We start from the raw sequence: 209,237 nt of genomic DNA, 5'->3' as shown, positions 1-209,237 counted from the left end.
TGTCTGGTATTACTTTGAAAAATAAGGGTAAGAATTTTAAATTTTATCTCCTTGTTTACAATTTTGGATTCAATCCAGTCCATTGTGAGTACGTATGTGTGGGATTATGCCCCAATATATACAAGAATCACACCAGATCATTGCAAAGAGTATAGGCATGTGTGTGTCTTCGATATGCCAATGCAACCTACCCCCTCTCCTTGGTCAAGGAGCATGAACTTCAAGATCATGTTTTTTGACTAAGCACAAGGGATGGCTTAGACAGATATATGAGAAGCAGCCACAGAGCTCCTGTTCCCCATTACTGCCTAGTGCAGTGTCTTTGTATTCCAGTGAGGAGGATGAACAAGTCTTAGTTATGCTCCATATAGCAATTACAAGTGGGGGGCCCACAAGGACTTGTGGGAAACATCTAATTTCCCCATACCCTGTCGTGTCCTCTCCCTCTCCTGCCCCCCATAGCCTCTACCCTTTCTCCTGCTTCCTTCCTTCCCACCCATTTTTGTTGTCCCCATCTTCACCCCTTCTCCCCGCCCCCCCCCCCGCCGGCAGCCTCTCCCCTACGGCCCAGTTGCATGGTGCTGACTGAGCCAGGCTCAGGTGCATGATGGGGAACCTGCAAGGACTTGTGGGGGGGACTTCACTTTTCTGTGTATCCCCTTCCCAACACTATTTCCGCTTTCTCTTCTCCCGGCAGCCTCCATATGCTTACCTTTTCCTACACCTTACTCTTCTTCAAGCCCACTAAACAACTTATCTTTTACCTGTACCCATCTTCATCTATATTTCTTAATTTGCTTATTTCCATACTGCCTTTCTCCACAATGGGGACCCAAAAAGGCTTACATCATTGTCCTTGCCTCCATATTATCCTCACAACAACCCTGAGAGGTAGGTTAGGCTGGGAGCAGGGCCGGATTGAGGGGGGGCAGGGGGGTAGTCTGCCCCCGGCGCCGCCAGGGAGGGGGCGCTGGGAACAGCTGCCAGCTGCCGGGAGCACACGGGCGGCAGCACAGGCAGCCTCGCAGCCTCCCGCGCTGCCTTTCACCTGCCCCACAGGACAGGGGGCAGCCGGCTGCCCCCTGTCCTGCGGGGCAGGCAAACAGCACAGGCAGCCTTGCAGCCTCTCATACTGCCTTTTGCCTGCCCTGCAGGACAGGGCGCACACAGCAAGCCAGCCCCCCCCCCGTTCTGCAGGGCAGGTGAAAGGCAGCACGGGGGGCTGCGAGGCCACCCGCACCACTCGCCTGCAGGGAGGCAAATGGCACGGGCGGTTTCCCAGCCCCGCACACTGCCTCCGCTGCTCCGCCATACATGATGACATCACCGAAATGACATCATCATGTAGTGCCGGGAGCATGTGCGCACTGCGGGCACGCACAAACAGTCAAACTAGGGTTGCCCTGGGCACCAGCAACCCTAGATCTGGCCCTGGCTGGGAGTATATGACTGGATCCAAGTCACCCAGTGAATTTCCACAATATAATGTGAATTTCCACATAGTGGTGATTCCCACCTGGGTCTCCCACAGGTTGGGGGGGAGGGGAGAGAGAGCAGTGCTGTTGAACAGTACAAGAAGCTGGCCCTGGGTAAGTCAGTCATGTGGTATCAAGTCATCTGGTAGTTGCTTCTGCTCCTGGCTCCAGTAAGTCCTCCCTCAAAGGCCAAAACAGCACTAGAAAGGGCCCTGCCCCCTCTCCCTTGCCTTTTTCTTACAAAAACCAAGGCTGGAATACCGATCTGTTACTTGGTTGCCTAGCAACAGCCACTAATGGCTGTTAAAGCTTTTATCATTGGGGGGGTTAACTCCCCCCCCAATATTTTTTTTTTAGATTTCAGATTTTTCTGCAAACCTAGGGCATTTTTCAGGTGTGTAGGAAGATCTGTCTTGTCCATGGTTTCTGTTTCTGGAAGATTCTGCATGCAGGTCTGCATCCCCAGTGGAATGGGTTGGACACCATGTCTTCTGTTTCTTTCCCTCTTTTTTCTATTGTTCATGATTCTTAATCCATAAATCCAGATACCATCAAATCATTGTTATCTATTTCATGTAAAAAGTCCATTCTGCTAAAAATGTAGATAGAGTCTTTTCTCTAATCAATGAAGTAAGTTTTGCCATTGATGCAAACGCCAAAACTTTTATCCACCATTCCTTCATTGTAGGCAATATTAGAGTTTTCCATTTTTGTGCATACAGTACTCTTGCTGCCGTGGTCATATATAAAAATAAAGTTCCAAAACTTCTTTCCAACTGGCTGCCCATAATTTCCAACGAGAAAGTCTCTGGTTTCTTTAAAATATTCTGAACCAATGATTGTATCTGTAACCAGAAACATTTGCTTTCTTACATGTCCACCACATACCATAAAACGTCCCTTCTTGTTTAGTACATTTCAAACATACATTTGAGGCATCCTTGTACGTTATAGACAATTTTTCAGGAGTCATATACTGAAGATACATTGTCTTATAGAAATTGTCCTTAATACTAGAATTTCAACCCTCTTGTCCACATATTTTCCCATTGCTCCACTAATATGTCATGTTCACAATTTTTTGCTCATTTAATCATACATTCTTTTATGTTGTTCTTCTGTCTCAAATGTCAATAGAAGTTTGTACATTTTAGAAATGATATGTTCATCACTTGTACAGAAAGCAATTTCAAATTCAGTTTTAGATTGCTCAAAGTCAGTGTGTCTCATGTCTAACATAAATCTTTTCAAAATTTGCATATAAGAAAACCATTGGCAAATATGTCCTTCTGCTACTAAATCCTCTCTTGATTTAATTTTAACTTAATCTTGAGAAAATTCCAACAAATCACAATAAGTTAATTTCATTAAACTCAATTATAACCAGAGAGGTATTTTTAACAAAACCTAAGTTTGTATTTATTCCATACTCTCAAAATGGCACGCCTGATATAATGATTATTAAACTCCACATTAACCTTAGCCTTATCATACTATAAGTATCCATGCCACCCAAATTTTAAGTCATACCCTTTGAGATCCAGTAGTCTGCTTTTTAACAAAATCCATTCCTTCATCCAAACCAGACAATTAGCAGCAAAATATATCTCAAATCTGGTAAACCTAAACCTCCTCTTTCCCTTGCATCCTGCAGAACCTTAAATTTAACCCTTGGTTTTTTGCTTTGCCATATAAATCTCGATATATCCTTCTGCCATTGTTTAAATGGTGCCTCAGTTGTCAAACCATGTCTTCTGTGTCATGCTATTTCTTAAAAGAAAATGTTGTATTCCTTTTATAACTGTCAATTACTATGGCTATATATTCATTTTACCCCCCAAGAAGCTGGAAGACATATATATTTCCTTATTCCTAGAAAAAGTTATGAACAAAAGAAAAGATAGTGTTCTTGAGACTCCATTTCCAAATGATATTACTTTTTTGTCTACTCTGTCCTATAAGAGGGGGGATCTTAACCAGTGTAGGGGTTCTGAGGTAGATGGTACGGATCATACTTTATCCTTAAATGTGAAGAAAGTTAGTGCCAACATTCTTCATAAACCTTTTGACTCTAATTTTACAGTGTATCAGTATATGCTTAACCGACACTCAATAAAAATATGGTTTCTAGAATACTCGTGATTCATTCAATTCATTTGGTCACTGCTTTGCAGACCACTCTGCTGATGATAGATCACAGCAGCATTGCCAGCTGGTTTACAAACCACAGCACAGTCCTTGTCTTGTGCGTATAGAGTCAAATGAAAGACAGGCCACAGATAGAGTGATAGGATAGGCCTTGAATGAGTAGCAAATGTTAAACTGAATACAGCAGGCAGCATAACAACCCTGAGCTGGTATCTATCCAAATAAAATCCTAGCTACTTTATACTTACCATAGGAAAAATAAGTACCATGTGCTGCTCAGGCTCTGCTCTCTGTTGAAAAATCTGAAAGATCTTCTAGAAACAAGTAGAGAAAATTAGGGGAGAGGATTCTACAGCCTCTGGCCTTTTTATTATCTATGCTTATCTGTCCTTAGCATCTAATTATCCACAATCCTTCCTTCCTCAGTCCTTTGGGAAAATCAGCAGCTATAGAACAGATATGCAGAGGAAGTTGGAGAGGATCACACAGCCTTGCTTATCTATAGGGGAGCTTTTGGAATTCTCAGTAGTCAGATGGCTACTTTTCAACAATGCCAGGATCTATGGGGTAATGGGAAATTGCCTTAATTGTAACCTCTTTCCCCCCTTCCCCCAGTGAAGTGACAAGTAATCTCCTCCTCACGGTTGAAAACAGCAAGAATTTTGTCTTTAGGAATAGGCTCACCAATAGTACAGCTGTATAGTTAGTTTGCTTAGAAAGTCCAATTTTGGGGCTTTGCCTAGGAGCACAGACATGGAGAGCTATCAAGAGTAAGGAATCCCTGTGAAATTGAAGAACTACAAATATATATTTTTCTCAGATTCTCCAAGGGGAAATGGATGGAAAATACCAGACACCTGGCTGTGGGCTCTTCAGGCAGGGAGTTGTGTGGATGAGTAGAGGATTCATGGCTGCCGCAGCCACCATAGACTGCTCTCACACAACCATGACTCAGAGGATCCGGGCTCTGCTTCGGCTGCTACCATTGTGGCTCCTACTACTGGAGGAAGGAAGGAAGGAAGGAAGGAAGGAAGGAAGGAAGGAAGGAAGGAAGGAAGGAAGGAAGGAAGGAAGGAAGGGAAAAGAGGCAGTGGAAGGGGAGGGAGGTGAAGAGGAAGGGAGAGGAAGCACTGCAGTATGCAGGAAGCTGACTTACTCGCCGCCATGGAACAGGTGAGACTTGACCTGGGGGTTGGCGCTATTCACAGACTGGACCTACAGTGCCCCTGTCTCTCTGCTTCCTGTTGACTATGGGAAGCACAATGACATCACTTCCAGAAGTGACGGGCCAGGACTGCACATGCACAAAGATCATTCCTGCTGTGAGGGCCCTCCTCTCCCAGGGTCCAGTATTTTTACAGAGACCATCTGGCAACCCTAAATACAAGTCTCAAATACAAGCAGTCCTACATTTTAGCCATTTCTGCACACTGCTTACTTAAAAGATGATGGACATTTTTAATTTAGATAATTTTTAAAGGCTGGTCTGATCTCTCAAAATATCCCACTCTGAGAGACATCTTACATTGGGTGATCTCACAAGTAGCAAGAAGGTTGATGGCTCATAGCATATATTATCCTGTGTACTGATCTTGTGAATCAGCCCTAAATTGTCTTGTGCTGACATTCTTCTGCAAGTTCTGAGAAAGAGGAGAAACTACATGTAAATGTATAACGAGAAGTAACACACTAGAAGACAGATGGGCACGGCTTTTTTTTAGGGTGAATGCTCCGGAATGGCGCACTTTCTCCTTTACATATTGTGATGCAGGCTTGGTTGTCTTCAAACATCACTATAGGTGTTGGTTCATTAATGCCAAAATCTTTCAACAGATGGAAAATCCATTCCAATTCGCTACATGCATTGGCTGCCGATATACATTCCACTTCTGCCGAAGACAGAGCTATGATGTTCTGTTTTCTGCTGGTCCGATCGATTAGGCCATCTACATAGAAAAATAAATATCCGCGAGTGGATTTATAATTGGTTGTTTCTTCCCCCCAACTGGCATCCATGTACCCAATTAGTCTAGGGTTTTCGCAAGGTGAGATTTTTAATCTTAGATTCTCTGTTCCCTTTAGATATCTTGCCATTCTCTTTATGGTGTTCCAGTCATGATGGTTCGGGGAGCTCAATTTTCTACTCAAGATGTTGACTGCTGCCGTGATGTCAGGCCTTGTGGTTTTGCTTAGAGAAGTTTGCCTACGGCTTCTTGATATTCAGGGCCTTTTTCAAGAGGTTGTCCATCTCCCAATTTCAAGTAGGCTGGTTCCATTGGTGTACTCGCTGTTTTGCAATTTTTCATGCCAACTGATTCAATGAAATCCATGGTCTTCCATCTTTGTCTTAGGAGGAAACTTCCATCAGTAAGTCTTTCGACTTGCTTCCCTGGATAATGTCTTATTTCTCCAAGTTGTTTGACCTCTGTTTCTTTCTTCAGTTGGTCAACTATTTCTTTGATGTCTTCTTTCTGTTGGCAACATATTAATAAGTCATCTACATGCCAAGATATATTGGTATTGTCCATCCTTAAGTCTCATATATAGGCATGAATCAACCTTCCCTTGTTTGAAGCCGTGGTGTAGATTTGCTAGCTTATCATGCCAGCTTTTGGCCAATTGTTTAAGTCTATACACACTCTTATTAAATCTGCATAAAAGACTTCCTCGTCCTCTTTCTTGGAATCCTTCCGGTTGTTCCATATAAATTTCCTCTGATAGGTCTCTATTAAGGAATGCTGTTTTGATGTCTACATGTTCCACTAACATATTTCTCAGACCTGCGACGCTAAGAAGAATCCTGAATGTTACGTAATTAATGACTGGAGCAAACGCCTCAAAGTAATCAATTCCATATTGTTGGGAAAATCCCTTTGCTACCAAGCGAGCTTTGTATCTAGCCACACATCCATCTGGATTATATTTGACTTTATAAGTCCATTTGCTTCCAATTGCTCGTCTGTCAGCAGGCAGTTCTGCAAGTGCCCAGACCTGTTTATGTTGTAAAGATTGAAATTCTTCCTCCATCGCTTGTATCCACTTGTCTCTTTCTGATGCAGGCAATTCATTGATTTCCTTTACATTTGTAGGTTCTTTCATTGTTTGCAGATTTTCACAGAATCCATATCTTTCTGGTGGTTTGCCTTTATTACTCCTATCTGATCGTCTTAAGATAGTTGCTGTTTCTGTTTCACTTTGTCCAGTTCCTGCTTCCCCTTCTGTTCTGGTAATGACTCCTGAAGGTGGGCTTGCCGGTTGACTGGTGATCCCCGCAGGTAACCAATCGACCAATTCCTGTGAATGCCATAAAGAGAGTGGCAAGATATCTAAAGGGAACAGAGAATCTAAGATTAAAAATCTCACCTTGTGAAAACCCTAGACCAATTGGGTACATGGATGCTAGATGAAGAGAAGAAGCAACTAATTACAAATCCACTAGTGGATTGAAATTTGTGAAGGACTTGTGTCAGAGGGGATTAATTGAAATTTAATATTGCCCCACAAATGAAATGATAGCTGACATTTTGACTAAGCCATTGACCATAGAGAAATTTGTATACTTCCGTGACATGTTAAATATGACCGATCCCAATACCGAGAAAAATGACTAATTGTATTATTTGAATGTTAGATCTTGAGAAGGGGTGTTCGGAGTTGGTAAAATTTAAATTCAGTCACTATTGGGTTAACATACCTGTTTTGATCTCATGAGACCTAACCTGGAAGTGTAACCTTGTCTTAGAGTCAATCCTGGTTAGAAGCCATAAAAGGATAAATCACCAGCAAGTGTGAGTGAGACGCTGAAGCAGATGCAGACACGCAGCCCTGCTACTGTATCTTGCCTAGTTAGACATACAGGTCTTTGTATTGTCGAAGGCTTTCACGGCCGGAGAACGATGGTTGTTGTGGGTTTTCCGGGCTGTATTGCCGTGGTCTTGGCATTGTAGTTCCTGACGTTTCGCCAGCAGCTGTGGCTGGCATCTTCAGAGGTGTAGCACCAAAAGTCTCTTGGTGCTACACCTCTGAAGATGCCAGCCACAGCTGCTGGCGAAACGTCAGGAACTACAATGCCAAGACCACGGCAATACAGCCCGGAAAACCCACAACAACCATACAGGTCTTTCTTCATCTATTACAATGTTTGAATCATCATTAACATCTACAGTGTAATGGAACCCATCTATTTCATCAACCTTAAGTACAAGACCAGTTTTGTCATTAATAATTTTTCCTGTATTGCTTTTAAGTATTACATTATAGCCATTTTTAACAATTCCCTTAGTACCAAGGAGATTATTTGAAGCCTCAGGGACAAAAGCAACATTTGTTAATGTGAGATTCACTACTTCGCCCTTAGAAGTGAGGACTCTCAAAGGTACAGTTCCAGTTCCAAGCTCGTTAAGTCTCTGCTTGTTTGCTTGTAGTATCTTTGGTCTGTTCTCTGTGTCAAGTTCACTGAAGCTTTCTCTGAATCAACAAATATGAATGAAACTGCCACTGTCAATGCCTTTTATCATTCACACCTTGACAATCAGATATTTGAAACACTTGGTTGTTGTCATAAGTGCTTGTACCATCATACCAACAAGGCTATACAGTAGCAGGGCTGCGCGTCTGCATCTGCTTCAGCATCTCACTCTCACTTGCTGGTGATTAACCCTTTTATGGCTTCTAACCAGGATTGACTCTAAGCCAAGGTTACACTTCCAGGTTTGATCCAGGAGATCAAAACAGATATGTTAATCCAATAGTGACTGAATTTAGATCTTGCCAACTCCCAACAGGTTGATGGCTCATAGCATATATTATCCTGTGTACTGATCTTGTGAATCAGCCCTAAATTGTCTTGTGCTGACATTCTTCTAGAAGTTCTGAGAAAGAAGGGAAACTACATGTAAATGTATAACGAGAAGTAACAATACACTAGAAGACAGATGGGCAGGGCTTTTTTGAGGGGGAACGCTCGGGAACAGTGTTCCGCCAGCTCTAGAATCTGCCCACGTGATTCCTTCGGCCCTGTGGGCTCTGCAGAGGAGGCTAAGCTGCTTTGAGTTCATTCTGCTTACTTGAGTGAGTGAGTGAGTGAGAGAGAGAGAGAGAGAGAGCGCGCGCACGCAGACACTACTCGGGCCTGGTGCAGGCTCTCCAGAGGAGGCGTAGCTGCTTTGAGTTCATTCTGCTTTTCTTCCATTCCTCTGTGTGTGTGTGTGTGTGTGTGTGTGAGAGAGAGAGAGAGAGAGAGAGAGAGAGAGAGAGAGAGAGAGAGAGAGAGAGAGAGAGAGCTGGGGCCCAGCATGGACTCTGCAGAGGAGGTTTAGCTGCTTTGAGTTCATTCTGATTTTTTTTCTCCTTCCTCAGTGAGAGAGAGAGAGAGAGCTGGGGCCTGGCATCAACTCTGCAGAGGAGACTTAGCTGCTTTGAGTTCATTCTGCTTTTCTTCCATTCCTCTGTGAGTGAGAGAGAGAGAGAGAGAGAAAGCTGGGGCCCAGCCCGGGTTTTACAGAGGAGGCTGAGCTGCTTTGAGTTCATTCTGCTTTTCCCCCCTTCCTCAGTCAGTGAGTGAGTGAGTGAGAGAGAGAGAGAGCACGCAGAGCTGCTGGGGCCAACTCTGCAGAGGAGGTTTAGCTGCTTTGAGTTCTTTCTGCTTTTTTTTCATTCCTCAGAGAGAGAGAGAGAGGGAGGGAGGGAGTGCAAGCAGAGCTGCTGGGGCCGGCTCTCCAGAGGAGGCTAAGCTGCGCTGCTTTGAGTTCAGTTTTATTTTCATTTGGGGAGTGGGTGGGTGGGACTGTGTGTGTATGTGTGCTACTTCGAGTTCATTCTGCTTTTCAGGATGTATGGGTGTGCTGCTTTGAGTTCATTCTGCTTTCTTTTCATGGAGGGGTGGGAGCTGTGTTTGTGTGTGTGTGTGCTGCTTCAAGTTCATTCTGCTTTCTTTTCATAGGGGTGTGCGGGGCCGTGTGTGTGCTGCTTCGAGTTCATTCTGCTTTCTTTTCATGGGGGTGGGTGGGGTGTGTGTGTGTGTTGCTTTCATTCTTTTGTTGACTGAAGTTGACATTGTTATGGTTCCCACAGCTTTTGAATGCAGATTGATTCTGTGTTAGTTAAATATATCAGTTATGGTTATTTGTATTAGTTAAAATATCAATTATGGTTATTCCACTTTTATGGTAGGAATGGATAGCTGTGTCCAAGTCACAATATATCCATCAGTATATAGGTGTTCTTGTCTTAATAGCTGTAACTCAAATGGTTCTCCCCACCCTCAGCTGATTAACATCACTGAAATTGCAGTGGACATACAGGTGTTAAGGAAGTTTTTATTAATATTGCAGAGGGGTTAGCCGTGTTAGTCTGTAGTAGCAAAATCAAAAAGAGTCCAGTAGCACCTTTAAGACTAACCAACTTTATTGTAGCATAAGCTTTCGAGAATCACAGTTCTGGCATCTGACGAAGAGAACTGTGATTCTCGAAAGCTTATGCTACAATAAAGTTGGTTAGTCTTAAAGGTGCTACTGGACTCTTTTTTATTTTATTAATATTGTTTGTCTGGGACATTGGAATATTTATGAGCATTTCACAATGTCACAACAGCTTAGCCATTGGTAAGGTAGAGTTGGCAGGCAACAAAAAAAAGCCATTTAAAACTAAGTATAAATCTAATGCAGCTAAAGTTGAGTATCTAATTTTGAATTGCTCCAGTAAAGCAAAACCCTTCCTGAAAATTTGAAAATTCAATATTCATTAGATTAGGAATTTCAGACTGTGGAATTTTGAGAAAGAATTTTGGATTTTTTTCCTACGCTGGCAGAGGGAATCTGTTAGAATCATAGAGATCAGTTATCCTGGAGAAAATGGCTCCTTTGGCGGGTGGCCTCTATGGCATTTACACCCTACTGAGGGCCCCCCTCTCCCTAAACACCACTTTGTCCAGGCTCACCCCCCCCCCCCAAATCTCCAAGAATTTTCCAACCTGGAGCTAGCAAACCTACTAAAACATAGTGATTTTCTTTATCTGTTGAAACTTTATTTCTGCTCACTGAACAATATAGATGCCACTAGAGGGCACATCTCTACAAGGGCTATTTACATTATCGCAACTTCTGTTATTTCAGTGGGTTTTGTTTGGAAGACATCCCATGAACTCTGCCCAGAATCTGCTAATCATCTCATGTAGTGATAAATGTAAACAAACAAACCCAGAACATAACCAGAGTGTCTTTTGTGAAAGTCTAAATAAAAATAATATTTTCATTGTGTGTAACTGAAGAGTAATTTTTCAATAAAATATACATTTCTCTTCCTAACCTTGTAATTCATTCATTCTTCCTTATTAATGTGACTCTTGATACATTTTCAATGGTTCACTAAAGACAAAGCTAATTTTAAACTAATATGTGAAGGATCAGGGTATATTTAAAAACAAAATATAAAATATAGTGGACAGCTGTATTGTAGGGAGGGGGTCTCAGATGCTTCATTAATGAGTTAGGGACTATAGACTTCACCACTATGTTGCCTTACATACTATCTGTTGCTTTAAATATGTGCTCCTATGTGTTTCATGTTGTCTAATGTCAGTTCTAGAATTGTTTATGTTGTTTCAACATTTCTTCAACTCTTTATTGGATTCTTGCTAATGCTATGTCTTTATAAACTTGTATTTATTTACCCTATGGCATTGTTTATGGAAATATCCTTGATATTGATTGTTCTAATCTTACATTGTGTAATCTGCCTTGAAACTCAGTGAGAAAGGCAGACTATAAATGACTTAAATAAGTAAAAATAAATAAATTCTCCTATGTATCAAATGTCAGGTCTGCAATCCACAGTACTGCCATATTGCTTTCTCACTACTGTTATGCTGTACTTTTCCAGTGTTATTTTGTATACAGGTTCACAGGAACAGATGTGGTTCCCAAGACAGCCTTATCTCAGACGAGACTCGCAGAGACCTTGGAGTCATAACTTTCACATTCCCTAATGTGTCTATACTAACTGGGAATAAAGGGGGAGGATGGAAAGGAGGGTTTGATATACTGTGCAAGACACTAACACGTCATTCTCAACAAAGGCCTTGTGTTCAGCCAGACGCTTCTGTAGCCTTTGGATACCTATGGACACTTGTACATTGAATATATACTCTTCCAATAAAAAACCTTTGACTCAAGAGATGTGGATTTCTTGCTGCAAGGGCTGGGAGATGAAATCAAAGTAACTTGAACTCCATAGACTGACAATATCTCCCCATACTATTCGTTTTACATGCTTCCTGGCAGCCGCCATATCCTCTTTTCCCTGCTTTCTTATCTCCTTTCCTCCCACCAAGCTTCCCTCCTGCCTAGTCTTTTTAAACCAACCAACCAACCAAACATTTATTTTGATATACTCAAAAAAGGTTTTGAGTATATCATACTCCTTATAATATACTTTCACTGAGATTTTCACTAGTTTTGATTTCTTGTGCCATCCTACATGTGTGGTCATCCACTCGCTATATATTGCATTTGTGGTAGGGACCTCATTATATTTTTGTTCCCACTCAGCCATATGGCATTGCTGACTTGCCTACAGCCCTACCTTCCGCTCTCATACTTGTTAGAAGCTCAACATTAAAGACAACAACTGCCCACCATCAATGCCCCTCCTCCACCCTAGTTAGAAGTCCAGCATGGAAGTCTGGACTTGTGAAGCAAGAATGAGAAAAATGAAATTGTGGAAGAGAAGAATTTTTTTATGCATTCAAGTCTCTCTCTCTCTCTCAAGGTTCAATAAAGAAAGCAAGTATAGTTTACAAACAATAATACATTGTACTTTTCTCAAAGTAATGTATCAGTACAGTCACTTCAAATACTGACCATGTTGTTGGTTGTCTTTCATAGCCCACACAGAAAATATCATTGGTGACAATGCAAGCAGCAAGTATCACCACCATTTCCCAAAAAAGAGTCTCACTGATGTTAAATAAACAAACTTGAGTAGAATAGAATTCATGAGAGAGACTGTGGATATCTGTATTAAACTATATTAAAATGCACACCAATTACTCATTACTACGTGACTCTCTGGGAAATCTACAGGAAAATAGCCTCCAAAAAACAAGCAGCCAGCTACATGAATCCTCCTTATACCAAGAAAGGGATGAGGAAAATGTTCAAAACCAACAAAATGCACTGGTATATTAAAACAACAATAAATTGCAGAGACTCTGTAACTTTATGCATGAAATGGTGTTATTATGGACTTACGGCTGCAATGTATATATTCAGGTGCATCTGTGCCTGAATAATAAGCATGAAATTCATGATTCTCCATAAACTGAATTTGACACCTCTGCTGCAGACAGTACAGTAAACTTTTGAAAGCTATGATTATTTGAACTGCAAAGAAAAAGAAAGGTAATCAAAATAGCAATATTTTTGGACTATAACAAAATATAATAAAAATAGATTGTTCCCTTTATGCTTGGTAATATGCAAGTTCACTCAATGAAATTAATGAAGAGAGACTTTTAAAAATATTATAGGGGAAACACTTTACACAGCTCAGACAACCTTTAGAATTCATTTATTGAATGAAGTTCGAATGGGTTCTTAAATGTTCTGGGGAGTTATGAGATCATAAAGGATGCAATCTACAAGAGAAGAGAAATCAAAACCTCTTGTTTTCAGAAGTAAATTGACTACTACGGAGTATCTGGCATGATTATTGATATCATCAGACTCAAAGCAGCTTACATGGTTCTCTCCTTTTTATTCTCACAACAACATGTGAGGTACATTAGTCTGTGACTGGCCCAAAGTCATCCAGTAAGCTTCCATAGCAGAGGGGGGATTCAAAGCTGGGTCTCCCAGTTCCTGTTCTGAAACTGTAACCACTATACAACACTGGCTTTTATAGGGTAGGGTGCTGCTGTTGACCAGTGGCAAGCTGCCAGGCCTGCATGATTCACGCAAGTCAAGTGGTACCAAGTTGCTCAATGTTTGCTGCTGGACATGACCCTAATGAGTCCTCCCTCAAAGGCCCAAAAGGCACTAAAAAAGGGCCCTGCCTCCACCTTTAACTGACAGAAGCCTAGGCTGGAAGGCTTGTAATACTGTTGTGGTTGCCAACCAACAGCCACTGAGCATTTGTTTCTTAAAGCTATAGGTGCTGCTTCTATAATTTTGTATGTGTGTAAAGTGCCATCAAGTCAGCCTGCGAAACTACAGCAAGACAGAGAACTTGTCAAGAATTGTCCTTCCTCAATCTTGTGTGGGCAGAGCTTCAAGGTCATAAAGCTAGCATTGCTCATGCAAGAGTGAAGAATGCAAAGCTGTTATCTAGTGAACTTCATAGGTAAGTTGGGGTCCAAAGACAGGTCATCCAAGCTGAAGTTATTACATGAATTATTATGTCACTCTGATTCTCTTTTTGGACAGTGGGATCATATATTTCTGACATACCCAACTGTTGTGTGGTTGTTTGGTTTGGAACTTCCTTCACGGATGAAGTTACTTGAGTCATATCCTGTTTTTCTGAACTAAACTCAATTTACTTCAGGAGCGTAAGTGTACAGTATGCGAATGCTATCCCTTTTAATTAACCAAATACATACACACAAAACTGGATTTAGCTAACCTAAGAATATACCTTTTTATTGTATTCCAAACTCAGTCCAAAAGTTCTGAAATTTGCAGCCTGATCCTCACCATGGTTACTTGGAAGAAGCAGTGACTTGGAGCATCTGCAGTAGGTAAGTTTGTATCATTTAATTCAGAAGAAGAAATAGCCACAACCTCATAGAATAATAATCAATGTAATTATTTCTCATAGCACACCAACGCTTCTCTTATTGCACAAGTGAGCCCCATTGCACAATCTTAGCATGATGTACAAGTCATACCGACAGCACAATGCAATGAAATATATGTGATGAAATTTATTCTCATCTTGTCGTAAATCAGATTTTAGAAAATGGAGATTCAGATGATAAAGATTCCTACATATTGCCAAATCCCTTTAGAAACATTTCTGACTACCTTGTTTTCTCAGTTCTGGGTGTTAGAAATCCAGCAGTTCCAAAAGCATGAATTTCCTTCTTCATGTTTCCCAAAGTTATACAACTTGTGTAACCTGCAAAATAGATTATCTCTGTGCTGGCTACAACAGCGTCCAATGTATTATTCATGCAACATATATGCTCCAACTCTCCCCCCTTTTTTGGGTCCCTGCCCCTGATGAATCACTGCTTTCTCCCCATTTTTGCCTTTGAGGGATGTTAGTTGCTAGAGCTGCTGTTCTTGAGGGCATAGCTCCATGGCTGAGTGGAAGGTGTAGGCATCTTGTCTATAATTTTCATGTGTATTAATGTTTATGTATACAGAGGCACCCTGCACTGCTCTGCCTACCATTTCATATCCTTCATCTGCTGAGATATATTATGAAGCGTGCCACACAATAAGGGGATAACTGAATTCTTTAAGGAGACTGTATAAATTTAATAATTCAACAAGTGAGTTATACCCTATGTGGTAAATATCCCCAAAAAGTGCTAAATCCAATTAAAGTGAAAGAGTACAGTCCCAAGGATTATATAATCAAAGTTCAGACGGCTGTATGTTGACCACGACGTCACGTAGTCACGAGGGGAAGCACCCGTAGCAGCGGCAATGAGCAGTACCGGTCCAATCCCAATTTGCTCATTTCAGAGGTACTCTTTCGTCAGGCCCACATTAATTTACACTTCCAACATCTGATACAAAATACAACACCGTCGGGGTGGCTTTTCACAAACAGCAAAGTCATTCAGCATCATAATAATTGGCGATTCGGTTTCGTTTTCTCAGCCATGCCGGACGCTCCTCTCGGCTGGTCCGGGAGGAAACGACCGGGCACCCTGACCGGGCGGCTGACCCGCAAGGATTAGCCCCCAGGACTCCCAGGGAGGGAGCCAGGGTCCGGGACGCGGCGGGAAGAACTCCCCGAAATCAATGCGGGGGGGGGGAATTGCCCGTTTGTCCCTATGGAGGCCGGCAGATGTGCGCGGCGCCTCGAGTGCCGCCGGGCAACGAGAAACGGCAAGTAAAAGAAACAGGCAGAAGCCTGTAAACAAGCGAATCCCTTCTGTTCTACAAGCGTTTGTGAAGGAGAGGTTGATCTGAAGAAGACTCGCTCTTCCCCTTCGTTGAGTTCCAGAATTTTGTTGGCGCCCCCCCCCCCCAAATGGCAGCAAAGAAGCAAAGTCCCGCTCTCGGTAAGTCAATCTCGGCTACCTTGCAGAAGGGGGAGTCGCTCGAAGAGTTGGTACGCAGGGCGGTGGTGGAAGCTATAAAACCCGTTGTTGACAAGCTGAACGAAACTGATCAAAGGGTGGGCTTAATTGAAAGCGAGGTGAAAACCATTAAGGCAGCAGCGGGGGGGGGGCAGAAAAGTCTGCTCTGGAAAGTGTGTCACTTGTGAAGGCTACAAAAAAGGAGCTGAAGTTGGTGGAGAACCAGCTGATCGGGCTACAGGTGGAACGAACGCAGACAATTTTGCGTCTCCAAAACGTGAAAGAGGAGGAAAATGAGGATCTGTGGGATTTGGTCTCGGAACTACTGGCGACACCCGCGAGGACGACTAAAGAAGAGGTTAAAAGCGCCATTTTGGAGGTCCGTCGGGCTTCTTCAAAATATGCAACAAAGCGACAGTTGCCTCGTGAGATCATTATTGACTTTTCATCTAAAAAGATTCGGGACACCATCCTATATAACTCATACAATGCGGATTTGGACTTTATGGGTTTGAAAGTCAAGATTTTGAAGGACGTTCCATTTCTAGTCCGGAAACGGCGTTTTAAATATAAAAAGTTTGCAGCACTTCTGAGGGACCATGGAATAAAGTACAAATGGTTATTCCCGGAAGCAATATGGTTCAGATATAAAGATCAGGCCTATAAGATATTATCAGAAGATCAACTAAAGGATTTTGAGAATAAAAACCCAGAACTCTGCTGCACCAAGAACGAAGAAAAGGAGGAGCCGGAGGGGGGGGGGAGGAGAGCATCGCAACAGCAGTTGCACAGAGAGAATTGCGTCCGGGACCTAGAAGGGGGAGGAAAGTTTAATCAGAATTTGAAATGTTTATTCTCTGTATGATTAACCACTCCATCATTATTTTATGGAGCTATTTTTGTATTATGACAGTATGAAGGGAAACATTGAAGTGTAGTGTTTAGTGTTTGTAGTTCATTCCCCCCCTTTTCTTTTTCCACCCCCCCTTTGTCCCTTCCCTCTCCCCTTTCCTTGTGATAGTTTTGTGTAGTGTTTTGTAGCTATGAAAAATAAAAAATTTATTAAAAAAAAATATAAAAAAAAAAGCATCATAATAATTGGCGTGAGAAGATTGGATAATCATCCTTGGTATGATAATTGCAGTGGGAAAAAATGCTACCTGAGGAGGCTCTGAACATTTTGTTTCGCATGCTAAGCTATTTGTGTAATAGAAGGTCAATGATGAATGTGACATCTGAACCCTAAAGAAGCTGAGTGATCTTTCTGATGAACCCTGAGTTTGGTCTCTTATACGCCCAGCTATGGTGGACATTTTTTAAAAAGTGAAAGCCTAAGCACGTGATCTCTGTAGTTCAGCAATATGGTGAACACAATGTGAAAATGACTACTATTTGTATGAGAAGACAGAACAGTGTATGCTTTCTATATAACTGATAGCATATTTTTAATAAAGTTGAAGAGCAGCATAGTTGCTTATATGATGAGCCAAACAACCTTGCACACATTTGTGCATGGTGGTGAAGATGGGATGGGTAATTCTTTGATAAGAATGCTGGTTAAGGAAGGGAATTTTCTGGAAAGTCACCCATCATGTTGAAACCCACCTCCCCAAAAAGGGAATTTCATTATCTTTTCAAGTGTGGTTGCATTTTTCCTTTTCTCCTTGTTTTTCCTTTTTGAGATATTTTTGAGGTTCCCAGGATCCCATCTAGGAATTCCAGAGAAAGAAAAGATAGCTATGTAAAATGCTTTAGAACAAGGGAGAAAGATTGGGAACTTAATTTAACCTTCAACTAAATGAGTTGAAGGGATTGAGAGGTTAGGCTGTTACCATATTTTGTTATTTTTACACTGTGCTCAATTGCTCAGTAGGTCACAGTGGCATGGGTTTATAGATACTGTTCATAGTCTACTGACAGCAAGACCAACCATGCACATAACTGACTTGATTTACAAAGCAAAATGGTTTATTAAGCACAATAGCACATTGCATTAGCAGCATATAACATACCAAGTGTGTCATATTACCTTCTCACCTATGGGAATTAAGGATGCAAACTGAAGCTATAGGATAGCAAGGCAGGCAGACAAAGAAAACATCTGGTCTTCTTAGGGATGGCAAGGTAGAAGCAGACACCAATGGTTGTGCCTAGCTTTACTCCTGCTGCAATTAATCTGTATATGTTCTGAGTCTGACCACATCTTGTTAAAAGCAGGCTTATTTTTATGTATACAAGTAAGGCAACAGTCTAAGCAATTTTCAGCAATTCCTAACCACTTCTGTTCCATCTTTTGCATGCTGATTCAAACAGCTGTTTCTATTCTAATTTTAATGTGCAAGCTGTTCCCCAACTGTAGATATTCATGAGCAAGAGACACTCATGGACACCTGAGCCAGTTGGCCACACATTGTTTAACCTATCTGTTCCTTCCAGATGTTTACCACAAATCTTCCAGTAACTATCTCCACAACTTTGCAAATGTGCTCAGCCTGGAGACCGCCTGACAATCTTCCTTTTTTTCTGTTGTTTTATGTGGTATTTTTGTATCATGTATTACCTTTTCTTTGCTTGAAGGGTTTATTGCTTTTCTGTTGCATAATTTTCTGGAGCAAATTAATTGTGTGCCATCAAATTGCAACTGACTCATGGTGACCAGGCCCATACGGTTTTCGAGGTAAGAGACAAACAGAGACGTTTTACCATTGCCTTCCTCTACATAACAACCCTGGTCTTTCTTGGTGGTCTCCCATCAAAGTACTAACTGTGACTTACCCTTCTCATCTTACAAGATGTGATTAAATTGGGCTAGTCAAGGCTATTCAGACCAGATTTTCATGTGGCAGCTCAAGATATTTTGCTGCCTAAGGTGACAATCACTGCCACTTTTGCCTCCAGCTTCTCCACATGGGAGCCAGAGAAATTCATTTCCTTTCCTTCTGTCCCCAACTGTCTTTATAAACAGCATGGCAAGGCACACACACCTTATATTGCTTCCCAAACTCTTGTGACTTTCCTTGCTGTGGGGAGAATTCAGCCATAATTTTGATTGCCATGACAACCCTGTTAATTATTATATTTACTTAGGTAACTAAAATGGTGGCTGATCTCTTATGAAGAAATCTCATATGATTTTGGAAAGGCCTGTAGGGCATGCATACCTTGCCATGCTATTTTTAATGAGGCTGAGGGAGAGAGGGCAAGGAGAATTAGCTGCAAAGATGATGAAGACATATCCAGAGCAGGAGGCAACACATGGTCTCAAAGGCTGGATGGGAGTTTGCCACCCACAAAATGCCACCAGAGCCCACTCCTTTAGTTCGCCTAAATGCCCAAGAGCCCAAGAGCATCTATAGAAATAACGAGGGGTTTATAATCTATGGTTTATAACTGTAGATCACCTGAAGCAGATTAGTGAATTTAGGATTTGGGAGAGCAAATACCCACCTCCCCCCCACAAACACCCACGATAGAGCTGACTTTCTAGAAGTTGTTAAAATGAAGATTTTTTTTGCTAGCCGTTGAACAGAAAAAATCTTTTCCTCATTCAAATTCTCTTTTAAAAAAATCAACCCTTCTGTGCTTCTTTGCATAGCTCTTGTGTCTGTCTTACCCTGTTGCTCTCAGTCTAAAGTATTTTCGAAAGGGGAAGCGAACAGAATAATTTTTTTAAAATCCCAAGGTCTTTTTGAAACACTTTGGAACAGAGCAACAGCAGGAAGTCGCAACCAGAAGTGATACTGGATGAACGCACTTGTGCTAACAGTATGCACCACGTAAGATGCTAGTAGTCTATTAAAGGACATTTTTCTTCCATACTGGCCTGCTTGCAAGTTTCTTTGTCAGATATCCCCTTTGTGTCTCTTTGTCTTTTGAGGGGTAGCAGGTGGTGGCCACTAAAGATAGGGCCTTCTTAGAGGTGGTGCCTCCTGTTTGGAGTTCCTTCCTACAGGTGTTCCTCTGACATCTAGCCCTTTTAGCTTGAGGTGTCATATGAAAAATTCCCTGTTCACGAGAATTTTGTTGATTTTGTTTTTGTTTTTTAAATTTTTTTTTTATTGGATTAGAAATCAAATTATTATTCATTACAATCAATTCCCTTTGAATATTCCAGTTCTAACCCCCTCCCTTTCCCCCCCCCCCCCGTTTGTTGACTTCCAACAGTTTTCCAACCCCTTATCTATTTTTCCCCTTACTCATTTCAAGCTTACTTTATTCTATTAAACATACACTTTCATTCTCTTCTAAGCTTATCTATTATAACACAGTGCTATCTCTATTCCCTTCCCCACTTAACTTATCAAACTAAGTATTACATTTCTAACATATATTCTTTAATAATGTAACATTTTATCTGATTTTCATTCTCTATTCTCTAACTTAATCATTCTAGTCTCGTCAATATGGGACAATCAATTTGTCCCCTATTATGCATAACTCTAAGTACTTCTATAAACATTGTATACATTCAATATAAGTCAATCAATTTAACTTATACTCTATATGTTACTACTTCCTTCCTTCCACCTTTCTTATATTCATTCTATTTTGATTATATAATTATATAGTTATATAGTTTACCTATTATACAATTATCTGCCAGAAACATACTTAGTTACTTATATCCTTATAATTCTTAAAATAACACTCTATCATTTAATACTGTGTATAATAATCTAATAAAACCATTGCTTAGAACTTCTTATTTAACTTCCCTCCCCCCGGTAAAGTCACTTCTCTCTTCTTTTATGGTATTTCAGTAATTTTCAAACTGCCACAGTTCTCCTCCCACCTCCCATTTTTTCACCAAATACTGCTTCAGCTTCTCCCAATCCATATTAAACTGTCCTGGATCAAGATCTCTCAGTTTCCTTGTCATTTTATCCATTTCTGCCATGTACAGCAATTTATAAATCCAGTCCTCCATAGTTGGCACTTCTTGTACTTTCCACTTTTGCGCGTACAAAAGTCTAGCCGCTGCTGTCATGTAAAATAACAATGTCCTATGTTGTGTTGGAATATCTTCCATTCCCAAGTTCAGTAGCAGCAGTTCTGGGTTCTTATTAATTTGAAATTGTAAAATCTCCCTTATTACTTCTATTATTTCCCCCCAGTACTGCCTAACAACCTCACAAGTCCACCACATGTGATACAAAGATCCTTCATGCTTTTTACATTTCCAGCATTTATTAGACGTTAGAATTCCCTAGCGCAATTTTCTTTGGTGTCAAATACCAACGATAGATCATTTTATAAACATTTTCCTTAATATTAGCGCATGTCGTAATCTTCATCGTATTTTTCCACAAGTGCTCCCATTCCCCCATTGTTATCTCTTTGTTAAAGTTTATTGCCCACTTCACCATTTGAACTTTAACTATCTCATCTTCTGTTAACCATTTTAACAACACTTTGTAAGTCTTAGAGATTTCCTTTTTATCCTCTCGCAGAATTACCTCTTCTAGTTCCGAGTTCTCCATTCTTATCCCTCCCTTCCCACAGTCCGAGTTGTAAAGATCTCTAATCTGTCTATATTGAAACCAATCATAACTTGGAGACAACTCATCTTGCGTTTTAATTCTTAATTTGGAAGATTCTATCCTTGTTATCTCCTTATACGTTAAGCATTGTTGTTCATTATCGACAGTTCTCGGATCTATTACTTCGTATGGAACCACCCAGGAAGGGATTCCATCCTGTAGGTAATTTCTATACTTCTTCCAAATTGTAAAGAGGCTTCTCCGAATGTAATGGTGTAGAAACATAGAGTCTGCTTTTACTTTATCATACCACAAGTATGCGTGCCATCCGAATATTTTTTTATATCCCTCTAAGGCCAGTAGTTTGCGGTTTTTCAGCATCATCCAATCTTTCAACCACACCAGACATATTGCGTCATGATAGAGTCTTAAGTTGGGCAGCTGCATTCCCCCTCTCTCTTTTGAGTCCTGCAATACTTTCATTTTCACTCAAGGCTTCTTGCCTGCCCATACAAAGTCCGATATTTTCCTCTGCCATTTTTCAAATTGCTTAGAATCCCAGATAATTGGTATTGTTTGTAGCAGAAACATCACTCTCGGCAACACATTCATTTTAACTACTGCAATTCTTCCCAACCATGACAAATTCAATCTATTCCATTTAATCAAGTCTTGCTCTGTGTCCACAATTTCTCATAGTTATTCTTAAACAGATCTATATTCTTTGCAGTCAGTTCAATTCCCAGATATTTCACCTTATTTGTTACTTCACAGTCTGTTATTTCCGTTAATTGCTGTTGTTTTTGTTTAGTCATATTTTTACATAATATCTTTGACTTTTTTTTATTTACATAAAATCCCGCCAAATCTCCAAATTCCTTAATTTTCTCTATTACCTTTGGCATGTTCTCAATTGGGTCCTCTACAATTAACATTATATCATCCGCAAATGCTCTGACCTTATAGGAAAAGTCTTTTATTTTTATTCCACGGATTGCATCGTCTTCTCGAATCTGTATCATCAATATTTCCAGAACCAAAATAAACAACAATGGGGACAACGGGCAACCTTGTCTTGTACCTTTACCTATACTCAATTTCTTAGTCACCTCGTCATTCACCACAATTGCTGCACTCTGGTCTTTATAAATTTCTTTCACTGCTCTTATGAATCTTTCCCCCATTTGTAGCTGTTCCATGGTGGCAAACATAAAGTCCCAGTTCAAATTGTCAAATGCTTTTTCAGCGTCTACGAAGAAGAAACCAACCTCCTTATCGCATCGTTTGTCATAATATTCAATAGCATTTATCACTGTCCTTAAATTGTCTTTAATTTGTCTGTTTAATGTTTAATGAAATGTTTTAATGTTGTTATCCGCCCTGAGCCTGCTTGTGGGGAGGGCGGAATATAAATACGATAAAATAAAAATAAAATAAATAATAAATATTTGGTAAAAAACCAGCTTGTTCCTCCGCAATAACTTCGGACAACCATCCTTTTACTCTTTCCGCCAGTATCTTCGCAAAAATTTTATAGTCATTGTTTAATAACGAAATAGGTCTATAATTTTTAACATTGGTCAAGTCCTGTCCCTCTTTAGGGATCAATGATATGTTGGCCTCGCTCCAAGTATCTGGAGTCCTTTGATCCTTCAATACTCCATTGATCACTTCCCTTAAAAATGGCACCAGTTCATTGGCCATTACCTTGTAAAATTTAGCTGTAAGTCCATCTGGGCCTGGCGCCTTTCCCAAATTTGTTGACTGTATTGCATTCCTTAACTCTTCTTCCGTTACTTCACTGTTCAGTTTATTCCTCCATCTTTCCGAAATTACTGGGAGCATTTTACCCAAATAACTCGCTATTGAGTCTTTGTTCACTTCTTTTTTATTATATAACTTTGCATAAAATTTATAAAAGGCTCTACTAATAGCGGTCTGTTCCAGGCAAACTTTATTGTCATCACATATTTTATTTATTGTCCGCTTCTCCTTTCTCTTCTATAATTGCCACGCCAAATATTTCCCAGGTTTATTTGCCCCTTCAAACGACTTTTGATTCATTCTCTTAAGATTCCATTCCAATTCCTTATTGTTCATTGCCATCAACTGCTCCTGAAGGATTTTAATGTCCTGATAGATTTTCTTTTTCCCTGGTCTTTTCTTTAATTGTATCTCCTTGGCTTTTATTTTTTCCATAATCTCCTGTCTCTTCTCTTCTCTTTTCTTCCTGGCTCTTCCATTTAGATCCATTAGAATGCCTCTAATTACTGCCTTGTAAGTGTCCCATACCTTGTTGGTTGGTACTTCTCTGTTCATATTGTACTGTATGAAGAATTTAGTCTCCCTTCTCAGCGTCTCCATGTTTTCTCCCTCTTGTAACAAGTCCTCATTTATTCTCCATCCTCTCCTTTTAGTTCTTTTCCCGAAATTCCACATAATTGGATTATGATCTGAGCCTACCATAGGCATTATTTCCACCTCCTTAGTCCAAAGCACTAAGTCCTTTGAGGCCCAGATCATATCAATTCGTGACAACGTTGAATGTCTCGCCGAGAAAAACGTATATTGTCTGCTTTTAGGATTCTGTCTTCTCCAAACATCTTCTAAAGTTTCCTGTTGCATTAATGCAAAAAAGTCTTTGGTAGTAGTCCCCTTTTCTTTTGCACAGTTGCTGATTTCTTGTCCTGCTCCAAATTAGTAACTCCATTGAAATCTCCTGCAAGAATTATCTGGTCATAAGAAAGTTCGTCTAATTGCTTCCTCAAATCCTCAAAGAAACTTTCTTTTGCTCCATTAGGTGCATAAATTCCAATCACCAAGACTCTCTTTAAATTCCATGTACATTCCACTGCTAAAAATCTGGCTTCCACATCTCTCACCACTAATTTTGGCTGTAGCTCCTCTTTTATATACAATGCCACTCCCCTTTTTTTCTTTTTAGAGGCCGCTACAAAGTCATTACCCAATTTATTCAATTTAAGATATTTTACATCCTGCTTTCTAATATGGGTCTCTTGTAAACACACAATATCACATTTTTGTTTTAATAGCCAGTGGAAAATGTTTTTTCTCTTGTTAGGTGAATTAAGTCCATTTACATTCCAAGATAAAACTTTACACTCCATATTCATAGCCTTGTTGTTGGTAAGTCCTTTTCATTGTCCCTAATGAACTTTTCCATTTCTAATTCAGATCTGATGCGCTTTTTCACTCCCCCAAATTCAAAGGACATTCCTTCAGGCAATTCCCATCTGTACCTTATTTTCATGTCCTTCAGAATCTGGACTAGAGCTTTGTATTTTTTCCAGTCTAGCAGCACCGATCTAGGTAACTCCTTCATGATGATAACCGTCTTGCCATCGACCTCCAATGGATCTTGAAATTGCTTACTCACAATAATTTCTCTTGTATTTCTGGTCGTAAACTGCACAATCACGTCTCTTGGTAGTTTCCTCTGGGTCGTGAATCTTGAATTTATTCTATACACCACATCTAGGATAGCCACAATTTCCTCCTCCTCCTTCCCCAGGTATTCAGCTAACACCTCAGTGATCTGTTCTTGGGCAGTCTTCCCTTCCACTTCCGGCAAGCCACGAAACCTCAGCTGCTTCTCCATATGTTTGCTCTCCGCAACTGCCATTCTTCCCCTCATCACCCTCATCTCCATTCGTTGCGTGTCTGCTAGGGTCTCCACCGCATTTTCCACTACATTGACTCTTTGCTGTGTCGCTTGCAGGTCATTTTGTATCGTTTCCATACCCTTCTTCACTTCTGCCAGTTCATTCTTAAGTGTCTCTTTAAACTCTTTCGCCAGCTCAGGTATCATATCCTTAAGCTCCTTAATCGCTTCTGAAAGTTTTTTATCCAAGTTCTCTATCGCCGCTTGCCACTCTTTTTTCGACATCGTGGGGCTTGCTTTACCTCGCTCCCACGAGTCTGCTCGCTTCCTTAGCTCCGTGGCGCTTGGCTTAGTGTCATTTTAGTTTAAATGTCCCGGTCTTTTTCCAAAAAAAACCATTTAAAGAGTCCAAAATGCCGGGCATCTTTTCTCTATGGTTCCTCTATGGTTTTTGTAATCCAATATGGCTTACTTCCTCTTCCGCTGAAGCCGCAGCTCTTCCCCTTTCAAAAATGGCGATTCCCTTCTTCCTGTTGTCCAGAAAGGGCCGCTTCTCTCCAGCAACTCTATCACTATTACGTACTTCCTGTTTCCCGACTTCCCACAGCAGTTCTCGCGATGGTAAAACTTTCTCACAGCCTGATATCTCCTTGTAACCACAGGTATGTAAAACAATAGTCCAATTTCTTTAATAACTCCGTTTAACTTAGTCCTTTTTCTAATATAGTTCTTGCCGGATCCTCCCCTCCTTATAATCAATCTGTTGCAGTTTAAAAGTCTACTTTAATGCTTCGCTGCTTTAAGTAATCTGTCCCGTTTCAAGAGATAGTGATCTTTACCTTCTCAAGCACTTTTCACGGGTTGTAATCGCTGTTTCAATCTCAGATTCCCATCAGTTCTTCTTGTCCCTGTTGAAGCTTGGGCATGTAGGTCTTATGCCAACCGTATTGGCTCCAGGACTGCCGCAGAGATTTCAGCCGACCTGTCTTCGGGTGGAACCTCAAGGGACGAGAGGGAGTCTGTTGCGCAGGACCCCCCCTCGCCCGAGATCAATGCGCCCTGAGGTTCTTGAGCGTTCTATGCCTGTTCTCCGCCTGAGAACAGTTGGCCACGGGCTCTTTTTGCCCCGCCGGCTGTCAAAACAGCAGCCCGGACAGCTCAGCACTTAGAGCTGCGTTAGACCTTCATGGATCCCAAACCGGAAGTCAATTTTGTTGATTTTGTTCATTTGAAGCCCCCACCGTGCTTTTTTTTGGTTCGTTAAGGATATTGATTTTCTATTTTATTGTTCCTTTATCTGTATAAACTTTCTCAGAAGTTCTGCCTGAAAGACAGCAAGATAACACAGACACAAAATAAATATACAAACAAGCAACATCCTGTTAAGTGCAGAGTTTAACAAGGCCAGTGCTGTTTCACTGTCTCCATTCCTGCTTTTGCAACTGTAAGCAGAGACCACAGTGTACAGGCAAATGTCTGTTTCCATTTATTCAGTTTCATATAGATGTGCTGTATGAAGTAGGCAAAATTCCCAGATGTGGCACTGGGTGTATAACAATATACTAGAGATGTCTAAAGCAGTAGACCCTTCTGTTGCACTGCACTGAAATCTATGAGGGTTTCTCAAAGGGTTGCCATTGGAGATCAGCTGTCTCCAGAACGGGAACTATCTTGTGGGGATCCACAGGGCGCAATCTTATCTCTCATGTTATTCAACCTCTACATAAAACCTTTTGGAGAACTCATTCACAGCTATGGAGTTGGATGTCATCAATATGCAGACGACACTCAACTCTATATCTTGCTACCCAGGTCCCCATAGGATGAGGTAGAAATCTTAGATCACTGCCTGACAACCGTAGTGAAATGGCTGAAAAATAACAAATTGAAATTTAACCCAGACAAGATTGAAGTGATCCTTGTTGGGAAGTCAGAGATCGTGAAAGACATTGTACTCCCCACTTTCAATGGAGTTCATCTGACCCTTGCAGACTCAATTAATAGCCTAGGGGTTATACTGGATCCAGCGCTACTACTACAAAAACAAGTTAAGGCAGCTGCAAAAAATGCTTTCCACAATCTCATTCTAGCCTGGAATATGGCTTCTTACCTCAACATGGCCAACGTAGCCACCTGGATCCATGCTATGGTAACATCAAAACTTGACTATTGAAATGCATTATATGTTGGTCTCCCATCTATGTTAACTAGGAGGCTCCTCCAATTGGTGCAAAATGCTGCACCTCAACTGTTAGCAGGAGTGAGCAGGAGCATGAATATCACTCCTATCCTACAGTCACTCCATTGGCTTCCTATCAGTTACCGTCCTCAATTCAAGGTATTGGTTATTACATACAAAGCTCTTTACAGCCTTGTCCTGGCATATCTACAGGAACACCTCCCTCCCTATGCCCCTCCATGGCTGCTTCGCTCATTGGAACAGGGTCTCTTGCAGGTGCCAGCCTGCGCATGGGCGAAATCAGCAGCAGCCCATACATGGGATTTCTTTGTGGTGGCTCCTACCCTATGGAATGGTCTGCCTGAGGAGGTCAGGAGAGTTCCCATGCTCCTGGCTTTCCACAAACAATGCAAAACCAAATTATTCAAAAAGACTTTTTTACTCAGATAGGAGGGCGGTATTGTAGGGAGGGGGTCTCAGATGTTTCACTAACGAGTTATGAACCATAGACTTCACCACTATGTTGCCTTACATATTATCTGTTGCTTTAAATATGTACTCCAATATGCTACTTGTGCTTCATGTTGTTTAATGTCAGTTCTAGAATTGATTATGTTCCGTTTCAGCAATTCTTCAGCTCCATATTGGATCCTTGCTAATGCTAGGTCTTTGTAAACTTGCATTTATTTATCCTATGACACTGTTTATGGAAATGTCCTTGACACTGTATGGAAATGCCTGCCCTTGTCCTTCTCCACTGACAGAAATCGAGCAGAACAACCTTCCTGTTTGGCATAAGAGAGAAGTGGGGGGAGGGTGCCTTTTCTCTAATTCCTCCTTACTGCCATCCTTGTGGCTGGTGACCTTTTATCTACAGGAGTTCTGCAACCCCTCACAGTACCTTTTGAGAGTTTTATGTATGCATGTATTTATCCATGTATGTCATTTATAGTCCGCCTTTCTCACTGAGACTCAAGTAAGATTTTACAGTGTGAGATTAGTACAGTCAGTATCAAGGACAATTTCATAAACAATGCTATAGGATAAATAAACACAAGTTTACAAAGACATAACATTAGCAAGTATCCAATACAGAGTTGAAGAAATGCTGAAACAAAACATAAGCAATTCTAGGGCTGACATAGGAGCACATATCTAAAGCAACAGATAGTACGTAAGGCAAATAGCGGTACATAAGGCAACATACTGGTGAAATCTATGGGTGAAGTCTAAGATCCCTAACTCATTAGTGGAGCAACTGAGACTCCTCCCTACAGTACAAAAGCCTTTTTGAATGATTCAGTTTTGCATTTTTGTTTGTGGAAAACTAGGAAAGCGGGGGCTCTTCTGACCTCCTGAGGCAGAGCAGAGAGAGCTGTTGTGGAGAAAGCTGAGAAAGATCTGCAACTATAAGTGCCTTCTGTTTGTGCAACCACAGAATCCAACTCCAAATCTTCAGTAAAGTCTCCAATTCTATAGCACTCCTCTGAAAGGAGAATCTTCAGTTTGGACACACAGTGGCAGCACTGCTACTTGTACATACCATGAATATCTAAGAGAACCTCAGGTTTCTGTTGAGAAGCAATTTCAAGTTACAAAAAACTGTTGCTTTTCTCTTACCTAGCTTCTGGTTTTAATGCTAGGCAGACAAACTGTATCCAGTCATTGAAAGTAATCAGCCTAGGCTAAATATTTTGCACTATTTTCTAACTGTCATGCCTGGCTAGGGGATTCTCTCAGACTCTCCACTTCATCCAACACGGTTGTATGAGTTAAAGGTCTTTATTTAGATAAAATTCCCTAGAAGTGCACTGTTACATAGTAGTTGCCTGGAATGCTGAAGCAAAGTTTTCCCTGAGAGGTTATATCCCCAGTCCCCTCCCCCCAGTTCAAACAAGTCAGTTGAAGGGATATTGAGATTTTGGAGCTTGTATGCTTCTGCAATGCATGTTCTGAGAGGCCAGCTAATGGCTGCTCTTGACATTTTCTTCCCTCTGTTCAGGGAGGTTAAAGAGATGAAAAAGGAGGAAGACCTTCAAATTTCCTCTGTCCTAGATATGAAAAATCCTTAGAGCATGTCTCATGTCCAAGGTGTGCCATGTCCTTTCCCTGGGGTGAGATGGATTTGGACAAAAGGAAGGAAGGTATATTTCCTGGTTTCTGTAGAAAGTGATGTTCACTTTAGGGATGAAGGTGGGATTCGGTCTCAACATCACCTTGTCCCTGTGCAACACGCAGAGATCAGAACTAAATGATAGAGCCCCTAGGTCTGAGACCTTTCTTGCTGACATGACCACCATGAGGAACAAGGTCTTTGTCTGAAGCCACTTGAGATGGGTCTCTTTGATGGGCTCAAAGGGTGGTCTAGCGAGGGCAGATGGAACAGTATGCAGCCTTCATGTAGGGAACCTATGTTGGGGGAGGGTTCATGAGGGAGGCGCCCTTGAGGAATCTGTTTCTATGAGGGTGTCTAGCCAGGCTTAGGTTTTGATAAAGTGGAAGCATCATAATGAGGACTGCTACGTGGTGCCTTTGAGTTGCTGCTCTAAGGCTACTTGTAAGACCATCCTGCAGAAAAAAAGAGGAATGATTCTAGTAATGGATGATCTTCTGGAGGCCAATATTGTGTTGGCTACTTCCTGTGATTATCCTAACTGTATGAGATGCCTCCGTTCAATCTCCATGTGTCAAGTGGAACCATTCCGGATGAGGGTGCTATACTGGGCCCTGCTGAAGCATGTCTGGGTGTACTGGTAGAGTCAACAACAGAAGAATTGACCACTGTTGTAGGCAGGGCTGGCATGCCCATAGAGGCCAGGTAGGCGGTGGCCTCAGGCGCAGGGTGCCGGAGGGAGCACTGGAGGAGGTGCGGGGGGCGGGAGCGCACGCCACAAAGCAGCAGCCTCCTATCCCTCCCATGCCGCTGCCGCCAGCACAAGCCCCTGGCTGGGCACAGCCGCCGTGGGCAGGCATCTGTGGCGGCGCAGGCAACTGAGCGGGAGAGCTCAAAGGCCACCCACCACAGCGATCGGGCCAGCGACGCGCGTGAGAGATCCCGTGATGATGTCACGTGTGGCGTCATCACGCAGGCTGCATGCGCACGGGGGGGGGGTGCCCGGCCAGCCGGCCGCGAGCACCACAAACCCTTGCGCCGCCCCTGGCTGTAGGTTGAGAACCACAGGCATCTGGGCCAGTATGGGGCCACTGTATAGGCGCTCTGTATTGGAAATACAGTGTATTGTGTACAGAGAAAGGAGAAGACATAGAATACCTGCAGGGGGCAGCAAATTTGATGGTTAGATGGACAGCAAAATACGATCCTTCTTTCTGCCTCTCTTTTGTCCTTCTTGCATGTCTCCAGATTGGTATTCTTAGGCTACTTCCTGCTTCTTCCCAGAAGTCCCTCTCTCCCAGTTTAGTAAGGTAGTTAGTATCTATCCTATTTCTCTGCTTTCTGTCAAAGTTGTAGTGCCTGAATGAATTCTCTTCATTCACTCCTCAATCAGACTCAAGATCATTCCTAAGATATACCAGAGCCTACATGCTGTTCTCTGATTTTCCTTAGAAGTTTCAGAAGAATTGGAGTGGGTGAAAATGTGTACAGCAGGAGATATGGCCACCGGGCCGTCAATACATCTGTCACTTTTACTTCCGGGTGGATGTACCAGGAGAAAAACCTGTCCACTTGGTGGTTTATTGAGGTTGGGAACAGGTCCACTTGAGGAAAACCAAAATGTGTTGTGATGGGGTGAAATATTTCCAGCCTCAGCAACCATTCTCCCTCTTGAATGAGTTGCCTGCTGAACCAATCTGCATGAATGTTTAGCATGCTCTTGATATGCTCAGCTCTGATGGAGGCCAGATTTATTTCTGCTTACATTATCGAGTAATGTATATCTGGATCCCCCTTGGTTGTTGATGCAGGCCTTGGCAGAAACATCATCCATTCTTATCAAACTATGGTGGCTCACTATCTGTGGGCCAAAGTGCAGCAGAGCCAGACATATTGCCCTGAGTTCCAGAAAATTGATCAGGAGGTTCTTCTCTGCCTCTGACCACGTATCTTGTACCGGGGATCCCTCCAAAATGGCTTCCCACCCAAGAAGACTGGTGTCCGTCAATATCTGTTTTGGAATCGGATGGCTGTACTGTTTTCCCTGTAACAGGTTGGCCCATTTGATCCACCATAGCAAGCTGGCCTTTACAGAGGTGGGGACTCAGATGGGTATTTCCATTTTGGTCATGAATTAGAACTGAAAATGTCTGAGCAATTGTAGTTGTCTCGTGTGTAAACAGCCCCATTGGATGGAGTCCATGCTGGAAATGAGTAGGCACATTAACTTGGCTAGAATAATCTGCCTTGCATGCAGAGGGTCCACCCACTGAGCCATGGGCCTTCCCTAGCAGAGTTTAATAACTTTTCTTATATACTGCTCTTCTGGACAGATTAGTGCCCCACTCAGAGTGGTGAACAAGTCAATGTTATTATTATCCCAGCAATACTGCTGGGGAGCTGGAGCTGAGAGGAGTGGCTTCCCCAAGGAAGCCAATCCTGCTGAGCTCATGGCAGTCATGGGATTTGAACCAGCAGAATGCTGACTCGCAGTCCAACCACTTAACCTCTATGCTACAGCAGCTCTCTTCTGTAGTGGATCTCAGCATCTACAAACTGAGGTGCCTTAATTTGATAAAGTTGCTGATATATTTTAAGTCTAGTATCACCCTCCAATCTCCGTTCTTTTTTGGCACTGTGAAGAATGTGGAGTATACTTCTTTTTCCCTTGTGGAAGTGGAAGCATGAGAAAGCAGGGTTGTGCTTACCTGTGACAAGAGTGCTGTCTATCTGGACTTAAGGATTCAGAGTCTCTGTGCTGTGAAGTCACAGCAACAGTCACTATGAAACACATAGATACCAGAAGAAATAAACTGAATTCACAACAACTGACAGCAAATAAGTATTAGTTCTTAGGAAGCCACTGGGCCTTTATCTTTTCTGCAAAGATGCAATCTGCTATTAGAGATGTTCAATGGACTCAATACCTAACACTCAATACATAACACTTTAGCCCACACCCTTTATGTTTCTGGATAGGCTTAAACACATTTCATGAACTGACTAAGGGTGTTTAACAATTCCAACGGCATATCCAGTGATCCCAAACTTTGCGTACTACTCACGGTTCATCCCTCTCCTATGAATGTGGGATCTGGAGGTGAAGGTGCCTGCTGTTTCTTGGAATGTCCCAATTTGACCTTGCTGGGTTTGGCCCATTTGGATTGGCCATGGTACATGCACAGCACCAATTCGTGGCTGCCTCCAGATCGTGAGGTGGAGAGTGATGCTTCGGCTAGCCCATGAATGGCTGCTGTACTATATTAGGACAATGATGCACCCACTAGGCCATGAGTGGCTGCTGCACTGCTTCTGGAAGAAGTGGATAGGTTAGGCCATAAGTGGCTATCGCGCGGTCATCAGGAGGTGAAACACCAGCTAGGGCCTTAGTGGCTGCCTTTATCCGATTGGGCATAGCTCCTCTTCCTGGCACATTTCAAGGCCTCCGGCTGCTAGCTCTCCTTCTGAGGTCTCCATGTTAATGGAGTGCTCCCTGAGACTTGTGAGAAAAGATGGCCGCAGCTGCAGTCGAGAGAGCAGGAAAGTAAGGAGAAAACATCCCTACGGCTAGCCATGCCACCGGGAGAAGAGACAGCCAGACTGGCAGAGAGAAGGAGAAAAAACGAAGTATAAGAGATTAGAGAGAATGCAATGAAGGCAGTAGAGCAGGACAGCGCAGAAGAAGCTGCTCTCCCTGTTGAGGCAAGAATGAAACAGAAAGGAAGGGGTAACACCCACTGGGAAGACAGGAAGTTCAACTCAGTTCCTGCCTCCCTGAACAGAGGGAGGGAATCTCCTATCTTCAAGATGTCCTCCACCTCAGAGGGAGAAGTGGTGTGATCTTAATTCTGGCCTCAACATTGTACAGAAACTCACTATGGAGACTTCCACATGAGTTCAATGCTGTTGGGAAATATTTTTTTTCTGCTTCCCCACAGGATCATGGTTCATTCATGCACCTCTGGGAACTTCTTTGGTTTTTTTCCAAGCTTCCCAAATGTGCTTTGCTCTGAAGTTTTGGGAAAGATCTCAGTAAAGGCAGGATGGGGCGAAATGTTTCTTTTTTGGCTAACAGGAAAGGCATTTTCCCTGCATGTCCCCACAGCAACCATTTCCTCTCCTTGCCATCAGAAAGGCTTTTTATTTTTTTTAGAAAATCAGCAAATACCTTTATATTGATACACCATTGTAATAACAGGTGCAACAGGTTCTTTGTATTCCCAGCTTTCATTACAAAAAAAAGCAACTTTTTAAAAAAAATAATTTTTATTGGATGAGGCAATATACAATTGATTAATACATTAAACTTATCGAAATTAACCCTTCTACTTATATACCCCCTCCCCTCCCCCTTTTCTTTGCTGACTTCCAACAACACTTGGACCTCCCGTTTATTCATAGCTATTATTATTACACTATATTGCTATCATTTTTACCATGGTAAAGATCTTGATATGTTTTTCTTTCGTTAAAGTCTTTTTATATAAAATTTAAAATCCCTCCAGAGACCACAATTGTCCTTTAACATCGCATTTCTTTTCCAAATATTTCTTAAGTTTCTTCCAATCCTCCAAAAAGGTTTCTGGATCTTGCTCATTCAAATTTCTAGTTATTTTATCCATTTCAGCCATGTACAACAGCTTCCTTGTCCATTCTTCCACATTCAGTATTTCTTCTTTTTTCCAATATTGAGCATATAGAATTCTTGCTGCTACTAACATATAACAATGTCTTATCCTTTCTATTAACCTCTTCTAAATGTAAAGATAATAACATTTCAGGATTTTTAGCAACATTATATTGTAATATCAAAGACATTTCTGCACATATTTTAGACTAGAAGTCTCTAGCCTTTTGGCAAGTCCACCACATATGAAACAAAGAACCTTCATGCTCCTTACATTTCCAACATTTCTTTGATAACTGTTAGCTATGGCTAGTTTTTTCGGTGTTAAATACCATCTATACAACATTTTATATCCATTCTCTTTAATACTAATACAAGTTGATATTTTTAGAGTATTTTTCCATAATTGTTCCCATGCTTCCATGGTTATTTCTTTATTACAATTTATAGCCCACTTTATCATTTGAACCTTTGCTGTTTCATCTTCTGTAAACCACTTCAATAACAATTTATACATTTTAGATATTGCTTTATTATTATCTCCCAATAATAACTCTTCCAAGTCCGAATTTTTAATTCTAAAGCCTATCTTCCTTTTATCTGAGTCAAATAAGTCTTTAATTTGCCTGTATTGTAACCAACCATATTTGAATGGCAAATCCTCATTTCGTCTAAGCTTCAACTCATCCTTTTCTAGTATTGTTAGTTCTTTGAGGGTAAGCCATTCCTTTCCCTGGTACTCCAAATTTGGGTTGATTACTTCAGCTGGTATAATCCAAAGTGGTTTCTTTTCTTCTATGAGTTTCTTGTATTTAAGTCAAGTTAGCAATAAATTTCTTCTTAGGTAGTGGTGCTGAAACATTGCATCCATTTTATATTTTTCATACCACATATATGCATGCCATCCAAATAATTTATTATATCCTTCCTATGTTAATAACTTGATTGGTCAAGGACACCCATTCTTTTATCCACACCAAACATATCGCTTCATGATAAAGTCTTAGGTCAGGTCACTGCATTCCTCCTCTTTCCTTTGCATCACATAAGACTTTCATTTTTACTCTTGGCTTCTTCCCTGCCCAAACAAACTCAGATATTTTCCTCTGCCATTTTTCAAACTGTTTTTTATCTTTCACAATTGGTATTGTTTGCATTAAAAACATCATTCTGGGCAATGCATTCATTTTAATTGTCCAAACGGTCAAGAGAGACATGGTAAAGCTATCCTACCAAATATCACACTGTGACCAACTAACTAAACTAAAATAAAATGTAGCTCAATTTCAATGTACAGAAAATGAAAAACAAACTTTATTACACCTCTTCACATTACTCTACTAGAAGCAGTTGGCTAATCAAGCTCCAAGTACTGGCGAGTGAAAAGCGCCCTCACAGTCAGAGAATGGAAGAGCACTTAGCCCTCCCAGTGCAATACTTGCTTCCAGAGTAAGCAAAATTCTTTGTATTGCACACAAGCAAAAACAATTTAATACAATATCAACAACAGGTGTGAATAATTCAAAATATGCCCTCCAAGGGTCTAATAATGATACAAATACTTCAAGACTTGCAATGTACATAGAGGTACAAAGTTATCCCACAGAACATCAATTTGTAACAATGATATTTCAAGAATGAATTGTGTAACCGCTGACGGGTTCGCCAGCAAGAGGTTCCCGTTTCCGGATGCCCCTTCCTCAAAGCAGTTACAACTGAAAAAAATACAAAGAGTCTTTAATACAGCAGTTCATAGATATGAGTAATATATAAATTGTTATTCATTATTGTGGAACACTTTGTGCACTTTATTACTTTAATATACTGCAAAATATCTGGAAACTAATTAATTGCCTTTTTTTATCGTACACTCTGGGAAATGTGGTTTGTAGTATTTAGTACCTATCATTATAACAGTATTCTAGTGCTGATTTTAAAAAATTCCCAAAGGCCTGTTGACCCAGGGGAGGGGGCTGGGCACTTCTAGGAGGACTGGGGCAGGAAAAGTGTCAAGAAACCTGTCCTGTTGAGGCCCCATTTAATCTGCAGCCACACCAGCAATGGGGAAACCACAAAATCTGGTCCCTGTGTGGAAGACACGTATAAAAGGAAGTAACATATAATTCGAACCACCTATGTATTCTTACATGGGATTGAAACCAATGGCATTTTTAACATGTTCAAATATGCACATATGCATGTCAACAGTTGGTAACAAATACTGTCAGAGTGCTTTATCTGGTCATTTCTAGTTGTGGATGGCACAATGTGTTCAAAGCAATTCTGTATCTCCCAAGCAGCAAGCCTAATCTTTATGAGGAAGTGTAGCCTCATTCAGTTCAGTTTGAATAGCACCTCCATGATCTTTTGAAATTCAGCTTATTAGCCTCCATACATTCTATTACTGACTCCAGGAATAAATTCAGCAACTATCCGACTATTGTGTTAATTTCCCATGCAAGCAAAGTGATGCTCAAAATTCTATAGCAAGACTCTTACCCTATATGGAATGAGAAATGTCATCTGTTCAAGCTGGATTCAGAAAAGGAGGAGGCATCAGAGATCACACTGCAAATTTACAATGGCTAATGGAACATACCAGAGAATTTCAGAAAAAAATCAGCCTGTGTTTTATAGATTACAGCAAAGCTTTTGACTGTGTGGATCATGAAAACCTATGGAGAGTCTTAAAAGAAATGGGAATTGCACAACATCTGATCATTTTGATGCGCAACCTGTACTCTAGACAAGAGGCTACTGTTAGGACAGAATATGGGGAAACAGAATGGTTTCCAATTGGCAAGGGTGTCAGACAAGGATGCATATTATCTCCCTACCTGTTCAACCTCTATGCAGAGTATATCATAAGGAAAGCTGTATTAGATCTAGAATAAGGTGGAGAGAAAATTGGTGGAAGGAACAGTAACAATTTGAGATATGCAGATGACACCACGTTACTGGCAGAAAATAGTGAAGACTTGAAACGACTACTGAAGAAGTTTAAAGGAAAAAGCGCCAAAGCAGGATTACAGCTGAACGTCAAGAAGACAAAAGTAATGACTATTGAGGAATTACACAATTTTAAAGTTGACAATGAGGAAATTGAAATTGTTCCAGATTTTCTATTCCTTGGCTCAATCATCTACCAAAAGGGAGACTACAATGAAGAAATCAGAAGAAGATTCAGACTTGGAAGAGCAGCTGTGAGGGAGCTAGATAAGATCCTCAAAGATAAAGATGTCTCTCTCGGAACCAAGATCAAGATAATCCAAACGATGGTATTCCCCATTACTATGTGTGGATGTGAAAGTTGGACAGCAAAGAAAGCTGACAGGAAGAAAATTGATTTATTTGCTATGTGGTGCTGCCAAAAAGGGACAGCCAAAAAGATAAATAAATGGGTAGTAGATCAAATCAATCCTGAATCCTCCCTAGAAGCTAAAATAACAAAACTGAGGCTATCGCACTTTGGCCACATTAAGAAAAGACAAGATTCTTGGGAAAAGTAAATAATGCTAGGAAAAGTAGAAGGCAGTAGGAAAAGAGGACGATCTAAAATGAGATGGCTTGACTCAATAAAAGAAGCCACATCCTCCAGTTTGCAAGATCTGAGCAAGTCTGTTAATGATAGTACATTTTTGAGGTCTTTCATTCATAGGGTCACCATAGGTTGGAGATGACATGATGGCACATAACACATTCACATGAAACTATTATTTCTGTAGAAAAAGCACCTATACTCTCGTGCCAGACATTTATCACTAGAGTAAGAAGAAAAAAACGTTCTTGGACTGCACTTGTACTCTGGCCTGCTTTTTCTATACAAAGGGTTAGATCCAGCACAAAATTTCCACTTGTGCTAGAGCTCTTGAGCAAAGGGAAAAACAAAGAAAAGACCACAGTAGCCATCCCCACCTGCATTTCTGCTTGTGCAAGATTTTGTGCAACCACTCCTGGGGTGTCTGGAAGTGAGCCTAGCAGCCTTTGTACTCTCAAAATGGCTCCCCTAGGGTACAATATGGGAGAGGTCTTGCATGCATATATCATTGAGTATATCAGCAAAGTAGGACAGGAGCAAGAAATTCTTCATAAGATTTATATTTCCATAAGCAAACTACATTAAAATGTCTTTTTCCATTTGCACAATGGATCCAACCCAGAGTATATCTATATAAAGATTTATATCTGATTACAGATATACACTTATTTTCATGAAGGAAGCATTTCATATATGAAACTGCCCCTTGTAGGAGTCCCAATGGAGAGAATGAAAATTAAGCTCACCTGCAAACAGAACTCCTCTTTCCATGGCTCTCTAGTTGAAGGGGAATAAATTTTATGAAGACACAGTTGGCATTTAGGCTGTGTTTGTTTGTTTGTTTATAGTCTGCCTTTCTGACTGAGACTCAAGGCAGATTACACAGTATGAGATTAGAACAGTCAATTTCAAGGACATTTTGATAAACAATGCCATAGGGTAAATAAACAAAGTTTTACAAAGACATAGCATTAGTAAGAATCTGATATAGAGTTGAAGAAATGCTGAAACAGAACATAAGCAATTCTAGGGCTGACATTAGATCACATGAAGCACAAGTAGCTCATTGGAGCACGTATTTAAGACAACAAGTAGTACAAAAGGCAACATAGTGGTGAAGTCTAGTGTCCTTAATTCATTAGTGATGCATCTAAGAGCCCCTCCCTACAATACAAAAGCCTTTTTGAATAATTTGGTTTTGCATTGTTTGTGGAAAGCTAGGAGACTGGGTGCTCTTCTGACCTACTCAGACAGGCTGTTCCACAGGGTAGGGGCCACCATATAGAAAGCCCTTACATGGCAGAAACCTGGTCAAGCAGTGATTTTTTCACTAACCTGTTTACTATGCCTCTCAACTACTCCCCCCTAAAACATTCAATCAAAAACTTCACAAAATAATAGTACTTTATCACTTCCCAACACCCTAACGGTTCCAGGCTGTTAAGAACACCCTACCCTGGCTCTTCTTATAAACCACAGTCAAATATTTCGGAGAGAATAGAGGAAACATGGATATGTTTAAAGACTATAAAATTCAGATGGCACAGTACTGCAGTGAAAACAGAAGAAAATATTTAAGAAATCAGAGATCACATGGTTTTTAAATTTGACGGAATAAAATATTTCTAAAACTGAGAAAAAAGTCATCTTTGATGTTACATGGTAACTAGGGCATGCATATATAAATGTGTGACAGAATTCTAGGAATTTAAATCCAGCAGGGCTGAAAAGTGTTTTAAGTATCAAATACCAAGCTGGCCCTAGCCATTAATAATACAAAGATAAGGTTTGGAATGACTGAGAGAAAATGGTGATTTCTGATAATATATTTTAAAAATACACTGACATTGATCAGGATGTTTTAGATGTAAGACTATTGCCTCCCACTGAGCTAATAGTTTGCAAATAAAATTATAAAAATATTTTCTGTGTGGAAAGGGTCACATGCTTTTGTCATAAAGCAAAATCAGCTGACTGGTAAATGTTTCTCCCCCTCCCCATATAATGGCAGAAGTTTTACAGTGTATCAGTTCATACTGTCAGCCTAAGTTCTTTCCATTTTCACAAAGCCCAATTTTGCATGCAATGGTAGGTCACATCACTAATTCACCCTTGGCTAGAACCCACTATGAGCAAAGGTACTAAAGCACTTTTTCCACAGGCCCCACATGCTGTGTTGTTGGATGGGAGTCTGGTGTGGATGGAACACAGGAGCAGATGTGGACATTGGAAATCAAAAGCATTGAAGGAGCACATTTGATTGTCAAAGAAACTACAGACAAATCCCTCTGCATTTGGGTGAGTTTGGATTATTTCCGTGGGAACACTACTGATTTATAAACAACCATACACATACAAATACATAAACCATGCAGGTACTTTAAAAGTAGAATCCGGGCTCAGTTAGCAGGCAATGGAATAAATGACCAGATATTTGTAACCTCATTTATTCTAATAATAAACAACAATTTTGCCTTTTTGAGATTCTGCTGAGGCAAACAGACCAGTTGTATTTGGTGCATTCATGAAGATTTAGTGATGTTATAAATAATACAGCAGTGGCAGAAGTAGAGTGAATCAGGACTATTTCTTAGTGCTGCTCCAGCTTCAGAGCATATTAATTTGCTCAAGGGGATGTGGAAGACAAACAAAATGATGTGGATGGAGCATTCAGTAACTCCCTCTCCACCACAACAGTGGTCTCTTATGAAGTGGTATCAAGAAGTCTGGCTTTACTCACAAATGACTGCATATGCTTCTGCCTTCAGTTCTTTCCAAATTTTTCTCTGGCCCATGCCACACAGCACACTTTAAGCCCACACTACTGAGTATTCATGAGGATCAGCACTGAATCAGCTTAGCCTCCTAGCATTCCGCATTCCACAACCTCAAGGCGATTTGGTGTCTGCTTTCTTACTCCAGATGAGTTGAGAAGTGTCTGTTTCAGGCTGCCTTTTGTGGGGGCTGCAGCTGACATTATTTTTTTTAAAAATTGCAGAGCACGCATAGTAACATTACAATGTTGGAGCCCGGTTTGTTCACTATTCCCCCCCTTCTCCCTGTCCCTGTATTCGCAGATTGTGCAGTCTTATGCCCACCTATTTTTTATTTTCAAACATGAGCCCTGGTTGTAAATAAAGGGGGGCGGAAGGAAACCCAAGAAGCGAGTAGTAGGGAGTCAGGACTGTGGCTTACAGGCCGTATCTGTGCTACATCGAGTAGTTTCCTGGCTGAAATTGGATTGATCTCCCCCAAGGAACATTGAACACTGTAGCTGTTGAGAGAGTAATTTCAAAGAGAATTGTCATCCTCACATGGTCTGGACCTGTGTAATTAGGATTCATTGGGGAGGCCATCATTGAATCAGAGGGACTGCTCTGAGTGGAGGCAGGGGGCATGGAGTAGTCCATAGCCTTTAAAAATATTTGATAGCTTAAATATACTCCAGTCTCATCACGCCACATGCTTTTTCTGTCTGCTCCCTCTGGGCTCATTGGCTGTGCAATTTGTTCAGAATGTATACCAGGCATATCTACCCTGTGCCTGGCTTCCCTATTTCTCTCTGGAGAGACTACCTACTTGTAAGCTCTGCTCACATTCACTCTTAAGGTCTGTCTTCCTTGGGCTCGTCACCTTGATTAGACTACTTCTCTGGTTTTCTATGACTACAATCTGTTCTTGTGGGCAGAATAGACAACCTTCTGCCCAAAAGTCTGCTCCGGAGTAAAGTGCCTGTAAAGAAGCATGTAGAAACAAGTCCTGTAATGACGTCCAAAAACTTTGTCTGCCCCCAAGGGGAACAGCAGACCCAAATTTACACACAAGCTAAGCAAGTTACAGCAATAATAATGATAATGATGATGATGATAACAACATTCTATTTATATACTGTTCTTCAGGACAACTTAACGCCCACTCAGAGTGGTTTACAAAATATGTTATTATTATCCCCACAACAATAATCACCCTGTGAGGTGGATGGGACTGAGAGAGCTCTAGGACTGACCCAAGGGCATTAATAACAATTAATACCTAATAATTAATAACATTAATCATTAATAACTAAAATTAATAATTTACTATTTTTATAGTAATGCTAGGTGGCCTCTTAAACTTGACTTTGCTTAGTGCCCCAACCCCAGCATGTCTTAATCTGGCCCTGGGAAAGAGAAAACTAGGAAACAAAGGAAAGCTTTTAGAAAGCTGGAGAGAAAATGAGAAGGGAAGTGAGAACAAGAACAAGAAGTGGGCGAGATCCACCATTTTGAGGACTGGAGCAGTGGGAGAAACTGAGTGGAGTGGAGAAAGGATCTGGAATCCTTCGGGAACTGGGCTTGAGTACAGACACCCAGGGAAATGAGGAGTTTGGTGCAAAGCACCTAGTTTTGTTATTTGGCTAACCTAATATGTCCCATGTAACCATGGTAATAGGACAGAACTAAATGCTAAAGATACGTGAAAGCAGAATTTTGGCTGTGATCCTGAAATCAAGACTAATGTCATTTCTACAAAAAAAGAGAGACTATTTAAGAATTGAATGGTTTGTGGTTTTGCAGCATCTCTCTTCATTCAGGAAGAAGTAAGCCTTCAGCAGCTCCTATTGTAGGAAAACTTTTTGCACTTTATGCCAAGCCTCTTCTGAGTCAGCAGTACTGTCTGATAGAAATTATGAAGGTATCCTACAATGCAACACACAAAATGCTTTCCAGCTTGGAAAGAGTGAAGCAGTGCACGTTTAAGTATTGTTTGCTGCTTCAAAAGTGAACTGAGAAAGCCAAAATTTGAGCTTTCCTGCTTTAGGAATAAATAGCATACTTCAATTTTGACAAGAGAGTTGACATGGGCTAGAGATGCAATTTGTGTTGAACATGATTCTTGCAACCTGAATTCCATCTGATACTTGGCTAGTGTAATGGACACGGGCTTTCTTGCCATAATAGGACATGCACCTGCCTGTTGCAATGTAAGATTGACAGACCAACAAGCTCTCTTTCTACAACTGGGTTCAAGACAAAAGAAAAACAAAATATTAGCTCCTTTTACCTTTGGCCATGAAGTGGTTGGCTCAGTCCATAATTATAGTTATGTTTCAGTAGTTATATCTGGCTGGTGGTTCTTTGTGAGAATTCAGCATGAGTTGAGTTTCAAAAAAAACTTCGCTCAGTATGCTGCTCCATAAAATTGCAGTTTTTATACAAGTAGTTACAGCATGATCAAGACAAACTCAAAGAATTCTAGCTCTTTGATCTGTGCAGCTGTACATCCTGGAACTTCTTTTAGAACATGCGCCACATTGAACTAATCTTAGGCTGTCCAGAAATGCACCTGTTACGTTGAGAGCATTTTGCTTCCCTCTGAGAAAATTTCAAAGAGAGGAGCAAAGAAAGAAGGATTTTTCTTGACTAGGTTTCACCGACAGAAAACTCTGGAGATTTGAGCTACAAGTAGTTATAAATCTGTATAACTCTGAAGAATCATATCCTCAAGCTTTATGTTTTTAACAAGGAAAGAGGAAACTAAATTTGCCCTTCATAAGCCAACTGATGGCTGAGTGTGAAGACAGGGTGAAGCCCCTCACAAAGACATAATAAAACCCCTTGCATTAGAATAAGGTACGTTCAGAGAGGTGGAAACTCCTTCAATGCTTTCCCAGAAGTTGAAAAGTAGGCTCATGTTTTCCTGCAATACAACAAATATAACCTGTTATACTTAAATCTAGAGGAGTTAGCCATGTTAGTCTGTAGTAGCAAAATAGAAAAGATTCCAGTAGCACCTTTAAGACTAACCACCTTTACTGTAGCATAATCTTTCGAGAACCACAGTTCTCTTCGTCAGATGCATGGAGGGTATGAAGAAACTGGTCATATATATATAGGTGGTGAGGGGATGGGGGAGTAGATGCAATAAGTAGCTTCTGATAATGGGATCAGTGATCTGACTACTTTCTTCATACCCTCCATGCATCTGACGAAGAGAACTGTGGTTCTCGAAAGATTATGCTACAGTAAAGTTGGTTAGTCTTAAAGGTGCTACTGGATTCTTTTCTATTCTGTTATACATAAATTAATTCTGCCAGATGTGCTGCACCTCCACGATAACATACACAGAAACGAATCAAGTGGATTGATGCTATTGTTTGGAGAATCTGTCACCAGGAATATCTAGCAGGGTCCAGAGTCTCTTTCATACAACAGAAATGATCAATGTAATAAGCTGCTTTATAAGCTTCAGCTGAAATTGTACAGAGCTATTTTTTTAAAAAAACTGTATTCACAATTTAGCAAGAAAAGTACAATTCAAAAAATCTCGCAACAATCCAACACAAGGTTAGGAATGCTTAAACCTATGCATTTCAACAGGCTTAAGCACTAGATTGTGGCATCACCTAAGATCACTCAAAAAACCCAGCTGTTTATTGATAAAGTCAATAAAGTATACTGTCAAATAACAAAGTGTTGTGAACAAAAGATCCTGAGAATTCCATCCTGATTACTGATTAACTTATTACTGATTGGGTGAATTCTAGTTACAAGAATTGTATCTAGGCAAACACAATATAGAGGTGACCTTTGACCTTACCTATCTCAGAACTGGTGTGCATTCTTGCTGTTGCCAAAGGCCACTACAATCTGAACCAATGTTCACTTGCCCTAAGGAATTTTTGAGAGTTGAGGTCACTGAAGGACTGATCTGTTATGCTGAAAACGAGTACATACTCATCTTGCAAATGAATCTCTGAAATATAAATATTCATTACCACAAAATCTCTCTATTTCACAAACATTAACATTTTCTGGATTTCAACATTCAGTTTACACTAACAAAATAAGGTTGTAAATGTATATATAGTTATGTTAGAATAAGTCCCATTAAACTCAGTGGAACATACTTCTGAATAAACATTGTTAGGATTATGATGCACAACAGACAGTACTAGATCACTCAATCAGCTAAATTCCAGTAACAGGTACACACATATACTAAAAATGACTCTGTACCTGTTTCCCTACTTAAAAAGTACAACTGGAAAGTATGAGCAAGGTGTGCTATACACAGTGAGGAGGAGGTGAACGCTTGGAATGAAGGAAAGATACGTGGGAGAACAGGAATATGCCTCATATTCTGCAGCAGAGAATCAGAACATTTCTCCAGCTTGCATCTTGAACAACCCTATCCAGTTCATCCCTCCAAAGCTAAGCATTCTTAAACACAAACTTAATTCTCCCATGGAGATCCATGGAACCTAAAAAGGCCTTAACTTTTGCTTGCAATTTCTACTGAAATTTGAGGTGAAACACAAGCATGAATGCTATGAACTGCAAGTAGTGGTCACAGACATTTCTCTCCAGCCTCTCTCATGCAGCCCCATGAGACCTCTACAAAAATCTGATGCCCGGAGTCATGGGACAAAATGCCATAAGACATGAGAAGGCCACAGTGAAGATGGGAATCAGATCTAATCACCCTCACTTCTATTTGCTGTCAATGGAACTTTTAGCGTCACTGGAAGCTCTGCTGATGGAATGCTGAGGAAGAACACTTTTGCCTGATTCCCCAGCCTTGCTACAGAGTTCAGACCCTGTGACATTTTGTACTCGAGTTTCCCATGATTCTCAGCATCAGCTTTATGTATGTCTCAGGGCCTGCTGTGAAAAGGGGAAAATGGGAAAAATGTGCATCTGTTGAGTGCTGTTGCACAGCAAAAGGAAGAAAGGGTGTGTGTGTGAGAGAGCATGAAAGTTAGATCAAGTTGGTTGCTTGCCTTGCACTGCACCAATTGATAATGAGAAATTTTGCACTCTTTATTAAATTCAAATTTAAATAGGATTTAAAGTCCATTCAGGGGCAGGCTGCTGCTGCTCTCTTCCATGGCGCCCTCATGTCCGGCAGGCTTGTGCCTGGAAGGATTTGTGCATTCAGCAGCTCATTGAAAAGACACACCCTGAGATGCAGCTGTTTCTCCAGGTCCTTCCCGTTTTCTCCTTTCCCTTCCCCTTTGCTTTCTTCTGTCATTGTCCTGTCCCACCCCCACCCCGGCCCCCCAAAAGAAACGTATCACTTTTCCTCAGCTCCTTTCCAGTTTGTGAGGCTACAGCCAGGAGAAAGGTGGGGAAATTCCTCGGGGCTCCACCTCCCCATACAAACACACACGTTCAGAGAGGAAAGCAGGCGGCGAGCAGCTGCAGAGAGGGAAAGGAGTCTCCTACACTTTCCAGGTAAACTTGTGCCGACCCGCCACGTGAAATGCGTCTCTTGTGGTTCAGCTCTCAGTAAACCATTCTCAACATGGCAGCTTGTGGGAGGGAGGACTCGCAAAGATGCCATTTCTAGTAGCATCCTAAGTCCAACTTAATGTGCACTACCCCTTGGAGTTCCAAGGCTTACAGAGTAAAAGTCTGAAAGAGACTAAATAAATTTATGGGTCTACCTTGACATTTATAACCCCACTTGTCTTTGTTCTGGTCAGTGACATAAGCGATGTTTCTGTCAATTATAGTATACAGCCAAGATTACAAGAACAAAATAAAACTCAGAAACAGATTTATCTGCAAGCTTTATACTATGGCTAATTAAAATTTGCTCTAAAGCAGTGTTACTAGAAAGCTCAGGCTTTACAAGCAAAGTTTCCTACTTAACTCCTGATCATCTGCTTTGAAACAAGAATTACATAAATTAGAATGTACAAACAGTAGAACAGTGTTCTCAAAATACAGTTTGGTCTTTAAAGCATGCAATATAAAACATTCATACAACTTTAGTGTTATAACATTTTAGCAATATACTCTGAATAAATGTGAATATTAAAATAACTACCCTGCTTTTCCTTTCATTGTGATTGAAAGAGTCTGGGCTCTGAAACAAATATAATACAGGATACATGATAAGCCTGGGCCACAGGCAAGGAGGGCAAGCACTTATCCCATCCCATTCTTGTCCCATCATCCTGTTTGGTACTCATAGACATCAGTGGGTGTGAGTGATCTATATAGCTACCATTTTAGGTTTTCATAAGTTGGTATATATCTATTACGGAGGTGCAGTGACTGCTTTCAAGCAAAAGGATTTAAGACAAAAACCAGAATTTGTGAAACAGAGCTAGAAGAATTAGACTGAAGTATCTTGAGCCATCTGTGGCACACCACACTCAAGCACTATTCTGGGCTATTAATAAACCAAATTCTGAGCCTTTGTATGCAGCTTTCTAGTAATAAGTGCATGGAGTCTGTTTTCTGCAGGCTGACACATCCCACACAGAAAAACACTCTGAAATTCACATTACTATTCTAGAAGTGAAGTCTGAAGACTCTTCAACTAGCATGACCACAGAGAAACAAGTGATTGTTTGAGATCAAAAATGGAGGAGAACATGATAAAAATGGGAAGGGGGGGAGACAATCGGAGAGGAACCTTAAGAGGAAGGAGGAAAGAGCTCAATGTGATTTTTCCCATATACCTGCACATCAGATGGCAACAAGTTGGACCATTGGTGCATCAGTCCCAATACTGTCTGCTCTGATTGGCAATGGCTCTGCAGCATCTCAGGCAGAGGTCTTTTCTAACACCTACTACCTTGCATTACAGTTACTAGGAATTGAATCTCACCTTATAAACAGTTTAAGACTCTGAGCTGAGGCCCTAGTAGGATGTACTTAAGAGTCAACAGGCATAGGATCAGGCCACATTACTGGCAATGCACATACATTTTGAGAGAGGGAGATGAGTTCTACCTAAAAATGAGGATTTTGCAGCAATTCTCACAATTATTGAGATTGGAACACCTTAAAATCTCAAAACAGCTGCAGGTGTTCCTGAAAGATTCCTCTGACCTTGACCCAGTCCACGCTGGCTTTTGCCCAGGCTATGGGATGGAGACAGCACTGATCGTCCTCACAGATGATCTTCGAAGGCACCTGGATCAGGGTGGGTCGGCACTGCTGGTGTTATTAGATCTTACAGCAGCATTCAACTTGGTCAACCATTTGTTGGAACACTGCCTTGTGATGTGGGGATCCAAGGGACTGCCTTGTAATGGCTTCTCTCTTTTCTCCACGGTCAGGGACAGAGGGTGGTGCTTGGGGAGAAGTTGTCATTGTGCCACCCATTGGTGTGTAGCGTCCCACAGGGGCCAATACTCTCCCTGATGTTATTTAATATCTATAAGCATCCCCTTGCCCAGTTGGTATGAAGTTTCAGACTGGGAGGTCACCAGTATGCAAATAACACCCAGTCGTACCTGTTGATAGACGGATGGCCCAGCTTTGCCCCAGAGGTCTTGGCTGAAGCTCCGGAGGCCATGACTGGTGGTTGAAACAGAGTTGACTGAAATTGAATCCCATGAATATAGAGGCCCTGCATTTAGGTTGTGCGTTGTTGGGCTCAGGAATCCAGCTCCCAACCCTTGCTGGGGCACCATGTGCTCCTGTTTTGATGGTCAGGAGTCTTGGGGTGATCTTGGATGCCTCCCACCCAGATCACTGTGGATGCCAGATCTGCTTTTTTCCATCTGTGAAAGGTCAGACAGCTTTTCCCTTACCTCTTGACCCATGACCTAATGATAATGATCTAAGCAATGGTCACCTCCAGATTAGACTACTGTAACTCACTATATGCAGGGCTTCCCTTGGGTCTGGAAGTTGCAACGGGTCCAGAATGCAGCTGCGCACATTCTCATGAGGACATCATATAGGACACACATAGCACCTGGTCTACGTCAGCTGCACTGACTCCCAGTCGAGTTTTGGTTGAGATTCAAGGTGTTGGTTTTAACCTATAAAGCCCTTAACGGACTGGGACCAGCATATCTGTGGGACTTCCTCTCACCATGTTCCCCGGAGGGTACTCAGATTAGCTGATAAACAACTGTTGGTGGTCCCTGGCCCCAAGGATACTCGTCTGGCCTCGACCAGGGCCAGGGCCTTTTCGGTCCTGGCACCCATCTTGTGGAACTTTCTATCCGCAGAAACCAAGGCCCAGCAGAATTTACTATCTTTCTGCTGTGCCTGCAAGACAGAGATGTTCTGCCAGGCATATGGCTGAGGTTGGGGCTAGGTGATCTTATTGACTGACGTTACCTACTTTAAGCCCATCTGCAGGGAGAACGGATTATAAATTTAATAAAATAAAAATTAAAAAATATAAAATGTTGTGTAAATTGTTGCTGTTGAAAAGCATCTTTCATCTAATACTTCCATAATGCAAAATGAAGAAGGCGGTGGTCCATTTTTAAAGCAAAAGGTATTGGGGTTAAATTGTCTAGAAGCTTTGATTATGAAGTTGCTTTGATTATGAAGTTCTAGCATAAGCCCACATGAACAAGGGACTGGTTGAGTCATTAAGGGAAAAGCAGCAGCATGATCTTGCCCTGAGAAACTCTTCATTATAAATACTTCTATGTTCCAGGTCCGAGCTTTGCCTCCAACACAGCTTTGGCTTGAACAAAGACTCCAATTTTGAGTCATAATTGACCCTTTGACTTCAATGGCCAGTGTTTACCTGACTGAAGCCTATCTTTCTTTCAAGCTATGTCCCAATTATAATATGTCCTCATTCTAGCAGTTAACCTTTCCCCTAAATACCCAGTTCTTCAGCCTTCTTTTGCCTTCTTAGGATTTTTCAAGGGTTTATAATGAAAAAATTCTGGGGGGAAAAAAGAGAATTTGGATTAACTAGAATTTTTTTTGTCAACCTTATTTGATTGGGAAACAATGTATAATTGATGCAGAGGAGTTAGCCGTGTTAGTCTGTAGTAGCAAAACCAAAAAGAGTCCAGTAGCACCTTTAAGACTAACCAACTTTATTGTAGCATAAGCTTTCGAGAATCACAGTTCTCTTCATCAGATGCATCGGACGAAGAGAACTGTGATTCTCGAAAGCTTATGCTACAATAAAGTTGGTTAGTCTTAAAGGTGCTACTGGACTCTTTTTTGATAATGTATAATTGAGTGTGAGAAGGAGGATGTTCTGCTCTGGCCATAGAGGCCTGGTTTTACCTCAGTTAGGAGGTTCTTTGGGTGCGAAAGGGAGTTGTGTCAGCACCGGGGTCATCTTCTTCTCTTTCCAACAGGAAGGGGATTTTCTTCCTCCACTCCTCAGAGGCCTGGTAGTGAGAGAGAAGAGGGATCCATCTCACCTTACTCCAGGGGTACCCAACCTTTTTGAGCCTGCAGGCACCCTTGGAATTCTGACATAGTTAGTGGGTACAATAAAAAATGGCTGCCTCAGGAGGCAAAGCCAATGACAAAATGGCTGCCATAAAATAGCAGGGACTGAGAGCAGAACCACAAGTGACAAAAGGCACAGATTGGACACTTGTCTGCTTCCCTCAAGTTTTGATGGGAAATATAGGCATCCTGGTCTCACAGCTTCGCTCTCTGACTGCTGTCCAATGGACTTTTCAACTGTCACTTGTCCAACATTCCGCCAAGCTGCCTACATTTCCCATCAAAACTTGAGGGAAGCAGACAAGTGTCCAATCTGTGCCTTTTGTCACTTGTGGTTCTGCTCTGAGATCATGCATAGCTCTAACAGTAACTCTTCAACATTTCAGGCAGAAGCTCTGTTTAACAGGATGCCTTTTAAAAAGAAAAAAAATGTTTATAAATATTTTCTTGTATACACACAAAATAAGTATATATATTAAATAAGCTAAAAAACCCTCATCTAGCAGGCATCTACGAGACGTATGAAAAAGGAAAAAGACAAAAAGCTGCTTTTCCTTGTTACCCCCTTTATATAAGCCCTTCTCTCAGAAGCCTTGCAGCGCAAAAGCCCCACCTGGTGACACCCATCTTCTAAAAACACTTGACAAGCACTAGGAAAGGTACAAGTGGGTGCTACGGTGCCCACAGTTGCCACATTGGGGACCCCTGCCCTACTCCTTCTGCTCCCACTGGGTTGCTCCTGGCTTGTCCTTGGTCAGTCTCTCCCCTGGGCATAGGAACAGCTCAAACCTCCTCCTCCCTAAAGTTGGCAGATTAAATAACAGCTTGCAGCTTGTACAAGCTCCACCCACCACCTTCCTATTGCACAGGACTGACCTGTCCCATGGGAGTTTCCCTACTCCAAGCTTGGAATGAGCCTTCCTAATGCTCACAGCCAGTGCTTTGCTGTTTGGCTGTGCCACATTTTTAAAAATCTCATCCTTGGAGAACAGTAGCAGGAAAATTGTTACTAGCACTTTTTTTTGAAATTTGCCATAATGGTATCATGAAACCTCCATATTCAGAGGTAAATACTTCTAAATGCCAATTGCTGGGGAGCAACAACAGGGGAAGCTTTGACCTCATTGCTGTTTCTGGTTGGCTACTATGAGAAACCGGGTGCAGGACAGATGGCCTGATCCAGCACAGCTTTTCTTATGTTGGTCTTCTTATTCTTAATTATAACATGAACAGGGCTCATTTCAAAGGGGAACACGCAGGAATGCAGTTCCAGCAGTCCCCCAAAGAGGTCATGTCAGGTGGCCCTGCCCACCTCTCAGCTATTTTAGGCCCGTTTCATCCCGGATTGGGACCGAAATGGCCAGGATCGGGCCTCTGACGGATGGTGGATCACTCTCCTGCTCAGCAGCGGCCCGATCCTGACCATTTTGGGCCCCTTTTCGGCCATTTTCAGCCCCTTTTTGCCATTTTGGGCCCAATTTTGGGCCTGAATGGCCAGGATTGGGTCCAAAACAGCCAGGATAGGTGATGTCAGGGGGTGCGGCATATGCAAATCAGTTATGCCAATGACACATTTCCAGTGATGTCAAGGGGTGTGGCATATGCTAATGAGTTATGTTAATTAGTTCCTCCAGCTCTTTTTCTACAAAATTACCCCTGAGCGTGAATCATATACTTGCCTTTCCTTGTTCTGACCTGAGTACTGTGCCTGCTTGGGTTGTGAGGTCCCCTTACTCTCCTGGTGGGAGAGGGGGATGCAGCACTCACCTTTCTTCTCTCTTTGGGCACGTGCAAAGCGCAAGTGCACTCCCATTGCAGCACGACAGCATCGCTTCCAGGAGTGATGTCATTGTGCAGGGCCCATATTGGTCTGGTGCAATGTGCCAGAGTGTTCCTGGGCCCTGAGTGATGACATTACTCCTGGGATCCCCTGCCCCCACTGAGGGACCTGGCAGCCCTAGTGCCTGCCTTGGAGCCCTTTGTAACTAGCTTGAAATCTTGTTCCTCCAGGAATCCACAAACTGGATCTAGGATTCACAATAATTTTCAAGCCAAGCTAGCCACTGAAAGATGGTTGCTCCAATCATTTTAGGTAAGCATTGTGTGGTTGATATATACCAATCAGAAGAAGTAAGGATAACAAACAATAGTCAGGTATATAATGGTTACTGCTTTTTTTTATGCTGTAAGTAGATTTAAAGGGCAGATGTGTGCTAGAGGATCAATGTTAAGACATAAATAGATAAAAATAATGCAACTCCAAGCAAATGTGGAAGCCCACATTAATCCCAAGCCCACTGAAGCTTGGGGCTGGTGAAATGTCCTCCCAGCTCACGCATTTTATTTCTTCCCATCTCGGCTCTCAACTTGTGGTTACAGACTAAACTGCATGCCATAGCACTGGGGGCACAGCAACAGCAAGTAAAATAGTGATGTGCTACTTTGTTTTTGTTTCATTATTTTAATCTGGTGAACTCTGTAAGAAGAGAAGTTTGCAGGAACATACAGAACCTGGTACCACTGCACAAGAAGAAGAAATATATAGTGGCCACAGAAACTCCTTTGTTTCAAAAGAGAGTGCCTCTTTGCCCTGCATGGATAACAATGCTATAATTTCTGTGAAAATGTGGTATTTAAAAGATATCCCCCAAAATCTGTATCCTCCCCCTTCCCCTAATTTAACTTTGAATATATTGAAGAACAGGCTTTGGAACTTTGCTGAATATCACACCCTCTCTCCATGAATATTCTTGGCTGACTGAAATCTCAATTGCCATCCCTGCTTTTCTGAAGTCCATAAACTTTTTCTATCTGCATTTAAGGCTGCAGTCTGAAAAGCATATCCTACAACTATACGATATGACCAAGGAAGTCATGCAAAATGCCTTTGCACATAGCCTTTGAATATATTGAAGAAAAGGCCTTGGAACTTTGCTGAATCTCACATGCCCTTGGGAGCATTTGGAAGGCCCCAGGATCAAAGAGTGGGCACAAGGCCACTGCAGCCCCGGGGGACTGGAACCCAACCGGGCCAACGCCCTCACCACCCACTGCTTCAAGTTCTAGCACCCAAGATACCAAGACCGCAATCGGGACCACAACCCCCGTGAGACATCTCTCCCCGACAACCTTGGGGCCCGGCCAAGGGCTCCTGGTCCCTTGGTTGGGGTGGGAGAGCCCCTGCCCCCGACACCACTCACCTGGCTGATGAGGGGGAAAGTCCTGTGGAATGGGCCCAGGAGGCAAAAAACCTCCTGGGCCAGCATGCAGTGGGCTTGCTCCTGCTGGCACAATGACATCGCTTCCTTAAGTGATATAATTGCCCCCAGTGGTGGGCATGCACCCACCCAATCTCTGATGCTGCCACTTGCTGGAACTCCATCCATGCCATGCTTGAGAAGGCTCTTTTTAGGTATGTGGTGGCACTACACTAGCAAGCAGCTTAACTCCTCTTTAGGAATCAAGCTACCCCTGAACCCCTATTTACAGGTAAGCCTATGACAAAAAACATGCAGCTAATGTGCCTGGCCTGGCTCCAAAGGAGCCAGAGGTGGACAGGGAAAATGTTAAGCGCCATTAATGGGTGGCCTATTTATATAATTTGAGTAGAACTTGAACTCTTCTTAATTCCTACACAAGCCTATTAAAGGGGGGGGAACTCTTTGGTCCCTGAAAGTTAGCAATTAAGTTTTGCTTTACAAGGACTACAACTAGCCTAACTTAAAAACACTTCTTAAAGGTTCACACTTCACAACCCTCTCAGGATACTCAAAAAGAACACCCAAACACCACTGGGTGATTTAAGCTAAACTGAACTAAGAACTCCAACAAACACTCCCCACCCCGCAGCAGAGCCAGTTTGACATGGTGGTTAGCAGCAGCAGGACTCTAATTTGGAGAACCAGGTTTGATTCCCTACTTCTTAGTTTGAGGTCAGCTTGGTGACCTTGCAAAACACTTCTAAACTGCCTTTCCCACCATCCACAGTGGCTATTCAGCTGGACATGAAAACTGGACTCAGGAATGTATGTAACCCCACCTCAGCCCAGTTTCCTCCCCTTTACTCCACCAGATTCAAAGGAAACAAGGGGCAGACTCTACTGGGCCAATGCTGCTCTTTCCTCTCCAAGGTACCTCTAACAGCACAGGGGATTGTGTACTACTGAACAGGTCCTCATTTTCCCTCTCCATTGAGTAAAATGTGCACACTTTAACTTTGTAACTTTAAAAATATACATGATCTCATCAAAACCATAAAGGGTATACCCCAATACCTCTTCAACTTTTGAAAGAAGTTAACCCTCCAATATACTAACTTTAAAGTACATTATTAATCCTCAAAAATGGTTGAAAACAACAGAAACCACTCCTCTAGACAAAAATTTTAAGCTGCTGTAACTCAGCCATTTCTCACACAATTTATCTGAAATTTGAACAGCATGTTCACTTAACCATGGAAAATCTCACCACCACACTTCATGCAGACTGCATAAATCATATATAAGTAACAGAATAATTTATTTTAGCAAGGTGCTACAATGTGGCTCCTACACCAGTATAGCATGCTGCAAGAAATCTAAATAGCCCCTGGAAGTCTGGTATCACAGTTTACTGGGTCTAATAGGGCAATTTGTTTAAAAAGCGAAGATGCCATGGGCCAACGTATCATCTGCTTTTGCCCAGGCACCAATCAATGCAGACAAACTTCACTCTAGGACGACTGAACTGTGGATATATATTCACATGGTATTAGGGCTGCCAAATGGCCTGGAGGAGGGGTGTTCTGTCCCTTTAACAGAGGCTTAATGTATGGACAGTTGAAGTGATTCATGGCATGGAGGTAAATAATATCACCTGGGCCGTTTCCAGATGGCTTACCTGCCTCCGGAACGTTGCGCCATCTTGTGGGGAAAACGTGAAATATCGCGTTTTCTCACGCAAAACTCGCGCGAGAAAACGCGATATTTCGCGTTTTCCCCACAAGATGGCGCAACATTCCGGAGGCAGGTAAGCCATCTGGAAACGGCCCTGGTAATAACATCCATTAAACCTCTGTTAAGGAGGCATCATTTTTTTTTCCTCCAGGCAGCTGGCAACTCAATGTGATATGGTGGACAGAAGTTAATTAAAGCCTGCACTGCTCCTGAGCAGGGTTCATTTTTGCTCTGCCACAGGGGAGGGGGCGATTTCATTATTGCTGTCTGAACATATGATGCTGACTTAAGCTAGGTCAGACAGTTGCACTGTCAAGCTCAGATATTGTCTTCCCTCACTGGCAGGAAAAGGTCTTTCCCAACTCTTGCTATCTGCAACTGAAAACTCAAAAGACTGAGCCTGGTAGGGGGCCATCTGCATGCAAATCAGATGCTCTGCCACTGAGCCACAGTCCCCTACAGTTGTTGCTGTTGTTATTGTGCAATATAACTGTCACATGAGGAAGAGCTATAGCATATTATAAAGGTTGCTGGAGGATGGAGGGAAAGATTAAATGTACCTCCAATGGAGTCCTCTCAGTGGAGATAGTTTAATTTTTGCACTCTTATTCCAAAGTAAAATGTGAATTGGCTCTGAGCTGGAATTTAAAACTGGGTTTTCTACATCTAAGTCAGTGCTCTAGCAATTGCACTGTGCTATTGGTTATGTTCCATAATTCAGGATAAGAAATGGTGCCAAGGCGGAAGAGAGAGACAGGTAGACATTTGTAGCACATCTTCTTTAGAAATCTGCATGCGTTCTAATTGTCTCTCCTGGCTGTAGAAGGTGTGACTGGGGCCAGGGGAACTATTGCAACATCAGGGCTGCGCCAATCATTCCCTTCCCTCCCTGGGATGCAGCCAACACACTGTCTAATATTCAAGGATAATTTGCCTGCTTGTGAGAAATCTCTCTTTATACAGTAGGATTTGAGGCACTAATTTCAGCAACACTTCAGGGATCAGATGAGATCAAGACCATGTTCTGCAAGATTGTGAAATATCATGGTATGATAAAATAATAGCCCCATTTCAAAATCTCAACTGATATATGACATGTAATTTAAGTATAGAATGAACACTGAGAAACTTATGCATCCCCCATGCCCCGTAGCTACTACTGTGGTTATCTTAAAAGCAATTATATTTTGAAAGTAAAATGGTTGGCCTTGATCTCAAACACAATTTAGAGAAAAATGCCAATATTATTTATGTCTATATTATGTGTCCACTAGTGTCACAATGTGATCAAACTGTGTCTCCCTCCCTGAGACGTGGGGTATTCACTATTATAACTGCAGCTTTTCATTCTAATAAAATAAAGGTGAAGACAAGCATTCATTCTCTGTGCAGAGGCAGGCATACCTTTTAAGCACAGTGGAAAGGGCTTGATCACACATTCTCTGCTCTGAAAAGAAAGGTCAACAAAGGAGCCTGGGTGGTGCAGCATTTAGAGTGTCGGACTGGGATCTAGCAGACTCAGGTTTCCATTCCCACTCTGTCAACTTCTGGCTGACCTTGGGTCAGCCACGTACTCTCAGCCTAACTTACCTCCCAGAGTTGGTATTGTGAGGATTTATGTGCCCAATGGGGAGAAAAGCAGGGTATAAATACTTAAATAAACAGATTTCTTGGAAGAGAAAGGTAATGTTTCACCATACTTTAGAATGTCTGTTTGTATTCACATGTAAGAATTGTAGTGGGGACTACAATTCTCTCCCTTTCCCCAGCAGTGTTCCAAGCCAGCTGTCCTTTATTTTTTAACAGCCATTCCCTGCAGCTGATATGCGGCTGCAGGGAAGCTGAGCTGGGTATGGGGAATGTGGACCCAGCTCTTTAAAAACTTACACATCTAGTTTGGTCCTAAAGGAGGCAGAGGAGGTGAGTGTGGCATGGAGTTTGTGACCTGACTGACAGTTCCCATAGGCTTCTTTTCCACAAAGTGAGGTCTGCTCCATTCTTGCAGTTCACAGAGTTGGGCTGTTGCGCAAAGGTAAAGAAGGGTTCAGGAGGAGAAGGCCATTCCTTTCCTTTTTCAGGTTTGCTGTCTTTCCATTGGCAGGACTATGTTTCTAACCAAAGTAAAAATTAAACTGATTTTGAAGAGATGAATGGCTGGACTCTGAATAAGGCAGGTTCATATGTTCAGCATGGTCACCATACCATTCTTCTGAAAACCAGGGAGGGAGGAGTTACATTTGGCTCTACCTCTTGTGGCAGCCATATCAGGGTGGCACTCGCCACACTGTAATTCCAAAAGTACCGACAGCCTCAAAAAGATTGGGGACCCCTGATCTAGCCAATACACATATGGGAGTTTTTTGATACTATCTGGGGTTACCAGAAACCAAGGCCAGGAGTAGCTATATGTAGCCCGACCCATTAGAAATTTATTCTGCATCTTTCTTTGGGTTCAAGAAACTGAGGAAACTATGGTCAACATAGGCACAAACTTACAGAAGATGTGATACTCAATTTAATGACACCCTTTAGTAAACAGGGATGCCATTATACTTAAAGAGTAGGCAGAAAAATTCAGTTTGTACCTTTATACACTCTGATCCAAGAAACTTATAATATACGCTCACTGTCACAGAATGTTAAGGGCAAGCAGGAAAAAAGAAAAGAAAAATGGGGGAGAATGGTGTTGCCCTGTCAATGTAATTGGTACAGGAGTGACATGTAGATGAGGCTGCAGACTCTGGTAACCAGAAATTCTGGTATCCAGGTGTAAACTTTGGCTCAAGTAGTGGAACTCAAAACACGTCCAGGGATGCAGGCAGCTGCAGAATCTACAGGTTTTGGCAGGGTCAAACCTACTAGTTTTAGTGGCCTGTGCATGGAGCCCAATGCAAAAGTGGTCTATCCACACTTTATTTAGTTAATTTATACACTGCCCCTCCAGAGTCCTGCTTGATATACAGGAACTGGCCTGAAAGCAATTCTCCTCCCCCAGCAGTGTACTTTTTTATAGTTTGAAGGCAACCCTACTGCTACTAGAGTGGAGACATGCCTCAAAATGAGCCCATTGCACGCGGTTGTAACTTGAAAGTCACGGCGGCCTGCGGTGCATCGCTTCACTATGCAAAAAAACCCTTTTCCAGTACATAACAGGCCTTCAAAATGAACATGTGAAGAAAGCTACAGGGACTCGCATCTCAGCCTCCATGTGTCCTCTGAGTAGACTGCACAGGAGCTTAGCACCGACCCCTAAAGAGGCACAGAACCGCACTCTGAAAAATCTCACTCCTCCGGGTACACGCAGAGACTGCGGTTTAAACGATACGCCAGTCATGGGGGCTCGAGGGTAGAACCAGGGGATCCCCCCCCCTTCACTCTGTTCGGGATTTTAATGCGAATTACCTCGTCGCTCCCAATCAAGCGGCAGAACGATGGTTGTTGCCTATTTTTTTCCAGGCACGCTTATGCGTAGGGCGAGGTTCGGTGTCCGCATTAAGGGACGGAGAATAGAAGGCTACCGCGGGGAGTCACTTGGATTAATGAACGGCGGCTGAGGGTGAAATCTTACGTACGTGACGCGGCTCTCTTCGTTAATTACGGGGCCGGGAAGGGGCGTGTGCAGGAGCGCTGCGGCGAGCTAGCGGATCTGGGCAACTGCAGGGCGTTGCTTTAATCTCGCCCCCCTCCCCAAGAAGGGGCGCGGGGTAGATGCAACTGCAGAGGCTGCTCTCCGCTCCCCGCCGGTATTTCTGGAGCCGAGTATTGGCGCGCGCCTTTGGAGAGGGGAGTTAAAGCGCCCCCCGTGCAATACGCCCACTAGAGGCTCAGCCCGGTTGCTCGCCGCCGGGCTCCAATTGTGAGCGCCCGCCCCGAGGAGGAGTAGGAGGCGGAAGAGGCGGCGGCCGCCGCGGACTCGTTTCTGGCCCGCTGGACTCGGCTCCCTGCGCTGCTGGGAGGGCGTCCTCTGCCGCGTCCTCCGCTCGCCGCCAGCCCAGCTCTCCTGCCCTCGGTGGCCCGGGAGGAACGGAACTGCAGTTGCACAGGAAGTCGCGGCTGCTTGGGAGCCACATACAACACACGCAGAGGGGGGCAGCCGGCTTTGCCGCACTCCAGGCGAGAGGCGCCCTGCACCGGAGCCGGGCGCCCCCACCCCAGCGCCCTCCTCCCTGGAGCAGCAGCGGCGGCGGGCCCGATCGCGCGCTGGTGCTGAGGCCAGGGGCTCGGAGCTGGAGCACCGCCGCCGGGTACGAGAAGTCCCGCCGCCACCGGGAGTAGAGGCGGCTGCAGGTTCGTGCGCTTTGGCTGGGAGTTGTTGGTGTAGGAGGGCCGTGCAGCCAGCGGCAGATCAGGTTCCCCCCTCCTGAGTCCTTCTATTGTTCCCTCTCTGTTGGCACAGCGCTGCCCCTGGCTTGCCCCGTTAGCAGGTGGCGTGTGCCGAGCCCAACCGCCCGCCCTCCTTTATCCCTCGGTCTCTCTCTGCTGCAGTCCTCTCACGGCCTCCTCCTCCCCCCTTGCATCCCTCTTTCCCAAGCTGCCAACTTCTTTTTTGCACACACCCCTTCCCTTCTGCGTGTGTAACCTGAATGGAGGAGTTCTCCCCCCTCCCATTGCTCTGCATTGTGAGAGCGGCTGCCTCTACGGCTGTGCACGCAAGTAGTCTCCCATCCGCCCACAATTTTGTCCGTTTCCCGAATCCCTTCTGCGCCGCGGAAGAGACGAAAAGGCTTCCGATTCGCCTGGCGTGGCGTGCTTGCTTCAGGGCATCTTTATTTTGACATCCGTCGAGGGTTTGCCCTGCGCGACTGAATCCGCTCCGGTCTTCTCGCCCGCACCCCTACCCTACAGCCATTCCTTATGCCTCTGGATGCTTTTCCTAAAGAAGGCTACAAAGATGTGGCTTTGCTTTCTATCCTCGCGCATCACCGTTTTATGTGACTCCTTTTCTGCCGGCGGTTGGAGGGAAGGAGGAGCTGCCTGGCTGTGAAGCGGGCTCTCCTTAGACCTTGCTTGGACCCACTGCTTTCAGCTCTACCTTAATATTTGCACGAGGGGATTTGCTCTAGGCATAAAATGTCGGCAGGCGTTTCTTTAAGGAGGCTGAGCACTGTGCGATCGTAAGTAAGAAAGAAAGGTAGAAAGTAGGTAGTTCTTACATGTGTGTGCGTGCGTGTGTGCAGTGTGTCTGGGGAAGGCTCAGTAATTTAACATGCCCCTTCTTTGGAAGCATGCAGACTATTGCAGAGTGAAAAGGATTTGCTTGGTTCCGTTTAAATAAATAAACTTGTTAAGTGACTTGTGTATAAACATAGAAGAGCAGGGTAGATAGGACCTTAAAGCAAAAATGCTTATACTTATTAAACTAGGACAGGTGCAGTGTTCTGTGCTTATTTAATACATAGGACTGTTTTGTCACTGGCAATATTTGTGGCATACAGAGTGTGGTTTTTTGTCAGACAGTAGGTACAGAGCAGTTGTCCAGTATGTGATTCCTTTACTAACAGCTGGTCCATTCACTGTATCTTCTGCCAAGTTGTAAGGAGAATTTTAGCCCTATGAATCAGGTGCAGATGTTTGATAAAATTATTGTCCTTAATACCTGTACTTTGAAGTGTAGCAAAAGAAATTCTTAAGCTACACTTCTTATGTAGAAAGATGTTGCTCATTCAGTAGGCCTGAATATAATACCCTCAAGCTAACAACTTGATCAGTAAGTGCATATATTTTTATTTTAAGGTCTATATCTCTCTCCATTTAAATATAGCAGGGGATGCACATTTTCCTCAATTTTTTTTGTATTAGGGTGTATGTTACTAATAGGAAGGATTGTAGTCAATGTAAATAATTACTTACATTGTCCATGAACATCATATGCTTATGTCACATCTGTATTTCAGCTAAAATGAATTCTTTTTATTAACACATCCACTACAGGACGTGTACACTGTGTTTGAAAACTCCATTTGCCTCATTCGCTAGTGCCATGGCAGCCTTGTGGCATATTTCATCTTACCATGGCAGCCATATTGATGAAATGTGCCATGGTTTCCAGGAGCGCAGCTTGCCCAAATCACTGTAAAAAGTAGCTCTGAGCTGTTATAGGTATTATTAGCCACTTTAGGGGAAATGTGCTGTTCTTGGTTGCAGGACTATGTTATCATCCTCTTCAAGAAGAGACACAGACAAAGCTACTTCTGTTGTTTAAGGTCTTGTAAACTGCTGATGAAGTGATAAACCTGTCAGCAGTATCACTTTAGAATGACAGGTGACAACTTTAATGACTAACCACTAGAGGCAGGCACAAACCAAAATACGAACTGAAGTTCGTCACAAACCGGGCCGGTTCGCGAACCAGTGGTTGGTGGGAGCTCATTTCTCCTGAACCATGAGGAATTTTAGCCTGGTTTGTTTGGTTCGTATTTCAGTTCGTCACTGCAGATAGCCTGGCACCGATCAATCAGTTTCCTAGGCAACAGGGAGGGGTGGGCTCTCTGCAGACCTTCTGACCCAGAAGTGACGTTTTCATGAACTGAACAAACCAGAGCAAGTTTGTTAGTGGTTTGTGAAATGTGATGAACCACGAACAGCACAGTTCAGAATTTCCCCAGTTTGTGCCCATCTCTATTAACCAGAGTGCCCATCTCTATTAACCAGTACCAAAGACTTTGCACATTGAGGAGAAGGCTACTAACCGTATTTCATGTGTGACTTTTTGTGGGGGAGATTTCCACCAGGAGAGCAGTTGGAAGTGCTGTGGGCAAGATAGGCTTACCATCCCTGGGAGCAATTAGACTTGGCATGATCAGGATCTCTCCCAACATTTATAAACTGATTTAGAAGCTCTGTTCAGTTGTTTTGAAGGATTGCTGTGAAGTTGTTTAACCCTCTCCTCCTGTGCTGCTTCAGTATGGAAATTGCCTCACTCCTGTGTTGTAATTAGGTTGTTTAGGAAGCCAGGTACAAGTGCTGCACCTGTATCCCAACCCTGCCCCGCAGCTAAATGCAGCTTTATGGTATGATTTAATTTGTGGAAGAGTCATGGGACAAAAAGGTTAAATATCCCCATTTTTAGTCATCCTTCTCCAGTCACAGTGAGGTTGCTTGATTGTTCCAAAAGATGAGCACTTTGACTGTTGTCTGATAATGTTGTATGTGGTTTTTATGGAGATAACCTTTCAGATCTGATTTGATTCATCCTCCGTTGTAAGAGCTAGCATGAAAGCAGACGCGCTGGATGTGGTATCTGGTCAGATTTATATGGATAGTTTTAGACCTGCTTCCCTGATCAACTTAACAGGTTTCTAGGAATTGTGGAGCCCGCCAGATGTGGCCTGGATCCCTGCCCCACTTGATTAGTTAAATCTTGTGAGGATAAGGAGCCCTCTGGCTAATATTATCAACTCTTTCTAAGGCCTCTGGAAGAAGCTGCTATTTGACCTTTTTTTTAAAAAAAATCTCTCCCTTAATAGAAAATTATGGCTAATGACAGGCCTAAGTCAACTTTCCCATTTTTAGGAATAGTGACTGAGAGTGATGGTGGAAGAACTGTTGCATGGCGGGTTTGGATGACAGATCTGCCCTTGATTAGATTGTCTGGTTTTGGACTACATTGGCAGTCCAAAATCAGTGTTTTTTAAAACTACCCAGAGGGCTAGGTGCAGATGATCAAGTGGAGTCAATCTTATTGGGCTTCATGGTGATACAGTAGCTTACTAAAGTTGTTTAATTTTATTTAACTTTGAAGTGTCCTAGTACTGTGTGGTCCAGTGTTATCATTGTGCTGCCTAGTGCTTTGGGGTCCATTGTTATCAGTATGCTGATGACACCCACTCAGTTCTTTATTTCCTTGAATAAACCACCAGAAGTTGCAGTTCATGTTCCAATTCAGTGCCTGAGTATTATCGGTGGCTCTGGGATAACAGGTTAACCTTAATCATGAAAAGGCAGATGTGATGCTGGTTAATAAGGCAGAAGTTTTGGAGGGAGTTGCTTTGCCCACTCTAGGTTCTTTGCTGCTTAAGTGAAGGCCATAGGAATTTAATTAGAATCTGCTGTCCTGAAGAAGGATCATATTAATATAGTTGCAAGAAGTTCTTTCAATGGCATTTAGTGCAGCAGTTCCTGTCTAAACTCAACTGGCTGCACTGACCCATGCCTCCGTAACTTCATGGCTGGACAATTGCAATGTGGTGTACTTGGGGCTGCATGGAAAGCTATCCAAAAGCTTTAGTTGGTATCAAATGTACTTGACCAGGTTACTAACTAGAGCTTGGGAGGTATTGACATATTGACACAATTTTAAGTAATTCCATTGGGCAGCTGTTTGCTTCTAGGTCATATTCAAGATGTGTTCTTATCTAAGAAGCTTTACGCTGCTTGGGTATTACATACTTGAATGGCTGTCTCTCCCAGTAGGAATCTAAGCACCAGATTCCTTAAGTCCTTCCATGGCTCTTAGCATCCTATCCCTGAAGTTCATTAGGTGAGCCATGGTGTGCTTCAAACTTGTTCTTTCTTGGCTATGGTAGTTGTTTGGAAACAACATCCCACTGATGTCAGGAGGGAGATCCTATGGCAGAGCTTCAGAAACATTGTAAAGAGGCTTTGAGGATTTAGAACGATTTGTTTTGGTGGTTTTGTATTTGGTGTAGTGGTTAAGAGCACAGGACTCGAATCTGGAGAGCCGGGTTTGATTCCTCACTCCTCCACTTGAAGCCAGCTGGGTGACTTTGGGCTAGTCACTGCTCTCGCAGAGCTCTCTCAGCCCCCACCCACCTCACAGGGTGTTTTGTTGTGGGGATAATAATGGCGTACTTTGTAAACCACTCTGAGTGGACATTAAGTTGTCCTGAAGGGCAGTATATAAAGTGAATGTTGTTGTTGTTATGTCTCAACTTCTTTGCAATATGTATTTTTTAAAATTTTATTTACATTATTTATAGTCTGCCTTTCTCACCGAGACTCACGGCAGATTACGCAGTGTGAATTAGTACATTCAATTTCAAGGACATTTCAATAAACAATATAATAGGGTATATAATGCAGAATTGTCAGGATTTAAAACCAGCAGAAATCCGGTTCAGGGTTGGAGAAATGCTGAAACAGAGCTTAAGCAATTCTAAGATTAATACATAAAACAAGCTAGAACTACCTGGTAGGATCATACAGATAGCAAACAGTGGCACATAGTAGTAAAGTCTATGGCCCTATCCCTCAACTGATGCATCTCTCTGAAAAGACTTCCTTACGTTATAGCCCTCCTATCTGAGTAAAAAAGCCCTCTTGAATAATCAAATTTTGGATTCTTTTCTGAAAGCCAGGAGAGTGGAAGTTTTCCTGACCCCTTCAGGTAGGTCATTTCATAAGTTGGGGGCCACCACAGAGACTGCATGTGTATGGGCAGCTATTAATTTTTGCCCATGTGCAAGGTGGCAACTGCAGAAGGCCCTGGCTTGATGAATGAAGCTGCCATGGTGGAACATAGGGAGATAGACAGTCACATAGGTATGCTGGACCAAGGCCATGAAAGCTTTGTATGTGATAGCCAGTACCTTGAATTGAGCCCAGTAACTGATAAGTAGCCATTGGAGTGACTGCAGAATGAGAGTAATATTCTTTCTTCTTCTAGCTCCTGATAATAACTGAGCAGCAGTGTTCTGCACCTATTAGAGTCTGCATGTTAGCTTTGAGGGGAGACCTATGTACAGTGCATTACAGTAATCAAGTCTTGATGTTCCTGTGGTATAGATCTAGGTGGCCAAATAGGCTGTGTCAAGGTAGGCGGTCATCTTCCAGACTAGACTGAGGTTGTAGAAATCATTTTTGTGGCTGCCTTATCTTGCTTTTCTAGTATTAGCACTAGAACCAGTATAATAACCCTTAGGCTCTTAACAGAGTTGGCAAGGGTCAGACGAACTCCATTGAAAATGGGGGAGTACAGTGTAAGATGTCTGCCTTACCAGTGAGCATCACTTCCATCTTGTCTGGTTTCAACTTCAATTTGTGTGCTTTCAGCCATTTGACCACAGCTATAAGGCAGTGACCCAAGGTTTCTACTGCATTCTACTGTGATTTGGGCAGTGATATATAGTGTTGGGTGTCCAGTTCCATAGCTATGAATGAGTTCTCTTAAAGGCTTTACATAGAGGCTGAATAACATGAATTCTTTTTGCCCATGTGCAGGATGGCACCTGCAGAAGGCCCTGGCCGGATGAATGAAGGTGCCATGGTGGAACATAGGGAGATAGACAGTCCCATAGGTATGCTGGACCAAGGCCAGCATATTGCACCCTGTGGCTTGCGTCTGTGAGCCACAGGTTGGTGGGAAATGTAGAGTATATATAGTTTAATAAAACTACATACACTCTATACTTTGTGGCTCCTATTCATTATCTTTATTAACTCTCATCTGCAGTTTGTGAGAACTAGTCCTCAGCGATCAATCACAGGATTTCAATTTCTTTTCATACACATTTATAGGAAAAGCTAGATTGAAACGAGATCTACGTGTTCTGTTTGGATTTAGAGTACCCTTTTGTCTTAAAGTGACACACTGGAAATTCGTTAATTACACATTACCCTACCACTGTGAACTTGTATCGTGGATATATTTAAAAAGAGCATGCACACTGTGCTGATATTTAAAAAGAGCATGCATTGTGCATTTTGCCTGCACTTTGTGCATTTTGCCTGCATTGTGCATATTTCCTACACTTAACTTGTTCAAGTGACTTGTGTTGATAATGTGAAATAGTCTGTGGTTTTCACATATATCTATTTATTCCATTATGTTAATTAACTAAGATTTTAAATGTTTTATGAATTTTATGGATTATTGTATCTATTGTTGTGACTGTGTTTTAAAAGATGTAATCTTCCCTGAGCCTGCTTGCAGGGAGGGAGGAGTAGAAGTCTAATGAAATAAAATAAATGGTGATATCCATGTACCTCGTATCTATTTTGGAATTAAAAGATATCCATATTGGCCTCTCAAGCAAGCTTTGGGACAAATAATTATGACCCCCTTGCATATTCTTTACCTTTAAATCTCAAGGTTGCTTTTTTGCAAGGTTGATTTGTATAAATTGCACTTCATCTAGGACTGTGTTTTATTTTAACTATTAGCTGCCTTGGTGACCCACATTGGTCAGAAAAGCAGCTGACAAATTTTTGCTGATGATAATAATCATAAACAGTAGTAATGATAATCTAAATTTTAACTTTGACACCACTAAAGTTATCATTAACAGCTTAATAGTTCCACTACTTATTTTTCCTTTGCCTGTAAATATCTAATGAGTATTTAATTTTTACCTATTTGGGTGGTGTAGCATTACATCCAGCTTTCATAGAATGTACATGAGTCCAAAGACTGTACTAACAGAGGGTTTAATTAACAGAGGGTTTAATTACGTGTGTGTTTGTATATGAAAATGGGTTTGTAGAGCAAGATATATTTTATGCCTGTTTATAGGGCCCATCATTAGACAGGCTCTGGTGACTTGCATATTTTCATGAATATGCTCCAGAACTTCTCTAGTGGTTTGCACCTGGCTGGAATCCCATGGCATGAGGATGAAGATGCAGTGGGTAAATGTATCATACGTTATTTAAGGGCTTAAGAATCTACAGTCTCTGAAGTCTTCTAAGCCATTACCTGTTTGGTCCTTATGTGAAATGAGAACAGTTAAGCCAATGGCAGCTGGAGGACTTATGATACTTCGACTTCACTTTAGAGCAGATACTAGTGTGAGAGAGGGCTTTCAAAAAGAGGCTGAATAGGTGAATACAATTGTAAAAATGGAGGAGGTCAAAGTATAAGCAGAAGGGAACAGCACCAGCAGGAAGGAGGTTTTGCTCTTTGTAAAATTGTTTTCCTTTGGGTATTTACCATTAATAGTGTCTCTGGCATCATGGTACACTGTAAGAGCTACACCACAATGGTTAACTCTCATTCAGGTAAATTTTAGTTACTAGTGATCTAACTTTCTTTAGTTATTTTCTCTTACTGTGTATGTTGGTGGATTTATGGGTTATAAGCAGTTTTTTAAAAAAAATTCCTTGGATATTCAAATTGCAGGCACAATCCCATGATGGTATGGCACTTTTAAGTTCCATTAATCTTTTCACAGAACTGAGCATGTACTTAAGTTTCACCCATTGAAATTAAGGGCACTCAGGCTAGTTTGTAACCTTTCCTAATGCACAGTTTGGTCATGAATCTGTCTGTACATTAAGGCTATATGTGCTTACTTCGGCAGCACATATACATTAAGGCTATAATTTTCTTTGGATCCTTGATACATAGAAAATGTAACAGTTTCGTTTAGAGTTTATGTACATTACTCAGTTTACTGTTTAATATTGTTTTTTTCCCCTGTTCTGAATGATTTGGGTATGCTTTACTGAAATCATCATACATCAGGTGGCAGAGGTAGCCCAAGCCTGTGAGCGGTGGCAGAATATGAGATGCCAGGTGGCCTCTCCCCTGCAGATACTTAAATCTGCCATTCGGGGACACTTGGGAACAAAACAGATGTTTCTGAAATCTTGGGTACCTCCTAGAATAGCACAAAAATCTGAAAACTAAAAAAAAGGGAGGGGGCCTTTAAGTCACCCCAGAAGTATATTACTACTCACTGTGCTGTGCAGCTGAGCAGATGTCCAAGAACTAACCATTACCTTTGTTGTTTCCTGCCCGAGGGAGGGGCTCAGAACATGTTGGCAACTAGCAGGGTCTCAGCCCAGGTAGCAGCGAGGACAGATTTTAATTATTTTAATTTTTTTAAGATAGAAATGGGGATACAGAAAAGTAAAACGATGGGGGACAAAATTAAGAGAAGAAAAACACAAAGCTGTCTGTTGCAAGGGTTATCAAAGTACAGAGTACAAAAAACTTAATGGTTGAAAATGTTTTATTTATTAAATTTTTATACCACCTCTCTCTTAAATGAGGCCTAAAGCAGTTTGCGACCATTGAAAACAACTGAAATCAAGTAAACAATTAGAACAACAATAAATATTACATGTTAACACTTTGCAATTAAGTGGTCCCAGAAATACCACCAGTGGTAAAAACAACCAGGTGGCAAAGATTCTTGAAACAATTCTTCCTTCAAGCCCTGTAGAACCTAGATAGTCCCACAGGGTACGAATATTATCAGACAGAGCATTCCGTTAGGATGGGGCCACCACAGAGAAAGCCCTTGACCTGGTGGAAGAGATATGAGCCATTTGGGGGCTGGGCACCACCAGTAAGCCATGAGATGAATAATACAGGCTTCGTGGGGAATCATATCAAGAGAGCTGATCCTTCAGATATGATGGTCCTAGATCGTGTAGGGCCTTAAAGGTTAAAACTAGCACCTTGAATTTGATCTGGAAGCCAGTGCAGCTGCTGTAAAATAGACTGCATATGGGCAAACCACAATGAATCAGTCAGGAGCCTAGTAGCTGCATTCTGGAAGGCTTGCAGTTTCCAGAGCACTTTCAAGGGGAGCCTTGTGTAGAGTGAATTCCAGTAGTCTAATCTGGATGTGACTGTGGTGTGAATCACGGTGGTCAGGTTCAACCAAGATACAACACTGACCGCTGAAGGGTTTTTTTTCTCCAGTGGCAACCGTCTGAAGAGCGTCCCTAAAAGAATGAGGAAAACCATGCTAAGGTGATACCTTGAATCCCCAGTGAGGTTAAGCGGTTGACCAGGATCCAGTGATCAGCTGTGTCAAAAGTGGCTGATAGAGGCACTTCAGCATTGCTGATATTGTTATTTCTATCTAATTGGAGGTGAAGGTTGTCAGCTGGGGCTGCAAGCACTATCTGCATCCCAGACCCAGGCCTGAAGCCAGACTGGAAAGGGTCATGTGCATAAATCTTATCCTGGAAGGCCTGGAACTGTTCAGCAGCTGCTTTCTCAACTACCTTCCCCCCAAATGGCAAATTAGATAGTGGATGGCAATTGAATAGGTTCCTTTTATCTGAGGGTTTTTTCAATAAAGGTCTAACTATAGCCTCCTTCAAAGAGCTAGGGAAACAACCCTGAGTGAAGGACAAATTAATAATCTCCCTCAAGAGGTCTACCACCACCTCCCTGCAGGTTTTCACTGACCAGGAGGGACAGGGATCCAAAGAGCAAGTTGTTGATTTCATAGAAATGAGAACCCTGTCAACATCTGACAAAGGCAGCAGGCAGAAATGGTCCAGAATTGGACAGGAGGGTGCTACTGAAGCCTCCATAATGCTGCATGGATCAGAACTGAGGCAACGCCCTGGTACAGCATCAAGATTTTGTCCACAAAGAAGGACACAAACAAGTCACAGCTTAATGTCAGTTCACTATCAGTTTGGGACTCCATCCTTGAGGAAGTCAGTTGATGAATAACCTTAAATAATTGCTCTGGATGTGAACTAGTGGACACAATGGAGGCAGAGAAGTAAGACTTCTTGCTGCATTCACTGCCACCTTATAGGAATTCAAAACAGAGGTTGCTGCCCGTGGTGGAGGAGGTGGCCGAGGTTAGCTCATGCCTGAGAGTGGTGGCAGAACTGGAGGCGCTGCAGCACTAAGAGGTGGTGGTGACAAAAATGACAGCCAGGCTCTTTCTGAGCTGCTGGCTGAGGGTAAGTGTCTCTCACTTGCTGCTGGTGTCCTCCTCTCAGTTCTGGAGCAGTTCCAGCAGCAAGAAGCCAAATGGTGGGAGGAGGAGAAGTAGAGGTGGTAGGAGCACAGTGACTTTTTCACAGCTCCCTTCATCCCAAAGAAAGAAGCCATGAAGGTGCTGCAGGGCCACATTCAGTTGTGGCTGCTGCAGCTGCAACCATATGGCTGAGGTAGGCAGCTGAATGGCTACAGAACCTACAGCGTCTACTGATGGACTTCTTGTCCTTCTTGACCCTGTATGAGGTGCAACAGGCACAAACTATGCTGCCCATTTAGCACGCTTTCTGAGAGTCGCCTGCAGGTGCCAATCAAGAAGGCTTTCAGTTTCTGGCCCCCTCAAGAAGGAAGGGTTTTTGGAAGGGAGGGAGATCCAAAGGTCAAAGTGTTTGCAAGTGGAGTAGAGGAACATGGAACAGTGTTCGGAAGTGTGTGTGTGGGGGGGGGGGTAACAGGGAGAGGTCTTTAGGAGGGGGAATGCCCCCTAATTTTCATGGGGCTCCCACTTTTATATTTAATTTTGAACTTGACCAAATCTATGGGTACTTAAAGCCAGAGATTGGAGTCATGAACTGGCAAGGCAGATCTTTTTACACCCCAGGTTTGTTAATCTGAAATCTAAACCAAAAAAATTAGGGTTTTTTAAAAAAATTCAAAATGATAAAAGAAGCGCCTTTAAGAAAAGGATGTCCTCAGAGCTTGTTGCTGGACAACCATAGAAGTTTGGCTAGAATTCCAATCTCTGTCCAATTACAATTCCAGTTTGCTTCTATACTGACTGATGACAGGAAGCAGTAAATAGACTAAATAGGCTATTCCTTTTTTAAAGTGTGGAGTCCCCTTGGTTTCACTGGTCTCTTCTCACAGTGAGAAAAAGGTGTGGGAAAATCAGGAAAAGGGTGTGTGTGTCAGAGGTCTACTCCCTATCATCCTAGGAGCAATCGGAGTAAGAAAATGTAGTTGGGAAGAGGTAAGTTCCACAGTTTCATGGTGAGTCCCATTTAGGTTTCTTTGATCTTGCTTTTCTTTCCTTTGATAGCAGTCAAATTAAAAATCCTTAAACACATCAAAAAATTGGAAGTGCACGTAGAAACACTAGAAATCTACACCCAGAGAACTAACTGGAAGATATGACACAATATGAAATAGCTTCATTTTTAAAAATTTGTCTTTTTCTTCAAGTATCTCTTACTTTCCTACCTGTCTTTTCAGAGTTCTCTCAGTCCATTTCTTGCTCTGTATCTTTACTTTATTTCCCCTGTTTTTGCTTCCCTGCCTCTTGGGACCGCTTCTTAATCCTCAGCATGCAGTTGCCAGCATCCAGGCATGGTTCTCCTGGAACTGCAACTGATCTCCAGATTACTCAAATCAGTCCCCCTGGAACAAATGCAGTTTTGGATGGTGGACTCTGTGGCATCACATCTTTGCCGTCTCCAGATGCTGTCTACAGGTAAAGGTAGGCTCCAGGAATTTCTTAAACTGGAGTCGGCAACTCATGCTCCAGAAAGCTATTGTTCTTCAGGCCTGTATGAAGTCTTAAACCCAACTAAACAGTTAACTTCCCTTTCTGACTTAAGAGTTGGACTGCAAACTTTCTGACAGCTTTCTTCCCTGAGAAGCTGGGATGCTCATGAACATTCTCACGAACACTCAAGTTAGTCCAGAAGCTTTGCTACTGTAACTGCAATACAAAATATTTTTGTTTTGGCCATCAAGAATAATTTCTACAGTGAAACTTGTATTAATTGTAGTAATCTCAGATTTTAAAACTTGTTTTGTCTTGTTTAAATGTGTGCCCCTCTTTCCTTGACCATCCTACACTCCTGTAAACAAGTGTCACTAGAACGTGGTAGTGGATGGGTATGAGTTGTTCAAGAAAAAACAGAAGGGTAGAAGAGGAGGCAGAGTGACATTGTATGTGAGGAGAGGGCTTGATTGTCAGCAAGTTCTGGAGAATGGTTGACAGCCCAGTGGAAAGTATATGGGTGGAAATAAGGGGAGGAAGGACAAAGGGTGTTGTTGTTGGGAATCTGCTACAGACCGCCTGAACAGGGGGAGGAAATGGATGCTGCCTTCCTTAAACAGATTGGTAGAGTATCCAGACATCAGAACCTTATAATTATGGGTGACTTCAACTTCCCCAATGTGTGCTGGGAGACAAGCTCAGCAAAGTGACAAGAATCACACAACTTCCTGACCTGCCTGGCTGATAATTTCCTTTTTCAAATGGTGGAGGAAGCTACAAGGGGCTTGGCCATACTACACTTAATATTAACCAATAGGGAAGAATTGGTAGATGAGGTGACGGTGGTGGGGACCTTAGGGGGAAATGACCATGTCCTCCTTGAATTTCAGTTGCTGTGGGGGGCCAAGGAAGTTTGTAGCTAGACTCATAGGTTAGAGTTTTGTAGGGCCGACTTTGATGAACTCAGAGGCTTGATGAGAGTCATTCCGTGGGGGAGTGTGCTGGAAGGGAAAGGAGTGAGTGAAGGGTGGGCTCTTCTCAAACATGAGCTTCTGCAAGCTCAAGCCCTTACTATTTCAGCAAGACGGAAATATGGTAAGGGCTCCAAAAAATCAATGTGGATGAACAGAGAGCTCCAGAATAAGCTAAGGGAGAAAAAGGAAATGTTCAGGAAATGGAGAGGACAGACCTCTAAAGAGGAATATATGAGGGTTACTAGGTACTGCAGATCAGCCATCAGAGAAGCCAAAGCTCAGTATTAGCTGGGTCTGGCCAGGGGAGCTCGCTATAATAAGAAAAACGTCTACAGATATGTGAGAAGCAAACACTAGGTAAAAGAGGCAATTGGACCACTGTTGGGTGTGGAAGGAGAAACTCTGATAGAGGACAGAGAAAAAGCAGACAGGCTTAATGACTTCTTTGCCTCTGTTTTCTTCCTGAAGAACTCAAGCCCATCTAGAGATGGTAGTAGACATGACAGGACACCTGGGTGGCTAGTTGACATTGACAGAGAGGTTGTGGAGAGGCACCTGGCTGCACTGGACAAATACAATTCCCCTTGGCCGGATGGTGTGCACCCAAGAGTGCTCAAAGAACTTTCTAGAGAACTTGCAGAGCCTCTGTCCATCTTCTTCAAGGCCTCCTGGAGGACTGGGGATGTGCCACAAGATTGGAGAAGAGTGAATGTTATCCCAATCTTTAAGAAAGGGAAGAAGGATGATCCGGGAAACTACAGGCAGGTTAGTCTCACTTCTGTTGCTGGGAAGATAGTAGAGCAGTTTTTAAAGGAATCAATCTGTAGACATCTGAAGGATCACTTAGTGATCCGGGGAAGTCAACATGGTTTTGTCCCCAACAGATCTTGTCAGACCAACCTGGTTTCCTTCTTTGATCAAGTGACGAACTTACTGGATCGTAGGAACTCTGTTGACGTGATTTACCTGGATTTCAGTAAAGCTTTTGATAAGGTTCCCCATGACATTCTAATGGGTAAACTGGAAGACTGCAGACTGGACTATAGGAAAGTTTGGTGGATAGGGAACTAGTTAGAGGACCGCACCCAATGAGTGGTGGTCAATGGCATTTCATCAGATTGGTGTCCAGTGGGGTGCCACAGGGCTCGGTTTTGGGCCCTGTACTTTTCAATATTTTTATCAGTGATCTGAATGAAGGGGTAAAGGGGCTATTCATTAAATTTGCTGATGATACCAAATTGGGAGGAATGGCCAAACACCCAAGAAGATAGAGTTAAAATTCAACAAGACCTGATTACTCTGGAGAAGTGGGTGGTTGTAAACAGAATGCAATTCAACATAGGTAAGTGCACTGTATTATATCTGGGCCACAAAAATGTGAAGCACAAATACAGGATGGGGGATACACTTCTGGGTAGTAGTGTATGCGAAAGAGATCTTTGAGTAAGAGTGGACTGTAAACTAAATATGAACTGTCAGTGTGATGCGGTGGCAAAAAAGGCAAACTCAGTCTTGGGTTGTATCAAAAGGGCCACTGCATCAAAATCACAGGAGGTCATAGCCCCTCTCTATACTGCCTTGATCAGGCGGCACCTGGAGTATTGTGTGCAGTTCTGGAGGCCTCACTTCAAAAAGGATGTGGAGAAAATTGAGGGGGTGCAGAAGAGAGCGACGAGAATGATCTGAGGTCTGGAGACTGAGCCCTACAAGGAAAGGCTGAAGGCCTAGGGAATGTTTCGTTTGGAGAAGAAGAGATTGAGGGGGGGGGGACAGTCACATGATTGCTCTCTTTAAATATTTGAAAGGCTGTCATTTGGAGGAGGGCAAGGAGCTGTTCCAGCTGGCAGCAGAGGATAGGACTCGAAGCAATGGGCTTAAATTACATGCAGAAAGGTACTAGCTGGATATTAGGAAAAACTTTTCACAGTCAGAGTAGTTCAAAGGTGGAATCAGCTGCTTAGGGAGGTGGTGAGGTCCCCTTCACTTGCAGTTTTCAAGAAGAGGCTGGATGAACATTTGTCAGGGATGCTTTAGGCTCATACTGCATTGGGCAGGGGGTTGGACTAGAAAGTCTTTATGGCCCCTTCAAACTCTGATTCTGTAACAGGGTGACTTGAGTTCTGGTTTTGTCAAGTTATTTGCCTTCTAGCTTTCCTGGGCAAGTGTTGACCTGTGTAGTTACAGAACTGTAAATCTTCCTTTTTACGCACTTCCACAGTCCTTGAACAGGACTGGGATATTTGTAGTTGTAGCTAGAAACATAATTCTAAAAATGAGGACAAGTGACATGGGACAGGATGGAGGAGTGTGAACTTTTCCTTCATACTTTAACAATCCTCTCATTAGATGAAGATGAATTTCATGGATTGCATGCATTTGTATGTTATGGGATATGTGGTTTTCCTATATGTTACTTGTGTTCACAAAATGCAAACTATACATATGTCCATATAAATTGTACACAGATATCTGAAGCAAAGCAGTATAAAAACCTAAATGGTTAAGGTAGTGGACTATCAAAGTGAAAAACAGAAGCTAAAAAGGTATTTTGGAGGTGGTAGCTGACTTTATGCGTTTTATTTTGCATTTAAAATTGCAGTTATCAGTTGCTGATGCAGCAGTCTTCTTTATTTCACCTCTCTGATTGCTCTATTCAAAATGCAGCTTTTGACTAGGCTATTCACATTTCTGAAAGCATGGAAGGTTAAGGTTTCCAGCTAATCTCTTTGATAAGATGGCAGGCTGAATACTGTTGTGTAGTGATTTTCAAGTGTTTTGCAGGCATATGGATAAAATGCCAGAGAGATTTGGAGGCAAGTGTTGCTAATGACATCACAGTACAGCATACAACTATACTGATGCGCTTTTATCTTCAGAATGTCATTTGATCCAAGATTTGAATCTGTTAAATGTTTTCAGTGATGCATGCAATAGGTATATATGCATTTGTAAGTTACGGGATATGTGGTTTTCCCATATGACATTGAGATCCATATAGAAAACTTGTGTGAAGTAGAGACTGGAAAGGTGAGTGAAAGTTGACTGGAGGGGCTTCTCCTGTTTTGTCAAGAAGGTGTAAGATTAAGCAACTTCTTAGTCTCTTACAGCTTTCTGCTTGAATCCAAACAGTACTTTTTAAATCCTCTCTTTGTATATAAGCAGACATACGGTTTGCCTTCTGTAATGCTTATATAGATAAACTAAACAATTTGATTTCAAATATACCTCCATTAATTGGGGCAGAAGATTTTAAGGTATTTCAAAAACTTTGTATCAGGCTGTTGCAACAACAGCCAAATGAGAAAAATGCTGGTGCTTGTTATGTCATTGCACAGTTCCAGCAGGTGGCAGGAGCCATCTTAGAGGCAGGCTTTCTCTTGCATATACTGAAGGTAGTGGCTGCTGTAAAATATGCTAATAGGTAGCAGGTACCACTTTAAGAGAGATCCATTCTTTGAGAGAAGGAATGCCTGTTAACTGGTACCTGCTAGAACTGTATGTCAGTATCCTTATTTGGGGGTGGTTGGCCTCAGGTGGCCTCTGTTTTATGGTAATAACTTCTTGCTAATGTATTAAGAACAAATAGTATATTTTCTTAAGAACTCTTGCTTCAGAGCAAAAAATTTGGAATATATTCTTCAAAAATTGGAGTATGTTTTAGAGTATATTCTTCTAAAACTGCTCTGAATTTTGGGGAGAGTTTGTCAGGTGCTAAATGGAAGGAAGAAGTCGCCTTTGGAAGGAAAGTTGGTAAAGTTTAGTAATTTTTGAATTAGATTATTGTCCTGTATTGGCTTTATAGAGATGACTCTGGAGGATAGTAAATGATGATAGGCATCACTATCTCCCAGAGGAATGTCCAGTGTAGTGGTTGCCTATGTGGCACCTGCCGGGGACTTTTTGCACCTATTTGCTGCTTCAGTTTAATTTCCCCAAAGCAAAGAGCCAGTCCTGGCTTTCATTTACCTCATTTGAACAGGAGATACTTAAAAAAAAATCTAGGAGGCTTCTTCACCTTTGTGTCTCCAGTGAGCACTTTCTTAACAACAGCTGCCTCCATCATAGGAGGATGCCCAGCTTGCCATCTCAAAGCATTTTATGATTGGACCCAGTACAAAAATGGCAACAATCAGCCACCCCCATTCTCAGAATTCAGGTAGCTGCTGCTAGCTCAGCAATATTGGGGACCGTTTGTCTAACATGAAGGTGAATATTGTTCAGCTCATACTTTTTCTTCATCTCACAATCAACTTTTGTGTAGATTTCCAGCAAGATTTCCACTTTAAAAATTAACTGTAGGAAAGAGTGATATTCTGAATATGCTTCCGTGGAGGGGGCTTTATGTATAAGGGCATCCTATCTCTTAGATGGGATCGACTGGTCTCCTTTCTGCTTGGAGAGTCTGAATCAAGCACATGCAAAATTAAAATTTTGAAGCAATGGGAAAATTTGTTTGGGAGAAATTAAGATGTGCACTACTTCATCAAACAAACTTATTACTGATTTAACAGAATGGTGTATATTTTATAGTTTGGTATAAAATTGGAATGTTTTTGCATATTTGTGGGGAAAATAAAAATAGAAATAGCTTAGTTTTCTACTTGGAAATACAAATTTGCTCTGTATTAAAAGAAAACTGAACTGCTGCACCCTAAGGTACATCAGATGTTTTTGGCATCTGAGAGGTAGGAAAGTATTGAAAAAAGCAAGCACACATTTTGTAGTGAAGAAAAGGCTGTGTTATTTGGACAGTCTCAGACTATTGCAACATGGCATGGCCATCATAGTACTTTCCTTACAGTTGTGGGGTTTTGCACCAAGACACACACAAAAGTTATCCTTGTCGATTCTCTATAAGCAATGTAAGCCCCTGATTTTTCAGTAGGATTTTCAGGAGTTCTAAAAAAATCCTCTTGGTATGATTGGGCACTTGCTGTTATGCTGTGGAATTTCAAACTGCAATCCAGCACTTGTCTGTGGTTTAATGTCGATATTCAACTGATTTGATTTCCTCCCTTGATTTCTTACATCTCTTTTACTACAGTTTTAGCATGTTTGAGTATATCTTGTATTTTATGCTATGTATTCTATGGTTATATTTGGTGTTTTTGGTATAAGCCAAATCAAAGAGAAGGAACTAAAAAATAATGAAATGCTCTGCCTGCACAGTTACCACTAGGGTTCACTGGAACATATCCAAGTGCTGTTCGGGTCACTGTCACTGGTTCAGTCTGCTGCTCAGAGGATAAATTATGCATCAGCTTTGATTAAAATGTGTTCTTGCATCCTGTTGTACATGGTAAATCTAAGTAGGTTTATTTTTCAACATTACTTTGAAGAATCATTGTTTAGAGCCTGTTGATAGGCTTTTTGTTCCAACACTAGAAGAGCAAAAGGTTTACATTTTATAAATAGCACCTGGCAGTCCTGGATCCAGTCAGACACAATCTTTTGCTTCTGGAAGTTTTAAATTCGTGCTTGAAAAGAACATTAACAGTTTCTACTGATTAATCAAATAGAGCAGTTTAAATCTCATTGCCTAGTGCATGGAAAAAGTATGATGCAGAAAATAATTTTTGTTGCGGTTCGGCTGGAGTGTAGTCCAACTTAAGTTTGTTCTTGATAGAGGCAGCCTGTTCATGGTTGCTTGGTGTGCTAATGTGTGAGGTTTTTGGTATCCATTTATGCAACAGCTGTAACTCTACCTTCATGTAAAACAGATTATTCATTTAAATGGAGATTCTTTTGTATCTCAAATAACTTACACTGTGGCCTATGAAATGAACAGTATTTAAGGACCAAGGAAGGGCTTAGAGTCTACTGCGTTTTAAAAAAAACAGCCATGGGCCTTCCCACTCCACAATAAGATTGGTGTCATGGTGCTGAGGGGATTGGTTAATCCTTCCTCACATACAATTTTCCTGCTCTTAGTCCCCTGTGGATAGCATCAGAGTGGTGGTGTGTGATTTATAATGGGTGGGGGCGGAGGGGGGGATGCAGGGGACCTGCCCCTTTCATAAGCCCATTCAGTCTTGTGTATAAACATATTTTGCCCTTCCTTGCTGAATTTATTTCAAATTTTTTTTAGCATCCCCCTCCTACTTCCAGTGTTACTTCAGAATATACCAACCACAGATAAGTCTTATTAAATGTTAAATATGTTGGAGTACTAGAAGATAAATGATGCAGCCCATCACCCCTTTTGCATCCCCACCTCACCTGTATGGTACCAGAGATTGATTATGTGGTACCTACATGACCAAATCAACATACTTACTCATTCCTGGCAGGTAGCTAAACTTGCACATCTCAGCATATTTGTGCGTGTGTGTGGTTTTTTTAAGTGTCAAGAATTTCTTTCAGTGCTTCATCTTCAGCATTGATATTACAATGGAAAGGGATTGATGGTGGTGAAGAATACCTCTCAGTACAAGGACCACACCTTAGAGGCTAATTAATTAATCTGTGGAGGCTATAGAAAGATCCTATTTCTGTGTTTCTTTAATGAGAGGGGAAACATTGCCAGTAGTATGGATCCTTAAAAATAAACATCAACATTTTTTTCCTCTCTGGGGAAGGGGATCTAAAGATATAATTTGAGATAATGTCATTTGTGTGTCTTGTTGCCAGGATACTCTTAGCATGTTTATCTAGTGCTTGTGATAGTGTCTTCCTTTCTCTAGTGTTTCATAGTGAGAGTAGACAGGTTTCATCAGCACGCTACAGGTTTGCAGATGTCATTTAGAATGTATGTATAATAAATCTAGTTTTCAATATTTCTTCTTCCCCAAACATTGGAGTTATTTTCAGAGGCAGTTTTTTTTAAAGGTGCAGATCAGTAGTTGAAGGCTAATATGATAAGGGATTAGGAAAGGTACCTAAATCCAATCTCTCTTCTCTGAATGGCCTTCTGGCAAGTTCTGTTACTTACAGCTGCCACTTCTTCCACTCCCTTTGTTGATCTTCTGTCTGGCAGTGTTGGGGGGATATCATTCTCCAGGATCTGGATTATATTTGACCATCTATAAACAATGTCCTATAACTCTAGCTCTTACTTTTTCTCCCAGACTAACTCCCAGAGTCTAGAGCAGTGTTTCCCAACCTTTTTTCTATAGAGGAACCCCCTAAGTTTATTTTTCAAATCCCAGCCTTTCCATAAGTGGAAGACAGTTTACAGGTAGAAGAGTTTTTTGTCAGTCATTCTATTGTGTACATTCTTTCACGCACATACAAGATAGGAGGTGGTGGTGTGGTTTGATATATGAAAAGTTTTCAGAGTGGAACGAGTTGATGACGAGAAGTGCATTTCAGTTACTGCTAACTTATTGTTCCTCATATTGTCAGTGTTCTGTAGCAATACAAAACAAGCACAGTACAACTAAATAAACCTTAATTACTTTGATATTTTGATGAATATTTGTAGTTTTATGCAGTATATCAGTTTTTAAATTATATTTCACACTTTGTTCCAGAACCTCTAACAGTGTCCTGCAGAACCACAGGGATCCATGGAACTGGTCTAGCATGTAAGCCTTAACTTGGCTCCAATAAAAGTCGTTTTATGAAATTCTCTAGGCTGTATGAATAAGAGGACTGGATTAGCCTTCTACTGAAATAGAGTTTCTGAACAACCAAGGCATTGTCTTCATAAATGATGGTGACGAATACTTTCACATTGGAGTAAACAGTAGTACAAATGAAGTATGATTTGGGCTCAGATAGTAGAAAATCATCCAGCAAAAGTCATTGACAGTTCTTATGATTGCTTTAGGAATTACCTATAGTTAAAGTATTGGGATCACATTTCAGCCACAACTATTGTTGCAAATTGCAAACATTATTTTGCTAAACCATGTAGGATCTTCATAAGAATGAGGCAAGTTTCAGCTGCTTTTAAATACTGGGATTGCGAACTTGAGTGTCTGAATTATTTTCATTGGTAAAGGATATTTTAAAAGCAAGATAGTTAATGTCTGGTTTTGAATCAAAATGCTGATGTGTGCAGAATGCTCTGTAATCAGCATGTTTCTTTATTAATGATCTCTGCTTAAGGGGAATGTTTGGCTTCAGAAATGATAGTCCGTCAAGAAGCAAGTTTTTCCTACAACCCATTTCCTCCCCATGCAAGTAATGATAAGCTTTGATTAACTCTTCTTGGTAACTGGGCTTTAGCAAAAGTTACCTGCTGATTCTGCACTAATTTGCTAGTGAAGAGATAGCTGAATGATTGACTGGTAAAATATTAATGGGCCCAGAAAACTAACATGCCCCTAATTAGGGCTGAGAGAAATAGAAAGGTACATGTCTATAGTTGGCATCTCTGAGAGAGACAACTGACATTCATTCTAGTACCTAGAATAGTAAGAAACCAGGACTCTGTTACAGGGGCAGCATCTTAGTCAGAGGCCAGCCCTGCCTCTGTTTTTTGACACTGATTCTCCTCCAGTATTTGTTGTGGGATTAATTTCTTTGCCAAGACACTTCAGAGATATTTAAACATATGAAGTTATTTTATACCAAGTCAGTTCAGTATTGTCGTCTGACTGGTAGTGGCACTCCAAGGTTTCTGGCAGGGAAAGGTCTTTCCCAACATTTGCCTCCTGGGATCTCTTAACTGGAGACATCAGGAATCAACTTGCAACCTTTAGTTTACAAAGCCTATGTTCTGCCATTGGGTTATAGGTTAGTTTGTTTAACTTGGGTCAAACCATGTGATAATTGTATCCAGCCCAACATTCCGTCACTGAAAATTGGACTGCAGCAAAAACAGCACTGTTCCAAAGACTACTACACAGGAGTTCATACCGCCGGGGCTCATTTTGAGGAGGAACGCAGTTCCAGCAGTTCCCCAAAGAGGTCACATGTCAGGTGGCCCCGCCCATCTGACTCTCGGCCATTTTGGGCCCATTTTGGCCTTGATTGGGGCTGAAATAGCCCGGATCGGGCCTCTGACAGGTGGTGGATCACTCTCCTCCTCAGCAGTTGCCCAATCCTGACCATTTTGGGCCCCTTTTCAGCCATTTTCAGCTCCTTTTTGCCATTTTGGGCCCAATTGCGGCCCTGAATGGCCAGAATTGGATCCAAAACAGCCAGGATAGGTTATGTCAGAGGGTGCGGCATATGCAAATCAGTTCTGCTCATGACACACTTCTGGAGATGGCAAGGGGTGTGGCATATGCTAATGAGTTGTGCTAATGAGTTATGCTAATGAGTTCCTCCAGCTCTTTTTCTGTGAAATGACCCCTGCATACTGCGCTATGCTGTGTAGATTTTTTAGCAGGTTTGGTGTATTCTGGTTGCCCAACAGTTTTTGCAAGGTGCTGCACAAGCAGAAGAATATCTTTGGGTTTAGTTTTACTTGCACTTGAGTACTGCACAGGAAAATGTATAATACAGCCCTTCCATAAGTGGAAGACACAATTTACAGGCAGAAGAGCTTTTTGTCGGTCATCCAGTTGTATACATTCTCTCATGCACATACAAGATAGGAGGTGGTGTGATATAAGAGTGTGAGCAGTGAGCTAGGAAGTCCTTGGTTCAAACCTCTCCTTGAATTGTTTTAATAGCTTATTAGGTGACCTTGAAAAGCCTTTCAGCTTCTGTCCTACCATCTTACATACAGAGGTGATTGCTTTTTTAAAAAACAAACAGGAGCCTTGTTGGCATCTCAAAAGTTTTCATTCTAGCATAAACTTTTGTGGACTAAAGCTCACATTATCAGATGCATGTGGTAGGACCTCATTAGGCAGATGTGTATTTATAGGTTATGAAGGAAAAAAGTTGTCAACAGCAGGTCAAAAGGGCATGAAATGAAGGACTCGTTGCCACATTTGACATTTTAATTGATGAAAGCTTATGCTAGAGTGAAAATTTGTTAGTCTTTAAGATGATAGAGCATTTTAGCAAAAAGAAACTGATGGACCTGGGTACCCCTCTGGAGTACAGGAGCTGTTAAGATGACTGAGTGTGTGTATGTAATACTCTTAGAATACTCAAAATACTATAAAAATGCTTCCCTGTGTGTTAATACATGGGTTGTATAAATCATAGTATATATTTGTATGAATGTTATTGCTAATTCAAGGAAGGATGTCCTTTTTCTTTTGTTAAATATAATAGAAGTTTGTTGAGACTTGCTTCTGTTTTTAATTGTCATTTGTCATGTTCTCTAGCTCTTAATCTGACCCTTTGTATGACCCTATAAGGATGGCAGCCTTGAGCACTTCCACCCATTTCTTTGTTGCTTTCTTTATGGGAAACGTTGTGTTGAGGGCACCAGGAGGACATACTGTTCCTGGGGTGAATATATAATATATTACTCTCTATTGAATCCTCCAAAACAGTTGTCCCTGGAAATGTTACATAATTAGCCCACTCTGAAGTAACTTGACTGTGTGTTCTGCAAATGTTTGACTGTGTGTTCTGCAAAACTTTTGCAAGAGCTTTATGTGAATGGAGGGACCTGAAACAGCACGTGCAGACCTTGTGATTGTTTCCACACAAGAGAAAGAGCTACTTCTGTTCATGTTGCATTTCAGTGAACATGTGCTAGACACACCCAACAGCTGAATGGTCTAATTCTAGTTCTCTTTTTGTACAGTGAAATGGAGTGTTCTTATATCCTCTTCAGCTTCATTGCATAATGAGAAAGGGGACTGTAGCTTATTCTGTCTGCTTATCTTATTTTCAAGTTGTAATTGATAGCTATCCATTTCATTAACTTTCTTCTTCATGCCTGGGACAGTATAGTCCAAACCATGCTGTTATAATAAGGAACTTAAGTGATCTGAAATTCTCTGATACTAATGCAAACTTAAATGTACTAAGTATCAAGTATTTATTTGGGGGGGGGGAGTGGGAATTGCTCATTTTCTGTTTATTTTATTTTCATTGTAATGATTGACCTAGGATGTGTAGGTATGTGAAAAACAGAGAAATCAATACAATCAGCGGCTGGGACATTCAATAACCAAAAAAATAGGATATGGATTGTAGAAATTTGAAAAAACAAGTAGAAATCTGATAGAGCTGAAACAATGCTGAATCAAAACATAACCAACTTTACATGACATATTAAACAATACAGAAATGTACCCAGTAGGAGCATACTTAGAGCAACAGACAGTACAGAGTAGTGTAGCCTACACTGTAGTCCTCATCCTTTTACCAAAGCACCTGTCTGAACCGTTTCCTTCTAACAGCCCTGTTACCTGTGTAAAAAAGCCTTCTTGAGTAATTCGGTTTTTCATAGTTTGCGGAAAGCTAGGAGAGCGGGAGCTTTCCTCACTTCTTCAGACAAGCCATTCTATAAAGTGGGGGCTGCCACTTTATACACATGTACAGAGAGCAGTTGATTTTGTCCAATTTCAGGGTGGCACTTGCAGAAGGTCCTGTTTAGATGAGCAAAACTGCTATGGCAGAATATAGGGAGAGAGGTGGTTCCATAGAAATGAGAGACCAAGGCCGTGAAGGGCTTTGTATATGATAGCCAAAATCTTGAATTGAGTCTAGAAAATGATGGGTGGCCTATGGAGTGACTGTAGAATGGGAGTAATATGCCCAGCTTCTGATAATAACTGGGCTGCAACATTCTGCACCAACTGGGGCCTCAGAGTTAACTTTGAGAGGAAACCTATGTAAAGTGCATTACAGTAGTCTAGTTACAAAGTTACCATGACATGGATCCAAGTGGCCAGGGAGCCATCTTCCAAGCAGAACTGAGTTTATAGAAGGCATTTTTTTGCAGTTGTATTAATTTGCTTCTCTAACAATAGCGCTGGATCTGTAACTCCATGGCTCTTAACCACGCCTGCAGGGATCAGTTGAACCTCATCAAAAGAGGGGAACACAGTGTCTTTCAATATCTTTTCCTTTCCAGCCTGCATTACTTCCATCTTCTGGGTTCAGTTTCAGTATGTTCACCTTCAACCATTTGGCGATAGTTGTCAGGCAGCAACTCAAGATACAGAACTGATTATCATCTGCATATAGGTGGCAGCCAATTCCATAGCTATGAATGAATTCTTTTAAAGGCTTTACAAAGAGGTTGAATAACATATGGAGTAAGACTGGGCCCTGCAGAACTTTACAAGATAATTCCCACAGTGAAGATAGCTGGTCTCCAATACCCTTTACGTCTGTCCCATGTGAAAGGATTTCAACCAGTCTAAGGCATGTCTCCTTAATTTAAAGTACAGCTCTAAAGTACACATATGTTTTCGCAGCCTTGACCTCAAAACTCCCCATAAACCCCCAAGGCTTGTGCAGCCAGAGGTACAGAGAAAATGTACCTTTAGTATCATACTAGAGAATCATGATTAGGTTACATGCAAACAAGAGGCCAGTGCCTGAGGAAGTTACATGATTCCTATGGGAATTCTGGAAAACTCCCATGAAGACTTTTGTGTGTGTGTGAACAATAAACGTGGACATAAGTAAGCAGGATGTGAAAGCCACAAGTTAATTTTAAAATAAGATTATAATAGGAACATTTCTACACTGGCCATTGCCAAATTTACATTCAGACAGAGTTCTAAAGCTTACTTACTGTACAGATCCTTTATCTTAGTTCATTTCCAAGATTAACCATGTGTGCTTCTGTAATTGTGGAAAAAGCTGGAAGCTTAGCTGTGTGTCTTGGATTCCATAGAACACTCCAAGCATGTTGATTCAAAGCACAACCTGCTCGCTTCACTCAAAGCTAAACTATACAGGATGCTCAACACGTGTTGGGTTCCCGCAAGTTGACCTGGGAAGTGTAGTCGACCCCTTGCCCCTGAGCTCCCAAAGGAAGCAGGGAGGCAACTACACTTCCCAGGTAAACTTGTGGGAACCCAACACGTTGGGCGTTTCGTGTAGTTCAGCTCTCAGTTCCCAATCCATGCATCCAGACTGAGTGAAATCCCAGTGAGGTTGTTGGCCATTCTCATAAAGGGCAGGTAGAAATGTACCAAGTCTCTTGCTAGGAAGTTGGTCTTAAGTTGCAGTGGGAGAGTAGCAGTAAAGTCCTGCTACTTTCAAAACAATGTTGCAACTTAAAAAAAAAATTAAAATGTGGAGGAGAAAAAACAAATAATAAATACAGGAAACAGAGACTCTTGTACAAAGTATCATCCGAAATAGCTTGTGTTGGTGAAAAAATGATTTACTTCATACTGCCGAGGTTAGCATGCACACATCACACAAAACCATGATGACATTTTTAAATGATAAAAGCCAAGAGTGGTGGGGGAAGAAAGGAGGGGAAAGGGTGTGGTTACACATTGCTGATCAACCAGGATGCAGAGGGATAAAGGGGAGGGTGAAGGGCAGGGCCAGGACTTACGCAGAATTCAGAAGAACATGGGAAGCAGTTTGAAGACTGAACAAAGGTATTTTGAATATGCATGCAGAACTCAGGGAATACATCAAAGCTGTATGGGGCCAGAACCGATGAAAAAAACCCATGTGAAAAATTCCATAGTCCTACTGTTAAAACCAGTTGTATATATTTGCTTATCGAAGAATTGGTGTGAAATATTTACAAACAGCAAACTTTGTATGCTTTGGAATGCACTAGGTAAGGACATGTATTTTCCACAGAAATGAAATATTAAATTAAAATTAAATCTAGTGGCCAGTGTAATTGTAGAGGGAAGACTTAAGTTTGATGCAAAGAGGCTGTAAAGAACTAGATATATTTAAGAGCAATGTGCTGTTGAGTCATAACTACCTCATAGAGACCGCAGTCCTGGTCCACTCCAGGCAGGAGGAGCAGAAAGATAGTTTGCCATTGCCTTCCTCCGCTTAGCAACCCTAGTCTTCCTTGGTGGTCTCCCATCCAAGTATTAACCATGACTGGCCTTCCTTAGCTCCTGTTTAAGCTGGGCTATCCAGTCTGCTATATATATTTAAATTGGGGAAAATACTGATTTATGAAATTAAATACCTCAGTGAGAGGATTTGTTTTTCAACATTTCAGTTATGACAGCCCTATGAGAGCAGATCAGAAATTGGAATGAAGGGGAATTTGAGTCTGTGCATTAGATTGGAGGGGCATCTTCATCCCGATGTATTAAATGTCGTCGGGTAGTAGGAAGAGGAATAACTAAGTGGCTGTAAGGAATTCTTTTCTTAGATATCTCTAGCTACTGTTGTTTTGTTCTAGTAGTCCTTTGCAGATGTGTCAAGTTTTTGAAGCTTAATTACAGAGAAAATAATCAACGAGAACAAAATGGAGGATTTAGGCCTTGTGAAAAAAAACTAACTCAGTTCTAAGAATATACTAACTTTGCTTGAAAAACAGTGATAACAGTCCCCCTTCCCTGGATTTCTGCATTCCAGAAGTTACACAATTTCATTTTCTTTCATTTATACCTGGAGAGAACCAGGTATAAGAGGGAAAAACTTGTCATGTTATCAAAAATGGTGGGGATAAAGGGGGGGCGGGAATGCAAACGATTTTTGTGGGTGATGTGTGGGTTCAACTTAAATAGTTCTAAACAAGTCAGAGAACAGGAAGCTAGTTCTCTTGTATCCTCTTTCCTTTTTATTTCAGGTCTTTGAAGCACTTCTGATCAAAGCACAATATCAATATTAACATTAATAATAGCATTCGATTTATATACTGCCCTTCAGGACAACCTAACACCTATTCGGAGTGGTTTACAAAGTATGTTATTATTATCCCCACAACAATCAGCCTGTTGGGGCTGAGAGAGCTCTGAAAGAACTGTGACTGACCCAAGGTTATGCAGCTGGCTTCAAGCGGTGGAGTGAGGAATCAAACCCGGTTCTCCTGATTAGAGTCCTGCCGCTCTTAACCACTACACCAAACTGGCTCATACAACAAGAAAAAAATATGGAAGAGTCTCGGAGGATATCTGAAGAAAAGGAAACATTAGGTAGAAACGTTTTAGAAAGGGGCTTAAGTGAAGTATGGAATTTGTGAAGCACTTTTACCAGTACATGCAACAAAAGAACAATTAATTTATTTGCAAGCAGATCATACTAATATAGCAAAGTGATTAAGAGCAAGAGCTGTTGTGTTGAGTCCTTATCTTCACACATAACTTTGGTCTCAAACACCATTATATACCTTAGACAAAGCTCCTATCATCCTTACTCCCACTCTTCATTATGCAATATGGGGATACACTAGCCTCACTTACATGGTTGTTGTAAGATTACTGAAATAGTGTAGGTAAGAACTGGATCATTCCATGGGTTGCAAAATCCTGTCTGTTGGATTCACAAGTCCCTACAGAGCTACTATTTGTTTTGCTATGTTTTAGAAGAATATACTGTTCACATGCAAGTGTAGAGAGCAAGGTGCCATGCCTGCTACCTTATTTTTAACACGTGATGGGAGAAACGGCAAGATGGCAAAGCAAGGTCACTCAGCAGTGGAGAGCATTATTCTATGGTTCAGTCTTTTCCTCATTATACTGTAAGTGCTGGTGCTTGCTTTGTTTCCTGTTCTTGGCCTTTTAATTGGTCCATTGGCCATGACCTTGATCTTTATGCCTGTGAAGCATTAACTCTCTTGCTTCTTCTTTTCCTGCCATGTGACTTCCTGTCAGGTGCTTGCACCTCAGTGAATTCCATTCTGTTACTTCGAGGTTAAAGGTGGGTTCTGGGTCTGGAAAAGTTGAAGATCACTGTTGTGGGTGAAGCACCATGAATCCTCTGAAGTGCTACATAAATGAATGCTCAGTTATTCTGTGTCCTAAACAACTGGAGTTGTTTTTCTTCTTGTATTTGTAGTGGCTGCTCCCTTCATTTTGTGACTCAGGCATCTTGTGATGAAACTTTCACCTTCTTTCTAGAAAATAAATTCTTATCATAGTTACTAGCCCTTTCAGATTAACTATCTTATTGAAAACAAGTACTAAGAACCAGCTATTAGTACTGTCTCAAATTCTCATAATTCTGATGAGCTATGGCTTTAGAGTGATTTAAAAAAAAAGGGGATATGAACACAACAGGTTTTGGGTAGAATATACAAAGGCAGAAAACAAATTCAAAAAGTGTCTTTGCTTCATGCCTTTTATATCCCTATATAGAAATACTGTCTGTAATTCAGTTTCTCATTTCTGTGGCATAGATTTCAACACCTGTCTACACAGAATCTCTGTGAAGCTAGTGGCTAGGAAGAGCTCTATGTACAACAAAATAGAAACTAACGTGTTCAGAATTGAGTTGAAGTAGCATTGCTTTGAAAGATGCTTAGATCACTGGCACAACTTGAATTAAGAATTTATCAACTGTGAAACATTGTTTCCATCACACACCTGGTTTCTGCATCATCCTTCTGTGGTATGCAAAATAAACTGTTCCTGTACAAGACTCATGGAATCTACCTTATATACTTCAGATAAATTGAATTGGAAGAAGACTAGAAAGCAAAAGGGTCTATCTGTTTTTGCTACTCTCATAACTAAGAATAAATATCTTTGCTTTTTTTTCTTCATGATTTTTCTTGAGCAGTTTTTGAAAATTAAAACTCTTTATCATTTCTAGTTTAATAATGTTCACAATAATTGTCATATTTGACCTTACAACATATCTGAAAGTTAGATTATGGTTCCAGTTGCAGGTAGGACTGAGACTGGGAGTTCAGTCAGGCTTTTCCTCTACTGGCTGAAAAATTATTTCTACACAGCTTTCTTAATGTCTAGAGGGATTGGACAGAGAATATTTTCTCCTACATACAGGACTACAAGAATGGTTCACCCGATGAGAATTTATAGTAGAAGTAAGACAAGGAAAAAGCATGTACTTCTCTCCACAATTAAATTATGGAATTCATCACCTTATGATCAGAATGACAGCATGCAGTTTATATGGCTTTAAATGAGTCATTTATGAAGGCAGGGCTCTCAGAATCTCCGAATTTAGAGTCATTATGTCTTGAAATACTGGACATTGTGAGCAACAGCATGGAGTAGCCGTTGCCATAATGCCCTGTTTTTGAGTTTCAGAGGCATTTATGTGGCCATTGTAGGACACAGGAATCTGGGCTACATATGCCTTTATTCCAGCAAAGTATTTGATACCATGTCTTATGGGCTGGTAGAATCATGTGAGGGCTGCTCATGCCAATTTCATTATTCCTCAGAGGGTAGGATTGGTTGTGGGTATGGACATGTGATTCACTTAGAGCATATGGAGAACCAATGCAAATGTTACCATAGCTGTATAGTTTCAGAACTTCATGGCAGCAATTTTTGACATCAAGTAGGTTGCTGTGGTAAAATATGAATTGGCTCTTACTTGCTCAGAGCCATACAATGCATGCATACTAGAACTGGGATTTGAATTCCCAAGTTCCCCATATCCTGTTTGATTGATTTTATTGGACCAGACTAGATCTATTGTTCCTCAGTACTGTTTCCCAGGGAATATCTTGCCTCCTAATTCTTTTTCCTCAGTTTTTCTCAGCCTTGTTTTTCCATTCATTCTGGCCTTCATTGTTTTTAATGTTACCATTTTTTCTGCTTTTCAGCTCCTTGTTTTATTCCAATTCTTTCTAGGTTTTCTGTGTTGAATTGTATCCCACTCATGAACCCCAAGATATTCTCAAATATGAGCTAGGGTTCATAACAAAAAGCTGTTTGTCCCAGTGCAAATTGTTCTGGATGACTCTGTTCAGGTTTGTTGCAGATATAGGACTAGCAACACAAGGAAGGCTCTCCTGATTATAGCACCACAGACATCCAAGGAAAAACAATCAGGAGTAATAATAATAACTTCTATGGATACAATAATAAATATCTACCAAAGTGACTATGTGCTTATACAAAGTGCTATATGATACTATAAATACAATAATAAATATTCATTCATAGAAAAATAGACCCACATAGATTCATAAAGCATCCATTCATGAATACACATACAACCATAAATAACCATATATACACCACAGCTAATGTCTTAAGTTCGTTATTAGGCATTGTACACAAATAATACAATTATAGCATCTCTGGTTCCATTCTAAGCCTTTATTATTACAACATAATTATTTAGCATTCTTAATATCAACATCAACAGAAAATCATACCTTTAAGGAGAGCGATTATATGACTCCACAAAAGTATCTTACCCAAAGATAAGAAAGTCACAGGCAAGGAGCCCCTTCTAGGAAGAAGCTCCCTGTCAATTTAGCTTGTCATATTTTTAAGGTTTCAAAACCTCCTCTTAACAACAGCTGTGTCTATCCCATATTAAAGGGGTCACATTCTTAGCTATCTTAAAGCTTCAAACACCAGACAAGGTTGGTTGTTGTGGGTTTTCCGGGCTGTATTGCCGTGGTCTTGGCATTGTAGTTCCTGACGTTTCGCCAGCAGCTGTGGCTGGCATCTTCAGAGGTGTAGCACCAAAAGATAGAGATCTCTCAGTGTCACAGTGTGGAGAAGATGTTGGCAGGTAATTTATATCTACTCAGGAAGGTGGGATTGGGCTGAGTCATCCTGTAAGAGTTTGCCAGGGTGTGGAATGCTAATGGAGGGAGGCTTCACTGTATCCTGAGGAGGTTCCCACCTTCCTGAGTAGATATAAATTACCTGCCAACATCTTCTCCACACTGTGACACTGAGAGATCTCTGTCTTTTGGTGCTACACCTCTGAAGATGCCAGCCACAGCTGCTGGCGAAACGTCAGGAACTACAATGCCAAGACCACGGCAATACAGCCCGGAAAACCCACAACAACCATCGTTCTCCGGCCGTGAAAGCCTTCGACAATACACCAGACAAGGTTATCCATATTTGAAACATCTTGCTGCCTCTTATGTTCATGCCATTCCCAAACACTCTTTACACCTGGGCCTTAATGCATTGTATATAGTCATAAGAGTTACAACTATGATATTCCATAGTTTCATGCTTCTCTCTAAGATTGTTCTATTCTAGGCCTCTGAACTCTCTTTGTGGGATGTCTAGTTATGGGGCTGGGCTAGCCCTGTTTCTGTGTGCAGAGGAATCTTCTGTGACTTACTTGGTCGTATCCAGCAACTGTTCTCCTATAGTTTTAGGTATATCCATGACAAAATCTCCCAGATCAGGTTACAAAGACCACGCCAATCGGCAGGCAACTCTGGAACATTCTGAAGCACCTCTAAATTTGCATGTGCTTTTCTGGGGCTTGAAAATAGAGAAAAAATCAGTGGTACAGGTGAACTGTAAAATGGTGATTCGACACCTGTAGTTTTTAAACATGCTTGGAAGAAAGCAGGTGTATTGGGAGCAGGGGAGGAGTATGGCTACAACAGGTTTAGCACTAGTGCAGAACTAAGATGCTGACACACAAAGCAACAAATTATCATTATGCATCCCTTACTTTAGTCTTTTCCTGTTTCATGTTGAGAGGCAACATTTAAAAACTGTCTATTGAGCAGCAATCAATAGTTATGTTTTGGACCATGTTACTTTCTATCTTTAGCATCAATGTGTATGTATTGGTTTGCGTTGAATCAGGCAGGGCTTTTTTTCTGGGAAAAGAGGTGGTGGAATTCTCTATTATCACATGTGCACGCGCGAAGTGCACGCGTGCTCCTGGAAATATGTGATGGCGTCACTCCCGGAAGTGACACCACTTCCCGGAACCCAGCAGAATGCATTACAACAAGATAAATGTTAGTAAGCTTGGGAAATTACACTGTTATGAGAAAGGGGTTTTCTCCAGTAGTCCTAGGCATGGGGCAGTCCTTACTTTTGGGATATAGCTCCTCCTCTCCAAAGGCAGGGTCAGTCAGCTGATTTTGATCCCGGAGGGGAGGTGCTTGTCCCTGGAATCACCGGTCTTTCTGGCCCTGCCATCCGAGCAGGACGACTTCAGCAACACTCTGCAGAGCTCAGTGATCCTGGTGAAGAAGAAACTGCCAAAAATGAGCCGCACGTGGTGATCCACGCCTGTAATCCCAGTACTCAGAGAGGCCGAGGCCACAGGCAGTGTGGCGCTCACAGGGGAAAGGAAAGGCCCTACCGCCTACCCCACCCCTGTTTCGCTCAGAGCGACAGCGAGCATTAGAGCCGGAGGTCCCTAGGTTCTCCTAGGTTACACGGCCACAACCGCAAAACTCCACCGAGGTTCCCCACCTTCGGGTTGAGAGGAACCCCCCTCAGATGGCCAGAGGGTGCGGTGTTTGAGTCTGTGGTAGCCTGTTGTAGAGACCAATATTATCGGGAACTCCATCAGGCTTGGAAGGAGCATCCTCCAGCAGCAGCAGAGGACCTGCTTCAACCCCAGCAGCCCCAACTGAACCGCGGTAAGACTGATCCTGCAGGAAATGGGGGCCGCGAAAGGAAGGAGGGAGGAGAAAAGGGTAGCAGAAGCCTCAGAGCCAGCTCACCCTAAATAAAAGGGAGCCCTCCTTTACTTCTCTTTCCTTTCAGCTGGAAATTGTGAGGTATGCTTTCATTTTCGTTTCTCCTTTTGGCGGGAAAATTTCTGTTGGCGGGAATGTCAGTAATGGCAAACCCTAGCCACATCCCAGACCTCAGAGGGCTCAAAGCTGCAGCCTAGTGGTGCCAGACTCACAGGCCCTGGCCCTCTTTTGGGCCTCTCAACAGGCCAGTGAAAGAGAAAAGGCCTTAAGGGCCTGGATGGCAGAATGTCAGCAAAGGCAGGCCTAGCTATCTCCCAGGCCTCTAAAAGCACAGGCCTGTGGCCTAGACTTTCCAAACTCCCAGGCCTCAGCTCCTTCTAGGCCTCTAAACAGGCCAGTGAAAGAGAAAAAGCCCAAGGGCCTGGACCCATCTGGCAAGAATGCCTGGAAAATTTTCTGCTGGTGGTATGTCAGCAAAGGCAGGCCTAGCCTCCTTCCATGCCTCAGAGTGCAAGCCTGTGGCCTAAACTTGCCCAGCTCCCAGGCCTTGGCCTACTCTAGGGATCCCAAACCCCTGGAGGGGGTGGGGGATCTCCCGCCCCTGCTCCCCACACCCCGCCCCCACTTATCTGAGCAGTGGGGGGGGGCGTACCTTCCTTACGCGCTCCCCCGCCGCGTGGCACACTCCTGTGCGCCACATCTGCTGGGATTGGGCCCATTTTGGTCTGGATCGGGGCCGCTGCGGAGCACAAGAGCGCTCCGCAGCACTCAAAACAGGCCCAATCCGTGGCAAATCGGGCCCGTTTTCAGGCGCTGCGGAGCGCAGGAATGCTCCTGCGCTCCGCAGTGCCTTGAAACTGGGCCCAGTCCACGGCAGAATGGCCCGTTTCAGGCGCATTCTGCAGCGCCGGGCCACATGATGACGTCACCCCGAAGTGATGTCATCGCACCTGTGTGCCACGCGTGCACCCCCCTCTCCCAAAAGGTAAGTGCCAGGCCCCTGTCCCCCCGCCGGGAGATTGAGGGGGCCTGGCAACCCTAGCCTACTCCCGGGCCTCTCAAGAGACTAGTGAAAGGGAGAAGGTCTGGGGTTTGCATCCACCAAGCAAGGAAGCCTGAAGTGAGTTGCTGTAATGTTGTGGTTAAGTGCTGGAAATCTCTCTCTCTCTCTCTCTCTCTCACTGACTGACTGACTGACTGAGGAATGGAAAAAAAGCAGAATGAACTCAAAGCAACTAAGCGTCCTCTGCAAAACCTGTAGGGCCGAAGGAGGACGGAATCACGTGGGCAGATTCTAGAGCTTCTGGAATGGCGTTCCAGAGCGTTCTCCCTCAAAAAAAGTCCTGGAATCGGGTCTGCATAACTTGTAGACCACCAAACCACATGCTGTCTGCCAGTGACCTGTTGGGGGTTTCCTAGATGCTTGACAGTTTTTTTAGTTCTTGGCAAGCAGGAAAAACAGGAGAATTTTTGATGTGCTGTGTATCATTTTTGTAGACGTGTTGTTTGATCTTTAGTCTAGAAACAAATATGTGCTATAGTAATAGCAACTGTGCTTTATTGGTGAGGGCCTTCCACTGTGCCAGCAAAGTCTTGCGGGTATGCAGGGAGAGTGTTGAAGGATAGACAATTTTTTCCTATATATCAGCCATTCAAAAACTAAAATGAGGAACCACAATAATGGAGGGAACTTTTATTTTTAAAAAATTGACTATCTTTTTGCACATGCTTTTACTAGTATTAATGTGTTAATGTGTTCTGTTTTTTGCATTTCTGATTTTGTGGTAATATAGTAAATTTTTTAAACCAGTAGTGTGTTATCATGACCGGTTCTTCTTGCTTCTCCTCAGCATGAGGGGCCTTTGTAATATCCATTGCTTCTGGTGATATCTATGTGAAGGAGGCTCTTTCACTGCTACCAAATTTATTACTGTAAGAACTCCACGGCGTCTGGTATCAAAGAGGTTCAGAATGTTTTTGAACATAGGCAGGGCTTGGTGCAAGTCCTGATAGGTCATAACCAGTCACAGCCAGCAACCAACTTAACAAGTGAAAAATGAAACTGAAGCAAAGACTTTTTCCTTAAGTGATCATGTTAAAATAACTACACAATACAATAAAGGAATATCACCAAATTCACATCTCCCCATGATATAGCAATTAGCACGAGGCATTTATGCAGCATTCCTGGCTTGGACCAAACTAGTTTTATTTTCCTTGGATGGATTGGGGGAAACGTTGAAAGTTAGCTTAAAGTATGCTTTTTTAGTAAGTATGTTGGTTGCTTGTCACAAAAACATCCAGTATTTGAATCTGTTTTTGAATTCTGTTTCTACAATAGTCTCTTTTTATGAGTCAAAAACACACCCAGAATTCACTTTCGTTTAGTCAAAGCAGCTTCAAAGAGTGAACCCAATTCAAGAGAAAAAGCTGTGTGAGCCCCACCACCGACCCAAGCACATATGCTTTGTTTTTGAGGGGAGAGGCTGAGTGCTTAGTGTTATACCAATTAACCCCATTGGTAGGAAGGGGAATGTGCGTGATGTCCATGTTCCCCCGCCTGTTACCTTCAGAAACATTCCTCCAATTTAATTTAGTTGGAGGGGAGGGGGAAATTTGTGCTGGGCTTTTTTGGTGCTGCCCAGGCAATGGCATTGTCTCCCTGCCAGCAGAAACTCAGAGGAGCATTGCCACTAACTGACCCCTTCCTGCCTATCAACTTTGAAAACATTCCTTGGGTGTGTCTTGTTTGGGTGGGGTGGGGAATCATACTGCTTGCCTGCCCTTGATCAGTCAAGGAGATTGGCAGCGATGAAGACAAGAACTCCCTGCTTTCTAGCAGAACACTGGCTGAGCCTAAAGGAAGGATTAGCTGTTGATCACCCCTCATAGTTTGAATGAAATTGCAAAGCACAAGGAAACATGGCAGCAGCTGTCACTGAGCTGCGTTGGTGACAGTGCTTTTCTGCTTGGTCACTGCCCTGCCGCTACTAAGTTTGGCAACCATTTTCCTGCCTTAGCGTGTGCCTACTGACTTGCCGCCTTTAGGTTTCATTGTTGTGTGTGTAGGGTGCATGAGGAAAAACTTGGTGAGTTAACGGTTTAGAGGGAGAACTGCATTCTGAGTTATTTTGGTGCTGTTAAGTGTAAAAACAGCTACCTTGTTTTCCCAATCCCCCTTGAAAAGAACAAAATGCATCTGTGCATGCTCAGCCAACACTCACCTTGTGCACTCAATGGGACAAAAACACATGATAACAACAACAACAAAAAGGATTAGCCGAACTGGCAATAGCCCACCTGGAAAAACCCAATAACAGAATGGAGTTGGTTCAGAAACCCTGAATTTGAAAGTATAATGAAAATTTTCTCTGTGTGCACCTCTAATCTCTCTCCTCCAAGATTATTGCATACATTTTCTCATGGTAGATATAAAGTGCGCAGATAAATTTACTCTCAGTTAACATAACTTGGAAGCTTTCTCTAGTCTTTGCACAGGTGAAAAATCAGAAAGATCTAGGAATTTTGTCAATATAAAATGTTCTGTAATCTGAACTGCAGGTAAGATTTGTGTTGTCACAGACTGAACTGATTGTATGGGTTAATTTCTGGCCTTAGTCACACCTTGAATAAATCAATTTCGAAGAGAAATAGTGACAAATTAGCTTGCTTATCTGTGTGTAAAAATGGTAAGTTTCATTTTTACCTGTTTAGCTTTTATCTATTGTACTGTTGCAGTCAACTGGATATAGTGATAAGGTGCACGACTTGCTTGTGATTTAATGGAGACTACTGAAGCACATGTCATGAAATATGATGCAGTCAGCCTAAGGACATAGATTATACATGATGAGACTTGTTGGAATGTTGAGATGGTCATTTTGGGGGAACACTGAATAAAGTCATCATCTAGTGTAAACAGTCAGTTTTGTAGCCTATTAGCCTTCTAACTCATTGTTCCAGATAGTATGAAGGCATTATTCAGTTGTAAATCAGTATATTTTAACCATTACACCAATCGCTATTTGCTTCTATTTTGGTTGTATATGAAATGTAAATGGGAAAGTTGCAATCAATGTTATTCAATTGTACCATCAATCATGGTCTTAGAAGATGCACATGGACCACTGTGGTTTCACATAGACATACTTCTGTTTACTTTGCCAAGGTGGCAGATGGCTCCTTATGGGTCTCTTCTGGAAGTTCCACTGTTGTTCCTGTGGGCAAGGAAGAGGGACAAATGGCCTCTGCTTTCTCCCTGCTTCGCTCACCCCATGGTAGTAATGAAGCAGGAGGATCCCTGGAGGAGAGGAAAATAAAATAATTGTTTTGGGTCTCCTAGTTATAGTGGCAGTTCTTGACTTCACGTCAGAATTTCCTCTTCCAAGTTATCCTATACCAGAAAGCTGGCATTGCTGCTTGATGAGGGCCAGACAAGTAGCATGTTTATGTGTTTTAACAACAACAACATTCAATTTGTATACTACCCTTCAGGACAACTTAATGCCCACTCAGAGCGGTTTACAACGTATGCCATTATTATCCCCACAACAATCACCCTGTGATGTGAGTGAGGCTGAGAGAGCTCTAGAGATCTGTGACTGAACCAAGGTCACCTAGCTGGCTACCAATGGAGGAGTGGGGAATCAAACCCAGTTCTCCAGATTAGAGTCCCGCTGCTCTTAATCACTATATCAAACTGGTTTTCAGTGAGGTGGAAAAATTGAATTGGGAAATTTTCAGATTCAGATTAAAATAAACTGTTAGCAAAGTCTAAATGATGTTAGCAAAACAATGCAAATACAGCTGGTCAGGAGCCAAGTATTGCGCACAGGAAGAGGCTGTCAGGCATTTTTCAGTTCTTCCATGGGCAACTAAACTGAACGTTGGGGTTTGTCAGTGCTTCTTATTCTACATTTAGCCTATCTAACATGACCAGTTTGCAGCACAACAGGCCTAATAACTATAGATAAACAAACAGATGTAAAATTTTCCATGGGGAAAATATAACATTGGAAAATTTTCTATCCCACATCACTGTTTTTCACTTCTCAGTGTACAAAGTAGTTCTGTATTAACCTATATTACAGGGTTATTGTGAGGATTAACTATTTCCCATTCAGTTTAGCATGCGAGCAAAGATCCTCTTAAGCTGTGATCTTTGTGCCCTGTGGCAACCAAAGACAGGAACATAAGAAGAGCCCTGCTGGATCAGACCAGCAATCAATCTAGTCCAGCATCCTGTCTCACACAGCAGCCAACCAGTTACCATGCAGGGCCAACAACAAGGTATAGAGGCTGAGGCCTTTCTCTGAAGTTGCCTCCTGGCATTGGTATTCAAAGGTTTATTTCTGAGTGTAGAAGTTCCCTTTAGTTACCAAGGCTAGTAGCCACTGATAGAACTATCCTCCATGGATCTGTCCAACCCCCCATTAAAGCTGTCTGTCCCTGTGGCCATCACTACATCCTCTGGCAGTGAACTCCACATCTTAATAACTTGTATTTTCATTTTCTTCTGTCATGAAACTACAGCCTATAAACTTCATTGGATGCCCTTGAATTCTAGTATTTTAGGGGAGGGAGAAAAAGTCTGTTTACTCTCTCTATGCATAATTTTATAAACCTCTATCATGTTCCTCATAAAGTTATCTCTTCTCTAAACTGAAAATCCCAGACTCTTCAGCCTTTCCTCATTGAAAGGTGCTCCAAACCCCTAGTAATCTTGGTTGTCTTCTTTTGTACTTTTTACAGCTCTGCAATGTTCTTTTTGTGGTACAGCGACCAGAACAATGCAGAGTATTCAAAATGAGGCAGCACCGGAGGTGTATACAGGTTCATTATAATATTGGCTGCTTTATTTTCAATCCCTTATTTAATAATCCCCAGCATGGTTTGCCTGTTTACTGCTGCAGCATGCTGGGTTGTCATTTTCATTGACCTATCCACTACAACCCCAAGATCTCTTTCCCTTTGGTTTATTTTTTGTTCCAGTGTACATTGTTATATACTTGCCTACATTGAACTTCATTTGCTCCACTGTTGCCCACTTACCCAATTTGTGGAGGTCCTCCTGGAGCTCTTCACAGTCGGTCTTGGTTTTCACCATCCTGAATAGTTTCATATCATCTGTAGACTTGGCCAGCACACAACTGTTCACTCCCAGTTCCAGATTATTTATGAAAAAATTAAATAGCACCAGCCCCAATACATAGACTTCTCTAAAAACAATTTAACTGTATACAGAAAAGGACATTGGTTGACAATTGATTATTGTAATCCTCCAGTTGCAATTAATCAGGTTTTAAAAAGTCATGGTGTCCTAAGATCTAGCTGCCTGGACAGTGTTATTACAAATGTGCTTCTTATATTTGGAAACTTTGCCTTGTCTTCTTTATGATCAAAGATACATATTTGTCAACCACACCTTTTGCTGTTTGCCCTCCCACACTGTTATATTCTTGATCAAATCATTTAGCATCTTATCCAGTAGTTTCAAAAGGCCTGCTTGTAACTGCTAAAGCTTGTTCGCTATCTGCAAAAGCAGGATCAGAATGTCATCTGAATCAATATTTTTGTCCAAATCAATTGATAGATGAACTATGTCCTCAGAGTAGAACTGGTGCTGGGGAAAAGCCGAGGCAAGATGGCAGATGTTCCTCCATGCTATTACGGAGATGTTTGCTATTTTGTTTTCTGCTGCTTGATATTTACTGAGACAGGACTATTAGATCTGTGTTGAGTGCTTTTCCTGCTGGTGGGAGTTATTTTGTTGGCTGTATGAGTGGCGAGACTGGAGCTTTGCCTAAGAAACACTATCAGAACTGTTAATTAGGAGAATTCTCCTTACGACTCACCAGAGACATAGAGCCCGTAAGAATTTATTTTGGACTAAAACAATTCTAATCCTCCCCCCGGCTGTGAAAATGAAGGAAAAAAAGGGTGGAACGAGGAAAAGGAATAGAAATAATTCCGACCTTGATATATCAAAAAAAACAACAACCCCAGCATTAAAGCATCAAAACAGTTGCAAATAGATGGCTTTTTTACACTTCGTTACAAATTCTTTCCCTACCAGCAGTATGTTTGATGCTTTGGCTAATGAGAGCCAAGGAGAAGGAGAAGAGATAATCCGTATCTCAAATTATGGAAGATGCAGATGCCTCGGATGAGGGGGAAATTACAACACAGTCTCCTAAGCTGCAAACGCCTTTTCCAGATAGGCTGACTCACTCCCTTCCTTTGGATGGCCTTGATAAAGGACTGAAAGAAAATATTTTAAAATTAAGTGGTGATTAGTGCTTACTCACAGCCAAGACATTAATTGAGATATTCCAACGCATTAACAAGATAGAAAACCAGCTTGATGCTATTTTGAAACTTGTTGAAAATCCAACAGAGAAATTTATTGTTGACCGTCTAGGGACTTGGCTGAGGAGTAAGAGCGATAGGAGTCATGAAAGAGAAAAGATGAAGGGAAAGGACTTGACAAACCAACAGCCAAGAAATAGAAAAACTTCATCTTTTGCACAAAGCTGCTCTTAACACTGCTGGCTCATACAGAGACTGATCTTACTTGGGGAAAAGATAAAATAGCCTTGGAAGTGGTTCAAACATCAATTAATCATGACCATTGGGCCACCAAAAGAAGAATATCTCTTTGTGCTCGTTGCTCCAAATTAACTCTTCAGCTATTGATTTAATGGAAGTTGAAAGATGATCATGTATAAGAAATAATTGGAGATTGGTCTTAAAGTTGAATCACTCCACCATTCCCCTTACGTTATTGAAGATGAAGAAATTCTTGAGAGCCTTTCAAATTTGGCCCCAAGAGTGTTTAGGGAATCTATAAGCAAAGTTCTTCCCCTGACTAAACTAAGAATGAACTGCAGTTTGAGGACTCAAAACACTACAGAGGATCTAATGGCTTTTTCTACTAGCAGGCCTCATGATCAGACAAATACACTTCGATCACCAATTAACTTAGAGAACTATCATGGGTTACTAGAAGAGACATGGGAAACAATGGTTGCCCTCTCTAACCCACTATTTTTCCTGAAACCTCTCATATCTATGAATAATAACCAGATGAATGCCTTCTTCTTGCCAATGGAATTGGAACAACTGTTAAGAGAAGAAAGATGATATGAAGATTTACCTCTTCTAAATATGCTGTCTACAAATAATATGACATGTAATGTTCTGATGGAAAATGAAGAACTATCAACAAGCCTTATGCAAACTATTTAGCCTAATATTCCAACTTGTCAGGATTGTAATCACTGTCCTCCTGCAGACCCAAGATACTTGATTAATGTTGTGGATTTTTGTCATGACCCTGGTAAAAATGAGGAACAAGTTGTGGAGCTGGTGTCCAATGACCTGAATGAGCCCCTTGTACCAATATGTGTAGTCTCAAAAGAAATGTCTGGTTGACTATCCTTCCCCCATTGCCATGGAAATGACAATGAGCTTATTGAAATTTTGTCTTGGAATGTGGCTGGGTGGATTTTTAATAGAGTAGGACCTGTATACCGAATGGTAGGTGATCACCACCTAAATAGGGGATCACCTGAAAATTTTTAATCTGGGACAGTAAAGAATTACAGACCATCCTGTAATCAATGGTGCTGGATCTATTTCCTACCAAAAAGGTACATTCACCTGGGTAATCTCCATAGAATATGCCATTAAGGATGTGGAGTCAATTGGTAAAAGATTATGATGGGCCAAAAAGCTCAGATGTAAAATGACTTATGCTTATGCTGACAATATCGTTCATAGATGAACCTAGACAAACTGCTAGAAAAGCCAGACCCTGGTTTGACAAAGGTGTGCTCTCATTAAGAAATAGATTGATTCCTTATAGACACTGGCCTTAGGTAAAAACCAAGAAAAAAGTGCCAATGTCCAGATTATGCTTCTAGAAAAGAAAAAATGTGATAAAAGAATTATATAACAGGAAAAAAAGAACATGTTGTGGGAGGCTCTTATTCAGGCAGTGAGACAAAGGAACTCTACTCTTTCTTAGAGGCTTATTCATGACAGAAAATCTATTCTCCTCACCTTTAGAATTGCATATTTCTCCAGACAGATGGTCCTCTTTTTTCAGAGGTTGTACGAGGATCACAACCAGGATACCATTCCTGAAGTCTTAGAATCTTTTCCTACGTGGCCCCTGGTTACTCCACAGGAAATAAAATCACATATTGTCAAACTGAAAAATGGGAAGGCTCCAGGGTCAGATGGCATCCCACTAGAAGCTTTAAAAAAATTCGGATTGGTGGGCCCAGTTTTTAGCTTTACTATTTACATACATTGATAATTCTGGTTGCATTCCAAAGCAATGGAGAACTGCAATCATAGTCCCTACCTATAAAAAGGGCAAAAAATATGACCCTGCTAGTTATAACCCCATCAGTCTTTTAAATAATCAGCAAATTATATACAAGGCACTTATTAGATAAGATAGAAATATGGTTGGAGCAAGAAGAGATCATACCGGAAGAACAAACTGGCTTTAGAGCAGAAAGGTCAACTATAGGGCATTGTTTGATTTTTCAACACATAATTGAAAAATACTCTGCCCTACCTCCTTATATGCTGCCTTTATTGATTTAAAGGCAACTTTTGACTCTATATCGAGACAAAGATTATGGGAAAAATGAGAGAGTACTAACATAAACGAAAGACTGCTCTTTCTTATCCGTGCTCTACATAATGATTCCACCCTAAGGGTGAGATATAGTCCCTTAGGACAGAACCTTTTAAAACTTGCAAGGGAGTGAGACAGGGCTTTTTATTCAGTCTTTACCTAAGTAATGTGATTAACCATATGACAAATACTGACTTTCATCCTCCAAACTTGGCTCGCATCATATATAGATTTATTATATGCAGACAACGTTCTGCTTTTATCAAGGACGCTGTTGGGTCTCTGTAGGGCACTTGACAGTTTGCCACTTATTGTGAAAAAGAACACCTTACTATTAATTATGATAAGACCAAAGTAATAGTATTTGGTAGGTGCCCAAAAAAGAGAATATGGTTGATGAAAGGAAATAGAACCGAGCAAGTTAATAGATTTAAGTACCTTGGGGTAGCATTTCAGGAGACCAGATCTAATGCTGCACATTGTAATCTGAGAGCAGAGAGCGCCAAGAGAACTATGTATGCAATACTGAGATTTTTCCGTTCCGAGCAGGGAGTCTTTATGTACCTGCTGCATTGAAACTTCTCCAGGCCAAAGTAATAGCCCAACTCCTGTATGCCAATTTTCAGTGTGGATTTGATTTAAATTAAATCAATATAAATCACGATTTAAATCACTAGTCAATAAGAGTAGATTTAAATCATGGTTTTCTACATAAAGACTCATTCTTGCTGGTATAATCTTAATATTTACAACCAGACAAAGGCTTCATTTTTAGAATAGTTTTACAGTTTTATACTATTAAAAACATCTTGGATAGTTCACCTCGCAATAATTTCATAATTATCTCTCTCCAGTGTAATAGGTTAATCATTCATATTTGGACAACTTTTCTGCTGTATTTTATTGGAGGAAGAAAAATTATTACCTTAATAGTAACAACTTAAATAGTTTTATTTAAATAAAACAATTTAACTAAAACAATGTTTGTTAACTGATGTGGTTAAACAAAATATCTTTTTAAAAAAACTTAAGACTGTCAGCCCCATCTACACATGAAAAACTTAAAATACTGTCCTCTGTAGCTCACTCATCTTCATGTTTGTTCATAATCTGGAAAGAAAAACAATCTTTCCTGCTTTATCGAGTCCCAAACGATTTCTCAATTTAGAATGAATGTGTCCAATGGAAGAGAATAGTCTTTATACACCAGCAGAAGAAGGCACTACTGTTAAAAGTGAAAGCATTATTTCAACAGTCCCTAAATTCAAGTGCTTAAGTGACTTCCACCAGTTCAGTGGTGTGACTTTCATTAAAACATCATCAGCAAACATATTTCTTGAATGGTTCCCCCATAGCTCTGAAGTTTATTATAGTTGGCATTACAGATAGATGTTTGCTGGATACCCATGCCATAGCTAACTCGTCTTTCTCAGCACTTAAGGTTTGACCCTGGTATTGGATATTGATAATATTTGCGAGAAACAGAGCTGGAGACAGTGCTTGTCCCATTCGTTTTTTTAACGCTTGTAATTTAATTCTGTCAGTGTGCAATTCTGTTTTTAAGTGCTCATTCAGTTCCTTCCGAATTTCAACAGCATCAGCAATACAACAGGTTTTTTCTGTATTTTGTTTAAAGTTTTAGAAATCGGTTTCAGGATGCTCAGCATATGTTCAATATTTCTCTGAAGCCCACTGTTGAGGGTTTGGGCCGTAACAGTGCCATCTATTTTCTCTCAATTTTGTTCACAACTGTCATCAGAATAGGCTAGTTCTTGATATACTGCTCAAAACAGCCCACTACAGAGTTCCATCTAACATCTTATGGGAGCGTTAGTTTGGTTCCACCCATCCTTTTCAGAGCTGCTGCAGCAAAATGATTGTTATGGAAGTATTTAACAATTTCAACTACATTAGTCTTTGTTTCTGGAACACTGAAGTCTTTGGCTGGCAGGTGCAGCAAATGAGCACTGCAACCATATGTTATTAGCTTTGTATTCCCTTCCTCCTCTTCTAAATTTTTTCTCATCTTGGATATATTTGCTGCATTATCCATGACCAAACTGCATACTAGACATTTGAATTTTTGTTCACGTTATTATAGCTTTTGCTGCCACTTCTTGTAAGTATTCTGTTGTGAGTGCATTTCCTGACATATCAATTGTTTCTGCGAGGAAGACATTCCCTTCTTCTGTTGTTATACAAGCACGTACAACAGGATCATTGTGGACATTACTCCACCCATCAAGACTTAGGTTAACAATTTTACCCTCTAGAGCTGTTGCACATTGCTCCATTTCTCTGTCATATACTTTATTCAGCAGTTTCCCTGCAACATCTGCTCTGCTGGGTGGACTGTATCCTGGTCTCAGTGACTGAACCATATTAATGAAGTGTGGGTTTTCAATCAGACGGAAGGAAGAGTTTGTTGCATAAACAAACTGGGCAATTTTTTTCATCAATTAACTCTTTTTCTAATCTGCTGGTTTTTATTACAAACTTATTTATTGTGGTTCCTGGATAGTCGGCTTTTTTCTTTCTTTTAGGTGATATACTGTGCAGTGGCGGCGCCAGGGTTTTTGGCGCCCAGTGAGCGAGCCGGGCGCCCCTGCGTGCGCGTGCACACACTCGCACCAGCCTGCGTGATGACATCGCGTGTGACATCATCACGGGTGCACATGCGTGCCGGCCCGATCACTGCAGCGGGTGGCTGGGACAGCGCACGGGTGGCCTCCGAGCTCTCCTGCTCGGTTGCCCTGCACCGCCGCAGACGCCTGCCCGTGGCTGCTGAGCCCGGCCAGGGGCGTGTGCTGGTGGCGGCGGCAAGACGGGGCGGGAGGGCTGGGAGGCTGCAGCTCCGTGGCGTGCGCTCCCGCCCCCCGCGCCTCCTCTGGCGCCCCCTCCACCACCCCGCGCCCTGAGGCCACCACCTACCTGGCCTCCATGGGCGCCCCGGCCCTGATACTGTGGATGTGTGATGTATATGATGTGACTGAAACACTATCCTAGACAGCTAACTCTGAAACTGTAGAACAGGAGGATGGTGATCTCGTAGATGGATAGTTTCCAGAATCCTTTATGTTGATGATGGATTCCTCTAAACAAAAAAAACCCCTCAATGCTGTTATTTTATTATTTATACCATTTATGCTTATTTAGTATTACTCATTGTATTCACTGCCACTCAGTACTGCCCCCCACAAAAGGAATATTTGTTTCAGCTCTTTATTTCTTCATAACAACTATATCAAAATGACAGTAACATGCAGTAACAATAACAAATATAATTTTGCTCAAACATGACAATTCCTCAAGGAAGTCTTTAAATATGATGAAATCAGAACGTTTACCAACCTGAAGATCCTGCCTGTTCAAACATGTTCCTTTTGTCATCTTTATCACAGCACTTCTCATGATGCTGTTTCATTCGGACCACTAGGCCTTGCATTTCTTTGTTGCAGCGTTTGCATTTTGCACATAAGAACATAAGAACATAAGCAAAGCCATGTTGGATCAGGCCAGTGGCCCATCCAGTCCAACATTCTGTCACACACAGTGGCTAGAAATCCAGTGCCATCTAAAGGACTGTCAGTGAGGCCAGGCATGCCTCACTGTCAGTGAGGCCACGCATGCCTGCCTTACCCATAGGTAGAGGAACTTCATTAAAATATTCCCAAACTGGGTCTCTTTTATCGCCTGCTGCCATTATAGGTTTTCTCCTCCAAGGAAAGAATAATATGATAAATCTCAGGCTATACACACAAAGATCCAAAGACTCGTGGAGTATTCCGCTCAAAAGGTTTCACTTTCATTTTTACTGCTTGCCCCTCCCTCCTTACAGTTAGGTTTTTATGCAGATCTTTTCCACTCCCAACAACCTTCTGTTGTTTGAATTTTTTGAAACTTAGCACCTAAGAGGTAAGGGTTGTTTCTGTGTACATAGATTTGCAAAGGAACAATGAGACTAAGGTCTTTTTCTCAACTCTGTATGTTTATTTTATAACTCTTTTTCTGTGAAGAAGAGGCATGTGATCTCTGCAGACACGAATTCACAGTTTTGAGGTCTATAAAAAAAACTTCCAAGCATCTATGATATCTTCTAGATAGAAAAATTGCCCAATAATCTTATAGAAACCTCTGGAAGAGCATGACATTGTGAATGGATTAATGAAATTCATTTACCAACAAATTTAAACATTGCATGAATTTGTATCCTCATGCTACATAATTAAAAACTAATCTTTATATCATGATGGACTATAATGTATCTTAAATAGAAAACTATCTTCAGTTTTTATACTGTCTTTTAGGAACTCAGAACCTTCCCCCCCAGTGTTTTCCTCCCATAGCAAAGGTTATGAAGAGAGAGCGACTGGCCAAAAGTTACCTAATGAACTTGATGGCAGCACTGGGATTTGACTCTGGCCCTTGTCTAACAAACAAGCTCTCTAATAATCTACTTCTGATACAGATAAGTCCAGGTTAATTTTGGTAGTCTCATATTCACTGGTACAAATGTCAAAACCTCAAAGTATTTAAATCTGTTTAGGCTAGGGTTCCCCTGGAGAAAATGGTTGCTCTGAAGGGTAAACTCTATGGCATTATACCCCATGGAGGCCCCTCCCCTCCCCAAACCCCATCCTTTCCAGACTCCACCCCCAAATTCTCCAAGAATTTCCCAGCCTGGAACTGGCAACCCTAGTTTAGGCTATTGTTGGAAATACCCTTGATTTATCTAGTTATCTGATGTCGTTTTTCAGTAAAGTTACCTACTGCAAACTATATACACCTTGAATTAATTCTGTACTTGTCCTTCTACATGTGAACAGAGGTGCTACTTTCTTCATGAAGCAGACTGGTATCAGCAATGGGGTTCTTTTGTACCACATCAAATCAACTTTTTTAGGGATAACTTTTTTCCACATGCATCTTGGGACTAAAGCACTTTAATTTAAACTGTTCTTTGATATTTGAAAGCTACTTTAGGTCCTATTTGAGGTGAAAAGTTAAGTTAAGGGAGTAGAAGAGCCCCAATTTGTCTGCATTCTGTTGGTAGCTTCTTTTTGAAGTAGGATAGCTACTAGTAGCTATGTATTGTCCTTGGTGACATGGTTACAGTAGCTAAGCAGTTTCTTGGTGCACTGTCTGTAAAGTTGTGCTAACATTCACGTAGAGAACAGAAATCCCCGTAGGAGATGTTGCAAGAAGTTTAACTGTTTTGCTGAACTCACTTATTATACAGGAGACAATTATTATACAGCACCTGTAAACTTTCCATGTGTAGAATAAGCTCATGAAATTAAATCACTGATCACTTCTCATTATGAAATAATGATGAGAAATTGTGTTTTAGGACATAAATTGCTATAAGTATGTGTGTTCTTATTTTGAGTTTCTCTCTTCATCATGTTTTTGTTATTGCAAGGGAGGATTTAAGCCTGGTTTGTCCATAGGGTTGCCAGGTCTCCTTACCCTCCTGGTGGGAGGGGGGGACCCAGTACTTACCTTTTGGATGTCCTCGTGCACATGCTCCCGGCATGGCATGATGATGAGACTTCGCACTGGGCAGATTTGGGCCCCCAAATTGGCCCAATCGGCCCAACATGAAGCCCGAGAGCACTTTTGGAGCCTGTGCAATGACATCACTCTTACTTAGAATACATTCACCCCAGCACCCCCAAATGTGACACCAATCAAGTAATTACACAGACACAAATTATGTGGGGTCAACTAGTTTGTTTCTTTATTTAAACATTTAAGTTTAAATGGCTGATCTCTGTCAACATAAGCTGACTATTAGAGGGTGGGCTGCAATAGGCATCCTTGGATGCCTACCGGGCAAGCCCACCATGGCTGCACATGCAGCTGGTGGTTTTGGCCACCTTGTTTATCCTAGCCTGCACAGCCTTCCTGTGCCAAGAGGTGCCCAGCTTCCTCTGTCTCTCTGATGGGCTGCAAGGAACCTACTAGGTTTGGGAGATGCTGCTTGGCAGCTTGGGTGCTCCTTCACAGAGCCAACCAGCCCAATGGCATGTGATGGCCTGTTCTGAACACACACACACCCATCACTGTAATGCGTCAGGGTGTTTGCTGATTTACCCTACCTATCCTGAACAACCCACCGTATTCCTGCTGAACTTGTCGTGGCCTAACCAGTGTTTTAAATCAGGCCTATTTAATTAACTTCTGTCTCCGAAGACATCCCGAAGCAAACGAAAAAGGGTCTCACCATTGCCAGTTAGGTGGACCTGTTACCAGAACTGCTCTTTTATTATAATGGGGAATTAGCTGCAGCAGTCTGTAACTATTAATATTAAGCGAGGATCATAACCTATGTTTACGGAGGTCCCGATCCCAGACACTCTAGTGAAAAAGAGGCAGACAAGGAGTAAGGTCCAAACACGTGTATTAAGTGTAGCGTAAGCCTAGCTTGCACAATCATACAAAGAACATACAAGGTCTAAGAAATATAGCGTAGGAAATACAGAGACGTTCGCATTAGCTGGTTCCCAACGATGGTAGGGGGAATACTCACTTATCCTGGAGCGAAGCAGAGACGCAGCAGCGAGGGTGGCCCAATGCCAGCACTGGGACCACAGACGGACAGCAAGGAGGTCTGGATAGGGAATGGCCTGAGCACCGAGTGGTCTGAGAGACCAGCTTAAATACCCCAAAACGTACCCTGGGGCTGGTGCTGTACTTGGTGGTTCTCACAGATTAAAACAAAGGGTCTAATGGGCTACTGAATGGCTTGGATGGGCCACTTTGGTAATCAGATTGTGATAAGCGACACCTCAGGAAGAGGGGACAAAAGAGGGAGGGGGAAATCCAAGTGGGCTGAAAGGATGTTCCAGCGGACAGGGCTTGTCCTGATGTCATCAGCTTTGGAATGCGGAGGTTTCTTTGAGATGCATTCTTTAAGTGCTTGGGATGGTCGGCACTTAGTTCCTTCTCCGGGGCGGCTCCTAAGATATGCAGAGCGGGGCGAGGGGCTCTCGCTGCGGACGTGGTGTGCCCGCTTCGCCGAAATGGCTTCTCAAAGCAGTCTTCTTCCCAGGGTCTTCTGTCTGCCTGAGAACATGGATGCCGGCTGGGCATAGCTGGGGCTGGATAGCAGGCTGCCCGGTAGCGAGGGCAAGCTCGGCGACCGGCTCGCGGGAGGCTCCAGGCGGGAACTGACCAGGGAGCGCCTAGCCAGGTTCGCTGGAGGTTTCCCCGGCAGGCGCCCGGCTGCTAGCAGCGGCTTGGGCCCATATGAGGCAGGCTTCCATGGAGGCAGCGGGAACAACACTTTAAAACACAGTCCAAAGCAGGGAACAGGCACGGTCCGTGGCAGATGGCAAAGCAGGCACGGGGAACACAGTCCAAACGCACACTGGGAAGTCCAGACACAGGTCAGGGCAGGGCTGCCCAGAAAGAGAGTCCTTTGTGCAGTTAACCAAACATGGAGTCAGTAAACTACACAGTCTATAGCGGCAGCAAGGTAATTGACACGCAGGCAGGAAACTGACACGTGTATCAGAACACACACGTGCAAAGCAGTCTTTGTGCAGCAGTGAAACAGTAATGCAGGAAACTTTAACACAGTTCATAGCAGGCTTCAAAGCAGGGGAGGGGGCCTACTTGGCAACAGACCCCCCCCAAATTCTACTCAGTCCCAATAGGTGAACAGCTATTCACCTGCAGTGCCCTTGGGGAGGGAAGGTGGGACAACGGCAGAAGCAAATGCCTGCTGAAAGAAGGGTGCAGTGCGAAAAGTCTCCTGCCACGCCACCTAGATTGACTGGGCCTCATTTGCCCCACCAATCTAGTTTCGTGCCACATTTGAATTCCTGTAGGTTGAGGCAAACTGGCCCATGGCTTAAAGCCATAAACCTTACTTATGCACTGTAAGAGGAGTTTCTGTAGATTTTTTCTTGATTAGAAATATTCTTACCGTAGCTTTTTATACGTGTGAAGTATAGATATTAATTCCTTTGAATGGCAAAACATGATTGTAGTCTCTTTTTAAAAATCCTGCTCTCATTCCGTATTGTACATTGACAATTTTTAATTTGTCTTTTAATGAAAATATAATAAAAATGACATCCCTGATAAGAAGAGAAATTATATGCCCTAAAACGAGACAAAACAGAATAGTATTTGAAATAATGTTCTCCCTGTCCCTTGTATTATTTATCACCAGTATAACTTTTTGACAATTGCATGTGCATGGTAGCCTGCCTTTGCATGTGTGAAATAAAAACAGATTGTTCTAGAAGTTGTAAATGGCATTTCTTTAGCATGTATGCTAAATCACTGTCTTCAGTCGCTGAGAAAAATGGTGGTTATTGCTTCTGTTTCTGTCCTTTGCCTCCTGATTCTTGAATTGAATTGAAACTATGGTATTGTCCTCTTGCAGAACTCTCTGGTTTTTGCTGCTGTATGGTCATACCAAGTGCTACATTGCGTAACTCATTCTAGGTTTTGTGGAGAGCGAGGTCTTCAGTCCACCAAGTCTTTTGAACTGAGGCACTGTAGATAATATGGTAAACACTAATCTGTATCCAGTCCTGTTAACTGTACTCACACATGGTTCAAAATAAAGCTACCTCTCCTACACTTTTTAGACTTATACCTGGAAGTTGTCTTAAAGAATGCCTATGCTGTGTATGTCCCATAACAACAGCAGTGTGCTTTTAGCTGTACAAGGTGTAATTTTTGTACAAAAACATTCTTAACAGAGGTATGGCTTGCGAGTACTCTGCTACTATGTAACTCCTTCCCTTTGAGACTTGCAAATCATTAGCATTTTTGCAAGGGGCTGCCTGGCCCTTTACGAGAAGAAAGAATTCCTTTATTTTTCTATGTCATGCAAACGTATTGCAGAACTTACTATATGCAATGTTTTTTAATGCCGTTGGGGCAAGCTGGAACAGATGAGCTACCAGACTTCTTCCCTTGCTAATTTAAATGATTGCCTCACAGAAGATACATATAACAACCTTTTAAAAAAAGACATAGCTGATGAAATGCAGGTGTCATTTTAAGATGCTGTTAGAAAACCATTGTGATCATTTCCTGTAATTACCTCGGAAACATTTCCTTTTGATCACTACATTTGCTGCAGAGTTAGGTGAAAAAATGCATGCTGAAAGGACAGTGTCGGTACTAAATTGTTAAAATGCTTGTGATGAGTTCTGGCTTAACTGAGCTCCTGTCTCCTAGTCATTCTAAGATTTTCTAAGGTGAAATACGGGAAAGGATTAGCAGATGTTACAATGGATGCTGGTGAATTTGTTCCTGAAGACAAGTTTTCTTTCTTTCCTTTAAGGAATCTGATTAATTACGAATTGTAGTTGAGGACCAGGAGACCAATAATATGGTTCTTTATCCTGTTGCTATGCAGAAACAATATTTCTGGGATTTGTGATGTTGAAAATGGTGACTGGGTGACTTTTACATGAAAAACATTCAAGATTTTAATTTCAAATTGGCTTAAGCATAAGAAGATAAAAATTCTTTGCATGTGCCTGTTGAGTTCTTATAAGAATAAAACTGTTCTGTTACACAGAGGTATTATCTGTCTCCCATGTGGGCTTTCTTCTAATTAACACAGAAAAACACCACCTCAGGTAGATCCCTGGAGGACTATTATAAAAATGAACAATAAATATTATGGTAAGGAACTCCTGATGTATCGGATAAAGATCTGAGGTCATACAATCCTGGATTAATTATCCAGAATGCCCTATCCCCTGATTCTTCTTGCACTGATTAACCCAAAATAGCACTCTCTCTGTGCAGTCCATAAACTTTCACAGAGATGTGGCAAAATTGGTTTTAGAAGTCAATGGGTGTAACTCTGTTTATGACAGCGTTGTTAAATAGGATTGTAAGTGGTTTTGCTGTTCTGCAATTGTTTCTTGTGAACTAAAGCTATTGAGTAGTTAATTGCATCGTCTAATAGGGGGGCAGACTCTCAGTCTGCATGACTTGGATAGCTCAGGTGAGCCTGATCTTGTCAGATCTCAGAAGCTAAGCAGGGTCGGTCTTGGTTAGTAATTAAATGGGAGACCTCCAGTGAAGACCAGGGTTGCAGAGGCTGGCAATGGCAAACCACCTCTGTTAATTTCCCCACCAGGGGTTGCTATAAGTCAACTCTGACTTGAAGGCACTCTCTACCACCACTCTGTCTGCAAGATCAAGTTCAAACGGTGAGTGCAATGAGATCATCAAATGTATTGTCTACTTAGAGAACCTCCTTTGCAATTGGGATAGAAACTGATCCTGCTTTGAACTGATGGTGGAGGTAGAAGTATGTTTACTCTACTCTAAGCAGCTTCTTCTACTTATCTATAAGATGTATGAGTCTTGGGATGGTTAACTCTTATCCAGAAAAGATACCTGTATTATTTTATTCTTTTACTTCATTTATACACTACTTTTTCTCCACAATGAGGACCCAAAATGGCTTATCCTTACAACAGCCATGTGAGATAGGTTAGACTGAGTGTGTAAATGGCTTAAGGTCACCTAACAAATTTCTCTGCCACGGTGGGGATTTCAACTTGGGTCTCCCAGATTAAAGTATCAGACTAGAATCTGGGAGATCAGGTTCTAATCACTCTGCAATAGAAGCTCACTGGGTAACCTTGGACCAGTCACACTGTAACCAGAATGTTAGAAGGACAGGAGAGCTTTTTAAAATTTTACTTCCTTTCTCCCATTTTCCAGATTCTTTGCTGAGTCACTTTGATGCATCACAGCTCCACATTCCTCCAAGCCAGATGAAAAACAAATGTGTACCTAAATGGTACCCATAGCATTTGGTTTCAGTTAGGTAGCTGTGTTGGTTGGCAGTAGAATTTTAGTCCATTGGCACCTTAGAGACCAGCAAGATTTTGGGGGTATACTTTTTTTGAGTCAGAGCTTTAGATTCTGGGCAACAGCTCCACTTTACATGTTTCTTAATGACAAGCAGTTTGTTAAAAATATATTTTGCAAATGATCAACTTAAACATGGATTTTCTGTTTAAGATTTTGGCAACTGGACCCTCTCACTGGATTTATTCTTTATTTGTATTTTGTGTTTTGTTGTTTAAGTTCTATTATGTTGTTATTTCATATTATGTTTGGAAACCTGTTATATCAACCTGCTCTGATGTTTACATTGGTGTAAAGGTAAAGGTAGTCCCCTGTGCAAGCACTGACTCATTACTATCCCCTGGGGGACGTTGCATTACAACATTTTCTTGGCAGACTTGGTGTGTGATCAGATTAGGCCACAAAATACTTGAGCTAAAAGAAATGGGGGGCATCTTTGGCTGATCCGTAGCAGTTGTTAACACAAGAGTCCACACTCCTAGTCCTAAGTCATTTTAACACCTGTTCCATAAAGGAGCTGTGTATGTAGTAAGAGGGTGATTCCCCACTAGTGGTTTTCCGCGGTTCAGCTTCCAAATGACCTCGATTCTTTTTTGCGTTTCCACACGTGGGAAGGCGATCCTACCAGCAGCTTCGAAGTCACTGCAGGTTTTGTCCAGTTTTTTTCCTTCCTGCTTTTCCCCGATTTATTTGTCCATTCGCTGCAGATTAGGGCTTTTAATCATGCGAAATTCTTTATCCAATGTTCTCCCCACCCTTGCCCTTTTCTCCCACCCTTTGAATCAACTAAATTTGATTGGTTGATCACGTTTTCCAAGCCACACCCACTACCCTTTCCCTTCCCCTCTTGTTTCTCTCTTTTTAAAAACAAATTATAAAAAACGTTGCAATGTTTCTACATGTCTATGCAGAAACATGTCCTGTGTCACGTGACGACAGCTGCCCAATAACAGGTCCATTTTTCAATGTGCCAAATTTGTTACTTGTTGCTCGCTGACAGCTTCTGAGGCAGAGGGAAGGCGGGGTCATCGGTAACAATTTTTCCTCCAAATGTCAATAACCAATACTCATTCCATGATATCAGCAGGAAATGCTCTGACCAATCAGATGTGTTTGTTTGATGCAACGTTTATACGTAGTAATGTGTGTTTTGAGAAAAATTTTGATGTTTGTTTGATGCAACGTTTATATGTAGCGTTTTTTTGAGGAAAAAAACGAAGGAGACACACGTCTGTTGACACTTCCCCTGGAAAAAGCAATGAGGAATCGATTTTTATACTGGCAAATTCCGCACAATGGACTTTGAGCATGATGAAATGAAATGTCAATGTGAAACAAAAGCCTTAATGTGGAATCGGGGAGTGGTGGATTCATACGACTCCACTGTAGCACGACTGCTCAGAAAGTCCGATCAAAGTCGATCATATGGAACCCCCCAGAGAATAATATCATATTGTAATAATTGGATTGGCTGGATCCAGTGTTTCCCTGCTAAGTGAGGAATTTTCAATTAAATGAAGGACTACTTTTAATGGAAGGGAATTATTGTTCATCTGAGGTCTTCAGTGCAGTCCCACATTGGGAATGTGCCTGCGCAGGCTGGCTGCTCAGAACAGGATTTTCTTAGCTTTTAGGCTACTGAGGGGGGCAACCCACTCCCTTTGAACTGCTCTGAGGCAGTTTTTCCTGGTCATGTGATATGGGGGGGGGTCACCTTTCCCCTCAGTTTTGTTTTTTGCCACCGCAAAGGACAGACTTTTCTTTTTACTGGCTGCTCCACTTCTGTTGGTTTGCTGTTACATAGTTGTTAATAGTTTATATAGTAGTTAATATTTAAAGTTTGTTATTTTACTGCAGTTTGTTTAATCTACCATGGAGTTGATGAGTTGCACTGCCTTGTGCAGCTTCAATTTTTCCTGATCAATAAGTCTTTAACTGGAGTTATGACTTACATGGCATTGTTTAAAAAATGTGAGGAGTGCGAGACTAAGATGGTTAAGACTGATGGCCATTCTCTATGCCTTGCATGCTTGAGCGAAAGCCATGTGGTTGATCGGAGCAAACGTTGCCAGGTCTTTATACCTAAGGCAAGAGGAGAGCGGGCTTCCCATCTAAAAGTTATGCTTTGAGAGAAAGCCATGTCTAGCGTGACAAGTCCAGCAGTAAAGAAGTTTGCCCCAGCAGAGCGGTCTAATCTTCCAGCAACTCAACCACCCCTGGAGTCGATGCCTGCCTGGGATCCGATGTCTGCTGTAGTACCGTCAGGTCCGATGGCTTCTCCTCAAAGCTGACATGACCCATGCTCTTGGTCCTGAGAGAATTTGGCCTCAGTGTGGTCAGCTGCCAACATTGTAATACAAGAAGATGCCCTCCCAGGTATTGGAACAGGGCTTCCAGATCTCCAGCTCTGACTGCCCCCTGGGAGAGTTCAATGGACCCTCCATCACACAAGCCCAAAGACAAGTCATAGCATGTAGAAAAGCCTGACGTCAGACTGGTCACTTGGATCTGACTCAATCACCGGCTTCAGTGGTGGAGATGCCACTACCTCCTACGGTGAGCAGGAGATTGAGCTCTGCTTCTGTGAGATCAAGGGAAGAAGTACAGGTGGAAATTGCCCACCTTTGGAAGTCTCACTCATGCTGTTGTGGGCAGTCACAGCACCTGTGCCATCTGGCTCCATGGTATCTCCACTACCAGCCACCTAACTATGCATGTGAATGAGGTGATTTCTACTTAACCTTACCTATATTCGTCTCCAACTTCAACTGAGTCAGATCTGAAGAAGAGACACTGGTTCCTGGATCTGAGTTGGGTCTCCCCTCTTCGTCCCAGTGTTTTGGGACACGTATCCAAATCGGAATCAGAGGTGGAATTGATCAGTTCTGAACATAGTCTGAGTTTCTCTTCTAATCCTTCACCTGAGGAAGCTGTAGGTGACTCTGAGTGGAATTCTCCAAACATCGATTACAAACTTAATGCTGAACAGATGCTCCGCATGGCAAAGTCACTCAACATAGACATCTCTGCTTCTCAGCAGAAGCCAAGAGACAATATTCTGCAGTATACAAGGTAGTTTGGTATAGTGGCTAAAAGTGGCAGGACTCTAATTTGGAGAACCAGGTTTGATTCCCCACTCCCACTTGAAGCCAGCTGGATGACCTTGGGTCAGTCACAGCTTCTCGGAGCTCTCTCAGCCGCACTCACCTCAGAGGGTGATTGTCATGAGGATAATAGTAACTGTAAGCCACTCTTAGTGGGTGTTGTCCTGAAGGGCGGCATATAAATTGAATGTTGTTATTGTTATTATATACTGACACTTTTTACGTAGTAACTTTCCCTATGATTGAAAGATTTGTAGTAATAATAGTGAATATATATCTAAAGACTGCATCTATTCCAGCAACCGTCAAAAAGGTGGAAGCTCTTTACAAAGTGAAGCAAGATCAATGCCTGTATCTGTTTACTTATTGTCCGGGATCTGAGGCTCAGCCCCCAGACTTACCAGGAAGAGGGGACGGGAGGCAGTTGGGGGACAGCCACCCAAGTGGGCACCCAGGACCCAACAACTGAAGGGAGGAAGGAGGCATCCCAGCCACAGGAGGGCAGAGAAGCACCCAAGCCTCACAGAGTCAGGCGAGGCTGGTGTAAGCCCGCTAGCCCCACCCTCTGGTGGGGGGCCAGGGGGCCAGGCAGGGTGAGGACCCCTGGGGGGGAGTAGACCTGAGGGAGGAGGCGCAGGAAGCAAGGGCAGTCAGTCAGCAGCCTTACCAGTCAGGGAGGAGAGGATAGGGAAGGAAAGAAGTTGGATGTGGTAGGCAGGAAGATGTACTCTGTGCTCTCAACATCAAGACTTCTTGGCCATTATGAGTGGTTATCATATTTTCCTCTGACAGAAGATGTTTTCCTATAAGGATGCCCTACCGGAGGACAAGAAGCCTCCAGCTAAGCTGATTCAGGATGAACCAATAATCCTCTTGAAGCAGCAGATTAGTGCCAGTAGACATGTCTTGAATGTCTCTGCTAGAGGCCTCAACACTTCTGTAGTCTTACGCATGATTGTGTTCCACTGCACTCCTGTTAGAGACTCAAAACAAAATAGAGGACATGCCCTTTGAGGGCATTATTTTCAGGAAAAACAGATTAATACCTTTTGAGAAAGGATTGGCAGACTGCCAAATCTTACAGTATTCTGTCACAGTCTCCACGTGTCTTGATGTACAGACAACCTGTGTGTTGTGACTATCAGCCCAGATGAGACTACAGGGTCTACAGATAACACCCATATCAGCCACAGTATTTATTCTGGGCTCCTTATTCTGGCCAGACCCAATCAAAAAGAAAGTTGTCCAGATGGCCCAAACTGACTGATCATCATCATCATCATCATCATCATCATCATCACATTCGATTTATATACTGCCCTTAAGGACAACTTAATGTGCACTCAGAGCAGTTTACAAAGTATGTCATTATTATCCCCACAACAATAATCACCCTGTGAGATGGGTGGGGCTGAGAGAGCTCCAGAGAACTGTGACTAGCCCAAGGTCACCCAGCTGGCTTCAGGTGGAGGGGTGGAGAATCAAACCCAGCTCTCCAGATTAGAGTCCCGTACTCTTAACCACTACACCAAACTGGCTCTTAGAGCCAGTTCTCTGAGGACCCTGAACAGGGTCAAATGGGCCAGTTCTGAATAGACTCCCATATAATTACTGCTTCTGCATTATTTAATGACAGACTATCACAGTTTGTTCATGCATGGCAAAATATTCCTACAGATACTGTTATCACAGATACTTTGGGTTATTTCAATTATTAAAGTTGGTTACAGGTTAGAGTTCCATACATTGCCTCGTACTTGCTTACCCTCTCAAGCTCCTAATACACTCTTACAGTTATGGGAGAAAATTCAATCTTTGACAGCTAAAGGGGCCCTCCAAATAGTGTCAGGGTCTGACAACCTCCTTGGGTTTTTCTCTTGCTTCTTCCTAATAGATAAGAAGGATGGAGAAAAGATACCTAATCTAAAAAGATTTTAGATTTGAGACCCCTTAATGATTACCCGAGAATCACAAAGTTCAGGATGGTCATGCATCCTTGGGCTATAGATATGGTTTCCTGGGATGTGTCAGATGCGCCCTGCTTATCTGCCATGTATGTCTATTATTCTCTGTACTCTGGGCCTCTGAGAATGTGTAAAGAACTATCTGTGTAACTGTCTGATTATGTAGCCAAGAGTAGCTTATCTTTGCAGGTGGCTGCTTTCACTTTCTCAACTGGCATGGGAAAGTGTCCTTGAAATGCCGGCTGGAGCCATATCTCCCTGAGACATGAAATGAGCTCATCCTTGTCTTCCTCTTCCCTACCCCCTCCAACCTCCTATGCCCTGCGCACCTAAATTCTAACGGTCTTTATCCCAAGGTGGGAATCCTGCCCTATAACTAACATTGCTTTGCCCATTTATGTCACTTCGGCCAATGCTGTTGTCTGAGTGCACCGATACTGTTGGATCTCTAATAAAGAAACTTTTACTGGACTCTTGAAGTGACTTCAGTAAAGTAATTGGGGATCTAACTGGCAGAGCCTGACAGGATGCCTGGTTTGTGACCATTTATTTACAGGACTCTTACTTTCATTTTTCTATACACCAAGACCCTAGAAGCTACCTCTGGTTTGTTTTTTTGTGGGGGTAGTGTTCAGTCTTACCATTCGGCTTGGCAGTAGCAGCTTCACTAGTTTTTACAAAATGTGTTGCAGTAGTGATTGCTCACCTTAGGCAATTGGGTTGCTCTGTTTACCCGTACCTTGATGATTACTGCACAGTCCCCAGAGATTGTAAGGGAGCATATCACCCTTATACTGTCCACATGTGAAAATCTAGGGTTGGTGATAAATGCAAGAAAATCTAAATTAACTGCTACCCATACTATACAATTTGTGGGGGCAGTCTTAAGATTCTAAGGCCAATAGAGCTTTCTTGCCTAATGGTAGGATTATCCGGCGGACAACTTTAGTGTAGTGTTTTTTAGCAAATAGATTTCAATCTGCACATTCTATTCAAATTATGTTAGGACTCATGGCCTCCACCATGGCAGTAGTTCCATTTGCTTGTCTAAAGATAAGAACTTTGCAACTTTGGTTTCTTAGCTGTTTTGACCCTAGTTGCCAGTTTCCCCAGGCTAGATACTCAATCTCAAGGCAGGTATTATGCTTTTTGTGGTGGTGGTTAGGACAGGGTAATTTAACAAGAGGTTCCCTTTTGGGAACCTGACAGGGATGTCCAGTATCTCCACTATTATTTATCATCATATTGGAAATACTGGCTGTGAAAATCAGATAAGATAAAAGAATTCTTGGACAAAAAGAAGACAAAGATGAAATGAAAAGCTATGCAGATGATGTAATATCAGTCACAAAACCAAATGTTTCCCTGGAATATGTAATGGAGCAAGTATTAAGATTTGGACAGTATTCTGGACATAAATTGAATAAAAAGAAGGCAAAAATAATCTTATCAACTACCAGAAAAGAACAAGAGGAGATAGAAAAAGTAACTGATTGTGTTATTACCAGAAAATCAGTTAAATATTTGAGAATAAATGTAACAGGGCAAAATGATAGCCTATATAAAGATAATTATCAAAAAGTTTGGACAAGCATTATCAATGATTTGCAAAGATGAAAAAAATTGAAAATCCTATGGCTACGGAAGATCTCTGCTATTACCAAAATTGAATTTCCTGTTTCATATGTTCCCAGTGTATATAGATGAAAAGATTCTTAAAAAGTGGCAGAAAAGGATAAGTGATTTTGTATGGAATGGAAGAAAACCTAAAATAAGATAAGTTACAGGTAAATGCAACTCTGTTGATCTTACCTGTTGTTATCATCTGTAATTGTTATCTTTTTATAGCAAATTGGGGTTTATTAGAGTAGTAGAAATTTTACAAAATGAATTGCTTTGCAGTAGTTGTCACAAAGTGGCAGTGTTACAGATTGCTGTTTAAATAATATTGTAAAATAGTATATGATATGTATTTAAGTTTACTGGTAATTGAAACGATCAGTTCTGAATGTCAACACCCTGTTTTTTATTTGTAATTTTAAAGTGCTTAATGTTAACATACAGCTTTTTAAGAATCAAAGTGTTTCTCTAGTTCATAGAGATATTGCTTCCATATGCCATTAAGACAGAACAAGGAAGGGCAACTGTTCAATAGAAATTGTCTTGGGGGGATGTAAGGAAGTTATCAGTTAAAGCCAGGTTTTTGCCCAGAATGGCTGGACTTTGGTTCAGTGGTGTACGTTTTTGCAGGCCCCGGGCTCCTGCCTAGCTCAAAAATGTGCTGGCTCTGCTGATTCAAACACCTTCAGGCCAGTCTTGATTCTTTAGAGATTTGACCTTGGGAGACTGGCTCTCACAGCTCCTACTTTCATCCCCCAGTTTCATACTGCTGGAAATGCTGATTAGACAGTTGGGCCCCGATTGGCTGTTGGTTAGTAGGGTGATGGCTAGAGTCCTGAAAAGATGGCCTCCTAGCTCACCTGTCTCTCCTTCCTTCCCTTTTCTAACTATTCCTTCACCATCATGTGAGAGAAAAGCTGCAGGACCCATGCTCCTCTGTGCTTCAGCATGCCCCGTGCAGCATGGCATGGGGAGGGCACACCTGTTAAAGAAACCAGTGAGAAACAACCAGCTGAGAAGCCAACCAATGATATAAAGGTAGCAAGCTATATACATTTTAGTTAGGCAGATTTTTAGCTAGCAACAGAAAGGTTGTTTTCTGTGTCTGTTGCCTGAATTTCAGCGCATTACACTGTTAATCAATAAATTGCAGTTTTATTTCAGCCTGTGTCTGGATTCATGAGTTTCACGTGGGTACAACCTCAGAGAAAACACAGAGACTGAAAAGTCTCACAAAACAAAAGAACAGGAACCTCCTTCTGCCTGAGGTTTGGAGTGGCTGTGATCAGCACCCAAAATAGGAGTGGGGGGGGGTCACTGGTTCATACAGGGGGAGGGAGTTCTGTAACTTAAAGGCTAGTTTGTTCTCAAGGCTGCATCAGTGTTGGGAAAATGGGAGGGGCTAGGGGGCCCCTCTGAGTGCCCTTTCCCTCCTGCGTGTGAACTCCTTATCTGCTTCCCGTGACCAAATTGAAAAGTAATCTATAGAGAGAGGTGTGAAGGCCTGGGGGTAAAAACTTAAAACAAAATTCTGTTTGAAAAATTGGGAAATTTGGGGTAGCTGGAAAGAAAACAACTGTGAAAGATTTCTCCTTCTTAAAACCGGATTTTACTTAGTCAAAGTATGTAGAATAATCTAAAGTATTAATGATAATTTCTATATTACTGAAACAGACATTTTCAGTGATGTTTATATTGTTTAAATTTGAATAATGTTGTCTTAATTAATATACCTTTGTCTAAATAATTTTCTCTACTTACTGGAAATTTTGTTTTCTAACTTACACAAGCTAAGGAAGCATATGGTGGAACAGTTGGTAGCTGTCTCTCAAGTACTAAGTATATTTGCAATTTTGCTTGTAGAAAACTAGACATTTATAGTCTTAATTTTTGTAAAAATTCCCAATAGCACAATTTTTTTCTGCAGTGTAAGTGAAGTTATAGAAATGATGCATTTTATGTTAGAACAGTAAAATAAGTTTCAGTTTGATCAGAAAGTAAGTATTATGCATATCTCAGTTTCCCCCAAAACAGCTGTTTTTTCCATGGCCTCAAAATTTCCAGAAATTTGACAACACTGTAAAATCTAAACTTACTTTGAGAGGTGCCATAATGTCATTAGAGTTGGATTTGATTGAATGCAGTCTGGAGGATTTTCCAGGTATCTTCCAGGAAAAAATTATTTTGATGGACTTTGCAGAAGGTAGATTGATAGCTCTCATAATTTCATTTGATAAATTTAAATACATGCTGGCAAATCATTAAAGGATAAGACCACAGAAGCAAGCTAAAAATAAGCTTGAATTGGTTTACTATGCCTGCCTGTACTTTATTATATAGCAGCAACTAAGTATGTGACACTTTATAGAATACAAGATGACATCGTTCCTTTACAGTGAAATTTTTCCAGGGCTGATTAAAGTTGAGAACACTGGGGAGTAAGGGCAGTGTGACCATCACTTGCTTTTTGGCATCTGTCCTGTTGATGACAATGACATGCAAATTGCCCTAATAGTCACATGCATCCAAGCCTCTTGTTTCTGGGATATTTTGATTGTATCTTTTTATGCCACAGGAGGTGCTATCTACAATTATTCCCAAATTCCATTAGTATGCATCAAGGACCATTCTGAAGGACAGCTTGTTAAAAACACCTCAGTCATACCTATGGTAATATTTTTACAATTGCTGTGTGACTGCTCGTACTCAGCAGTAGAGAATAATAAAGCCGAGTTTTGCTGGTAGAAGGTTAATCCTTTTGTTCTTTGTTCTTGGAAATATTTCTTGGCTTAGAATAGCTAGGTATGCCTAAGCCGCTTTTCAAACTGCTATATGTAAAGGAACTACTGTTCATGAAAGCTTGAACAGTCAGTGCTCAGTGCTGAATATATGAATTAATGTTGCATTTCTGATCACTGCTGGTGTTGCTTTTAAGAAACAAGGACTGTAACTGCAGGACAGCTCCCTGCTGCAAAGCATTAATAATGCCTGGAATTTAACTGTTAACAACACTTAGAGCAATCAACAGGCTGTTAGTAGAACTTGGATCTAAAATTGCTTGCTTTGCTTTTATTTTTAGATCCTTTACAAGGAAATCCAGAGTGTCAAGAAAGAAACCTGGGTGGCTTTTCTTTTCATTTCCAAAGTTAGGGCATAGGATGAAATTAGATGGTTTACCTAGAACAGCAGTAATCACAGTTGAAATGAATGGCAGGAGATGCTGCTTTGTCATCCTGTTACCAAACTGAGTGTGCAGTGAGGCCCTACAACAAGGGGTTGTCTGCAGCTTTGCAGAAAAAGTTTTGAACTTTGGAGAAAACTGGATAGCTACGCACATCTTTTGAATAAAAATTTGTACCCTTTAAAAAATGTGCCTGAAATTAAGGAAACAAAAGACACACAATTGCCCCCTTTATAAACAGGGCAGTGGCATCAGGAGGGTTGTGTACACACATAAATCCATACTTATAGGGAAAGAAAATGACTCTGCAAAAAGAGGGGCAAATAAGAACTGGAGCAAAATGTGCCCTCACAAACTACAAAAAGTCTTCATTAAGAGCCATGGCTTCGGTTTGCTTGAATTGGGGGAGGGCAGGGGGGAATAATTTAGATACTCGTTTGGAGCCCAAGCAGCCAGAGAGGAATCTGAACTGACACTTCAGGTATCACTGGGAAAATGAAATTTGAGGAGTTGGGTGTGTGTGTGTGTGTGTGTGTGTGAGAGAGAGAGAGGGGGGGAGAGAGAGGGGGGAGAGGGAGAGGGAGTAGTCAGGAGTAGCTGTGGCCAATGCTGGATTGTATAATGTTATGGAACACAGTGACCTCAAAACGAATTTCCAGTGCTTTAGAAAGGAGTCAACACTTTGCCACCGTTGGTCACCAGGCAATACAAATTGCCCTACTCTATCTGAAGCCTTTTGCCCCTCAATAAATTTTGTAGGGACATTATGTTGCATTACCTGACTTCTGGCCTATCTCGGATTTAGATCTCTCTCTGTTTCAGGAGATTTGCTCTGATAAACTTCCACCAGGTTTTGAAGAACTTTTAAGGTGCAATACTCCAGAATTAAAGAGAGAATAATTGTTCCATCTTCCTCTCCTCAAATATTTTCTCTCCGATTCTCCCCACCAGAGAAAAATACCATGAGTATATTGAAACTGCTATGGGTGCATAGTTGTATGATCATATGAACCATGGATCTCTTTAAAAAATGTCCCTGGGGCTTTAGAAAGGTTCTCCAGTGTCTGTCCAGTATGGACACTGGAAAAAAGTCATTGTTGATGTCAGGGCTTTTTTTTCTGGGAAAAGAGGTGGTGGAACTCTCTATCACGTGTGCATGCGAAGTGTGCATGCGCTCCCAGAAATACATAGTGACACCACTCCCGGAAGTGACGCCACTTCCCAGAACCTAGCACAATGCATTACCACAAGATAAATGTTGGTAAGCTTGGGAAATTACACTATACTGAGAGAGGTTTTTTTTCCTTTCTGTATCCTCTACAAAAACTGAAATCTTCCATTCCCTTTCCCAAACATTTCATTTCTTTGGAATCATATTTTAAAATATGCAAGATGGAGGAGGCCTCTAAAAATCCAAAACCTATCTCACAAAACTAAATTCTAACAGATTCCCTCTACCAGTGTAGAAAAAAAATTCTAAAACTCTCAAAATTCCACAGTCTGAAATTCCTAATTAATGAATATTGAATTTTCAAATTTTCAGGGAGGGTTTTGCTTTACTGGAGCAATTCAAAATTAGATACTCAACTTTAGCTGCATTAGAGTTATGCTTAGTTTAAAATGGCTTTTTTTTGTTGCCTGCCAGCTCTATCTTACCAATGGCTAAGCTGTTGTGACATTGTGAAATGCTCATAAATATTCCAATGTCCCACACAAACAATATTCATAAAAACTTCCTTAACACTCATATGTCCACTGCAATTTCAGTGATGTTAAGCCGCTGAGGGTGGGGAGAACCATGTGAGTTACAGCTATTAAGACATAAGAACACCTATATGCTGATGAATATATTGATGAAAGCCTTCTGAGACTTGGGCACAGCTATCCATTTCTAGCATAAAACTGGAATAACCATAACTGATATATTTAACTAACACAGAACCAATCTGCTTTCAAAAGCTGTGGGAACCATAACAATGTCAACTTCAGTCAACAAAAGAATGAAAGCAACACACACACACAGCCTCACCCACCCCCATGAAAAGAAACCAGAATGAAGTCAAAGCAGCACACGCATACACAGAAACCCCTGAATGAAATGGAAAAAGAATGAACTCAGAGCAACTAAACCTCCTCTGCAAAGCTGACCCCAGCAGCTATGCGCTCTCTCTCTCTCTCTCTCTCTCTCTCTCTCTCTCTCTCTCTCTCTCTCTCTCTCTCTCTCTCTCTCTCTCTCACTCACTCACGAATGAAAAGAGCAGAATGAACTCAAAGCAGCTAAAGCCTCCGCAAAGGCAACTCTAGGAGCTCTGTTTACACACACACACTCTCTCTCACTCACAAATGAAAAAAGCAGAATGAACTTAAAGCAGCTAAAGCCGCCTCTGCAAAGCCGACCCCAGCAGCTATCCTTGCTCTCTCTCTCTCTCTCTCTCTCATGAATAAAAAGTCGCTTGGAGTCGAGATCTGGAAAGTTGGTGTCGGTGCAGAGTTTGTCGGAACCGGCTCCTTCGGTTCCAAGGGTCTCTTGGAGTCGACCTCCTTCAACTTCATCTGTCGCTCCTGCTTCACCAGACCGTGCCCCTCAGAGTCGGATGCCCTCGGTTCCAAAAGCGACCCCACCGTCTTCCCAGGACACAACTGGGAAGGCTTTGGATCCGTCTTCGACTTCTAAGGCAGCGACTGAGCTGGAAAAGAAGAAGAAAAAGCGTAAACATTCAGCAAAGCATGATAAAGCCGTATTGGAGAGCCTGATCTCGGATCCCCCATCGGTTCTGATGGAGGCAGTTGGTTCCGATCCTCCTGATAAGAGACGGAAGGAGTCTGTGGAATGCTCTTCTCCTAAGACCCCGCCCCTCGAGGGCGACGCAGGAGGAGGATGTGATCTTGATCAATAAGCCTCCCACTCCATCGGGTAGGCCACAATCAACATCTTATGAATTGGGCTCGATACACTCTGCTAGGAGCCGTCAGAGCAGATTGGAACGCTGTTGTAGCCCTTACTCCTATCGGAGCTGTTCAAGGGAACGCCAACTCGGGGATGACCCGGCCATCCCATACTATGAGAGAGAAGGCTCCTATTTCTCAGACTGCCCATATAGAATGGTCTCTCTATCTCCTTCTCCTCGGGCTGACTCCTATGACGAGTTTAGAAGAACACCACACCCGTCTGAAGTAGATTCTCGTCGGAACCGAACCAGGTACAGCGAATCCCCTTTCTCTGATCCACCTGAAAGAGAAATCGGCCCGAGGAGGCGTCGCCCACTGATGATTTCAGGGCATACAACGAGCTTCTCCAGCATATGGCTAAAGCATTGGACCTGGAAGTTACGTCCACAGAGTCCAGATTTACAGATAAGATCCTACAACACATTTGTTCGGGATCTACACCCTCTGTCGCCTTTTCCTTGATCTAAGGCTTCGCCAGTCTCTGGAACAAGTTGAATACTAGACCCGCATCACCTCCAGCCACCAACAGAAAAGTGGAGAGCCTTTATCGTACTAAGGATGATGCTCATCCGTTTCTTGCAACCCATCCACCTCCGTCCTCGTTGGTGACGGAGGAGATGCAAGCGCGGCCTAAACAGGGATCGATGTCTACTCCTGCCGACAAGGACAGCAGGAAAATCGATGCCATGGGGAGGAAACTTTACACTTCGGCCATGTTTGGCATCAAGGTGGCAAATTACGCGGCTATGATGGCTGCCTACCAGCTCTTCTTATGGAAGAAGGTGGCAACCTTCCTCCCGAGGTTCCCTGACGATCAGAGAACCCTTCTCAGGGTTGTACAGGAAGAAGCTACCCGTCTTTCCTGGCATCAGATTAACGCTGGCCGAAACATGGCGGACACCTCCGCTAGGTCACTCCCGATGGTTCCAGACCTCCTATCCTGGAAAGGGGTCCTTCACCACAACATCGGGAGACTCAGACTGACAGCTTGGCTGATCAGACAGGTCATGCCTTCTCCTCAGCAGTGACTCACATGTTACTAAATGCTCGACGTCTGTCCACTCAACAGTCCTATGCTTTTAAGTGGGACAGATTTTCTGCTTGGTGTCGGCAGAGGGATTTGGACCCTTTTCTTTCCGCCCTTTCTGATATACTGGAGTTTTTGTGGGAGGTCAAGCAGAAAGGGTTGGCTAACAGTTCTGTTAAATGTATTGTCGAAGGCTTTCACGGCCAGAGAACGATGGTTGTTGTGGGTTTTCAGGGCTGTATTGCTGTGGTCTTGGCATTGTAGTTCCTGACATTTCGCCAGCAGCTGTGGCTGGCATCTTCAGAGGTGTAGCACCAAATGACAGAGATCTCTCAGTGTCACAGTGACACTGTGACTGTGACACTGAGAGATCTCTGTCATTTGGTGCTACACCTCTGAAGATGCCAGCCACAGCTGCTGGCGAAACGTCAGGAACTACAATGCCAAGACCATGGCAATACAGCCCGGAAAACCCACAACAATCACAGTTCTGTTAAAGTTTATCTGGCAGCTATTTTGGCCTTTCACCCACCTATAGACAGAAAGTCGTTTTTTTCCCATTATTCTGCAAAATTATTTTTGAAAGGGTTGAATAACCTGTTTCCCACAATATGGGCTCTTGTTCCTCAGTGGTCCTTGCCATTGGTGTTAACTCGTTTAATGTCTAGACATTTCGAACCTTTGGCCACGTGTCCCTTACGTTATTTGTCCATGAAAGTGGCTTTCCTGGTGGCTGTCACCTCGGCTAGGAGGGTGGGGGAATTAGCGGCTTTGTCCTGCGAGCCCCCTTATTTGAAACTTCATCCTGAGAAGGTTGTTCTTAGAACCAAGGTTGAATTTTTGCCAAAAGTCGTGTCTAGGTTTCACCTGTCACAGGAACTGGCCTTACCGGTTTTCTTTCCTGCTCAGGCCTCGGAGGCAGAGAAAGCCCTCCATTCTCTGGATGTCCATAGGGCTATCCTTTTTTATTTAGATAGGGTGAAGCCTTTTAGACTAGACTCCCAACTTGTTTGTTTGTTTTGTGGGGCATAAAAAGGGTAGGAAGGCGACATCTCAGACTATTTTGAGATGGGTGGTCCAGGCTATATTGACATGTTATACTACTGCTAACCTACCTTGTCCTCTGGAGGTGCATGCCCATTCCACCAGGTCCCAGGTGTCATCAGCGGCTCTTCTCAAGGGTGTCCCTCTTCACGACATCTGCAGAGCGGTGATGTGGGCCTCGGCAGATACTTTTGTAAAGCACTATGCGCTGGATATCCTAGACAGAAAGGAGACAGCAGTGGGCACAGCAGTTCTACATTTGATTTTTATGTGATGCATCTGCAGCACCTCCACCCAGGTATTAAGCTTTGTAATCTTCCCATGTGGGACTGCACCGGAAGACTGTGGATGAAAAACAGTGTTTCGCTTACCATAACTGTTGTTCATCTAGGTCTTGCGTGCAGGCACCCATGCCCTCCCTCCTTCCCCACTGACTCTCTTGGTACTTACCTTGCTGTAGGGCAGTGAAAGAGGACTGAGGGTATGTGAGGGGCGCTCCGCCTCTTCAGGGGCCATTTCAGCGGGAAAATGGCCGTGCATGCGCGCTAAGAGGCAAGAGCGCCCCCTATGGATATTGAGCTATGAAAATCTCCAGAATTGGCAGGCCTGCGCATGTGCAGTCTCATGTGTGCCTGCATGGAAGACCTAGATGAACAACAGTTACGGTAAGCGAAACACTGTTTTCTGTGTGCCTTGGGGATGCTACTGAAATTTGCAGGTATGTACCTCTACAACTCATGCCATCAAATGTGGATTTATGTGCTTCAGCTTTGTATTCTCAGTAGCCAGCATGACAAGGGAATAGGTATATGGAAAGTTGCAGCAAGTCACATGGTGAGTTCTTACAAATTGTGCTCAGAAATGTATTGCACATTTCATTTTAATTGGGGAGAAATGCACTTTACTTTGGAACTTCTCAGTAAGCTGTAACCTTCTGAACTAAAGCGCTTACTTTAGGATTACATCAGCTAGAGCATGTGTAGAGTGAGGGGCAGAGGAAATGCATGTTTACACCTTTCTTTTTTAACCCCTTGCTCAATTTGTTGCTGTGCTTGGAAAGTATGAGTGTAAATATTTTCTTCTTTTTTAAATAAATGCTTTTTAACTCTTAAATGCTGGTAGCTGTTCACTGTACCACATAGACTTCCACTGCTCGGAAATGCTATTTTAAAATGGGCACCAGGAGGAAGGGAGTGATCTGTTGGCAAATTGCTAATCCTACTCTGGTGCACAAGTGCAGCAAGCATCCCCTAGGTAGCAGGAGACTCAAGCATAAGGCAGAGCCTGGAACAGCAATCCTACACTGGGAAGCTGGAACCTTGGGTCCCCCAGTGGTGGTGGCAGGTGCCAGAAGGAAGGAGAGAAAAGTCCCTTCGAAGGGCGGGAGAGTTGAGTTGGTGGCAAATGCCCGACAGAGATTTGGACTGCCACTGGTTGATTCTTAGTTGCCTCAGAGGGCAAGACAGGATAGTGCTCACAGGTCAGTTGGGCAGTGCTACCATAGTAAGATTATTGTACATCTCTGTTACCAGAACAGAGATTTTGTTGGGGGGGGGGGTTTGCTTTTTTATGCACCCTCCATGCTTGCCACTGAAATATCTTTAAATGTTTCTGTGTTTAAATGAATTGGTTTGTGCAGTGTCAACTTCTTGTTGCTTATAAATCCTGTTTTAAGGCATCACATACAGTCATATTTGTTATTAGCTTGCTGCTGCTGCTGTGTCTAAACAGGAAGCAAGCAGCCTGCCTGCTTAGGAAGGGAGTTTCATCAAAGGCAAAGTTGTTGCCACCTGCTCTACCTTATGAACTAGTTTGTTAATGGCAAGTTGTAATTGTGCAATTGGCTTATTCTGCATATCTGTGACATTTGATTGTCTTTTGTGTGTGTTTTTACATTGTAAGCTGCTTTAGGTCTGTTTTGTATAGAGAAAAAGCAGGTTAAAAGTATCCTAAGTAAATACATTTTTAGGATGCTGTCAATGTGTTAGAGAGGAAAGGTAAGTGAAAAGCATTCAGCTGATCCCTCACTCCTCCACTTGAAGCCAGCTAGGTGACCTTGGGTCAGTCACAGTTCTTTCAGAGCTCTCTCAGCATCACCCACCTCACAGGGTAATTGTTGTGGGGATAATAATAACATACTTTGTAAACTGCTCTGAGTGGGTGTTAAGTTGTCCTGAAGGGTGGTATATGTTGTTGTTGTTGTTATTATTATTGGAAGTGAGACATATGCAAAAACTGATTGCTACAGCGGCACACATTTGGTGGGAAAGCCATCCTTTTTTCCTTTGCAAAGCACAGTTCCGTTCTTAATGTGTTTCTTTCTAGATACCATAACATCTCTGAATTACACAGTTTAAGGAAGAAGAGTTAAAAACTCCATGTGTTACATTGAGTTACCTTTTTGTACTTAAAGAAGAGGTCCTGGTGATTGTATTCATGTGAGCTGTACTCGGTGACTTCCATGATTTCCAGCATTCTGAACTGTAGCTTGGAGATTATGGAAATTGTATTTTTTAAGCTCCCAATTTATACTGCTGCCTGCGAAGTCTGTGAATGCAGAAGTATCCCAATGTAGTACCTGAACTGGCCTATTTTACATTTTGCTCCATTTACAAATTTTAAATTAAATTTTGACAAGCAGGTCCAGGACTAAGAAGGAGGTTTAAAGCACATTCTTAACTGTTCTTAACAGTGTTTACACTGTGGAATGGTTGCTGAATGGACTGGAAAATTCAGTTTTGGGATGCACAGTTCCGTTCATTGCTCTGCATGCTTTTCTTTGAAATCCACACGAGGTGGGTGAATAATTCTGCTTAGTTTTGGTATTGGGAAGTTACCACTTCTTGAAAGAAATATGGAGAACAAAATTGGCAATACAGAGTAATGATATTGATTATTTTACACATTATTAAAAAGTCTATTAGGAACTCATCTGGTTCTGAAACTATTCTGTACTAATAGGAGCTTTTATTTAACTCCTTTATCCTGTTGTACAATGCCTTGTATTATAGAATCTTTGTTAAATGTTTAAAGCTATAATGTTAGACTTTTTAGAAATGTAAAACAGCTCCCACCCCACACCACCTATTGCTGATTACCCTTTTGAAAATCCTTTTATTAGAGCTCTCTGATCCAAAAACATAACTAGTAAGTAAGTGCCATTTAAATTGATGACAGATTCCTCCTCCCCCCATATGGTTCTCAAGATTAAAATGTCTCAGACATATCTAGGATTTTATTGTGTCATCGTAAAATATTTGTTTCTGAAAGGTATTTCTGATATTCAGTGACTGAAGTTAAAATTCAGTTATCTTATAGCTGAGAGAAAATTAAAATGATCATAGGTTCTGTGTTACTTGAATAAATGTGTGTATTAATGAGCAAGAGGAATATGCACATTGGATGTGAGTAAATTTTATTTATGTTATTTATATTCCACCTTTCTCACTGAGACTCAAGGCGGATTACATAGTGTGAGATTAGTAAAATTACTGGCAAGGACAAGGGCAGGCATTTCCATACAGTGTCAAGAACATTTCCATAAATAATAAAGTAAAGCAATATTAGTTTCCTTTCAGAACATTAGAGATGTAGGCCCATGTTTCTTGTAGTCCATCACCTCCAGTTCCATGGTGGAAAGATGGAATAGATATACATTAAATCCCAGAGTAGCATAGCAGCCTCCTTTATAAGCTGTTTTAAGAATAAAATGCAGAAACCTAAACCATGTGCCTTGGTAAGGAAGGCAGGATAAAAAAGGAAAAGTCCCAATGGCTCTTGGTAAACTCTGTGGTGGTAGAGATTTAAATCAGGCCTCCCTATCTAAGATTTTAACCACTGCACCACACTGACATGGATGATTATTTCTGGCTACAAGTAGAAAACCACCCTGCTACTTTAACAACAACAACAACAACATTTGATTTATATACCGCCCTTCAGGACAACTTAATGCCCACTCAGAGCCGTTTACAAAGTATGCCGTTATTATCCCCACAACAAAACACCCTGTGGGGTGAGTGAGGCTGAGAGAGCTCCAGAGAGCCGTGACTAACCCAAGGCCACCCAGCTGGCTTCAAGTGGAGGAGTGGGGCATCAAACCCGGCTCTCCAGATTAGAGTCCTGCCATTCTTAACCACTACACCAAACTGATGGTGTAACAGAACTCCAGCAGCTCAATATTCTGCCCCATGTATGACTTGGAATACTCTGTACTTCAGAGGTAATAACCAATGTCTTCTCTGCAAACTTTTCCTGGCTACCATTGAGGGAGCCAGTGTGGTATAGTGATAGTCAGACTAGGATGTGGGAGAAGTAGGTTTGAATCCCCATTCTGCCATGGAAGCTCATTGGGTGACCTTCAGCCTGTCACACTTTCTCAGCCTAACCTATCTTACAGGGTTGTTGTGAGGTTAAAATGGAGAAGAGAAGAATTATGTAAGCCACCTTGGTTCCTCATAGGGGAAAAGGGTGGGGGTGATAAATGAAGTAAATAAATACTGTCAATCTTCCTTCTCCATCTCAAATCACTCTCAAGTGCCTACTGCCTTGAGCTAGGAGCCTGAAGACCTACTGACTTAAAAATCCATTTCATGAGTGAAAAACTGCATGCTTTGTATCCAGAAGGCCCCAGGTTCAATCCCTGGCAGCTTCAACTAAAGGATAAGGCACTATTTAGCTACATGAACCAGTAGTTTGACTTGATATCAATCTGCTTCATATGTTTGAAATATATATATATAATTTTTAACCAGAGCCTCAAGATCCACCAACTTTAGGCAGTTTTCTAAAAATGCTAATTTGAGGGACATGAGATTCAATCTGATATATACACCACAGTGCTTTTTTAGAAAAGGGCTAAGTGCAGCATCTGATTGTTGGCTCTGTAGCTTACAGAACATGTCTCTTAAGCATATGCTGTTGATATGTCCAGTTATTCGAACTTTTGGAAAGGAAGTTATTCATATTAAATTTGTATTAGAACACTCATTGATTTTTTTAGGATGTTTATGTACTTTTAAGCTACCTGCCTATAACCTATAGCACCTATAAGACTAACAAAATCTGAAGAAATGAGCTATACCACAAATTTTGTTAGTCTTATAGGTGCTATTAGAGTCTTGCTCTTTTCAACTGCTACAGGCAGACTAATGGCTACCCATCTTGATCTGCTTTGAAAATGTACTTTCCATGCTACTGCCATAGCCAAAAGACTTCTGTTATCACACTAGAGAGACAAATGCCCATGCCCTATAATTCAGTGGATGGAGGACCTTTAGAGATGGGCATGAACCAGGAAAAAAGTGAACCATGCGGTACATGGTTCGTCACGTTTCACGAACCACACACTTTCACGAACCTGCCCTGGTTCCCGAACCGGTTCATCTGGTAAATGAAAACGCCACTTCCGGGTCAGCAAATCATCACTCCCAGGTCAGCAGAAGGTCACTTCCAGGTCAGCAGAAGGTCTGCAGAAAGCCCACCCCCCATTGCCTAGGAAACTGATTGATTGGCATCAGGGTGTCTGCAGTGATGAACCAAAAAATGAACTAAACGAACCAGCCTAAAGTTTGTGGAGGTTCATCAGAAATGGGCTCTGACGAACCACTGGTTCACAAACCACAAACCAGCCTGGTTCGTGCCGAACTTTGCTTCGTATTTCGGTTCATGCCCATCTCTACTTACAATATATTCAAATGTATGATACAGAGATAACTGAGAATGGACTTATTTTTAGATATTTGGGAACCTTTTATGGATGCTTATGGGTAGATTTCCCTCTAGTGTCATACTTTTATTTCTTTTTGTATGAGGCATATTTTCATAGAATCATAGAATCATAGAGTTGGAAGGGGCCATACAGACCATCTAGTCCAACCCCCTGCCCAGTGCAGGATCAGCCTAAAGCATCTCTGACAAGTATTCATCCAGCCTCTTCTTGAAAACTGCCAGTGAAGGGGAGCTCACCACCTCCCTAGGCAGCTGATTCCACTTTTGAACTACTCTGACCATGAAAAAGTTTTTCCTAATATCCAGCCGGTACCTTTCTGCATGTAATTTAAGCCCATTGCTTCACGTCCTACCCTCTGCTGCCAACTGGAACAGCTCTTTGCCCTCCTCCAAATGACAGCCTTTCAAATATTTAAAGAGAGCAATCATGTCCCCCCTCAACCTCCTCTTCTCCAAACTAAACATTCCCAAGGCCCTCAGCCTTTCCTCATAGGGCTCAGTCTCCAGACCCCTGATCATTCTTGTCTCCTCTGCACCCTCTCGATTTTGTCCACATCCTTTTTGAAGTGAGGCCTCCAGAACTGCACACAATACTCCAGGTGTGGCCTGACCAAGGCAGTATAGAGAGGGGCTATGACCTCTTGCGATTTCGACGCTATGGCCCCTTTGATACAACCCAGGATTGAGTTAGCCTTTTTTGCCACCACATCACACTGACTGCTCATATTCAGTTTACAGTCCACTCTTACCCCAAGATCCCTTTCACATATACTACTGCCCAGAAGTGTATCCCCCATCCAGTATTTGTGCTTCTCATTTTTGTGGCCCAGATGTAATACTGTGCACTTGTCTTTGTTGAATTGCATCCTATTCACAGCTGCCCACTTCTCCAGAGTATTCAGGTCTTGTTGAATTTTAATACTATCTTATTGGGTGTTTGCTACCGCTCCCAATTTGGTATCATCAGCAAATTTAATGAGCAGCCCTTCCACTCCTTCATCCAGATCATTGATAAAAATATTGAAAAGTACCGGGCCCAAAACCGAGCCCTGCGGCAGCCCACTGGACACCTCCCTCCAATCTGATGAAACGCCGTTGACCACCACTCTTTGAGTGCAGTCCTCCAACCAGTTCCCTATCCACTGAACTGACCTATAGTCTGCTCCACAGTCTTCCAGTTTGCCCATCAGAATGTCATGGGGGACCTTATCAAAAGCTTTACTGAAATCCAGATAAATCACATCGACAGAGTTCCCCCGATCCAGTAAGCTGGTCACTCGATCAAAGAAGGAAACCAGGTTGGTCTGGCATGATCTTTCCCGCTGTCACCTCTGTCACCATCTCTAGCACTTCAAAGCGATTCTTGAGCTCAAGTGGACCAGGGCATCTTCTTCGTTGACGCCTTCGGGTTTGTACTGTAGATCTGAGAGGAGGCTCAGAAGGGAGATCAACTCTTTCTCCTCCTCCTTGACTTTCCTCTTCTTGGCTGTGCGGAGCCCCCAGGCTGTTGTCATTAAAATCCTCTCCCTCCTTGATCTCCTGAAAATTTTTTATTTTTTTCTTTTCAAATAAAACAAAAATTTTAAAATAATGTACCCATTGAGCTGTGTTTTGGGATGTTCTTTGCACCTATAAGATGAATTCTGCATGTGTATTTAAATATTACAGTTAAGGGAGTCTTGACACTAAACCTTAAAAATGCTCCTGTTTTAAAGATGCAACATCAGTTGATATTAGTTGTAAAGATGATTTGTAAGACTTTGACAGAAAACTCAAGCTCATTAGCAGCAGCCTCAAGGAGATGAGTTACCACAGATTATTTGTCAAGTCAAGCCACACATATATTCTCCCTGGAGGAGAATGCCAAGGCTAAAACTAGTCCCAATGACCATCTGTGATTCCTAGCAGAAGTGATACGCATGTATAGCAGAGATCCTACACTTGTATTGTTTCAGTACAAGGATAATAATTATATAAAGAGGAGAACATGAGACCAGGGTACTCTGTTGCAAAGATGGTGAAGAACAAGATACATGATCATTCAAACAAATGTAACTAAGAGTACTTATATGTTATGTTACAGGAAAAAATTGGGGGAAAGGTCACCAAGAAATCTAACCTGGGAGAAAATTCTGCGTCCCAATAGTCTACGACTTGACAAATATTCTTCGGCTCTAGGAGCCTGTGCGCTAATTTAAGAGCCAGATTAATTATTCAGACCTTAGGGTTTTATATTTTAGTGATCATATTTTCTAGTTACCACAGAACCTAATTCTAAACTGTTCACAGTTTATCGTAGTTTTATTAAAGCTATGACAAAAGTGTTGTATTATACAAATATGATGTACCCAGGTTCTCATCACTACAACAAAAAACTAATGTCTAATTCTAACCTAACTTATCTCCAATTTCTGATAATTTCATTATTGCTTTAAAAAGCTCCGTTTAGTTGAATATTGGAGCCAGTATAGAAAGAAACTGTTTAGGAAATGAATTCAACTACCCCCATATAATGTGGAAAGTAAACAGATAAACAAGCAGTAAGAAAAACTTCACACACGTGCATCTTATGTCATACAACATCACACTGTGAAGTGAAATTATAAATAAGCTTCGTATTTCTACAGAGGATTGCCAAGAATTGGTTACAATAAAATCACTGCTGAAAATACTGGGTGCCTAGAAATGGTGCCTAGAAATGAAATTTCTAGGCACCATGGCAACCTGGTGCCTAAACTTTATTGAGCCCTGTAATACTCATCCATTTGCATAGCAGAGCAAGATACTAGAAATGAATCCCCCTGCTATCTTCCCCGTCCCCAGAAAGCATGTGACACACACCACACTCTGACCTATGCAACATTGTTCTAGGAGGCTGGCCTGTTGCTGTTTTTTATGGTAGTTTGCATTGGCACCTGAGAGCAGCTAGTTGGGTGGGTTAGCTGGTCTTCACAGTTTGAAAGGCTGTCACTGCATCATGTCCCTCTCTCTATAGGATGCCAGGCCATAAAGCCAAGCTCTGTGTTTTGTAAAATGAAGTGACATCAAGCACCTCTCTTATGATGGAGCTGTCAGACTATAATCACCAGTAGGATGTGATCAACACTCTCTCCACCTCTACCCCATGATATTAAAAAAAATAAAAACTATATATACAGCACTGTAAAAATTAACATGATTTCTCCACTGAATCTGTAGTTTCAGTCCTAAGAAGCACACTTGCTTAGAAGTTAAGAGTTGGTTAATAGGATGTATTTCTAAGATAATGTGATTAGGATTTCAGGAAGGATGATGGAAGAGGCAGGAAATAGGAAATAATGGTGTTTGTATCTTTAAAATATGCAGTAACAGAGATGCTTGCTTTAATTATGGTATAATTAAAGAGGGACTGAATGTGGCATGCCAAATCATTTTAGAGGGAAAGAGAGAGGAATTTTTTAAAGGAATGTAAAGATGTTGATGGAGGAAGCATTGTGGATCAGCCCAATTCAAATCTGTTGAGGGAATTTGGATAAAGAGGAGAAAGAATGCTTTAAATATTGTTGGAGAAAGGAAGGCTGAGCAAGTAGGGCACTGCCTGGGTCAATTTTCAGCCAATCTAGCGAGCTTGTAAACAGCTGCTTGCCTTATTTGCCTGTCATTTACTCTTCTTTCAGGTGACTAGTCTGGAAGGTCTTTGCAAACTGGAAACACGATAGTTTACTTTTTCATTTGGTGCTCCAAATACTATGTTTGGATGTCACCAACAGCAAAATGATACAAAATGTAGCCACAATACTGATGGCTGGTGTGTTTTAGGGCCAAGCTAAACATGCAGGTTTTAAATGACTGCTTTGGACGGTGGAGTCTTTGGCATTATACCCAGCTGAGGTCCCCCTCTCCACAAGACGACATCCCTCAGATTTCCAGGAATTTCCCAACCCAGAGCTGGCAACCCTACCTGGTAACCATTTTATCTAGCTTTAGACTCCTGCTGAAAATTTTGTTTACTCAGTCCTTTGGCAAAGGTTTTGTGTGTAAACGTTTTTTGTTTGTGCATGGATTATATTGGTTAGCAGTCTCTATATATTGCGGTTGGATTTTTTATTGGTGGTTATAGTTATTAGCTGGTTTTGCTTTGCATTTTTATTGGAGTTTAGATTTTCTCCAGCATTTGTGCTCCTGTCTACCTGGTTTAAGTAGAATTTTTAGACAGCTAATGCTTTTATTAATTTTGTTTAGAAGATACAGAAGAGGGGAGCTTGCTTTTCTGGCCCTTTCCCTTTTAGTGCATGTTTGAGGTATGTACTTGCTTGCATTAAAGTTGATAAAAGCTGCCTGGCCACTGCTTTGTTGAAAAAAAATTCAATAACAGTTCTGTCCTTTTAAAAATGTCCTGGAACATGCTTGTACTTTATTCTGCCACCACCCCCGCCTTCCCACAATACAATTCAAGATATTCTGGTCAACTGTAGCACGGCAATTTGCCATAAGACGATTATTGGATTAAGGCAAAGACTAGATATGTTGGCTCTGACAGTATATTTATTGCCAGGCTTTTACTGTTTGTGCTTAATTCATGAGCATCTAGGTTTATATTGAGTTCTTATGATGCCAGGACTTTAAAAACTTGGATGGGTCAGCAAATTTGCTGCTGTAGCAACAGGAGAAGACGCTTCTGTTTTTCATGTTGCTGAGGAGGCAGCTTTTAGCAGCAGCAGCAGCAGCAATGTTTCCAGATTTACCTCAGTATGCTTTGGTCATTGTAATCCTTCCTTCTTGTCAAGACTGATTTGTTTTCTCAAACGGAGACTGACACCTTCCTGTTTTTCCCGATCCATTTTTCCCGCCACTTCTTTCTTTTTTGCAAAAACAAAAACAAATTGGAAAGATGTTGACAAACCAATCAGGAATATGCATGTTAGCTGGTGTTTGTGCTACGTTGATCGCACTGGCTATAGCATACTATGTGTACTGGTAAGTAGGGCTTGACGCAATAACTTTTGGAGTTACTTTCCTCTTTATGAAGTTGGGATTGTGTATCTTTTTAAAACTTTGCTTATATTGGATGTGGTTTAACATAGTAATGTATCTCGGATGGATCTTCTTTCCTATTCACACTCCTACCCATTACTTGTAGAACTCAGAGGTGTTTTTAAAACATCTTCTGTATTTACATTGGGGGGGGAATGGCTCCTTAAGTGTAAATCTTGGAGAAAATATCAGGTTTTCTTGAATGATATTACTGCCTGTAGATTCTACTTCCTTTTCTCCTTGCTCATTCTTTGAGCATGACACATGTTTACTAGATGCATAGGTAAAATTGTAATGTGTCTCTTAGAAGGTGGAGAACGCTTCCAGAAAATTTAGGTTGTTTGGTCTTTTTGTTTGGCTCCTCCTGCTTGTTCACGATTACTGATCAGGTATGATAAGCAATTGTTCTGATGGATGTCATGGGTATATAGAAATTGCTTGCTCAGCTGATGATACAATGGCAGGGGAGTGGAAAGAATGGATGCTACTATGAGTGCAATTTCTACTTGTGCTTCATGAAACTCTGAGTGTCAGCTGCCATTTCTAATGGGAAGCCTTGGTGAAAGGACATACTGGTAGAAAGTATTATCCTAGGACCAGAGAGTTCCTAGTACAAATGCCCACTATGCCGAACTTCACTGGGTGACTTTGGGCCAGTCACACCCTCTCAGCCTGCCTCATAGATAAAATGGAAGCGATAGAAGCTATATAAACTACGCTAAACTCCTTGGACGAAGGATGGGATAAAAATGTGAAAGATAAATAGATTACACTAAAAATAGATTACACTAAAAAATACCGCCCTGGGGATGGGCGGTATATAAATTGAATAAATAATAAATAAATAAATGTGTAAGCAGAAAATGGATTGTGTTCATTTGATCTTCTTTTAAAGAAGAAAGTTGTAAATGCTTAGTTGTAACAAGACTGCCACATGTTTCAATTTAAATAAAATAAAAGCAATTTTCAAAACAGCCAATGTTCAGGTTTGTAATCATATTTAAGAAATTATATGCTAACACTGTACAATCTCAAAGCATGGAGATGACTCTTCAGTTATATTTGGAAATAGCGTATATTCATTTTTGTTGAACCTGGCATTGAAAATCATGGGGCACTGTGAAAACCAAGTCACTTATTGCATAACTGATGATCTAGAATCGGAGTGGGTTACTTGAAGAGATTTAAAGCTCTTTTTTAGCTAAAGACTTTTGATAGTGCTTTAGTTTAAGAAAAATAATTACACTGCCACATAATAGCAAGAATTATCAGCCTCCGAGTTATATTGATCTGATGCTCACAGATGCCTTTACATCCAAATGGGCCTCCCTGATTCAGAGGAAACTACAGTCTATAGGGATCTCCTTTGATTCCCTTCTAATGTTAACAGAAAACGAAGCTTTCAGATTCTTAAAACAAAGACTGCTAGATATCGATAGGCAAGCCCTCAGCTCTCAGGCACAGAAGACCTGCTCCCCACTGGAGTTTGGAATCATCCCTAAGTACAAAAGTCCAGCCGCTTATTTCTCATTGCTGCCTTTCTCTCACTTACACAGAGCTTTTATTCTTGCACGTTTTAACGTTTTACTCTCTGAATTTCTGTTTTGGAGATTTACAAACACACCCTACCCCAATAGACGATGTCCTTGTGGAAGGATGCAACCCGAATCTGTAATTCATGTTTTATTTTATTGCGACTTTTATGTTCACGTGCAGGACTCTTTAATTAGCCCTCTGTTGATCAGTCGTTAGGGTTAATCTGACAGAGGATTAGTTTCTTTCCTACTATCAGATCAATGTCCCCACACTTCATATACGGTTGCATTGTATTTCTCAGTTGCTATGTGGATTAGGGAGTATATGGTTATTTCTTCTGTTGACTGATTTTGCTGTATTTTGGTTTCTGCCCTACTTGATGTAAATTGTTTTTACTGAATGTCAATAAAAGGTTGCTGATGATGAGACTGCCAGGTCTACGATGAGAGAAAAATTGTCAGAATGATAAAACTCTTAGACTGTGGCAGACTTGTTCTTCTCGTAAAGCCCTGTAATTTATTTGCAAATGGTGTTCTCATAAAAATATACAGTAGTATTGTCATGCACTCGTAGACATGTTAGCTTAAATTGTACATAGTATGGATTGAAAAGTAAAAGTTAGGCATTTCTTATGAGATGAAGTATCTTGCTGGTTGGACCAATTTGTTTGCTCTGAAGAGAAAAGGCAAAATACTTTCTAATGAGTAGTCTTCTACCACGATAACTCCATTTCTTCAGACTTTCTTGAGAACATTTGTTCCCCTTTTATATCATACTAGAGACTTACTGCTCCTCTGGATTGTCTTTTTTTCAGTTAGGATGAACAGATAAGATGAGGTCAGAGATTGTGCATCAGAGCTTTGCATATTGAGAGATTAGCCTGGTTTTGCCGTTACTTCACCCATGATCTTATGCTTCTTTGAGATCAAAGCAACCCTGTTTGAATCCAGATAGAAAAATCACTCTCTTAAAAAAACCCTAATTACTACTGTGTAAGGATATGGATTCCTCTGTGAGGCATGTGTTTGGGGGAGGGGGGTAAGTATTTAGCCATGGAATGATAGGTGGATTGGTTCCTTGACCTCCAGAGAAAAGGGTATTATAGTACACTCCTGCACTGATCAAGTGCTGTTAGGAAGGTTTGAATTTTGAGTTGGGTTGGAAAGAGGTGGCAGGAACAGTTTCCAGTCTTCTCTGCTAATGATGAAAACCACATTCTAGTATCCAGTGGCTACTGCACAGCAGCCTGGGAAAGAGTAGACTAGGATAAGACCAAGTGAAGGGTCTAGTAGAGCCTTTGGTCTGCAGAATTTTCATAGAATCATAGAATCATAGAATTGGAAGGGGCCATACAGACCATCTAGTCCAACCCCCTGCCCAGTGCAGGATCAGCCTAAAGCATCAAAGGGGCACTCAAAAAGTACTTACAAAAAACTTCATTTATACCCCTCCTCAATGGGGACCCAAAGTATCATACATGGTTCTCCCCTCTATTTTATCCTCTCAGGTTAAGTCAAGTGTGTGTGACTGGCCCGAAGTCATTCAGCAAGCTTCCACGGCAGAGTGGGATTTGATACTGGGAGCTGGCTCTCTTAATGTCCTGAGAAACTGCAGTTGTACAACACGTATCAGATTAAGAGAGCCACTGTGGTATAGGATCTGGAAGCTTGCTGAGTGACCTTGGGCCTATCAGTCACACTCAGCCTAACCTACCTCACAGGGTTATGAGGATAAAGGGAGGATAGGAGAATGGTTTAAGGCTTTTTGAGTCCCCACTAGGGAGAAAAGCAGGATAAAAACGAAATAAAAAATAAAATCTAGGAGCTGATGGTGCCCTGTATATTCTGGAAAGCAATTCCAGTATATAAGCTAAAGTTTTCCTAGGCCTTCCTGAAAAGTGACTAGATCAGTGATTCTTAATCTTTTTAGGGTCATGTTTGAGAATCTGATGAAAACTATGGCCCCTCCCCAGAAAAGTGCACATAAACACATGCAAAATGTTGCAAATAATTACTTTTAATTAATGACCACGTCCTGAAAAATTCAGATGAATCGAAACTGTGCCAATAAAACAAAAAGTAAACTTTAATTTCACTCAAAAGTAAATGTTAATGAGAAGGCTGCTGTTGTTTGGCTTGAGTAAGAAGTTGAAACTAAGGAGTGGTCTTTGACATCCAATCGATTTTGACTTTTTGCGTTTTCTTGGGGTAGCATTGCTGGTTTTAATGTTTTATAAGCACATTAACTTTTTTCTGCACTCCAAGGTTTCCATTTGCTTTTGGGAAAGAAAAATGAAATGCTGTTTTAGGACATCAGATCAGTTTATGAAGAAGAATTTTAAAAACACTTTTCCAGTGGAATGCAAAACCCTGTTTTGTGAATTGTTTTTCAACCTTCAATATATTTGTAAACATATACTGTTGCGCTTTTCATTGTACTTAAGTAATTAGAAAGAATGGGTGATTTTTAGATAAGCTGCTGTTGACGCTTCCTTCCTGTGTTTGCAGCTTGCATGTATGAAATATTTTAAGGACTCATAAAAGAGGCACAAGCTTTAATTGGATTGTGCACATATGCTGTGTTTTGCTGGTTGACCTATATACCTGCAAGAATTTTCCCATACCTTGCTTCCTCTGCATGTTTGACTTCCATATGTTTGTAAGCAATTACTTGACATGATTTTTCTCTCTTATAAATGCTCTGTTCAAATTCTGCTTGGGTTGCCTCTCCTCTAACTGGAGAAGCTTTTTTAGTTCACGAGAGAGTAATTGAGTTTATAACCTCTTGGAATGTACATTCTTTGTGCCAATGACTGTAATTTTTGAACATCTTTAATGGACTTGGAGAAATCAGGGCCTGACTTGATTAATATCTTTGGGGTCTGCCAGCTTGTGAATACTGTTAAACAAGAAATCTCTTTCATGAAAAAAAAAATTGTTCTTGACAGTGATGGCCTTTAGAACTGTACTACAAGTGGAAAGTATTTTATGTTCCCAACAGTTTAAAATAAACTATCATGAACTGTCATGAAAAGTTCTTACTTAGTTAGGCTGATTTTTTTTAGCTTGGTCCTTCACAGGAGCTTGAGGTAAGTAACCATATTTAAGCAAAATTTAAAGTCAGAATTTAATGAAATGCATACTACAGTACATAATCAGAATTAAAATATAAGTGGAATCAAAAAGGTGCATGTTCTGTGCATCTGTGACTGGAAAGGCCATTTCTGAATATTTATATACCTGCCTTTCTTCTAAGAACATCAGGACACAATATGGGTAAAAATATGAAAGAAATTAAACAATACAATATATTAAACTGTATCAAAGAGATACAATATATTAAACTGTATCAAAAGCTTACTTTAGAAAGATTTTATGTCCCACTAAGCTGGGAGAGTGGTATTCAAGGTGACCACGCATAAAACTATTTTATACAGAGCCAGGCCATGAGTCTGTCAAGATCTATATTGTCCACTTGGACTAGCAGTGGCTCTCTAGAGAAGATGTCTTTTACATCACTTGCTACCTGGTCTGCATGCCAGGCAGATGGTATGCCACTGGGTAGGTTTGCTCCTGGCAATTGCAGCCTTTGCCTGCCATTTGCTGGTGATTGGTGGGAGAAAAGCCTCTTGGAGATTGTCTATTTGGGGCAGGAATGTGGCAGGAAGGCCAGGGAAATGGGCACAAACCAACCTGTATCTCTGGGTGATGATGGCACTTCTGGGGCAACCTGGAAGCAGCAGTATCTTTAGGAATTGGCCCAATCATACGTCTGTTCCGGGTGACAGTGGAAGTGACATTATCATGGTGTACTAGAGGCATATGATGACAACTAAGGCAAGTGCCTGCATCTGCCCCCTCCCCTGGCAACCCTACCTCTGAGCCATGGGCTTTTCCTTTTCTTTAAAAAGGAATGCTTGAAATCCATCTGTGCACATATGGGATTATTTAAGATGAATACGCAGGGCTCTGGGATCCCAGCCACATTCCATTGAAGTGCACATATTTTGCATATTGTAAAATTTGTCCAGGGTAGTTAATTTGGCTGGTTACGAAAGTGACAAACCATTAAAATATCACAGAGATATAGTTCAGTTAGCTGGTATTAGATTTATTTATTTATTTACTTCATTTATACCCCACCTTTCTGTCCACTGGGGAGCCTAAATGGTTTACATTGCCTTCGTCTCCACTTTATCTTCACAACAACTCTGTGAGGCAGGTTAGGCTATGTGTGACTGGCCTGTGGTCACCCAGAAAGCTTCCACAGCAGTGTATTTGAACCTGGGCCTCTTGCTTCTTAGTCTGACACTCTTAACCACTGTACAACACTGGCTTCTCTGGCATGCTGGATACAAGGAAAGAAAATGAAAGTATCCAATTGAATTTTTTTTAAAACAGCAGTTGATCAAATGTGTGTCTAATGCCAGACAGAACACAAATAACCCTTAGAATGCTGAGATCAGTGGAAGAAGGTGGTAGTCCTTCCATTAACAGTGCTCAAGATTAATTTTTATTGGAGCACAAAATAAAGAATTAGAAAAAGTCAAATTAGATATTACCTAGTGTTGTGGGGAAAACTCACATTTCACAGTAATTCTTGCCATTATGTCACCTTTTTGGGTCATATCTTTCTGGATTTACCAGAAGTAGTTTTCTAACTATGCAATTTGTGCTTAAATTGGAGACTATTGAAGAAATTGTTCCCAAACAACATGAAGCTTTTGTGAGCATCAGTGCATCTAGATAACCTGGGGTAAATACAAACAAAAGTAAAATTTATTTTGAAGGGAAGGTATCAGGGATGGAAGAAAATACAGGAATGTGTGACTAGTTCCTTTCTTTACATATTAAATAAGGCCGATTCCACACTACCTTAGCTCCCGCTTTTCTTGTGCAATGATTGCTCCATCTGTTATTGCACGTTCTTTGCTTGTTTGTCCACATCACCCTTTGAATAGTGCTTCTCCTGCGCAATCCGTTGATCACATCCCCTTTCAAAAAGACGGGCAAAGGGGCGGGAAAAACCCGAACGGCCCCGTGGTTTTTTTTTTTTTTAAAGGACAAATTGACGCTATATCGACGAGTAAGCATCCTGGTTCAATGGTACAACGACACCATTAATATAATATATTTTAAAAAATCACCCGAGACACTTACGATGAACGCTCGGAACATCACAGCCTGCATGTTGGTTGAAATCATCCGGGAATGGGTGAGCGGTCACTATCACCTACAGCAGCATCCCACAGCAGAGCTTCATTTTGTCTTTGGAAAATTGACATCTGTGCCTGACTCGTCGGCACAGTCCGTGTTGGGGCGTAACATGAGCCATGATTTCAGTATCATGTGGATGCCCCCCCAAAAATATATAAATTGAATTAACGTATGAAATTGTTCCTCTGATATTTGAGGTCTGCCTGCTTTTTTAAAATGAGATTAATATGATGAGATGTCACCATATCGACACGGTACTCTTTTATTTTTTAAAAAAAGGGGTGGGGACTAAGGCGGAGAATTACTCCTTAATTGGGAGGCGGGTCAAGAGAGGCTCGGAATTCAACGGAGGGCAGTTATTTGTCAAAAGATAACCTGCGGCGAAAGTGCAATGGGCTGTAGCAACACCACGCCGAATTAATGATGGCTTCGGAGACGATGCATGTGAACAGATGAAGGAATGGCGCTGCGGAAGCGAAAAACTGCCGCGAGAACGATGGTAGTGTGGATTCGGCCTAAAATGAAGAAGGGGGAAATGTTGTAAGCCATTTCAGGTCCTCGTTGTATAGAAAAGTGTGGTATAAATGAGTGAGTAAATAAAATGTCATACAGCTTACCAAAGTACATAAAGTGAGCAAGCCACTGCCTCAAATGGCAGACCTCTCAGCTGCTGTGAACTTTTTTTATAGCCTGCCTTTCTTGCTGAGGCTCAAGGTAGATTACAGAATACAAAACAATGCAATCAAACAGCATAAAACATCCAATGAACAATGCCATAGGACTAGGATTACAGAATTAAAAAACAATGCAAACAACAAACTATAAAAATTATGCTCCTTAGAATGAATCCCTGGCCAGTCAAATACTCCCTTAAAAGAGAGAGTTCTTTGATCTAGTGTGGTATAAGATGTACCTTGGAGCAGAGTAAAAAACATGCAATTACGATTTAATCGTGCATGTTCATTTTCAGGTAAAATGCAGGTAGGTAAACAGGGAGGAAGGAGCCCATTTGAACTTTGATTAATTAGAGTTGTAACGAATACTGAGCTGTATGATCAAGGAAATGTGATCAGGTTTTGAATATTGGAAGGCAGATTATACCAGTCCTTGTCGATCTCTTTCAGGTAGGTAGCTCTGTTGGACTGCAGCAGAACAGCAGGCATTGGCAGGGTGGCACCTTAGAGGCCAACAAGATTTTCAGGGTATAAGCTTTTAAGAATCAGAGCTCCTCACTTCTTCAGATACAGGGAGGAGATCCCTGAGCCTTTATAACAGTCAGGAGGTGGGTGAAGCAGTTGTCATGGACAAACTTGACTACATTCAGGAGGCTGAAAGACAACTCTCCAATACTACTTTTCTACAAATAACTAACCTCAGACCCCGTTCATGAGAACTAAACAGTATTTTAAAGGCATTACCCACACATATACAGGAACAAATCTCTATGGACACACCACAGGGCCCTTGACAAGGTACTTTCTTCTGCCCAAAATACACAAGCCTGGCAACCCAGGATGTCCTGTTGTCTCAGGCAGAGGCACCATCACTGTATGGGTATCTGGATTCATGGACCCCGTTCTCAGACCCTGTGCCATCAATGCCCCCATTTATGTGCAAGACACCACAGACTTTCTGGGGAAAATACGGTGTGTTGACCGTCTTCCAGATACAACTATTCTGGCTACCATGGATGTTGAGTCTCAATACACTAACATCCCCCACAAAGATGAACAGACTATAAGTCATTAAGAACACCACCTCTGATAACACCACTGCTGCCCTTGCCAACAAGCTCTTTGCTAGTTTATCCTCACCTACAACTACTTCAGATTTGGTGAAGATTTATTTCTCCAGATCAGCAGCACAGCCACGGGCACTTGCATGGCACCACAATGTGCCAAGTTTTTCATGGCTGACTTGGAACAGCTATATCATTTCAGGTTAATTCACTTGTTCATCTTCCAATGCTATATGTGCTATCAAGTGTCAGCAGTGCCATTCCTCTCTCTAAACTGGACGGACAGGTCACCCTGTACACAAAAGACATAAATCTGATATCAAAAACCACAACACTCAAAAACCAGTGACAGAACATTTTAATTTTCCAGGACATTCCATTGCTGTCTTCAAACAAAGAGCTTCAAGGGTAGATTACAACCTGAAATTGCTGAGCTTGAGTTCATTAACAAGTTTGGAACAATGGAATCCCGCCCCCCACCCGGGCTGAATAGATACATAGGATTGTTATCTAACTAGAAATGCTAATTTCTTCTCTGATCAAGCTGCATTGTACCTTTACATCCTGACTCCCTTCTTTGCCTCATACCACCCACCTCCTGACTGCTAAAATGAAAAACTCAGCTCTTGCATGAAATAGGCCAAGTACCTTTCTGAACACTTGACAACTACCCTGAGGTCTTCCATGTTCAGTGTTTTGGGTAACTGCTAATTGTGCTGCCGCCAAGGACCCCTGCACAACTGCTTTGTCTTTGACTTTCATCTCACAAGCACTGGTGTATGTGTCTTTATTTGTTTGGTTCTTGCAGTGTCCATTGATTTCCATTAATCAACTTATTTTTTTAATCCTACATGTTTTGATTAGTAAATGAAATAGCTGTGAAGGGGGGAGTGTCTCATCTTAGATCTTGCCACTGTGTACATAGAACAGAGGCACACAGAATAAAATGTAGTGTGCTCTGCAAAAAAAGCTTGCCTGTACTGGGAAAGCTGGTTTCACCAAGAAGAAAAAAATCAGATGAGGGAGAAAAATGGTCATATTGCAGCTCTGTTTGTTAAATACAGACAGGCAAAGCTTGAGAACATTGTGAATGGTTGTAGCTCTTTGAAGCAGGTCTTATAAAGAGGAAAGGTAGGGTATGAGTTTATGGAATAAATACAAAATGCAAGTATATAAAACTGCTGGTAGTACAAAAACCCCCTGTGTGTTAGCTAGCTGATATTTTTTCTATGACTGAATTCAGAAGTCGTGCTAATGCAGTGAAAAAGCATGCCCACTCCAGTTGCAGTTGGCTCTCATGGCAATAGACGGGTCAGGATTTCCAAGAAGACTTCATTTAAGCTCCTTTCACACAGCATTGAATACTGCACTCTAGCCATCATTTGCAACTGGATTTTGCTATGTGAAGCAGAAAAAACCCAGTTGCAAGCGATTGCTATAGTGCATTCAGAGTGCGTTATCCAACATGTGAAAGCAGCTTTAGCGTCAATCATTTGGTGCACTAACCATGGTTAGTTTGATGAATTGTGACATATGAGTGCAGCCTAGACCAGTAAAGTAGGGTTACCAGGTCCTGGTTGGAAATTCCTGGAGATTTTGGGGGTGGGGCCTGGAAAGAGTAGAGTTTGGGGAGGGGCCTCAATAGGTTATAATGCCATAGAGTCTATCCTCCAAAGCAGCCATTTTCTCCAGGGGAACGGATCTCTGTGGTTTTGCGATCAGTTGTAATTTCAGGAGATCTCCAGCCACCATCTGGAGGCTGGCAACCCTACAGTAAGATTTTTTTCTGAGCAGGTTTTTTAAAATTCTGAATGTTTGAATTTAAACTCAATTTTGGATTTGGGCTTTGTGTGTAGCTGGAACTTCTGATTCTTCCATGGGTTGACATACAGAGCCAACTCTCTGAGAAGTATGGCAGGTAGGGTTTGCCAGGCACGCTCCAGGTCGATTCGGGCCCAATTCTCCCCCCCCCCCCGGGCCGAGCACAGGAGCACTCCCAGGGCAGTTGCGGCCTGCTCGATGATGTCATTTCCCAGAAGTAATGTTGTTGTGTGGGCCTGGAAGCGTGCACATGCGTGAGAGGCACCAAAGCAGGTAGGTGCCAGGGCCCACACTTCCTACTGGGAGGGCTAGGGGACCTGGCAACCCTAATGGCAGGGAGGAGGGAAGCAGCTGTTAAACTAAAAGCATAGTTGTAAGTATACCTGGTATACCTTACCTGGTATACCTTACAAAGATCTACAGAAAAAGAAAGCAATCTTGCTTTTCCAGTTTTAAACCTCTTCTAAAAAGGCATTAGACAGCAGACATCTTTATCGTGTCCTCACTCAGTTGTTTTTTTCCTAAACTGAAAAGTCCCAGTCTCTTTATAGCTTTTCCTCATGTATATTTCCTTAGAGAGTACAGTAGCACTTTTTAACAGCTGTGTGATAGAAATCCACATGTCCCCACCGTTATATCTTCCTGTATTGAATATTTGCCTATGTTAAAGGTGGAGTCATAAGCCTTTCTGAAATCAGTTGGCAACTTTAGGCAGGAATATCAGCAAAAATTATTTTACTTTACACCTCAGACCAGCATATCCTTACCTGTTACTGCTGTATTTGTATTCTTTTGTTTTCAGTTATTGTGTTTTCTGTTTTCCCTTTAACTTTGAATGTACTAACTTAATGCGTTGAATGCTCTCATAGTTGGTGATAGATCTGTAATCCCAAACAGTACAGATATACAAATGATGTGCAATTATGAATTTGAGTCACAAGTTTTACTATTGGTGCAATAGAAACAGTTGCTGTATGAGCTTTCATATGTTATGGTTGGACATGGAACTCTGTCTCTATCTCTGTCTGTCTGTCTGTCTGTCTGTCTGTCTGTCTCTCTCTCTCTCTCTCACACACACACACACACAAACCAGATTACCACAAAGTAATGAGCAGATGTTTGAGGTTAAAAGTGCTTACCACTTTTTGATAATTTGGCTGATCTTAATAAAAAGATTTGATATGGAAGTTATTTTTTAGAAATTGTGGTTTGCCACAGTAGAATGAACTCATTTGAGTTGAATTTAATTATTTTGGAGATGCTGCTGAACATGTGAAAGAGAGAACCTTTAAATATCCACAGCCCCTTCTCTCTAGCAAATGGGCACCTGAGTTAGAATCATAGAATGATAGAATCATAGAGTTGGAAGGGGCCATACAGACCATCTAGTCCAACCCCCTGCCCAGTGCAGAATCAGCCTAAAGCATCTCTGACAAGTATTCATCCCGCCTTCATCCAGTTGAGTAGGATCCAGCAGACTTGGGGGTGATGAATTAGATTAGCATAAGGAGATAGTGCTGTGGCCATATTGCTTCCAGCCAATAGAAATCTTTCTGTTCAGATATATAAAACTTTAGCTTTTATTTAGTATATTTCAGAGATTATAACTTTATAACCCTTTGACCAGATTCCTCTCACTTGCAGTTTACCTAATGATCTACAGTAACTGAAAATCAGAAACATGATGCATAATTACAGTGTGGTAAAATCATATTTGGTCCTTTACCTTACAAAGGAAATGAACTCACCAAATGAGAATCACACTATGGCTGCTTGCTGTTCACCCCAATTGAGCACCAAGCTTCAAGGCTGATATTTGAATTGGTGGCTCTTGGTCTGTAAAGTACAAATGTGAAAAGTGTCCTAAGCCAAAGTTGGCACCAAGAGAAATAGATGGGACTGTTTGGAGGGAATTAATGTGATTTTTGCCTTTTGTAGTGCAGATCCACTGGGAAAATATACCATGTAAAGAAAGCTTGGGTGACTGGTGTAAATCAAACCTCCAAGTGTGAAAAAGCTGCTTAAGCATCTAGAGTTTCTGTGCTCTTTCCAAATGCTACAATGAGTAGTTTCTAGTTAGGTGGTAAAAGGAGGAAGCTGCTGAATTACAAAGCAAAAACTCTCTCTCTGTGTGTTGGGTTTTGTGGATAACAGTTAATTTATTCAACCTCTTGAGAGCTAGGTCGCTTCCACACGTTCCAGTTTTGGGAACGTGCCATGTCCCAAAGCCATGTCTTCCTGATCCACTTCAAGAACTCACCTTTCACATGCATCGTCCTGATGAGTGTTTTGTGGGTGTATCAGCTAATAGGGGTAATCGGACAGTCATTTGTGCAAAGGAGTCCATGTTTGCATAGAGGCTTCAGCATGTACAGAGCAATATGTTTAGGCCATATTTGCATACTCTGTACATCTTGATCTTAAGGTATGTAGAGTGCAGGAATATTGGATTCTATGAACTTCTGTGTATAAATGACAGGCATGACTAGAGCAGGGTAGGCCAATGAGATCTTGATCATTCATCACATGTGAAGTTGGACCACCAGCTAGGGATTTCAGGTGCCTGCCGGTGGCGGGCAGTCTTCCAGTGGGAGGTTTTCGGCTGCCTGAAGGTTGTCTGCCACCGGCGGACATCCCAGAAACATGCACAGTGTACGTGCTCCCAACAGATGTGACAGTGTCACTTCCAGAACTGTTGTCATTGCGCTGGCCACGAAAGTACTCCCACATTTCATTTAGGGCCAAAATCAGCAACAAATGGGCCAATTATCAAAGAATCAGCCCCATGCAGAGCATGGGAGCACTCCTGCGGCCAGCATGATGATGTTACCTCTGGAAAAAAGACACACAGAAGGCACGAGGTAAGGGCCAGGTCTCCCCTCCCCCTCTCACCAGGAGATGTAGAGATCTGTCAACCCTACCACCAGCATAGGTTTGTTGTGCTCTTCATTATAATGAATAAAAGTGGCAAAAGGCATGTGAACAATTGATCATTCTTTCTTTCCTAGAACTCATGGAGCTTCACCAGCCTGACTAGAACAGTTCGGATTGGATTATTGCTGGACCTGTCTGTCACCAGAAAATGAACCGAACATTGCAGAATCTGCTTTTACCCCCTATTCATTTTAGTGGCAAATCAATGATATTATCACTTTAGTTTCAGCTAGTAATTCCAAGTGGCATAGGTGAATCGTTCAAAGGACACTGCAGAACAGAACCTGCAATAACAATTTCTGTCCTTGGATAGAAAGCTTTGGAAAACATCTTTATTTATATTTTTTTGTTTTATTTCATGGATATGTAGTAGGGTAGACACTCGTAGCAAAGTGTGGGAAGTGAGAAAACAGGAGAAATAAGGAAATAGTTTAAAGCTTGTAAATAAATAAAGGTAGTTTGAGAATTCTCTGGCAATTCTGTAAGAAGTCCTGGGTTATTCAAGCAGTTCTATAAAGTCTGATGTAAAATAATAATAATAATAACTGTGCTTATATACCGCTCTTCTAGACAGATGAGTGCCTCACCCAGAACTGTGAATAAAGTCACTGTTATTATTATCTCCCTAATACAGCTGGAGAGCTGGGGCTGAGAGGAGAGGCTTACCCAAGGCCACCGACTGAGCTCATGGCAGTAGTGGGATTCGAACCAGTACAGTGCTGATTTGCAGCCAAACTACTTAACCACTGTAGAGTGCTGATTTGCAGCCAGACCACTTAACCACTGTGCTACAGCATCAGATACAGTGTCCTGGGTGATTTAGCAAAATATTATTTGAGCATATATGTATATGTATATGTCATCGAGTTGCAATTGACTTATGATGATCCCAGCAAGGGGCTTTCAAGGCAAGTGAGAAGCAGAGGTGTTTTGGCATTGCCTTCCTCTGCAGACTCTTCCTTGGTGGTCACGCATCCAAGTACTGACCCTGTTTAGCTTCCAAGATCTGAAGAGATTGGGCTATATCATGCCTCCTTTTCTCCCTGAGCATAATGCATATATGTATATTTATCTATTTTGGAGCTGTAAAGAAAATTGGGCTACTGGGTAAGACTTTGAGATTTTCTGAAATCATACTTTGTATTATCAGAATCTTATTTACTATAGTTTATATCCATCATGGTCAGACATGTCACCTCTAGATTTAAGGATTTGTAAGTTACCTTCATGTATATCATCTTCGTCTCATTAAGTTAATAGTTAATTCTTTATTGTATTTCATTTGTAGATAATAAGAACTACTTCATGCTGGTCAGATATATTGGAGAGAAAGAATTGAGGTTGCCAGTCCCCCAACCCTCACCCCCTGCCCCCATTTACCTGGCTGGCAAGGGGGCCGCACCTCCCCAGGAACACTCCTGGCTGGCACAGCACACTCCTATGCTCTGCAGCAGCCTGATTCCGGCCCATTTTGTCCCGTATCAGGCTGCTGCAGAGTGCAGGAGTGCTTCTGTGCTCCACAGCAGCCTGATTCAAGCCCAAATCGACCTCTTATAGAGCGCAGGAGTGCTACCAGGGCAGCATGTGGCCTGCTGTGCAATGACATCACTTCCCAGAAGTGACATCATTGCACAGGCAAAGGGGATCGCACCAGGTAAGTGACAGGGCTCCAACTTCCCTCTGGGAGGTTGAGGGAACCTGGCAACCCTAAAAAGAGTTGATAGCATCTTCTTAAAAACTACAGTTTGATCTGAGATATAGGTATGGCATGTTGTGATCTTGTCTTGTCTGAGATACCATATGACATAAAAGTAAGATAGGGGCTTCACTGCATATATCATCACCTCAGAAATTGATTGTATCCTGTTCCAGTAAGTACTTGCTGTACAAGAAGTATATTTCTACTTGTGAAGAATTCTAGCTGCAAAAACGGAGCAGCTTTAAAAAAAAAAACCCTGAATTTTCCACTTGGAGTAATCCCATAATGTCTACATAGGAATTCTGTGTATTTTTAAAAATACTTCCCAGTACAGTGAATGTTCCATTAAGTTACAAGGTACTTGAAGTGACTTTCTTTCATACTTATGTTTATGGGAGAAGAATTTCATTGTGGGAAGACACTGTATGTGACAAAAGGAATTACTGATACGTCTTGTCTTCAGTCTGTTCAAGGCCTAACTGCATGTGCTTTTCAGTAACTGCCCAGCCTTGATTAGATAAGAGGTAGTGTTCTATGCTGCTATTGTTTTAAGCAAGATTTATACCTAGTCTGTGATCAACAAGTGCATTTAAGCTGTAATCAATCATAAGCTGTGTGACATGATATTCTAGCCAATGATAGCAAAATATTTGTCTACATAGTCAATGTGCTACCAGTTAGAACATCAGCCCGGCTTGCAAATTCTCCTGCAGTTGTAGTTCAACAAACCAGTCTTTTCAGCATACTAAACAGAGAGTGGACTCATTTTTGCCGCAAGTTTCTGTTTATAGAGCAGATCCATCTTTTATCTTGGTAACCAGATCCCTAAGCATCTCTTAATGGAACTCATTGCCACTTTTCTATTTATTTAAATGACATGCTATGAAGGAACTAATGCTCATCAGCTCACTGTTTATTGCCTCTTAATTAGGACCTATCTGACTTCTAACAATTTTGATTGAAGCACAGCACAAGAAAGACATACTTCTGCACTGGAGCATGGGAATCTGTTGCCTGAACTATTTTACTGTGATCGTAATGAACTGATGGCAGGAGTTCACATGTGCACTACTTTTTTTAACAGCACCAAAATGCGGTTCTAGTCAATCCCAAATCCTATACTTGAATCCTGCTTTTGCTCTCAGCCCATTCCCCAGACTTCTAAGCTTTCTAAATGGCTTTCCATATCCAGCTGCCTTCTTGTATACTTTTTGCTCCTCCTGTACCTGCTAAACTGAATTATGGTGTTGAAACTTTGGAAATCCCTTTCCAGAGAGGTTTGCCTGTCTCCCTCTGTCATTGTCTTCTTCTCACAAGTGAAGTTTTTTTCCTTTCATTTGGCATATCCCCAGTAAACTCTTATTGGCCCTCTTGCCTGGTTGTGTGTGCTGGTTTATGTTTTAAAATCGTATTTATATATGCATTTTAAATGTTATTTTAATGTTTTAATATCTGTTCATCACTTTGGGGACCATGAACATACATATTCTAAGTAAATAAATAAACCTCTGCTGCCACTTAGCCTAAAGCCCAGTGGTGTATTCTTGCTTGTTCTTTACTCTGTCAAGACTCTTCTGTACACATGCTGAGGTGTCTTAGAGACATGCTCCCTTTGAGAGCCCACTTTCAAGCAGGAGTTTATGGCATCTGTGTGCTCATAAAGTTGTTTAGCGTTTGTTAACTAGGCTTTTCTTTGAATTCATAAGCATGGATTGATTTACTCATACTTGAGGCCATTGCTTTCCATCCTCTGTCTGAATCTCTAGGAATTGAGTATTTATCTATAATGATCTCTGAGTTGCTTTTTATTCCTTTATCATAGAAACAACTGGAGTTGAATTTATACAGTTGTGCAAAGTATAACCAAGAAGAGGAGAAAGTAAACCTGCAGAACTCTGAAACCAGGAATAAGGATGAGGACAAGATGTTGCAGTATCTGTTCAATATCTTGCTCTCATGAAGCCTTTGGTACCGCTGTCAGCACAGTTACTGTGCCTACATTGACACTTACATGTGTAAAATGTGTATCATGGGGGTTTCAAGTAAGCATTGACCTATAGGAGATAACTAGTGTAAATGTTATTATTTATTAACAAGATTTTTAACCTATCTTTATGCCATCACAGGGCCACTGACGTGGCTAATAAATTTAAAACATGCATATTAAAACATCGTCTTAAAAGCCTTTAAAATTAACACATAAATGCATCATTAAGACAATGTAAAACCAGAATTTAAAATATATACAAAAATAAAAAGTTAAAAACATTGAGGAGGAAGGAAGAATCACTGAGGAAATGCCACTGGGAGAAGACAGCAACAGAAGGGGACAGGCAAATCTCCCTGAGGAAACAGTTGGAGAGTTTTGATGCCACTACTGAGAGCTTCTCCCACATTGCCAGCTGCCTAATTTCAAAAGTTGGGGGCACAAAGCAGGGCATTCAAAGATGGTCGAGTAGTTTCATAAGGGAGTAGGCGATCCTACAGGTGTGTTAGTTCCAGGCCATATAGGGCTTTAAATGTCAGCAGCACCAACACCATGAATTGTGCCCAGAAACAGATGGAGCCAGCCAAGAATGGAGTGCTATGTTCCCTGCTTATAAAAATCCAGTGAACATTTTGAGCATTCAAAAGTGTACTGGAACTTTCCTTCTACTTGGTACCACCTGTGTCTGCATGTTACAGTAATCCTCAGATGCATGTATATATTTTCCTCAGTGCCCATCTTTAAAAAAATATAGCAAGCAGTAGACAACTTGAGACTTTGATGGCTGCTGCTGTATGATACAGAGTGGACAGGCTGTGTGCTAAATGGGCTACAGTGGAAGATCGGAGAGGATATATCCTTCCCTTGACAGTGGCCTGAGTATTCCATTTGCAGGTACAATCATTTTGCTCATGAGGGATTGGTTTCTCTTCTGCATCTTCTTTTAAGTGTGGTGGTCTTAGAAAACAAATAACTTACTGAGTAGCATGCTCTTGCTCTAGCAGTGCTCTTACAAGAATGTATGTAGATCCAATAGCTGTGCAAGGGGCTTGCAGAAGCAAGCTTTTTTGCCAAAATCTTTTCATGGCTTTGAGAGCTTAGAGTGGTAAGATTTGGCCAGGCATCATGCAGATGTTGGGCATCTCATTCTTCTCATCCTTCTGTTTCTTTGCTTACAGGTAAATGAGTAGGCACAGCAAATACAGAAATGGATAGTGTAATGGAAAAATCAATCCCAGAAATTGCAGCTTAATAAACAGCTGCAAGAACTTAACCTGTCTGTGGTGCTTCCTCCATGAATTGATTTGTGTACTGGTGACATTAATGGCCAATTCAGACTCTGCCCACAATGGGAAGACATACAAATATGTATTAGTTTCAGAAATGTCAATGTAATATATTATCTGGAGAAGGTTTCCTAGAAATTATAGCATTAAAATTGAGTGAGGAAATTACTAATTATGCTAGACTGTGTTGGGTCCAGTTCACATCACTGATGTTCTGAAACCTGTTCTGTAGCCAACTCTCTTCCTGTGTACCTTCTCCACATGTGTGAAGAAGTTTGCTTTCTTGCTACCTAGTTGCTGTTTGCCTATTGTTACTGAACTGGAAATAGTGCATCCAGAGGGCAATAGTTATGTCAACAAGTGGTAATTAAAGTAGTAAGAGCAAGAATGGCATGATGATTTAATGTCAGTTGAAATATAAGATTGTAATAATATAGTGGGAGATTGCACACTTCTTTCTGGGCTGTATCCTAAGACTCATGTTTGAATGTTTCTCCATATACAAATGTTTATTATACATAAAATCTATTCATTTTCATTTTTAGTTTGTCTTCTCATTGAATCCCAAGGCAGATTAAGTATGACGTAAAAAAAAAAATCCCATCAATCAATAAGCAGATTGTAAGATTTGATAACATTTGAATCTACCTATTCAAACATATCTGTCTAATGCAACAGATCAGTATAGCAAAGACTTCATCTTAAACAAAAATCCTGACCTGAACCATTGCATCCCAGCTTTGATCCTTCTACAAGAAAGCCCTCCTGAACAATTCTGTTTCAGTATGAAAGGGAGGGATTCTAGGCTATGCCAGTTCTTTTTATGGAGGAACATTCAGAGCCAAACTACAAGTGACGGCTGACACAGGTTGGACACTTGTCAGCTTCCCTCAAGTTTCGATGGGAAATGTAGGCGTCCTTGTTTTACAGCTTGGCTCTCCATTACAGCTGCAAGACCAGGTTGCCTACATTTCCCATCAAAACTTGAGGGAAGCTGACAAGTGTCCAACCTGTGTCAGGCGTCACTTGTAGCTTGACTCTCAGTCATGTGAGTGCTGTCTGAAGTGATGGGGCCCAGACACAGGTCTTCCCAGAGTTTACTATTCAGGCCAAATTTCTCTTTTCATCCAAACACCCACTTAAATCCACACTTTTTCTTGCCCATTGCTGCTCTCCAAACCGAGGCTTGCTTTTCCTTTGTTCTCTCCTATTTTTAGACATCTGAGTGGCAACAGAAGTTTACTTGTACAGGACTAACAAAGCACCTTGCTCACCAAACTATTTTCCCTTATGAGCTGAATTATTTACACTCACTGTGCCCCCTTGTGGTAGCTGCCACTTAGCATGCATAATACATTTAGTAGTCTTCATTGCAGTTTAATCATATTCTGAACTTGGCCCCAAAGTACAATAAAAAAGTCTGCACAATGAGGCCAGGTGCACCATGCGATAAGGGAAGGTGCCTCTATAAACTGGGATGGAAGCCTCAGGTTTCCAGGAAAATCTCCCAAATTTAAAAAATACTCCTCCACACACAAAAAAGAGAGAAGCAGTATGTGCAGGTGCAAACTTTGTAAGTAAACTGACTAAAATGTCACACAATCATGGTCAGCATTATGGAGTTACCTTAGAAGCTTTGTAATGAAACCTTTTAAAAGTAAGAGGATCTAAAAGTAAGAGGCTGAGGGATGGGAGAAAAGTCGAGGACAGAAGGCAGAAGTGGGTGGGAGAGAGAAAATGGTAAGGAGAATGTTGAGGAAAGAGAAAGCAGTGATGATGGGAAGGAGAAGGTGGCAGTGGTGGGGTATGGGGAGGCCAAGCAAGAGAAGGAGCAAGTGTGGGAGCAGAGGAGGGATAGGGTTTCCCCTCTCCTTCAAGTCTGTGTGGGCCCCCCTCTTGTCTCATTATAAATAACATGGGGAAGGTAATAAAAATTTGCAACAGATGTTCAAAACCTAAACAAAAGGCACATACTTGGAATATTTGACAACATTTCATTGCCTCAATGCTACTTTCACTGATCAACCCAAAAATCTATGGGAGTAAGAGAGAAAAAGAGAAACTTCCACTGCTTGCATTTTTAAAAAGCTGATGATATTCCATTTGATTTTCCTGAAATCTTGACAGTTGTACCCCACACCCAAGGGACCATTTCCTTCAGATTTCATAGGATGAATAAACATGACTTTATAAGAAACCGAATTTTTACATTTTTCCGGAAGCTCCTTATGTTGGCTGTGGAGCTGCTTTTGCTCTATGATATGAGTTGTGTGTGTTTCCTGCCGTCAAGTTGCTTCCAACTTGCTGGCGACCCTATGAATTAACTATCTTCAAAACATCCTAGTATTAAGAGCCTTGCTCAGATCTTGCAAACTGGAAGCCTTGGTTTCCTTTATTGAGTCAAACCATCTCATTTTGTGTCTTCCTCTTTTCCTAATGTCTTTCCTAGCATTCTTCAATGAGTCTTGTCTTCTCATGATGTGACCAAACCTGAATTATATGTTGGATCACGGATCTAGATATTCTTGAGACAGAGTTTAGGGGTGTGTGTGTGTATTTATATAGTTGTACTTATTTATTTATTTATTTATTTATTTATTTATTTATTTATTTATTTATTTATTTATTTATTTTGGCAACAGTGGGCTAGGATGCAAACACTCATTTCCACCACAAAAATGTTGTTGTGGCAAGTTCTATTTTATATTTGGTGCTTTTTCCCCACCCTTATTTGAGCTGGCAACTACGAGACCAGAAAGCACCCTTATGAGGGAGGCATTTGGTCTGATTCCTGCCAGCTGCAGACACTTTGTTCTGTCAACTGTTTTGTTCCAACAGTGTGTAGAGGGAGATGAAACCTGCCTTTAGCAAATAGCAGGGTTTTTTCTGGATCATTTGCCAGCCCTGTGTAATATTAAAGTGTGCCAGCTTGCTTACAGTTTCAAAGTGCTTCTAAAAGCAACATTTAATTGTAAAGGCAAGGCAATTTTTATTGTGCTGTTCATATAAAATCATCATCTATAATGGGCCTTCAGAAGCCAGGGCTTTGGAAAATCAACTTACTGTGAAAGAATGGCAAGTACACAAGAACTGGATTGTTGTCACCGATAGCAAGAGCTCCTGTTACCATTGCTTAGAAATGGTCTGTGGCATAATGCTAAACAAGATTTGACCCACAGCTGAGAGACACCTGAATGGTATTGGCTTGGAGATCCAGGTTTCCCCGCCCCCCCTTCTCCACCTACTGTTTACAGAAGAGAAATGCTCAACATTTTCTCATCTAAACTGGATGCTTTATTTGCTAAGTGCTGTTCCTCTTTTTCTTTTTATAGGACTGTTATTCTGAGTGAAGGACCTTGCAAGCGCCACTAAGCAGTTATCATGGGCTTAATTGCATTTCTGAAGACCCAGTTTATTGTTCACCTCCTGATTGGGTTTGTCTTCGTTGTGAGTGGGTTCATCATTAACTTCATCCAACTATGCACACTAATCCTCTGGCCTATAAGCAAGCAGTTTTATCGACGAGTAAACTGTCGCCTTTCCTATTCGTTGTGGAGCCGTGAGTATGCTATGTTTCTCTCCAGTAAATGGGGGATGACTCTTCTTCCCACTAGAGTTTCTCAGACTGTGGGACATGGTTTCCGGGGAGCAGGAAGGACATGAGGAGGCAGGTACACGTGCAAGCGCTGGGGCACTGGGAATGACGTGTAGCTGCTGCTCATGGGAAGACGAGCAATGTCTGGGGATCATGCCTACAGGCACCATCTCTTTTTCTCTCCCTGGTCTCTCTCTCCAAAGCAGACTCTGTGTTCCAGTAGGCAGAGAGAGGGAGGCAGGCCCTAAGTGGGCATTTGGTAAGAAGCAGCTAGAGGAACACATGACTCCACTCTGGGCGCTTAGAGCAGTTTACCAGGATTTGTTACTTTTTCTTCATTTTCCACCCCCCCTCAACTCCCCAGAAAACCAGTTGTCTGCACAGTTGAGGCAGTGCCTTTTTTCTTTCTCTCAGCAGGCCAAGACAGCAGGCAGTGCTAATTTCTTCTCTGGTGTTAGTACCAGCCTCATCAACAAGCCTCTCTGCAACATCACCCCCTGCTGGAGAAGAAGGGATTCTTTTCCTTCTTAAAAAATATTAATGGAATTTATTAATGAACAAGTGTAAAGTGATGCATGTTGGGGCTAAGAATCCCGGTTTCACATACACACACTGATCCAATTTGAGCTGGTAGTGACAGACCAAGAAGGAGTTCTGGGAGTGGCTTGATAGAAATGTCAACCCTTTGTGCAGCTGCTGTAAAAAACGCAAATGGCCATACTTAGAAAAGGAACAGAGAATAAAAGTACCCTTATACGAATCTATGGTGAGACCACACATGGAGTACTGTTCACAGTGGGGGATTCCACATGATCAATTTTGATCGGACTTTCTGAGCAGTCATGCCGCGGTGGAGTCCTACGAATCCACTTCTCCCCGATTCCACATTAGGCTTTTGTTTCGCACATTTCATCGGCTCAAAGTCCATCATGCGGAATTTTTGACAGGATAAAAATCGATTCCTCGTCGCTTTTTCCAGGGGAAGTGTCGAATGATGCACATCTTCATTTTTTAAAAAAAAATTTCCCCCCAAAAACCCGTTGCTGCACATAAACGTTGCATCAAACCAACACATTAGAAAAAAAATTCTCACAAAAAAACGTTGCTACACATAAACGTTGCATCAAATAAACATATTGGATAGGCCAGAGCACTTCCTGCAGATATTGTGGAAGAGTATTGGCTATTGACATTTGGAGGGAAAATTGTTACCAATGACCCCGCGTCTAATCTTTCCCGCTTTCTTCGTGAGCAGTGTGGTTTTGTGATAGGTGTTGTGTTGAGGACGGTCTCTTTCTCCCTCCATGAAATGCCTAGACCACTAGTTTAACGCTGAAGTCCCTCCATCACACTTTCACTCTACCTCAGAAGCTGGAAGCTGTCAGCGAGCAACAAGTAACAAATTTGGCGTGTTGTAAAATGGACCCATTATTGGTCAGCTGTTGTCATGTGACACAGGATATGTTTCTGCATAGATTTGTAGAAACGTTGCAACGTTTTTTTACATTTTTTTTTAAAAAAAGAGGGGAAGGGAAAGGGTAGTGGGTGTAGCTTAGAAAACATGACTGGCCAATCAAATTAAGTTGATTCGAAGGGCGAGAGAAAAGGGCAAGGGTGGGGAGAACATCGGATAAAGAATTCCGCTTGATTAAAATCCCTAATCTGCTGCGCATGGACAAATAAGTCAGGGGAAAGCAGGATGGAAAAAAAACGGACAAAATGTGCAGTGACTTCAAATCTGCTGCTAGGATTGCCTTCCCACTTGTGGAAACACAAGAAAAAATCGGAAGTCATTTAGAAGCTGAAGCAGGGAAAACCATTCGTGCGGAATCACCCAGATCTAGCCACACTGCTCCTAGAAAAAGACATTGTAGAGCTTGAAAAGGTGCAGAAAAGAGCAACCAAAATGATCAGGAGGATAGAGCAACTGCCCTGTGAGGATAATTTAAAACACTTAGGGCTGTTTAGCTTAGAAAAAAAGGCAAGTAAGGAGAGGCATTTCAGAGGTATATAAAATTATGTATGGTAGACAGGGGGAAGCTTTTCTCTCTCTCAATACTAGAACCTGGGGTACTCTACTGGAGTTAAAGGATAGGAGTTTCAGGACAGACAAAATGAAGTACTTCTTCACATAGTGCACAGTTAAGTTGTGGAACTCCCTGCTACAGGATGTGGTGATGGCTGCCAGCCTTGGAGGCTTTAAAAGGAGAGTGGACAAATTTATGGAGGACAAGGCTATCAATGCTACTAGTCATGATGGCTGCCTGTCATAATGAATATCTACTCCCTCCAGTGCCAGAGGCAGTGTGCGCCTCTTTATATCAGTTGCTGGGGAACATTGGTGGCAGGCTGCTCTTGCAATCATCCACCTGTGGGCCTCCTAGAGGAAACTGGTTGTGCACTGTGTGAACAAAATGCCGGACTAGATGGATCTTTGGTCTGATCCAGCATGACTGTTCTTGTGAACCTTAAATATTTCTCTCTGTTGCTCCATACTCCATCTTCTTCCCACCTATATTTTCCCACATTGCTGCTTCCACTGTCTTTTCCCACATCTAGATCTATTTTCTTATTCCTTATTGCCTTTTTTCCGTAGTACTTTGACAGTTCTTTTACTTTCAAAATTACAGTTGCCAGTATTTTCTGTCTATGGACTCACGTAAACAATTGTTCTAAGGCTCACAAAGTTTTGGAACATAACCTGTTAATTTGGAGCAATACTCTCCTACATCCTTAGAACCTGTCGTAAGGAAATGGAGCCACTCTCTTATTTGAAGGGGAAAAATTAAGAAGAAAGCAGGTGTAATCTTTTATGGAAGAGTTATTTCGGCTTGCTTTGCAGTGAACTCCTGCTAAATTGCTGTTTGACTAAGTTGCTACAGGCACCAAGTCAGTTAGAGACTGCTTGCTTCTAAGCTTTCCTGCCTTCAGTCCACCCTGGTCCTTTTCCTCAAGTACAGGAAGGTTGACAGCCAGTTCATGTGCTGTGTGCAGCATTTTTTATATCAACTTGCCTAGAGGCTCTTGTCTCCAGTGACCTTACTTTGAAAAATGCTGAGGAACTGGCAGCTTCCAGTAATCTGGCAAGAACAGGGTGGAAGGGAAATGTATTATTTTTGTATCAAAGCTTGTAAGGGCTACTAGAAAACTAAGTTGAAATCCTTGGAAGCACTTAAGTGGTCATTGGTTATATCCAAATGCATTCCAAGGTATGCATTCCATTCAAATAATTTCACAAGTGCCATGATCTACTGATGTCAGTAGTAATTCTCAATATCAAGATTTTGGTTCATTAAAATTGATTGAGGAAATTTAAATTTTGTATAATGGTTGAGTCTCTTTTTCTCCTCTTTATGTCTGCTTCCTTTGCTTACACTGAGAATGTTGATATGACAAGAATAGCTCTGCTATGAATAGTGTGCAAAGACCAGCTTCCATTTGAAGCTCCTGTTTCGGGGGGGGGGGGGGTTAGCTTAATTTAACAGTGTTAGGGTGGGGAAATAATAGACAAAGAATAGTGCAATTCAACTATACTAGGTGAGCATTTTACCAAGAGGTGAAATATCTGTCAGCTGGGTGGGTGGATGTGAGCCTTGCTTGTAGCACAAAAGTTGCCAGTACTTCTTTTATGGTAGGAGGGGGCAGGGAGGTAGCAGCTTAATGACAGAGTTCATTTTGGTACGCATGTAAAGTCAGTAGGTTAAGTCCATGGCTTCTTCAGGAAAAGAGCTGGGTAAGAGCCTATTCCTGGGACCCTAGAGAATAGCTATGAATCAGTGCTTGGTTCCATTAAAGGAACTCATCATCACACCTTGACTTTCCAAACCTGTTGGGATATCTGACCAAATGGGATATATGTGGGGCTTCTGAAAATCAGATGCAAGAACTAATGATATGAACCTCATGGGAAGAAAGAATAGTTTCACACAGGCTGATGGTGCTGGTAACAGAGGCTCAGTGGAGGCAGCTTGGTATGGTCATAACCCATTGAAAACCCAAAGACTGCACTGGTTCTATCTTGGTCCCAGCACAACTTGTGCTAATTATTTCTTCCTGGTCATTATTTCCTCACCTCTAAGTGATGTTGTCTGTGGACTTAGAGATGCTTTAGGGACTTAGTACTGTTTCCTAAGAAGGGAAAACATGGCTGTTATGTGATAGAAGAAGGCAATAGACAGTACCTATGCTGAGGCTTGGTGCAGAAGAGCTCGCTGATTACTAAACAGCAATTTTGAATCTGGGTTACAAATGAAGTGTTAAGATTCCCATTTTAATATTAAAAAAAAATTAGAACTTATTTTTTGTTATTCATTCATACCTCTCCTTTGTCCCCATTTGGGACACAAAGAGGCTTACATCATTCTCCTTTTCTCCATTTTATCCTCACAAGTGCCCTGTGAGGCAGGTGAGGCTGAGAGTGTGTGACTGGCCTCTAAATTCATGGCAGAGTAGGAAACGGAACTTGGTTCTCCCAGATTCTAGTCCAACAGTCTAATCACTGCACACAACATCAAGTTACAGCCGAAACTTGCATTTTGTTATGTATACACAGATTATTATGTGAAAACATTTCGGTGATCCCTATACTTTTCTGGACTACGTTGTGCTGATTCACATGCTTAGTATATCTCTCCCTATAACAACACATCACTAGGTTTCCAGATGAAGTGCCATAACTGATGAGTCTTCTTGAGTTTAAGATAATGTGAATTGATCTGTTGGTTGTAGCCTTGGATGGTTGTTGCAGTCAAAACAGGCCTCTCCAGACTGAGAATCTATTTTCCAGAGCTGAATTCAAGCACACTTTAATTTTTTTATATAAAAGAAACTACATATAAATGGGACACCACCTTGTGCTACAATTATTTGATGAAGTTATTTTGGAATCATAATCCCTTTTCCCACTGTGGGATGCCAATCGTGTGGAAGTCATTCACAGACTCACTCCCTTAGGAGGCTTCAGTCTCTTGCTGAGTAGCTCTTAACTAAAATTATCAATGCTGCACTTCTGTGAAAAGCTCCTTCCTGTTGTAAAGCAGCACTGATGTTTCATCTGACTTCCTGCCTAGAGAAAACACTTTGCTGCATATTTAATTCATGAAGGAAATCTATATTCCAGCCCTATTCATCCCGTTATCTTCAGATGACTTGTGCTTTTTAAGAGCTCTGCTTGTTCAGTTTTTAGTCTGGTAGCAAGCAATAATAGTCTGTTCAAATGGAAAAGTATTTATTTTCTGTATGTTGCGGTCTACTAAATTATAGAGTGGTTCCCTGTTTCTCTTTGGGCTTATTTTTGCATATTGTTTAAAGTATTACAATGGCATTTTCTGCCCAGTGTTAGCTGACGTTCTGGCTGCTATTCGTGTGTTTCAGATTTGTGTTTATTGGTGTAAAATGAAAATATCACTAACCTACCAGTCCACAGCTCTCAAGGTTAGAGGGGTTATTCTTTTAATACAAAAGAATATCTGGCAGCCAGTCACCCCCTTGCAAAGAACACAGGAACCAGTTGTATTGATTCAGACCCAAAGATTCATCATGCTAAGGATTTCTTTGCAGCAGTGACTAGCTGGATGCCTCTGAGAAGTTAGACGATAGCTCTCTTCTGTTTCTTCTAACCATCTGCTATTCAGAGATGTACTGCATTGAAAATGGAAATTCCATTTAGCTATCATGGCCATGGATAGACATGTCCTTTATGAAGTTGTCTGGCCCAGGAGCAGGCAACACCAGGCAGTGGCATGCTCAGCAGGCAGGGCTTGTTCTCTTCCCAAGCGACCAAGGGGAGTTCCTGAGTTACTGGCAGAACTACTGGGGTCTGAAGCATAGGAATCGGACATAGCTTATGGCAGCCATTGCTGTTGATTCCTTTTTTCCTCTTTGGGCAAATTAATTCTATTTTATCATAACTCCTCTCAGTTTCATACATAGTCTGCCATGTAGTACAAATGGCTGCTGTTTGGTAGAAAATATCTACCGCTATTCTGGCACTTGTACAAAAAATAGATGTACAAGAAAAGTTTCAAGCATCATACTTTAAAGATGAAGAAAAATGTACAAATGACTTCTACAAACAGTTTTCTAAATGAATCTTACGATGTAGGACTCAAACTTGTGACTGTTGAACACTTTTACAATTGAGGGCTAAAAAACTTGCCTAGGGTCAGAGCTAAATATTTCCATTTAAGACTTGGTGATCAGTGGATTAAAACAAAACTTGAAGCTGTTAGAATACAAATTTGTAATAAGCATTTAAAGCAGAGGTACTTAAAGACTGAACCCATTTGCAATGCACTTAATTGCTGCCTACCTCATATTTTTAAAAAATCCTGTCTAAACAATTCTTGTACATTGTATTGATGTAATAAATTATGCATTTCTCTGAATTTCCATTCTTCTACCTTTTAAAACTACACTGTTAAGCGTAAAGTTTAGTGCTGGATATATTTATCAGGAGCCATCATCACATTTCTTAGGAGGCAAGTTTGCTTGAAGCAAAAAAGAATTTCTGCTTAGTAGATGAATTAGATATCAGATCTCTAGTAGCCTAGGCAACTAGGATTCTGGGTTCTTCCCAGCCTTGGAAGTTGGCACTTCAAGCTGTTGGTGTTTCTTTAGAGTTCTTTACACTGTTTTATTCTCTTTTCCTTAAGCTGTTGGTAGGAGCTGTTGGGGAAAGAAGAGCACATTTTTGTATGCTCCTTTGGGCAATCCCACTCTGCTGCATTGGTACCTTACCTTATAAAAGGCAAACACACAGACAGAGGCTTAGATGGTGAAGATCTTTATTCAGAGGGTTACATTGCAGGGAAAGGATACAAGGGATGCTGTTGTCAGCAGTGTGATTGTAAGTTAAAATAAATTCCGATGGAGGCAAAACCTGATTAATACTCTTAACAGGGTTTGTAATCTAGTACAAGAGAAAATATCACATTTAGATTTCCTAAAGTGTTTTAAAGCCATACTCTTAAAAGAAACACAGGTTTCTTGCAAGTTAGAAGCAGCCTGTTCACTGGAATGTAACTTGGAGTTAGTGCTTGTGTAATGCTGTGAATTTTGCCTAACCGTGACCAATTGAGAGTGGGCAATGGGGTCACATTACCCCTCCATCCCCTACCTTCATGTTTTGAAGAGGACTTCAGATCCTGAGTTAAATGGAAACCTGCTTAGCTCTAATCACAATGAATATTCCTGCTGACATAATGTTCAACTGTGACTAGGATTAGTAGGAAAAATTTCTCACCCATAAGAAAAAAGTGGGGGATTAGAGCATACAGTCTCATGGCCTATTCCTAGTTGTTGCACCTTAGTTGAGCCATTGTCTGAATTGCATCTCTATCCTAGTGAAAACAGTGGAATTCCAAATTATCTTTACTAGTAGTATCTATGAAAAACATTGCCAATTGCAAATTAATATAAAAAGGACCTTTCTGACACTGAAAAATAAGACTGAGCCCTACGATGAAAGGCTAAGGGCCTTGGGAATGTTTAGTTGGGAGAAGAGGAGGTTGAGGGGGGACATGATTGCTCTCTTTAAATATTTGAAAGGCTGTCATTTGGAGGAGGGCAAGGAGCTGTTCCAGTTGGCAGCAGAGGGTAGGACGTGAAGCAATGGGCTTAAATTACATGCACAAAGGTACCAGCTGGATATTAAGAAAAACTTTTTCATGGTCAGAGTAGTTCAAAAGTGGAATCAGCTGCCTAGGGAGGTGGTGAGCTCCCCCTCACTGGCAGATTTCAAGAAGAGGCTGGATGAATACTTGTCAGAGATGCTTTAGGCTGATCCTGCACTGGGCGGGGGTTGGACTAGATGGTCTGTATGGCCCCTTCCAACTCTATGATTCTATGATTGGAACCAGAGATGTTTTTCCTCATTGAAGAGTTGTTTTATTCCTTGTGCAAGAGCATTATGTGAAGAAATTGAAACTAACCAAAAAGATTCTTGGGTTTGGCTCATTTTTTTAAAAGATTCAAGCATATATCAGAAACTCTGCCCCAGTACATATCAAAACATCTCTGCAACTCTGAAGTCTAAAATGTCCTATCTTTAAAAGTGGAGTTGTGTTGTCAGTATTCAGATTGTGGTTTGCAGTAAATTAGTCCTGGGCTGTGCATATGGTAGATTGCTTGAGTTTATACCAAGCAGAAGCAATGTAATGGCAAAATTGAAAACAACTGCAATGGAGTGGCTTGAAAAGAAGCCAAGATGGAGATAGATTGCAGTATATGGCAAAATAAGATGTTACACCAGATCTTTCTTTCTCTTGTGATCTAGAGTTAGTGATGTTACTGGAATGGTGGTCAGGCACAGAATGCACTTTGTTTTCGGACCAGGCTGCAGTGGATAAGTTTGGAAAAGAGCATGTCATCATTATCCTGAACCACAACTTTGAAATCGATTTCCTATGTGGCTGGACCATGACAGAGCGCTTTGGTGTGTTGGGGGTGAGTTGCTTATAGCTTTGAACTTACCATTTAGTAAACCATAACTTTTTTATTTTTCATGTTGGTGTTTGGAAGAAGGAGGTAGTTGTTTTTCGTATATTCAGTTTGGTGAATTTCCTCCCTGCAATGCTAACAGCAAAATTAATATTGCCAGTAACTTGGGGTAGAGTTCTTGATCTGCATGTTGAAGCTTTCAATACTAGGAGAGGGGCCAAAGAGCAGCTGAAGAGAATCTGATTTGCATGCAGATGGTCCTGGGTTAAAAGAAAAAAGATCAGATAGTAGGTGAAAGATTTCTGCCTGACATCCTGGAGAGCTGCTGCCAAATTGTGTAGACAATGCCCATCTCTGTTCAGTATAAGAAGCCAACATTTTGGTGGCAGCTGCCACTGAAGCAATGTTATTTTAATCTGCCCAGCCAATCAACTCTCCAGTGGCCAATTACAAGCACTGCTGGCCAAGTGCCTGACCTAGCCCCACCCACTTTCTAAAAACACTTGGTGGGAGTCAGAAAAAGTATTGGCAGATGCCATGGTGCCCAGAGGCACTGTGTTGGGAACCTCAAGATAGCCTCACATGTGTTCAGTCATATTCAGTTTTAGCATGGGTGTATAATGTCCCTTCTTTGCCTGGAAAACCAGACTTGCTGAGCTGGATGGACCATTGTAGATCAAGAAATAGATGCCATTTTGTGGAATTTCTTTCAGAGCTCAAAAGTTCTTGCTAAGAAAGAGCTGCTTTGTGTGCCCCTAATTGGCTGGACATGGTACTTCCTGGAGATTGTTTTCTGCAAAAGGAAATGGGAAGAAGATCGAGACACTGTTATTGAAGGGCTAAAACGATTGGCTGATTATCCAGAATATATGTGGGTAAGTGAACTAATGGACCATTTCTTCTGCACTTTGAATACAGTGGTGAAAGGCATAGTCTTGTCTGGTGAGGGTATTTTCATAGTCTAATTATAATGAGCTATTACTGGGTTTGTGTCTAATAGATAGCATGCTGTATAGCATCATTCCATGTCCCTGTCACCAGGATGGATATGTATAGCCAGTATCCTCTTAAATCCTTAGTTTTTATGGCCTGTCTTATCAAAAGGCTGACCATATTTTTGGGGAAATGTGGGTTAAAATAGTTAAATTCAGAGTTGCAATGGATTTTGAACAATAGAGAGTCAGACGCGTGAATGTTTTTAAGAAAACATTTACTTTAAAGGGAAAATGTACACAGGATTCCTACAAAAAAGAACTCTATTCTCTACAGCTTGACTCTACAAAGACCACACGAGTAAAAAATGGAGAATCCGCTTCTTCTTGACCCTTAGAGAGGAAATCACCTGACCTATTAACCAACAGTAGTTTCTCAGTTTCCCGGGCTTTCAGATAGATAAGGCTATTGGCTCTGTTCCAGGTTTCCCTTCCAGGTCATTAAAAACAATAGAACACAGGGTAAACACATTAACATGAATGTCAGACCTTGCAACCTATATTCCAACACATATATGGGCAGTCTCGGTCCTTTTTTCCTGGAGAAGATCTTAACCTAGTGAAAGGAGCAGGAAAAATTTTTTGTATGTACTTGTTGCCTCATCTGGATGAAGATGAGATGCCAGACCCTGAACAAGTTACTAGGGAAAGAGTCACTGGTATTCAAGATCATTAGGAGGGAAACATTTCCTGGCCCAGGTGAAAGAGGAAGTTTCTTCCTCATCTGTATGAGGAAGTCTCTGTATGAGAGGTCTCCCAGTTGCTGCTTCCTGAGATAGTTCAGGGAAGGGCCCCATCAATCTTTGGGGCTGTTAGTATCCTACAGTCCTTCGTCTGATGTAGAGCCTTCTTACTGAAGGTTGTGGGATGCAGCATTTTGCTTAGATCAGTCACGTATGCACTATGATTTATTTATTTAAATGGTAACGCTGGATATTTTCCCCTCTTGGTTTTTGTGCTATAGTTTCTCTTGTATTGTGAAGGAACTCGTTTTACAGAGACCAAGCATCGTATCAGCATGGAGGTGGCAGAATCTAAGGGATTACCTAAACTGAAATATCACCTGTTACCGAGAACCAAAGGCTTTACTACTGCTGTCCAGTGTCTCAGAGGAACAGGTATCTATTTTCTTAGCTTTTCTTGCAGTATTATTAACAGAACAGTCTTTATTTTTGGTTGCTAGATTTTTTTTATAAAATACGGAAAATATGTATTGATAATATTGACATAACCTAAACAGACAGATTTGGTTTTGTAAGTGATCTTAATACATTAATGAGTTCCTATTTTAATTCAGAGAAATTAATAATACTACTTAGCACTTCACATTTCTAAAGTAGTGTGCAAACATTGCCTCATTAGCACTCCCAGTATGCATGTGAGGTGTGTATGTGTTATGCCATCCAGATCAGGCTGTTAAATAGGACAGATGGCTGGCTAAATAGTATTTACGAGTGACATGCTTTACTATGTCTTGCACACGAGCCATATCAAAGCAACAGTACAATAGATTTGGAGGCTAGAAGGACCTAGAAAGTTGCTTAGTCTCCTTCTCCGCTGAGGAAAGATTAATAATATTATTTTAGAAACAGCCGTCACCCACACTGACCTTTCTACTGTCATCTCTCAGGGAAGTATTATGCCTCTTAAGTTTTCACAGACACTGCCGGCGCCAGAGTTTCTGGTGCCTGTGGCCACATTTGCACGCGCGCGCGCGCCACGGACTGCGTGATGACGTCATCATGCGACGACATCATCATGCAGCGCAGGATGGCTGGGGCGGCGCGCAGAGACTGCTCCGTGCTCCGCACGCCGCCCCAGCAGCAGCTCGCGGCTTCTATGCCCGGCTGGGGCGTGTGGCGGCGGCGACGGCACGGGGCTGGCTGGCTGCAGCAGCAGATGCAGCCAGCCACGCCAGCTCCGCTGCGCGCTCCTCCGCCCCCTCTGGTATCCTCGTGCCCTGAGGCCACCGCCTACCTGGCCTCAATGGGTGCGCCGGGCCTGTTCACAGATGAGGTTTCCAGTGGTTTCTATTGCGAACTGAAATCAAAACTGGATTTACCAGACACAGTCTGGGAGAATTTAGGGGGTGATCTCAATCTCAGTGAAACTGGAAAAAGGCCGATTAACATTAAGCATTGCTGATTTCAGTGATTTCAGTGCTTAAGTGCCTGCTTCTTAATCTGTGGGAGCCTTCAGAACACATTGAAACATGTTGGAGCTGCATGGTGAACATGGGCCCATTGTTGTCTTGGATTCAATTCTCTTTCTGCAAGATGAACAGTGCAATCCTATGGAGAGTTACTTCAGTCTAAGTCCATTGAAGACAATGGCCTTAGACTGGAGTAACTCTCCATAGGAGTGCACTGTAAGAATATTAACCAACCCCTAATCATAATTGAATTATAAAATGCATCAGATATTTAAAGTGTAACATTTTCTTTTCATTGAGTAAAGTAATTTCTCTGTGTTCTCAGAGTAACAAATTTAATACCTGTTCTCTAGAAATAAATTTGTTCAACAAAATTTTAGTTTTTAAAATATCAGTTGCTGTTGGATAAAACACGCAAAGCAGGAACTTGGAGAGTTTCTGCTAGTTTAATATATATATCTTAAAATTCGCTCAGGCTGCACCTTGATGCAAATACTGTATTCAGACATCATGGTGAACCATGTTTATATAAACTGTTTTGATAAAATCCTAATTAGTTGCAGTGTCTGAATACAGATGGTCTAGCAAAGTGAGCTTCGTACCTGGTTTGTTTGTACTAATTGTGGTTTGTTGTGATCAGAACTTTTCCTGGTGGGCATATCCCCCCCTACACCTGTGGTAGGCCAACCCAGTGACAAGAAGTAGGGGTGTGCACTAAAAGCATTTTTGTTCAAGTCAGATCCAGGGATCAGGAATACCATAAAAAATCAGTATCCCTAATATTTGAGCCAGATTCTCTAATCCAGTTTCAGTAAATTTAGAGAATTCAGGATTTATCCAGTCATTATTCCCCAATGCCTGGAAAGAAAAAAAAAGGGCGGGGGGAGCTTAGAGAAGCCAGTCAGCCAACGTTTGCAGGATAAAACCAAATATACTTGGTTTTATCTGGCAAATCAGAATCTGGCATCCCAGTTTGATTTGGGATTCTCTTGTTTGACTCTGGTTTAGCCAGATTATGCTAAATAGCATCTGTTTTTTTATTCAGTATATGGATACCAAATTGCATACACCTAGCAAGGAGGCCAGCCTGAATGATGGTTTATTTCTGGATCAGAATTCAAGTAATTAGGGAAAAAACAAATATGAGTTCAGACATTCTACTGTCTGGAGTAACCATAGTTTAACATTCATGCTGCAGAGAAAGTAATAAACCCCAATTTGTTAAGGTGCCTGGATTCATACTGCCCAACAAACTGGAATTAAATGGAAGACTTCCTGGACACATCAGGGAAAGGATATGGAGAATGGTTGGAAATACATGAATTGTGGATAAGAGGCTCATTCAGTTCATGAACAAATTGTGGCTTACTCATGATTCCCTAAACTTGCTAGAGATCTGACTCATGTCCAGCAAAATTGTAAGGAATGTGATGGATCTTAGTTCATTTAGTACTGGAAGAGTGGTGACACAGTTCTTATTTTGAGTACTGTTGGGTTTGCAGAACAGTTGCACTGGAGTACTATATGGTGCTTCTGTTCTGTGGTGTACCACTCATTTACAACCAACTTTGTTATTTATTATGACAATAAGTGTCTGAACCATGAGATAATAGATATGTTTTATTGCTTGGAACAGTTTCAGCAGTGTATGATGTAACATTAAACTTCCGAGGAAACAAGAACCCATCCTTATTAGGAATCCTTTATGGGAAGAAATATGAAGCTGATATGTGTGTCAGGTAAGCATGTGATGTTGGAGATGCAGTGCATGGCATAGATTTGAGCCACCATGACCAAAAATGGTGGTGACACTTCCCTGATTATGTAGGTTCTTTTTATAAGGTCCTTTCGCTTTTTGTGCTATCCTTTGGAAGAATCTCATTTCCTATTTAGTATCTGAGCATGAAGATAATTATGGGCACTACAACATTGCATGGATCCTTTCAAACCAAGATTTTGCTCTGGCTGCTGCTCCCGCTTGGTTCCTTATACGTTTTAAAATATCTGTGTGGTCCCCAACAGTTTTTACATAAAGTTTTGTGTATTTTTACTACTGCCTTTTACATATTTGATTTTTAAAAACCCTGAAAAGTATAGTCCAGCTTGGTACACACTGATTATCTGAGCGAGAACACTTCTCCAAAGGCTGATAATAGCCTGAGTTAAGTTCTAGGATCCAGTTGCTTTTCCAGTTCGGCCTACTGAAGAACAAGATCAGTTGGTGATTACACACCTCAAGAGTTTTTAAAAACGCATTTAAGCAGTGTTTTCTGATAGGCTGTCTGCAGGGCCAGCTGAAATCTTTCCAAGCCAGGGATGAAGCAGGAGTAGCCAGGCTCTTAAGAATGAAGGCTATACCACATTGGTTCTGTCTGTCTCACTCCACAGCCACAAACCCCCTATTGCAATAAATGCATCTGTTACTGCTTAGTATATATGAACAACAGAAGTTTCTTCCATAATGTCTAACCAGTTAAAGTGCTTGTGCCTCCTTAACCAAGATTTGACTGCATTTGTTTGGATTGAAGAGAGGAAAACAGGTGAACTGTTTCCCTTCAGTAGCAAAGACAATCATCTGGAAGTTTATATTTCTAACTGGCTCCAAAGAGTACAATATATCTGCATAATCTAAGTATTTAGACTGTGACTGCTCTCTAGTGGCAGATTCATTGCAGTGGAGGACAATGCAGGATTTTCAATGATACCTATGTTAAACTGTATTAGGGAGTTCAGGATAGCTAGTTAGAATAGTTAAGGGTTAATGGAGACATTAAGCAATTGGGGCCTCAGAGTATAGCTTATAGACTGGAAATATGTGTTGCTTGTGGCAACCTTAGATGTTTTGCAAGCCTTCTGCCTGGAGGATCGCCCTCAGATTTGCATAGCCTTTGGGAAAGAGACTACTTAATTAGGAATAAGTGAGCTTTTTGCATGGTGGCTGGGGCAAACAGAATCCTACAGAGGTTCTTTATATGCTTGGCAGCTCTAGTTCAGACTGCTAACACAAGAATGGGAGTTGTATGGGCACAAGAAGTTCTTAATAGATCGCCCCTTAGTTCTCTAAAAGTGGTTGAGGAGTTTGCTTTAAAGATTGGCCACTAGTGCTTTGCTACTTCTGCTTTATTAAGGCTGTTCAGTCTCATTACAGTGTCATAGATGGTACTTGCATGTTTTGATGGATGATTCTAGCAGACAAGAGACCAATTGAGTGCTGATGTGTGATGAAGCACATACTTTGTGGCTAGAAGGTGAAGGATGAGAGAAAACCTGGGTTTCTTGACAATGGAGACTAGAGAACAAAGTGGGAGAAAAGATGAAATTTTTGCCTGTTGCTTAAATTTAACCAATGTGGTTTTACCGCTAAATTTAAAAATGAGAAGTTCAGAATGCGTTTCCGCTTCTTTCTTAATATCTGCATAATCTAAGTATTTAGACTGTGACTGCTTTCTTAATCTTCAGCATGTTGAATCTGACAGCAGAATTATAGGGAAGGTGTTTTGCACCTGCACAATGACATTATCTATTAATAGTTGAGCTGTGGGTACTGAAAAACGGTAAGTCTTAAGCATTGCTGGGCAGGTTGATTGTATTTGGTCCAAACACTGTCCTTCTGAGGTATACAGACCCTTGTGCATTTTTCATGCCTTTCTTTTTAAATGCTTGTCTTGGTAAGAGTTTTGGGGAGTGAAAAAAGATGACTAAATTCCAACAATTGCCACATCTCCAATTATTACTTACATTAAGAATTTTTGGATCTGAAGTGTGTGCTGATTCCTGCTATATCTTGTGAAACTGTATCCTTGAATGTACATATTCTGATTATTTTTATCCTAACAAAATCTTTTTGAACAAACTAGGAGGTTTCCTCTTGAAGATATCCCTTTGGATGAAAAGGAAGCAGCAAAGTGGCTTCATAAACTTTACCAGGAAAAGGTGAATAGCTTATCTGCTTTCAAAATCTTACCAAATGCTGTTTTAAGGGAGTGAATTGTCAAGAGAAGACAATACTTCTAAATACAGACAATTGAAAAGGGATGATAATTGATGACAAATATGCATCCTGCTTGGATGGCAGAGTTTTTTTGTCAATGTCTTTTTTTAAAAATGGGTTTGTCTAAATTTCTTGTGTACTGTCATCATTCTTTATAGAAAGCACTGTGCCTTAGGAAAGAGGCCAAACTTTATTTTGGAACAATCATATATTGCTTGCTTTACAATGATAATTCTTAACATATGCTGCCTGGCTCACTGGAGACCATATACATATCGGAGGGGGGCATTAAGAACTTTTAAGGGCAAATGGGGGCATTCAGGATTTTTGGCAGTCTCTTCTTACTATTTATTTTATTTATTTCATTTCATTTATTTTATTGTATCGTATTTGTATTCTGCCCTCCCCGCGGAATGGTTTCTGACAGCAAGCAAAGGAGAGTTGTGTTATTCTGCTCCCCCACACTGAGAATCAGTTCCTATATCCTGCATTTCTCCTCCAGGTCCTTAAAAAAAAGCATTACGCAAGAATCAAACCCATTGTAAAGAAGTTGGCTGATGGCTGTCATATCCTAGGATCTCATTGAATGTATGCCTGAGATCTGTGCATTGTATGCATAGATTATAAATATATCTATATAAAATTGCTTTGCTTGGCATGCTTTATGTCCTGGCTATTTGCTTGCTTGCTTACTGTGCTGCCTTCTGGTTGAGCTCTCCCTTTGAGATCTCCATTTCGCCACTGCATGGCCCGCTCTTTTTTAAGTTGGCTCCAGCATTATGGGATGCCCTCCCTAAGGAGATGCAATGGGCCCCTATGCTGTCCACCTTCATAAAAAAATAAGACTTATTTTTTAGGTGGTCGTTTTGCTATTAGTTTCAATAAGGAGGGTATACTTTTAAGCAAATGCATGTATAGCTGTGCTTTTCTTCCTTCTTTGGTTTTAATTACTACCTTTGGGTCACTTTTTGTTGTAAGCCACCTCGAGTCACCATGGTAGGTGGGAAATACAGCGTATAAATATTTCATTAAATAAATGGGAGGCATTCAGTGATGATGTTGTGTTCTTGGAGGTGGGGAGGCAATAGCGAGTTAAAGGTTAACTGCTGCTGTACAACATTTTGTCATAAAAGACTAACATTTTTTGAGTCACTACCAAATATTTGGAAATAGTTAAGAATTTACAGCCTTAAAACTTGAGGAGTTTAGCTATAAATTCTAACACTTTGGTATTTTAGTGTCCGTGGCCTTATCTTAGGATAAGATGTAGAAAGGCGAATTTCAGTGCTGTCTGCTAGATTAAGTTGATGCAAAGTGTAATGTGGCTGCGATCTTGCCTTTTCACAAAAGGTGTGTTAGCCCAGCCTCTGGGATATCTCAGCACTAACAAAGAAAGAAATAGTATGTTAGCTGTGACCAGAAGTTCAGGATTTTGTTGATTTTAATTGTGAAATATTGTTGTATCAGATTCAAGAGAAGTGGGAATGTTTGCTAATATTGATTCCCCCAGGCTGACTAGGCTGTCTTCTCACATGCCATGTTCCAGCTGTAGCCCTGGGAAGGGAAGTAAATGCTATTGAAATTAATGGGACTGACTTCTTATGGAACTTGTTTAGGAATGTATCAGAGCCACCTTTCAGTTTCTAAGGAACAGATTAAAAAACTTGAGGCTTCTGTATTAACATCTCTGATCCACAAACCATGCCTTTTTCCTCCTTGGTGTAAAACTCATGCACCAAAGCACACAGACATCCATACTTGTGTACACATCACATCAGTGGAAACTGTAATAGCAGGAACTAATTACTATTGTGAATTGCACATAGCTCTTAAGTCGATGGGGAAATACTTTAAGGCACAACTGTTTTTGGCCTGATCTCCTCCAGTGTGTCTTCTCAGGGGACCAATCAGCCTTCAGCTAAAGGTGGATTCTCGTGGTAACTGCTGCTTCATGCAAGAAGCAAATACTGCTGATAAGCTATAAAAAGCCTAGCTTTCTTAGCATGCGAGCACTGTATCTATTGATGGAGTACAGCTCAAATATAAAGTGTCATGGTTCAAACCCCCCAAGCTTATTTTCAGTTGAGCCGAGATCCCTACAAAGTCCAGGTTGATACAACTTGGTCTTGTTTTGGTCTGTTTTGCCACAAGTCCAACCCAGAGCCCCCCCCCCCCCAACATACCAAAGTGAGATTTGTGGTGAAAGGCTGGAAGGCAGCCATATGCTTCTAAACAGGATGTACTACAAGCAGTTGTAGCAGTTAAGAAATGTGTGGCAGCTTCCAGATCCAAAGTATGAGCCCTGAGGTTGCCATAAGCCTTCTTCTCTGACATACCTTTTTTTGGTAAGGGGGTGATGGTGATTGGGAGAGTTTGCTGTGGTGAGGAATGGCAGGGAGGTGTTGAGAACCTTCCAGTGAAATCAGCAAAAACCATGACAGGACCTAGCTTAGAATGGATCTGAATTAGAATGATTTCAAATACTCATGATGAGCTTTCTTCAGCATAAATATGTTTTAATAATTACCATTCTGATTTGGGTTGGAAGTGGTTGCCTATCATGGATCATAAATGCCAAAGGAGATCAGTTATAAATATCACCTGACAGCTGCCAGGAGAATACATATCTGAGGATGAGTCTTTGTGTTCTGCTTAAGTAGAATCTATTCCATTGATCTGGGGTATCAAGTGATGCCTGAATTTATGCAAATAATGTTATATGTGCAGTCAGCCTAACATCACATTCAGCTTTTCCAAGAAATAGCATATACTTTTTGTTATTCATCCACTGGACCACATGACTAGGGAAAGGATTGGGTTTGACTACAGAAAGGAATGTTGCAATGGCTGTTTTTAAAATCATGAATCAACAAAAAAATTCAAATTCTTCTCATAGCAACTAGTGCTACTTTGTCACAGAGGCAGGCCTATATTACAGTATCTACAAACTTTAAAACCTGTAAAATCTTTAAGCTTTGAGTTACTTGAGCACAATCCAATGGGTTTTCCCAATATCTTTCTTCCTCTCTCTCTCTAAGGATGCTTTACAAGAGAAGTATAATCAAGAAGGTATATTTCCTGGGCAGCAATTCAAACCTCCCAGAAGACCTTGGACTCTCCTAAACTTTCTTTTCTGGGCCACAATTCTCCTGTCTCCTCTTTTCAAATTTGGTTTTGGAATTTTTGCAAGTGGATCACCTCTCCTGATTCTTGCATTCCTGGGCTTTGTTGGAGCAGGTAATGCCTTTATCTGAGCTGAACTCTGTGTGTGTGTGTGTGTGTGAGAGAGAGAGAGTATCCAGCTTAATTGGGGGGGGGGAACAGAATGTGCCTGTTACATGCAGATCTTGTTAGGTTTCTTAGGATTATACTGCAGTACTGCAGCCCAAACTCTACTCATGACCTGAGTTCGATCCTGGCAGAAGCCTGGTTCAGGTAGCCGGTTCAAGGTTGACTCAGCCTTCTATCCTTCCGAGGTCGGTAAAATGAGTGCCCATTTTCCTGGGGGTAAAGTGCAGATGACTGGGGAAGGCAATGGCAAACCACCCCATAAAAAGTCTGCCAAGAAAACATTATGATGCGATGTCCCCCCCTGGGTCAGTAATGACTCGGTGCTTCCACAGGGGACTACCTTTACTTTTTTTAAATATCCAAGGACTCAGTGCAATTTACAGTATACATTTTATCTTTACTATATCTGATTGGCTGATTATAGGCTGATTGATAGTGACTTGCCTAGGGCCATCAAGTTACTACTTTGGCATCATCCCTGGTCAAATCCACTACTTTAGCCACAGCATCATACAGACTCCTCTAGACATTTTTTTCTTAGAATTTTTGGATGGCCTTGTGGCACAGTCCAAGATAGTGTAAAACAAGCTTGTGCTCTTATTAAATGAACCAGCAACAAAAGAAACTAATCATATGCATCTTTGAAGTGTTAGCCTTTTGGATAATTCTTCCGTTTTTTCTATTGAGGGGGGGGGGAAATCCCTCTTTTTGAATTCACTGGCATTTTCTACACCATGCATTACTGTTCATTCACACTGTTTGTAAGCAGTGTTGCTATTTACAGGTCCCATTAGAGAAACAGGAATGCAAAGATGTGCTGAAGAAGGCACATATTGGCAAAAAATGATTTTGGTTTGGGGAAAGGAAAGAGAGACGGCTTCTTTTTGAGTGATTTCATGGATCAGCAGGATATGCACTGGTATTTACAGACATCTTCTGTTGGTAGTGACCCAAGTTCTGAATATACCCATATTAAGGGCACTTTAGTCATTGTCTGCTTGTGACGTGTTAAAAGTCCTTTGAGGTGCTTGATGGCTCTATGTGCATATGCCCACAGGGGAGAAGGGAGGGGATAGTCATGTTCTACAGTCCCATTCACGTGCAGAATCGGAAAGTACAAAATGACAGATTCAGGAGAAGTGTTTCCACTCACACAGCTGCACATTTGGATCCAACCCAATATAAATGAATCTGTGTTTGCACAGATTTCTGTGCTACTGATTTATACTATACCATTGATAAATTCTGGGATAACTCCTAGAGTAATTTGTTTAATCTTTCTTTTTTCTGTTTTAAAGCTTCCTTCGGTGTTCGTAGACTGATAGGAGTAACAGAAATAGAAAAAGGCTCCAGCTATGGCAACCAAGAATTCAAGAAAAAGAAATAATTTTACAGATGCAGTTCAGAACACATAACAAGACTATGGTATCAAATTAACTTCATTGAAAGAAGGACACTTAGAAAACTTATCTTCTTTTCTTATTAACTGATAACTAATAATACTTGAGCCAAGACTGAAGAAAAATGGAGGATTTAAGAGAAGTTGACTACTTACCTGCCCAAGGATAACTGTATTCATGGTTTGGGGGGAGAATATGAGCTAAAAAAAACTCTATTCTGCTTTATCAGGGGCGGGATGAGGTAACTAATGGGTGGAACTTCACATGTCATCAGATAACTGGTTTGCCTTTCAAGAGTGCAAAATCTGCTTTATGAGAAGAGCTGCTGAACGTTTCTTCTTGCTAAAACCATTTCCCCCCAGTTCTTACCATTTTTTAAAAAAACAAAACAATAAAGCTGCATACATTGCAGCAAAATATAATCTCTAGTTAATTTACAGCTGTTTCTTGAGGGGAAAGTCGCTTGGAAAATTCTGTAGATTTTTTAGATAATATTTATTAACTTCCCCCCAAAAATATGATGGAATTTTGTGGGCCTGCAGTCCGTTACTGATAAGCACATTCTTTAGGCCAAACTTGACAAATACGAATATAGTTTCAAACTGTTTTCACTCACTTCGTTTTGTTTGTCTCAGTAAAAATTGGAACATGCTCGGTTGAGTTTCCTTTGTATATCTTGGTCTGTTTTAAAATTTTTATGATGACCCTGGCATTTGGATTTATGTGACCCAAGCTATTCAGTTGCCTGGCCCTGGTGTTCCTTCCAAAGAACCATCTTCCTGCATGGCTTATCATGAAAATAGCCTAAGCCAGCTTTGGTATAGGGAAAGTACCATATTTTTGAAAATGATAAAAGAAATACAATGAGAACTAGTACACATTCAGTGAGTACTATACTTCCAGGGCTGCAATCCTAAGCGTGCTCACCTTAAAGTATTTTCATCTGAAATCCAGTGGAAGTTGTTTCAAGGTAAATGTGTCATTTACCTACTTAGCACAACATATGCACACCTAGACCAACAGCCACTTCAGAGCTTTTAAAAAATCTTTAATACCTAAACTTCTGATGGTTCAGAAATGCTATAAATTAGTGAGATCAGTGTGGCTCTTGTCGTCTGACTCAAAGCATGCTTACAGGAGCATGTTTAAAAGGGGTTATTTGTAACTATATGGCAGTGGTATATACCTTCTTCAGTACAGAGACAAAATTCTGCCATCAGCTCCAGAACACTAAAAATCTGTAACTTGATCTCTAGGAATAGAAATGAAAGCCAAACTAGGCGATGCTTTTCCTTAAGATGTGATATTAATGCAACTTCCTTATCTAAGAGGATATAACCAGTTTTTAATTGTATTAAATCACACATCCCTTCTCTCACATAACCAAGGGTGAATGTGTAATATTTTACTTTACCTAATATATGTTGCATTGTTTATACCTGAAAGCGCTCATTTAAGAGTTTTCAAAATATGCTTGGGGATTTCTAAATGGGAGGCTTTTGAAGTTGTCTTATGGGTAATCATCAAAATAACTGATAGGCCTGCATGGGAGAGAATGTATGTTTAAAAACAGTTCATGAAGTTGGCTTGACATATATACTTCTGCAGTTCCTACTGCTGAGAAGACATGCTAGATTTCCAGCTGAACAAGTGCTTGCTTCTTCAATGGGGGGAACGCAGCAGCAAAAGCTCTGACTGCATGCAGATCCCGTCCCACATGTATTAATAATTTTCAAAATACCTTTTGTTTGTAACTTGCCACTTTGAAGTCTGGAAAAATGTGTACTTTGGATCATAGCCTATAGAGTCCATTTGTGTTTGTTGTATCATTCTCCCACCAAAAGATTGCACTATCAGTCCCAGATCAGGCAAAGTGTGCTGCCCAAGAGGTGATAAAATCTACCTGCACTCTGAGGATGGACAGCTGTTACTAACTTCATTGGAAGTTGAAAATGTGCTTCTTGGGGATGGGCAGATTCCAGCCATGACAATTTTATAACTGGGTTTTCTGGGGTTTGTTTTATTTTTAAACCAAGCTTCCCAGTTACAGAAAGAAGCTTCTACTTTTCTCTGATTTCTAACCAGAGAACAGAAAGACTTGCTTTTAAAAAATACTTATTAAATAACTCTTGCTTGTTGGAAAGGTTTTTTTAAAAAAACAGATGCTGTATAATTGCTTTCTGAAGATGATGTTGAATATGTTTTCACTACACTCAGTATCCAAAAACAAAGCAGAACTTGTAAAGAAGAAAGACCGTTGTGAGGAAGAAATTTGTTACTGGTGGATGAGGCCAGAAATGTTAACTGTTTAGTGGGGCAGGAGTGGTGAAGGTCAAGCAGGAAGAGACTGCAAAGAAGAAAAGACAGAGCATATAAAATCTTTTTAATGGGAATCTGGTCTCCACTCAGAGCAGAACAACTCCTGCTTAAAGCTAAGGGGAGAGATGCATGTACATTTTGGGGAGAAAAAGCAGATGAATTTCCTCTTGTTTGATTTTCATATCATGACAAATCAATCGTTTTGTTTTAAAAGCATAGTAAATAAACACATTTAATTAGTTTGAAATTCTAGAAAGACATAACTTCAAAAACTGCACAATATAGTACATGACACCACATCTTTTTGAACTTTGGTTTGTCTCTTCAAATAGGTTTTTAAATAAATATGCAGAGTGTGTATGAAAGAATATTATTGGAAATAGTAAGCTTGTCTCATAAAGAATATCAAGTGGTTTGGATTGGAACAGTGAGCATAGATTTTATACCTTACACTATTTTCTTCTGGTTTAATAGAACATAGCTTGTATATTTGACTACCAAGCCCTTTGAGAGCAATAATAAACAAATATATCATGAGCTTTCTTTTTTTGTTGTTGTTTTCATTATTCAATTTCAATCATCTTTAGAGCATGACCATACCCTTTCCTTTTACTTTAGGAACCACAAGAGTTGGGATGAACACAGCAAGCCCCCACAGCGACCCCCCCCCTCCAATGCTGTGTCACACGTTTGTTTTTTTTTAACTCCCATTCATTTCCAAAGAAGATTGCAAAGTAGCTTTGGGGAGGAAAAGGGAGAAGAAGAGCTGCTGGGCAAGAAATACTACCCATCTCTCTCTCTCACTCTCCCCGCTTCTCCCCTCCTTGAGCCTATCAAGCAAGTTGTACCAAGCATTTTGATCTAAGCCACTGACTGTAAGTTACCTTGTAGTTAGATACACTCAAGGCCCATAAAAAGGACAGCAAATTATCTGTTGCACTGTGACCATTACCTTTAATGAGTGTGACCAACTTTAATTTGGTAACATAACTTTTCTCATTTATTTAGAAAATTTGTATCTCAGTCATAACTTTAAAATCCATGCATCTTACAGAGAGAATGGATAATACAGTACAATACAAACCAGTAGAATAAAATTAGCAGTAGAGTTCTAATAAGACGATCAACCAAAAAAATCATGGCACAAAACTGGCAATAGTACTAAAGTAATTAATTAAACGAGTTGTTCTACTCTCTGATAACTTAGTTTGCACTGGAATCAGATGGTGCTAGCTACTATGGTGAGTATCTTGCCAAATGCAAAGGTCCCCTAAAGGCTAATTCAAATTTTTCTACCCTGATTTTTCTACAATACATAAACCTTGCAAGTGACTTTGAGAAGAGAAACCACTCGTGTTTGCATGTGTGTGGGGGGAGGCGTCTATCCATCAAACTATCTTCCCACAGCAGTCGGTATTAGACTATTGTAAGGAACCCTAATTTATTTATTTATCTAAATTATTGATTACAGTGAAAGATGGATCTCTTTTCTGTAGTATTTTAGAATGGAAGTCCACAGGCAAGGCCATGTCTGGATATTATATTTAGTTACAAAAATATATTAAAACCAAATATAATCACAATGCATTAAAATATATAAGAACAAATTTCCTCCAGAAATGTAACATTTTTGTGAACACGAACCATCTGTATACAAGCTTGTCTATGTAAGCGCCTTATGTCATAAAGTCATACAAAGATATGTTCGTTTTAATAATGAGGCTATGTAGTCAAAGTGATTCGTAAGTTTTTGTGCAGCCTTCTCTTTCCAACCAACTACGATACAAGAAACTCACAATTAATTTCAACTCTATGATATAAAGATATCTTTCAGGTAACAGAAGAGTAGCTTTGGAGACTGATGACATAAAATACCACGTCATGTTAAGGATCAAATTCAATATTTGGTGCCAATTTGGACAGAGGGACAAGATTAAAGTACATTCACCAGCCTAGCTTCTTGGATCACCTCCAACGGATAGCTGAATTGGAGCTATAAATGCATGCAAGCCTATGTGGAGTTAAATATCACCATAGCATAATTGTGAAGAAGTTTATTTCAAGCATTCTTGAAAGCTCATACTCAGGAAATCTAACTGGCCTTTAAGGTGCTACAGATCTTGCTCTTCTGTTACAGACCTTCATGGTTACCCTACCCACCTGAAACTATTTTTGAGTCAAGTTAGTAATATATGTTTTATTTGAATATATTGAAAAAACAAAGGTTAATTTACAGGCATTAACTCCTTATGTTTAACAAATTTCTAACCATATGCACACCAGAGAAGCCCAATGATGAAAATGCCCCAAATACATTCTTTGAAAGTGTACAATAAAGAACACTGAGATGAGGGGAGAGAACCTTGGCTTGAGAATACATTAAATCTATACCAGACTCTCAGATGGGAAGAGACTAATATTAAAACACCAGTTGTTCTGTTGATACCAAATAAGATCTCTAGGGGTTTGCCTTAATAAAGTTGCAATTGTTTCTCAATCTTTTCTTGTGCTGATGTGTGGGCCTCAGCACATGGATGCTCTGAGTCAAATAATGTTTGAAAGTATTACTTTGTATAATCTGAAATGGATAATATCTGATTCTCTATACATAAAGTTTTATTCCTGTCTAAGAAGTTTGCTAAAATCTTGGAAGGTTTATTGGCAAATTTGAAGCATTTCTGCCTTATAGCATTCTTTCCTATTTGTAGGTCCTAGGTAATTTTTAATTATGCTTTGACATATTCTATCCTCATATGTCTGCTGATCACCAGTTTCTCTGCTGATTCTGTTATACCTGAGTTGATATGGGCCCCATAAATTCAACTCCTTTAAAAGAAGAATGTCTATGAGCCAAAACACACGTTAAGAAACACCTAGGTTCAGCACGTGTTCTCTTACCTCAAGGTTTGCCGGGATCTGTAGGTGTCCTGGAAGCTTAAAGATCTGTAGGTGTCCTGGAAGCTTAAAGTCCTGGAAGCTTAAAGGATCTGTAGGCATCCTGGAAGCTTAAAGGTGTCCTGGAAGCTTAAAGCTTAAAATACAGGCTCCTGTATTTCCCTTCCCCTTTCTGCTGCTCTGTAAATGCTAAACTTTAAGCTTCCAGGACGCCTACAGATCCCGGCAAACCTTGAGGTAAGAGAACACGTGCTGAACCTAGGTATTTCTTAACGTGTGTTTTGGCTCTATGATGTAAACTTTGGCAGCGTTCCATATAATAGCCAGATTTAGTTCAGGTGTCACATTAGTATAAAAAAAGAAAAACAAACCTCACGCTCCAAAATATCCACATCCTGTAGTGGTTTGGTGTAGTGGTTAAGAGCACAGGACTCTAATCTGGAGAATTAGGTTTGATTCCTCACTCCTCCACTTGAAGTCAGCTGGGGTGACCTTGGGTCAGTCACAGCTTCCCAGAGTGCTCTCAGCCCCACCCACCTCACAGGGTGATTGTTGTGGGGATAACAACATACTTTGTAAAGTGCTCTGAGTGGATGTTAAGTTGTCCTGAAGGGCAGTATATAAATTGAATATTATTATTACTTCTACTACTACCATTTTTAATAGCCAAATCTCTATTATTTAGCTTCAGTGGAGCCTGGGAAGATCCATGAAAAAATAAATGGAACATGATCAGTATAAATTCCAATACATTAAGACCAAAAGGCTACACACCATAACTTATGACCTAGTACTTGGATCAGCTGACTCTACTTTTTAATAGGAATCCCTGTAGCTTGGTGAGATATATTTTAAATGTATAAAGAGTGCATAAGATACCTTAAATAAAGTATAATGAATAACTGTTCTGTGGTTCTCACAATTTGCTTTTTTGTTAAGAACACAAGTGCCTAGCTGGACAAGTCCAAAGTCTATGTAATCCATCCATCGCTTTTGGTAAGAATTGCAACATCCCATCTTTGTGGTTCTTCAAAACTTAGTCAATGGTCTCTGCATTTCTGGGAGAAAGTGGTTGAAACACCCAGTCTTCTGTTGGTGCAAGATGTATTCTATACTGTTCATTATATAATGCTCTGCAGCTGCCGCAACAAACACAAATAAAAACAATATTGATAATGACAACTGTACTTGAAACTTCAAAGAATGTAATTTCAATAAATACATTTGCTCAGATCTGCAGTGCTTGCTGGAAGGACAACAGATTTTGTGTGTGTGGTTAGTGTTGGGCTTCATGTGTATGGATTTTATATGTATGAGTGTGTGTGCATGCAGTCATTTTCATTATTCTGCTCTTCATAGTTTTACAGACAAGCTGTAAAATATGTACCTAATAATAAAACTTAGCATTTATATAGCATTTTTGAGTGTCAATTACTTCACATGCATTCTTAATAATCCTTTTAAAAAACCCACGTAAACGAGGATCATGTTACCATGTTGTAGATGGTGGCTGAGGCAGAGTTATGCCTAAGCCCATTAACTTATAAGGATGTAACTGTTTAGGGTTTTACTACAAGTCCACCTACTAAGATGGCAGTAGAATAATATTGATTTAAAAAACATTTGCAACTTAACAGTGCAATATTATGCAGAGTTATGCTAGTCTAAGCCCATTGAGTTCAACGGGTTTAGACGAGTAACTCTGTATAGAATTGTGCATCACCTAGCTGCTACACTACAACAAGCCGACAACAGAAATGCATGCAAGTCAAAATGTACCTGTTCATTGGAAATTGCTGCTTACAATGGACAAAAATGGTAATTGAGAATATGTCATGTTCCTCATAGTGACTCTACACACAATGGTACTACCCACAACTTCAATTTTCTTTGTGGCTCTTGCTGTTCAGAAGCTTCAATCAACATAGTGCCAAGGAAAGTCAACTCCATCTCTTATCACAGGAACTCAGTAGAACAGAACCTCACACACAATAGAGTTCTCATTCTATCATGGTTACTGAGAAAAACAGAAGGGACATGACTGGTTTCAACCTGGGATGATTTCCCTCTGATAACTAGTTATTAAATAGGCTGGGAGCTCCCTCACAAATGGCCTAGGCCGTTACTACAATGCACCTCTCTCTTTGGATTGCTAATTTTTTATCTGACAAGCTCTGTGCCTTGTACACTTATGGGACAGATTGCAATTCAATAGCTAAAATTTCCCTCTGTTCCTACACTGGGGAAATCTTCATTTACATAGCTGTTATAGGCAAATTTATGGCAGAAAAAATGAGCTACTTTCTCCATACTTTTCTCACCTCCCCCTGGCAGACGTTCTTATTTCATACCACTCTATCAGCCACATGGCCATTCAAACAAATGATCAGGGTCAGTCTGAAAAGTACTGTGCAAAACTGGTCACTTGGTGGGTCATGCCCTGACCTCCGGTAGTCACACCATCACCATCATTCTCTGTTTTAAGATAAGGAAAAAGAAAAGTGGAGAGAGAGACAAACGTACAGGGTTAAAAATAATTTAAAAAGTGCCCCTCACTGCACATTAGGGTTGCCTAATCTCCTGCTACAGCACCCACTCTGGACCCCTGCTCTCAACTCCTATTGATGCTTGACAGGGTAATGTGGGGGGTGGGATGATCTGGCATTATGCCAATGCCATAATGTCATTTCCAGTGTGAATTGGAAGTGCTGCCATCATGTCAGCATGAAGTTCTAGGGGTCACCCAAAGCAATATGTTTTATGCTGGAAGTGATATCACAGCATTATCATGACCCACATCATGTAGGTTTCTGCCCTCTGCAATCTCCTGCTTGGTGCCTGTGCCAGGCTGGCAACCCTATTGCAAGCAGAAGCAGTTCAGAGTCCATGGATGCACTCTCTTCTAGATTATTTGGTCACACTCAATAAAGCTTCCCTATGTGAATTCTTCATGTTTCTCTTGCTGTTGCAAGTTCACTTAAATGATATTGCTGTTAGCTTGATTTGTGCTGCCAAAAAGGGATACTGTTTATAGAATAAAGGTCACATTAGGGGTGTGCACCAAAAATGAATGAACGAACGAACGAACAAATGAATTCTGGGTGATCCAGATGTGGGTTTCAGGAAAACAAACACACAAATCCAGCTTTCCTGAAATCTGGGTAAGATTCTCTCATTTGACTTGGCAAGATTAGAGAACACCAGATTTATATGGCCATTATTTTCTATGAGGAAACCTATCTGGGTGCTATTGGACTGGAGATGGTCATTTACCAAGAAAACTTCACTAAATTTTCAGGGGACCTATTCCGGACTGTCCTCTATAGACCTCCCAACGTTCAGGAAGATTGGACCCTGGAGTCCAATTGATTGACCCCTGAACAAAGTGCCCCTAGCCACGCTCCTAAAGAGTCAAAGTTGGCTATCAGGCCAAAACACATTGGAGCAAGGTTGCTGCTTGCCTGAGGCACTCCTGACTGCAAGCACAACCCAGAGAAAGCCCAAGAGATCCACTGAAGCAAGGACATGGACTCCCCTCAGAACCAAAGTGAAGCAGGACCAACATCAGCCAGAGAATTATGTTAAAATGGAGAATTCAACCCAAACCGGAAGCAAGGGACGCTGTGCAATTTACCCCAACTGAACAAGTGTCACTTACAGGGGCCAGGCAGTCACAGAAATTCCTGCATGAATTGGCCCCTCCCTTCTTCTGCTCCCCTCAGAAAAAAAGCAGGCGTAGAGAGGGAAACAGCAAGCCAAGAGACTGATGCTGTGTTTCCCAGATTTATCCAGATTAATCTGGATTTATCCGAGGGTCATGATCCTGGGCCCATATCAGATTCAGGATTCTCTAATTTGATCTGGGAAGGCTGGATTTAGCCGGATTAACAAAAATCAGTCTTTTTTAACCTGGTTCTTAGACCCAGACTTCTAGTTCACATGAGGCTTGTTGCTTTAGAAATGAAACAGATGTTGTTTATTTTGAAGGATTGCCATACTGGATAGGAAAGGCAGAGTAAAAAGTTTTAGCTATCTTTCTAACTAGGATGGAGACAAATGTCAGAGAGCATGTTTTGCCCTCATGGCAGTTACAGAAGCAGGAGGACAAGGAGTTAGCAAGAAAGAAGGCAGTCCTAAGAGTAACATTCTGGGTAAGAATCAGCAACAGTTCAGATAGAGGGAAGACTACAGAAATTGACCTATCTAGCTTTGCTAGTTTACAGCCTCCTCGGAAGCACCAGTAAGCTCTATACAAAGGAACATTGCACAATCCTTCACTTCCAGCAGTAGCTGTACCAATGTTCATCCAGTGTGACTTTCTAGCTTTATATACAGACTACAACCAAGCCTATTGTGTGAACAAATACAATGGGCTCTAGAAAACAGATTCGGTGGGGCTCCCTCCTGGTGGCAAGTGGCCTTCCAGGCCGTGCCTCTTTGCCAGGCCCTCCCATCCCACTGCAGGGCCTTGTGAGGGCCACACTGCCCTGCTGTGGGGCCTTGTGAGGGTCGTGCCCATGCACTGGGCCTCCCTGCCACATCTGTCACAGCTGCGGGGCCTTGTGAAGGCTGCACCAGCACGTTGAGCCTTCCTGCTACCTGCAGGACCTCTGGAGGGCTGTGCCACTGCGCCGGGCCTTCCCACTACCTCTGTGGCCTCCTTGGGGCATCCAGAGGGGGTCCACACTGGGCCTTCTTGGGGCATCCAAGGCAAGCCATGTTGCCAACGACTCACTCTTTATCCCCACGGAGAGGCCTGCGAGTGTGCCTGCGCCAGAATAAAATGTGAATCGATGTATTGTCGAAGGCTTTCACGGCCGGAGAACGATGGTTGTTGGGGGTTTTCCGGGCTGTATTGCCGTGGTCTTGGCATTGTAGTTCCTGACGTTTCGCCAGCAGCTGTGGCTGGCATCTACAGAGGTGTAGCACCAAAAGACAGAGATCTCTCAGTGTCACAGTGTGGAAAAGATGACCTGCCAACATCTTTTCCACACTGTGACACTGAGAGATCTCTGTCTTTTGGTGCTACACCTCTGAAGATGCCAGCCACAGCTGCTGGTGAAACGTCAGGAACTACAATGCCAAGACCACGGCAATACAGCCCGGAAACCCCCCAACAACCAAAATGTGAATCGTTGGCAACACAGCTTGTCTTTTATATATTAGAGATGTTCTACAGATCCAGAGTTCAAACCTACAAAGTAAACAAAGGACCAAATAGTCAATTAAAAAAAAGAAGTCTTGCTTAGGGGACACATTTAATGACAAGACTTTTATCATTGGAAATTACAGCTATATGAATGGTAAATGAAAGGTAAAGAAAAGAATGGGCATTCAGCTCCATTTCCCTCGCAAATTAAACAGGAACAGAACAGAAATTAAAACAGAAATGCCTTTTTCTTTATCAAGTATTCTATAACCATTGACGTCCAGCATCCTGGTTGTGGGGATAATAATGACATACTTTGTAAACTGCTCTGAGTGGGCATTAAGTTGTCCTGAAGGGCGGTATATAAATCAAATATTATTATTATTCTATGTACTGCTTGCACCACCACCCTGTCCCATTTAACTTTATCAATCTAAAGTGAGAGCAGCTCAGATTTTTCTGCCTGGACACTTCTTATCCCATTAACTGTGCTTAAGACATTAGGTTATCTTCTACAAAGACCTTCTCTTTTCATGTTAATACAAGAAGTTCTATAAATGATTCATTTATTTATTTACATCATTTATACTCTGCTTGTACCCCAATGAGGACCCAGAGCAGTTGTCTTCTCTATTTTATCCTCACCGCAAAACTGTGAGGTAGGTTAGGCTGAGAATTTGTGATAGGCCCAAAGTCAGCCAGCAATTTTCCATGGCAGAGTGGAGATTTGAACCTCGATCTCCTAGATCCTTTTCCAACACTCCAACTTCACCACTATACTGACTTTTCTTTAAATGGACTTGCTATATTTATAAGTGAGATATGCAGACAAAAATGCCGTCAAGGGGGATATCCATTTTCAAAAGAATCCTTGGAGCTGATGTAGGCACCCTATCAGCCAGTCCTGTTACAAAGGACTCATATGATGCTCAGTAACCAAGGAGGGAAATAAAATACATTATTTCTTTCAATATAGTGAGATATACTTCTTAAATACTAGGCTCCTGCTGCTCCCTGAAGAATGAGGAAAGCTGGAAATGCAAAATGTGTATTTTCAAAACTGACTGAATTTTTATCTCCTATTTTAGTCCGCTGATAACAAAATGGGGGAGGGGGATTGTAAATAAACATAAACATGCCTGAGTTTTTTTGCAAACACAAAACCACAATTAAACGTTGCATATATTCACATCCTATATTGCAGGCAGCTATTTTAGTGATGATTAGGAAGTATTTTACAGTCATTTAAAAAAATAAAACAAACTTGTGCTTTTAATCTGCTTCTGCGACTTGTGTTCCAGAGAGCACTATGCACGTAAACCACTAGATGGAGATACTGAATTTATATAACTAATTCACACCCCATTGTTCCACAGAGAATCCTGCACAGTTGCTGATGTGTATTGGGGTAGCTATGAAAATAGAAGGCTACTGGGAATCTCTTTACATACAGTGTTTATTTCCCATATAGAGAACATTTCTGGGTAGGAAAAAAAATGTGTGGTAACCTGTAAAATACAAAATGTTTATTTTGTTGAAATCACATAGTTTGTAAATGCCACACTCTTGTTTTTGTAAGACCTTTGCTTCTGTTCAGGCCTTTCCTTAGGAATCTAACCTACAGTTGTAATCCCATCTGTCTGTTTCCCACATTCTTAATGGATTTTGCTCAGGCCCAAATGCAAAGGGGATACTGTCAGAACAGGTAGTAAATGCTTGGGGGCAGGAGCTTTCTCACCAGGCTACCTTGTTCCTTAGCTTTCAGTGTCATGTTAGACCCTATTGCTGGCTTTCAAAATGCTGCTTTTGTTAGGATTTGATTATTATCTGTTTGTATGATGTACTGTTCTGTATTTATCATTAGTGCATAGCTGTGTGCATTTTAATTGACATTTTATAAATAAACAAACTTTCCATTTTTATATCTCGTAAGTCGTAACACTTGCCATTGTTGTATTTTGCATTTTATACTGAGAGTGATATAAGCATCTATGCCAACATTGTGTTGTACATCTTATACTACGTCTTATGCTCATACTGCTATAATGCCAAAGTTCAATACTGTATCTTATGCATTTTATGTGATTCATCTGAAGGTGTCTAGACTGCTAGTACTAATTTCTAGAGGACCAAGTGGACTCTTTCTTATCTCTAAGAAATATGCGCTTTCACTTTTCGGCCTTGGGCCAAAGCTGCAGCTGTGTGCTGAAATGTATCTTTTCACAGAAGGGAATGATTTCACTCTATTCTTTGTCTAGACTAAACTGCTTGGTTCCCATGTAACTTTTTATGTTTTCGCGCCTGAATGCAAAGGGGCGGGAGACCGTCCCTCTATATCAGTAGCTCTGTTGTTTGACTAATAACTCCTGCCAACTTCTCCCTATGAGTGAATACCTGAACTGAATAGATCTCTAAATAAAGTTTCTTCAACCAATGCACCTGTTTGCTTGCTGTGAGGGACTTGGGGATCTTACTGCCAGGGACTGACACCCTAGGACTGACAGTAAGAAAGTGAAACTTACTTCATGGTAAGTGCAAATGTACTTATAAAATAGGAGCCCATTACTTATAGTGAGACTCACTGGTCCAGAGAAAATCAGTCCTATTGAACTCAAGAAATCATAGGAGAGGGAAACAAATTAGAAATTATGGCCGTTTCCACATGCTATTAAAGCGACAGGCTACTTACTGAATGCTGGCGGGTTTTTTCCACAGATTCCAGATGCCTCCGATTTCAAAGCGGAAGCAGGCAGTTTGGCTTTCGTTTGTTCAGCGTCCTTTACCCGGCACAGGAAAGAGTGGGGAATCCCATTCTCACAAAAGATGCTGAACAAAAGAAAGTGAAACTGCCTGCTTCCACTTTGAAAACGGAGGCATCTAGAATCTGTGAAAAAAACCCGCCAGCATTCAGTAAGTAGCCTGTCGCTTTAACAGCATGTGGAAACGGCCTACATCTTGTGTTCCTCTCTCCCCGTATTTACCCGTAGGATTCTCTATATTCTCAAAGGTATGTGTAAGATGATATCTATTATCAGTCCACTTCTGGCTATTTACTTTCATTGGACCTCAGCTGCTCTAAACATTTCATTCTTTTTGGAACCTATTTAGTTCTCATCCAGCCACTTCTCTCCATTTTTATTTTTATTAATTTACAGAGACAAATTTTTCTGCATATCCATGGACTAGACTGAGATCCCTTTTCTGTCTGTGGGTGGCCACATTGTATAGCTTTTACTGTATAGAGACTGGCCAATTTACAATTAGATCGAGTGATGATGACAAATCCAGAAATTAAAATGACAGAAATAATCTTACTTCACACTATTTGAATCAAATGATAGGAACTATTGGTTTACATATTAAGTGCTTAAAGTACTCCTCAGAGTAGAATAAACAGCAGACAATCAAATAAACATGATATAAAAGTAAAAAGGGATGAAGAAAATAAGTAAATTCAGGTTCCAACTTTTACATAAAAGCTACATTAATGACTAGGTGAAATGTCCATGGAAGACAGTTCTGAGATGGGAGGAGCAAAATGGCGACTGGTCCAGATAAGCCTGAAGAGAGGTCCTTACTACCTCTCTTCTCCTTCTGATACCAGAATCATTTCTGTCTCTTTCATTCCTGGATGTGAGCTTACTATTGGAAAGTTGAATGCTCTTACGTTGTCTCAATTGATACCAATATCATACTTTGAAATCCAAGACTACAAGTGCTGAAAGACTAACAGGATATCTTGTAATATGACAGATCTATTATGTAAGAATATAAATAGAGTTCCACTGGATCAAGCCAAAAATCCATCTAGGCCAGCATCCTGTGCCCAACAGTGGCCAACAGATGCTTCCAGCAAGCCCACAATAAGGGCATGATATAGTCACCCCCTGCTGTTGTCCCCAGCAATTGACATTCAGAAGTAAACTGCTTCAGAACATGAAAGTTCTCCTCAATCACCATGGCACATAGTCATTAACAGACTTGTATTTTATGAATTTGTCTAATCTCTTTTTAAAGCAATCTTTAGGCAATTGCTTTTATTACATATAGTAGTAAATTCCATATGCACTGTGTGAAGAATTTTCTTTAGTAAGTCCAAAATTTCATTGAGAGACCCTGAGTTCTAGTATAATCTATAACATCACACAAAGAGCAAGTGGAGTCTGGGAAACTCAGATTTGAATCCCCATTTTACCATGGAAGCTTATTAGAAGCTTGGCCAAGTCACATATATTCAGCCTAGCCTACCCCACAGGGTTGTTGTGAGGATAAAATGGCAGAGAGGGGAATAATTTAACCTGCTTTGCGCCATTCATGGAAAAAGTCTGTAGACTTATTTGATGTTGGAAACGGAATGAATGACTACGTTTGGAGTGTTCTTTAGCAGAACATGAGATAAGAAATTGCACAGTTGGATGTAATTTGTAATCTTTATTATGTGACAAAAATGTATAAATAATATTGTCAGCCCTTGATAAAGCTATACGTGAAACGATAGTCTTTGCCGGCATTGGATTCATCCGGCAAGGCCGTGGGGACTGTCCAGCCTTCTCCATTGTGCCTATGAGTAACAAGAGAATACACTTGTTATATTGAAGTGCAATATCTTCTATGTGGAAGGATTTTTGTCTATACAGTCTTGCAAAGACTTATTTCATCTTATTGGATTGAATACACCTAAATGGGATATGGACTAATGGACTACTGGTAACCTAGTGGAACGGCACCTTTAACGTTTTTGTTCGGCCATCAATTTGATGTTGTTAACCTGTTGAATTGGTTTTGAAGTATTTATTGCGGCATAATAGTAACTTATATTTATAAATTCACATGCCACTTTGAGCACCTAGCACTTTATATTTATAAAATATAAAAAATATATAAAATATTTTTGTAAACAGCTTTATGATATCTATTGAGATTATTTATTATTCTATTGCAAATTATTGCCCTGTTAGGTTCTTCTCACCCTCTTTGTCTTGGATTTAGTTTGTACAGGGCTGCCTCTTTGTTTATCTCATTATGCTTTAGTACATACCTGATATATCTATCCAACCTGTACATTCATAAATAAACAGCGCAATCCTATGGCAGGCCGTAATGCCGGCATGGCAGCGGAGGCGGAGCTGCGGTGCTGCTGGGCTGGATCCCGTGCTTGCAAAGTGTAGAAGTGGTGGTGGCAGCAGCAGCACAGAGGTGCAAAGTGGAACAGTCAAAAAGCATGGTGGCTGCAACCAACAGGTGCCGTTCCCAGTCAACTGCTGGGGCAGGGACAAGGAGAGGGGCAGCCAGTGGGCAGCTCGGGATCTGGGGAAGTCTCCAGAGTGACAGGCAGACAGCACCCTTGCTGGTGCACTACCCTGGCCCATGTCTTGGGTGAGGTCCACAATTGACAGGAAGGGGGTGGGCGTGGTTGGGGAAGCCGCTGCTCCATCCACTCTCTGCAGAGACAGGCTGGTGGTGGCCATGGGCCAGCTACTCCCGCAGCTCCAGAGAGGAGTGGAGAAGAGGGGGTGGGGAGTGGCTAGGGCACTGGGGTGGCGAGGTTCTGGTGTCACTGTTCCTGGTTGGCCAGATGGGAGCAGGCATAACAAAGCCCGGAGTGGGCAGAATCATCATTGGCGGCAGTGCCCACCACCCCTCTGGCTGTCCACCCCAAAAGGCTGAAGTCACCTGGTAGCCATCCTGATCAGAGTCTGGGGCACCGGCCACCCTCGTGGAGTTCAGCGACCACTGGCGTGCCCCTCATCTTGATGCAGGCAGACCGCCCACTCCCCTCCCCAGTACATGCCCGCAGACCTGCTGGCAATGCCCCATCTCCAGCCCCTGGTACACCATCCTACCGTACTGCGGGAGCCCTGAATCAAGCAGCAGACACCCCCGGCAGCATGGCCCATTCATCGAGTGGCACCTTGGTGGAGGGTTAGGCAGATCCGGCCACCAACATGCCAACACATGGGCCCTACCCCCAGCCCAAGGCAAGGAACACAGACACTTGTGGCACAGAACCAGGCATTTATTATTTCCATTCACCCCAATTAGGGAGACACTGAACAGGGAGGGGAGTAGGGAGGGTAGGGCTGTGTGGGGTAAGGGGGAGGCACATCAGGGAAGGACCAGGTCAGAAGGACAGGCAGCCAGGGTTCCAACTATGGCCCAGCCTCTGCTTCTCCAGCATCTCCGCAAGTCTCCAGGACTGGCCAACACCATTTCAAGGGTTTCCACTCATCCAGCTCCAGCTGCGGCAACCAGGTCATGAAGCCATGCTCCACATTGCTGCTGTTGTCCTCTGGTGGATATGGAGGTGGCACTGTGGAGGGCTTGCAATCAGGACCCCAGGCCCTTGCCAGGGCTAGGCTCCCCTGGGCCCTGGTGCCTGAAACAGCGAGCCACCTCCCCCCTGCATCAGTCGTCCCTCACGGGACACAGTGAGCTCAGTCATCCCTCATGGGACAAGGCAGTGGGCTCCCTGGCTTACTCCAGTCGGGCCCATCCATGTCCTCCTCGTGCCAGAAGAGCAGCTCCTCCTCCCAGATGGCAGCACCCAGGATGGCCTGGTAGTGGTGGAGTACCAGCATTCTGTTGGGGTAGAGCTCCCCCAGGTCCAGCGGCCGTGCCATTCACTCAGCCTCTTCCACCATTGCCGGGTTCCCACTGCACTTCTCCTGGAGGAGCTCCTCCATCTGGATGGCCCACTCTTTGCGCCACCCACCCCCAGCCATGCTGCTCTCTGGTGCTCCAAGGTGGTCACGAGGCACTCGCAGGGCACAAGCTGTGACCCCATGGGTGAGGCAGGCAGGGGCAAGCCCCAGCAGGATGTGGTCATTCCAGTGGCAATCTTCCCTATGGGCGAAGCCAGAGGGGACATGGGCACCTATGGCCAGCCCCACCTCCCACCGCCTCCGGCATAACCACCCTGCCAGGTCCCTCCCCTCCGGAGACAGGTGCTCTGTACACGAGAAGGGGGGGCTCGGTGACCGGGAGGCCAAAGGCATGGAATCACCATACTGGGAGTTGGGGCCCACCCACCTCCACATCCTCAACCTGGGGTTGTGTCCTATCCTGTCCAGGGTCCCCTCCTGTCAACGGCTGCACCTCCTCATCTTTGGGCCGGCACCCCTTGGCTACTGGCCAGTGCCCTGATCCCCTGGGATGTCCATGGGCCAGGCCCCTGGCAGGGAGCTGGCCCCAAAGGTGAGGCATTGCAGGGGCAGGCGGGGTGGGTGGGGTGATCCTGGCGAGGACCTGCTCAAGTAGGGCCTTGGTCCGAGCATGAGAGGCACAGACCCCTTCTGCCACCCCCACCATCATGGCCATGAACTCCCAACCGTGGGCATTTGCCTCCTCCCATGCATGGTGCGTGTCTAGGTGGTCCCTCTCCATTGCCGCCCACATTGCCATGAGGGTTGGGGGAAACCTCTGGGCAGGGCGGGGCCCCCGAGCCCATGCACCTGGAAGGACCCCCTCAATGGGCCCCTCCCCCTTAGAGGCAGAGGACAATCTGTCCTCAGTGGGGCTGGCAGCACATGGGGGTGGGTGAGCAGGAGGGGGGCCATCAAGACTTGGGAAGGCTCCCCAAGCGCCTCCGTCGAGGAGGTGTCCAGCCCTGACAGTGTCCGGGACGAGGCTCCCCTGTTTGTGCTCAGGGCGCCCTCCGCATTCTCCACCATGAGCCTGAACAGCAAGACTTTCTCAGCGTCCGTCCAGTTCACTTGGCACGGGCTTCCGCCACTGCTAGTGCTCTCAGCAGCTATGGGGGCAGTGTCCACTGGAATGTCCAGCCCCAGAGATAAGTGGTGGGAATCAGTTGCCCGGCGACGTGCCAACCCATTCCTGTAGCAAGATGGAGGAGGCCACTCAGGGGCCAGGAAGGGAAAGGGCAGCTAGGCTGGGTAGAGCAGCAGGCTGGGACCTGGTTCCTGGCGGCCTTCCTCCTTGCACCACCAGGACTGGTAAGTCCTCCAGTCACAGCCCCAGGGGGGCAGCAGTGAGCCGCTGCCATTGCTAATCCTCCGCCTCCCTCAGGCAGGACCCTGGTCATCCCTGCTTGCTGCCTGGCAATGCCACCTTGCCTCCCAGACATCTGTCTCATCCACCTCCTGCTTGCTGTGTATGCCCATGCGGCCCTCAGTCAACACCGGCCCAGACACCACCGCCGGTTCCATGCTCGGGTCCCATCCCTACACCTGGATGACATGGCATGCCTGGACCGGTTTCGGCTTGACAGGGCAGCCATCCAGGCTCTGTGCAAAGAGCTCACACCCATTCTCCAGAGGCAAGCTGCCGCACCTTGGGGCATCCCTGTCCTCCAGAGAGTCCCGTTCTCCCTCCTCTATCTGGCCACCGGCTCCTTCCAGGGTGTGATGGCCGAGGTCCGGAAGGCGTCCCACTCATCCACCAGCCACTGCCTGCACACCTTTCTGGATGCAATAGTTGGTAGAATCTGCGAGCATGTCCATTTTCCAACCTTGGAGGCAGAGTTGGCACCCATCTGGGCAGGCTTCTCAGCATTCGCAGGCTTCCCCAATGTGATTGGTACCGTCGACTGTACGCACGTGGCCATCTGTGTGCCCAGAGAGGAGCCACAAGTCTACCAGAACTGGCACAGGTTCTACAGTATCAATGTCCAGGTGGCATGTGACCACCAGGGGATCTTCACAGACCTAGTTGCCAAATTCCTGGGAAGTATCCACAACACACAGATCTTCATCACCTCTAGACTTAACAGGCTCCTGTCTTCGTGGCCAGATGGGAGAGGGTGGCTGCTAGGTACTGGGGGGGGTGGTTGGGCCAAGCGACTAGGGGGAAGGCGCTAACTCTGGGGCCCTCTTGCAGACAACTAAGGATACCCATTGATGCTCCACCTCCTGACACCATACCCCTCAGATGAACCCCCTGATCGAGCCAACTACAACCAGGCCCAACAGCGCATGAGGATGGTCATTGAGCACACTTTTGGACAGCTCAAGATGAACTTCTGGTGCCTCCATCACACAGGGGGCTGCCTGGCCATGCAGCCGTACACCGTCACCAAGCTCGTGGCCGCCTGTGTCATCCTGCACAATATGGCACTGCGACAACAACTCCCACTGCCTGCCACAGATGGCCCAGCTGAGGACCCCTGGTTGGCCCCCGCTGGGCGTGCCTTCCCTGATGTCCTGGAGGAGCACCAGGAGCAGCACTGAGTTATTTGGGACCGGGTAAAGGAGCACCTATGGAATGCCATGCGCTGAGAGGCATGCCCACATGGGGGGGGCCTTGGGCCCATGATGCTAGTTGCACTCCCTCCACCCCCAGGACATCCTCGACTGACTGAGTTGCCCCTCCCGGCCCCCCCTCCTTGGCCCTTGCCTCTTGAAGGCCTATCAGCTGGTCCCAAGCCTCACCGCCCACTGCTCTTGCCAGTCGTCGCTGTCCATCTCTGTCTGACAGGCGTCAGGGTGGAGCCAAAAAGGTTACGAATACAAGGGGCTAGGGGGGCGGTCCCCGAGGCCACGGGGCTGCATGACCCGCCCTCTGGCGCCGGCTGCAGCACCTCTGCTCATTGATTGGCAGCCGGCCAGGTGCCCCGGGGGGGCTAATTCCTGGCACGCACACCGGGATTCCGCTGGCCTCGCCATGGAGGGAAGGACGAGTGGTGCGGGGTGCTGGACACGGGCGCATACATGTTTCTGCCTGCCGCAGGGTCGCTCTCAGGGCCAGCGGATTCTTAGCAGCCATGCCCGAACATCCATGGCAGGAACTGTGCAATGCACGCAGGTGACTGCCGCCATTCCCTTGCTGCTGCACCAGACTTCTGGCCCGTGCACCTATACAGAGCATTCATACAGTGTCCTTGCCGGCAAGGCCAGGTGCAGCCACTCTGGCACACAAGGCCATTTGAGTTCTGTCCTCAGGGGCCCCTGCCCGGATTCCCAAGATCAGCACCACCCTTGCTGGATGGGGAGGGCGCAGGGTGCGGAGGCTGGGCATGGAACAGGCAGGGGCATTTTTGGTGCGGCACCTAGACGGGCAATGAACACCTGCTTCACCTGCCGCATTCCTCGAAAAGGGGGTGTTTGTGATGCCCGCCAGCAATGGGAGGTGCACCGTGACCAGGGGAGGCCACCTGGACCACCCGCCCTAGGTGAGGAGAGTGCATGGTGGACAAACATCAGAGCAGCCTCAGGTGGCCAGGGTTCAGGCAATTGGAGCAAGTGGGGCAGTCCGTTGCTGCCCTTGTGGGCATTTACAAAGTAGGTATAGCAGCAATGACCACATACTAGCCTTGCTAACAGTCACAATGTATTTACTAATACAATGCATAAACTCAATACACTGTAAAATGCATGTACAATGAACAACTATCAATACAATACACAATACAATTAATTCTACACTTCACATGTGGAAAACCATTCATACAATTGCTAAAATGTAGGTACCTCAAGATAATAAAGTGCTGGTGCTACCAATTGCTACATGAATTCATTGCACATATAACTATTAAAGTGCAAGTGCATAGTAACAATCCAGCATATTTCTATTCCACAGGTCCTGGATAGCAAAAGTCCAATTAGTGAGTGAGAACGTCCAATAAAACAACGCCAATCCTTGTTGTATATACTTGCTGTGTGGAATCCAAAAACTAAGGTCTGGTCCTCCAACAGGTTATCTAGATCCTCATGTGTCCCATTTCATATAATCTTTGTCAAAGAGCACACAGAGCTAAAATTCAAAGGTCATAGTCAATAATTAAAATATCTGCTAAAAAACAATATTAAAAATACAAACAGGATATAATACTCATGTTAAAAGTTCATTAATCTTATTCATAGATACTTCTTCACAAAAACCATTCAATAATTGCTGTGTAACATCATCTAGTCACAAGTTTAATGTATCCAGCCTCTCCACGCCCTGATGTGTTAACAATCACTTCTTAAAGGGAAATGTATTCAAATGTGTTAACAATCACTTCCTAAAGGGAATTGTATTCAAAGAAAACTTCATCTCACAAACATTCAACAGGATCAATGTTTAACCCAGAAAACATGAATAATCATTGGCAATGTTCAAGCCTCCTGGAATCAGACTATTTAGCTTAAAGATCCAGTATGTTTCCTTTCTCCTAAGCTCCTTTGTAGCAATCTCCAAGGCTCTCTGTTCTGTTTTATGTAAGATTATAAATTTCATGTCCGTTTCTTTATGAGCATTATCATTATAATGCTGCACCAAAGGTGCCTCCAGGATCTTGTTTTTTATTCGGGACTGATGCTCACCTAAGCGAACTCTTATGGAACGCGTGGTACTGCCCACATATAAAAGACCACATGGGCATTTTAAAAGGTAAACCGCATGTTCAGTGTTACAATTCATGAAGACTTGAGGTACCCTAATGTTTAATTCCTGCAGTTCATTTTCAGTCAAGATTAATTGACATTGTTTACACCTCCCACATTTATGTAAACCCTTAGGGAGGCATGAGTTCAAATTCTCCCTTTTTAACTGTATGTCCGAATGTATAATCATATCCTTAATATTACGTGCTCTTCTATAAGCTATATGGGGAGGTTCTTGACATACTGGTATTTCACTAATCAAGGGCCAATATTTCAAGATAGCATGTCGAATCTGGCTTGCTTTTGGGCTGTAGTCCAGTACATAGACAATGCATTTGGTTTTAGTACGTTCCCTACTTTGTAACAATTCCTTTCTATTCATACTGTTAGCTCGTTGTCTGGCACTCTCTAGGACCCTGTTAGGATATCCTCGCTTTCTAAAGTCAGTCATCATGCGGTTACTCTCAGTCTCAAAGTCAATCTGATTAGTGGAATTCCTCTTAGCTCTAAGTAGTTGCCCATACGGCAAATTAGTTCTTAGGTGACCAGGATGAAACGATCCATAATGTAATAAGGAATTTTTATCTGTATCCTTTTTGTATGGACGTACCGCCAGTGTATTATCTGGTGATCTGTACACAGTAACGTCCAAATAGTTAATGTGTGTGGTACTAGATTGCCAAACAAATTTAATATTTTGATAAATACTATTCATCCTCTTTCCCATATCCTCAACATTCACAGTCTTATCCACCACCAAAAACAAATCATCAATGAATTGAACAAAAATCAGGATATCATTCCAATATGGATTCTGATCACTGTTGCAATAAAAATTGCATTCCAGTTTGCCCATAAATAAATTGGTGATGCTAGGGGCCGCTGCGCACCCCATAACAACGCCCCTAGTTTGTAAAAAATCGCGATCCTCTATTCTAAAGTAATTATTGTCCAACACCAATTCTAACAAGGATACCAGAAAAAATGTTGGGGGATTCAATTGTTCCCTCTGATCCAACGTCTCATAAACTACTTCACGAGCCTCCTCATGGGGGATATTAGTATATAACGAGGAGACATCAAGAGTTACAAAAAAAAAATCGGGTGGCAATTCAAAACCTTCAAATCGCCTAATAAAGTCCCTTGTATCAAGTAAAAAAGTGAGCAATTTTTGGACAAATGGTTGCAGATAGTAATCAACATATCTTGATATGGGCTCCAATATAGAGTTACTGCCAGACACAATTGGGCACCCCGGGGGTGGAAAAACCCCTTTATGTATCTTAGGCAGCAAATATAGGACCGGAGTCCTTGGAGAAACATTGATTAATCCCTTATAAACAGAATCAGTTATATATATCCGAGGTTTTGAATTGCCACCTGATTCTTTTTTTGTAACTCTTGATGTCTCCTCGCTATATACTAATATAGTCCGGATGCCCAGCGAGTACACCCTCCTTGCCCGGCCAGCTCAGCGCCATGCCCACTCGGGGGCGTGGCAGCAAGCCACACCACCATCTGGACAAGCTCTGCAGGCAGCACCAACTGGGAAAGTTGTCTCAGCTGAGCTGCCGCAGCCAGAGCCATGCCCCTTGCTTCACCTGATGGATGGCAACATGCCTGCAATAGAAACAAACAAATGAATATCCAACTGAACAGGCTCTTGCTGTGCCATTTGCAGCTGGGTAGGGCTCCGGAACGGACTCCATGCATGAGACCAGCAGTGGTGCCTTTGACAAGGACCTCACCGGTGCAGCACGTGAGCAGTTGTCAGGTGACCCTCCTTGGGAAGGGTGCTGTGTATTGGCAGAGTCGGCCTGTCAGGGAGTAAGGCTAGGGTTACAAAGCAGTCCTGTGCAGAGTCACTGTAGTCTTAGCCCACTGCAATCAATGGGTTTAGACCACAGTTACTCTGCATAAGATTGCGCAGTTAGAGACCTGCCACGCTGCCTGGGATCCATCTCACGGGCCAGACGTGGTTGGGGGCTGGAATCCCAAAGACCCCGTCAGCCACTGTCAACCCTAGCACCACCGACATAGACTGCCACCCCTGCCAAGCCCCTCACCAGCAAGCCCCGGTTGTGAGGAGGGAGTGGAGCTTTGGCAGGCTCTGGTGCAGCAGCCAGGTGGAGGGGATCCCCGAGCCACCCCCGCCCCGCCTCACCTGGCTACAGTTTCTTGACCAGTCACATGCTAGGATTCAATGCTTAGGTGGACCACCCGATATTACACACTCTGCCCAATCACCCTTGTGTGACTGCACCGCTCAACCAAAATCCCACAAAGTTCTCCCCTGTGCAGTCAGACAACCCCACCATCACCTCTGGCTCTCTTGCCTAGTGAACAAAGTTCCCATACCGCAGGGCAGACCGGCAGAGCCTCCAGTCTCTTCTCCAGGCTGTGGCCAGCACGGCCAGGTGTTTTGAAGGATGGTGACAGCGGGGATTGGCCGTCGGGGGTGGGGGGCTCGCCCACCACGTAGTTGAGCCCGGATTGGTCCCCGCTTTAGTCCTATTCCTATGTGCTTTCTCGGCACGGGGGTGGGGCCGGGGCCAGGGGCAGGGGGACAGGCCTAATTCCTCCCGGGCAAAGGGCCCCTATGGGCTATGCTGCCTTTTTCTGTGGTGTAGCAATTTTGCTCCACTAGGGGCATTCCCATGCCTGGAACGGCTTAGGGAGCGAACTAACTCCAACCCCGCCCTCTGCCCTACCCCCTCCTGCACCGGTGCGGGGCCCTGCACTGCTTCTCCACCTCCGTCCGCCCGCCAAGTGTTCCTGCCACCGCCGGCCTGGCAGCAGTAGCACACCTCGTGCCGCCACTGGTGGAAGGGAATTTGCACCCGCGTGGGAGCTAGTTCCGCCGGCACAAGCTTTAGTTCTCTCCCTACGCACTTCCCCCCCTTTTAGGATTAAGCTGAAAGAGATTCTAATGTGCTAAAGCTGCAATACTAAGCGTAAATACTTGAAACTTAACCCAATGAAAGCACTGTGCAAACAGCAGAGTCTGAAAGAGACCTAAAAGAAATCAAGGCATTGGATACTGCATATGAATCATATTCAGAAGGAATTTTTTTTTGTTACGGAATCTTTGTGGATAAAAACTTCCCCTCCCAATTACTATCTTCACTTTCTATTTCTCAGTATCTAAACTAAAGCTACAGACACATTTGCTGCCATGGAAGCCTCCTAATACAGCAGCAGAAACCTTTGAAGATATGTAGTCTGCAATGATTAACAGAATAGCTAACACTCAGCTTGGTCAATTTAAGACTAAAAGGTTTGTGTTTTTGTGTGTCTTTATTACTTTATTACTTCAGTCCACAGAAAGATTGATAAATAGAACTGTGGATCCAGAGCACCTCAGCAAATAAACCACAGAAACTCATAGCATATGAGATACCAAATTAACAACCATCGAGATCTGTGATTTTTAGCCAAGCTGATCTCAGATCATCATTCAGCTAAGGCAAAGGGAAAAGAAAAATGGGTATAGAATGGCACCAGCCATTCTGCCTACTTACCGTTTTGAACTTCATATTCAGAGAGCTAGTAAAACTCTGAAACCCAGTGTTAGGAGGCAACATCAGGGGAAGGCCTCTGTGCCCTGTTTGTTAACGCACTAGGGCAACTGGTTGGCCGCTGTGTGAAACAGGATGCTGGACTAGATGGACAAGTGGTCTGATCCAGCAGGGCTCTTATGTTCTTACTTTCTAGTGTTCTCTCAGATTATGGGACCTCTTCAATGTTTTTTTCCTCTGAAAGCTGCAGCAATATATTGTCTTTCAGAGGGTAGGGGAAACATAATAAAAGAATGAGTTTGTATTTGTTTTGCATAATGATTTCATCCATAATTTAGCATGAAGGCCTGCGTCAATCTCATCAAGGATCAATTGACAGGCTTATGCTAAAATGTTCCTTGGCAGCATTAGAATATCTATAGTCATTATTTCTCATCCAGCACTTTCTCCTACAGTCTCTCATCTGCAAATGGAAAATATATGCCTAAATCATTCATTTTACTTTTCAGATACAAAAGCTGTACTTTTACCTCTACAGTCCTGAGTTTTTTGCCAAGAAACCACTCACCTAAGGAAGTTTAGGCACCACTTTTTGCACAGGGCTTTGTGTATTCACCTCCTTTGGGCCTGACCCTGGAATGTTATCAGTTGCCATCAAGCCTCAAGGAATGTGTGCTTTCTCATAGCCATAAGCCTTCTTTGGGGAAATTTCTCTCAAAGGTCTTTTCCAGTAGGGGTTTCTTAAGGAAAACTAAGAACTGCACTGGGGTATTTGAAGAATTTTGAAGTTGGTGGTGCTATAATGGGGACTGTATACTTTTAAGCATATGTTCCACATCTGTGCATATAATGAACAATGCTACAGCACACCTATGCTTTTCCTTGTATATGTGCACATACTTGTGAACATACTAGGGTTGCCAACTCCAGGATGGAAAATTTCTTGAGATTTGGGGGGTTAGGGGCCTGGGGAGGGTAGGATTTGGGGAGGGGGACCTCAGAGGGACATGGTGCCATACAGTCCACCTTCCAAACAGCTATTTTCTCCAGGGGAACTGATCTCTGTCACCTGGCGATCAGTAGTAATTCTGGGACAGCGCCTGGAGATGACAACCCTAGAACATACCCCCTTCCTTCTTTCATGGAATAATTGTGGCCTTTTCTACCTGTGGCTCACTTGTTCAATATGAATTCTGCAAAAGTATGAACACTGTTTTAGCTCTCATTCTTAGTACTAAGCCACATGGCACAATGTGAAGCATCGGGTCAGCAGTAATAATATTCTCCACATACTCTTATGAAAATTAAATCTACCATTAGGCACTGATAATTGTTTTCTTTCTTTGTCCACCACAACATGCTGTCCTTGTAGATGTGGGATCCTAGGCTAGAGGCACTCTCCTGAGTCAGCAATCTATCTCATCAAGCAACCAAGAGGATGAAAGGTAAGAATGACCATATTTCCATTATATGTGTTTCCATATTTCCTGAGGTTAATTCTAAAACGTAAATTTTAGAAGGGGAACTCGGCATGTCCAAGAAAGTGCAATTGAACGCTTATACTCAGAAAAACTGAGATTGAAATCTCAAGGAAAACCAGGCAAACTAGAAAATAAACCAAAAGCTAAAATAAAAAACTATTTCATAGTCTAATCTAGTTTATAAAGATTATAGTAGCCATGCCAGCTACATTTTAACATTAGGCAACATGGGTAGAAGCAATAATTTTTCCCGGAACCAAATTTCTCTTAATATGTCGATGATGGATAAACTGAATTCTTTCAACTTAATTCCTTAGACAAAATTAGAAACCTAGCAAGCAAAGTTGGTTACCACTTTAAAAGATGTGTAGTAAAGATAAGGGGAGGTGATCCCAAAAGCAAAGGCTGTATAATACCTTTTACCAACCCAAATACACAGAACAGTGTTCAAACTTTTCAGCTCTCCCAGATCCTCACGAAGCTGGAAGTTTATGAGGGAAGGGGAAAAGGTTAAGTCCCTTTTCTAGCAACCTGTGTAGTATTTATTTTGTATTATTTATAGCCTGCCTTTCTCACTGAGATTCAAGGTGGATTACACAGCATAAGTCAATATGATCAACAGCTGGGATATTCAGGGTTATGGGTTAGGGTTGCCAGGTCCCTATACACTCCCAGCAGGAGGCGATGGTGGTCCTTACAGGGATGATAATCTTCCTGAAGTGACATCATTGCGTCAGCAATGGGAGTGCTCCTGAACTTTGTGCAGGGCTGATTCAGCCTGTTTGGGGCCAAAATTGGCCCCTGCAAATGTGGGAGCAATCCTGTATCCAGAATGGTGAGCAATTGCCTGGGTTGTTGGTTGTTGTGGGTTTTCCGGGCTGTATTGCCGTGGTCTTGGCATTGTAGTTCCTGATGTTTCGCCAGCAGCTGTGGCTGGCATCTTCAGAGGTGTAGCACCAAAAGACAGAGATCTCTCAGTGTCACAGTGACACTACACCTCTGAAGATGCCAGCCACAGCTGCTGGCAAAACGTCAGGAACTACAATGCCAAGACCACGGCAATACAGCCCGGAAAACCCACAACAACCATCGTTCTCCGGCCGTGAAAGCCTTCGACAATACATCAATTGCCTGGGTTGCCTGCCAGTGGCAGGTGATTAGCAAACAAACAGGGCAAATCCCGGAGCAACTGCTCAAAAGCAGAGTGGAAAAGAACACCACCCAGGGTTAAAGAAACAGTAATATGATCTATTTAAAGTGCTAGTGCTCCCAAATTCATATACATTTACAACGTGCAATTCATACAACAAGATCATATATTAAATACAAAATACAAAGTTCTAAGAACACGGATCACATAATCCCCTCCCATACATTCAAAGGAAGCAGGATGCCAGGTGATTGGCAGGCAGTGGGACATAACACCAGGAGTTTGCTCGCCACCAGCAGGCAACTGAGAACCCTAGTATGGATTGTAGAAATTAGAAAACAAGCAATAATCAAAGTACAGAGAAACATTGCTGAAAAAAAGCATAAGAAATTAAACAATACACGTTTAATGACATGGGAACTACTCAGTAGGAGCATGCCTATATCAACAGACAGCACTCAGTAGTATAGTTTATAATCCCTGTTCCTTTACCAAAGGATCTCTCTGAGCCATATCTTAAAGCACAGCCCTGTTACCTGAGTAAAAAAGCCCTCCTGAATAATTCAGTTTTGCATAGTTTGTGGAAAATCAAGAGAGTGGGGGATTTCCTGACCTCTTCAGGCAGGTTGTTTTTTAAAGAGGAGGCCACCACAGAGAATGTGCATGTATGAGCAGCTGTTGATTTAGTCCAGCTTCAAGGTGGTATCTGCAGAGGCCCCTGTTCAGATGAGCAAAGCTACTGTGGGAAAGCATAGGGAGAGAAGTGCTCCTGCACATATGGGGGTCAAGTAGGGTTGCCAGCTCCAAATTGGGAAATTCCTGGAGATCTGGAAGGTGAAACCTGGAAAAAGTGCAGTTTGGGGAGGGAAAGGACCTTGGCATGGCATAATTAAATAGAGTCCACCCCCCAAAGTAGCCATTTTCTCCAGGTGCACTGATCTCTGTGGCCTGGAGACCAGTTGTAATTCCGGGAGATTTCCAGCCACTACCTGTAGGCTGGCAACCCCAGGGTCAAGGCTGTGAAGGGCTTTGTACGTTATAGTCAAAACCTTGAATTCAGCTCAGTAATTGATGGGGAACGACTGCAGAATGGGGGTAATACACATGCTCCACTTATCTCCTGATAATAATTGAGCTGCAGCATTCTGCAACAGCTAGAGTCTCTGAGTTGACTTTGAGGGGAGACCTATGTAGAGTGCATTACAGTAGTCTAGCCTTGATGTTACCATGGTGTGAATCTAGATGGCCAG

General features: G+C 42.0%; 1 protein-coding gene across 2 annotated transcripts; it reads left to right on the top strand.

Moving 5' to 3' along the window:
- The first annotated feature begins 58,384 nt into the window (after positions 1-58,384).
- On the top strand, positions 58,385-183,015 carry AGPAT3 (1-acylglycerol-3-phosphate O-acyltransferase 3). 2 transcript variants are annotated; one of them, XM_054973982.1, is made up of 9 exons: positions 58,385-58,817; positions 159,627-159,853; positions 168,165-168,334; positions 169,042-169,203; positions 170,285-170,438; positions 173,109-173,211; positions 175,330-175,405; positions 178,502-178,700; positions 180,053-183,015. In XM_054973982.1, the coding sequence occupies exons 2-9, from the start codon at positions 159,676-159,678 to the stop codon at positions 180,139-180,141; spliced, it is 1,131 nt and encodes a 376-aa protein (XP_054829957.1). In that variant the 5' UTR covers positions 58,385-58,817; positions 159,627-159,675; the 3' UTR covers positions 180,142-183,015. The 2 variants fall into 2 exon arrangements, with proteins under 2 accessions (XP_054829957.1, XP_054829958.1); XM_054973983.1 differs by lacking the exon at positions 58,385-58,817 and adding an exon at positions 137,988-138,020.
- Positions 183,016-209,237: the final 26,222 nt, after the last annotated feature.

Source organism: Eublepharis macularius, chromosome 3, assembly GCF_028583425.1.
Source record: "Eublepharis macularius isolate TG4126 chromosome 3, MPM_Emac_v1.0, whole genome shotgun sequence".
NCBI classification, from domain to species: domain Eukaryota; kingdom Metazoa; phylum Chordata; class Lepidosauria; order Squamata; family Eublepharidae; genus Eublepharis; species Eublepharis macularius.
The sequence above is the reverse complement of the archived record's forward strand: the minus strand, read 5'-3'. Positions and strand labels throughout refer to the sequence as shown.

Coding starts and splice junctions, on each gene's coding strand:
- AGPAT3 (XM_054973982.1), top strand. CDS start 159,676: ATGGGCTTAATTGCATTTCTGAAGACCCAGTTTATTGTTCACCTCCTG. Junction 169,204..170,284: donor ATTATCCAGAATATATGTGG/GTAAGTGAACTA, acceptor TTTGTGCTATAG/TTTCTCTTGTATTGTGAAGG. Junction 173,212..175,329: donor GAAGCTGATATGTGTGTCAG/GTAAGCATGTGA, acceptor TGAACAAACTAG/GAGGTTTCCTCTTGAAGATA.